Source organism: Cavia porcellus, unplaced genomic scaffold, assembly GCF_034190915.1.
Source record: "Cavia porcellus strain 051 isolate PalLab524CR breed Dunkin Hartley unplaced genomic scaffold, mCavPor4.1 scaffold_6, whole genome shotgun sequence".
In the NCBI taxonomy this organism is placed as follows: Eukaryota; Metazoa; Chordata; class Mammalia; order Rodentia; family Caviidae; genus Cavia; species Cavia porcellus.
The window spans coordinates 93,929,837-94,158,979 of record NW_026947489.1 but is presented as its reverse complement, the minus strand read 5'-3'; the positions used below and the strand labels follow the sequence as shown (position 1 = coordinate 94,158,979).

General features: G+C 58.4%; 16 protein-coding genes and 1 pseudogene across 41 annotated transcripts; 10 read left to right on the top strand and 7 right to left on the bottom strand.

Annotated features, from left to right (window-relative positions):
* The first annotated feature begins 2,173 nt into the window (after window positions 1–2,173).
* Window positions 2,174–17,895, top strand: Znf385c (zinc finger protein 385C). 9 transcript variants are annotated; one of them, XM_063251573.1, is made up of 9 exons: window positions 2,174–2,414; window positions 13,132–13,271; window positions 14,200–14,310; window positions 14,565–14,694; window positions 14,798–14,823; window positions 15,506–15,794; window positions 16,226–16,422; window positions 16,519–16,623; window positions 16,925–17,895. In XM_063251573.1, the coding sequence occupies exons 1-9, from the start codon at window positions 2,174–2,176 to the stop codon at window positions 17,141–17,143; spliced, it is 1,458 nt and encodes a 485-aa protein (XP_063107643.1). In that variant the 3' UTR covers window positions 17,144–17,895. The 9 variants fall into 9 exon arrangements, with proteins under 9 accessions (XP_063107643.1, XP_063107642.1, XP_063107641.1 ...); XM_063251572.1 differs by having other exon boundaries at window positions 16,519–16,638; XM_063251571.1 differs by having other exon boundaries at window positions 13,126–13,271; window positions 16,519–16,638.
* Window positions 17,822–20,915, bottom strand: Nkiras2 (NFKB inhibitor interacting Ras like 2). Of its 2 annotated transcripts, none has more exons than XM_005002444.3 (4): window positions 20,777–20,915; window positions 20,332–20,439; window positions 19,379–19,620; window positions 17,822–19,116 (listed from the first exon to the last, which is right to left on the bottom strand). In XM_005002444.3, the coding sequence occupies exons 2-4, from the start codon at window positions 20,423–20,425 to the stop codon at window positions 18,877–18,879; spliced, it is 576 nt and encodes a 191-aa protein (XP_005002501.1). In that variant the 5' UTR covers window positions 20,426–20,439; window positions 20,777–20,915; the 3' UTR covers window positions 17,822–18,876. The 2 variants fall into 2 exon arrangements, with proteins under 2 accessions (XP_005002501.1, XP_003467027.1); XM_003466979.4 differs by lacking the exon at window positions 20,777–20,915 and adding an exon at window positions 20,578–20,767.
* A 265-nt stretch (window positions 20,916–21,180) lies between these two features.
* Dnajc7 (DnaJ heat shock protein family (Hsp40) member C7) lies at window positions 21,181–40,635 on the top strand. 4 transcript variants are annotated; one of them, XM_013149657.3, is made up of 14 exons: window positions 21,181–21,366; window positions 32,700–32,788; window positions 33,597–33,721; window positions 33,858–33,971; window positions 34,491–34,565; window positions 36,832–36,950; window positions 37,052–37,205; window positions 37,310–37,474; window positions 37,556–37,647; window positions 39,198–39,271; window positions 39,399–39,545; window positions 39,625–39,777; window positions 40,127–40,189; window positions 40,347–40,635. In XM_013149657.3, exons 3-14 carry the CDS (start codon window positions 33,599–33,601, stop codon window positions 40,382–40,384), a joined length of 1,317 nt encoding a protein of 438 aa, XP_013005111.1. In that variant the 5' UTR covers window positions 21,181–21,366; window positions 32,700–32,788; window positions 33,597–33,598; the 3' UTR covers window positions 40,385–40,635. The 4 variants fall into 4 exon arrangements, with proteins under 4 accessions (XP_013005111.1, XP_003467026.2, XP_013005112.1 ...); XM_003466978.5 differs by lacking the exon at window positions 21,181–21,366 and adding an exon at window positions 22,417–23,172; XM_013149658.3 differs by lacking the exon at window positions 21,181–21,366 and adding an exon at window positions 25,491–25,721.
* A 332-nt stretch (window positions 40,636–40,967) lies between these two features.
* Window positions 40,968–45,751, bottom strand: Cnp (2',3'-cyclic nucleotide 3' phosphodiesterase). The gene is made up of 4 exons (XM_005002442.4): window positions 45,569–45,751; window positions 44,070–44,739; window positions 42,377–42,516; window positions 40,968–41,960 (listed from the first exon to the last, which is right to left on the bottom strand). The coding sequence occupies exons 1-4, from the start codon at window positions 45,569–45,571 to the stop codon at window positions 41,511–41,513; spliced, it is 1,263 nt and encodes a 420-aa protein (XP_005002499.1). The 5' UTR covers window positions 45,572–45,751; the 3' UTR covers window positions 40,968–41,510.
* A 1,385-nt stretch (window positions 45,752–47,136) lies between these two features.
* Odad4 (outer dynein arm docking complex subunit 4) lies at window positions 47,137–60,067 on the bottom strand. Of its 3 annotated transcripts, none has more exons than XM_063251563.1 (12): window positions 59,852–60,067; window positions 57,430–57,561; window positions 57,119–57,269; window positions 56,400–56,461; window positions 56,044–56,209; window positions 55,446–55,613; window positions 55,149–55,356; window positions 53,562–53,648; window positions 51,965–52,161; window positions 50,359–50,459; window positions 49,160–49,235; window positions 47,137–47,684 (listed from the first exon to the last, which is right to left on the bottom strand). In XM_063251563.1, the coding sequence occupies exons 1-12, from the start codon at window positions 59,963–59,965 to the stop codon at window positions 47,308–47,310; spliced, it is 1,839 nt and encodes a 612-aa protein (XP_063107633.1). In that variant the 5' UTR covers window positions 59,966–60,067; the 3' UTR covers window positions 47,137–47,307. The 3 variants fall into 3 exon arrangements, with proteins under 3 accessions (XP_063107633.1, XP_003467164.1, XP_063107634.1); XM_003467116.5 differs by having other exon boundaries at window positions 55,446–55,670; window positions 59,852–60,066; XM_063251564.1 differs by lacking the exon at window positions 57,430–57,561 and having other exon boundaries at window positions 55,446–55,670.
* Window positions 60,068–66,706: 6,639 nt separating this feature from the next.
* Acly (ATP citrate lyase) lies at window positions 66,707–94,526 on the top strand. 2 transcript variants are annotated; one of them, XM_003466977.5, is made up of 29 exons: window positions 66,707–66,862; window positions 69,609–69,790; window positions 70,263–70,385; window positions 71,855–71,917; window positions 72,171–72,361; window positions 72,552–72,631; window positions 74,135–74,265; window positions 74,725–74,843; window positions 75,689–75,825; window positions 76,067–76,128; window positions 77,266–77,383; window positions 79,076–79,230; window positions 79,387–79,477; window positions 80,172–80,201; window positions 82,083–82,224; window positions 82,315–82,483; window positions 85,899–86,003; window positions 86,900–87,096; window positions 88,216–88,297; window positions 88,759–88,869; window positions 89,398–89,525; window positions 89,644–89,737; window positions 90,687–90,841; window positions 91,260–91,410; window positions 91,527–91,670; window positions 92,631–92,744; window positions 92,946–93,028; window positions 93,357–93,433; window positions 93,756–94,526. In XM_003466977.5, the coding sequence occupies exons 1-29, from the start codon at window positions 66,751–66,753 to the stop codon at window positions 93,848–93,850; spliced, it is 3,441 nt and encodes a 1,146-aa protein (XP_003467025.2). In that variant the 5' UTR covers window positions 66,707–66,750; the 3' UTR covers window positions 93,851–94,526. The 2 variants fall into 2 exon arrangements, with proteins under 2 accessions (XP_003467025.2, XP_003467024.2); XM_003466976.5 differs by lacking the exon at window positions 80,172–80,201.
* Window positions 94,527–98,758: 4,232 nt separating this feature from the next.
* Klhl11 (kelch like family member 11) lies at window positions 98,759–105,996 on the top strand. Its single transcript, XM_003466975.5, has 2 exons — window positions 98,759–99,342; window positions 100,430–105,996. The coding sequence occupies exons 1-2, from the start codon at window positions 98,804–98,806 to the stop codon at window positions 102,009–102,011; spliced, it is 2,121 nt and encodes a 706-aa protein (XP_003467023.1). The 5' UTR covers window positions 98,759–98,803; the 3' UTR covers window positions 102,012–105,996.
* A 146-nt stretch (window positions 105,997–106,142) lies between these two features.
* Klhl10 (kelch like family member 10) lies at window positions 106,143–111,337 on the bottom strand. The gene is made up of 5 exons (XM_003466974.4): window positions 110,997–111,337; window positions 109,897–110,386; window positions 108,297–108,914; window positions 106,636–106,785; window positions 106,143–106,550 (listed from the first exon to the last, which is right to left on the bottom strand). The coding sequence occupies exons 1-5, from the start codon at window positions 111,290–111,292 to the stop codon at window positions 106,176–106,178; spliced, it is 1,929 nt and encodes a 642-aa protein (XP_003467022.3). The 5' UTR covers window positions 111,293–111,337; the 3' UTR covers window positions 106,143–106,175.
* Window positions 111,338–113,191: 1,854 nt separating this feature from the next.
* On the top strand, window positions 113,192–118,632 carry Nt5c3b (5'-nucleotidase, cytosolic IIIB). Of its 3 annotated transcripts, none has more exons than XM_063251580.1 (6): window positions 113,192–113,218; window positions 113,305–113,403; window positions 115,758–115,836; window positions 117,048–117,142; window positions 117,672–117,884; window positions 118,261–118,632. In XM_063251580.1, exons 1-6 carry the CDS (start codon window positions 113,207–113,209, stop codon window positions 118,534–118,536), a joined length of 774 nt encoding a protein of 257 aa, XP_063107650.1. In that variant the 5' UTR covers window positions 113,192–113,206; the 3' UTR covers window positions 118,537–118,632. The 3 variants fall into 3 exon arrangements, with proteins under 3 accessions (XP_063107650.1, XP_063107652.1, XP_063107651.1); XM_063251582.1 differs by adding an exon at window positions 113,708–113,777 and having other exon boundaries at window positions 113,193–113,568; XM_063251581.1 differs by having other exon boundaries at window positions 113,193–113,777.
* A 2,406-nt stretch (window positions 118,633–121,038) lies between these two features.
* Fkbp10 (FKBP prolyl isomerase 10) lies at window positions 121,039–127,591 on the bottom strand. Of its 2 annotated transcripts, XM_003467115.5 has the most exons (10): window positions 127,176–127,591; window positions 124,919–125,064; window positions 124,650–124,839; window positions 124,406–124,551; window positions 123,955–124,144; window positions 123,712–123,857; window positions 122,872–123,064; window positions 122,490–122,632; window positions 122,171–122,334; window positions 121,039–121,710 (listed from the first exon to the last, which is right to left on the bottom strand). In XM_003467115.5, the coding sequence occupies exons 1-10, from the start codon at window positions 127,403–127,405 to the stop codon at window positions 121,525–121,527; spliced, it is 1,734 nt and encodes a 577-aa protein (XP_003467163.1). In that variant the 5' UTR covers window positions 127,406–127,591; the 3' UTR covers window positions 121,039–121,524. The 2 variants fall into 2 exon arrangements, with proteins under 2 accessions (XP_003467163.1, XP_013005109.1); XM_013149655.3 differs by lacking the exon at window positions 127,176–127,591 and having other exon boundaries at window positions 124,406–124,573; window positions 124,919–125,060.
* Window positions 127,592–127,657: 66 nt separating this feature from the next.
* Window positions 127,658–132,352, top strand: P3h4 (prolyl 3-hydroxylase family member 4 (inactive)). 4 transcript variants are annotated; one of them, XM_063251575.1, is made up of 9 exons: window positions 127,658–127,797; window positions 128,087–128,742; window positions 128,834–128,986; window positions 129,086–129,257; window positions 129,630–129,758; window positions 130,310–130,455; window positions 130,830–130,913; window positions 131,712–131,856; window positions 132,004–132,352. In XM_063251575.1, the coding sequence occupies exons 2-9, from the start codon at window positions 128,275–128,277 to the stop codon at window positions 132,024–132,026; spliced, it is 1,320 nt and encodes a 439-aa protein (XP_063107645.1). In that variant the 5' UTR covers window positions 127,658–127,797; window positions 128,087–128,274; the 3' UTR covers window positions 132,027–132,352. The 4 variants fall into 4 exon arrangements, with proteins under 4 accessions (XP_063107645.1, XP_063107648.1, XP_063107646.1 ...); XM_063251576.1 differs by lacking the exon at window positions 131,712–131,856 and having other exon boundaries at window positions 127,661–127,797; XM_063251577.1 differs by lacking the exon at window positions 129,630–129,758 and having other exon boundaries at window positions 127,662–127,797.
* Window positions 132,353–132,480: 128 nt separating this feature from the next.
* Jup (junction plakoglobin) lies at window positions 132,481–158,076 on the top strand. Of its 4 annotated transcripts, none has more exons than XM_005002436.3 (16): window positions 132,481–132,642; window positions 139,096–139,297; window positions 139,801–139,908; window positions 146,878–147,089; window positions 148,079–148,338; window positions 148,439–148,677; window positions 150,388–150,589; window positions 151,385–151,529; window positions 151,628–151,731; window positions 152,613–152,951; window positions 155,110–155,265; window positions 155,348–155,467; window positions 156,164–156,314; window positions 156,417–156,538; window positions 157,037–157,076; window positions 157,194–158,076. In XM_005002436.3, exons 4-16 carry the CDS (start codon window positions 146,882–146,884, stop codon window positions 157,343–157,345), a joined length of 2,238 nt encoding a protein of 745 aa, XP_005002493.1. In that variant the 5' UTR covers window positions 132,481–132,642; window positions 139,096–139,297; window positions 139,801–139,908; window positions 146,878–146,881; the 3' UTR covers window positions 157,346–158,076. The 4 variants fall into 4 exon arrangements, with proteins under 4 accessions (XP_005002493.1, XP_003467021.1, XP_005002495.1 ...); XM_003466973.4 differs by having other exon boundaries at window positions 146,862–147,089; XM_005002438.4 differs by lacking the exons at window positions 132,481–132,642; window positions 139,096–139,297; window positions 139,801–139,908 and adding an exon at window positions 140,252–140,428.
* Window positions 158,077–164,074: 5,998 nt separating this feature from the next.
* Window positions 164,075–165,147, bottom strand: Gast (gastrin). Its single transcript, XM_003467113.2, has 3 exons — window positions 165,017–165,147; window positions 164,329–164,523; window positions 164,075–164,238 (listed from the first exon to the last, which is right to left on the bottom strand). Exons 2-3 carry the CDS (start codon window positions 164,516–164,518, stop codon window positions 164,138–164,140), a joined length of 291 nt encoding a protein of 96 aa, XP_003467161.1. The 5' UTR covers window positions 164,519–164,523; window positions 165,017–165,147; the 3' UTR covers window positions 164,075–164,137.
* A 6,649-nt stretch (window positions 165,148–171,796) lies between these two features.
* Eif1 (eukaryotic translation initiation factor 1) lies at window positions 171,797–173,980 on the bottom strand. Its single transcript, XM_003466972.5, has 4 exons — window positions 173,773–173,980; window positions 173,060–173,223; window positions 172,848–172,949; window positions 171,797–172,527 (listed from the first exon to the last, which is right to left on the bottom strand). The coding sequence occupies exons 1-4, from the start codon at window positions 173,801–173,803 to the stop codon at window positions 172,483–172,485; spliced, it is 342 nt and encodes a 113-aa protein (XP_003467020.1). The 5' UTR covers window positions 173,804–173,980; the 3' UTR covers window positions 171,797–172,482.
* Window positions 173,981–199,158: 25,178 nt separating this feature from the next.
* On the top strand, window positions 199,159–205,260 carry LOC111755957 (keratin, type I cytoskeletal 42-like; annotated as a pseudogene).
* Window positions 205,261–208,468: 3,208 nt separating this feature from the next.
* On the top strand, window positions 208,469–212,585 carry LOC100713547 (keratin, type I cytoskeletal 17). Of its 2 annotated transcripts, XM_023563928.1 has the most exons (9): window positions 208,736–208,810; window positions 208,849–208,962; window positions 209,738–209,820; window positions 210,050–210,206; window positions 210,517–210,678; window positions 211,210–211,335; window positions 211,428–211,648; window positions 211,729–211,754; window positions 212,346–212,585. In XM_023563928.1, the coding sequence occupies exons 1-9, from the start codon at window positions 208,736–208,738 to the stop codon at window positions 212,438–212,440; spliced, it is 1,059 nt and encodes a 352-aa protein (XP_023419696.1). In that variant the 3' UTR covers window positions 212,441–212,585. The 2 variants fall into 2 exon arrangements, with proteins under 2 accessions (XP_003467019.1, XP_023419696.1); XM_003466971.4 differs by having other exon boundaries at window positions 208,469–208,962.
* A 3,834-nt stretch (window positions 212,586–216,419) lies between these two features.
* Window positions 216,420–220,122, top strand: LOC100714013 (keratin, type I cytoskeletal 16). Its single transcript, XM_063251540.1, is given in 12 exon segments — window positions 216,420–216,527; window positions 216,530–216,577; window positions 216,580–216,806; window positions 216,808–216,883; window positions 217,247–217,329; window positions 217,445–217,601; window positions 217,714–217,872; window positions 217,967–218,038; window positions 218,260–218,499; window positions 218,581–218,614; window positions 218,740–218,791; window positions 219,834–220,122. Coding segments are annotated over 12 exon segments (1,299 nt in total). The 3' UTR covers window positions 219,877–220,122.
* Window positions 220,123–229,143: the final 9,021 nt, after the last annotated feature.

Below are 229,143 nucleotides of genomic sequence, written 5' to 3'. Positions count from 1 at the left end.
GCATGTGGGTGGGAGCAGCCCAGGAGCCAGCCTAGAGGCTGAGGCAGCCATGGGGAAAGCCCTGGGGTGTAACAGGCTCCTCAAGGCTGCTGAGAATGCTTCGTCCTTGCCAGGCCAGGCCAGCCCCAGAGCTGTGCTCTCTGGAGAGGACTGTGCCTTGCCTGGGGGACACTTGTGCTCCAAAGCCCCTCACTACCACCCCATTAGACAAGTGGGAGACAACCCCAGCACCCCAGAGTTGCCAGGGACCCCATGAGATTCAGGATCCACAGGGCAGAAGTGGGGGACATAGGATGCTGGGCCTATAGGCACCTCAATCTGTCTCCTGTCCCTGAGCTCCACCTGGACAGAGCACAGAGTGGGCCTCGGCTGCCCATCCTGGAGAGGCAGCGCACAGAGGGCCTGGTGCCAGACACAGGGTCACATGGACAGGCAAACACGCGGGCAGGCAGAGTCCTTGTACCCCCCCTTTCTGCTCCGCAGTGCCACTCTCCCTCAGGCCCTGTGTGAGGCCAGGGTGCTCAGGTCCAGCTGTGGGACCTCACGGGCTGGGTTCTGGTCTGGGAGAGGAACCAGTGGTGCCAAATGCGGGAGCCGAGCCTGGCAGCACAGGCCTATTATACTCTGAGGCTGAGGCAGGAGGAACCACAATTTGAGCCCAGCCCAGGCACCCCAGTGACTTAGCAAGACCCTGCCTCAAAAAATAAATAAATAAATAAAAAGGGCCATGAACATAGTTGAGTGTGAAGGCCTAGATTCAAGTCTCAGGGCCCTGTGTGTATGAGAGAGAGAGAGACAGACAGAGAGAGAGAGAGAGAAAGAGAGAGAGAAGGGCACTGGGAAAGGTATTATTCATCTGTAATTCCAGCTACTCAGGAGGCTGAGGCAGGATAATCTTTTGGAGGAGGTACCAGGGGCACTGTGCCACTGAGCTGTATCCCCGGCCTGAAGCAGGAGACAGGACACCAGCCTGGCAGCTTAGCAAGACTGTGTGTAAGGCAGCCTCAGTAAACAGAGTTACAGGAAAAGTTTGGATGGAAGAAGCTTCTAGAGTCCATTCTTGTTCTGGCTTTCCATTTTCTTTGAAACAAGTTCGCTGCCCGGCTCTGGACTCAGTTTCCGCATGTGTTGAGGGAACATAGGCCACATGGTGTGAGCCCAGCCCATGCCAAGGGCCTTTGCCAGGAGCACTGGCTCCCTCTGGGTTGGGAGGACAGGCCCAGGCTGGGGGGCCCAGTGTGCTGGCAGGGATCCAGGCGGCCCAGAGCCCGCTGTGCCCCAGAGCTTTAACCAGCACTTTGGATATCTGTCTTCGCTCTTGGGTTGTGTCCTCAGCCTGCCTATCATAAATTTCACTGAGACCTCAAACTGTCCTGTCCCCTTCCTGGCAGGCTGGTCAGTCTCCGTGGCATGGCCAGCAACGCTTCAGTCCTTTGAGGTCCTAACACATGGGCCACCCCCAAAACCTTCCTGCCTCAGCCTCCTGCCAGAAGGGCCAGGAGGATCCCCAAGACAGGAGGCTGGTCCCCGCTGGGATCCCGCCCCGGCTTCCCCGGGCTGTGGGGTGCGTGGTGCCCCTGGCTGGTAGATGTGGCGCCCGGCCACTGCGCATGTTTTAGTTTCGCGAGATTTGTTCGTGAAGTCTGCAGAGCGTGACGATCAGGCCCGTGGGGAGAGCTGGCACATGGCCCACCTCTGTGCACTCACATCGCCTTCCCCCTCCGTCCCTGCTTTCACCATGCCCGCCCTGTACACATGGCCTCGGAGGTGACTCGGAGGTACTGGCTTAGGGGCCACCCTGCACCGCTGCAGTCTCCACGTGGCCTGTCCCCAGGTCTTGCTGAAGTGCTGGGCACCAGGACATCAACATTGTGTGTGAGAGTCTCGGGGAGCCACTTGCCGGTCTGTGGCTCTGTGTCGGCGGGGCAGGAAACAGGACCACACTGCCCCGGAGTCCGCCTGGCCGGGCCAGGTGTCCCTCTGTGTGCTGCCCCGGCCCGAGTCATGGGTGTTTCCGCTGCGCCGTCTGCATTTGCTCCACTGGAACCCGTGGCACGAGGCTCCCGGTGTCAGCCTCCGGTAGGCGTCTCTGAAACACTGGGCTATCGCCCCTCCTGCCCACCCTGTGCTGCAGACGCTCAGCCCCGCTGTCTCCCTCTGTCCCCTCGCAGGTATGAAGCGGCCCCTGAGCCCAGCTGACAGAGAGCCCCCCACCCGTGGAGCTGCCGAGCGCCCCCTGCAGCCCGCAGAGACCCCGGGTGCCAAGCCCGAGCAGAAGCGGCCCTCGTACACGCTGTGCGGTGTGTGCAACGTCCAGCTCAACTCGGCTGCGCAGGCCCAGGTGCACTGTGGGGGGCGCGCGCATCAGCGGCGGCTGCGGCAGCTGCGCCTGGGCCAGGGGCCCTCGGAGCCAGGTCAGTGCGGCCTGCAGGGTCAGTGCTGCCCCTTCCCTGGGGTCCTTGGGCTTTCGGGAAACCCTGGCCTTCGGGGGCTCCCCAGGGTCTTGGGAATCCGAACCTAGGCACCACTGGCCAGTCCCGAGCCCCCCATGGGTATGAATCTTTCCAGCGAGGTTCCTCTCATGGGGGGCCAGGTCCTGCTCTGGACTCCGATGCCCAGGGAGGGACAGGGAGGCCTCTTGGGCCTCACCACTGACTCCTGGCCAGGATTTCTGCCTATCCCTGGCCGGGGATTCTACAGACAGCTTCCTGGGGGAACAGGTGACTGCGTCCATGAGGGTGATGCCAGCCAGCAGCAGCAGAGGCAGTGTCACCAGTGGCTGGGCACAGAGGGGCGCAGGGGTCCCTGCCCCTCAGTCCTGGGCAGTGGCTCCTGGAAACACCCCTCGCAGCCCAGCTTGGCACTTTGCCAGGGCCACACTGGTCTCGGCCCAGTAGCTGTGTGTCCTCGGATCTGCACTCACTGCACCAGGCATGGCCCCTCCTCAGACACGGCGTGCTGGGGCATCAGATCCGGCCACTGCAAGCCCCAGGATAGAGTCTGACTTTGAGGCCAGGCCGGGCAGTGACAGAGCAGAGGTGTGTCGTGAGGGACAGGACAGCAGGGAGAGAGGAGGAGCCTGAACCTGGACTCCACGCACCCCACATTCAGGTACAGGTGGGTGCTCACGCGCGCATGCACAGACTCATATGGGCTCTAAAGTGACTTACGGATCACAGATGTATGGCCAAGCCACAGGGTGCAGGCTGCATTTGGGGGATTTCAGTCTTTAGGGTCCCCAAGATGTCAACCAAGAGAGTCGTCCATGTGCCGTCATATATCTGTCCTGAGACAGTCCCAGGCCTCCTGCACTCATGAGAAGGGGAGTGGTGAGCAGTTTTGATGTCGGGCATGGTTGCACACACATGTCATCCCAGCACTCGGGAGGCTGAGGTAGGAGGATTGCTGGAGTTGGTGGCCAGCCTGGGCTACATTGTGAATTCCAGGCCAGCTCAAACTGCATAGCAAGACCCTGTCTCAAATAAAGAAGTGCAGCTGTGCAGGGTGCAGGGCACAGGGTTTGGCCTGACAGGGAGGCTGGGGCCCTTCCTGCCCGACAACATCCTGCCTCAGTTCTAGAGGTATCTAGAACTTGCCAAGTCATAGGCTGGGCTCAAATTTTGCAGCTCTTCTGCCTCAGCCTCCGGATGAGCTCGGATTATAGGCATGTGCCAGGTGCCTGCTCCCTGAAGCACCATAGGGAGGAGTAATCAGTGTTTTTTGGTGTTCCCGCCAGGGAGAGGGGTGAGACCTTGGGGTACATGAGAAAGAAAGGGATTCTGGGCCTTGGTGCAGTGGAACAGGCTGGGTTGGGCACGGATGAGGTGTAGGATGGGGCGGGGTCACAGCTGACTGCCGGTTAGGTGCTTTTCTCGGGCTCCCAGCTGGCCATGTTGGCTGCAACCAGGTCCTGGGGACGGGGCCCCAGGACTTCAGGAACTCTGGGCTTCTGGGGTCCACCAGCCTGGTGGACTCCATCCCATTGGGCCTGAACGCCTGGCGTCCCCGGCCCAGGATTCCTCCAGGGCCTGTCCTTGGGGACAAGGCTAATAGCTTCCCCACAGTGGAGTCAGGGATCCTCAGCCCCCTGGACTCTGAGTCTGGCCAGGGAAACGCAGAGAGCCCTGAGCAGCTCCCTGGGGAAACAAAGAGGCCCAGCGCCCACCGCATCTCACCCCCAGCCTTGGGGAGACGGCAGGAAGGACGCTGTTCTCAGGAGCTATCCTCTGACTAAGGGCCAGCAGGGCTGCAGGCGGCCACAGTGACAGGGTTGCAGGCTATGGGGCAGGGGCCTCTATGGCTCTGTCCTGGGGGGCAGTGCATGGGAGAGAGCAGTGGAGGAGGGGCAGAGACAGACAGACAGACAGACAATGAGAGAGACAGAAAGAGAGACTGGCCCCTCAGCCTCCCAGCTCCTGGAGTTCTAGGAACCCTTAGGGACCCTGTACTTCCCATCCTGTCTCCCCCCTAGTAACACTGCTGACTCTCACATGCGCACACACACACACACACACACGTGTGTGTGTGCACGCACATGCTGGGACAAGTTGGCTTGAGTTTGCTCACAGTAACCTCTGCTGCACACCCTGGGCCACACAGGAGCTGTGGTCATCTGGGCCTGCCCCCTGCCCCCTGCCCCCTGCCCACCTGCTCCAGGGCTGATCTGTCCACACAGCAGGGCCGGTGGCCCAGGAGCAGGTGATGCCAGCGAGTCCTCACCTGCACACAGCGAGCCTGGAGAGCCCAGACCCCCCACCCCGTGCCTGGGGAGGGGAGCAGCAGATAGGCCCCACTGCAATCTCAGCAGTCTGGAGGCTGAGGCAGGAGGATTCTTATGAGTTTGAGATTAATTTGAGCTGCGAAATAAGCTCAAGGCCAGCCTGCACTGCATGGTGAGACCCCACCTCAAAAAAAACAACCCATGCACACAAACAGAAAACCTAGATGTGGGGCTGGGGATTTAGCTCAGCAGCATAAGCACCTGCCTTGTAAAGCAGGCAGTCATGAGTTCGATCCCCGGTACTGATAAAAAGGAAAAAGACAAAAAAAAAAAAAAAAAAAAAAAAAAAAAGAAAACCTAGACACAAGGAGAGGGAGGGATGGCTTTAGCCCCTGGATACTCAACTGCTCAGACACGGGGGACACAGGCCAGCAAGTCAGTCGAGGCCGCCCGGCTCCTGCTGGCATCGACTCTCATCTCTTCCTGGAAGCTACTGCCTGACACAGGCCCGGGAAATCAAAGCCCACACTCAGGTCACACCTGAGTCACGGCATCACCACCACTTCCCAAAGACCGATAAGTTTTAGTCCCTTCGGGGGCCCAGGAAGCCCTAGAGCCCATGCCACCCTGTTGCCTCCCAGATCGGCCAGTTCTCCCTGGGGACCACTCGTCCTGAGGCTGCACCATGAGCGTCCAAGCCAGCTGACCACAGTTCTCCCCCATGTCCTCCCCCATGGCTTTCCTGGCCCCCAGGGTGACCCCAGCCTGCAGTGGAGCCCCTACAGGCCATTGTCTGGGGGAGCCCCAGGCTGCAGTGTGGAATGCAAGCTGCATCTGGTGCAGGACTAGGGTGTCCCCCCCCCCCCGCCAGGTGCACAGGTGTGCAGGTGAGCTGGAGCTGCTTCTGGCAGTAGGGAGGATGGCTGTCGGGGTTCCAGCTGAGCAGTCGGAGCCCCCCTTCCAAGCATCATGCTCCAGGCTCCGACCTGGGCTGCTCCTGCCACTCACAGCAAATGCTCTGTGCCAAAATGAACTTCTCTGAGCCTGTTTACCCTTCCACAAAAGCAGGTCAATGTAAAGGGATGGGCGAGGAGACCCAGGGAGGCTGGGCAGGAGCAGAGGCTGAGGCTGGACAGACAGACAGCCGTCTTCCAGCAGGTAGAGAAAGGACCAGATTCGGTGCCTGCAGGGGAGGGGCAGGGACCTCCCCAGCCCCTGCTGCCACCCCAGAGCAGGACATGCCAGCTCGGTGCCCACCTGGGGTGCAGCTCCTTCCTGCCAGTCTCTAAGTCCCCTCCCTGCTTTCGCCGGCTGAGTCTCATTTGTTCTGCTGTGCTCCAGCTCCTACAAGCTGCAAAAGGCTGACATGCGCTTGGGTGAGTGGGTCCCTGGGGCTGGGGCTGGGGACAGGCTGGGGCCCCTCCCCTGCCCTCCCTTGTGACTGTGCCCCACCGAAAGTCCTCTGCTGGAGACACGGCCACCAGTCAGGAGCCTCTGGTACCTCTATCTGGATCCAGGGCTGGGTTGGGTGTACCCCAAGAACAAAGGTGGGGGCGAGAGGGGCTAGGGAGCCCCCAATACCCCCTGCAAGGCTCTGGGGCTGCACAGCTGAGCCCAGGGTTCCAAGAAGCAGAGCAGATTTTCAGCACCCCTCCGGCACCAGGGCCCTGCAGAAGTCCGTGGTGCAGAAGTGGGAGGGATAGCAGACTGGGGCGCAGGAGTGTGGTTGGTGTCTACGTGTCTATGGCACTAGGGCCTGCACCAGTGCCCCCCATCTGAGGTCTCCCCATTCACAGCTGTCAGGTTACAGTTGCTATTCTTCCCAGGAGTTTTGGGGAGCCAGCTCTGAACAGGAGCTCAGAGCCAGTGGCCAGGCACTGGGGTTCCCTCCAGTTTTGGGAGGTCTGGCTATCAACACATCCAGGGTGCAGGCCCCAGCACTGGAGAATGTGGGAGCCCCCGGTTGGGATGAGGATCCTGATCCTACCAGGGAGGAGGCAAAGCCGAGGGTCTTGGGTCAGTCGCTGCTCAGATCCCCCTCATTTTGTTCCTTTTGCCGCACCCCCCTTTTCTCAGCAGAGCTTTGGTTTTCTCTGAGACAGAAGCACAGGGCCATGTTTGATGTGTATGCATGTGTACTCGTGTGTACACATGTGCCCTGGGGGCACTGTCATCCCTCCCGTGGCTGCAGTGGGGCTGGGGTGCCTCGGGGAGACCCTTCTTGGTGGTTTTGTAAAGCAAGCAAGTCTGGTGTGTCCGGCAGCTTGGCAGGCACTGTGGGGTGCCTGTCCTGCTTTGGGGATTGCAGTGTCTCTGCTTGGGTGTGCGCCCCCCGCTGTGGGTGGCTTTGTGCTGTCTGCAGGGTCTGTGTGTCTTATGTCTGTCCATTTGGACATTTGCACGTACACATATGTCTACTGATTGCATCTGTGCACACACAGGCACCCCCATGCCCCTGTGGGTGTGTGTCAGTGCACGTGGTTGTGCACAGTGTGTGCAGATGGCCCGTCCCACGGTGGGGACACAGATGAGGGCCTCCCCCCGCTGTGTCTCCCTGCTTCCTCTGTTGGTCCATGGGTCTCAGCCTCCATGCTGCCCAGGGTGGGGACTGGGTCAGTCGCAGGATGTGCAGGGTGCTGGACAGTTCCTTGGGGCCTCTGGAGAGGCCCAGGCCTCAGACCAACTGCATCCTGGGCCCTGTCATGGACATCGGGGTGGTTGACTGAGGGGGTCAGAAAGGCATCTCTGAGGCCCTGCTGGCTGGAAGAGCCAGGGTCACCAAGTGCATTGACCCACTTTGCCCACAGCATGTGGTCCTGGGCTGGGCTTGAACTTAGACCCTCCCACCTCAGCCTCCCAGTCACTGGGCACCACAGACTTTTCAGATCTCTGGGGAACAGCAGCATCCTGGTGGGTGACAGGTGGCAGCTCCTAGAAGTTCGCTCCCCCACCTTGGGACCCGATCCCTCCCCTCAGCTCACAGGCACTCTGCTGCCACCTTGGCCTGGGCTCCCCATGTAAACCCCACAGAGAGGACACCCGAGGTAGGGGGAGGGGCACAAGGCAACAGCCTAGGACTGTGATCCCTGGGCCTCCAGAGTGCAGGCAGCAGGAGAATAGGGGGGTGAGGGCAAGGACTTTGCCTCTGGGGACCCACCCGGAGGGCCAAGCCCCAGAGGGACAGGTGAAGGGTGCAGGGGTGGCACCCCCCTCCAGCCCGCCTATGTATGGGCAGGTGCCGGTCTCGTTGGGTCCCAAGTGTGGAGTCCCAGCGGTACCACATGGAGCTCCCACTAGTACCCGAGGGTGAGAACACGCCAGGGCCTGGGGCTGTGAGCAGGGCACCCCTTGAGTTGGGGGTGTCACCGTGGCACCTGGCTGGGATGGGCGGGACTTGAGCTCCAGGTGGCCGCCACTGTGCTGGACAGGGCCATTCTGGAATCCCCAGGTCCCCCCTTGCACTCTGGTTCTTTCATCCAAACCTCCCTAGGTCAGACTCAGCCGCCCAGGCCTGCCCTCCTGCATGGTCATGGACTTCCTGTAAGAAGGTTTCCCCTGGCCCGGCTCCCACCCCGCTGAGGTTCCCTGTGCTGGCCTTGCTGAGATCACACGGTCGCTGGCCAGGCCTCTCCCTTGCTGGCTCAGATGGTGGTGGGCTCAGAGCTGACTGAGCGAGCTGCTCTTCCCCATGCAGAAACAAACTGACATTTGTGAACCATGGAGCTGTGGAAAAGACAGGGGCTTCTGGGAAAGGACACAGGAGATGCTTCCTGTGAAGAGGGGCCAGCTGAGGCCAGAAGGGAGATGAGGCAGGCAGGCAAAAGCCAAGCAGGAGAGCAGGGGCATCTTAGAATGGCAGTGTGTGCAAAGGTCCTAGGGTACCTGACACCTAGAGGGGGCTGGTACTGTTGGCTGGATGGGAGACATGGCTGCTGGAAGGGTCAGCAAGGTGGGACACCTGACAGACCCCAAAAGTCACTCTGACAGGGAGGGGTTCGAGCCCTAAGAGACGACAGTGATGAGAACAAGGCCACCAGTGGTGATGTGGGAAGAGGGGCCAGTGGCACAGGTTCTGGAGACGGAATCTGTAGGTTCTGGGGATGACGGGTCTGGGATTGGGGGACGTCCAAAGGGAGGGGCGCATTTCTGACCAGAAAGAAGAAGGATGACTAGGAGAGGGTCCTCTAGTAAGGCCTGAGCAACTGTAATGTGCTGCTGGGTGTGGTGGTGCATGCCTGTAATCCCCGCCCTTTGGGAGGCTGAGGTAGGAGAATCTCAAGTTCTAGTGGGTAGGAAAACCAGAGGCTGCTGGACTGTGTGGTGTGGCAAGCAGTGTCAAGTACCCGGAGGAATACGGGACTCCTCAAAGTCCAGAAGAGAGAGCCAACGCCTGGCCACATAGACACCACCCCTGACCCAGCCGGGCTGCCCCTAGAACTCTGCTCCTGCTCCCCAGGGAGGGCCGGGCACAGGGAGTGTCAGGGTCCTGGGAACAGGAAGTTCTTCCAGAGCCAGATGGAGCTTCTTCGTGCCTTACAGCCACCCACTGTTACTGAGTGACAGGGACCCGGAGTGTGACCAGGGACCCGCCTGACCTCGGCTTCCAGGAGGAAGGGCAGAGATTCGGAGGGAGTCCCTGCTCTGCCGGTGCTGCACACGGCCAGGGGACAGATGCCCACCCAGCTCGGGGGCACAGCAGATGAAGGGAAAGCCGGGCCCCTGGGTCTGGAGTGTGAGCCCTGTGGTGGGTGGCTTAGCTGAGACCCTGTCTGGAAAAGTAAAAGATGGCCGGGACATAGCTCAGTCTGAAGGCCCCGAGGTCCATCCCCAGTACCAGAAAAAAAATCAGAAAGAAATGGACAGGAGGGGCAAGGGCATGGGGAGGGGCCGGGAATAAGGGGCGGGGCCAGGCAGGGAGAAGGTGGGAGCCTGGTAGACATAGTGGTGTGTGTGTGTGTGTGTGTGTGTGTGTGTGTGTGTGTGTGTGTTCCAGAGGTGTCCAGGGGCCATGCTGGCCCCCGTGGCTGCTGGCGACACTCAGACCTGGGGCTGTGGTCCTGTGCACACACGTGTGTGTGTGCTGTCCCTGGATGCTGGGGGTGGGTGGAGAAGGCTCAGCGTGGTCCCTGGAGTCACCAGGATGGGAGTTCCAATCCTACCCTAGCTGCTCAGTCCAGCACATGGTGGACTGGGGGACCTCGTAGTGTGAGGGCTGGAGGGGCAGTCTTTCCCTCAGGTTGGCCTACTGAGTGGCCACCAGGTTCCTGGCAGCCCCTTGAACCCAGCCTGCCCTGCAGCCGGGGAGGACTAGGAGGCCCCCATGGCCCGGACACCTCTCCTCGCCTCTCACCTCCAGCCACCTGTGCCCTGGTCCCAGGTGGTTCCCCTGCTTGCAGAGGGCTGGGGGCCCGGAGCTGCCATGGTGCCCCCCAGGAGGAAGCTGGCCAGAGGTATCCACCTCCAACCAGAAGTACAGAGGCTCCTTCCCCACGCTGGAGGGAGGGGTAGCCCTGGCTGGATTGGGGAGCAGCAGCTGATATTTCCCCCTGGAGGCTCGGTGGGCACAACTGGGCCGAGACGGACTTCACCGTGGGCACTGGCAACTGCGGGCACCGGGCTCTGCCACATCGAGTTTCCTGGGACACCTGGTGGCACTCTCCACCTGTAAACTGGATGGGCCTGCTTTAGAGGGTGCCTGCTGCCCTGGGGCACTGAGCTGGAAAAGAACCAGCCACTGTGCTGACCACCATATGCCGCACAGCCAAAGAGGACCTCAAGCCTGACCATTGTGATGCCGCTGTGCTCCAGTTACAGAGATTCAATTGCCGGGCAGAAAGAGCACAAGGTCACCACTGCCCCAGGAACATGGGAGACATACAGGTGGGTGGCCAGCAGGGCACGGGGCCAGCAGGGGCACAGTGGTGCCCTAACCACAGTTACCAGGGCATGACCTCCCCCCATGCAGTATTCTGTGGCTGCGGTGGTGGCCTGGACTGGCCATGGTTTCCTGGGATCTTCCTCATGTGCCTGCCCACTGCAAGTTCCAAGTCCCCGGTGTGGCCCCAGAGGCCATGTGCATGTGTGCTGGGCTCTGTCCCAGGCTCAGTGCAACCAGCTCTGGGCAGGGTCTTCAGGGCCATCCTGAACTGGGCTGGGGGGGACACTCTACAGGAGGCACAAGGGCACTGCTGCAGGACAACCAGCTCCCTCAGAGGGCTCCAGGGATCTTAAAGCTCCTCCAAGTACCCAAGAACAATGGCAGAGATGAACCTGCGGTTCGGACCTGAGACAGACAGCTCTTCGAGAAGGGCAAGGGCAGCTGTGAGCCAAGCACCAGTGTCAGGAACCTGATGCTGAGAGGCCAAGTCACTGCCCAGGGTGGCAGAGCCAGCCTCGGCCTCCACATCTGTGGTCTGCTGTGCTACCCTGGGGACAAATCTAAGCATCCTCCCTGATTTCTCTCCCTGGCTTCCAGGTGGCCAGTGCATGTCCTGCACCAGAGGCCTGCCTGCACCCAAAGGTGTCCCCATATGTGGGGCTGGTGGTGGATGTGATCAGGGCTTGACCCGAGTCCCACAGGCTAGCCCTGTTGGCCATGTCAGTGTTCCTGTGGGATGGGCAGCTCGCCACCACCTTCTGGGGCAGCATGGAGCTACAGGAAGGCAAGGCTGCCATTAGCCGACTACTGGATGTCTGGCAGGCCTCCAGCATCGCAGTGTCTAAGCTTGCCTGGCTCAGCTCTGGTCACTGCAGGAGCACCTAGACAGCGTGGCCTGTAGCTCCAGGCCACCACCTCCTGCTCACCAAGCTGCTCACCAAGCTGCACTGTGTTCTGGGCTGGCCGGACCCGAGACCCCCCTGCGTGAGGAAATAGGAGAGCGTGCTGACATTCTCTTCCACCTGCACCGTGGCCCCGGTGCCCACACGGTTACTGAGCTCCGGACGGCGCTGGACCTGGTCAAGGCCCCTGCCCTGGATGTCCAGCTGCCCGGGGTGGAGGTGGTGGCTGAGGCCTGGCTGTGCCTGGTGTCTGCCCTGGAGGCCACCGCTCCAGCATCTCCCACTGTGTGCTCCCGGCCCTGGCACTGTGCCAGTTCACTTCCCTGGTCTTCACACTGCTGGACGTGCTGCTCCCAGTGCACAGGCTTGTCCCGGCACTGCAGCCAGAGCAGCTGGTCCTGGCCACCCTGAGGCTGGGGTGGGAGGCTGCACTACACCTTATGGGGCCCTCGCTGGATGTCGTGGCACATGTGCATGCATGCACTTGGGGACTTCATGTCCTTCTGTGTGTGCACCTGGCGTGTGCGCACTCTGAGCTGCCACTCTGCCCAGACTTCACTGCCCTGGTCCTGGCGCCGCCCTGAGAATTGGGTTTATGCACAAGGAGCAGAGCCAACGCCACCTCATGCGGGGTCTCCAAGCCACATGGCCAGGATCCCTGTGGACAGACCCGTTCTGCGTGCCTTCGGCTTGGCACCAGCCCTGAAGCCTCTGCAGTGGGGGTGGGCTGAGGGTCTGCTGGAACTCGGGACCCCCTAGGACCAGGGACACCCTGCCTGCTGTAGGCTCCCCTTCCCCAGTGTCCCAAGGGGGCCTGGAGCAGCGCTGTCCAGTCCAGGCTACCTCATGCCTCTCTGCTGTGCAGTAGTGACAGGCCATGTCCACCTCCTCCTGGACCCTGCCCACATTCTGGCCCTACAAAAACTGGGGCTCAGGTTGTGACTAGGGGGAGCCTAGGTCCAGGAAATGGGGACTCAAGGGCAGAAGAATCTGTGCTTGGCTTACCTGGGCTGTTTGGCCTTGGTCTACGTTCAGCTCCAGGGCACGAGGGTCCAGGAAGGGGTCGGCTGCACTGATTTCTGGTATTTTTTGTTTGCCTCCAAGTCTGGGTGTTCAGATTCCAAACCCTCCCTTGTCCTTGCCTTTGGAGACCAAAGGCTGCAAAACCCCAGTGTTAAGGGAGGTATGGTGGTACAGACCCAGGATTCAGGAGGCGTGCCATGAATTTCTGGCCAGCCTGGGCTACACAGGGCCACCCTGAGCGTCTGCGCAGCCTTTGCTACAAATAACTGGGGATCTGCAGGGAGGGATGGGATGATCCCCATGATGGACCGGGCGGTGAGGGGTGGGCTTCACCTGAGTCCCGGGAATTCAGGATTAATATGGGGAGAGAACAGGCGCCACCTCCAGCAGGCTGCATGGCAGTGTGTGCATCAGGGGCCAGCCCAGCTCCTCTGTGCCCTTCCTGCCCTTCTTCTGCCTCTGTCCACCCAGAAGGGACATCTTTCAGGGATGGGCGACGTGATGGCCACTGCCTTGTGGCAGAACGAAGGGCTCTGTCCCAGCCTGCCCGAAGCCCTCAGCCTCAGGTCCTTCCAACCCCGCCCTTCTCCCCCTTGCCGCAGGCCCAGCCTCCAGCACCCCCAGCCCGCTGCTGGGCCCCCTGCCCCTGCCTGCCTGGCTTCTGCAGCCCTCGCTGGACATCAAGCACTTGCTGGCCTTCCACCTCCATGGTGCCGCCCCATTCAGCCTCTTCCCCAACTTCAGCACGGTATGGGCAGGGCAGGCGGGGCGGTGGGGCAGTGGTGGGGGCAGCAGGAACACCCTCCCCCAACATCTCCTAGGCAACAATACAGCACCACAACTCACCGGGTTTTCTGCAGCTGTGTCTGGATCATGAGTGCAGTGGCCCCGGGCGGCTGTCAGTAGCCTAGGCTGTGATGTGGTGGTGAAGGTGTGGTGATTCTCCTGCCTCAGCCTCCCAGAGCGCTGGGTTGACAGGCAGGCACCACCACACCCAGTTTATCTTTGGGTTTCTGTGTCTCTGTGCCTGGTGTGTGTTTGGTGTGTATCTGCCTTTGGAGTGTGCATCTGTGAGTCTTGGCTTGTTGGGCAAACGTGGGCAAACGGTGCTGTGCCCATCGGCCTGAGCATGTGTGCAGGCACATGGGTGTACACTATGGATGTTAGCCACCTGTGAGTGCAGGGAAGCCGAGCATCACAGGAGACCATGATGAGCTGCAGCTACCCTGAGAGATGACATCCATTCCCTCATGGTCACCTGCAGGTGTCCCCGCCCACCCTCCAGGGTCACCAGGTGCTAAGGGAATGGACCTCTGGACTTCTGTCCTGCTGTTCAAGGTCATGGTCCCTCAAGAGTACACAAATTCGCTGTGTCTCTGGTGGGACTCTGGGCCACATCCTCAGGGGTCTCTTGCTTGAGCTGGATGTGGTGGCGCATGCCTGTCATCCAGTACTTAAGAGGCTGAAGCAGGAGGTTCTCCTTGAATCTGAGACTGGTCTGGACACATAGTGAGACCGAAATACAAAACAAAACAAACCCACCAGCAGAATGAAGAGCAGTAGGGTGGCCTGGCTGACACAGTCCCGGGATGGGACTGGAGCTGTCTGTCCCTGTGGTTAGCTCCCCTCCTTTCCTGAGCCAGCCCCAGGGTGTGTGCCCTGTGCTCCCCACACAGATGGACCCGGTCCAGAAAGCGGTCATCAGCCACACATTCGGAATCCCCGCCCCACTGAAGAAAAGGCTTTGCATCTCTTGTAATATCTGCCACCTGAGGCTCAACTCGGTGGTAAGTGGGATGGGCAGAGAGGGGCTGAGCCTTCCTTCCGCCCTGTCCTAGGGACTCGGGAGGCTAAGACAGGAGGGTCCTTGTGAGTTTGAGGCCAACCTGGGCTACATAGTGAGACCCTGTCTCAAGAAACAAACACAAACCAAAACCAAAATGCAGTCTGTATCTCTGAGTCTGTCCCTGGACTCAGCTTTGGCCCTGGTCGGGATGTGGGGAGCCCACCTGGATGGTGACCCCTGCCCTCCTGTCCACAGAACCAGGCCGAGGCCCACTACAAAGGCCACAAACACGCCAGGAAGCTCAAGGCTGTGGAAGCCGCCAAGAGCAAGCAGAGGCCGAAGAGACGGGCCTGGGACAGGGCAGCTGTGTCCCCAGCCAATGGTAGTGAGGACCCTGGAGCGTCGAAAGCCAGAGGTCAGTCCAAGAGGCATGAGGGCTCATGTGGCCTCCTGGGGTCCAGGAGCTGAGCATACCTGTGGGCCTGAAGGCTGGGGAGTGGCCCAGTCCAGGGGTGTCCGGATGCTCCTGAGACCCAGGCTGCTGTGGCACTGGCCCCTCCTCCAGCCCTATCTCTCCTGGCATCTGCAGTCTCTGATCCCCCTGTCCCCGAGGCTTCTCTGAAGGACAGAAGCACTGGCTGAGTCTCAAACTGTGACCTCGTCTTAGCTAATGTTTAAACTGTGAGACAGGGGCTCTCATTCAGGCCTGTCAGGTGCCCAGGCTGGGCTCGAACTCGCCACTTCCCTGCTTCAGCCTCCCCAAGTGCGAATGCTAGGATCTGGGCATGCGCCACCACACCCAACTCCTCTTAACTAATTATTCCTGTGAAGATTCCCTTTCCAGTGAGTCATGCTCTGGACCCGTAGAGATGTGAATTTTGGGGGAGACTATTCTCCTCGCCTTGGCATGACTCCAATCCTGGCTTTGCACAGGGTAAATGGCTTTGGTGTGTAGGGTTCATAGGATTTTGTGTTGGGTGATTTCTTGCCTCCTGTGATGCTAGCAGTGTTGATTATGTATCCAAGGCTGTTATTTGTAACTCAGTATTTTCCACTGCTTCATCTTACTCCATTCAGACTGCACCCTACATGCCGCCCTGAGGGCCACTGAACACCAAGCCCTCCAGCTTTATCTCCTCACTGGCCCAAGGTGGCTGGCCACCCCCTGACCTGCACCTCCTGTCTCCCCAGCAGAGCCTGCAGCCTCCCCCATTGGCCCTCTACACCAGCCACCACTGACCCCGGAGCCCTCAATCTGCGAGCCAGGCCAAGCAGACCTGGTGGACAGCACCTCCTCTGCGTCCTGCTGCCCACCCCCCGCCCCAGAGCCGGGCAGGGAGGCTCCAGGGTCTGAGTCTGTGGTGACACCAGCAGCGGTGGAGAGCAGCAGGAGTGGGGAAGGTGGCCAAGAGAAGGGGGGCCTCTACTGTCCCACCTGTAAGGTGACCGTGAACTCCACCTCTCAACTTCAGGCACACAACACAGGTCAGCGCCCTGAGCCTCACCACTGGGGGGCTGCAGCTGGAGGGCACAGGGGAGGTGTGTGGGGCTTCTGCGAATCCCCGGGGTCAGGGAGCTGAGGCAGCAAGCATAGAGGTCCCTCACTGGGTCTCTAGAGAAACTTGGGGAGGTGGTCCACAGCTGTAGTCCTGTGCTGAGGAAGCTGAGGCAGGAGGACCGCCAAGAGTTTGAGGCCAGCCTGGGCTATGCATCACAACCCTGTCCCCGCAAAACAGACAAAATCTCTGGAGCCTTGGGAGGCCCCTTCTCTGTCTCCTCCATTGAACCACAAGGCAGAAACTATGATGGGCAGCATCCCCTTGGGGGTTAAAATAAAGGGCGGCAACTCGCTTCTCTTGGGGTCTTGGTGGCTTGGCCTCCTCGGGTATGGACCACTGTGGTCTTCCTCCTTCCAGGGGCCAGGCACCGGTGGATGGTAGAAGGTCAGCGGGGAGCTCCCCGTAGGGCCCGGGGCCGAGCTGTGTCCCGGAGAAGAGCTGGACAAAAGGCCGGGAGAGTGTCGGGGGTCCAGGGCAGCCGGCAGAGCTCCCAGCCACCTTTCCACTGCGGGCTGTGTCAGCTGCAGGTCAACTCAGAGACCCAGCTCAAGCAGGTTCGGCTGGGAAGGGGTGCGGGGCTGTGGCTGAGGAAGGGCGGCAGAGGCGTTGTGGGTGCTTCATGCAGTTCTGTCCGTCTGTCTGTCCATCAGCACATGAGCAGCCGGAGGCATAAAGACCGCCTGGCCGGGAAGCCCCCCAAGCACCCCAAACCCCCCAGCCCGCACAGCATGCTGCAGAAGCAGGCAGCGCTAGCAGTGAGCGTCCTCAAGGTCTCTGCCTGCCAGGATATGGTGGCTGGGGGCAAGGGCAGCCTCAGGAATTTCCGGGGAGGTGGCGTGGGGTGGTGGCCTGGATCTCCTGAGACCAGGTCCTTGCCCTGTCCCCCATCCAAAGTCATCCTCCCCAGGGCAGGAAGACAGGTGGCTGATGGGAAGACAGTGTGTGGGGGGGATTGGGTTTGGAGCCAGAGGGAGGCAGCATGTCCCCGCAGCAGGAAGCCCCTGGTGCCCGGGAGGGTGCGTGCTGGGCTCTGCCCGACACTGTGTGTCCCTGCAGTCCAAGCTGGCCCTGCAGAAGCAGCTCACCAGGACACTGGCCGCCCACCTGCTGCCTGCTGCCGCCACCTCTGCCATCTGCACTATGCCGGGGCCCCTGGCCCTCCGGCCAGCCCCCGCCAGCCTCTTCCCTGCCCCTGTCCTGGGCCCTGCACTGTTCCGAGCTGCTGCGGGAGCCATGCGCCCCACCCCAGGACCCCTGGTCTTCGCACCCTATTAGCCCAGCCTGGCCTCCTCCTGCCCCTCCAGGAGCTGCTGCTGGACTGGTTCGGGCAGCTTTTCTGCACCACGGGCTAGGGGCTTAGCTGTCTCCCTCTCCTAGTCCAGAGCCCCTGCATTCCCAGCCCATCACATCCCACCATCTACGCAAAACCCCAGCCCAGCCCCAAGGTGCTTTCTCCAACCAAAGACCTCATCCACACTCCCAGCCCGGGGGCCACCGTGACTTCTGCCCTGAAGCCTCACCAGGTTTCCTGGAAGTTAGGGACAGGCTCTCCACCTGGGGTGGGCTCTGGCCCCTCAGGACACAGTGGCTGGGGAGCTTGTCAGGGGACCATGGAGCAGGAAAGGGGCTCACAGTCCTGTTCAGGCAGTGGGCACTGGGCAGCTGTGGGGCTGTCTGACTTTACTGGAAGTGACCCCCCTGGAGTCCCCAAAGTTCTGGCTCTTGGAAGGGGCACTGTGTTTACCCCAGACCACAGGCTTAACACACAGGTAGCCCTCATACTTGGGACTCCTACCTGCCTAGACCCTAGTGCCAAGGACAGCTCCTCCCAGCACCCTGTGCAGCTGGGCCGACTCATCCAGGAGCCCATGGGCCCTGCCAGGACCCTGTATTTTTTTCTTTTTTTGGAGATATTTCCAGTGGGAAAGTGACAAAGGGGAGGAGGAGGGAAACTTTTTTATAACAGCAGTTGTGGTTTTATTGTATCCAACAAATTCATCAATAAATGAATGCTGAGCCAGAGCCTGTTGGTCAATGCCCAGTCTCCTGCTTGGCCTGGCTCTGCCCTGCTCCCACTCCTGTCCTGGGGGGCTGGGAGAACCCCAGTGGCACAGAGAGGCGGGGATGAGCTCCCCAAGCTGCTACTGCCATGCCTGCTTCTGTGGCTGAGGTCAGGGAGGCAGGCGAGCACCGTGTCCAGCCTTGGCTGAGGTGGGAGACACAGGTGACAGAAACTCCAGGGACAGGACACAGCCACCTAGCAGGGTCCCAAGGGTGGCGTGCCACTGCCCCCTGCTGGTCAGGAAGAACAGAGCCCAGCCGCCAGGGCTGGGACCAAGCACCTTGAAGAGGAAGACGCCAAGACCAGGCAATGACCTGGGAGACCAGAGATGGCCTGGGCAGCAAGGCCACCCCCAAGCCAGAAGAGGATGTGAGATGTGGGGCTGGGGGGACGCAGGCTCCCTAGAGCTGGCCCTGATGCAGCACAAGCACAAACACCCAGACCCCTGTTCACGTCCAGGCTAGTGGGAGTGTGAGCATGTATGCACATGTGCACACACACGAGTGTGACCATTCAAAGCTCAGAGAACTGGTAGCCCTGTCATTGGAAACAGACCCTAGCCAAGTGTGGGGGCACACACCTATAATCCCACCTGCTCAGGAGGCTGAGGCAGGAGAATCCAAGACTGAAGCCAGCCTGAAGAACTTATCAAGACCCTGTCTCAAAACCAAAAAGGCCCCAGATCCTACACTGGGCACTAGTGGCATGGTAGTTCCTCTTCCTGTCTGGATGACAGATGGGATGCTGCCCTAGGCAACAGTGAAGACCATGTTGGCTGAAGTGGGGGTGGGGGAAGGGCGCTAACGAAGACCATTTGCACTTGGGTGTTGAGAGGGGACAGTCCAGCTGCCTGGCTGTGCAGGGCTCTCTCTTGGGTCCAGCCGTTTTCCAGGGCCCTGGAGCTCAGCAAGGGTAGGTGGGGGGCGGGTGGCAGGGCAGCGGCTGCTCAGCCGTCCAGGGAGCCGCTGCCCTTGTTCTTGCGGCTAAGCGGGAAGGCCGACTTGCTCTGAGGCTGCGTCATCTTGCTGGCCAGGTAGATGAAGGGCTCCAGCAGGGAGCGGCGGTCAGCCACCGACACCTCCCACAACTTCACCTTCTCTGACTTGGCCCAGTGCTGTGCAGTGTCTAGATCTACACGCCGCTGCTCCTGGAGGTCACACTTGTTGCCCAGGACCACGATGGTGACCTGGGAGAGGACAGAGGTTATGGGGTGGGGACTGCTGGTCAGACTGGGTACCTCAAACATCTCAGACAGTGCATGCATGAAGCCACTGTGTAGACTGGGGGGCCCTCACTCGTGAGCCCAGGACCCCTGCTGGCCATGTGGCCACATCTGAGGATGAAGCCTCTCCATTGCCCCCTGGCCTTGCCAGCCCCTATGCCACCTCTTGGCAGATGAGTAAAGTGGAGTCTCTCTAAGTGCCCACAGGCCACCCCGTGCTGCACACCTCTTTCTTGTCCTTGGATTTGTCAATCTCCTTCTTCAGGAGCTCCACACGCTGGAAGGACTCCCGACTGTCGGTGCTGTAGACCAGCACGTAACCATCCGTGCAGGAGAAACAGTGCCGGGGCAGCTCAGTCCCTTCCCGGAGCCCACGGGTGTCATAGAAACGCACTTGCTCCCGAACGCCACGGTCCGTCTCGATGGAGCCCACATAGATGTCCTCCTGGGTTTCCATCATCTCAGAACCTGGGACAAGAAAAGCCCTGCTGAAGTGGGGAGGGAGGCTGGAAATGTGACTGTTGAGGTCAGCCTGATAGGGACCAAGGGTCACAGGACCCAGGCAAGGCTGGACCAGAGCCTAGTGGGAAGTGGAATGAGTTGGGCCAACTAACATGAATGTCACTCATACCATGCACCACATGAAGGCTTCTCCTCTCTGAGAGCCTATTCTGTGTTTTGTTGAGACAGGGTCTCATTACATACTGCAGGTTGGCCTGGAACTCACAGTGATCCTCCTGCCTTAGCCTCCTGAGTGCTGGGGTCATAGGAATGAGCCACCACACCCAGCCAGATCCTGAATTTCTTCCCCCAGATCTGTTTAATGCTGGAAAGCTAAGAAGAGCTACATTAGTTTTACCCTTTTTCTCACTTCGTTCTGAGGATGAAAACAAGGTTTTTGCAACTACCATCAGTCTTTTACTTATTATTTATTTTTGAGACAGTATCTCTCTGTCCAGTTCAGGTTGGCTTTGAGCTCACTGTGTAGCCCAAGCTGATCTTGAATTTGCAAGGATCTTCCTGTCTCAGCCTCCCAGGGTGCCGGATGACAGCTGTGTGCCACACCCTCCTTACGGTGCAAAAACCACGGGAGCAGCTTTGAGCCTTTGCGTAGTGCGCATCAATGTTACTCCGTGTTCGGAAACGCCTTCCACCAGCCCCAGCTCCAAGCACACTCACCCACTACATGGTTCCCATACAGGAGTTGCTCCAGGATGGAAGTTTTCCCCACTGACGCCTGGCCACAAACGACCACCTTGCAGCTCTTCCCCATGCTTAACCTCCAACCTGCAAGGCCAGAGGCGAGGGAAACCGGGATCAGAGCAGAGAGCAGCCCCGCCTCCGCGACGGCGAGCCTGGGCAGGGGCGGAAGCACAACTCCCGGGGTCCGCGGCGCCCGACTCAGGGAGACCCGGTCAGAATCACCTTCCTCTCAAAGCATCCCCGAGCCCCAGATGGCAATCCCTGCAGACGGCCGCGAAGGCTCTCGCAGCAGCTCCCGGGACAGCGCCCGACACCGACCCCTCTCCCCGGAGCGAGCCCTGCGATTCAGGCACCCAGAGGGTCCCGCCCCGAGCCCCGAAGCAGATCCCAGCCAGAGAGGGCCCGCCGCCTGGCTCCGCACCTCCCGGGACCCCACTGCACCCCCGTCGCCCACTGAAGCGCGCAGGGACCCGGGGACTGGCAGCTGAGCCCGGGGCTCCCCATCAGCCTCCGGGCGGAAGTGGACTTCGCGGGGCCTCGCCCCCACCGCCCCTAGGCTTCCGGTCTGGGGCGAGTTCCGGTGGCGGGGAGCGGGCGCCGGCCGCACGACGCCCCTAGAGGCCAGCGCGGGAAATGCTGGCCTGAGCGGGCCTGGTCATGAGCGAGCGAGGGTTCTAGGCTCCTGGACGCCGGACGCCGTTTCCGAGTCTCGGAGGCCCGCGTTCTCTCTCCCTATAGGCTGCTCTCCTACAGGAGCGCTTGGTTGGCGCGGTCGTGAAGTCGTCATTTGCTTCCTTGTCTCTTCTGCGGGGCTGGAGATGGAAACTAGGGACTTAGGCATGGACGCGCCCAGCTCTGAGCCACACTGCTTCTCTATCCTTCATCCTCGGCCTTTGGGGCCACGTGTGGAGCCACGTGCGGGGAAGAGCCCGGAAGTGCCACGTGGCTGTGTTCGAGATGTCACGGTCCCGAGGACCTGGCCTGTCAAGCCAGCAATCGCTGTGCACCACAGTGAGTACGGCTCGGGGGGCCGTAGCCCAGGGCGGCAGGCTCCGAGCCACTCAGAGCCCCTGCGTGTTAGGCCAGGGCTTGAGCCCAGGGTGCTGGACCTTGCATCAGAGGTATCAGCGAGAGGTCTGGGGGCGGACAGCAGTGAGGTACTCTCCGGGAGTGGCGGGGTGCGAAACCCAATCAAGAGATAACCGGGAATTTGGAGAAGAGAATCAAGTGCGGTGTTAGTTCCATCTGTTTTCGAGGGATGGACAGACGCTAAGCTCAGCGCATGCGAAGCCCCGGGCATCTGAGAGACGTTGGGAGAGACCCAGTAGGTAGTTAGCAGCACAGATCTGGAGACAGCAAGAGTTGAGGGGTTGGCTCCAAAAGGAGAATGCAGAGTGCCAAGACGGGCACAGGTAGGCCGGCCCCTGGCAGAGGGCAGGCATCTTCGAGCCCCTTGCCCTCCCACTCAGCACCGAATGTATCCTGGAAAGGGCTGTTGAAGGCCCTCGCCATACCAGCTCACCCGTGCCCCTGTCCTCGGCTCTCTGCTAGGCAGGGGCTACGAAAACGAGTAGGGCTGTGGTGCTATCCTCCTGGTACATGGATGATCTTCAGTGCTGGGATTGAAACCAGGGCCACTCACTAGTGAGGCAGGCAGATGCTCTACCCCTGAGCTGCCTCCCTAGCCCAAGCACCTTTTAAAATTCCGTGTCCTTGGGCCAGGGAGTTAGCTCAGCAGCATAAGCGCCTGCCTGGCAAGTGCAAGGTCATGAGTTTGATCCCCGGTACCAAAAAAATAAAATTCCGTGTCCTTTTCTATTTCAGTCCCTTTAGCTTTACATGAGAACCTCAAACCCCTTGGTTTGACCGCAGAAAGCCCTACTTTATCTCAATCCCTGGCTTGGGCAGGGAGGTCTATAGGGATGACTAAGCTGGAGCTCTGTGCTCTCAGTCCCCCTCCGCACTGCCTTCATCAGCCAAGCGTGCTGCACCGAGTTTATGAGGGGTGGGAGCTCGGAGGACACAGAGGAGCAGGTACCTCACCCCGTGAGCTGCCTTATAAACTCCGGGGCAGGGCCGGGCGCCTGTTGTGTCGCCTCTCTGGGCTTATTGCTGAGACTGCGCTCCCAGCGGCCGACATGAAAGTGGCTCATAAAGGGCAGCGTCATTGGGGTGATGAAGCAGCCGTTGCTTGGAGATCCAGGGATAAAAGGCACGGGTGAGGACGCCCTGCGTCCCCTGGCTTCCTGGGCAGGGCCTGCAAGGTCCGATGAAAGCTGGGGGAACCGGGCGCCCAGTGTCTTCTCGCTTTTCGAGGGAGGACGCTGTGGACACACGCCGTCACCAGGCGGAGAGCCGCGGGGCTCATTACCTCCAGATCCTCCGTCCCCAGCCCCGCCCAGGCTGCCCCCGCCATTCGGCTCCCTGTAGGATTGCAAGTTGCAATGGCAACCAGGATCTCGGGGTAATGAGGAAAGCAAAAGCCCCGAGAGGCAACACAGCCCTCCCCGCGGGTAAAGTGGCGCCCCCCACGCCTCGGAGAGGTCTCTGGGCCCCCGCCTCAGCTAGACCACCGTGGACCTCCAGAGACGCGAGGCCGCTCTGCCCCCAGACGGAGACTCTCGTTGGTAGACGAGCCCCGGGGTGCCTCTCTGGGCGCGCCACTGCGCCACCGCTCGATGCTCCGGGCGGAAGTGTTCTTCCCAGCCGGCCACCCGCCCGGCTCTCTGGTCCCGGCGGTAAGATGGCGGCGGCCGCGGAGTGCGATGTGGTAATGGCGACGACCGAGCCAGAGCTGCTGGACGAAGAAGCTAAGAGGTAAGTGGGCGGCGGGGTCAAGGAAGCGAACGACTTCGGGCCCACGGCTTGCGGAAATCCAGCCCTTCTGCGGCGAGGCGTTCTGTGGCTGAGGCCCCGCCCCGCCCTCTGCGACCCCCAGGTCTGAGATCCGCGCCCGAGACCCCGAGGGCGCTCTGCAGTTCGGCCCCTTCTGTCGGCGCGGCCCGGGGACCCGGCAGAGGCGGCCGTACTCCCGCGAGGCCGGGTCGCGGGTGGGCGCGCGGCGATGACGCCGTCCCACCTCGCCGGCCCCCGCCCCGCTCCGGCGCCGGCATTGTCGCCTGCCCGCCCGCGCCTGCTCCCCCTCCTCGCCCTCTGTCCCCGGCGATCGCAGCCCACCGGGCTGCAGTCGGGCCCCAGCGACTGGTCTCCATCACGGACCTGGTGGTCCTGGGTATCCTAGGATTTAAAGGGGACGGTGGCAGGGAAGCAGTTTTTCCTTGGACTCTGCACCTCTGGTCCAGGTCGCCCCTCCCGGGTTAGCTGAGGCCGCGTTCGGGTGCCGCGGGCACTGCCAGGGCTGCTGCTGAGCGAGTGGTTTTCGAGAACACTCTGGATACTGGGGACAGCTCGGGCAGGTTATCGAAAGAGAGGTTGGAATACATGAGCAGGCGCAATTGTGCACTAGCAAAACCAAATGGATGCAAAGGTTCTGGAGGTTTGGGGCCTTTCCTCCGCGGCGGCAGGTTGATTAGAACCTTTTGTGTAGGCTGCACGACAGTTCCATCTTCAGGGTCCTTCCTGTCGCCCTTCACGCCTTCCTTCGGCTAATTTGAGACCGTGTAGTAGGAGATGGGAGTCACACTGACCATGTTAGAAACAGGAAGGGCTCCTCAGTGCCAGGCAAGGAACATGGCTTGTGGGCTCACTGGTGGGTGCCCCAAACCTACCCTGGTGCTTTGGGTTCCTGACCCTGAAACCAGAGAGCAGGAAGCCCGGGTCCAGGCTCTTCCTGGTTTTGAGTTTTCCTGTTATTCCATTTAGTATTTAAAAGTAAGGAGTGTGGGTTCATGTATATCATTAAGAAACTGCAAAATGGGGTTGGGCCTGGTGGCACAGGTCTATAATCCCAGGACTCAGGAGGCTGAGGCAGGAGGCTTGCCTTGAGTTCCAGGTCAGCCTGGACCCTACCTCAAAAAACAAAACATTTCTGTCAACACAGAACTTTAATTGGCATAAGGATTTACACCTTGTGTTTGAAGTCCGGTGGTTCTTAAAGTGTTATAAATAGGGACTGTGGCTGTGTCATTTAAGAGACTTGGCTTACTCAGCATAAGGCTCTGGTGCAGGCAGTGTCCGAGTTTGGCCTTCGTGTCAAGGTGCCTTGTATAACGCAGTGACTTGAAGGCTGGGGATAGCGCCCAGTGGCAGAAGGGTGCCTGCGACCCTGGGTACTGTCACTGGCTTCACAGCCTTACAGGGCTAAAATTACTGTAAAGCAGCCCACAGGTGCATTAAGAAACAGGAAGCACGTGAGCCCAAGACGTAATCACGTCTTCCGAAGCGCAGTTTTGGCAGCCATCAAAATGAAGGTGTCAACCAATGTTTCTGCCTTAATCCATGGGTTGCTGGGAATTAACAAAACTGTGTTCTCAGCAGACATGTGTGGACGAAGCATACAGAGTTTTTCTGGTCATAGTGAAACTTCCTGCCCGCTCTCTGTACACACAGCACAAGGGAAATAAGTGGAAACAACAAGAAAAACAGTCAGTTTGATTTTCTGCCCTGTAAATTGGCTCTTAGGGGGGAAACTGTGAGCTGTGCTCACCAAGCAGCTGAGCTGGTGTTGGTTGTGGTTTCCCAGCCCTGGGGACAGAGAGGGTCAGAGAAGGTTTGGAGAGAGGTGGCTGAATTTCTCATGCTTCTGTGTAGCCCTGGCAGAGGACAGAGGGGCACAGGGACATTCCTGCAAGTGCCCTTTGTTGGGCGGCTCACTTGGAGTCATTGGCCAAATTCCTGCCTCTTCTTACAGTTCTCACAGGGATGCTGGACCCTTTGGACTGTTTCTGTGACTTCGTCCGGGTGTCTCTCCATCCCCCTGGCTCAAGTACATCTTGCTGCCGCATCTGCCAAATCGTCATGGTCGCACAGGGGCGGGGTTAACAGGCACTTTCAAGACACTTGGTTAACATGCATGGTAGTGCACACCTGTGATCCCAGTGCTGTGGGAGGCTGAGACAGGAGGGTCACAAGTAAGCACCCAGCCTGCACAACTTAGTGACTTAGCAGGACCCTGTCTCAAAATAAAAAAGGCTGGGGTCAGAGCTCAGTGTGAAAGCCCTGGGTTCCACCTTCAGTGGTGAGAAGCTCCCTGAGCTCAGACCCAAGGAGCGGAGGAGGTACAGAGCTGGACTCCTGACTGTAGTTTTGGCACTCACCTTGGGTTCCTCAGCTGTGTCTCCAGAAGGAAGAAAAGGCCCAGGTGTTTTTTACCTGTTGCTGACCGGAGGCGAGTTGGCGCTGGCCGGCCGGGTGAGATCCCCTCACCACCCTCAGGTGCAGGAGGAAGTGCTGCCCTGGGCACGCAGGTGAGAGCAGGTCCTGCCATGCGCTCCTCACAGGTCCTGGGATGGGGTTTGCACATTGCCTGGGCTTCCTCCCTCCCTTCCCGTGTCACCGGCACCAGGATTCACCTTTGAGAGACAGCTGCCCAGCCTGCTGCTTCGAGAGCCCCAGGGAAGCGAGGAAGCTGAAGCTGGAGGAGTGCAGAGAAGCCCCTCTGTACCCGCTTGACCCGGGTGGCCTGTCTCACAGTTAACACTGAAAGGGGGCTCCAGGAGGGGTGTGTTCCGTCCCTAGCACCATCCCAGTCATTGGGGAGCCCAGGAACCCAGCGCCGACACCGCAGAGCAGGGCACACAGGGTCTCCCTTTTTCTCTCTGTCCTGGCCGAGCCCTGCACCCCGGGGGTCCAGGGAGCGGCAGTTACTCTAGTACCTAGTGGGTGCCCAACGACCAGGCTTTTGATTGGCTGGAAGGCCACCCTGTTGTATGCCCCCAGCCAATCAGGGGAGCCCAACACTGAAGCTGGTATTTTGAAAGTTTTTAAACGCAGAGTGCTGAGCTCTCTCCTTGGCTCTGTGGCTCTGGGACTTTAGAAGACTGTGGAGCAATGGGCGGCAGCTCCCTGGGTGCCCGGACCCCCCATGCTGTGCGTCCCTGAGCCTGTCCTCCCCTCCCGCAGTGCTGGGATGTGGAAGTTACTTAGAGGTCGTTGCAGGTATTCTTTTGAACCGTATGAATTGGAGCAGAGGAGTAGGCTTCAGAGTGCAGCCGTCCATTTGTTTCATTGCAGTCACCATTTAAAGCCAGGCGTGATGGCACTTGTCATCCTAGCACTCGGGAAGCTGAGGCAGGAGGATCACCTCACAGATTCAAGGGCCTTGAGCTCAAGGCCAGCCTACATTACAAAATGAGATCTTGTCTCAAAAAACAACAACAACAAAAATCCAATTTGTATTCTTCCACAGTCAGGTAAAATAGCAGATCCCAAATGGCAAGAGAACCAGAGGTTGACATTTGTTTGTTTGGCCTTGAACTCCTGGGATGGTCCTGCCTCAGCCTCCAGAGTGCAAGTGCTAAGATGTCAGGCATATGCCCACCACATCCAGTAAGAGGTTAAGGGGTTTTTTGTTTTGTTTTTGCCTGAGACAAAGAGTCTCGCTTATTGCTTTAGACTGGCCTTGAGCTCACTTTGTAGCCCAGGCTGGGCTCAAATTTGCAATGATCCTTCTGCCTCAGCCTTCCACGTGCTGGGATTACAGGCATGCACCACCACTCCCAACTAGATTGAGGGCTTTGCAGATGATGTGAGGAGTCGTCTTTGGTTCCAGGCTGACTCTGAGACTGTCACAGTGTGGGTGGCACAGAGATCTGCTGCCGCTGCCAGGCTTAATCCTCTTCCCCAAGTGGCCTTTGGGGGCCCCCCAGGCTGTCCCTGAGCTTTGGCCTGAGAATTGGCTTGAACCCACAGGACTTTGCAGGGTAGCAGGGGGCACAGTGCCCATGGGTGACCTAGCTGTCCCATGGTACCCAGAGGGTGTTGGGAAGCACCCTCTTGCTCCGTCCTAGGGCTTCAGAAGTGCCACCAGTGTCCCCATGGTGAGGGATCAGGCAGCAGATCTGGAAGGTACTGCCAAGGGCCTGGAAAGCCCAGAGGCTGTGGCACTGGGTGCCGGTGTCTTCTTGGAGCAAGCCAGAGCCCTGTGCCTCCCTGCTGCCCCACACTGCTCCTCTCCTGGGTTCCACCTGGCGCCCTGAGTGGAAGGTTCAACCTGAGGGGCTTCCCGCATGTCCAGAGCCATGGGGGCACCTGTTCTGAGGGGCTCTCTGTGCCCAGCCGCCTGCTGTCTGTCTGGGTGGTGGAGAGGATGCTTGTGCTCAGGCAGCAGGCACTGTCTGTGCTACAGGGCAGGGCAGGGCGGGGCAGCGTGGTGCCCACCCTGCTGCTTCCTGACAATGCTCTGGGCCAGATTCACCACTCGGCCCCAGGTTACACAGCTCACAGGCAAGGGGAGGGGTTCCAACCTGTGTCCTGTTGTGAAGGTCAGTGGAGACATGAGGCTGGACATGCCAGCCAGGGGTGCTGAGGAAGGAGTCAGAGCTCTGAAGGGCGGAGGGCAGTCCCACGGCAGCAAGCGCCAGGAGGCTTGACTGAATAAAGGAACAATTCTGCCCAGGGAGGTACAGTCCTGGGCCAGGTGATGGTTCCCAGTGGTACATGAGATGGGAAGCAGAATGGCTGAGGAGAAGCAGTGAAGGACAGCACAGGGCTCTGCAGGCCTCTCCATGACAGACCTGGGCACTGCCCTGCCACTGCCAGAGGGGTCATCTCGTCCCTGGTTTGAGTAAAGCAAAAGGACTTTTTCTTGCACTTTACAGATCGTGGGCTACATTGAGGGTACAGAGCTGCCTGTGCTTGCCAGGCTGTGGCGTGTTTGACATAAACCATTAGTGCTGTTCGAAGAGGGTGATTTCATTAAAAAAAATGCTTCAACCAAATACATGGAGTGAAAGTACAGTGGTGTGGTTTGTTTTGTCTTTCAAAACCTGAAGCTAGGTAGAGTGGCACCCAGGTAGGGCTTCCTGGGGGGGCTGAGGCAGGAGGCTCAGGTTTGCGACCAGCTGGAGCCTCAGAAGTAGTCCATGCTGAATAAATAAAGGGATTGGTCAGCCCAAACAACATTCTCTAGGCTGAGGTGTTCCGGAGTGATGGAACCGTGCCTGTCCTTTTGTGCACCAGAGCAAAGTGAACTTTACTATCTCTACCTCCCTTTTTCCCTCTGGAAGAAGGTTTTTGTCTTTTGAGACAGGGTCTCGCTATACATGGCAGACCAGCCTTGAACCCACATTGTAGCCTGGGCTGGGCTCTAATTGCTGTGATCCCTCTCCTGCCTCAGCTTCCCAAGTTGCGATTTTAAGTGCATGCCACCAGGCCTGGCTTGGAATACATTTTTTTTTCCGGTACTGGGGATCGAACTCATAACCTTGTGCTTGCCAGGCAGGTGTTTATGCTGCTGAGCTAAATCCCCAGCCCCCGTGGAATAAATCTTAACATTGTACAACTTGATGGAGAAATTCATCCCTGGATTTTTGATATTTACTCAAGTACTCCCTTTTTTGTCCTGGGGATTGAATCCAGGACCTCCCACATGTTAAGCATTCTGCTGCTGCCACAGAAAGTGTCCAGCTGTTTTGTTATGTTTTGTTTTGAATTTATAGTTTTGAGACAGGATTTTGAAGTTGCCTAGGCTGGCCTTGAACTGGTAATCCTCCTGCCTCAGCCTCCCAGGAGCCAGGGTTGCAGGTGAGCCCCATAGCCCGACTCATCGGTGTTCAAAGCACATTGGGTGTTCGGGGTGCCGTGGCCTTGGTCCTTACTGTGGTGACAGCCTGTGTACCCGGCCTTGACGAGGGCATCCAACACCGTCCCGCTGGAGTCTGCTCTCGGGGGCTAGCTTGGTTTCCCACGGTACTTGTTAGAGAGTTGGCCTGAGGCAGGGACCTTGCGAAGTGTTCAGCTGGAAGCATTTTGAGAGAAAGTTTGCATAGGCTGTTAGGGCGTACTGTGGCACTAGCAGTGGCACTCTGTGTGTTGGTAGCGTAGCCAGACTCTTAACTGCAGTCTGCGACACCAGCCTGGATGCCTAAGGTCCTGGGGCTGGCTCTGGGCGGGGTTACTACACCCCAGTAGGTGCAGTGTGGGAGTGGGAGGGTGGCTTTGCAGAGTGGCCAGCTCCTGACTGAGACTATCAAGTTTTCCGGAGTACAGCAGGGCAGTCTGAGAGTGGACTGGGCCTCAGTGCAGCACTCACTGCCCTGCCTGCCACCCTCAGCACCTGCTCCCCAGGAGCTGGGTGCTGGTGAGCAGGATGGTGTGGAGTAGCCCCAGGCTCCCTGCCCTAGGGTGGACACCAGACTTAGGTGGGGAGCGGGGTAAAAATCCTGACTTCACAGCTGAGGGGGAAGACCTCGAGAAGGATGGGCCGTCTTCGGTAGCCAGTATGCCAGGTTCCCTGCTTTTTCCAGCGCCAGTATGTAGATGTGGGGCCTCCCTGGTGCCCCCCACACCTGTTGGCAGCTTCTTTCTTGCACAGTGCTGGAGAGCAGATTAGCTCTCCCATGCTCCCCAGTGCTCTACCACCAGGCGGCGCTTCAGCACCTGTGCGGGTTACCTGTCAGGGATCTGCCAACCCCTGTGGGCTGTGCCCACCTGTAATCCCAGCAGAGCAGCTGGAGAGGCTGAGGCAGGAGGGTCATGAGTTCAAAGCCAGTCTGGGCAATGTAGCAAGACCCTGTCCCAAAATGAAGGTTTTTGAAAAGGGCTGAGGCCTCAATTCTAGCATGGACCCTGCGGGCGGGCACAGTGTTGAGGGTAGAGCTGGGCTTGGCCACAGAGCGTCCCTGGCCCTGGCTCCTGTGGGGAAGGTCCAGGCAGCTATGGGGAGCACAGGGGGACCTGTCATGTGGCCATTTCGCAACTGGGCAGAGGCCTTTGCCCCCTGAGGGGTGCTGCTGCCTGCCAGGCCTCTGGACCGAGGTCGCAGGGTGCTGGGTGCTGAGCCTAGCTCTGTGGCCACAGGAGGAGAGGCTGGCGCTGACTTCAGCCCTTGGGGCTTCTTCTTTCCCGAAGCTGCCTGAGCAACTTGCTGTGGTCCCGCTGGCCTCCTGCCCCTCAGATCCCTCCCAGAGGGCCACCAGGGCCTGGGCACCCATACTGGGGAAGGGGCTTGCAGCGGGTGTAGGACCTGGAGCCCCAAAAGCAGCCCTGCGTCCGCTCACTCTGGCCATTTTTCAGGCAGCTGCCCTTAGTGGCTGTGAAACCTCGGCCTCATCGGGAGGGGGCATGCAGGCCTGCGCCTGTCCCCTGCCACCATGTGTGTGCAGTCAGTGGGCAGCCTGGCCAGGCGACACAGCCCCACTTGTTCTGGGCCGTGGGCTGACTCAGCATGCCTGGCTTTGTGTGCTTTCCAGTGGAATCTACTCCTGTTTACTAAGACTCAGGCCCCCAGGGGAGGTGACTTCCAGGTCACTAGGTCTTGTGTGGTGGCAGCCCGGCAGGGGCTCATCTGTGGAGGGCAGCAGAGTGAGCAGGCCTTGGGGGCCAACAGCTGGGGCTCTGCTGCCCCGGGGGAGTGAGCTGCACTCCCTTGACCACCCGTGGGGGCCTGGCCTTGGTGGGCAGTGCATCGGCACCTGTGCGTACATTCCCCCACGGGACGGCCCCTTGGCTGTGTCATGGTGTGTGGAAAGGCTGCAGCTGTCCTTTAGGTCTGGCATTGGGTGGCCACACCTCTGGTGCAGCATGGATAGGGCCTCATCTCAGAAGGGAAGGCAGTTCTGCTGATGTGCAGCTTACAATGCCCTAGTGCCCTGTGGTCTCTTCATATGCCTCCCATGGGGGCAGGCTGCGGGCACGCTGTCACCAGCCCTGGGAATGGGCCTGCCTGCTGCAGCCCACACCTGTGATCCCAGCACTGAAGAGGCTGAGGCAGGAGGGTTGCTGCAAGTTTGAGACCAGCATGGGCTATGCAATGAGACCCTGTCTCCGTTTAAAAAAATAAAATTAAAAAGCTGAAAATGTAGCTCAGCACAAAGGCCCTCGGTCCCATCTCCAGGGCCACAAGAAATAAAACAAAACCATGTTTTCTGTTCTGATCCGGGAACTCTGCACTCCATTCTTTTGTGTATGAATAGAGAATAGGAAAAGAAACATCTTTTCTTTTTTGATTTTGGCTTTTTCTTTTGTATTGTGGAGACAGGGTCTCACTGTATCATTTAGGCTGGCCTTGAGTTCACTGTGTAGCCCAGACTGGCCTCGAACTTGCAGCAGTCCTCCTGCCTTCAGCCTCCTGAGTGCTGGGCTCACAGGCGTGCTACCACGTTAGACAAGAAATGGTCTTTCTAGCCTGGGATTTAGCTCAGTGGCCTAAGTACCTGCCTGGCAAGCACAAGGTTGTGAGTTTGATCCCTGGTACAAAAAGAAAGAAAAGAAAAATGGTCTTTCTTAAAACTCCTTGGAGACTCAGCCGCATCCTGGTAATCACTGCCCTGAAAGCCTGCTGGTCCTCGCCCCATCGGTGAAAATGCTGTTTCCTGCCCCTGTGCCACCTGATTCTGTGCGGCTTGTCCTTCTAGGGACAGACATTCGAGCCACTGACCAGCACAATAAGCATGTGGCCACTTCCCCCCGGAGTTTCCTGCCTATAACCGGGTTTGTAAAGCAGCAGCAGCAGTGGTGTACTGCAGAGGAAGAAGGTGGAGAAGTCAGTGGCTCTGGATGTGGTGCTGGTGCATACCTGTGATGCTGGCACTGTGGGAGGCTGAGGCAGGAAGACTTTTCGGATTGGGCAACTTAACAAGATCTTGTCTCCAGAAATCTTTTTTTTTTATTTATTTTTATTTATTTATTTTTTTTTTTCAGAAATCTTTAAAAAGACCAGTAGCAGCTCAGTGCAGAGACCCTGGGTTCCATCGCTACCTTTCCAGGGTGGAGTAGTTTACGGTGGTCGCATGGCTGGGTGGCTAAGGCAGGAGGTTGCAGAATTCAGGCGAGGCTGGCAAGGCCCTCTCTGAAAATCACAATTTCACCCAAGGGCTGGAGCTGCATCTCAGAGCTAGAGTGCCTGCTGGCCTCACCCAAGGCCCTGAGTCACCCACGCATGCTTATACACTCGCCCACGGGGAGCTGAGTGGGAAACTTGGTGGCAAAGCACATCCAGGCCCTGGGTGTGACTCCCAGCATGACTTCTATTAGAAAGCAAAACAGTGCAGAGGCCACAAGGGGCTGCCTGAGCACTACTCAGGGGTGGTGGCCATGCCCGGTGCGGGTGTGTGTGTGTGTGTGTGTGTGTGTGTGTGTGTGTGTGTAGTGTAGGTGGGGGGGGTGTGGTGCGGGCCCCAGAGACACCAGGAAACTTGACCCATCCCTCCAGGGGCCGTGGCCGGCTGCAGAACAGGGTGCCCTCCTGCCCCACCGAGGTAACCTACCTCCTCTTGCTGCTTCAGGGAAGCCGAGTCCTTCAAAGAGCAAGGAAATGCATACTATGCCAAGAAAGATTACAACGAGGCCTACAACTACTACACAAAGGCCATTGGTAAGAGCCAGCGACGGGTGTGAGCGGCCACCTGTCTCGGAGGAGCCACCCTGGTTACTGCATGGCCCTGTGAGCTGCTGCGGGCGGCCCCTGTGGGCCTGGGTTCCACCTTGTCCCAGAAGATGGCCTTTGAAGCCAGGCATGGCAGGAGGGCCTAGGATGGAGGTCAGTGTGACAGCCCTGGCTTCAATTCCCAGTGCTGGGAAAAACAAAAAGAGCGCGAAGAGCAGAGGACCTCTGCACGTGAGGTTAGGCCTCTCATGCCCATTCCTCGCGTGCCTGCTGGCCATGGCTACCCCAGCACGCTGTGCCGTGCCTGTCCACGGCTGCCGGCCTCACATTCCTCACGCACGCGCTGCAGGTGAGCCCCTGCCTGGAGCCGGTTCCTGGAGCCAGTCCTGGTCTCAATGGTTGACTTCAGTCTGGGTGCCCGGAATCAGGCCAGGCCCTCACACATATTGGACCCTAGAGCGCTGCAGCTAAAGCCGGTTTTCTCTTAGAGGTGGCTGTGTCCAGGCTGGCATCCACGTGCACAGACAGGACCACTCAGCCCGGACTGTTAGAGCAGAGTCCGCACCCTTTCTCCCAGGCTCTCATGGAGAACCCTGAGCTGGCCTTGAAGCCGTGACCCTCCTGCCTCGGCCTCCCTGGTGCTGAGACACCTGCTCAGTGCACACTGAGACACCCAGTGCACACTGTTCTGGTTGTCACTGTGCTTTGCTCATGGTGCTGGCTGGAGCCTAGGACCCCTGGGGCTGGACCAGTGCCCTGCCTTTCCCCATGCTGAGCCCCCTCCCCTCCCCCACAGACATGTGTCCCAAGAACGCCAGCTACTACGGGAACCGCGCTGCCACACTGATGATGCTGGGCAGGTTCCGCGAGGCCCTGGGGGATGCGCAGCAGTCAGTGCGACTGGACGATGGCTTCGTGCGGGTACATCGGGCAGGGAAGGGCCCGTGTGTCAGGGCCACTCGGGTCCCAGCGGGAACAGTGGAAGTGTCTGCCACCTGGGCGCTGCGCAGAGGCCACTGTGGGCCACTCACGGTGCTTTCTCCTTTGTTTCTTCCAGGGACATCTACGAGAAGGCAAGTGCCACCTCTCCCTGGGGAACGCGATGGCAGCATGTCGCAGTTTCCAGAGAGCCTTGGAACTGGATCATAAAAACTCCCAGGCACAGCAGGAGGTGGGGTCCGTGCGTTGTGACCTGAGCAGGGTGGAAATGAGGGGGCAATGGCTGCAGTGCAGGGTGCTGTGGGGGAGTCAGCCAGACCACCCTGAGCCCAACCTGCCTCCCATCAGATGCTCTCGAAGCCATTGCTTTGCGATTGTAAAAGCCATGACAGTCGGCCCGGCCTGGTGGCTCAGGCCTGTTCTTGCTCTGCTGGGAGGTGAGGGGTCCCAGGCTGGAGCTGCCTGCTCTGAGGTCCGCCTCCCGACAGAGGGCTGGGGTGCGGCATGGGGAGTGGGCGCTGGGTCCCGGCCCTGGCACTGCGGGCCAGGTGAGCCCATGCAGGGCGCTGGCAGCCAGGGCCGCTTTAGGGCCCACAGGTGCGGTGGTACTGAGCAGCACCCTGGCAGCAGTGTGCCCAGCAGCAGTCTGCCACCCCGGCCTGCGGGTTGTATTTTCTCCGGTGAGTCGCAGACCTGGAGAGAGCAGCCATCAAGGCCTTCGGAGTTCTGAGGTGTCTGATTCCCCACGTAGTTCAAGAACGCCAGCGCAGTCATGGAGTACGAGAAGATTGCAGATTCGGATTTTGAGAAGCGAGACTTCCGGAAGGTGAGGATGCTGCGCCTATCCTGATAGACTTGGGGTGGGTGGCGTATATGTCACCGAGAGCCTGAGGACCTAGGACAGTAACTGGCGTAAATTTGACTCTGGGCCTTTCGCCTGTGTCTAAAAGATCTTTTATTCCCATGCACTCTGGGAGGCGGAGGCGGAGGTTTCTTAGGGTGTCTCCCAATGCGGAGTGAAGAGGGCTGGGCGATAGCTTGGTGTGAGAGGCCAGGGTGCAGCTGGCAGTGCCAGGGAGGAGAGTGTGCTTGCTGATATAGTCATTTTTAACTGCGTTTGGCTCTGTTGCTCAATAGCCAAGTCAGTTCTAAAAACACAGCCAAATGGATTCCTGCATCCTATTCCTGCATGGCTGTAGAGTCCTGGCCCCAGCATGCACTGCTCACTGAAGGACGAGCCAGTGTGGGTTAAGTGTGGCTTCAGAGAACCCATCTTCTACCTTTGTAAAGGTGTCTGGACTGTGGCGTATAAATCAAAGGTCAGAGCACAGTGGCACATTATGGTCCCAGCACCTGGTAGGCTGAGGCTTACATAGTTTCAAACCAGCTGGAATGTAGCAAGAGCCTTTCTCAAAAAACAGGTAGAGACAGGCCCCTCTTGGATTTTTGGGTTCCATAACCATCACCAACGCTCAGTTGGTTTTATTTTATTTATTTGTTTGTTTGGGTTTTTTGCAGGAAGGTTGGTTTGGTTTGGTCTTTGCAGTTCCAGGGACTGAACCCAAGGCCTTCGCTGAACTGCATCCCTAGCACTTTTTGTTTTTTATTTTGAGACAGGGTCTTGCTAAGTGGCTCCGTTGCCCAGGCTGGACATGAGTTTTCCATCCTCCTGCCTCTGCCTCCAAGTGCTGGGATCACAGGTGTGCGCCACCATGCCAAGTATCAGCACCTTTCTGACGTTAGTCCACTCTTCAGTTAAAATGCGGTGACTGCTTCGTATACATGTGAAAACACTTGACAGATCTGAGACATGGGGAAAGTTCTGGGCATCTTTCTGGATCTCCTAGGGCCATGATCCCGAGCTCTTTGGTTCTGAATTCTCTTAGTGGTTCTCAGAAATAATTTCCACTGATGTTTCCAGAGGGAGGTAGGCGGCCACCAGATGGTTAAAACCCACTCATCTGGAGGGTTTTTCGGGATCATTTAAAAGAAGCTAGTTCTGTCCACAGAGGAGGTTACTTCCTGTGTGGGGCTTTCTGGGTGCTTTCTGGAGCCAGTGCTCCAGTAAATGTGTGATGAAAAGGGACAGGGAAGGATCATGGCTTGCTGGGTGTGGGCCACACAACAGTAATCTCAGCACTTGGAAGGCCCAGGCAGGAGGATCACTGCAAGTTTAAGGCCAGCCTGGGCTACATAATGAGTTTAAGACCAGTCTGGACCATACAATGAGACCCTGTCTCAAAAAACCAAAACATAGCCGGGTGCGGTGGTGCACACCTGTTATCCCAGCAGTGAGGAGGCTGAGGCAGGATCATTGCTAGCTCAAGATAAGCCTGGGCTACAAAGTGAGCCCAGGGACAGCCTGAACCACATTGCAAGACCTTGTCTCAAAATGACAAAAGAAAAACAAACCCACATTTTTAACCCATGCACTGCCGAGGTCTCTTGGGTCATAAACACCCTGTATCTGACCAACTCATGTTGGGTACCTGGCTTCACTTCTTGTCGACCTGCTCCCACCCTTCAATTTCTTGAGCTTAGGGTCTCTGTCCTATGGTCTGTGTTGGGTGTGCAGAGGGTGACCCTGCCAGCTGTCAGGTTTCAGAGGTTGCACAGGCCAGATCTTTATTGGGAAGGGCGGGCGGTCACCTGTGTTCTTCCTCCCTTGCCCACTGTGGAGCTGGCATTGGAGTCTGACAGAACCCTCTGTGTGACACCCCAGCCAGCCCCTTGCGCACGGTGACGTCACAAATGAAGAATTATGGTCCTGGGGGACAGATGAACTTGGAGCAAACAAAGATCTTCTTTGCCTGCAGCTGTCCCTGAGGAGTGGGTGGGGGTGAGGAGCTGTGCCACCAAGGCCCCGGTGCCAGGGCCCCCCATCCTTCCCCACATCCAGGGTGGCCCCGGGACCTGGTGCGTCCCCATGAGTCCGTGCTGCCCCTTGCCAGCATCGTCAGCCTCCACCTTGGTTTTCCCATCACTGGAGGGGGTTCCAGCAGGTCAGGGTGTAGGGGCAGTGCTGCTGTCATGTGGGCACCACCTGCTTGGGCGTGGCATGGCCCCGAGTTCAGCACCCGTCCTGCCTGCAGGTGGTGTTCTGCATGGACCGTGCCCTGGAGTTTGCCCCTGCCTGCCATCGATTCAAGATCCTCAAAGCCGAGTGCCTGGCCATGCTGGGCCGCTACCCCGAGGCGCAATCTGTGGCCAGGTGAGGGCCTGCCCGACCCCGCCTAGGCCCCAGGGGTGGGGTGGGGTGCCCCCTGTATCTGGCCCTGCGGCCCCCTGAGCACCCTGGGCCTTGCCTTGCAGTGATATCCTGCGACTGGACTCCACCAACGCAGATGCGCTGTACGTGCGGGGCCTTTGCCTCTACTACGAGGACTGCATTGAGAAGGCCGTGCAGTTCTTCTTGCAGGCCCTGAGGATGGCCCCAGACCATGAGAAGGCCTGCGCCGCCTGCAGGGTGAGCGCAAGGCGGGGGCTCCCTGCCTCTGGGGGGTCTCCCAGCGCTGGCACGCAGCCCTCGCCCTGGGTCACCTGTGCCTGCCTCCACCCCTCGCCCCCCAGAACGCCAAGGCCCTCAAGGCCAAGAAGGAGGATGGCAACAAAGCCTTCAAGGACGGTGACTTCCGGCTGGCCCATGCGCTCTACACAGAGGCCCTGGCCATCGATCCCAGCAACATCAAGACGAACGCTAAGCTCTACTGCAACCGGGGCACCGTCAACGCCAAGGTGAGGGCAGGTAGGGTGCAGCCGGGCAGGGTACCTCGGAGGTCCCTGACCTGGTACGCTTATGGCCCCCTTGCCCTGAAGCTCAGGGAGCTGGACGAGGCGATCGCAGACTGCACACGGGCCGTGACCCTGGACCACAGCTACGTCAAGGCCTACCTGAGGAGGGCGCAGTGGTGAGTGTGCCCCCATGACCAGCGGGAGGTCACAGACCTCCCTGCCCTGTCTGGGCAGCCTGGTCCGGCCCAGCCTGTCCCTTTTCCTGTCCCCCCCTCCCCCATTGCACACCCAGGCTCCCTGACCTGTGCCAGTGCTGGAGCTCTGTTCTTCTGCCGGGCCCTGGGCAGGGCACTTCCTATCACCAGAGCCCGAGAGCAGGTAGATCACTGTGTACCAGTCGCCTGCATCCCGTCTTCCTTGCCATGAACCAGCAGGTCGCAGCTGCTGAGCAGCTCTTGCTGCCTCAGCCTCCCCATTTAGCCAGGCTGCGTGCGTACTGGGTTCCCAGCCAGGTTGGCAAGGTTGGGTCTGTCCACAGGTTGTGGGCTGTGTGGCCCAGGCAGCCTCCACGTGTCCCCTGACACCTGCTGGGGACAGGCAGCAGCTGGAGGAGACCATCTGTCCTTGGAGCAGCGAACGTGCTGCAGACATGAGGCGCTGCTCACAGCAGTGTTGGCTGTGGCTTTGTCGAGGTGGCAGAAGGGAGGGACATCCACTCTCTGGGGAGGGTCCCCACCGGGCCTGCATCACACACCTGCACTGGGCTGGGCAGGCAGGGAGATATGGGCAGTGCCAGGTCTCTTGTTCTCCATGTGCAGTCAGCAGCTCGAGTGTTTGATCATAGCTGGGACAAATGCCCAGCACCTGAGAGGTGACGATGAGAGTGTCACCATCATTTGTATAATGTTCCGGTCCAGTTCGGCAGTCCCTTGTTGTGGGGTGGGGTGTGGCAGCTGGTAGAGCAGAAGCTGCTCAGTGCTGGAGCGATCAGGATGGGAATGGGGAGGACAGCCGGGCCCCCGCCCCAGCGTCTCACTGGCCTACCCCATCTGAGTGCCTCTCGGCACCATGGTGGGCCGAGGGTTGGGGACCTCAGTACATACATTATGGCGAGCCCAAGTCAGCAGTCCCCTCAGTCCCTGCTAGACATAGCTGTCAGTGGATCTGCTGGGAGACGCCACCATGGGGACCTGGGCACCATCTGGCTGAGGGTGGGGTGGCGCCCTGGCTACCTCCCTGGCTCTCTTGAGCCCACTATTTGGCTGCTTTTTTCCAGTGTGTCAAAATTGCTTTACTGAGTTGGGCACGTGGCACAATCAAAATTCCCAGAAGTCTGGGAAGCCAAGGTGGGGGGCGGGGGGGGGCAGGCTCGAGTCCCTTGGGCATCATAGAAACTTGGCAGCCCACGCAGTGAAGCAGAGAGGAGGCTGCAGACACCTAGTGCCATGGGCTGGGTTCACCCAGTCCGGAAAGGGGATGTGCAGGCAACGCACTGTCCCACTGGGAGATGTGCGGGTGCACCCTGCCTTGCTGCTGTGTGACTCGTAGGCCTGAGGGTGGTGAGGCTGTGTGTGCAGTTTTGGGGACTGGGCCACCATGTCTGCAGATGGGCCAGTGGGCGGCCAGGTGGGGCCGGCACGGTGCAGGATTTTGGGGTGAGGCCTTGGAAGGGGCTGCCCATCTCTGGGTGACCCGCTCTGAGCCTGCCTGCCCCCTGTTCCCTCAGCTACATGGACACAGAGCAGTATGAGGAGGCAGTGCGGGACTACGAGAAGGTCTACCAGACAGAGAAGACCAAGGGTGAGGCCGGGTCCTATCCCTGTCCCGTCCCTCTCCTTTGCCAGGTGGCTGCTGGGAATACAGGGGTGCTGGGAGGGCTCGACCCTGGAGGAGGGGTCACCGTGCCGCACACCCCGTGTCCCCCCAGAGCACAAGCAGCTGCTGAAGAATGCGCAGCTGGAGCTGAAGAAGAGCAAGCGGAAAGACTATTACAAGATCCTGGGCGTGGACAAGAACGCCTCGGAGGATGAGATCAAGCGCGCCTACCGGAAGCGGGCACTCATGCATCACCCAGGTAGGGGTGGGCGGGCAAGTGGCGGGCCGGGCCAACTGGCCCCCAGCCCAGGCCTGGTGCCAGCTCTCCTTCCCCACAGATCGGCACAGTGGAGCCAGCGCCGAGGTACAGAAGGAAGAGGAGAAGAAGTTCAAGGAAGTGGGTGAGGCTTTCACCATCCTGTCTGACCCCAAGAAGAAGATGCGCTACGACAGTGGCCAGGACCTGGATGAGGAAGGCATGAATACCGGTGGTGCGTGAGGGGCTGTGCGGGGCGGCTGGGGGGCAGAAGTCCAGGCTGATCCCACATGCGTGTGTCCAGTGTGACTGGGTCTACATGCAGAGCAGGTGTGGGCTGGGCATGCAGGGGCTGTGGGGATCTGCATGGAGGGAGGTGATCCCCAGAGGACACAGAAGCCTGGAGGACGCCAGAGCGGTACACACCTGCGGAGTGGCCTGTGCTTTGGACTGTGTGGGCGTGAGCTGTGACGGTGCCACACATGGGCTGGTGCCCCGTCTCTGGTAGCCTTGTCTGGCACAGGCACAGGCAGAGGTCTGGGCTGTAGCCCGGGCCTAAGGGTGCTCTCCTCCCTCCCTGCCAGACTTCGACGCCAACAACATCTTTAAGGCCTTCTTCGGGGGTCCCGGGGGCTTCAGCTTCGAAGGTGGGTACGCCTGCTGGCCCTGCGCCCTGGGGTCAGGCCTGGTGGGGACAGTGGGACTCATCCCACAGGTGCTGGCTGGCGGGGGCGGAAGGGGCTGCTCAGCGGGCACAGCCGGGTGCCCGGACCGAGCCCCAGCTGACCGCCCCTTGCCTTACAGCATCCGGGCCGGGGAACTTCTTCTTCCAGTTCGGCTAGTGAAGGCCTCGCTGCGGTCCCTGCACACGCAGACTCGCCCGGCTCAGCCCCCATGTGGCCACGGCCTCCCTGCCCTGCCTCTGCGCCCACAGACACCCCTCTGTGGGCCATGCAAGCACTGTCACCATTGCAGTGGTGTAAGCGGGGCAGAAGGGAGCCAAGCTGCAGGCGGGGAGGCAGCTTGTGAATCTTTGTTTTACTGTTTAACTTTATTAAAAAAGGAAAAACGGAGAATAAACCCTGTGACTGTGTCTGGCCTCGGCTCTGGCAGCTGCTTTGTGCCCACCCTGAGTCGGGCCGGGCGTGCTAGGTCCCGGTTTCTGCACCATCACCATGGGCTCCAGTGAGGAGGCTGGACCAGACAGCACAGCCACGGGAGGAGCTGGAGGAGGTGCAAGCCCCGCCTGTCACCCACAGCCCCCACAACCTCAGAGACACCTGGGCACACGAGAGGCCACAGCAGGCCGTGTGAAAGCCACCACTGTTTACCACCCACCTCGCCAGCTGCATGTGGCCAGCCTAGGGACAGGGTCGACGGCCCCGGTGCAGGCCCGCCTACCCAGGACACACAGGACCACACAGCTGGGATTAACTGATTTATTTCATTGTCAGTCTACAAGTTGCCAATGAGCCAGGCTGAGACCGGGACAATAATACCCTGGTGCTTTGCCCCAAGTGATGCCGTTAGCAAGCAGGTTACTGAGCAGGGATGTGGGGCCATGGGCATGCCAGCTGTGGTCCCTGCTGGCCTGGGTGCCACCGTCCCCCTGGAGAGGAGGCCCCAAGTCACCTGCAGCCAGAGCTGCAGACATCCCTTTCCTACCCTTTCTGGGCTGTGTTCCTTCCCAGAAGAGCTGCTACCACATGTGGCAGGAGAGGAAGGAGAGGGCCTGTGGGCCAGGAACTCCACCTGGTACCAGAGGCCAGGGCTACAGGCTGCAAGTCTTAGACCTACCTGGCCTTGGCCACATGTGGTGGGCATGGCCTAGGCGGTGTTAGCAGAAGGTGTCTGGGGCCAGATGGTTACTGTACAGCGTTTAAAAAGTTACAGGTGGTTAACAAAGTAAAAAACCTGGAAATGCAGATCAGGCACAGGTGCCCCCAGCTGCTGGGCCAGGCCTCGCCCTCAGAGCAGTGCACAGGCCTGCAGGGCGCCCCCCTTGCGGCCGCTGTGCGTGGGCACGGCCTTGCCCTTGCCATAGTAGCCTGTGAAGATGGCCCTGGCCTCCACCTTCTTGGCCAAGCTCAGCACCCAGCGCCCACTGCCCAGGGACAGCAGCTTGCCTCGGGCCAGCTCGCCCACCTCCTCGCCCCGGCTCCCGCCCTTCTCCTGCCGCACAATCTCCAGCAGGTCGAGCCCTGTTTGAACTGGCTCCACGTCGGCCGCGCAGCCCAGGGTGATGTGGGCGCGGCTACCACGTGGCAGGTTATCAGAGGGGGACAGCTTGTCCACATCGTTTGGCCATAGCTGCAACTCCTGCTCGCCCAGCTCCACTCGAGCTCCCACCGTCTTGGGCGTCACAAAGAAGGCGGAGATGGTCAGGGTGAAGGCCCTGCCGTAGGCCTTCTTCACTGCCTGGGGGAACAGGGGCCCTGGGTTAGTGTGGGGAGAGGGGTGACAGCTGGGTTCTATGTCCCCCAAGCACTCCCTCCCACTGCTATTAACCCTGCTGCTGTTTTGCTCCCAGGCCTTTGTGCCTACTATGCCTGGCCTTCATCAGGCATGGCGTCTGTAACCTAAGCCATCACTTGGGTTTGCTGTGGTGCTGGGGACCCAAGATGACAACTGAAAATGTCCAGGCTTTGGGAGGGGCCAGTTGAGAGAGCAGCCCTCAGCATGGACCCAGGCGGAGGTGGGGGCCACCAACTGTGCTGGCCCAGAGCCCATACTCCCAGCAGTCCACGTTGCCCCAGGCCACCCACACTCTGGCAGGGCTCCCTGCGTAGCCCTGAGCCCACTCTCAGCCTGGGTGGCCAGGCAGGTGCACTCACATCCTGAAGCGCATACTCCTCGGCGCCCGGCGCCTTGCCGTAGTTGCAGAACTTGGTGGTGCAGTGCAGCACGCCGGGGGGCCTCTGCCCGAAGTAGGCTAGCAGGTCCAGTTTCTCCCGGGGCTCATCCCCAGGGCCAACTGTGGGGAGATGGGGGGGAGGGGGACCAGTCAGCATGGCTGCCTGCCACTGGCCCCCTGCAGATAGGCTGACCTATAGCCAGACTCACGGTGGGTCCAGGACTGCAGGGCATCAGGGACCTGTGGTGTTGCTCGGCCGTCAGCACCTGCCTAGCATGTGTGCATCCTGAGTTTGATCCCCAGGACCTCAAATCCCCAAACTCAAAATTCCTTAGCTTCACAGTATATCTCATGGCCATCTCTTGTCCCTCCCTTGCCTGGGCTCCAGGGTACCCATGATCCAAGGTGGGCAGCAGAGCCAGAGGACAGAGAGCCCAGCGCCAGCCCAGAGGGGAAAGGGGACAGCAGGTCACGACACTTGGGGTGCTTGGACAGTGCCATGAAAACCAGGGACCTCTGCCATCTGTCAGTCTCGGCAAGCAGCTGACCCTTACTGCACTATGACACGGGCCAGAATGCCTCAGACCTATGGGAACCAGGGGCCACCAGGACCAGAAGTGAGTGGTGACATGGGGATCAGTTCTGGAAGACGGGCTGCTGGTGGGGCTCCTCTCCCAGATGCCCAGCCTCACCGGTGTGTTCACAGTCCTCTGCATTTTCATGCCATCTGCAGGGCTGGGGACGTCCTTCACCTCCCCCGACAGGAAAGGATGCCAGCTCCCAGGGCACTGGCAATTTTGGGGGGCAGTTCTGCCAGGCCCTTTCAAGTTCGATACACTGACTGTTTCTCCAGAGACTGTTAGGACGCCACAAGTGCCCGCACAGCGCCTAAATCTCAGACCAGCAAGGGCAAGGCTTCTTTGACTACCCCACCACCTGGAAAGCCAGGGGCTTTCCAACCAGGTGACACTTCCCCGGAACCGAGCAATCCCACACAGACACATAGCCCTGGATATGTCCCTAGGGAATCTCCACAGCTCAGGACTGAGCATTTTGTTGAGAGCGATTTGACTGAGCGCATAGCATTTTGTTGTAGAACATGAATCTCAATTTGAAGTCTGGTGAGATGACACATGCCTGTCAAGCCCAGCACTAGGGAGGCTGAGGCAGGAGGATCGTTGTTAGTTCAAGGCTGACCTGAACTGCACAGGGAGACCCTGTCTCAAAAAGATGCACACAAGGAGGTTGGGGATTTAGCTCAGCGGCATAAGTACCTGCCTTGCAAGCAGGCGGTCGTGAGTTCGATCCCAGGTACTGATAAAAATGAAAAAGACCAAAAAAAAAAAAAAAAGATACACACAAAAAGGTGAACTTGGTAACACTGGGCCAGGCTCCTGCTCTGTGGCTAATACTGCAGGGTGGCTTTAACCCTGCGACAAAGGGGGATGGCTGTCCAATGCAGCCTAGGAGGGCGCACAAGGGAAAGAGGCTGGAAGAAGAGCTGTGCAGGTGGCCCCTGCTATCTTTCACCCCACTGTCATCCCCAAGGCCACCTCCAGCCAGCCATGCAGCCTCCACCCATCAGATTCCACTGGGCACACATGGCCCTGGTGCCCCATGCTGGGCTAGGACAGAGGCAGACACTGCCCTCCCACCCAGGCCAGGCCACCTACAGTGTCGCAGCTCCTTCTTGAAGGCCTTGTGGTTGCCCAGCTCCTCCAGGAAGACCTGGCCAGCCTTTCGGAGGGCCTCGGAGCTCTTCCTGGTCAGGAACCAGCCAAAGTAGAGTGGCAGGTAGTCCTTCTCCAGGCCGGGCTTGAGCTTTTTCAGGTCGTCAGCTGACAGCTGCCACTGGTTCTTCTCCTTGAGCTGGGCACAGTCCAGCCGCCACGCTGTCTTGGGCTCCACCAGCAGCACCTGGTACTGGTACTGGTCGGCCAGGTCGAAGAGCTGCTCCAGCCGCTCGGGCTCATGGTTGGTGTCGTCCAGCACCAGCACCCGGACGTCGCGGCGGCAGTGGGCAGCCAGGTCCTCATCCAGCTGCTTGTATGCCTCGGAGAAGGGGGCCCGAGGGCCGGGCATGATCTTGTAGGCATCAGCCGACACCAGCTTGGTGCCGTTGCGGTACTTTTCCACGATGGCCTGTGCCAGCGTGGACTTTCCGCTGCCCGGGAGGCCACGCAGAATGAAGAGGGTCTTGCACTCGTGCAGCGCAGCCACAGTGGCCTCATCCTGGAAGAACGGGAACTGCAGCTCGGGCTTGTCTCTGGCACCTGTGGACGACATCTTGCGGAGGAAGATCTTGGGCAGCAACGCGTGGCTCTTTCGGGAGAAGCCCCTGCTCTATGAGGAGGGAGAGGTGACGTCAATCCTGTCTCCTTGCAGTCCCCTAGCCCTGGCCCTGACCTGGTTCGAGTGGGAAACTGGTGCGGAATCCCCTGGCCCAACAGTACTGCCCTGGCTTGTGCAACAGTGGTGCCCCTGTCCTCCCTGTGGCCTGGGAGTCACCCACTGCGTGCTCCAAGAGGTGGCTCTGTTCTGTCCTCGCCTTGCTGCTCTTGGCACCTCTGGTGACGTCCTCCTTGGAGCTGGGCACTACGTACGTCTGGCAGAGCCCAGCTGCCCTGGCTCGAGGGACCCAGGCAGTAGGGGTGGAGGAGGGTCGCCCGAAGATTGTGCCCTTCCCCCAACAATGGCAGCAGTGGATAATACCCTCTTGTCCCCATGGGTGGGACAATGGACCAACAGAGGGCTGCTGGGGGCAGGGCAGGAGTGCAGGGGACAAAGGGCTTCATTCAGCGTGGCCACCTCCTCTTTGCCCTCTCGCGGCCCCCACAAGGCCACAGTCTCTGTGCCTGCCCCAGGCTGGGCACGGGGCACCTGGCCCGCCCGCAGCTGTGTGTCTGCAGCGCCTCTCTGGTCCGCGGTTTCCTGCATAAGCGTAACAGGTGACGCCAGCACCCGCCGCGCTGCGTCCGTACGGCTCCTGCCGACCCAGTCGCGGAGTCCCTTCCCTGTACTCCCGCCGGCCTAAGTCCCCGAGGCCCGCCCGCCTAGTCCTCCCCGAGCGCGCCGTTTCTCCCGAAACTCTGTCCTCTCTGGGAAAGGCCGCTGCCCGCAGCAGCTGGCGCTGGGCCCCGCGCGCGCCGCCCCTCCCGCAGGCCCCGCTCACCATCCTGAGTCGGGCGCCGCCGTCCGCCGCGCGAGCTCTCCGGTCGCCCGCCTGAGCGAGGACTGGGCGGTCGCGGGGCGGAGGAGGAGCCGAGCGCGGCCGCTATGTGTAGCCAGGGGGGCGGGGCGGAGCCTTGAGCGATAGCGCTAGACCGGGGGCGGGGCCTGAAACTGGGCGGGGACCCTGCGTTTGGCCGCGTTTTTATAGCTCAAGAGGCGGGGCGGAGCGGGACGGAACCGGAACGAAGTACGGTGTGGGCGGGGCCGAGCGGAGTGGGCTGTGCCTTCAGCAAGCAGGCGCCCGCTGGCGGGAAATGGAAACTGATTAAGGGAAGTCAAGGGCCCCGGAGGGGGGCAGCTGGTAGACCTGCGCTTGTTTTTTTTTTTTTTTTTTTGCGGTACTGGGAATTGAACCCAAGACCCTCACACTGAACTACAACCTGAGCCCTTTTTTAAAATTTCGAGACAGGCCTCTCTAAATTGCCCAGGCTAGGTTTGAACTTCTACGTGCAAGCCTCCTGCCTCAGTTTCCCAAAATGCTGGGATGCGGTATTAGCAGGCACCGCTTACGCGGGCAGACTTCTTTTTCCTAAATTCATGTTTCATCCCTGAAATCGGGACAAAGTCACCTTTCCCGGGCTAGGCGGGGTCTCAGTTTCAGGGTTTTAGCCGGTCCAAGAGGCGCGCAGCAGGCATCCCAGCACTCCGGGAGGCTGAAGCATGGCTGCAGTTTCGAGCACATCCAGGGCAACTTGGCAACTTAGCCAGGCGCTGTGTCAAAACACAGAGTGACCTGGGGATGCGGCTCATTGTGAAGGCTTCAAGATTAATCTCCAGTTAAACACACACACAAGACATTGATATTTTATTCACGGTCTCCTTTTGCATTTTTACACAAGTTCATGAACTTATTTTTAGTGTCTTGCCATGGAGCCCAGGCTGGCCTGCAATTCAGCACGTTTCTCCTGCCTCAGCCTCCTGAGGGCTGGAACTGTAGCTTGTGCTGCGCATAGAGCCTTGCGCTCCATTCCCAGCACCCAGATGGGCCCTACTCGCTGCACTGCCCCCAGGAAGTGGCAGTGGTATCGCCCGGCCAGCCCCCACCCCGTCCTCTTCCTGGGCCCCCTGGGGACCGCAGCACAGCTTTGGGACCCACCATCTGCTTCCTTCCTCTTTGGGTGGGAGTGAAGGTGACTGCAGGACAGTGTGGCTGTGCCACCCCACGGCTACAGGGCCACAGACACTTGGACTCCAGGGCTTTCTCCTTCCTGCCTTTAGGCCGTCAGGGCTCCCAGAGGGCACCTGCTTCTCCCCCTTGAGGCCGAAGCTTTCCTGCTTCCTGGCTTCCTAGCCCTGCACAGGTCATCCAGCACTCTGGGAGGCTGAGCCAGGCAGGTCTCACATTGAAGGCCAACCTGAATTTAGTGACTTAGCCTTGCCTCAAAGTAACTAAAGCAAAAGGCTGGGGGGGGGGGGAGGAGTAAAGGCTGTGGTTCAATCCCCCACACAGGAAGAAACTTAGAAACTTTAAAAAAGGGTGAGCAGAAGAAAAAGTGCCAGGACTCGGGCTTGTGAAGTGGAAGATCATATTTAATGGACAGACAGTGACAGTGGAGATCGAGGTGACCCAAGACAAGGCCCCCTGAGTTACTGTCCGAAACGAACCCCTGACAATGCAGTCACTCAGAGCCCCGGGCCTGGGCAGCTACAGCTGGCTGTCTTGGGGCCTCTCTTCTGCTCTCACAGCACCCCTTTCCCCAGGGCCCCCGGGAGGCTGCCGGTAGAGCTCTCTTGGCTCTCGCCGCCTTCGAGTGCTGGTGGTACATCCTCTTCGAGTGGCATCCTGTCCTCTGCGGACAGCGTCCTGTCCCCGACGTGTGTCCTGCCCACAGCCGCCACCTCTGCCTCTTCTTCCTCCTCCTCCGCCTCCTCAGCCGTGCTGTCTTGGGCCCCATGCACTCCCACTCCCTGTAGGGCCATCTGGAGCTCTTCGGCCGATGCCCCCCGCCCTGATTCCCTGTCCCACTGTTGCATCACCCGCTCGGGTGCCTCCTGCGAGTGTCTCAGCTCCTTCTTGGCTGGTCCTGGCTCCTCCTGGGTTGCTGCAAGGACCTCATCTGCAAGGACAGGGAGGAGAGGGAGCAGCAGGATACACAGCGAGTCCACGGCCAGTCTGACCTGTATGGTGAGGCCCTGTCTCAGGGTGCAAAATGAGAAACCTGGTGCACACCTGTTATCCCAGCACTTGGGAGGCTGAGGCAGGAGGCTCGCTGCAAGTTCAAGGCCAGCCTGAACTACATTGTGAAACCCTGACTCAAATAAAGACAAAACAGAAACCAAAGCCGTTGGCTGGTGGAGAGCCATAGCTCCCTCCCGGGGGACCTGGCTCCTTGTTGGTCAGTTACAGAGTCACCAAGCCCTTGCCTGCACCTGCCTGGCACTCTTCCCAGAAGCAAAGGTCCCCAAGGCACTTGCTGCAGCTGCCCAAAGTCACAGACCCTGGAGGTGACAAGGTAGAAGACACTGCCACCTGCTGGTGAGTGCAGGGAGTGCCCCTCCTGGAGCACTGGGGACCGGGATCCTGAGGGAAGGCTGGGCCAGGACTGTGGGGGCAGGCCCAGCCTCTCTCTGAGGCCAGTTGCCATGCCTTCTTACCAAGTGACTGAACCCACCCTCTACCTAAGCTTCCTCCCCTCCCCTGTGAGATCCTCCTGCCTCAGCCTCCCAGAGTGGGCTGCAGTGGCCCTTCAGGCCTCTGCCTCCTGAGGCTCTGAGAAAGGAGACAGAGACGCAGTTGGCCCTGTCCTAGGACACTGGCTGCTCTGGTCCGGCTGCTGGCACCACCTCCCTGCTGGCAGACCATGGCATCCAAGGCCCCCAAAACAGTACCAGCCCTGGGGGCTCTAGGGCACAATAGGGGCCGAGGGACATGGGTGTGCTGGAAAGGCCCCTCCTGCCCTGCTACCCGGAAGATGCCCATCCGCAGCCTCTGTCTCCAGCACCTAACCCTTCCCGGCAGGATGCAGGTGTACCATATGTGTTCCATGAACAGCTTTTCTTCTGGCACTGCAGTTGAAACTCAGGGGCTCACACTGAGCTGCAGCCCTGCCCTTTTTTATTTTGCATTTTGAGTCAGGGTCCTGCTAAGTTCCTCAGGCTGGGCTCAAACTTGAGATGCTCGTGATTCAGTCTCCCAGCATGCTGGGATGACAGGAATGCAGCTGCTTGATGAATTCCTTGAAAAACTAAGTAAGTCCCAAGTTTAAGCCCAGCCTGGACCATTTAGCAAGATCCTGATTCTAATAAAAAGGGGCTGGAGCTCAGTGTAAAGAACCTTGGTTCAATCACAGGACCGAAAAAGGTGTGATGGTGCACATCTGTAATACCAGCACTTGAGAGGCTGAGGCCTTGAACTTAAGTTCAAGGCCAGCCTGGGCTACATAGCCAGGCCTTGTCTCAAAAAACAGAAACGTAAAAAGGATGAAGGGGAGGAGGTGTCAGAGGGCAGCTCAGTGGATAGTGCCTCCCTTGGCCGGGACCCTAGGAGAGAAGGGAGAGGGGACCCCGAGCCTCCCCTCGGTCCAGGTCTCACCTGTGACTCTGACTGTCTCCTTGTAGTTGGTTTTCTTCAGCTCCTCAATAATCCCCTTGTTGGCGTCATCCAGGGCCTGTGGGGCGGAGACACTGGTGAGCTCTGGTATTTTCTTTTCTTCAGTGCTGGGAACTGAATTTGTGATAATCCTGCCTCAGCCTCCTGGAGTGCTGGGATGGCAGGTGTGGGACTCGGTGAGCTCTCTCCACCTCTTTGGCCCTTGTGTATCCCCCTTTGCACCCAGGCCCCAAAGACCTCAGTGTGAGCTGTGGTCCCCTTTCCTTCTGCCAGCAAGGACCCTGACCCTAAGGCTAAGCTGGCTGCGTTTCCTCTGCTTTGCAGTTGTTTGGAGGGGCTGAGGTTGACCTAAGCCATATGGCCCCAAGTGTCACTGTGGCACCAGGTGGTGGGAGTGGCAGGTGTGGTTTCAAGTTATGCTACCTCCACCTGCTCTTGGCCTCCTGAATGCCTGAAGTCCCAGGAAGGGACAGTGGAGGGTCTGGCCCCTTCAGAGTGGCTTCCTAGGGCCATGTAATGTCCTCAGGGGCCTAGATGGGGTCTCCCTATGCTCTCCACACTGGCTTTACAGCCCTATGCTCAAGCAACCCTCCTGCCTCAGCCTTCTGCATTGCAGCCAGGTCCTGAGAGCAGCTTCTGCCCTCTCCCTCCTTAAGGTCACAGAACCCGCCAGGATGGTTGCCTGAGCACCCAACTGTCCTCTTCTGCGGCAAGATGCCAGCCTTGGCCCCTGGAAGCTTCCTGAGGGAGGTGAGGAGTTGGGGACCTGTCACATGGGGAGTCACCAAAGGCTAGCAGAGCCTTTTATCTGCCCTCAGCCCTTCAAGGTGACCCCATCCCTCTTAGGAGACTACGCTGTCACTCTGTGTCCCCTGGTGCCCCGTCCTAACCTTTCTACTGACACCAAGCTTCCTGGGGACCTGAACCCCAGCCAGACCCAGCCCAACCCAGGCTTGGGCACTCTCTTTCCCTTTGGGTTTTCTGAGACACAGTCTATGGCTTTGAACCTCTGGCAACCCTCCTGTGCTCTGGGATCACCGGCGTGTACCACACTTGTCTGCAGGGCCACCATGGGAGAGGACTCAGCAACCAACATGTGCCCCGTAGCGAAGGTTAAACTGAGGCAGCCTTAGGGAGAGAGGGCAGTGGAGGCCCCGCCCACCACAAACCCCGCCCCTCACGCTGATGATGGCCTGCTGCGCCTCCTGGTTGTGCACCAGCTTCGCCCGCTCCAGCGCCTTCTCGAAGTTGTTCACCGCTGACTCGAAGTCTCTCAGCTTCACTGGGGCAAGGGAGGAGCCACAGGGGGCGTCACCCTGTAATCCAGGGTCGGCCCCGCCCCTCAATGGTCCCGCCCCTCGCGGCCTCCACCCCGGAAGTGCGGCCAGGCTTGGCCTGAAGGCCTGGGGCCAGGTCTCTTCAATGCCCCACTGCGCATCTGGGGTCCCAGGGAGGGGCCACCCTGCTGGTCCAGCTCTCAAGTATTTCCTGGGGTTAAGGGGGACCCAACACTTTGTCATGGACATCCCCAAATTTCAGAAACAGCCAGGTGTGATGGGTACAGCTGTCATCTCATGGGCACCACAGTCCACCATAGGCAACTTACACCTTAACCAGACCTTAACTGTAAACAGAAAAATAGATAGGGCAGAGGTGCAGCTCAGGGCAAAGGCCCTGGCTTCTATCTCCAAAAAAAGTCCATCTCGCCCATGTGTGGCAGGGAAGATCAAGCTCGTTGGGACAGCCTGGACTCTGGCCCACAGCCTGCAGGGCCAAGGCCCAGGGATGCACAGACCCGCACGCACATCCACACTGGCTGTGGTCAAGAGCCTGGCGGCTTCTTGCTACTAAGAGCCCAAGGTGGCACCTGCCAGGGCGTGGGTGTAGCCATGCCCAGCTCCACACAGGCTCCCACCCTGGGCTTAGCTGCATAGCTGGAGGGGTCACAGGCCCACTCCAGAAGCTGAGGCAGGAGGACCTCAGGCGTTTAGCAAGACCTCATCTGAAAATGTTGGAAAAGACGGGGGGGGGGGGATATGCTCAGCAGAAGAACATCTGTCTACTGGGACCAGGTCCAGGGTTCCAAACCCAGCATTTGTATAAAAATTACATCAGGCCACTGACATGGGACAAAGCTCCAGCACTAGAGCTCAACCAGACCAGGCCCAAAATCAAAGTGGAGCCCAGAATGCTGGTGAGCGCCTGTCATCCCAGCACTCGGGAGGCTGAAGCAGGAGGGTCACCATGAGTTCAATGCCAGCCTGGGTTCCAGCCTGGGTTTGAGCAAGACCCTGCCTCAAAACTCCCAGTGGAGTCACTAACGCTGAGGTTCCATAGCACCAAGATGGACCGAGTTGTTTATCTGACCTTTCACAGGACAGGCCAAGGCACATAACACCCACACCACCCTGCCCCGCCAACTGCCACTAGCAAAACTTCGCTGCCCCCTCAGCCTTGATCCTTGTACAGAGAGGAAACCAGTCTGTTTCTGTGCTGTTTCCCTGCTCGCACCTCACAAGAAAAGTAACATCTATGTACATTTATGTCTTATTGTAAATTTTTGTCCTAAGACAAGGTCTTGCGTGGCTGCCCAGGTTGGTCAGCAATGGCTGCATTCAAAGAGATCCTCCTGTCTGAGTGTCCCCAGTAGGTGGGACCACAGATGTGCCCGGCTCTACCCTGATCGATGTTCTGTGTTTCTGCTTCCATCAGACCTTTTTTCTTTTTTTCTTTTTTTTTTTTTGATACTGATCACTGAACCCAGGTGGGCTGTCTGGCTCGGGCTACCTTGTGCTTGGGCCACCAGGACACTGGCGTTCAGCTGCCACTCAATGTCACCCTCCTCCTCAGCAAACTGCAGCGACCTCTCCCCGTAATACTGCGCCTGCAGGGCCTGATCCAGCTCCAGGTAGCAGCGGCCAATCTCATGCAGCAGCCAGGTCTTCTCCAGCGCAGTCTTGGCCAGGGGGATCTTCTCCTCCCACCTGGGGGAAACTGAGTCAGTGCTCCTCCACTGCCCCCACCCTGGCCCAGGATCAGGAGGAAATTCCTCTAGCACCAGGCCAGGAAGGCTGGGCAGTGTGAGCACAGAGCAGAACTATGGAAGTGCTGGGCATGGTGGCATGGGCCTTTAATCCTTCTCCACAGTCAGAGGGCTGAGGCAGGAAGAGCTCTGAGAGTATGAGGCCAGCCTGAGCTACGCAGTGAGTTCAAGGTCAGCCTGGGCCACATATTGAAACCCCATCTCAAAGCACACCCAAAAAAATACATACATATATACACACATACATACATATATATGAAAATCAACGAGAAAAAATATTCGAAGGAAAAGCAAAAATACTGACACAGATTGGAATTACTGCCTGGGGTTATAGCTCAGGTACAGCACCTGCTGGCAAGCACAAGGTCCTGAATTCAGTTGCTAGTACCAAAAAAACAACACAAAAACAAAGTAGAATTACCACTTGTCTTTGGGTAGCAGGGCTAATTCTGCTTCTCTCTCTCTCGCTTTCTCTCTCCCCCTCCCCTTTTTCTCTCTCTCCTTCTCTCTCTCTTTTCTATCTCCACTACTGGGCACTGAACCCAGACCCTCACACTGAGCTGCCCCCGCCAGCCTTGCGGTAGGGTCTCACCATGTCTTTCAGCTGTGCAGGCTGGACTTAAACCTACAATCCTCCCTGACTCAGCCTCTCCGAAGTCCTCCCTGCCTCAGCCTCCCAGAGTGCTGGGATTCAGATGTTCGCCAACACGCCCAGCTCTGCTATGTTCCTGTTTCTCAGGTAATGTTCCACCAGTAAGCACATCACTGTTATAAAGCAGTTTGGGATAAGGGGGTGCTGGGGGGGTCCACACTGACCCTCCCCCGTCCGCCAACAGACACCAAGGGAGCCAAAAAACCAAGCCACACAGGCTGCCGCTGCTGGGAGCAGCCAATCTCCTAATGTCAGATGACTTCTTCCCAGGAAGCACAAACGTGGCTGAGCCCAGGCTGTTCCCCTAGATTTGGGCCTGGGCCTCCCATTGTGCCCTGCTGGGCTGACCCTGTCCCATGACACAGAGGGACACACAGCCTCGCCAGAGCCCACAGCCATGGGACCCCAACTCCTGAGCCTGGCCTGGGCCTGCGGCAGCCTGGCTTCTAGGAGAGGTAAAGTCACTTCCAGGCCTATTTTCCAGGTGGCTCTGATCGCAGAAAAGTGTGATTCATTTGGGGAGATTTGCGACCCTCCTGCCTCAGCCTTGAGTGTCGGGGTTATATCGATCTGACCTCACTTCATGGAGGCCTGAGTTTAAAGTGGTTTCCGGGGCTGGGGGTACCAGAGCATCTGTGTAGGTTTAAACCCAGCGTCAGGCCCAGGGGCTGCCCTGAGCACCCACTCACGTGTCGATAGCCTGCTGGAATTTCCCGATTCGGGCAAAAACCCGGCCGATATTGTCCAGGGCTCTGGATTTTGCGTCAGGGAGGTCACTGTACGGAGAGAGTGGAGAATTCCACTCACTGGGAATCCAGGAGTGAAAACCCTGGCCTCAGGGACTCTGGGACTCAGGCTCCAGCCTGGGGAGAAGGGACCCAGGTCAGCAAGGCTGTGGTACACGGGACTCCCTCACAGGAACCCGCCTGCCTCAGCCTCCTGGGAGTCAGCATGCGGCCAAGGCTGTTCTCCCAATGCTGCCAGGGGGCTGGAGACCCCGGCCAGGGGGAAGGCAGGCATTGATGTCCAGTGCCAGGTACTGTGCCATGACCCAGGGGCAGTCCTCCCTCGGGGCCTCGGGGCCTTGGGGATAGAAGCCAGGGAGGCATCAATCGGGGAGTCCTGGAGCCCCCGAGCCCCAAGCTTCTGACCCACAGTCGCTGCAGAATTGGGGGCCCCAGAGCAAGATGGGGACTCCAGAGTGGACAGCACAGGGGCCCCACAGCTGCAGGGCCGGGTCCAAAACCCTCTGGCTCAAGGCAGTGCCTATGCGGTATACTAAATCTGCACGGCTCTGTGACACAGGAGACTGAGAGCCACACCTGGGCTCTTCACTTCTGGCTCCGGCCCTGGGGACTTTGTCCCACTCCACGTTGGCCAGTGTCCAAGCCAGGAAGGACAGAGCCAGGGGGACACCTGTAGGCTAAGTGTGGCTGTGGGACAGTGCAGCGTGGGCTGGGGGGGGGGGACACGTGGCAGGGGCAGCGTGCAAGGGAAGGTGGGGGCAAGAGAGGAGGGGACCAGCTGTGGGGGAGGGGAGGGGGAGGCGGACGGGCACCCAGGAAGCCAAGGCCTGCAGACAGGCCCTTCCTCCAGCCTACTGAGTCCCAGGGTCACGGTTGTGGCCCACCACTCTGTGGGTCCCTTCCCCCTGGGCTGTTGTGATTTTTGGTTGTTCATTTGCCTTTATGGGGATTGAACTCAGGGCCTTTGAACTGAGCCGCATGCCCAGCCCTTTTTATTTTTTTGAGACATGGTCTCGTTAAATCACTAAGATGACTGACCAGGCTGGGTGTGAACTTGAACCCTCCTGCCTCAGCTTCCTGAATGCTGTAATGACCTCTCATGGTGCTGGGCTATTTTGTCCACTTGATGAGTCTGATCAGTCCACAGACTCAGTCCACAGACTGAGTCTGCAGGTGGAGGTGACCAGGCCAAGGCCCCGAAGCAGGCCGGGATACATTCCAAAGCCTAGGTGGCCCATGGAGCCCAGCACCCAGTCATACCCATTTCTAGGGACCGGCTCCCCGGCCCCTCACCGCAACCCCTGCAGGCCACCTCCAGGCCTAGTGACCCTCTCAGAGAACTGACCGCTGTGTCTGCTCACTGCTGCATCCCCCGTGCTGGCAGTAGCAGAAATGTCTGGTGACGCATGCTTGTTGAGATGATGCGAGAATCAAAATAGCAGGCGCGGTGGTACACGCCTATCAAACTGCATGAAAAGGGCTGGGGACGAGGGAGGCGCTCAGGATGGAGCTGGACGGGCCAGGACTCACTGCTCCCGGGCGATGTCCAGGTCCCGGCGGTGGCTCTGCAGCGCAGCGGCCGTCTGGCCCAACTCCAACTGCGCGTTTCCGATGCAGCTGTGCAGGTTGCCCAGCAGCTCGTCCCTGTTGGGCACTTCGTCGCAGCCCCACTCCAGCACCTTCTTCAGCACCTTCTCTGCCTTCTGCAGGCTGCTCTCTGCGCTACCGCTGCTCAGCACTGGGGACGACACGTGGGGCTTGAGGCTCGGGTCCCCTCCCCCACCCGTGCCCGTGCCCGTGCCCGTACGCCCATGCACGCGCACGCACACATGTCGATGTCCTCCAGGCTCTTGAGCACAAAGTGCACCGTCTGTGCTGGGGTCCGTCCGCGGTCCCGCAGCCAGCGGTCTCGCATCAGCTTCCGGTCGCGCTCACGGGCATAGATCGGCTTCTGCTGCTGCCAGAAGCTGCTGCGCGTGTCCAGGTAGTTGATGCCTGTCAGGATGAGGTCCTCCACTGTCACGCCACTCCGGATGGTGCCCCGGATGAGGTCTGCGAAAGACGGACTAGGCTGCCCAGGGCCGCCAGCCTGAGCGCCCTGCTAGGCCCTTCCTGGTCAGGAGTGCGGGCGGGCCACTCCCCCGAGGCTCCCCGGATCTTGGGGTTCTACCCTTTCCAGCTGCATCATCAGAGACCAGTCTGCACCAGGGAGCATATTGGTGCACACCTTTCTCCCAGCACTCTACTTGGGAGGCTGAGGCAGGAGGATCGCCAAGAATTTGAGGCCAGCCTGGCCAGCCTACACAGTGAGACCGTGCCTCTAAGGACCTTTCCACCGGGACGCAGCAGCCAAGGCTCCCGGGCAGGTCTACCTGGGGTCCAGCCGGCCCCCTCCACCCAGGCCCCTGGCGCTAAGGGGCTGCACCTTCATCAAGCAGCAGCCTCTCGAGGTATTCCTTGTCCACGTAGAGCTCGCCCAGCAGCTGGCGCACTGTTTTCTCGCTCTTGAGCGAGCCCTTCCGCTTTGACTCCCGCTGCACCTGGTACCGTAGATGCTTCACCGGTTGGGGCTGTTGCTGGGCCTTCATGCTCTGGGATGGTGACACTGGGCTCACACAGGGACATGGCACCCATATGCCCCAGAGCCCGGGTGTCTACCTGCCTGCCCCAAGAGCCCCACAGAACAGGTGCACCCCAGGACTCCACACAGAACAAGGTCCCCCGCCCCAAGCCTGGAGACCTGAGCCGTCTGGGACCCACAGCTGGCATGCCAGTGCCTACCTCAGCCTGCTTACTCAGGAAGGCCAGGTCCCCTGTGTTCTCCAGCTTGATGGAGGAAGGACCTGCGGACCAGGGGTGTGGCTGATCTGCCCAGTCTCCTGGGACCACCTGTCACTTCTCTGTGCCTGCCTAGCCACACTGCCCAGCAAGCACTGCTGGGGACTGGGGAACCCCTGGGCGGCCCCTGCAGACAAGGGCCAGGGCAGCCGGATTTCCAAACAAAGCCTGTGCCCCTGCGCCTAGCACACCGCGCTGACCCCATCTCCCCTGCCCCAAGGAGTCACTGCTCCGGGCAGAGCCAGCATTTGGTTCACCAGGCTGAGGGAGGGAGCAGAGGACAGTCTTGGTCCACTCCAAGACTCTAGGCTTCAGTGCCCTTGGAGGAAAACCAGGACCCGTTCCTAGCCTCTGAACATCAGCCACACCAGGCATGGTGGCACACGCCTGTTAGCCCAGCACTTGGGAGGCTGAGACAGAGGATTGCTGTGAGTTTGAGGCCAGCCTGGGTTACACAGTGAGTGCAAGTCCAGCCTGGACTACCAAACGAAGCCCTGTCTTGGTGACAAAGAAAGAAAGAGAAACCGAGCAACAGTCAACTGGAGAACGAGGCCCTCGCAGGTCCGGAGGAGGCCGGCACCCAAGCACACTGTACCTCTGGCTTCCTCTAAGCCTGGCCTCCCAGAGCCCTTCTGACCAGGACATTGGCCACGGCCACTCACTTCCCACCGAGTTGTTGATGGCCTCCTGCGCTTTCTGAATGCCCACTTTGAACTCGCGTTCTGGCCGCAGCTTGTACCCCCGGTGATAGAAGACCAGGGCGAACTCGAAGTCCCCCATGGTGTACAGCGTCTCCGCCTTCTGCAGAATCCCCTGAGGGACAGACAGGTGGATTGGGTAGGGTGGCAGTGCCCCAGGAGGGGGAAGAGCATGGGGGATGTTGAGGGGCCAGGGAGGAGGCAGCTGGCAGCATCAGGGCCCAGCTGTCACCAGAGGCCACAGCAGCCGAGACAGCGGGATGGCCTCCTCCCACCTTGCAGAAAGTTGGGTCGCTCTGGAGTGAGGCCTCCGCGTCCTTCAGGGACTTCGCCAAGTCCCCCATCTTCAGGTAGCACTTGGAGCGCGCCACTAGGCAGTTCTTGTCCCCGCTCTGCAGGTGAAGAGCCTAGGGAAGGGACCAAGCTTGGCTTCTGGGAAGGGCGGCCCAGCCCTTCCATAATGGCAGGTGACCCCAGAGCTGGGGGAGGGAAACTGCATTTTTTGGGGGGGTGGGGACAAAATCTCACTACGTAGTTCAGGCTGGGCTTGAACTTGCAGTGACCCTCCTGCCTCAGCCTCCTACGTGCTGGGATGATAGGTGTGTGCCACCATACCTGGCTCTTCAGAATACATCTCAAATGCTAAGGAAAGCAAAAGAGAGTCTGGGACAGTCTGCAAGTTGAATTATCCGTGCTAATAACTTTTTCTTTTTTGCCTTTTTGGGGATGGAACAGAACCCAGGGCCTTATGCTTGCTAGGCAAGCACTCTACCACTAAGTTACATGCCTGGCCCAAGATTTCACTCTTGTTTTCTTTCATCCTTTTTTCTTTTTTTTTTTTTCCCATATGGGGTCCTGCTATGTAGTCTAGACTGGCCTCAAACTCGTGATGATCCTCCTGCCTCAGCCTCCTGAGTGACAGGCACTATCATGCCTTGGTTTTTGGATTTGGTTGTTTTTTGTAGAGAGGAGGTCTTCTTACATTGTCCACCTGGTTTCAAACTCCAGTCTTCCTCCTGGCTCAGCCTCCAGAGCAGCTGGGATGACAGGTGCACATCACTGTGCCTGATTTGAGCTTTCTGTCTTATTTAATGCAGCTCACAGAGCTATCGCCACTGCAGCATCAGGCTCAGGAAACTGAAACTGTGGCGTGGGCCCCAGTGTGGGGACAGCCCTTCCCCAGTCCCTGGCCCCTCTCTGCCCAGACCCTCACCGCAGCCTGGCTGCAGTCCTCTCTGAGGCCCAGGCTGCAGCTGCCCCTGCCACGGACCTTCCCACTTTCCTAAGAGGCAGAAGGAGCTGCACCTTTCCTGGAATGGGATGCTCTCCCCACCACCTGGCCTGGAGGTGCCAGCAGTTTCTGCCTGGCTTCTTCAGAAGGGATGTGGCCCAGCAAGAGGCTGGTGACCTCGACCTTTGCCCACCAGGTCTGGGTCTGGCGTTACCATGGGGTGAGTGATTGACCGGGACAAAAGACCCTTTGGCTGCCAGCTGCCTCCTCCCTGGCCCCTTAACACCCCACCCCGGTGTGGCTTTAGCAGCATCCTGTGAGCCGGCTCTACTTGGAGGGAGAGGTGACCAGAGCTGGGTACGGAGTTGGGGGCCCAGCATTTCTCTAGTATCTGTGAGGCCAGGTGGAGCCCGGGTCCTCTTCCTCAGCACAGGAAGTGGCGTGAGAACACCCCATCCCCCGTGCTGACCACAGCCCAGCACTTCGGTCCGCCCTGAGTCCAAGCGCCGTGAGTCCAAGCACCGAGCTCCGGATCCTTTCTCTGCCGCCGCCGGCGAATTTCGTGAGTGACCTCTGGGTTCAGCCCTGGGTTTCCTCCTCAGGAAAGTGAAGCAATAGCGGCAGCTCATCCGGAGAGGGAGGCAGAAATGCCTGGATCTGCACCCGTTCACCGGAAGGGAGGTGTGTAACACCTGCCGAGGACGCCCAGCATTGGAAAATGAGGCTGGTCCCTCGCTGGGAGCGCTATGCTGCAAACCTGCTTGAGGGGTGGTCACACCAAACCCTCAACCTGATTTTACTAAGGTTTTATAATGACACTATTTTTTTTTTTCTTTTTCCTTTTTATCGGTACCGGGGATCGAACTCACTACTGCCTGCTTGCAAGGCAGGCGCTTATGCCGCTAAAGCTAAATCTCCAGCCCCGACACTAATTATTTACCGACCACTTTCTTCCCATAAGCAACTGTGTGCCACAGACTGGGCAGCCTCCACCCACAGCCTGCTGGCCGATGACGAGAATGAAATGGAGGCTGCTCTGTGAACAGTAGTCACGAAACATTTAAATAAAAGTAGAGAGAGAGATCACTGCTAATTCGGAGAAAGAAGGACGCAAGTAGACATTGACCGGAAATGAGCCAGTGAGGGGCATGGTGGTGCACACCTGTCATCCCAGAACCCTGGAAAACTGAGGCAGGAGGATCCTCCACTCAGGCCCAGTCTGGGCGACTTAGTGATCTAATGAGATCCTGCCTCACAGTAAAGAAGGGGCCAGGTGTGAGGATGCAGGTCAATGGGAAGGCCCCATTGACCAGGGTTCCCCAAGCCCGGGGCTTGCCTGTGACTGGTCTTATCACTGAGGAATCGGAAGGAAGTACACACAGAGGATCCTGTGGCCTGGGCAGGCTCAGGGCCCGCACTGCTGGGAGTCCAGGCTGCCGCGGATGGAGAGATGAGCAGCCACTCACGTTGCTGAAGCTTTGGGCGGCCTTCGCGAACTCCCCGCACAGGTAGAGCCGCTCACCCTCGGCCATGTAGGAGGGGAAGGTGCTGCGCAGGACCTCGGCCTCGGAGTCTGCCATCGCAGCCGGCCGGGGGACGCGGGAGCGGAGGGAGAAGCTGCAGAACTTCAGCCGGGCTTGTGGAAGCCCCGTCTCCTAGCAACCAAGAGACGCGGACTGACTTCCGCCTCTGGCAGGCGGGACGTTCCATCCCGGCCACGCCCTCAAGGCGTGCGCATACGCACATGCCACCGCCTCGGGGCGCTCGGGGCAGCTGGATGATCAGGGCGTGGCCGGGTCTGCGGAGGTGGCAGCGCCACCAGCGTGTGGGCAGCTTGCGGGCCAGGCAGCCGTGACAGCCCGGGGGTGAAGCAGAGTGCCTAGAAGGGACGAGCCTCTTAGAGGCTGGGCGTGCAGGTGCAGAACAGGCAGCTGGTAGCTGGTAGACGAAGCGTAGCATCTCCGCTCTCTGTTTTCTCTTTTCGGGATTGAACCCAGGACCTTTGCACTGAGGCGTCCCCCCTCCCCCCGTTTCTTAAATGTTGAAACTGAGGCGCAATTGCCTGGACTTGGCTCCACCTTACAGTTCTCCCACGTCAGCCTCCCACAGTGCTGGGATGACAAGCCTGTGCCACCAAACCTGGCTCAATCATTTTTGTATTTGTCCGTTTTATTGCCTTAAAACTTTCGGTCCGATGCTCTCCCTCTCGCCCTCTCCCCCCCCCCCTCCTTCCTTCCGAGACAGGGTCTCATTGTGTAGCCCAGGTTGGTCTCTAACGGCAGCAGTCTTCCTGCCTCAGCCTCCTGAATGCTGGGAATTCAACTGTCTCTCACTCAGGTAAAGATGACAGTTCTGGAACCTCACAGAATCAGTGAGATACCGATCAATCAGAGCAAGCCAGACAGGTTCATCCGCCCTCCAGATCTGCACCTGCAGCCTGTGCCTCTGCGCCCCTTTGCCCTAAAATCCCAGAGCTACCCAGTGTAGTGATGCATGCCCTCGGAGGCCGAGGCAGGAGGAGGATCACTGCGAGTTCAAAGCCAGCCTGGGCTACACAGTGAGATCCTGTTTCAAAACAAAACAAAACAAAACAAACAAACAAACAAAAAAAAAAACGCAGCTGTATCAGCTCCTCAAAGACAGGCTGTGAGGTCTTGAGTGTCTTTGTCCCTCCCAGTGTGGCTGGTTGACTGTTGGTCCTTGTGCCACGCTGTCTCCTGGGTTCTTGGGAGCCACATCTGGTCTGTGGGGACCCTCGGCACTGGGAAATTCCCCCCCAAATCTCCACGCATAAGACTACAGAGGGAAACTGGGCATGGTGGCACACAGCTGTCATCCGAGCACTCAGGAGGCTGAGGCAGGAGGGTCATTGTGAGTTTAAGAGCAGCCTGGGCTACACAGTGAGCTCAAGGCCAGCCTGAACTGCTTAGGGAGACCCTGTTTCTAAAAACCAAAAAAAAAAAAAAAAAAGGGGGCTGGGGATTTAGCTCAGCGGCATAAACGCCTGCCTTGCAAGCAGGCAGTCGTGAGTTCAATCCCTGGTACCGATAAAAAGGAGAAAAGACCAAAAAAACAAACAAAAAAAAAAGTGCAGAGGGAAATGATTTCAGATTCAACAGCCAGGGGACCCTTGGAGGGGCCAGCTTGCTTGGGGAAGCGTGTCAGGCACAGAAGGTTCAGGACAATAGGGTCTCCCTTCTTCTTCTTCTTTTTTTTTTTTTTTTTTTTTTTTTGTCTTTTTCGTTTTTATCAGTACCAGGGATCGAACTCATGACTGCCTGCTTGCAAGGCAGGCGCTTTTGCCACTGAGCTAAATCCCCAGCCCCCGGTCTCCCTTCTTTACAAACCTGGGACCTATATAATCTGCAGAGGAAAATCAAAGGTCAGTGGCAGTCACCCGGCAGGCAGGTGTTTCACAGGTGGGAAGGGGTCTAGAAATGGAGAGCGGCGAGGAGGAAGAGAAATGAAAGGGCCTAGGATTCAGTGTGTCCCAAATGGGTACTAATTTTAAAAAAAAATTTTTTTTAAAGGGCTCGCACTCCTGTAATCTGAGTACTCAAGAGGCTGAGCCCAGAGGATTGTTGAGAGTTTGAGGCCAGCCTGAACCACAGTGATACCCTTACTCCAAAATAAAGAAAAGGTTTATTTCTTTTCTGTATATGAAATTGCTATTCATTATGGCACTATGCACTTATAAGTAAGTTAACACAAGGGCCTCTTGCAGGAACCATTGAATGAAACCAAGGTTTCTGTTTATAGATAAGAAGAAAATTCTTTCTTTCTTTCTTTCTTTTTTTTTTTTTTTGGTACTGGAGACAACCCAGAGCCTTTGCATGGAGGCATAGCCCAGCCCTTTTTTATTCTTTATTTTGAGACAAGGTCTTGCTAAGTTACTGAGTTGCCCAAGCTTGAGCTAGGAAGCCTCCTGCCTCAGCCCCCCAGTGTGCTGGAATTACAAGCATGTGCCACCACTCCCTGCTGAAAATTCTAAATATTTACTTTGTCATTCTCACCAGTGTGTGCTTCCAAGGGACCAGACTTGAGATACCTATAAGAAAACAGACAGAGTATTAATGATGAATGTAAATATCCTTAGGGGAAAAAAAAATGGAACCAGGCATCCCTGTAGTCCCAGCACTCTGGAAGGCTGAGGCAGGAAGATCACCAGGTTGTAATCGAGCCTGGACAATTTATTTAATTAGACCCTGTTTTTTTTTTTTTCAGATTTATGTATATTTTATGTATAGTTGAAGGTTTTCTTTAGACTCTGTCTTAAAAAAATTAAAAAGGGGCTGGAGATTTAGCTCAGCGGCATAAGCACCTGCCTTTCAAGTTTGTGGTCATGAGTTTGATCCCTGGTACCAATAAAAAAGAAAAAGACAAAAAAAAAGGAAAAAAATTAAAAAGGACTGGAGCTACAGCTTGGTGTCAAGACCCTGGGTTGCATTCCATCACTGACAGCAAAAGAAGAAACTAATTTAAATAGCCTGAATGTAAAGTACTGGACAGGGCAGGAAGGCAGGACACAGAGCAAAGGCCAGGTCCCTGGCTGTGGTAACGGTCACATTCATGTTAAGCCCGTCTGCAGAGGCACTGGGTGCATGCAGTTTATGGAACGTTAATTGCACCCTAGTGAAGCTGGTCTGGGACGAGTGAGGTGGGCCTCCTAATGACCGGTGCTTCTCAGCCATGGATGAAGTGCTGCCAGAGCCACATGGTCCTTTTCTCATTTCACCATAAAACATTCAGGCTTGGGGCTGGGGATTTAGCTCAGCGGCATAAGCACCTGCCTTACAAGTTGTGTGGTCATGAGTTCGATCTCTGGTACCAGTAAAAAAAAAAAGAAAGAAAAGAAAAGAAAAGAAAACATCCAGGCTGCTAACCAGCAGGGCCTCAGGCTACAGCGTCAGGGCCCAGCTGCACTGGTCTGTGCCCCAGGTCTTGGGCGCTGGGAAGCCACTGAGCCCCAGCCCTGCTCGGGTCCATGCCACTGCTCTTTCACTTAACTTTGATTTTTCATTTATTGAGAGAGGGTCTTACTGGGTAGCTCCTGTTGGGCTCAAACTTGTGGGGATCTTCCTGCCTCAGCCTGCTAAGTGCTGGGATGACAGGCTCTGCCATGGAGGTACTGATAGCGCCTGGGGCAACACGTCCTGGGCTGAGGGCCCACAGACCCTCAGTGATCTTCCTAAAGTCCTGGTGGTTACACTGGCCTGACAGGGGCAGTGACCTCTGCTCTTGCCTGGCTTAAAGAGAATTTCCAAATCCAGACCTGGCAGGAGAAAGCAGCAGAAATCCTAAAGGACAAGCAGGAATAATAAAGCAGCACAATAAGGCTGAGTGAGTCGCATGGACTGGTCCAGGGCCGAAGTGTTCACAAGAACAGGTGGGGGCCGGTACAGATTAAAAAAAAAAAAAAAAAAGAACAGGGCAGGGCAGGTGAGAGAGCAGAGCCAGTGAGGGTGCCTTTCCTGGGGCCTATCACCCTGTCCCTGGGAGGCTGAGGCAGGAGGATCACTGTTTTTTTTTTTTTTTTTTTTTTGTCTTTTTCCTTTTCCTTTTTACCAGTACCGGAGATCGAACTCACGACTGCCTGCTTGCAAGGCAGGCACTTATGCCGCTGAGCTAAATCCCCAGGATCACTGTAAGTTGAAAGCCAGCCAGGAGGAGGACATGGCAAGAAAAAAAAAATCAAGGACAGAGGTGTTTCAGAACTGGGCACTTGAGCAGGAATGTAGCTCAGTGGCACAGTGCCTACCTGGCAAGTGCAAGGTCCCGAGTTCAATTCCAAAAAAAAAAAAAAGAACTGGACGTACTCAGAGCATGTCTATGTCTCCTCTCTACCGTCTCACCCTTGCTTCCACTGTCATTCTTACTTGCTTTCTTTTTTGATTTATTTTTTGTTTATTTTGAGACAGGGTGTCTCACTATGTGGTTCGGGATGGCTTTGAACTTAGTATGTAGCTCAACCTGGCCTCCAGCTTGCAGTTATCTTCCTGCCTCAGCCTCTGGAGAGTGAAGGTCACAGGTATGCACTACTGCATCTTCCTGTCCTTTTTTTTTTTTTTGGCTTTTTGCTTTTTATCGGTACTGGGGATCGAACTCACGACTGCCTGCTTGCAAGGCAGGCGCTTATGCCACTGAGCTAAATCCCCAGCCCCTGCCTGTCCTTTTATTTGAGAAATAGAGTTTCGGGGCTGGAGATTTAGCTCAGCGGCATAAGCGCCTGCCTTGCAAGCAGACAGGCAGTCGTGAGTTCGATCCCTGGTACCGATAAAAACGAAAAAGACAAAAAAAAAAAAAAAAAAATAGAGTTTCACTCTGTAGTCCAGGCTGGTCTTGAACTCCACGGTAATCCTCCTGCATCAGCCTCCCAAGTGATATGTGCCAGCACACCTGGCCTGGTTTACCCTTTATGTAACCTCCAACCCAGTCCAGAAGCAGAGTGAGGAGAGCCGAGAACAGGGAGGCAAGGGGCTGGACAGAGAGATGGGGCTGATGGGTAACAAAAGTCTCCCTGGGATGGCTGGAGTGAGGGGGGCTAGGGCACTTAGGGTGGGCACCTCATCCCTCTGGCCAGGACCTCTCCATTCTCACCATTCCAGCAGTTCCTGTCAACCCTACCCTGGAGCAGTCAAAAGGGGACATCTGTCAGGGGACTGCCTTGGCAGCGTTTACGGAGGACGTGCTGCGTACCAGATTCAAAGTGCTGCAGAAACCTGTTGCTTCAGGCACCGGAGCACAGATGCCCACAGAATAAAGTGTGAAAAAGAATGCAATTGCCCTCAGGCGGGGTGGTGCACCCCTGCCATCCCAGCAACAGAGAGGCTGAGGCAGGAGGATTGTGGGGAAATGGAGGCCAGCCGGGGCTACCCAAGAGAGACTGTCTCAGAGAAAAACTGCTGCTGCTGGAAGACAAAGCAAGTGTATCTCACATTTGTCTACTGTGCTGCCTACGGTAACATAGTAACAGTCTGTTATCCTCCTGATGACTGTGTCCCCAGCAGTGAATCTTGTCGCTGCACTGGGCTCCCTGTCATCTGGCCCAGGCGGATGCCACCCAGCTGTTTTTTTTTTTTTTTTTACCCAGAATACTGTGCTGCGGGGGGAGGAGCTTGGTGGGGACAGGGCTTTCCAGGACACCCCCCACCCCACCCGCTCCTTTTCTGCAGTAAGAGGGAAAGCAAACCTAGAGCTGCTATTTTGTTTTGGGGCTGTGGGGCAACAGTCTTATGTAGTTAGGCTGGCCTGGAAATCATGAAGATCCTCCTGTCTCAGCCTCCTGAGTGCTGGAATGGCAGGTGTGGGCCACTATGCCTGTGGGAGCTGCTCTTTATAAAGGCTAAAAGAAATGGAAGAGATCAGAAAGGGCATGCTCGGAGTGGGAGTGGGGATGGTTTCGTCTGCAAGGCTGTCGCACGACTGTTCCTAGCCACGTATGACCAGAATGCCTGGCAGGGCTGCGGGCGCTGGGCTGACTGCAGCACCTGAGCGCTGCGGGTCTTAGGTTCCTGGCTGCCTGGCAACTTGTTTTCAGCAGCACCGAGAGCCTGGGCTCTCCAGTTCGGGCTGACACAGTGTCCTCTCTCTGCAGGGAATGGACAGAGGTCGGGGCAGGGCTGGGTAGTCAGACTGCAGGAGTCCGGCCGGGCAGGAACCTCTCACCAGCCGCTGCTCAGCCCTGACCGGCAGAGGCCAGCAGGGGCCAGCAGCGGCCAGGACCTGGCTGTGACTGGCTGCCTTCTGGCCCCTCCTCCGGTCACCCTGTTTCACCACCTGATAGCGGAGTCACAAATTCAAGCCCCGCCTGTGCAATTTAATAATCCGTGACATCTTGTCTCAAAATACAATATAAAGAGGCCGGAGGACAGATCTCACATGCAGGCCCTGGATTCACTTCCCAGTGACAAAAAACAAAACAAAACAAACAAACAAAAAAAGAAAAGCCGGTGTCATCCACTGAGTTTGACACGGCCGATTGCAAGTGCAAGGCTGCGGAAGTCTCATTTTCCCCCGTGGGAGGGAGAAAGGGAGGGCCAGGTTCCCCAAGCAGCGCGAGGCCTGGCTTGCAGCACTCGCTCGGTGCACGACCCCACCCAGCAGCGGGCAGCCCAGCCCCGCAGCGATCAGACCACGGCGCCCGGCCGAGCAAGGTCTGTCCGCGGAAGCCCCGCCCATCTCCCCACCCGAGGCCCCGCCTACTCTGGTCTCCCAGCCTTCGCGGGAATGCTAGACTACAAGTCCCAGCAGCCTCCAGGAGTCATCATTGGGGCGGGGTCGGTGCGGTAGCCAATGGGGAGGAGCCGTGGCGCACAGGCAAGGGGTCGCGTGTAACCAATCGCGGCGCTGCGCCCGGCGTGAGCCGATGCGGGCGGGGCGGGGCGCCCCAGACCCGGACAAAAGGCGGATCCCGGCGGCCACGAGCGGTCGGAGCGCGGGCGCTGGGCGAGCGGGATATAGTGTTGCGCCGCGGAGCCGTGAGTGTAGAGCCGATCCTGGCGGGCGGGCGGGCGGGCCCCAACCCGAAGCTGTAGCTTCCCTTCCCGGCCTGGCACTGTGTGGGGCGCGCGGCTGCACCTGCCTGAAGTTTGGGGCCCCAGCTCGCGCTGCGTGGTCCCACGGCCGGCTCCCTGGGGTGGCGCCGGCCGCCGCTTCCCGCCCTCGAGGCTCCCCTTCCGGGCCACAGTGGTGCTCGCCCGGCTGCCCTGGTCCTGCCCTGGGCCTGCACGCGGCGCCAGAGCCCCGCGGCCGGGGTGCCGGGAACCCCCCTTGCCCTGGCGCCGGGTGGCCGGGTGCGGCCCTCCCGCCTCCCAACCGCCCTGGCGTCCGGATGCTGCCACGTCCTGGGGGGGCGGAGGTGCTGCCGCCCTACCGGTATGGGCAGGCGCGGCTCTGCTCGTGCGCCCCCGGGTCTGCTGGGGAGGGGAATAGCGGGGCGCGCGGTACATTTGCCCGCCTAGCCGCCCAGCGTTGCTCTCCACACCTCGACTTCGCTGCCTTGAAACACCGCTTTGGGAACGCGGGGTGGGGGGCAGCCGATTGATCAGAAGGGGACGTCGCAGCCCCGTAGCCTCCTAAACAGCTACAGGGTGGAAAGGGCAGAGCCCCAGACACTGGGCAGCTGACGTCTCCATCCCCCTGTGACACTGCGGGCAGAGAGCGCCCGAATAATCCGGCCCTTGTACCCCAGGGACTGTCTGGCCTCTTAGCGACCCCAACACTACAGATCCTAACTGTCCTCCCGTGTTTCCAAGCGAACCCCATAGCATCCCACCGTCCCTCTGCTGGCCCTGCCCGCATCCCAGAAGCTACTTTCATTCAGCTGCTGCTGGCTTTAGGGCTGCTGGGTGAACTCAATCCGGGTTCATCCGTCTGCAGCAAGCACCCCATTCAGCTCCAAGCTTCTTCCCCAGACAGCGCTGTTGTTACAGGACTGTGAATCCTCGTTTCTGGGGGTTAGGTGCACACTTTCCTCCCTCTTGGGAGAGTGTGAGACCCAGGCTGGGGAGACTTTAGGATTCAGACCAGCAGTGGAGGCCTCCGCCCCGCCTCTGTCTCCCTCAGAACCTCTGCCTGGCTTAGGTCCCCTCCTGGTTCCTGAGCCGCTGTCTTAGTGATCAGTGATCGGGTAGAGCCAGACTCCATCCTGTTCCTCTGCGCCCCTTTTCACAACTTCCCATCCAAGCGAGAGCCTTGATGAATTGCAGGTCTCCCTGGCTCCATGTCCCTGTCCTCTTGTCTTCTCTCTGGCCGCCTTGCTGGAGACCCTTGCCGGACTTTAAAAGTGGGCTGGCAGGGCAGATATTTGCCCTGGTCAGGCAATTGTGCTTTCTTAGGCCGCTTTCCTTTCCCTTGAGACAGTAGGACCTCTGTGTCCTGGAGGGGCTGGACTGGGGGCTTCCAGTCTTGCCATTCTTGTGGCTGAGGGTGGACAGCCACTGTCCCCTCCTTTTCGCCCATCTGCCTTCTGTTTGGAAGGGGTTGGGGGTGTACCCATTTGATTTCAGGACCAGTTTTTCTGGTCTGAGTCAAGAAGGTTGGGAAACAGTGCTGGAGTGGGTGGGGGTGGAGCTGGGCGGCTGCTCAGGACCTTACCAGAGGGACAGGGACAGGGCAGGGGCCCTCTTCGCTAACACCTTCCCCACCAACCCATACTGGGCAGACAGGCTGAATGTGCCCACTGTGCTGAGCTGGCAGAGAAACCACCAGCTAGGACGAGGACCTCGAGCCCAGCGGAGGGAGGGAGTGGTAGGGGGTCTGTGGCAGCCTCCTGGGTGCCCGCCCAGCCAGCCCTGAGCTGCTGCTGCTTTTATTCAGACCTGAACCCCTGCCCCCCAGCTCAGTAGGCTCTTCTTGGACCGTGGGAGAGACTGGGCACTGTCTGGCAACCCCTTTAGCCTGCTGGGTTTGGTTTTGTGTCCTCCACAGTCCCTCACAATGGTCCGGTTCGTGGGGCTGGAGTGGGGAATGCCCCCCCCTTGCAGATCCTTCTGTTGGAAGGGGCACTTGCGTGTGGTCCTTGGAGAGACAGTTTTCTGGGGGCCTCGGAGTAAATGTTGGGGCAGTGCTGTTGGTTGGTGGGCTTCCTGGGCAGCCAGTCTGAGCACATAGGTGATAGCTCTCTGCAGTGGTGGGACCACCCAGGGCCCTGCATTGGTAGGCACCTACTCCTGCCTGAGCTGCGCCCCAGCTTGCTCTGTGACAGGGAGGCTGCTTCTGCTCCAGAGGAGTAACCAGTGCTGGGGGTCCCTAGAGAGGCTCTGTTGTGCTCTGAGCAAGCTGGGGTGGGGTGGAGGAGGGTGACTCACTGGGGGTGTGTTGAAGGTCATAGTCGCCACTGCTCTGCTCTGTCCACCCTCATGCGCAGCTGTCTAGCTGGCCTCACTCTGAACGCCTGCACGTCCAGGGGAATTAGGTCAGGGAGGATGGACTTAGCTTTGGGAGTGGGCGAGGTGGGGTCACCCATGCTGTCCCCTGTGGGAGGCTCGGCTACCAGGGCCTGGTGGGGTGTGTGCGTGTCAGGGTGTGGGGAAGGCAATGCCAAAAAGTGGGGCTTCTAGGGCAGTGGCTCTGTGCCCTCATGAGTGCACGGCCTACCATCGGTCCTGCAGGGCAGCGCTTTCACCCTCTCGAGAAGCCCAGACCCCGGGTGGTGCTCCGGGGCTGCCAGAGGTGGGGTCTGCCCTGTTCTTCTTGACCTGCTGACCAGCGCCTGTCCTGCAGGGAGAAGAGGTCCTCCTGCAGCCATGTCTGCCAAGGCCATCTCGGAGCAGACAGGCAAGGAGCTGCTGTACAAGTACATCTGCACCACCTCAGCCATCCAGAACCGTTTCCGGTACGCACGTGTCACGCCTGACACGGACTGGGCCCGCTTGCTGCAGGACCACCCCTGGCTGCTGAGCCAGGTGAGCCCCACCGCCCTCTGACACCAGGGAGAGCCCCAAGTCTGCCAGGTGTCTGTCTTGGGGGTCAGTGGCAGGCTGTAGGGTACGTCTCCTTACCACAGTCTCTGGCTTTCAGCTGCCCATCCATCAGATAGGCTGCCTGTGAGCATGAGGGTAGCAGCCTGTTGGAGACCATGGGGTGACCATAGTGATAGCCAGGCCCTGCCTGGGCTGTGGGCAGTGTGACCTGGGGATCATCTGAAGCATGCAGGGACCCAGGGCAGTGGCTTCCTGGCCCATAATGGAGAGCTGTCAGCCAGGGCTGTTGTCCAGGGGGTTCAGATAGTAGCTGGCCCTGAAGTCCTCCATGGCGCCCAGCTCTGTGCCAACCTTCCCTTCCAGTCACAGCTGGCCTGTGTTTGAGGGGTCATGGTGGGTAAAGCACTGAGCTGTCCATGTGCCCCTGCTGAAATGTAAACCCCTCTCCTTCCAGAGCCTGGTGGTGAAGCCTGACCAGCTCATCAAGCGGCGGGGGAAGCTTGGCCTGGTCGGCATCAACCTCAGCCTCGATGGCGTTAAGTCCTGGCTGAAGCCAAGGCTGGGGCAGGAGGCTGTGGTGAGTGGGCAGGCGCAGTGACAGGAGTCTCTGTCCCTTGGTCACTGTCTCGAGCAGCGTGGCGTGAATGTGTGGAGGTAGCCCTGGACTGGCAGTGGCTTTTCTTCTGCTTGTTGCTGGCTGTGCGGTTCAGGCTGGCCTTGGGTGCCCGGGCTAACTCCCGAGTACTGGGATTAGGGACATGTGCCACCATGCCCAGCCAGCTGGTTTCCTGCCAGGCTTGTGCAACGTGCACGCTGGGTGCTGAGGTTGAGGAGATGCTGAGGGAGACAACAACCTCCCATGAGGGGTGTCCTCAGAGCAGCAGGGACTTTCATGGTGGTGGCACTAGGGATCGAATCCAGGGCCTTGGACCTGTGTGGTGAGTCCTCCACTGCTGAGTTACAGCCGGACTCCTTTTACAGTCCTGGCGTGTTGGTGTGTGTGTGTGTGTGTGTGTGTGTGAGACAGAGTCTCACAGTATAGTTCAGGCAGGCCTTGAGCTCATTTTGCAGCCTAGGCTGGTTTTGAACTTTCAGTGATCCTCCTGCCTCAGTCTCCCATTGCATATTTTGAATTGAGGTCTCTTCCAGTGACCTGGGCTAGCCTCCATCCTGCAGTCCTCATGCCTCAGCCTCCTGAGGGGCTGGGGTTGCAGGCCTGCATCATTGCACCTGGCCTCAAAGCTCCATGTCTGCTGTTCCACCTCCTGGCTCTCCTGGGTAGAGGGATCCTTGGAGTTTCGAGAGTCTGGGAACAAAGGGATCTGCTCTTCAGGTCCCCAGGCTCTGAGAAAGGGTGATTGGCCGTGGTTGTATGGTGTCCCCAGGCGGCTGTCGCTGTCCTTCTCCCCGGCTGGCCCTGTGGAGGGGGTCAGGGACGGACGGCTGGCTGGCTGGCTGGCTGGCTAGAGGGCGGCTGCGGCTCATTACCTCTGACAGATGGCTGTCTGGTCCTGACTCAGCAGTGACGCATGGCGGGTGGGGGGTCGTGTAGGGATGAGGGCTGTCTGGTCTCTGCCGCTGCCAGCGCTGCACTCAGCCTGATTAGCACTGTGGGCTGCCAGCCTCCCAGCCGGACCCTGGACCCACAGCAGGAGTCTCCCTGGCAGGCTCTGTCCCCACCCACGGCCAGGCTTGGCTCCTTAGCTAGGACTGTCCCTGTGCACCCACACCCCACAGACCCCTGCCCAGCTCCAGGATGACTCCTGGCCTGGCTTGGAGGGGACAGTCTCTGGTCCTGGGCCCTGTTTTATCTATTTTTGAGACAAGGTTTGGCTATGTAATCCAGGCTGGCCTTAAATGCATAATGATCCTCCTGCCTCAGCCTCCCAAATGCTGGGATGATAAACATGTGCCACCACACCCAGCTTTTTGGAGGGCATCTTGAGCTTAGGGATCTGTGACCACATTGCCCTGGCTTCTGGAAGCTGCCTGGTGCTTGTGTCCCATCACCTTCCATTTAAGCTCTGTCCCCCTTCTTACTTCCAGGTGGGCAAGGCCAGGGGCTTCCTCAAGAACTTCCTGATTGAGCCTTTCGTGCCGCACAGTCAGGTAGGCCAAGTGATGCCCAGCTGGGCCTCTCCCGCCCCGTCTCCCCTCCCAGTGAGCAGAGGAATGGTCAGGTGACAGGAGAGACCCCATGCTCGAGAGTGGAGAGTCTGCAGGGCAGAGTTAGGGCAGGTGATGGGGGGCTCATGGCCCTCCCAGGTGGAGTCCCCGTACTTCTCCATCCTTGAGGGAGGTGGCGGCGGGGCTGGGGGCAGGTGCTCCCCCACTTAGCGCCCACCTGTTCTGTGCCATCCAGGCTGAGGAGTTCTACGTGTGCATCTATGCTGCTCGTGAGGGAGACTATGTCCTCTTCCACCATGAGGGCGGCGTCGATGTGGGCGACGTGGATGCCAAAGCCCAGAAGTTGCTGGTCGGCGTGGACAAGAAGCTGAGCTCTGAGGATGTCCGAGAACACCTGCTGGTCCACGTGCCCGCGGACAAGAAAGAGTTGAGTGCCCCTGCCAGCCGCCACCTCCGCAGCTCGCCTGGCAGCTCTCTTCCACTTCAGTGGCTGGGAGTGACATCCAGGGGGCAGCTTTTGGGGGGCAGTGGGCATGGCAGTGGGCTGTCATGCAGCTGAGGGACAGCTGTGCCCCTCCCCCCACCCCTGGGTGACAGCGTCTTTCCTTGTCCCCAGGGTCCTGGCCAGTTTCATCTGCGGCCTCTTCAACTTCTACGAGGACCTGTACTTCACCTACCTCGAAATCAACCCCCTGGGTATCAGCTGGCGCCGGCATGGCAGGGAGGGTCCCTGTCACCAGCCCAGGTTGCGCAGTGACCTGGCTGAGGCCTGGGCCTCGAGGCTGTAAAGGCGGCAGCTGGCATGGGAGGATCAGGGCCCTCCCAGGACAGAGTCCTAGCTGAGCGTGGGAAGCACGGACTGGGCCTGGTGGGCAGATGGCTGCTGCTGATTTAATTAGCTAAATGGCTGAGGAGGGAAGCCAGGTAGCAGGAGCCAGCCCTGCTGGTGGGCCCCCCTGCGCCTGAGGTGTCTCCTTGCCTGGCCTGAAGCTCCAGAAGTCCAGGCAGAGTGGCCTGGGGCTTTTGACTTCCACGCGTTCCTTAAACACTTCTAATGCATTTCTTAGTTTTTTGTTTTTATTTTATTATTTATTTACTTTGTGTTTTTGAGACAAGGTCTCGAGGTTGGTCTTGAACTTGGCAAGGATCCTCCTGCCTCAGCCTCCCGAGTACTGGGACTGGTCTCTTGAATACTTGGATTACGGGCATGGGCCATCATGCCCTGCTTCTATTTATTTTTATTTTATTGTATTTTGAAATGAGGTCTTGCTATAGGGTACAGGCTGTGCGTGAACTCGCCATGCAGCCCATTCTGTTCTCAAATTTATGGTGATCCTCCTGCTCCAGCCTCCCAAGTGCTGGGACTACATGCATGCACTGGCACACCCAGTTTGTATTTTTTTGTTTTTTGGTACCAGGGATCAAACTCACAACCTTGAGCTCGCCAGCCAGGTGCTTATGCCACTGAGCTCCATCCCCAGCCCCTGGTTTATATTTTGTTAACTGATTTTTGGCGCTGGAGTTAAACCTGGGCCTTGGGCATGCTGGTGAGCACTCTGATTGAGCTGCACCTCTGGCAGACTCTAAGTAGCAGGGCTGTGGGTGGGCAGATGGTTGAATATTTCAGGCAGAAGAGCACAGTGTTTTATTTTATTTTGTTTCATTATTTCATTTTGAGACAGAATCTCACTGTATGGCCCAGGCTGGCCATTAACTCATGGCCATTCTCCTGCCTTAGCCTCCTGAGTGCTGGAATGACAGGTGTGCACCACCACGCCTGCCTCTGGATTTTGTCAGAGGTCTGAAGTTGCAATGATGACTGACATCTCCCTGTCTTGTTAGGAAAAGGAATTGTTTTAGATATTTTGTTTTCTTTTGGGAATTGAACCCAGGGCTATTGTGATACACTGTAACCTTTTTAAAATTTGAGGCAGGGCCTGACTGAGTTACCCAGGCTGGGCTAGAACTGGCAGTCTTCTTGCCTCAGCCTTGCAGAGTGCTGGGATCACAGGTGTGTGCCTCCACAGCCGGCAACAAACTTGCCTTTATTTGCTGTGCTGTCTTGAAGGCCACCCTGGGTTCCGGTTGTGCTCAGAAGCCTGTGGGGCCTGTGGGGGTGTGTAGGGAGTCTGGCAAGGTTGGGGGCTCACTAGTCGCCTCCAGCAGTGGCCAAGTGGATCCCTCCTGCTTGTCCTCCAGTTGTGACCAAAGATGGCGTCTACGTCCTTGACCTGGCAGCCAAGGTGGATGCCACCGCCGACTACATCTGCAAAGTGAAGTGGGGGGACATCGAGTTCCCACCCCCATTCGGGCGAGAGGCCTATCCCGAGGTTAGGCGGGTCACAGATGGGCGAGTGGGGTGTGGGATGGTTGGTGGCACCCCACGGGGACAGGGACAGGGACTAGGTGACTCATTCCAGACAGCCTCTGCCCCCCAGGCTGTGTGTTTGGCTGGCAGCAGCCTGGAGAAGCATTTAATTTGCTTTAAATCCCAGCGGGCGGGGGTGGGGCGGGCAGTTGGCCACCAGGAAGCCTTTAGCTGGGCAATCAGCCTCCTGCCAGCTGCCAAGAGCTCCGCAGCCTCCTGCTGCTCCACCAGATCTGTCTGATTGGCTCCTGGACCCTAGTGCTTTCATGTGGCCCCAGCAGGCCAGCCGCCCCTCCCTTCGGGCCTTTGTTCTCCAGTAGTGGCACGGGGCTGCCTGTGTCATTGCCCCTGTAGTGATGGTCTGGGGACCCGAGGACATCATGCTTTGTCCCCAAGGCCACCTGTCATGTCTGCTCCCCAGGAGGCCTACATCGCCGACCTGGACGCCAAGAGTGGAGCCAGCCTGAAGCTGACTTTGCTGAACCCCAAGGGCAGGATCTGGACCATGGTGGCTGGGGGCGGTGCCTCCGTGGTGTACAGGTGACTGCAGGGAACTACTGTGGGCTGGGCCTCCAGACCGGGATCTGCACGGGGACAGGTGCACAAAGCCGTTGTCCAGCCTCGGCTTGGCTCAGGGTCACGTGACTTGTGAATTCTAGTCATTGTTTCTGCACCATGAGGGCTAGAAAGGATCCAGGACCTTAGCACTGAGCTGTGTCCCTCACTCTTTAAAACAAGTTTTTACTTTGAGACCAGGTCTCACTGAGTCGCTACGTTCCCCTGGCTGGTCTTGGCATTGTGGTTCTCCTGCCTCGGCCTCCTGAGTGCTGGGATCTCAGGAGGGAACCACCAAGCCCTGAAGTTTTGTTTTTGCTTTGTGTTTTGAGCCTCAGCTGGACTCAGATTCACGATTCTCCTGCCCGGGCCTGCTGGGGCCAGGGCCCTTTCAGGGATCTGTACCCCAGGTGGAAGCATAACAAACAGCCAGTAAACCAGAAAGAGAGGGCCACCTAGTGTCTCCCCTGCCCCTTGACCAGGTGCCCAGTGTCTGCACTATTCTGTCTTCCAGGCTGGCAGTGCCTGTGTAATGTTAGCTGTTTAGTTTTATGTTTTCAGGACAAGCTCTTCCTGTTCCTAGCCAGGTTGGCCTGGAACATGCAGTGGTCCTCCTGCCTCAGCCTCCTGAGCACTGGGAGGTAGTAGTTTATAGTCACATTCTGTGCTGTGGTGCTTGGCAGCTCTTTGTCTAGAAGTACAGTAACTGCTGCCCACACTGAATGCGGATGCGGCTCTGCCTTCCCTGAGCAGCTGTGGTTGTGTGTGGTCAGGTGCCTCCCACGCCCTCCAGGCCGGGAGAGCCCTGAGGGCGTGTGATATCTCCACAGTGATACCATCTGTGACCTGGGGGGTGTCAATGAGCTGGCCAACTATGGGGAGTACTCGGGTGCCCCCAGTGAGCAGCAGACTTACGACTACGCCAAGACCATCCTGTCACTCATGACGCGGGAGAAGCACCCGGAAGGTGAGGTGTGGGCGCAATGGGCGCATGGGCACATGTACCCGGGCACAGCAGCAGGGACAGCTGGGGGCCAGAAGTCCCCGAGGCAGCGGTCCCGGGCTGCTCGATGACCTTGGGGCTCAGTTTCCCTGACTACACACCGGGTGTCGCGGGTGTGGATGGAGACGAGCCATGGGCAGGGCTGGGAGGGCCCTGGGGACACTGCTGCTCCCTCCTGACGGCTCCTTCCACGCTCCACTCGCAGGGAAGATCCTCATCATCGGCGGCAGCATCGCCAACTTCACCAATGTGGCCGCCACCTTCAAGGCAAGTGGCACCCTGGGCATGCAGGGAGTGAGGCCCGGCCCATGTCTTCCTGTCTGTCCCTCTGTTGCTGTTGGAGACCAAGCCACCCCATGTCCTGGCCGGGCCACTGAGGTCTGAAGCTCTAGGACTACCGTCGCTGTCCTCTCAGGGAACCCGAGATCCAACCCCTGTGCCACATGGTGTCCAGCCCCGCATGCTCTGTGCGTCTGGCTTTCACCCCATGGGGGACTCAGGGCAGCGGGGCCAGTGACCTGGGTCTCCTACTCATCTCGCCAGGGTCCTGTCCGCCCCTATAAGAAAGATGAGAGCCAGGTAAGGCGGGGACTCCATCACTCCAGCCTATAAGGCTGAGGCAGGAGGACTGCAAGTTCTAGCCCAGCCTAGGCAGCTTAGCAACTAAAAAGGGCTGGGGATGCGGCCCACTGTGCAGGCCGATGGCTTTCAGCTTGAAACCTAACACCTGATGCCCGGCGTTCCCAAGTATCCCCCTTGAGCTGGCCACTGCTGTCACACGGGGACCCCTTCATGCCAGTGTTTTGGCTCCACGTGTGTCTGGAAAGTACCGGAGCAACTGGACTCAGCCGTGGAGGATCCAGGCCTCCCCTTGCCCTGGGGCAGCTGTGGGTCCGAGTCACTGTACTCCCATGGCTCTGGTTTCATTTTAATCCGATCTGGGCACTGAACTCAGGACCTCACCCGTGCGGGGCAAATGCTCTACCCCTGAGCGGCACCCTAGCCTGCTTTCGTCTGTTCGTTTGTTTGTTTATTGTTGCTTTATTTTGAGGAGACCCCAGCCTGTTCACTTTGAAACAGTCTTGCTTAGGGCCCCAGGGTGACCTTGAGCCTTCGCTCCTCCTGCCTCAGTGTCCTGGGTCCTTAAGTTCCTTCAGGAACTTGTGTCACTGCAGAGAACTGCACTCGTGAGGACCCTCGAGTTGTTCCCTTGAATCCCAGCACTAGGAACTGGACAGGAGCAAGACCAGGCCCTGCTGATGACAGTGCCCCATGTGGCCAGTCACCCCGCCCTCCCTGCCATGTCCCTGGCGTCCCCCACCTGCTGTTGCCTCAAGTTATAAATGAGTGGCCCACGGCTGCCTGGCTTAGTCTCATGCCTCTCGTGTCTCTTTGAACCTGCAGGGCATTGTGAGGGCGATTCGAGATTACCAGGGTCCCCTGAAGGAGCACGAGGTCACCATCTTCGTCCGGAGAGGTGGCCCCAACTACCAGGAGGGCTTGCGGGTGATGGGTGAAGTCGGTAAGACGGGGCCGGCCTTGCCCCCAGGCCTTAGTCTACAGCTCTGGCCCCGCCACCCTCTCCTGTTTCTGTCTGTTTCATTTTGCTTTGTTTTATTTTGGCAAGGCTGGGGAGTTGGGGATTGAGCCGCAGGGTCTATCCTGAGCTACATCCCAAGATTTTTTTCTCTTTTTGTATTTTGAGCCAGGGTCTTGCTGCCTTGCCCAGGCTGGGCTCAAAGTAGCGATCCTCCTGCTTCAGCCTCCCAGAGTGCTGGGATGGCGGGCAAAGCCACTGTCACTGTCTTGCTGCATACAGGGTTGCCTTCTACCTGTTGTTTTCTGCCACTGCCGGACAGAGGGCCCATCACAGCCTGAGGAGGGGTTGGGAAGGTTGCTGAGGAAACACAGCCGGGCATGGGAGGCACCTGTCATCCTTCCTCCCTGGGAGGCTGAGGCAGGAGGAGCGCAGGTTCAGGGCCAGACTGGGCTATGTAGGGATACAGTGGGACCTTACCTCAAAGTAAAAAATGGAAAATGACCTGGGGATGAACCTCACTGTGAAACCTGGGTTCGACTCCTAGGCAAGCAGCAGGTCCCGGGCTGCTTGGGGCCGGGGGCTCCCAGGGCAGTGTTTGAATCAGTTTTTCTTTGTGGTCCTGGGGACTGAACCCAAGCCCCATGTGCACCTGAAGCCGTCAGCGCTGAGCCCCACGGCAGCCCCGGGCGCCTGGCTGTTGCTGTCTGGGCCCACAGCAGGCTACACAGAGCTAGGATGATGCTCGGGATGTCGGGAGGCTGCTGCTCCAGCGAAGCCAGAGCTGGGATAGAGATGGGGCCAGTGCTGACGTTGGAGGACAGGCCTGTAGAAACAGGCAGCAGCGAGACCCGTTGGCAGTGGCTCAGGTCATGGGAGAGGCTGGGCCAGGGAGTGGCGTCTGTGACTTGCTGGGATCCTCCTGCCTCAACTTCCCAATTGTTGGGATGACAGACATGTGCCATTACACCTGCTAGTGGCTGCTGTTGTCAAGTGTGGCCCCATGGCTGAGGTGTTCTCTGTGGACTGGGCCAGCCTGTGCGGCCGGCACCCGGAACCTTCCCAGTGGGGTGATAAACTGTGCCACCTCTGTCTGTTGTCTGCCAGACTCGAGAGCCTCAAATCCTCGGAGCAGTGTAGTGTGATGCTTTTCACTTGGGCCTGGGCCTGTGTGGCACTTTCAGGGCTGGAGCTTTAATCCTGGGAGAGGGTGGATAATATTAGGCATGGTGACTCAGGCCTCTGATCCCCGTTACTCAGGAGGCTGAGGCAGGACAATTCCAAGTTCAAATACAGACTGGGCCATTTAACTGACTTTGTGAGGTCTTGCATCACTACAGCAAAGGTGTTAGGGCTGGATTAAGTTAACAGTGGGTCTGCTGGGCCTCCTGGCCTCTGTTAATGGAACAAAGCAGAGTCCATGAATAGAACCAAAGGAAAAACTGTTTCCAAACAGGCAGGCACAGAGCTGTCACCATGAGCCTCTGTCCCCTCGCTGTCCCCTCATCCCATTGCTGGGCTTCCTCAACCACCTGGCTCCATCAGCACCGAGCCCAGGCCAGGCCCCAGTGTACTGCCCTTGGGGCCCTGGGGCAGGTATCGGTACAGATCTGACACCCAGCTGTACCAGGCCCCCGAATCAAGCGGGCGTCCTGGACATCGCTGCTTCTCCCCCAGGGAAGACCACTGGCATCCCCATCCACGTCTTCGGCACCGAGACCCACATGACGGCCATCGTGGGCATGGCACTCGGCCACCGGCCCATCCCCAACCAGCCCCCCATGGCAGCCCACACCGCCAACTTCCTGCTCAATGCCAGCGGGAGCACCTCGGTAGGCGCCACGGGGGCCTGCCGGGTTCTCTGGGGCGCAGTCAGGTGTGAAGTAACGGGATCCGCTTGGCCCCCTGTGGGAGCTGGGTCCTTGGGGACCTGACACCCAGACCCTCCCTACTAACCCTGACTCTCGCCTCCCTCCTCCCCCTCCCAGACCCCGGCCCCCAGCAGGACTGCGTCTTTCTCTGAGTCCAGGGCTGACGAGGTGGCACCTGCCAAGAAGGCCAAGCCAGCTGTGCTGCAAGGTGAGTGGCAGAGCTCACTTGGGCCCTCTCAGTGTGGGCCCCTCGTCCCCTTCCCTCCTCCTCTCCTGTCCTTCGTCCTCCCTTCCCATCCTTCCTCCCCTCCCCTTCTCCCAGGGGAGCAACTCAAGCTTTCCTGTTGTAGCAGGCTTGGGGCCTGGGGTGCAGGGTGGGAGGCGAGTGTGAGGACAGTGTGGCTGAAGCCGTCCCGTGCTGGGCTACCCCCTCTGCTCCTGGTCTGGTCTTTAGGTCCTGTATGGGGGGCAGGGCTCCAGGGATCTCAGAAAGTGAGAGGCTCAGGGCAGCAGGGCCACCCAAGCTTTGCGGTCCCCTCCTGAGAGCCCCAATAGGGAGACCCCATCTCTACCTGGTGGCTGCCCTTTGATGACACAGAGGCTTTACTGGGCATTGTGAGGGACAGGACACCTCTGCCCCATGGTCTCTGGGCTCTGCGTGATGTCCCTGCCGTGTCTCCTGGGGACCAGGAGGGGTTGTCCTGCCAGTCTCTGTGCCCCTGCTCTCGGCTGTTCCTGCCCTGAGTGCTGCCCGGGCGGCACCTTCCCCTCCATGCAGGGCCTGCCCTGTGCTGTCTCTGAGGGCCACAGCCTGTCCGCGCTGCTCTCCCCTCCACCCACTTCCACCAGAGCCTCCGGGTCTCCCTGGGTCACTCAGTGGCCTTGGTCATTTTCTTTGACAGATTCAGACCCAAGTCCAAGACCCCTGCAAGGTAGGACCCCCGCTCGCCCCAGGGGCTCCATGGTGGGTTCCAGGCTCAAGGCTGTGTCCCTGTCTGTCCCCTCACCCCGTGTCCCCAGCCTGCAGTAACAGTGTCGTCTGCTGTGTTTTCTGTCCTTGTCCTGTGACCAGCCCCAAGACCTAGTCTTGCTCTGGCCCCTCCCACTGTGGCCCCATCAGCGTCCTAGGAAGAAGCAGCAGTGGCCACTCTGACCACTGCTCTTCCCAGATCTCGTCATCACCATCACTGCTGGCCCAGCCAGGGTTCCCAAGGCCAGGGCACGCATCGTCCCCCTGGGCACAGGGCAGCATGGGTGATAGGGGTAGGGACCAGGGGCGGTAGGACTCTGCACATGTGTGCAACCCACTCATACTCAGCTTAGGTAACCCTTAGCACCCACATGTCAAGCTCCGGACATCAGGGCCTCTCAGGCCCTGGACGGCAGTAGCTGTGGGGATAGGTGATGGGGCATGGGCAGCTGCAAAGCTGTGAGCCCTGTGTTTCCGCTGGAGTGTCCTCAGGGAGCTCTCGTGCCTGTGGGTCCCTGAGCCCTGGGAGGGGCAGAGGGGCAAAGAGATCATCTGGGTGGCCATGTCCTGCTATGGCTGGAGGAGCGTCCTGGGGTGACGAGGCCACTTGGGATCCTCTGGTGCTGCCCCTCGGCTCTGCTCCCCCATGCAGTGGGGCCTGGGGCTTGGGCTCTATCCTGGTCTCTGCAGTGGGGCCTGGGGTTTGGGCTCTATCCTGGTCTCTGAAGACGTGCGTGCACAGGTGTATGCACACGTGTGTAGGTGTGGACACTCCGGGGAACGCCAGGACCTCCTGGCTTAGTCTCCTCCACTGTCACTTGGTGACCAGTGGCACTTGGTGACCACTGTCATGGGCCTCTCTGAGCTTAGGTTTCCTAGGACACCAAGTGGGTTAGGTGGCATCCTTCGTGCTGAGCACCCTCGTCTCATGCCACGTATGGGTGCAGCTGACAGGTGGTCCCAGGTGTCAGCACCCATTGAGGGATAGAGCCAGACCACACTGGGCCTGGTGCGCCCAGGTACCGTGCAGGCATCCCTTGGGCCCTGCGTAGGCTGATGGCAGGGCCCCTTCCCGCCCTCCCTGCTCTCTCTGCCCCTCCTTGCTCTCTCTGCCCCTCCCTCTGTCCCCCTGTGGCAGAGGGAGGAGGATGCCCTGGACCTGCATTGTAGCCCCAGGGCCGTACTGACCCGGAACCTCAAACCTGACACACCTGGCCCCTTAGCCTCTGTCTCCCCAGGTGGACAGAGTGATCAGCAGAGCCAAGCACTGTCCTGTGGCCCCTGGAATCGGGGGTGTGGAGGTTTTTATTCAGTTACTTTAAAAAAAATCTCCCTGAGCCAGGCTCGTCCGTGTATGCCTGTCATTCCAGCTGGGGCACAAAATCGCCAGGTTGAGGCCACCCTGGGCTATTCAGCGAGATTGCACATAAAAACTGGGAAGGGCTGGGTGGTGGTGGAGCCCTTGTCTAGCATGCTCGAGGTCTTGGAGTCTGTCCTCTGCACCCCTAGGAAACAGTAGGAAAGCACAGACTTGACCCGTTTCCCCCGGTACAGAGTGAGGTACGGGCTCTTTTGAGTGGGGTCCTTCCTGGTCGTGTGGTACTCTGGGCCTGCCGGGCAGGCCTTCTTTTTCCTGTCGTCTGCTGCCTCTTTCCAGAAAAGCCAAGGCCCCCCCACGCCCCTGGGTCTCTGAATCCCTCTCTAACGCCCCTTTCCATCCTGAAGGGCTGCCATCCCAGAGGCGGGGCCTGGAAGGATCTGGGCACCCCAGCCCCTGGGCCTCTGCCCCCCTCCCCATCCCCAGTGTGGCCCCAGGTGCACCCGCTGTGTCTCTGCCCACCAGGGAAGAGCGCCACCCTGTTCAGCCGCCACACCAAGGCCATCGTGTGGGGCATGCAGACGCGGGCCGTGCAGGGCATGCTGGACTTTGACTACGTGTGCTCCCGGGATGAGCCCTCCGTGGCCGCCATGGTGTACCCCTTCACGTGAGTCCCCACATCCCATCCCTGCTGGCATGGCACCTTCCTCCCCAGACCAGGCAGGCAGGGCCCTGACCCCACCCCTGCCCCGCCCAGGGGGGACCACAAGCAGAAGTTCTACTGGGGCCACAAGGAGATCCTGATCCCCGTGTTCAAGAACATGGGCGACGCCATGAAGAAGCACCCCGAGGTGGATGTGCTCATCAACTTCGCCTCCCTGCGCTCAGCTTATGACAGCACCATGGAGACCATGAACCACGCGCAGGTGAGATGCAGGGCAGACACGGAGCCTTTGCGCGAAGTTACCATATGGTCCTTTTAAAGGACCTTGTGTTTTGAGACAAGGTCGTGCTGAATGGCTCTGTTGCCCAGGCTGGTCTCACAATTTTAGTTTTCCTGCCTCAGCCTCCCAGAGTGCTGGGGTTACAGGTCCACCTCCCCACACCTGGGCACTGTTGCCTTTCCCAGTTGTGGCACAAAGTCTGGGGTGAGAGTCGGCTCATTGCCTTCACGATCTCCCCAGCAGGAATGCTGCAGGCTGCTGTACCACCTCCCATGGTGGGGAGTGGTGTGGACCCCCCCTTGGAGGTTCGGGTGTGCCTGCCTTTTCCCCAGTGCTCAATGTCGGCCAGTTTGATAAGTTTTCTGTTAGTCTTTGTCCCCTGCTCCCCATGTTGGGACAGGCAGGCCCTCGACAGTGAGCTGCACCTCCTACCTCCTGCGGTACTATCTTCTGTTTTGTTGAGACAGTATCTTGCTGTGTGATCCAGGCTGGCCTCGAACCTGAGGCGATCCACCTGCCTTAGCCTCCCGAGTGCTGGAATTATAGCACAGGTGTGCACTTCCACCCAGCCTTGGTTTTTAACAAAGACTAAGATGCACCTTTAGAAACACTTCTTCTTTTTCTTTTTTTGGTACCAGGAATTGAATTCATGACAGTGTTTGCCAGGCAGGCACCGTGCTGCTATATCCCTGGCCCAGAAATGTTCCTGTCCAGCTCTGTTCTGTGGCTTCTCTGCTGCTTTTTTCTTTTTCTGGTTGGGACTGATCTCCCTGTATTTCCACGTTGCATGGTCTGAACTGCTGAGCTCAAGTGACCCTCCTCACTCAGCCTCCTGAGTGCTGGGTGTAGAGGTCTGAGCCCTATGCCCCACCCCGCCTGTTGGTTACTGCAGTGTTCTCTGGTTTGTTACTGACACGTGCATGGATCAGGCTGTTGATTCTTTCATCATCTGAGCCAAGGTGGGCCCCTGTGCTTCCTGGCCAGGGGCATGGAAATGTGGTAACACCTGGTCGGCCTGAGACAGGAGCAAGCACATTGCTCAGGCCTCTGTGGACTGTGCCCTGGCCACGCCTCCACACAGGCGCCTGGCTCATTCTGCTGCCCCTGCCTTGGCCCCTGCTCCCCACCTCCACCCCACGCCTTCCCTGTGTCTTCTGGGTACATGGGCGTTTTGGGGACAGTGTGATAGGTCACAAGTCCTCCTGAGCCTGGCTGGTCCTATCCAGCGAGCTGGTGTTCTGTGGCCTACACACACACACAACACTGCTGCTGCACACACAGCACACTCACCCCCCACTGTGCAGGCACACCACACCCATACCCACTGTGCATGTAGATGTGCCACAGTTCCTTGGTGCTCTCATCTGCCTGTGACCGCCCCATGCTGTGTCTGGGCCGGTGTGAGCAGTGCCTTGGTGAACATGGATGTGCCTGGTCACTGCACACTGAGCTGACTGCTTTGGTGCCAGGGAGCAGCTGGGTGGATCAGATGTAGTTCTGTCTGGAGGTGACAGGTTTTTTCTCCTGTGCAGGCTTCCTTTGACGCTGGATAGCGCCCCCTTGTGTTGTTTTTAGGTGTTGACCATTTATTTATTTATTTGGCACAGGGAATCAAACAGAGCTTGTGCTCAGCATGCGCACTCACACCACTTAGCTATATCTGTGGCCCTGCTCTGTGTTCTTTTCGGAAAGCTGCTGTTTGCACACGTGCAATCAGTTGTCATTATGTCATTCTGCCCGCCCCTTTAGCTCTGCCCCTGTCAAGTTCCAGATAAAAGCCCACGGTTTCTCCCTACGCTTTGGAAGGCTGCCCCAGCAGCATGCCCAGGCCCTCAAGGGCCCGTTTTCCTTCCTCCTGGTTTCTCACATCACGGGAAACCAAACAGTAGGGTTTTGGGGCTTTTTTTTTTTTTTTTTTTTTTTTTTTTGCTTTTGCCTTTTTTTTCTTTTTAATTTGATTCACATGTGTTGTTTTGTTTTTGAGGCAAAGTTTCCCAATGTAGCCCAGGCTGGCCTTGAATTCAGGAACCCTCCTGCCTCAGCCTCCTGAGGGCACCCCCTCCCTTACAGGGATGACAATCCCGGGCCACCTTCCCTGGCCAGTTTTAGTTTGTCGGAGGCTTTGTACCAATGTCCATTCAGCTTGTTAACGGCTTAAACCTGCTGCCCTGTCCCTGCCGGTAGGTTCTGTGATCGTGGTGGAGCCCTCAGCTAGGGACACCTGGGGTCCCAGTGCAGTTGGGATCTGTGTTGGCCTGAGGGCTCGGGGCCAGTGTCTGCTCATAGACTCAGCGACCTTCATGGTTTGTTCACCCACTGTTTGATTCATCGGGCTAAGCATTTGGTGCTCCGGGTCCGAGTTCTGTGTCATCCCTGTGCTGCTTTCACTATTTCCCTTGCTGTGTGGACACCGAACCAGAAGTGCACCAGGTGCTGATGCAGGCTTGGCCTCTGAGTCTCAGCTCCCGCACCCAGCTTCCGCACCTCTGGAGCTGATGTTTATGAGGGGCGAGGCACAGACCTGGGATACTCCACCGGGGGGCGCCTCTCCCAGCACAGTGGTTGGGCGCCGTCTGTCCCCCACATGAAGCGCCAGCTGCTTTGTCCAGCACCCGGGGCTTCGGTGTGGGTCTGGTTCTGTGTCCTGTCTGTTCTTCAGTCTGAATCTATTTCAGTGCCGGTCCGGGGCTGTTTTGCCACTGTGAGTAACAGGAAGAACTAAACTTTTTCTGTCTAGAACGCAGACTTCGGCAAAGTGACCCATGGCTCACTGCTTATTTTGCAGATGAATTATTTGAGGTGTGACACTTGGTGCTGAACAGGGCAGGCGGATGTGGTACCTACTAAGCAAACATATGCTGCTGAGCTACGTTATTTTATTTTACCTTATTTGTTCCATGGAAAGTTCTCTCTAATTTGTCTGAAATTTGTGATCCTCCTGCCTCAGCCTCCTGAAGAGCTGGGGTTACTGGTCTGCACCACGACACCTGGGTATAAATACAGTGTTCTGTTAAAACACAGCCATCCCTTACTGGGTGAGGCTGCTTTCACCCAGACACCCTGCTGCAGGCTCCCTGCAAGGCCATGCTGCAGTCCAGAGCTGTGGAAGGGCTGTGCTGGTCTTCCTGGCCAAGGGCAGAGAGTGCAGGGCTGAGGTCCTGCTGCATTGGCCACCCATGGGGAGCTGGTGGGGTCACCACCTGCAGCCTGATAAGCAGCCAGCATGGGACAGGTTAGGTTGGGCAGGGAGAGCTGCAGGGTGGGCAAGGACATGGCCAGGGGCAACAGGAACCTCTGCACCTGTGTCCTCAAGCCTGGGACCAAGAGCTGGGGGCGTGGGTCTCAGGGGCCTCCCCTTGCCCGGCCGAGCCAGCAGCTGACAGGGCTGTGGTCCTAGATCCGCACCATTGCCATCATCGCAGAGGGCATCCCCGAGGCACTCACTCGGAAGCTGATCCAGACGGCGGAGCGCAAGGGCGTGACCATCATCGGGCCCGCCACCGTGAGTGTCCCCACCACTGTGTCAGGCCCATCCCCCATCCCTCTCCTGGGCTGGATCTGGCCCCTGCAGGGCTCTGAGGGGCAAATGGGAAGCGGTATTGGGGTTCTCAGTGTGGCTCTACCTTCGCGTAGCTTTGCCTTCAGTTTTTTGTTCAACTATAAACCAAGGAAGTAGCCACAGGGGCCCTTTTCGACCCTGAGCCCCTTGCATAAGAAGAAACTGCTCCCTGAATGTGTGCTGTTTGTTTTCGAGGCAGGGTCTTCCTGTGCAATCCAGGGTGGTCTCAAACTCAGGCTGACCTTCCTGCCTCAGTCTCCTGAGTACTGATATTACAGGCTGGTAGTGCCACTCCCGGCATATTTCCTGGGTTGTTAGAAACTCCAGGTTAGGTTAGGGCAGTATTGTGTGATTTAAACTCTACTGAGTTGTTAAGTTTTAAATAGAACGTAAATGTTCCGAGGTAGATGTTGGGGTTTTTTTGGTTTGTTTGTTTGTTTTGTCTTTTTGGGCAGGGTCTTGCTGTGCGGTTCAGGCTGCCCTTGAGTTCACTTTGTAGCCTAGGCTGGTCTGGAACTCGTAATGATCCTCCTGCCTCAGTCTCCTGGGGTGTCCTGGTACCGAAGCACGTGGTCCATGGGTGTAGGGGTTACAGGCGTGAGCCACCATGCTCAGCCTAACCTAGTACTCTTGAACAAACAAGCAAGGGCCCCTGGAGCCCCCATCCTGGGAGCAGTGACTCCTGGGAGTGAGGGAGGCGCCTGAGCTGACCTTGTGGACCAGAGGCTGCAGTAAGGACCCCCTTCAGGTCCCTCAGTAAATGGATTGCAAGCCTGCTAGTGGGGCCCCAGAGGCCTGGGCAGGAAGTGGAGACCCCTGTGACCCGGCGTTGCCCGCAGGTGGGGGGCATCAAGCCAGGCTGCTTCAAGATCGGGAACACGGGCGGGATGCTGGACAACATTCTGGCCTCCAAGCTATACCGACCAGGCAGCGTGGCCTACGTGTCCCGCTCAGGCGGCATGTCCAATGAGCTCAACAACATCATCTCGAGGACCACGGATGGTGTCTACGAGGGCGTGGCTATCGGCGGGGACAGGTGAGGCCCCAGGCTCCCTCACTCCCCTGCTGGCTTGGGGTGCAGCTCAGCCACAGCACAGGAAGGACCTGTCTATCTGCCTGCCTGCTTGCCTGTCTGACAGTTCCTGGAGGACACAGCTTCTGGCCGAGGTATGGTGGAGGAGGAGGCAAGTGAGATGGATGGCTCCAGAGTTAAACCCTGGGGAGCATGGGCCAGCAGGTCCTCCTGTGTGGTCCTCAGCCTCTGCCCACCTCTGTGCCCTCCGTGTCCACGCAGTGGTGACAGCGCCCATGGTGGGGGTCTAGAGGCCTGAGCGGGGTCTCACTCACTTAGCTAGTAGGGTCACTGTTTTGTTTCTTGGGTCTTTTTTGAGATAGGATCTCCACTGTATAGCCCAGGGTGGCCTTCAATTTATGGTGATTCTCTTGCCTCAGTCTCCTGAATGCTGGGGTGACAGGCTTGTGCCAGCATGCTCTGCTTGAATGTTATTTTCTTTAGCGGGAGCAGGGGCCACAAAGCGCTGTGCAGCCTTTGGCGTGTCCAGAGTGAACACAGCTGCCCAGTGGGAAGACCAGGGCCCGAGGCCCTCCCAACACCACCCCTGCAGCAGCCCTGGTGCAGCCCACCCTGGCATTGGGTCGGATTGGGACTGGGCATGGGGCTGGCTTTGCTGCTGCATCCCTGTTGGTCCCCATGGCTGTGGGAGGAAAGTCACCTGCTCCCAGTGGCTTCCAGTAAATATTTACCCACAGGTCCGGTTGGGGAGAGGGGCAGTGAGGGGCTGTAGGGTACAGCTAGCAGAGGGAAGGCTGGCATTGCTTCAGGGCCCCTGGGTGCCTGACCAGGCCTTCCCCTTTGGCTACTTGAGCGTCCCTAGACCACATTCAAGAGGAAAGGGTTCGGGTTCCACCTTTCTGCTGACTATGGTGGCACACACACCTGTAATCCCAGTACTTGGGAAGCTGAGACAGGAGGATCACTGTGAGTTCAAGGCCAGTCTGAGCTACAGAATGAGACCTTGTCTGGAGACCATGAAGATTCTACCTTCCTGAGCAACCTGTGGAATTATCTGGAAACTGCACACGGGTACTTCTGGGGATGCCCCCTGCCCTAAGCCCTGTGCCCCGCTGCCCACAGATACCCGGGTTCTACCTTCATGGACCACGTGCTTCGGTACCAGGACACCCCAGGAGTCAAAATGATCGTGGTGCTGGGTGAGGTGAGGCCTCCAGGAAGCCACACTGGGTAGGGACTGGGTTGCATGTGCCAGGTGCATGCACTGAGTATCCCACAGTGTTCCAAGGCCGTTAAAGAAAATCCTGGCTTTGCTTCCTGGTGACACTGTCCCTGAGCCCACAGCTGAGCCTCAGCCCGAGACGGTCACTGTTTCACCACATCCCTGGCCCTGGCTTGGGTCTCCCTACCCAGGGCCATGCCCCATACCTCCCTGGCTACGACGGCTGAAGGCAAAGCAGCCCTTGTCACAGTTTGCCAATGTCCCCCAGCCCCCTTCCTGACTTGCTCCTGAGTGCGTCTGTCCTTGGTCACCCACTGTGGGTCAGGACTGGGCGTCCCCAGCTGCCACAGGCCCCAGGGTGACTCAGAGCCTCTGCATCGAACCCCAGGCCACCTCACCGTGGCTCTGCTGACCAGGCTTCTGGCCATGCCCTTCCCCTGCAGATCGGGGGCACTGAGGAGTACAAGATCTGCAGTGCCATCCAGGAGGGCCGCCTCACCAAGCCCGTGGTCTGCTGGTGCATTGGGACCTGTGCCACCATGTTCTCTTCCGAGGTATGGGCAGGCGAGCGCTGGGGTGTCTCCTGCCACAATTCACTCCATCCTGGGGTGAGGCAATCTGCTCGGTGCTCACGGGGCCTGCGGAGCATGTGAAGCCTGCACAGGGAGACCCTGTCTCATAAACAGCCTAAGGAGTGGTCTCGGACATGGAGTTCTCTTCGCATCCAAGCGGCTACAGGGCCTGGTAGAAGCACTGGGCACCTGGGATCAGAGGTTCTGGTCCTAGTTTCTGCCAGAAGGTGCACAGGTGGTGCCTGGCCTCCGATCACACAGTTCTCCAATGGCCCTGGGCAAGAGGATCATTATTCTGGGGTTATCCATCAGGCTCTCATTTTGGCTGCTGTGATCATAGATGCCGAGCAACCTCCTGAGCATTTCTGTGCTTCGGTTTCCCCGTGGGAAGAGGGCAACTGATGCTGGATGTATAGTTCACATGACACGCCTGAGCTGGCCATCCCTGCCCGGTGTTGCTGTTGTCTAGGGCTCATGTGGCAGCCTGTAAGCCAAGGTACTTGTCTTCAGGTCCAGTTTGGCCATGCGGGAGCCTGTGCCAACCAAGCATCTGAAACTGCGGTGGCCAAGAACCAGGCCTTGAAGGAGGCGGGTGTGTTTGTGCCACGAAGCTTCGACGAGCTGGGCGAGATCATCCAGTGAGTGGCCCCTGTGTCTCCTCTGTCCACTGTGGAGCAGTGGGGATCCCCCTCCCTGCTGCCCTGCCTGCTCCCCAGATGCAGCTTTCACCATGGCAAGCTGTCTCCTGTCCCCTAGGTCCGTGTATGAAGATCTCGTGACCAGAGGCGTCATCGTGCCTGCCCAGGAGGTGCCACCCCCCACTGTGCCCATGGACTACTCCTGGGCCAGGGTAGGTTCCGGGGCTTCTGGGGCCCGGGCTGGGGGTTGGGGTTGATCTGGTCCAGTTCCCAGCAGCCAAGCCCGCAGCACGCGGCTGCCTCTCCTGCAGTTCAAGTCATTGGTGACACTGTGCTGACGCAGAGCCAGGCAGTGACTCTCAGTGTGTCGCGGGGCTTCCACTCCTCTTGGCCCAATCGCAGCCCTGGAAGTGAGCTTACCCTGTGGGTGGTAATGCACATCCATCACCCCAGCACTTGGGAGGCTGAGGCCTTTGGAGGGTCAGAGTTTGAGGGCAGCCAGGGCCACTTAGCAAGATGCTGTCTCATGCAAACAAAAAGTTAAGGTTAAAGATCTGGTGACATGTCAGAGAAATGTCTCCTAACCATGAAAAATTGGTTAACCACACTTACTGTAAAATGCCCATTTGGTCTGTGTAGATGGGTTGTTTGATGAGACAGGTTGGCAGGTGTGAGGATGCCAGCCTGTTCACCTGTTGGTGTGAGGGGTCGCACAGAAATTCCCAGATATCAGTGAAATGCAGAAGTACTCATGGCCCGCAATCTGAGTCCAGACAGCTGCCTCAGAAAGCCTTTCAGGTGACACAAAGGAATATTTGGAAGAACTTTTGTGTTTTGAGACAGACTTTCACTTTGTAGTTCAGGTTGGCCTTGAACTCAGTTTGCAGCCCAGGGGTCCTTGTAGGGATATTCCTGCCTCAGCCTCCCCAGTGCTGGGATGACAGCCATGTGCACCCCCATGGCCAGCTCCAAGGATTTTTCTTGGGCTTTACTTATTGATGGTGTCATTAGTGGACTGCAATGCACTTGTTTGCATGTTGACAAGGTGGGCGCTGTGGGTGTCCACGTGGTCCTGTCAGGGGGCTCCCGTCCATCCCTCCCGGGGGAGTCTTTGGCCCAATGGGGTCCTGCAGACCTGTGCTCTGTCCTGTCTGTGCACAGGAGCTGGGTCTCATCCGCAAGCCCGCCTCCTTCATGACCAGCATCTGCGACGAGCGTGGCCAGGAGCTGATCTACGCCGGCATGCCCATCACGGAGGTCTTCAAGGAAGAGATGGGCATTGGCGGCGTGCTGGGCCTGCTCTGGTTCCAGCGGAGGTGGGCAGGGTGCTTGTGGGTGCTGGGGCGCTGGGCTGTGCGACGCCTGAGGGCTGAGTGGGCCCTGAGTTTTTCCAGAGCAGCAGGGAACCCAGGGGAGGGAGGGCAGGAACCTCCTGAGCAGTGTCCAGCAGTTTGTCTCCCCGGAGTTCCCCAAAGACAGAAACATGGTGTCCCAGCTGGAGGCCAGAGTGCCCTGGCCAGGTGACAGGTTGGGGATCTCTGCATGTGCAGGTCTCGCCCACCTTCCACCTGAACGGCGTCCTCGAGATGCCCCAACAGCACCTGCGCTCCTGAGGCCTCCTGCCCTCAGGCCCAGGCCCAGGCCCACCCCTGCTTGTGCAAGCCACACCCTTTTCCTGGGAGGGGCGAGGTTTCTTGGCCACACCAACCTGTGCCCACTACCTGTTGCCCCTAGGCTGCCCAAGTATGCCTGCCAGTTCATCGAAATGTGCCTGATGGTGACGGCAGACCACGGGCCCGCTGTGTCCGGGGCCCACAACACCATTATCTGCGCACGGGCTGGGAAGGACCTGGTCTCCAGCCTCACCTCAGGGCTGCTCACCATTGTAAGCCTGGCTCCGGATGGGGGAGGGGAGGTGGTCACAGGGCCCAGATGGGAAAACTGGGCAGAGCCGAGGGGCCCCAGAGCCACCCTGAGCCTGGAGCTGCTCCTCTTCCTCAGGGGGACCGCTTCGGGGGCGCCCTGGACGCAGCCGCCAAGATGTTCAGCAAAGCCTTCGACAGCGGCATGATCCCCATGGAGTTCGTGAACAAGATGAAGAAGGAGGGCAAGCTGATCATGGGCATTGGCCACCGAGTGAAGTCGGCAAGTGGCAGGCGGCGGGGGCCAGGGGACACCAGTGCCATCACCACTGTGCTAGGCCCAAAAGCCAAACCCAGGCCCCAGTCTTTTCTACCTCACCTGGGTCACTGGTGACAGGCTGGCTGTATCTCAAGAAGTCTGGAAGGCCAGGGATGTCCAGGTGGCCCCATGCTGGCCCCAGAGGGCCTGCCCATCTCAAGGCCCAGAGCGGAGAGGAAACTTGGGGTTTGGCGGGGCAGGGTGGGAGCAGGATCATGGAGCCTTTGTCGTCCCAGATGAGGTCTCACTGAGCTGCTGGGTCTGGCTCTAATTTGTAAGCCGCCTCCTGGAGCCTCCAAAGTACCGGGATTCCGAGTGTATACCAGGCCTGTCAATATTGTACCCCGAGGCAGGGAGTGCAGGTTAGAGAGAGGAGGGCCAGCGCCTGGGCCTTAGAGGGACACTCCCCAGACCTGCTCCCTGAGGGCTCTGTGACCCCAGAAACCTTCCACTGCACCCTGCACTGGTCCAGGCAGGGGATGTGACTGCCACTAATCAAGAGGGTCACACAGGTGCCTGTCATCCCTCACCTGGGAGGCTGAGGTGGAAGGCCAGCATGGGCGGGAGAGTCAAACCCTGTTCAAAAACAATACCAGTAACAGCCAAGATAGAGGATCACGTGTGTGTACATGTATGGACACCTGGCTGGCTGCTGGTCAGGTTGGAACCGGAGGCCACTGAATGAGCAGGGACCAAGCAGCAGCAGCCAGGGAAGGTGGTGGCCGAGGGCCTGTAATCAGTGCTATGCCTCCCTTCCTCCCTGGGGCCCCAGGCGACCCATCCCCCCAGCAGAGTGCAGGGTTCTCCCTGGGGCTGGGGGTGCTTGCCTGGCTCGGACCTGTGTAGTAAAAATTCCCAGGAGACGCATGCAGCCCTCGGGTAGCACAGGCAGGGACAGGACCAGAGCCCTGGCTCTGATTCCAGATCAACAACCCAGACATGCGGGTGCAGATCCTGAAGGATTTTGTGCGGCAGCACTTCCCGGCCCTGCCACTGCTGGACTATGCCCTGCAAGTGGAGAAGATCACCACCTCCAAGGTACTGGTTGGGGACCACGGGGCACAAGGCCTGGAGAGCCTGGGGCGGGTGGGAAGGTTTCTCTCCATGTCAGAGTTAATAGCTGGGCATAGTGGCGCACACTGTGAGGCCAGCACTCAGGAGGCTGAGGCAGGAGGCTGCTGACAGTGGAGATGCTGCGAGGATAAATGTGAGGTGGTGATGACACTGTGCCCCTTCCAGAAACCAAACCTGATCCTGAACGTGGACGGGCTCATCGGCGTGGCATTTGTGGACATGCTCCGGAACTGCGGCTCCTTCACCCGGTCAGCACCACGATGCCTCAGCTTCAGGGCCTGTTTCTGGGGTGGGGGCTATTTAAGGCAGGGTCTCACTGTGTAGCACCAAGTCTCAAAGATCCTCCTGCCTCAGCCTCCTGAGTGCTAGGGTGACAGGTGTGCACCACCACGCCCAGCCTCTGCACTGATTTCCCAGCTGTTAGAACAGCCTGTGCTCCTGTTAGAATGTTCAGGAAGTAATGAGATAAAACTGTAGTCCTTCCATCCAGACAGAGCTGGGGTGGAGGTGATGCCCTCTGCTGGTGGGGGAGTCGGGGCCCACCGGGCCATCTCCAGCTCCTGCTGGCTGTTGCAGGGAGGAAGCAGATGAGTACATCGACATTGGCGCCCTCAATGGCATCTTCGTGCTGGGCCGAAGCATGGGCTTCATTGGTGAGTTGGCTCCTCTGCATCCGGATCTCTCATTCCTGGGAGCAACTCCACTCACCGCGCAGGGGAGTGGAATATTGACGGTTTGCTTTTGCCAAGGCCAGGACACATCCCAATTTCCTGCCCCACTTGTGTCTGTTTTGCCCTTATTTTTGAGATAGGGTCTCACTATGAAGTCCAGGTTGGCCCTGAACTCACAGTGATCCTCCAGCCTCAGCCTCTCGAGTGCTGGGGTAATGGGGGCGCCGGCCACTCTGGCTCCCCCGCATCCCCCGCCTGCACCACCTTCCAGAGCCCTGACACCAAGGTGTCCTCTTGCTTTCAGGTCACTACCTGGATCAGAAGCGGCTGAAGCAGGGCCTGTATCGCCACCCGTGGGACGACATCTCCTATGTCCTCCCAGAGCACATGAGCATGTAGCCAGGCAGGCACCTCACCGTAAAGACCCACCGTGAAGACAGCCAGCAGCTGCAGGAGGGGCCTCGAGAGGCCTGAGGCCAAACCCCTGGCTGCACCTGTGCTGTCTTACAGAGTGGCTTACCAGTTTTTACAAGCATAGAAATCAAAAGTCAGGCCAAAACGTCGCATTCACTGTGCTGGCTGCTGTATTTATTGCTTGGAGGCCTCCGCGAGTTCTGTCCCAGGCACCCCTCCTCCCAAGTTCCTTTTCCTGTTAGTGAGGTCATTTTCCCCGGGCAGGAACCCAGTGGAAGTTCAGACTTTGGGGTGCACTGGGGACCCCTGGTGTCTCGCTGTCACCTCGCTTTCTCCTCCCAGGCTAACATGAAGAGCATCATATTAATCTGATCTTGAGAGTCTCTGTCTGTATGTTACGTGTTCTGGGTTTGTTCAGGGTCCCAGCGACATGCTTGCATCAGTGTGCTGCTGGGGAGGGGACCATGGCCTTGGCCTGGGCCACTTTCAGGATGCAGGAGTAGTGAAGTACCATGGAGAAAGCTGTGAATCATCCTCTGCTTGGCGGTCGCTGCAGTGTGTGTCCCCAGGCTCCTCCCCAGCCTGAGGGTGTCTGTGACCCTCGGGGTCCGTCTGTCTCTGTATTTTCATAGTTTGGTTTAAATAAATTAGTAATATTAAAGCCTGCTGTGGGCCTGTGTCACCTGTGTCAGTGCCTTGGCGTGATCCTTTGAGAGTCTGGGATGACATGCCTGCCCCATCACGCCCAGAGTAACAAGTAGGCTCTTTTTATTTTTGTTTTTTTGAGTAACAAGTAGTTTTTAAGTGCTCTTCAGCTCTTGAAAAACTGAAAACACCAGTCTCCAAAAAACACAAGAACCTTGTCTCCTCTCAATCTCTTATTGCCCCTGTACTACATGAGTGGTACCCACATCCTCCACTGTCCACTCCATGAGTGGCACCCCATCCTCCACTGTCCACTCCAGATCCTGCTTACGACCTGATAACTTGGTGTCACTCGTTCAGATTTCAAAAGCACATGAAATCAACCCACTCTTGCTTAAAACCCCAGATTGGCTTTTATTACTGTCTTTTGATCAGGTGGGAGGCAGGGCCTTTGAGCCTAGCCCCAGGCAGAACATTGTGCTCTGCATGAGCTCCTTAACGGTGTCACCTCTGGGTGCCACAGAATCCAGGGGTCCGGAGAGACCCTAGGAGAACAGGAACAATGGGCTGGGGATTTAGCTCAGTGGCATAAGCACCTGCCTTGCAAGCAGGCAGTCATGAGTTCGATCCCTGGTACCAATAAAAATGAAAAAGACAAAAACAAAAAAGGAATAATAGAGTGGGAGCAATGATCAATTTTAGGTGTACACCAACTCAGCAGGCTTGAGTATAGGAGGCTGAGCCCAGAGCAAGGTTTTGTGAAGGTTGAGGGGCCTCATCTCCAGGGGCAGAGCCTGTGGGCAGGCAGGCCAGTGTGCAGGGGACAAAGGCAGTTTGTCGGGCTATGACAGCTTTGTGCCTTAGCCTGACTTGGGCTGCTCAGGCATAGCAGGTTGTTATGTGAACAGGTGGTTAGAAAACTTACAGAGGGGGCTGGAGATTTAGCTCAGCGGCATAAGCCCCTGCCTTGCAAGCAGGCAGTCGTGAGTTCAATCCCTGGTACCGATAAAAACGAAAAAGACAAAAAAAAAAAAAACAAAAAACTTGCAGGGACAGAAGTCATTTAAGTCAATTTAATTGACTTAAACGCAAGTTTAATTACTCTTCCATAGATTGGTCCTGCAGAGGACTCCTTTCGGGAAAAGACTGAGATAGTCATGAGATTTCCTTTTCAAGCTCTCTGGACAACACAGTGACCTCAGAAGCCCTGTCTGATGTCAAACAGGCAGAGGCCTCAGTTCCCCTATTCCTTGACTTAATATCAGTGACAGGGCTGGACCCATACCGTGCACTGTGGAAGTCCCATGGTGGACAGCTGCAGACTGGGCATCTGCAGCCAACAGGTGGAGGAGAAGCAGAAACAGTACTGCCGGGTCACAGGTACACCAGAGTAAACATACGTGTTCATGATCCTCATGTGCCGCTGATAGGAAGTCCACTCTCGTACTGATCGTCATGACCCCACTGTATCGTGCCTCAGTTCCTTTCTAAGGACTCCACAATAATAACCATGAGCAGGATGCCCGGATCTTGGCTTCTGTCAATCTAACGGAGCCTTGGTGTCACTCACCTGCTACCCTATTGGTAAAGACCTGGGTTAAGAGATTTAGCCCTTGAACCAAGAGGATGCTTGGGTTGATTACTGCAGGATTTGCTCCCCCAGTTCTTTCCACCCAGGGCACCAGGACACTCAGTACACACTAGCCACTTTTCACATAGCTGGAAACATCAGGGAGAGTGATACAAAGTTGCAAGCCCAAGTGAGCACTAGAAACTTCTGTCCTGTGAGTGGGAGATCAGACTAAAAGTTTACAGTTACAACAGGTTCTCAAGTGTCACTGTGATGTGCCCCTTTTACCCTATAACAAAGCCTATGTCCTTGAGGAATGATCAGAAGGCGTATACAAGCAGCAGTCCATCAGGATAGGACTGTGGACAGATGCTCCTCAGAGACTGGTGTTCTCTATGTCATCACAGCCACTTTTCGTACCCAAATTAAAGACTGGGAAATGTTGGGGCTGGGATTTAGCCTGCTTTGCAAGCAGGCAGTCGTGAGTTCAATCCCTGGTACCCATAAAAAAAAAAAAAAAAAAACTAGGAAAAGTTTGCCGATGGCCTTAGTATAATTAAATCCATTTATGGATCTCAAGGCTCACTTTGGCTTTATATCAGAATTTGTGTACTCATTCTCTCTCTCTCAGTCTTGAGATAGGGTCACACTATGTAGTTCAGGCTGGCCTTGGGCTCACTTTGTAGCCTGGGTTGGTCTTGAATTTGCAGCGATCCTCCTGCCTCAGCCTCAGGAGTGCTGGGATTACAGGAGTGTGCTGCCACATCTGGCTTTTTCTCGTTTATCTGTCATAGAGGATTCATGACCCAGAGACACCTAGAGGCTGTGCAACCATGACTGACCTTGCTCAACATTCTTCAAAATGACAAGGAAGGGAGAGATGTGGAAGGCCACCTGGTGCCTCTCCTTGAACAACTGCTGCAGCACTAGCTAAATCGAGGCTTGTTTCCATACACTGATACTCGCAGAGCACAGCGGGCTATGCTGTTCCCTTCTCCCCACAGGCGGCTCTCAGTGATGTGGACAAGGCCAGCTGAGGTGCTGATGTGTAATCCTGGAGGCCAGCCTGACAGCCTCCTGTTTCCTTGCGTGCTGTTCTCTCTAACAGATTGAAGCACAGAGGGACACGGCAGAGCCACTCAGCTCCAGGAATGTCAGCTGGGTGTGAGCCTCACAGTAAGGGGCTGTGACTCCCCAGGCAGAAAGGTTTATGTATCAGAAACCAAAGCAACAGCCTCCTAAATTCATTCATATGCTGACCCAATGGAGCTATGCAGACTGATCCCGCATATCCTTCTCCCTGCATGTTGCAAAGGTGTTTTTCTTGCTGCCTGGCCAGCTCAGCTCAAGTTAACTCTCCTAGTTCCTGCTATCCTCCCTGTCATTCATCCTTGAGCCACGCCCTTCTTCATGAGATAAAAAATCCTGTGAGAGGCCTTGGACCAGGGCCTTTGTCCACAAATCTTCACTAGGATGGGGCTTAGGATCCCGTGGCTGTCCTTAACTTTGAATATGTCTTGGTGTCTTTGCTCTCACTGTGGGTAGCATTGGAAGTGGTAGATTGGAATTAACTTGCTGGAATTCCAATGTTTCTATGGGATTACAAATACTATTTTCGGGATTATGAAGTGAAATTAAAAAAAGGCATACAATGTTTGGATTACAATATGCAGTATTTGGATTACAATATATAACACTGGGACTTCAGTAAAAACAGGGAAGTAGACATTTATGAATCAGGGATACAGTGTTCTTTTTTTAAAATTTTATTTAAGGAGAAAAAAAAGCAGAGAAAGGGTACAAGTTATACAGATTTACAGAAAAAAATAAACAGTAGGAAATCACTAGTTAATGGATTACTATACAGTGTTCTTAAGAAATGAATTATTTTTCCTTTTTTTTTTTTTTTTTTTTTTTTTGAGACTAGGTTTCACTATGTAGTTCAGATTGGCCTTGAATTTGCTTTGCAACCCTGGCTGGCCTCAAACTCTAAATGATTCACCTGCCTCAGCCTCCCCAGTGCTGGGATTACAGCCAGGCATGTACCACCATGCCTAGATTATTTTCCTAAACCCTCATCCGGCTTCCTGGGGCTCAGCCTTCCTTTTTAAAAAGTTTTTCTCTTCAGTCATTTTTCTTTTTTTCTTTCTTTTGGTACTGGGAATCGAACTCAGGACCTTGCACTTGCCAGGCAGGAACTGTACCGCTGAGCTATATCCCCAGCCCGCCACTTGATTTCTTGAGAACTGGAACCCAAAGCTTTTAAGACAGAATCTGGTTTGTAGCCTAGGCAGCCTCGAACTCGCGGCGATCCTCCGGCTTCAGCCTCCAGTGCTAGGATTCCAGGCATGCACCACCACGCCTGACTTTCCATAAGATATTTTAAGTGGAAAACCAAAATCACTTCGGAACAACAGGTGAGCAAGGGTGATGGTCCAAGGGGCTTCAACTCGATGCGGCGCGAGTGTCTCACTACAGCGACAAAAGTCAAGGAGCGTCGCGCGTCCGACCCGCGGAGGTGGCGGGGCTGACAGCGCAGTACGATGACGCATGCGTGGTGCGATGGCTCCGGCGGGGCCGTAGCGCTTGTGTGTCGCGCCAATGGGCGAGCGCAGGCGCAGCAAGGCCCCGCTCCGCACCCACTGTTTATTCCCAGAATCCCTCTGTGTCGCGCTGGAACGGCGCCGCGCTCTGCGTCTGGGGGCCGGCGCGGCGGCGGCAAGATGGCGGCGGCTGTAGCAGCCGCGGCGGCCGCAGCTGCCGCTGCCGCCTCCCTGCAGGTGCTGGAGATGGAGAGCATGGAGACGGCCGCCGCTGGCTCCGCCGGGCTGGCCGCCGAGGTCCGGGGCAATGGCACGGTGGACTTCGGGCCGGGGCTGTCGGCCATGGAGGCGGGCGGCGGCGACCCCGGTCCCGAGGCGGAGGACTTCGAGTGCAGCTCGCACTGCTCGGAGCTGTCGTGGCGTCAGAACGAGCAGCGGCGCCAAGGCCTCTTCTGCGACATCACACTATGCTTCGGCGGCGCGGGTGGCCGCGAGTTCCGCGCCCACCGCTCCGTGCTGGCTGCCGCCACCGAGTATTTCACTCCGCTGCTCTCCGGCCAGTTCTCCGAGTCGCGCTCCGGCCGCGTGGAGATGCGCAAGTGGAGCTCGGAGCCGGGGCCCGAGCCCGACACGGTGGAGGCAGTGATCGAGTACATGTACACCGGGCGCATCCGCGTCAGCACGGGCAGCGTGCACGAAGTGCTGGAGCTGGCCGACAGGTGCGCAGGCGGCGGGGGCGATCGAGTGCTGTTCCCAGTTACAGACCTGGGAGGCTGAGGCAGGAGGATCGCGAGTTCCAGCCCAGCCTGGGCAATTTAATGAAACCCCGTTTCCAAATACAGAGTTAAACAGGACTGCACGCCTGTGGTCCCAGCATTGTGGGAGGCTGAGGCAGGAGGATCGAAAGTTCATCCCCAGCCTGGGTAGTTTAGCGAATGAGTGAGACCTTACGTCAAAAAGTTAGAAGATGGGCTGAGGATGTAACTAAGTGGTGGAGCGCCGTGAGTTTAAAATGAATAGCAGCAAGTGAAAAAAGACGTTTTGGAGGAGTTTGACATTTAAAGTGATCTGTGAAGGGGGAGAAAACTGGTTGTGCAAAGATAGGGGAAAAGGTTGGGGCAGTGCACAGGCCCCCAGGCAGAATCCTATTTGGCAGAGCAAAGGGTCTTGTAGGAAAATTCCTGTCCCGGCATGGTGGCACACTCCTGTAATCCCAGCACTCGGGAGGCAGAGGCAGGAGAATCGAAGTGAGTTCAAAGCCAGTCTTCACTGCAGACAGAGCCCTGTCTCAAAAAAAAAAAAAAAAAAAAAAAAAAAATCCAGGATGGCTGGATCTGGTGGTTGCAGATGGGGTGTTGGGGGACACGTGGATTTTACCTGTGTGTGTTGAGAAGCCAAGGAGAGAAAGGATCTGCTCTAAGCTGTGTGTCTGCAAGGCTTAGGCTGCTGCTGGGAGGAGGAGGGAGGCACGCTGTAGTGGCTGGCTGGGGTCCGGAGGCTGCTGGGTGGGGGTGGGGTGGTGGTTTGGGCAGCAGACACCTTGTGAGCATCTTGGGGAGGTGGTGGAACCCTGGGCTCCAGGATGCTAGGATCCTGCTGGGAGCAAGCACAAAAGGAAGCCTCGTCCCTCTTGACACCACCACTGGTAAGTGGTGGCAGTGTAAAGGTGGCCTGTGATGGAAGGAGAAGGGAGATGCACTGAGGCCCCTGATGGGGAGGGGCTGCTGGGTGGGTGGAGGATGGACGCCTGTTTGAGAAAGTGAGGCAAGGTGGAAAACTAACCGCAGCCCCTCTGCTTGCACTCAGATTCCTGCTGATCCGCCTGAAGGAGTTCTGCGGCGAGTTTCTCAAGAAGAAGCTGCACCTGTCCAACTGCGTAGCTATCCACAGCCTGGCGCACATGTACACGCTGAGCCAGCTGGCCCTCAAGGCTGCTGACATGATCCGCAGGAACTTCTGCAAGGTCATTCAGGATGAGGAGTTCTACACGCTGCCCTTCCACCTGCTCCGGGACTGGCTGTCTGACCTGGAGATCACAGTGGACTCCGAGGAGGTGCTCTTTGAGACCGTGCTGAAGTGGGTACAGCGCAACGCTGAGGAGCGGGAGCGCTACTTTGAGGAGCTGTTCAAGCTGCTGCGGCTGTCCCAGATGAAGCCCACCTACCTCACGCGGCACGTTAAGCCCGAGCGCCTGGTGGCCGGCAGTGAGGCATGTGTGAAGCTGGTGGCCGAGGCCGTGGAGCGGCATGCGCTGCGGGCCGAGGACCTGCAGGCAGGGGCCCTACAGCCGCCGGCCGTGCCCCTGTCCCTGTTGCCGCGCTTCGGGCAGAACATGGATGTGATCATGGTGATCGGTGGTGTGTCAGAGGGCGGGGACTACCTGAGCGAGTGTGTGGGCTACTTCGTGGCCGAGGACAGGTGGGTGAACCTGCCACATATCCACAACCACCTGGACGGGCACGCTGTGGCAGTGACTGAGTCCTACGTGTACGTGGCAGGCTCCATGGAGCCAGGCTTTGCCAAGACCGTGGAGCGCTACAACCCCAGCCTCAACACATGGGAGCACGTGTGCAGCCTCATGACCCGGAAGCACTCCTTTGGGCTGGCCGAGGTCCGGGGCAAGCTCTACAGCATTGGTGGCCACGGCAACTTCAGCCCCGGCTTCAAGGATGTGACGGTGTACAACCCCGAGCTGGACAAATGGCACAATCTGGAGTCGGCCCCGAAGATCCTGCGCGATGTCAAGGCACTGGCTGTGGAGGACCGCTTTGTATACCTCGCCGCGCGCACACCCGTGGACCGGGATGCAGAGGATGGGCTCAAGGCAGTAATCACCTGCTATGACACTGAGACACGGCAGTGGCAGGACGTGGCCTCGCTGCCACTCATCGACAACTACTGCTGCTTCCAGATGGCTGTGGCCGGCTCCAACTTCTACCAGACAGCATCCTGCTGCCCCAAGAGCTATGCCATGGAAAACGCAGAGGCCGTTCGCAAGATCACCGGGCCCCCATCGGATGAGATCCTGGAGAGCCTGCCCCCCGAGGTGCTGAGCATTGAGGGCGCCGCTGTGTGCTACCAGCGGGATGACGTCTTCATCATCGGCGGCTGGAAGAACAGTGATGACATCGACAAGCAGTACCGCAAAGAGGCCTACCGCTACTGTGCTGAGCGCAAGCGCTGGCTGCTGCTACCGCCCATGCCGCAGCCCCGCTGCCGCGCCGCTGCCTGCCACGTGCGCATCCCCTACCGCTACCTACACGGCTCACAGCGCTACCCCATGCCGCAGAACCTCATGTGGCAGAAGGACCGCATCCGACAGATGCAGGAGATCCACCGGCATGCGCTCAACATGCGCCGAGCGCCCAGCTCGCAGATCGAGTGCTGAGCCGCTGCTGCTGCTGGGACAGGAGGACAGGAGGACGGGAGGACTGCGTGCTGCAGTGCAGGGCGGGGACCCGGGACCTGTACTTTGCTTGGGGCCTGCGTCCATCTTCAGTGCGTGTGTCTGTATGAGCACCCCAGCCTGCGTGTGTGTCTACGTGTGTGTCTCAGCCCATGTGTGCATGTCTGGGTGTGCACCCCTGCCTGTGTGTGTGTGTGTCTATATGTGCATCCTAGCCTGTGTATGTGCGTGTCTGTGTGTGCCCCAGCCTGTGTGTATGTGTCTCTGTGTGCGCCCTAGCCTGGGTGTAGGTGTCTGTGTGTGTACCCCAACCTGCGTGTACGTGTCTGTGTGTGTGCCCCAGCCAGCATGTGCATGTGTCTGTGTGTGCGCCCCAGCCTGCGTTTGCATGTCTGTGTGTGCACTCCAGCCTGCGTGTGCATGTCTGTGTGTGTACAACCACTGAGTGAGAGCTCCCTGAGGACCAGTGGGAGGAGCAGGGCCACATACTCACTGTTCCCTGCCAGTGAGGTAACTCCCCTGCCCTCCCCTGGGCCTAGACCTACAACACGCTTTAAGCCCTACGTTATTTGCACATTTCCTTTGATATCTTTTTCATTTTTACATAACGGTTGGTGTCACAAGATGAGCACCGACACGTTAGGCCCTTCTCTGCAGGAGAGGTGTGCAGTACCAAGGCCACACTGGGCGGAAAGAGCACAAGAGTCCAGCCGGGCTGTGTTGGGCGTTGGCACTAAGGTTTCCAGATGGGGACAGAACGCTGGGAATGCGTGGTGGCCTCCTGCTCTGTAATCCTGTTGTTATTCTCGTTCTGGGTACGTCCGCCCCTAGGCAGCTGAGGCAGCAGCTCTCCATGGCTCTGAAATGGCCATAGTGGCCCGAAGAATGGATTGAGGAGAGGAGGGTGTAGGGTGAGCTTGGCTTCATCCCTCGGAGGCCTGTTTAGGCATAGGGAGTCAGAAGCGGCAGCTCGCTGGGCAGTGTGGGCCTGGGTGGCAGGGCTCCCGGCCGGCGGCCTTCATCCCTTCCCAGTGCGCACTCTGGGTCAGGTCTTTTTTCAGAATGGGTAGGAACAGGTTAGGATGAGCATCCTCACCCTTTTCTTATTTGGTACTGGGATCAAACTCTACCTTGAGCTTGCCAGGCAGACATTCCCGGGAAATAACACTTCAGAAAATCATTGCCCAGGAAAACCCTTTCTTCTGGGCCTCATTGTCACATTTTATGTAGGTGCCCAGAGTTCCTGGAACTCAGGTGAGCCTGGAATGCCAAATCTGGGTGCCTATTTGTAGCTCTTAAAAGATTTGTCGTGCAATTGACAGTTGATTTTGTCAGTTACCCTGATTCCCACACACTCCCAGCCCCGGTGATGAGCACAGGAAGCCGCTGAACATCCGTGCGCTCAGGCCGAGGCTGAAGCAGGATCCCCTCGGGTTCAGGGCTGGCCTGGCCACGCAGTGAGACTTTGTCTCCAAACCAAACCCACAAAAACGGAAGAGCTCACTTGGAGTCTCCCAGATGCCTGTGCAAGGCCTGGGAAAGTCTGGGTCTGCGGAAGCTGCTGCAGAAGCCCCAGCACGGCAGCACGGCGGCATTGTCTTCCCAGGCCTCCGGCTTCACCTTACTGTGTGATCAGACATCAAAGGAAAGAAAAGCACAACCTAAAGTTTCTACTGTCCTTGGCCTTGGGATCAGTCCATTTCAGCTCTCGGGTGTGACCTGAGGACAATGTCCCTAGAATGTCTCACTGTCGCTGCTTTTAGTGACTGTCAGGGAAGCTGGGTGGGGTGGGAGTCTGCAGGGTGGGTCACCGCCTGGTCCCCAGTCCTCGTCCTTGGTGTCCATTTCTTTACAGCTTCAGTGGCAGCCACGTGGACTCCCTGCCTCAAGGGGTCCCTCAGCCACTTCGGGAGTGGGGGCCAGCACTGGGGCTTCCCACCCCAGCCTGCTTGTCCTGGTGGGTGCAGCGGGGCTGCCATGGGTCTCCAGAGAGGGCTACTTCGGTAGTTTTGGTCCCTGAGCTCTGTCCTCTGACAGCCCAATGGCGTCCTCTGTGGGGTAGCCTCCTCCTATGGGGGTCCAGGACTCTGCTCTGGCAGAGGAGCCGAAGGAGAGGCCTGACTGACACTGTTGTTTCCGCCTCGCAGGGCCTGGCCAGCGGGTGCGGGCAGCAGGGTAAGTCCGTCCTTGCATGGCCGTGTGCAGGTGTGCCACCCGCGTGGCTGGTCTGTCCGTCTTGGTCCAGGAGTGTGACTGAGATCCCCTAACTAACACGTCACCATGGAAAGAAACCAGACTTAAATCTGCTCAGGGCTGACATTCTGGTAGGTTAGAGGACTTGAAATGGTTCTGTGGTGGCCCTTAGGGAGGAAATTCCCTTCTGGGAAAACTTAACAACTGTGCTGGGTGAAGTAAGCAGTTAAAAACACCTTGCTTGGTGTGGTGGTGCATGCCTATAATCTCAGCACTTGGGAGGCTGAGCCAGGAGGATCACCTTGAGCTTGAAGCCAGCCTGGGCTGCACCCTGAGACTCTTGTCTCAGAAAGGAAGGAAGGAAGGGCCGGAGGTTTAACTTAGTGCCCTAAGCACCTTCCTGGCAAGTGCGAGGTTGTCAGTTCAATCCTGGTACCAAAACAAAAAACAAACAGCCTACCACCTGTGCAGGCAAACCCTTCTGTTACTGGTTTTGTTTTCATTTGGTAGAGAAGCTGAGGAATTGCCTGTATCAAAGGCAGTGAGGGCATAGCCTGGGGGGAAAGCTGCTTCTGCTGTGGCTCCCGAGTTCTCTCTGCTCGCCACAGCCCAGCTCGGCAGTGTCCGTGGAGAATGTCAGTCCTGAGCGGTCTGAGCCTCGGCTCCCGCTGCTGTGTGCGCATGACTCGCCTTATGTATCGATAACCAGCCCTGCTCCACAGAGCCAGCTCCGCAGTAACTGCTGGGAGCTCCAGAAACAGATGGGCATTTAGCGTGGATCACCTGGCTTGTTTTTTGGGTTTGGGGGGTTTTGGTTTATGTTTGGTTTTTTGGGGTTTTTTTTTTTTTAGTCGGGCTCATTGCAGTTCAGGCTGGCCTTGAACTCATTTTGTAGGCCAGGCTGGTCTGGAACTCACAGCAGTTCTCCTGCCTCAGCTTCCTGAGTTCTGGGATTGCAAGTGTGTGCTACTCAGCCTAGCCTGGCTCATCTGGTTTTGTAGTTTCTGGGACCAAAAACTTTGCATGGCACTGGCCTTGTACAGCTAGCTAGAGGGCAGCATTTGTGCCCTGTCCCCTGGCGAACCTCAGTGGCGCTATTCTCCCTGGTGGAGAGTGCCTGTTAGATGATGCTGGAGTCTTCCCCCGGCTACTTGTAGAGCAGACAGCAGGCGTGGAGCAGACAGCAGGTGAGCTGCCTCGAGTACCTTAGTCTCAGTCACAGTTGCAGGACCCTTCCTTGCTCCTTCTCTGAGTTAAGCTTCAGTGCAAAGGCTCTGCAGCCCTGCCCAGGGCTTTGGCCGCCTGCACTGGAGAAGCAGAGATCTGGTAGTCGTGGCCGCCTCCTCAGCCACCTGGCATCCACAACCTGGCTCCCAGCCCTGGCATTTCTTTTCTTGAGCAGAGACCCTGTGGCTGCTGCTCTTCGAGGCTTCCGCTCTGTGGCCTGTGTTGTGTTCATGAGAACAAAGCAGCCCCTAGCTAGTGCTCTCCACAGTGACGTGACGGTGCCGTAGCCTGCAGATCCCTGCCATGTGGCCCGGCTCCTTCCGGGCTGCGGCTGCTCACCTCCTGCTCCATACTCAGCCGTGTCACCTGCCAAGTCTGTAGTAGGCAGCGTGGGGCCCTCAGCCAGGCATGCACCCCATGAGCTCCTGGTCGGGGAGCTGGTGAGGGGACCGTGGAGCGGTGGTGCTGTGTGGGGGTGGCCTGCTTTTGCTCCGGGCGCTGTCAGCCCAGTCTCCTCGAGTTCCCAATAAACGCCTGGTGCAGACGCGCTGTGCCTCTCTCTTCCTTGGACCCTGGACTGTGGCGGGGTCCCCTGCCTCTCCCTGCTGCCTCCGAGCACCCCGGCCTCGGGCTGAGCATTTCAGCACTCTGCCAAGTTTCAACACTGCATTTATTATAAAAAAGAGGTAACCCTGATTGCTTAGGCGCTTTATTAGCTGCGGAGGCTCACACAGGCAGGGTGCTGGTCGAGGCGGAGTACTTGACCTCGTCGCGCGGCGCCAGGCTCGGGAAGTGGTCGCGGCGTGCCGCATACTCGCCCACGTTGGCCAGCCCCGGTACCACGCAGCAGCTGAGCGCACTGCGGTAGATGCTCATGTCGTGCGCGTCGTACCACTCATCCGTCTTCTCGTCATAGCACTCCACGTTGAAAGTGGTGGTGAAGCCGTTGAAGCCGCCCACCACGAACAGCAGATCGTCCACCACCTCGATGCCAAAGTTGCTGCGCGGGTTGAACATGGTGGGGATGGTGCGCCACGTATTGGCCACCGGGCTGTAGGCCTCGGCACTGCGCAGCCGGTTGGCGCCATCAAAGCCGCCCACCTGCGGGGTCGGGGAGAGCTGGGGTGACGGAGAGCAGCGGGTGGGGGAGGGCGGCTAGGGGCGGGGCAGGCGGCCCCCCACTCACCGCGTACACGTGCTCCCCGTAAGCGATGACGCCGATGCCACTGCGCCGGCTGCGCATGGGCGCGATCACCGTCCACTGGTTGCTCTCGCTGTTATACACCTCGGCCGTGAACAGGCACTCGTTCCCATTGAAGCCGCCACAGATGTACACCTGTGGACAGCGGGCAGCGGGGGTGAGGGCACCCGGTCAGCCCGGGGACCCAGGCTCCTGGGAGTACTCACCTCTGCACCGCGTCGCCTCTTTACATTTCATTGATTTGATTTATTTTTGGTACCGGGGATCGAACTCACGACCTCGCACATCCCCGGCCAGCATAGTTTTTTAATAAGCAGAAGTGGTCCCAAAGACGGAGTCGGCAGACACCCAAATAAGAAGTGCGCATCGCCAGCCCTTCGCCCTCAGGTTCCGTGTCTGAGGGTTTGCGTACCACGGATAGCAAAGGGGTGAGAGGATTGTGCCTGCCCTGAAAATCTACCCTCATTCCCTCCGCGATCCAGTAAAGCCTGTGCCCACGCTTGTACACGCTTTTCACTGTTGTAAGGGATCTGGACAAAATTTGAAGTATAGGGGAGGGCCCTGTGTGGTGGCGCACAGCAGTGTTTAAACTGCTTGGAAGGCTGAGGCAGGAGGGTGGTGGGTTCAAATCCAGCCAGTGCAACTCAGCGTGATCCTAAATCTAAAGGTCTGAGGATGTTCGCTCAGTGATAAGCACGGGGCCTGGGCTCTAGCCCTGCACTGGAAAAATGTCCAGAGGTGAAGTACAAAGGACCCGAAAGGCCTCTGGGCATTAGAGGAATGCAAATGACAAGGCTAGGATTCCACCTCCCTCTGGAAAGGACCGGACCTGATGAGGCGGCTGGACAGGCAGGGGAAAGTGAGGCCCTTCTTGTTGGGGGGATGTAGCCAGCACCCCCACCCTGGAAATCAGCATGGAGCTTTCTCAGGAAAACCCGAGGGTGCTGCTCTGCTGCTCCCTTTCTAGGTCGGCCCCACAAGCAGTGAAGCTGTAATGTTATGGTGATTCCACACACCCGTGCTCACGGCAGCACAATCAGTAAAACCTGAATTGGGCAGCAGCCTATATGTCCACCCACACACGTGGATGAGAGAAGTTGTTTACACGCGGAGGAGGACCCTGCCTCTACCAAGGGTAAACTTGCCCAGCATTAGTGGTGCATGACTGTCAGCCTAGCACTCAGGAGCCTGGGTTACATATGAGACCCTGTCTTTAAATAAATAAATGAAATTTTTAAAAGGGGTAAACTTGAACCATCTGCAGGGAGATGGCTGCACCTTGAGGCCATAATGACCAGTGAAAGAAATCAAGTATCTCATGTTTCTCTTAGAGGAGAAACCCAAAATGTAAATAAAGAGCAAAATAAAAGAGGAAATGAAATCAGGAGGGAGGCAGATCTTTGTCAAGGAGGACGGGATAGGGGAGAGGATGAGAAAAGGAGCACAGGTCACACCAGCTCCAGCCAGGGGCGTCCACCTCGACCCCGCAAACCCGGGTCCGTGAGGCTGCGGGGGGGGGGTGGTGTGTGCACCGAGTGGGAGCGAGTGCGCATGCGCAGCAGCGGCCTCGGCGGGTGCTACAGCTCCGCAGGTGCAGGGCCAGGTGCGCGGTGGCCCCGCCCCCGACGGCCCGGCCCGGCCCGCACCTTGCCATAGAGCGTGGTGGCGCTGGCGTCACTGCGCTGCTCGTGCATGGGTGCGATGAGCGTCCACTGGTTGGTCTCGGGCTCGTAGCGCTCGGCCGTGTTGAGGCGCACGTAGCCGTCGAAGCCGCCCATGGCGTAGATGAAGTTACTGAGCACCGTGACGCTCACGTAGCAGCGGCGCGAGTGCATGGGCGCCACCTGGTGCCAGGTCTTGCGCACCGGGTCGAAGCGCTTGACGCTGTTGAAGTAGTCGACACTGTCGAAGCCGCCGATGATGTAGACGTAGCCCTTGAGGTAGGCGGCGCCGTGGTAGGCGCGCGGGCTCTCCTCCTCGCAGGTCACGTTCACCCAGCGATCGGCGCGCGCGTCGTAGGCCTCGATGGCGTTGGTGGGGCTGCCGCCGCTCCAGCCGCCTATGGCGAAGAGGATGGCGTAGGGCAGGCGCGGCCGTGTGAGCGGGTTGGTGAAGTCCGAGTTGGACGGCCCGTTCATGTTGAGGTCGTACATGGCCTTGAGCGCGTTGATGATCACCGGCTTGCACTCCTCGCTATCCTTGACGTAGTCGTTCATCTTCACGTTGTTCATGAAGTACTCGGCGTGCATAAGCGCCAGGCGCACCTGGGGGAGGGGCGCAGACGGGCACCGCGTGAGGAGGGCTGTGCGACACCCGGCTGGGCCCGCATCCCTTCTGCGGGCTGGTGGCGGATCTCTTTTTAAAGGCATAATGCATGGGTGGACTATTTGGTTTGAGCTGTATCACACTAGCACCCAGCACTACGGGAGGCTGAAGCAGGAGGATCGCCAAGTCTGAGCCCCAGCCTGGGAAATTTAATAATTTAGGGAGACTGTGTCCTCCCCCCAAAATAAAAAGGGCTGTTGATATAGCTCAGCGAGAAGGCTGTGGGCTCTATCCCAATACTGCAAAAATAGAGGGGATATAGCTCAGGGGCATAAGCACCTGCCTGGCAAGCGTCAGGTACTGAGTTCGATTCCCGGTACAAAAAAAAAAAATAGATTGCTGGGGGTGCACGTGGGTGCTGAGAATGAGCAGAGAAAGTCACCAGGCAGGGTCACAGAGACGCCCACTCCACGGTCACTGCCTACCCAGGACTATGAAGACCAGCAGCCGCCATAGTGATTGTTCAGAAACTGAGCAGGTGTCTATGTAAACCGACACGAATGGACAGCTCGGGGCTACAGCGGTGCGACACTCACAATGTGGCATCCAGCCCCATAGGACTTACTGAATGGGAAAAGGGTAAACACCTCCCCTCCCCCGCTACCCTGAGGACGCAGGCTATAAAACCAGGACAGAAAGAGCTTGCAACGCCATGGGAAAGAAAACGGCTGCATCCAGAGAATGGGGAGACAGCTTCTGCATCAGTGCATTTAAATACAGCCCTGGGACTGCCAGACACTTGCATGTGTCTCTCAGGGACCATCCCGCAGGGATAGGTGAATTAAGAGTGAGCGCTCTGGGAGGCTGAGGCAGGGAGACCCAAAGTTTGAGCCTAGCCCTGGGCAATCTGGTGCCCCATCGATCCCCTGCCTCCGAATGAAAAGAGCCACTGGGCCTTGCCAAAGAGTGAGTGAACTTGACCTTAGGAAGTAAAACCGAGATGTGCTGCTTCCTGTTTTGGGGGTCATGGGAAATCCACTTTAGGATGGCTTCAAACACAGCATCCTCTTGTTTGACATTGAGCTCGTCCTTCTCGATGATGTCCTTGAGCTCGGTGACCGACAGCTCCAGGAACTCGGCTGAGACCTTTACCATCTCCTCGAAGTTGTGCAGGATGTACATGTAGGCCTTCTGCCGCAGCTCGGGGCAGTAGTAGTAGTCAGTGAACTTGCAAATGCCGATGCAGTTGTCCAGACACAGCTCAGCCTTGAGGAACTCACAGCAGCCCCGCACAATGCCCATGATGTTGAACTGGTCAGCGGCCGCCAGCAGCTTCTCCACGTTGTCGGGGGTGATGGGCACGGTGCGCGTGTACGCATACTCGATGATCAGCTTCATCATGTCGGGGGAGATGCCAGGGATGTTGTACACCTTCTTCTCCGTGTTGTTCCAGCCACTCGTAAACAAAGCTCTGGAGAGGACAAGAGGCACTGGCAGCCCCAGGGAGCACGCCCCCCCCCACCCCGCCTCTTCTCCTGGGGGTGACCCTGAACATTTTCCAACAAGCCCACAGTGAGTGTGTCGCAACTCAGCTGACCCAAGGAAGTGCGCTGTGACCCAGTGACGTGGTGTGAGCCTGGAGCCCGGAACCCCAGCATCTAGGAGGCTGAGGCAGGGGAGCTCGAAAGATCGAGTCCAGTCTGGCCAAATTAATGAGATGCTGTATCAAAAATCATATTAAATAAAGATGGGCCAGGGATGCAGCCCACCACAAAGGTGCTGCATTCCATTCCTGGAACCAGCCAAAGAAGAAACAAAGTCCTTGTGATCTGACCATGATGCCCTGGCTGGCTGGCCCCTCCCACCTCTCCTGGATTTCCATTGCTCCCTGTCCCCCACCTTAGCCCCTTAGCCTGGAGCGTGTGAGAATGCTTGTGCCCTGGAGAGCTTAGGTCTCTTCTGGGGTCTGAGCTGGAACCTGGGTGAGAGACCTGAGCCCTCCCCCACCAGAAGCCAGCTGAGCCCTGGACAATGGAGGAGGCCAGAGGCCCTGACCTCCGGGACTTGGTGGGAGGCCACACCTGAAGTAGGAGCTGCAGCTACAGAGGATGTTCTTGTGGGCGTTGAACTCGAAGCCATTGACCTTGATGACCACGTCACAGAGCTTCCCCTCCAGCCGGAGCTCGTTGAAGATCTCGCAGGTCATGGCGCTCATCTTCCTCTCCATGTGAGGCTGGGGGAAGCGGGAGGAGGCCGCGGCGCCCTCCATCTCCATGGCTCCCGGGGACCAGCGGGGAGAGGCTGTTCTCCGGGGTGCAATGAGGGTCGGGGGCCCCTGCAGGCAGCTGCCGCTCCCTTTCCCTACTACATCTTTCATGTCAGGCCCAGCCGGCAGCCCAAGTTCCAGAACCCTCGGGGGCAGTGAGGTCATGGCAGGATTGTGTGCTCACCTGCTCCCTGGGGTTCTGGAACTCCGTGCCCCACCTTTCCCACCTGTCCTGGGTCCCTGCTGAGAATTGTCACCAGCACCACAGGACAGGTTTTTTTGGTTTTTGGTACTGGGGATGGAACTCAGAACCAGGCAGGTGCTTATGCTGCTGAGCTTGTGCTAACAGCTAAAGGGCAGGGTTTTTATCTTGTAAAACCACGAAGAGCCGCTGGTCTCACAATGCAAGGAGTGGGGTGGGTTTGTGGCGCACTATAGAACAGGAACACTGCGATTACATTGGAAGAGCAAGGTTCAGGTAAGGGTTGGGCTAACAAGCAAGTTTAGATTAGGCAAACATCCTCTGGGGGAAGGCATATCCTGCAAACAAGCAAGTTACCCTGGAAACAAGCCAGTTTCCCTGCAAACAAGCAAGTTTAGATTAGGAAGACATCCTGTTCTGCTCTTAGAGTTACCTTTGATCTTTTTCTTGCCTCCGAGTAGACTTATGAGGGTGTTTTTTATATATATAGTTATAACAAGCTAAACCCCTGGCCCCACAGGACAGTTTTGATTGACTTTACTTCCTGGTTCCCCCTCTGGGCTGTTCTGGTTCCTGCTACTGCAGCAGCTGCCCTGGGTCCCCCTCTTTTTTTTTTTTTTTTTTTGTCTTTTTCGTTTTTATCGGTACCGGGGATCGAACTCACGACTGCCTGCTTGCAAGGCAGGCGCTTATGCCGCTGAGCTAAATCCCCAGCCCGGGTCCACCCCTCTTTACTGCAATTTCCCCAAGCAGCAGGGAGTAGGACTGGCATGGTGGCGCTCAGCTGTGATCACAGCACTCAGGGAGGCTGACACAGGCAGATCCCTGGGTGTTTGAGGCTAGCCCCCGGTAGTAGTGAGTTCAGCTCTTCAACTACATGTCTCACACAAAAAGATGGGAGAAGGGGCCCTCGAAAAATCTGCTGCTTGCGGTATCTTGTGCTCTGGGTTAATGATTCAGGGGTGACAGTAGGGGTTGCAATGTAGATACCATTGTTGCCCCTGACTGATGTGTTTTGAAATTTTGTTACAGTTTTTTATTTTATTTTTCTCTTTTAAATAAAATGAATTGAAAAAATAAACTAAAATAAATCTGCTGCTGCTCGATTGCCTGGGGTCTTCCAGCCCCAGATGTGTCACTCACCTTTTCCATGAAGAGGCCTGGCAACTTCCCCATGGTCAGCAGAGATTCATGCGAATGTGAAGGCTGGAAATGACCCCTGTTTTCTTTTGTTTTACAGTGTGTGGCTTGAACCCTGGGCCTTTGCACTGAGCTACATCCCCAAACCTTTTTTAAATTTAGCTTTTATTTTGAGACAAGTTGCTAAGTTGCCCAGCCTGGGTTTGAGCTGGTGATCCTCCTGCCTCAGCCTCTGAGAGTGCTAGGGTAACAGGCCTGCCCCACCATGCCTGCATAACCACTCTGCCCACCCTGGGGATCAGCCAGGTGGAGCTACACCACCAGCTCTGGACTGACCAGTGGCTGGGATTTTTGCTCCGGAAAATTTGGCAGAAGATTATGCCTGTAACTCCAGCTGCTCAGGAGGCTGAAACAGGAGAATCACAAATTCGAGGCCAGCCTGGATAATTCAGCAAAACCCTGTGTCAAAAAAATAAAGGGCTGGAGAAGTAGCGCAGTAGTAGAGCGCCCTTGGGACCAATCCCCAGTCCGGAGGTGGGGGTCGGTGGGGGTAGCAGGAGGCCCAGAGGCCCTTTGCTCCCCCCCCCCATCAGAACACTGTGTCCATAGCCTGCGGCTGGTGTGGTGACGGCGCCCGCGCACAGTGCAGCCGCGGGGCGTGGCTCTCCAGAGTGGAGCCAGCCATGGCCGAAGAGGTGCTGCGCGGGTGCGGGAGACCTGGGGAGAGAGCTCGGGGGTCCCCGCGGCGGCTCATCTGCATCCCACGCCCCACACCCCACAGGTGCGGGCCCTGGGCGCGCCCACAGTGCAGATGCGACGGCCTGGGCTCATGCACGAGCCGCTGCGCACGCTGCGTAAGGCCGAGGGCGGCTGCCTGCAGGTACACGGGAGCGAGGGTCTTGCGCGGACACTGGGTGCCGAAAGCAACTGCGAACCCCAGCCCTGCGACTTCGGGGTCTCATCGGTCACTCCAGCCCATCCAGGGACATAGGGAGCCCATGGGTCCCCTCTCCACCTGGACGACTCTGCCTCCTCACTGCCAAGGGTAGTATTGCAGCCTCCCCTACTCCCGCCATCCCTCCAGGCCGTGCCCCCCCTCCCCGTGTCCCCCTTCCTCCGCCCTGCCCCGACCCTGGCCGTCCCCCCAGGCGTCCCGTGGGCACTGCACGCTCTCCCTGTCGCAGGTGGTGTCCGACTTCGACCTGACCCTGAGCAAATTCTCGCATGGCGGGAAGCGCTGTCCCTCTTCTTACAGTGAGTGTCCCCTGCCCTCCCTGCCCAGGGTGGGCGGCACGGCAACATCTAAGGGATAGGTGGAAGGAGTTTTGTTTTTCCAGATATTCTGGATAACAGCAAGGTCATCAGCGAGGAGTGTTGCAGGCAGGTGGGTCCCTGCCGCTGTGCGCAGCCCCCGCTCCCAGGTCCCGGTTTAGACCCTAGCGGGCAGCGCAGACACCCTAGGACCCGAGGAAACCGGTCCTTTTTGAAATTGGTGGCGTCAGGCCTACATGGTCCTTTCCTATTGGGTACTTTATTTTTTCTTCTCTCCAGGGGTTGAGCTCAGGGCCTTTGCGCTGAGCACCTTTTTATTTTGTGCTGTGTCTTGCTGAGTTGCTGAATTCCCTAGGATGGGCTCAAGTTTGGTAGCCTCCTGCCTCAGCCTCCCAGAGTGCAGGGGTTACAGGTACACGCCACCACACTTGCTTGGCTAGATGTGGTCTTTTCTGTTCGTTTGTTTTTGAAACAGGGTTTAATCTTCAGTACTGCAAAAAGAAAAAGAAAAAAAAAAAAAGCACGAGTTCGGTGTGCACCTTTCCTTTTGTTTTTGTTTTGAGACAGGGTCTTGCTGTGTGGCGCAGGCTGGCTCTGGACTCTCAGTGGTCTGACCACTGCAAAGCCACTCTGAGCAGGATTTAGAATTTTTTTTTTTTTGTCTTTTTTCATTTTTATCGGTACCGGGGATCGAACTCACGACCGCCTGCTAGCAAGGCAGGTACTTATGCCGCTGAGCTAAATCCCCAGCCCCAGGATTTAGAATTAATCACTTGGTTTTCTGTTTCCCTATGAGTCCTAGGCCGAGGCCCCTTGTCTGGGGACAGGCAGTGGATTCACCGGTAAGCCTCTGTGAATCGCTGGTCTCGGCTGAGGCCTGCAGTGTGCTGTGAGGCTTGATGTCTCGGAGGACAAGACAAGGCCACAGTGAGGACACCTGCCCCATTGATTAAATAGGGACTGCAGCTGCGGGCATCTCACCCCTGTGACAGTGAATGTAGACCAGAGGTCAGGCGGGTCTCCTAAGAGCAGGTCACTGCTTGGAGTCTTTCAGTGACTCCCAAGGTCCTACACTTTAAGCTCTTACTTAACTTGAAAACCAGATAAACAGGGGTAGCCCAGAGAAGTTCTTTGTCTCAGCCTCCAGAGAATCTCAGAGTCTGCTGGAGGGTTTTTATCTTCCTGGAGCCCTGAAATCACATTTGTCTCATTGATTTAAGCCTTCACTCCTGCCTTGTTTGTGATAGTGATCCTCCTGCCTCAGCCTCCCAAGTGCTGGGATTACAGGAGTGCACCACCATGTCCAGCCCAATGTTCACTGTTAACACGAATCTAGAGCTGCTCAGAGGGGAAGTGTTGGTCCTCACACAGTCTGGCCTGCGCCCTGGGAAGCATCCACGTGTGAGAAACGCTGCAGTCTGCAAGTCCAGTGACATCATAAATCCCGACCCATGGGAGGAGTGAGCCCTTGTCTCGCTTACTCTTAGAGCCCATGGTTGACTCGAGGGGTCCTGGCCCACTGGACTTCATCAGGTGGGCAGAACTGAGTCTGAAAAGGATTAAGGAAAAACTTGAGACTTGTAAATGGTACAACCCCAGGCAACAACTTGGAGGCGTGTGCTCCTGCCTGCAGTTGGGTTTGTTTCGTTTTTTTCTCGGTGCTAAGGATGGAACCCTGGGAGACTGTACCCCTGAGCTACATCACCAGCCCTTTTTATTTTTATCCTGTCTTGCTGGGGACTGAACCAGGCTCTTGAGCAAGCTGGACAAGCCCTGTGCCACTGAGCTCTCCCTGGAAGCTGGATTTTTTGTCTGAGATCTCACTGTGCTGCCCAAGCTGCCCTCAACCCCGCAAACCTCCTGCCTCAGCCTCCTGAGGAGCGGGGATCACTGGCCCACAACATGAGGGCTGCCGGTTTCCGCTCACGTGTATGGCTTTTCCCCTGTGTCTGTCGCACGCAGCTCACTGCGCACTTTGACCACTACTATCCCAATCGAGACCGACCCGCAGCGGCCCGTGGAGGAGAAGATGCCCCACATGGTAGAGTGGTGAGCCGCCTGCGGATGGAGTGGGGGGCGGGCATGCGCACTCCTACATTTCTGCAGCTATCTCACCTACCACTCCTGGGCTAGCAGTGGGACGGGGCTGTACGGCCGCATCCTCCCAGGACAGAAGGCAGAGAGCAGGAGCCTGGGTTGGAAAGCAGCCCAGCCCTGAAGGACAGGGCCTGGTCAGTGGCACAGACATCTGCAGTCTTCCCCAACCTTCCACCCCATCCCACCTCGTGGTTACCTCCCTTTTGTTGCTTTCCCTCCCTGAGTATCCCCAGTGCTGGGGATTAAACCCAAGGCCTTTGCACTGATCGACATCCCTGGCCCTTTGGTTATTTTTAATTTATAGACAGGGTCGCACTGTATTGCCAAGATACTCCAAGCTTGGCTCAAACTTGAGATCCTCCTGCCTCAGCCTCCCTGAGTACTAGGGTTGTGATGTGCCCTGTTCCCTTTAAAGATGGCCAGGGTCCCTTCCGAGGGGCCCACCTGTGGTCAACTCCTGAACATAGGGCTGGGTTGTGACCCAGGTGGACCAGGGCACACGAGCTGCTGTGTGGACAGAGTATTTCATGGCTGCAGATCGCAGAGGTGGTCAGGGAGTGGGGCACGATGCTCAGGTGAGCTCCACTGGGACCAGAACTGGGGGGCAGAGGGCAGAGTGCTGGCTTTATCCCAGCACCCACACAAGAAAAGCTGGCCTAAAACTTCTGTTCACCCCTGGGAGGCTGGGGAACAGCCTGCCTGGGGCTCCATGGCTGTCCAGGAGTGGAGTGCCACTAAACACCATTTGCCAGCATTTCCATTTGTGAGTGAGGATTTGGCTAAGTCACAATGTTGCCCAGGCTGGCTTTGAACTTGTGACCCTCCTGCTTCAGCCTCCCCAGTGCTGCCATTACAAGTGTACACCACCACGCCCAGCCTGTCCACCTTTCTTGAGCAGGGCTCTGTGCTGGAGCCTGCTTTGTGACAATGTCCCACTACATAGCTCAGGGTGGCCTTCGGTGGCTTATGAACTGGGGAGGCTGAGGCAGGATGGTTGCTGAGTTTCATGTCAACCTGAGCTACCTCATTAGACCCCTCATGAGAGCATAGTAGCAAGGACAGTGACACACAGAGCCCTCGTCTTGCAGGGAGGGCTACAAGACCTTCTTTGACACACTGTACCAGCATGGCGTCCACTGTTCATCTTCTCTGCAGGTATCGGTGACATCCTGGAGAAAGTGATCTGGCAGCGGGGCACGCTGCACCCGAATATCCACATCCTGTACAACTACATGGACTTAGGGGATGACGTGAGTCCCTGCTTGGCTAGGCAGGCAGGGTGGGGACCCACGTGGCACTGTCTTCCCAGCTCCGCCTCTCCAGGAGGACCAGGGTGGTGGCCCAGGTCATCTCTGCTTGTGGTCGGTTGGTAATGGTCACTCTCTGAGGCCTCCTGCTGGGGTCCTGGTGTGTAAGCAGCCTGGCCCATCCCCGGTCCCCAAGAGCAGGCCATCACTACTGGGTGCGAACAGTGAACCAGCCTGTAACCCCAGGTATGCAGGAGGCTCAGGCAGGAGGATTGCCAAGTTCAAGGCCAGTCTGGGTAGTTAAGCAAGACCCAAAATAAAAAATAGACAGTGCTGAGGATGAGGCTCAGCAGAACTCTGCAAAAGTCATGCTAAGGTTATCTAGAAAAGCATGCCGAATCCGGCCACTGGGTGCCCACCTTGGCCTCCTGTGCAGTCAAGGCACTGTCTGAGCCATTTTGGGTCCTGTCCCTCTGTGGTGGACAATGCATGGCCAGTACCACATGGTCCTTGACCCCCACCCTGTTCCCAGCTCTCTACCCAGGGGCTCCTGCAGGGGTTCAAGGCCCCGCTCATTCACATCTTCAACAAGAACAGCGCTGTGGGCAGCAGCGCCAATTACTTCCGGCAGCTCCAGGGCAGAACCAACATCTTGCTGCTTGGGGACTCCCTGGGGGACCGCAGCATGGCTGACGGGGTTCCTGGGGTGCAGGACATCCTCAAGGTCGGCTTCCTCAACGACAAGGTGAGTGTGGCTGGGCGGAGCCTGAGGGCCTGCACCAGAGTGCTGGGTACAGCCAGGGGCACCAGCCAGATTCAGGCCACAGGTGACCTTGTGGAGGACCAGGGCGATGGCCAGTTACCCCACTGGCACAGACTCGGGGGTGCTAGCGCTCCTGCAGGTACCAAGCAAAGTCCAGATGACGTCCGTCTTGGGGGCTGGGGTTCCTGCTGTAGCCTTCAGGCTCTGTCTGAGGGTCGGTTGTGGCAGCCCTTGCCTGCTGCCTGCTGGCTGTGTCTCACAGCTGGACCCTGTAGCCCTTAGGCAGGCAGTGGAGTCAGGTGACCCACCATCCCCAGGCCAGGGTGGGCACCCTGGGCACTGTGTTCCTTGCCTGCAGGTGGAGCAGCAGCGGGAGCGCTACCTGGAGGCCTATGATGCTGTGCTGGAGAGTGACGAGATGCTGGATGTGGTCAACGGGCTGCTGCAGCACATCCTGTGCCCAGGGGGCCACGAGGACACGCCTGAGCAGGTGTACCACGGCGCCCAAGCACATCTGCCTCCCCTCCCTCTCCCTCCGTGTCTCCTGCCCAAGACCCATGTGGGGCGACTAGTGGAGGCTTTTGTAAAAAAGCCGCATTTCAGCCCAATAGAAGGGCACACAGCTGTGAGTTAAAACACGCTGCCCTAGAAAAAAATAAAAGCTGTGCCGTCCGGTGGCCCTGGAACCTTGGAGGGGCCTCGGTTCCTTGGAACAGAGTTTGTGAACCCAGGAATGTGTGCTGTGGTTGGGGGGGGTCCAAACCAGAAAGGGGCGACTGCCTGTCAATGACACAGCCAAGCCAGGCATCCGCCGGGAAAGGTCTGGTTTGGGGGCCAGGTCTGTGAGCCCCATCAGGGACCTGAGAGGCCCCGCCCTCCTCCTCCTGTGTCCTGGCCAGGGCCACTAACACATGACCAAAGGCCACAAAGGATCCAGGGGCCCAGAGGAGGTAAAAGAGTGATCACAAAGGGGTGGCCTACATCCTGGATCTGGACCACGGTCCCTGCCCTCCCTTGGCTTGGAGACCCTGATTCTCTGCCCAGTGCCACCATTTTAGAAACACAGCCCCCAAGAGAGGGTCCTCACACCTGCTCTGGAGGCAGCGGGCTGGAGGAAGTTAGGTCCCAGGGGTGGGAAGGGGAGGGAGACCCCAGCCCCTGAATGCCTGTGGGTGCCTAGACCCTTGCCGATTGTTTCCTGTCATCCTGGGATGGGCCCAGGGTCTGCAGCACCGTAGGCCAGTACTGTGCCCCAGGAACCATGGCTTTCATTCGGAGACTGGGTCTCACTAAGTTTTCCAGGCTGGCCGTGAGCTTGTGATCCTCCTGCCTCAGCCTCTCGTGGCCACGATGTTGAGCAGGTGGCTGGTTCAGGGGCACCTCCGAGAGCACCAATGCCGGGGCTGGAGCTAGTGAGGAGTGGTTCTGACCTCAGGGTTCTCCTCACATCCACTGCTTTGGTCCAAGCGGTTCTGTTGGGCTTCGGGCAGGGTCACCACCTGAAGCTGGGTGTGAGGCCACTCCAAGTCTCTAGGAACCTGGGTGCCGCGGGTAGGGAGTTCCGACTTCCTGTGTCGGCAGTCATGGCTCTCAAGAGCCTGTGTGCAGCTGGGGGCAGGTGGCGCACACCTCTAATCCCAGCACTCTGGGAGGCTGAGGCAAGAGGGTTGTAAATTAGAGATCAGCCTGGGCTACCTGGCAAGATCTTGTCTCCAAAACAAAACAAAAAAAAAGTGCTGCATGTTCACTTTCTGTCACTGTAACAAAGGACAGGAGACAATCAGTTTAAGGGGAGGAAAGGTTTTATTTTTGTGTGTGTGCCAGGGTTTGAACCCATGACAGTGCGCTTGACAGGCAAGTGCTTATACCTGCTGAGCTAAATCCCTAGCCCCAAAAGGACAAAAGGTTTATTCTGGCTTGGTTTTGGTGGTTCTGAGTGAGGAAGCTGGTTCCCCCATGGCAGCTGTGAGAAAAAGGGAGAGACCAGGTCCCAGGATCTCTGGGACCCCAGTGCCCTGACCCTCCCCAGTCCCCTCTCAGTAACCACACACCAAGGACTGAGCCTCACCCCCCAGCTCTCAAGGTGGGGCGTCTGGAGCAGACACAGCTTGAACCTGGACTGGGGCTATAGGCAGCTGGGCGCTTGGTTCCATCCCAGTGCTGCCCATGGTCGTGGCAGAGTCCAGGCAGGTGTCGGGGCAAGTGCCCTGATCCCGAGACACTGGGGCTCTGATCCCTGTCCTTTGGCAGAGGCAAAAGAGCTGCTGACACCCAGTGACCAGGAGCAGCCCAGGGACATGTAATTGCTGTGTGGCTTCTTCAGTCCCTGAACTTCCTACTTGGGGTTAGGACTGTCTTTCCTGGTCATCAGGACAGTGAGGGCACAGGGCCGCCTGTCCATGCCACACCTGCAGGCCCCATTCTTTGGTCACTGCCCTCAGCAGCCTGGGATAGGGCTCTGTCTGGAGTGGAGGAGGCTCCAGCATCGGCCTGGTTTGTCTCCGATTTCTGCCCCAATTTTTGGGTCAGAAGAGCTGCGGATGGGGCTGAGGGTTTAGCTCAGTGGTACAAGTGCCTGCCTGGCAAGTGCGAGGTTGTGAGTTTGGTCTCCAGTACAAAAAAGTACTTCGGAGGGCTGGGGATTTAGCTCAGCGACATAAGCACCTGCCTTGCAAGCAGGCGGTCGTGAGTTTGATCCCTGGTACCTATAAAAATGAAAAAGACAAAAAAAGAAGAAGAAAAAAAAAAAAAAAAAAAAGTACTGCGGCCCATGCCTGTCCCGCCAGCACTCTAGAAAGCTGAGGCAGGAGGGGTTTTTTTGTTGTTGTTGTTGGCTTTTTTCTTTTAGTGTATTTGAAGCAGGGTTTCACTGCAGTTTCAGGCTGGCCCTGAACTCACTTTGTAGCTTAGGCTTGCCTGGAACTTGCAGCAGTCCTCCTGCTTCAGCCTCTTGAGTGCTGGGATGACAGGTATGTGCCACCATGCCCAGTTAGGATAATCTTAAATTTGAGCCTGGTGTGGGCAACTGAGTAAGACCCTGTACAACATAAAACATAAAGGACCAGGGATGCCCCGGCCCTGGGTTCGGTTTCTGGCACTCCCCACGTCTGCTCCCCAGAGACCACCTTAGGAGACCTGTGGCCGAGCCTTTTATTTGTCACGGGGAGGGAGTGGACAGTCAGCCCCCGAGTGTGCAGAGCTGGTGGAGGTTTGTCCCTGCCCCGAGGCCGGCGTGCCAGCTGTGTCTGCCGCACAGGCGCCTTTCTGGGCTCCTGCAGGTGACAGTCTGGCTGAGAGGGGAGGATGAGAGGTGCGGGTCCCAGCCTGGCCTGTGCCCTGGAGGAGGGGAGAAGCGAGGGGCTGGCTCGAGCCCAGCAACCCCTTCCCAGGAGCCAGGTCCCGGGCGCTGTAATGGGACAGGAATGAATGGGGTGACCCACAAAAACACAGTGTGGCACGCAAGACGGCCAGCCCCCCATAGCCACCCCGTGGGCTGTAACCCTGCGACTTGGGGCCAGGGCTCATGCTGCGCTGTGACCAGGCCCCCAATTCGCCCCCCTCCGGGTCCCTCGCAGAGGGGCGCTGCAGCAGGACAGTCCCGCTGCCGCCGTCCCCCCCGGCCTCAGAGCTCCTCGTGGACGCGCTCCTCGTCCTCCTCCGACTTCAGCTTGAGCTCCGCGGCCGTGATACTGCCGTCCTGGTCGCGGTCCTGGTTCCGGAACATGTCCCCGATGGTCTTCTCGGGGTCCTGCCCGGGCAGCAGGCGGCCCTTGCCCTCCTGCACCTGAGTCTTGATGAAGACGGAGAACTGCGGAGGGGAAAGGTGTGGGTGAGGGCTAGAGGGGCCACCCTGGGGCGCAGGGTCTCGGGGAGGCCAGCGAAGAAGGGCGTTCTTTCCCAAACCGATAGGGAGAGGCCTCCCGGGCGAGGCTCTAAAGATGAAAGGCGTGGTCACGGGCGTGGCACGGGGAGGGCGTGGCCTAGTGAGGCGCACAGGGAAGGAATGGATTGGACTGGGGGTGTGGCCTGTGGAAGAGGCTGGAGGGCCGTGTTCCAGGGCTTTGAGGGCGTGGCCTTGTCAGAGGGCACCGTCCTGGCCTGGGCTGTGGCAATCGGACGGGAACAGGGCTGTACACAGGAAGCACCAGCAGGCTGGTGGCTGAATGGGTGCGTGGGCGGCTGACAAGGATGGTGGACACTGATCCGTTGCCCGCCATGAGACCTCGCGCTGGCCGCCTGGCCTGGCGGTGGCTGAGCTCCTGACCCACCTCCTCTGGCGGGACCTCTCCATCCTTGTTGAGGTCCATGTCTTCAAACAGGCTGGCAGGAGGGTCCTCGTGCCACACGAACAGGTAGCCGTCAGGCAGCCCGTCCTCCCGGGACAGCAGCTCCACCTCGAACTGCAACACGGCACTGCCGGGCACCCCGCGGGCTAGGGGTAGGGGGGCATCAATGAGGCCGCTGGAGCCCAGCCTGTGTGAGGGCCTCAGTCTCCCTCCTGGGACATGGGGTGTTTACATAACCGTGCAGAAGGCTTCCCTGCCTCCCCCACCCACAGTCAGGGCCCACGGCCCGCGCGCCTCTCACCTCCGCTCTCACCGTGCGCCAGGTGCGGGGGCACCACCAGCCGCCGCCGCTCCCCCACACACATGCCCTGCAGTCCCCTGTCCAGCCCCTCGATCACCTTGTTGGCCCCCAGCGTGGCCTCCTGGGGGGCCCCGTAGTCGTGGCTGGGGGAGGGTAGGTGCCCTGCTCAGTTAGGGCCCAAGACACGCCCACAATTCCAGAGCCATCCTCCCGCAGCCCAGCACCCCGCAGAGGCCCCAGGGTGTAGACTTGGGGTCCCTGCCTCCTGTCCCTGCCCCTGCAGGGCTCCTGGCCCATCCTGCTGTCTCCTCCTCCCTTCCAGGCAGAGGAAGGAATCTCGTGCCGCCCACTGGGGGAGGCCTGACAGGGGACCCCGACCCACGAGGAGAACAGCCTGGTGCCGTCCATCAGCGAGCAGTTGTAGTGGTAGCGGATGAAGTCCCCGAGCTTGGAGGTCTCGTTGCAGGGCTCCGCAGGTCGGGACAGGGTCTCGATCCCCACGGAGTCCGTGGGGTTGTGGAAGTCAATGACATGCACGTGGAAGACCAGCACCGCTGAGCCGGGGATCTTGTTTCCTGAGGCCAGGCGGGGAGGGGTCAGTTAGTTGTCTCTGGGGTGACATACACCCAACCCCTTCTACCCTCACCCTGGGGGACCTGAGTAAGAACAAGGTGCTTGCAGTGTCCTGGGGTATTTTGTAAACCCCAAGGACTGAGCTGGCTGACCAGAAGGGCTCTCAAATCCAGGCCTGCAAGCCTGCAAGCCCAGCACTCAGGAGGCTGAGGCAGGAGGACTGCCAGGCACTGAAGGTTAACCTGGGCTACGTGAGTTCAAGACCAGCCTGAATTGCGTTGCTGAGACCCTGTCTCAATTTTATTTTGTTTTATTTATTTTGAGACAGGGTCTTGGTATGCCATTCAGGGTGGCCTTGAACTCAGTAGCCCAGGCCAGTCTCAAGCTCACACTGACTCTCCTGCCTCAACCTCTGGAGTACTGGGACCACAGGCGTGCACCACCATGCCAGGCTTAATTTTTTTGCTCTTTTTTGTTTATTAGTTTGTTTGGGATCCTATTTCAATTTTAAAGAAAGAAACCCAGCCCTCTCTGCTCCAGGGCTGTAGGAGGTCTACCAGCCACTACCCCTGCTTGTCTGCAGGGGCAGGCTGGTGGGTAGGTGGGGGTTGTGGGGGGGGCGGGGGTCAGGGGATCCAGGGCGCCCTACCGGTGCCGTTCTCCCCGTAGGCCAGATGTGGGGGCACGGTAATCCTGCGGCGCTCGCCCATGCACGCACCCTGCAGGCCCTGGTCCATGCCGGGGATGATGTACCCTTGCCCGATGTAGGTGTCGTAGGTCTGGTTTCGAGAGTAGCTGTGACAGAAGGCGGAGCCCGCGAGGAGTCAGCAGCCCCCCCCCCCCCCCACCCAGGCCCAGAGGAAGCGGCCCACCCTCCCCAAGCGCTCGGGACCTGGAGTCGAAGGGGGTACCGTCCATCAGGGAGCCGTTGTAGTGATACCGCATGAAGTCCCCAGAGGCCGCCTTCCGCTCGCAGTCGGCAGGGACCTCCAGCGTGTCCACCTGGGCCGTGTCCTTGGGGTTGTGGACATCCACCAGCAGGACTTGGAAGACCAAGGAAGCCTGTGGGGGGATTACAGTCCCTGGGGCGGGGACAGATCTTGAGTCAAACCAGCAGGGAGCAAACCAAGGCTCAGAAAAGCTTCCCACAGTCTTAGCTCTGGTGCCTTCTAGAGGTCAGAGGGGTCCCCGGCCACCACCAAGTGAACACAGCCTGTCAGAGTCAGAATAAAGCTGCCCTGCTTTCGGAGGCAATCATCTAGGGCTGCATTTCACCTCTACTTGCCTCCTTGGCCGGCAGGAAGCCCTTTCGCAGTGTGCAACCGTGCCCTACCCGCCCTTACCGTAGCCTTTCTCGCCATATGCCAAGAACGGAGGGATGGTGACTCTCCTCCTCTCTCCAGGACACATGCCCTGCAGCCCCTGGTCCATGCCCTTGATGAGCCAGCCAGAGCCCACGTAGGTGTCATAGGTGCCGCCCCGACTGTAGCTGCAGAGACAGAGGAGCGATGCTGCGGGCCCCTCCTCCTCCCCTGCCACCTCCCCGCACCGCGCCTGGGCCCCCCCACCCCCCGCACCCGACCCTACCTGCTGTCGAAGGGCGCCCCGTTGAGCAGGGTGCCATTGTAGTGGTAGCGCACGAAGTCGCCGTCCTGCACCATGCGCAGGCAGAGCGGCGGCCGCAGGAGGACGCTCACCTGCACCGTGTCCGCCTGGTTCCACACATCCAGCAGCACCACGTCGAAGTACAGGGTGGCGTCGGGGGGGATGAGCCCCGCTGGGGGGGAGGGGCCAGAGGTCTGGCCCGTCCCCCTTAACCCCGGCCCTCCTCTTCCCTGCCCCCCCACGCATCTCACCCACGCCGATGCTGCCGTAGCCCAGGTGCGGGGGCACCACCAGGCGCCGCCGCTCGTTCACGCACATGCCCATGAGCCCGCGGTCCATGCCGGTGATCAGCCGCCCCACGCCCACTACGATGGCCACCAGGCTGCTGCGGTCGTAGCTAAGGACAGAGGGGACCGGGTAGCTGGGAGACCCAGGGCCGAGGTGCGCTCCCCTCAGCCGTGGGTCACGCTGCACATAAGCGCACTGTGCCTCCTGGAGCGCGGCTGGCCATGCTGTCCCCCCACCTCGCGACACCTCGGGAGCCCGGGCTTTGCTGGGGTGCAGGTGGGATGGGTGGCGGATGGACGTTGATTGTGGTTACCGAAACGCACAAGCGGGCCGAGCAGCAAAATTTACTGAATTCCTACCACATCCGGAGTCAATGCTTGGCACTTTACCCCTGCACCTTTTAAAAATCTTATCTGTTTCCAGTACCTGGGGTTGGAACCCTGGGCGTTTACACTGAGCTGCAGCCCAAGGCCTTTTTTGGGCTGGGCTCAAATTTGATATTCTCCTGCCTCGGGTGCACACCCGGCTCACTCCTTACCTGAGTGAAGCCTCACAGCCAGTTTATTGTTTGGAGGAGACCAGAAACCTGAAGTTGGCCTTCCCCACTCACATGGCTCCATGTCATCTGTGAGGTCCAGGGCCCAGATGTTGGCTGTGGCCCCGTGAATTCCTCAAGGGAAGAGGAGAAAGCAGAGCCGGCCAAGGGTGAGCCTGGGGCTGGGGTCAGTCTCCACCCAAGAGGCCCTGTTAGTTGCCACTGCTTTTGTCTGTTTTTGGTTGTCTGTTTTGAAGTTTTCAGAAATAAAGGGAGGATGCAGGCTTTTATTTAGATCACAGGGGACCACAGGCCAGATTTGGTGATGGATGATTTCCAGCACTCAGGAGGTTGAGGCAGGAGGATGGAAAATTCAAGGCCAGCCTGGGCTCTAGAGTGAGACTTGGCTCAAAAGCAAAACAAAACAATGAATGGGAGAGGTGAAGAAAGTTTTCAGCCAGGTGGATAGTGCATGCCTATAATCCCAGCACCTGGGAGGCTGAGGCAGGAGGATCACAGATTCAAGCCCAGCCTGGGCACTTTAGCAACTTAGTGGACTAGAAAGAGGGTGGGGGGGATGTCCCAAGTCAACTCGTAAGTGCTGGGCCCTAGCTGCTTTGTGCTCCAGGGTCCCCAGTAGGGAAGCTGCCCCCACCCAACAATGGAGGGCTCTGGACTGTGTTCTCAGCTGATTTATGTCAGTGCTGTGACATCTGGGCAGACAGCTGTCCCCAGCCAAGGCTACCCTGCCCCGAAGCCCTGGGACATCTCAATCTAGCCTGAGCAAGCCAACCCTGAAGCTCAGAACCTGCAGCCACTGTCCAGAGTGTGGCCTGGATTTGAACCCAGGGCCTTCACTCAGAGCTTTGTTTTTGGGTACCATGCCAGGCAGGCATTTATGCCGCTGAGCTGCATCCCTGGCTGCACTAAGATGCTCGCCCTCCACACTGCTGGCTCTGAAGCTTCACTTCCTAGGCCCGAGGGTCTTGGGGTGTCAGGGTCCGTGTGGGAAAGTCTGCCCCCCGGAAGGCACAGTCCCACCTAATCCTCACTGGCCACAGCCATCAGAGGCCAAGACTGGCAGGCCGGGCAGGTGGGGCTAAGGTGGGGGAGGTGTGCAGGGTCTCTGTGGTAGTCTGTGTGCCCATCTGACTGTGGGACATGTGGGCAGCCGGTGGGCAGTGGTGCCACAGTGCTCTGCTCACCCAGCTGCATCCTGCTGTCTGCTGAGTCCGCCTGGTGTGTCCACCCTTCCATACACAGCATCAGCCAGGCGCAGGATGGGGGCCAGGCAGGACCCAAGTACCCACAGGGCTCCGAATAAGGGCAGCAAGGGTGGAGTTGGGGCTTGGGAGTTGGGTCTGGAGGCCCCTCCCCCATGCTCTTTGTGGTCAGGGAGTCACAGAGTGAATGCTAGGATGTAGTGTACAAAGGGACAACAAACCGGGCATGATGAGGTATGCCCCCCCCCCCCCGCCATGATCCTAGCACTCTAGGAGGCTGAGGCAGGAGGATTGTAAGTTAGAGTACAGCCTAGAGCAATTTAGTGACCTAGCAACATAAGCAGAGTCAGGAATGGAGATCAATGCCCAGGCCCTGGGTTCCATGTCCAGTAACACCGAATGGGGGAGGGGCAGTAAGGGAAGGCCCTGACCAGAGTCGGCATCCAGGGTGCCCCTCCTTACCTGGAATCAAACTTCTTGCCATCCTCGAAAGTTCCGTTGTAGTGGTAGCGCACAAAGTCCCCCATCTGCACCTCACGGGGACAGGCCCTGGGGATGTGGTACCGCTCGATCACAACGTCTTCCAGGGGGCCTCCGGCTGGGCTGGCGCGGCCCAGCGTCCTCCCCATGGTGTGCAGGGCCAGCAGGGCCTGCAGCAGGGGCAACCGGCCAGGGAGTCCCGCGTGGAACATGGTGCCGGCGCGGACGGACAGAGCAGAGGCCGAAGCCGCGGCCTCCCCTTCCCGGGGATAGCTCCCCCCCTTCCTGTCTCCCACCTCCACCCTGGCCAGTCCACGTGGAAGGGGGGCTGGGGACACTGAGCTGGCCAGGCGGGCGGGGTGCAGGACTGGAGGGCGGGCAGAGTCCCAAGAATGCGCCGCAGGAACCCCGCCCCTCGGGTCCCCTAGGTCCCCAGTTCCCTGGGGCGGAGGCTGGGCCGAGAGGGAGGCGGGGAGGGAAAGATGAGAAGCCGGGCGGACACCAAAAAAAGTTAGCTCAGCGCCCTGTTCCGGACTCCTCCGGTCCTAGAGCCGGGCAGGGGCTTCGGTGGCTTCCGCTGACCCCAAATCCAGGCCCCCTGAGGGTGAGGCCAGGCCGCGTTTCCGCGCCCCGCCCCGCCCCACAGTGCCTGGTCGCTGGGAGATGGTTTCGGGGGTCGTGGGTCCTGGGGATCGTGGGTGGCGGGGGTTTTGAGGGGTGCGCCTCTCGGGCCGCGTGGGGTACCAGGACGGGGAGGGGGGACAGCCCAGGTGGCCGGCATCCCGGGTCCGCCTCCCTCTGCACCCCCGTGCTGGGGGGCGCTGGCCATGGGGAGGGGTTTGGCGGGCTGTCGCGCGGACGTGCAGCGAGCCCCACGCGCTCTCCATCTACAGGGAGCACCCGCGATTGGGCGTCGGGGAGTCCGAGCCTCAGCCCGGGAGGGGGCGTGACCCGCGTGGAGCCTGGCGCTAGGACTCGGGGCGACGGTCCCCGGCCGCTAGAGATTGGGGAGCACTGGGAGAGCTCGAGGTAGGGGACCAAGGGAGCGGGCTCGTGTTCGTGCGCGGCCTCGTGCGCGGCCATGGCGGGCGAGGCGCGCGCAATGCTCAGCCTCTTGCTCCCGCTGCTGCTGCCCCCGCGGGGCGCGCGTGCGCAGTACGAGCAGTACAGCTTCCGCGGGTTCCCGCCCGCCGCGCTGGCGCCGCTCGCCTCCGCCTACGGCCGCGCGCTCGAGCTGTACGAGCGCGGCGCGTGGCGCGAGAGCGCGCAGGGGCTGGAGGCGGCGCTGCGGCTGCACCGCTTGCTGCGCGACAGCGAAGCCTTCTGCCACGCGCGCTGCGGCGGCCCCGGCGACCCTGGCGAGCCCGACGGCGACGAGCCCTGGGCGCAAGAGCTACGGCTCTTCGGCGCCGTCCTGCAGCGCGCCGCCTGCCTGCGCCGCTGTCAGAGCGAGCTGCCCGCCTTCCGCGTGCCCTACCCGCCGCGCCAGCTGCTGCGGGACTTCCAGAGCCGCCGGCCCTACCTGTACCTGCACTATGCGCTCTTCAAGGTGGGCGCCGCCGGGAGGGCGCGCGGGTCGGGCGCCCGGGGTGCGCACTGCGCCCCGCTGACCGCGCCCCCCCCCCGCTGTGCCCCCCCAGGACGATCGATTGGAGAAGGCAGTGGCCGCAGCATACACCTTCCTGCAGAAGAACCCGAAGCACGAACTGACCGCCAAGTACCTGGCCTACTACCGGAGCATGGTGGATGTCGACGATGAGTCCCTCACCGACCTGGAGGCCCAGCCCTACGAGGTGTGGAGCTCCCGGGGCTCAGTTCCTGCTTCCACCCCCAGGGTGTAGAGGAGGTGTTGGGACCCCCCTGACCTCCTTACCCCCCAACCCCCTGTCTAGGCCGTGTTTCTCCGAGCCGTGAAGCTCTACAACAGCGGCGATTTCCGCAGCAGCGCCGAGGACATGGAGCGGGCCCTGGCCGAGTACCTGGCCGTCTTTGCCCGGTGTTTGGCGGGCTGCGAGGGGGCCCAGGAGCAGGTGGAGTTCAAGGACTTCTACCCAGCCATAGCAGGTACAGGTCTCTGGTGGCCAGAAACACCCCGGTGTGAAGCAGCTGCGGAGAGCTGGAGTGGACAGGAGGCAGGGCTCAGGGGTGCTGGGGTGCAGGGCCTCCCAGAGGGAGCTAGGAGGGTGCCAGGCAGACCCCCCCGGAGTGAGAAATCCCACTAACCCGGACACTCAAACCTGCGCCCTGTCCTCGGCGCAGGGCTGCCTTCCCCCAGCATGCCCTCTACTTGGGATGAGGTTGCAGGGTGCCCAGTGTGTCACCCACACTGTTCTTGTGATGACCCCTGTACTTCCTAAGGCCAGGAGGTGGGCACAGAAGCTGGAGCTGGGGTCCAGTCTTCTCCTGCAGTGCCCCCAGCCCCATCCTGTCCCCCAGATCTCTTTGCAGAGTCCCTGCAGTGCAAGGTGGACTGTGAGGCCGATCTGACCCCCAATGTGGGTGGCTACTTCGTGGACAAGTTCGTGGCCACCATGTACCACTACCTCCAGTTTGCCTACTACAAGTGTGAGCTGGGGAGACGGCACAGGACCTCCCAGAGTCGGGATGCTGCCCCCACAGATAGAGGGGCAGGGGCAAGCTGTGTGGGAACTTGGGAGCCTCTTGCCAACAACTAAGTGCTGGCAGCTTACGGAGCCCTAACCACACTCAGCCCTCTCCCCACATCCCTGGCCCACTTTACAGATGGGGAAGCTGAGGCTGGTAGATGGCAAAGATCATGGCTGCTGAAAAGCCGAGCAGGAGGGACAGCTGGGGCTCAGGCACCAGGGTTCAGAGGCTGCAGCCGAAGTGGGGGACCACCAGGGGGGTGCCTGGCAGGACCCTTGAGAGACCCCCATGCTTCAGTGCCATCCTCCCCCAGCTGCGCTGGCCGGCACCAGCTCCGAACCCCTGGACCACAGTTTGTAAAATGAGGGCGGCGGGGAGTGGGGGATCAGCAAGCCACAGGGTGCCTGGCACTCACAGAGATGAGCAGTGTCGGCTGTTTGTGCTGCTGGGCGGTGACTGCTGGCCCCGAGGGCCCGTGGGGCGACTCCTCACTGTCTCCTTGCCCGCAGTGAATGACATGCGCCAGGCCGCCCGCAGTGCTGCCAGCTACATGCTCTTTGACCCTGGGGACAGCATCATGCAGCAGAACCTGGTGTTCTACCGCTTCCACCGAGCGCGCTGGGGACTGGAGGACCAAGACTTCCTGCCCCGGGAGGTGGGTGCCACCTCTGGGCTTCAGGGCAGGGGAGGAGTACCACCCCAGGGGGTTTAGGGACCAGCTCTGCAGCTGTGTGGCGGGGGCGTGATCACTGGGGAGTATGTGTCACTGAGTGCCCTAGCCTGTTTCCTTGAGGATGGCGGCCATTGCCGGTGGGTCCTGGCACTCTGTCTCCCAGAACCCCGATGTTGGAATCCTCCTCAGCCCAGAGCTCCTGTGGCTCTAACTGTATGACTGGCTTGAGAGCTGCCACCTCGGCCTGGTCCCCGAGCAGTGAAGGGCATCGGGGCCAGGGCACAGGTCCCCTCGATGTCCTCCCTGTCTTCTTGACCACGGGACCTGACCTGCTCACCATACCCTCCCGCCCCCAGGAGGCCGCACTCTACCACAACCAGACAGCCGAGCTGCGGCAGCTGCTGGAGTACACGCACACACACCTGCAGGCTGATGACGAGGTCAGCGTCCCCGGCCTCTGCCCTGCTCACCTTGGGGTTCCCAGGGCCCTGGTTTGAGGCCCTCCTGTCTCCAGCATCCTCTGAGGCTCAGTGGCAGGGGCCTAGGCTGCCTGTCCCAGTCCTCATCCATAGCAGGACCCAGGCCAGGAGAGCCCCCAGCCCTGGTGTGCGGTGTCAACTCTGGCCCTCTCGGCCACTTGGCTCCGGGCTGGGGCAGCCCTACTCCACCTCACCCCAGCCCCCAGCATCTGAGGGTGAATGAGCTGATGATGACAGGCAGGCACGTGTGGCCCCAGGCGGGGATTCTGGTCACACCAGACCCCACAGCTTAGCTCTTGGTGGCCTCAGGGGACTCTTAGGTAACATCTCCACTTCTCTATCCACCCAAAGGGCTATAGTGCCCAGCTCATTTTGGGCTGGTGAGAGATAAGATCAAGATTATAAAGGACATGGGGCCGTGGTGCTACATGCCTGTCATCCCAGCATGGGGGGAGGGAGGGGAGGCCGAGACAGGAGGATACAGGTTTAATCCCAACCTGGACAATTTAGCAACTGGACTCAGGTCTGGTTCTGGAGAGCTCAATAGGAGCTGTCCAGGCTGGGGCAGCATAGAGTGCTTGTGGCCAGGGCCGGTGCTGACAGTCACAGGGCCAGACGCCCACATCATTCTCCAGTTTGAGTTGACCATGGAGGCCACTTTGGGGACCGGGATGGAGCAGGGGTGCCTCGGCTTTAGGGGAGCCAGGCTGGACTTGGTCCTGCAGCAACTCAGTTTCACCCCAACCTGGAACCTTCTAGATGGAGCTGCAGGAAGCAGAGCCACCAATTGAGCCCGAGCGGCCCCCATCGGATGCAGAGTTTGAGGGTCCTGGGGACTACGAGGAAGGGCTCTATGCGGACTGGTGGCAGGAGCCAGATGCCAAAGGGGATGACGCCGAGGCTGGTGTGTGCTGGGACCTTCTGCTGGGGGTTTTTGGGCTCTCAGCAGCCTGGTCCTAGGGAGACCTGTCCCCACCTCCTCCGGCAGGGACATTACCTGTGCTTCTGCTGGGCAGGCTGGGCTCAACCTGCACCTTCCTCCCCCTTTCAGAGCTGGAGCCTGACCTGGCATGAGGAATCCCCCGGGGGGGTCACCACACCCCTTGAAAGCTCAGGAAGCCCAAGTGGCAGCCAGGACTATTTATGAAAACCTGACCGTGGACACAGCTGGCCTGTCTCCAGTTGCAGAGCGCACTGCTGCCTCCTGTGTCCAGAGCACAGGACCTCCCTGGGCCATGGGCAGGGGCCAATGGGACCAGGTCCTCCTGCTTCCTAGAAGACCTCCTGCAGCAGTCCCCGCCCGAGTGGCAAAGGGACACCGGGGCTGAGCAGCGCAGGAGCAGGCGTGCGGGAATTCCGTGTAGACATGGGTGCTCAATAAACGCTCACTGTGGGGCAAAGGGGAGCGTCTGGAGTCCAGGCCCGGCGGGGAATGGATGGGACTGGACGGCCGGGCTGGGAGCGGTGCGATCTCGGACCGGCCAGCAGAGGGCGCAGTGTCCCGGAGAAGGCACGGGCCCAGACTCCAGGGCGGGTTCCGGTTCCTCCATGGGCACTGCACCCCTTGGGGCCGTTAGGGTGCGATCGGGTGCCGGCAGTTCCCGAGGACCCCGCGCCCCCACTGGACCTCTCCTGTGCCGGGGACCCGATGCCCTCGTCTGCCGCTCTGCTGACAGCGCTCCGCGCCCGGGTGAGGCGGCCCTGCGCACCCCGGTCCCCCAAGGCGACCCGGCCTAGATGCGCTGCCCTAGAGCTCCAGCCCTGGGGTCCGGCGCCGGGCGTGGGTCCGAAAGTGCCCGTGGGCGGCGCGCAGAGCCCCGGGCGCCCACGTGTGGCGGGCGTGCGGGACTGCGGATGCCCGTGCCGGCCTCGCTGGGGTCATAGAGGGCGCGCCCGGGGTGCTGGGGTGCACTTCACGCGGCGGGTTGAACACGCAGTTGAACATCCAGCAGGGGGAACCGCGCAGGGCAGGCACCGCGCCCTCGGGGCTCGCACCCCGCGGGACCAGCTAAAGTCACGGGGATCAGGGATTAGGGCCAGGAGGCGCAGGGCCGGGGGCGGCGCGAGTGCGCGCCAGCTGGGTGCACTGTGCGCGTGCCCGTGTATGCTGGCTTCCCCGCTCCCAGCTCCCTTTTCTCTGGGAGCCACTGGCTCCTCCCTGCTCTCCTGGTGCCAGCGTCGCCCTTCCAGGTGGCTGGCAGAACCGGTGGGGCTGAGTCCCCAGCCCCACCGCCTCAGCCTCCGCCTGAGCCCCGCAGCGGGCTCCCACTGCTCAGGCGCAGGCTAGGGCGGCTGATACGGGACACCTGTCTGTGCCCTGGGCCCACAGTGTCACCTCCACTCCCCACTTGCGTGTTTTTAAAATGTTTCCTTTTTTTTTTTTTTTTTTTTTTTGAGACAGCGCCCAGAGCTCTCGACTTTTATTTTCTTCAGCTCTCTCCGCTCCAGGCTGGAAGCAACTTGTCTAGGGTTCCCTGGAGGAACGCGGGGGGTGGGGTGGGGACTAAAGCAGCCAGGAGAAGTAAGGAGGGGAGGCCCCAGGCTCTGGAGTTGGTGTCCCTTGTGGAGATAAAGCCCTTTGACCTTCACTGTCACCTGACCTTAGGGGCCTAGGACGGAAGTGTTGGGGCCACTTAGGATAGCAACTTCCACCTGTGGCTCTTGTCTATCATTCAAGGATTGGAGGCTGAGGCAGGAGGATCCCTGTGAGCTCAAGGCCAGCCTGAGCTACACGGGGAGACCTTGTTCCACCCCCCAAAAAAGACTGTCCAGCTCACACCAGGCCAGAGTTTCACCGAATGGGGTCCTGACAGAGCCAAAGCCCAGGCCCCCCTAGTCCCCTATTTTGTCGTCTCCTTCCGGCCTCCTTCTATGCCTTCTCCAGGACAGCTCTGATGGACATCCTGGTGCACTATGGGGACACTGACTCCGGAAAGCCTGAGTTGGCATTCGGGGCTGTTGTGACCCTGCCCCATTCTGGCCTCGACAGGTCCCAAATGACATGGGGTTAGACAGGAGTACAATTGCCCCAGCCTAGACCCCAGGCCTCACCAGGGATGCATCACCCCTAATCACCTGCTAACCCCAGCCCTGACCAGCACAGCTTGGTGCCTGAATGGCATCTCCTCTGCCCCTGAATGCCAGTGATACAGGGGGGAAACTGAGGGAGGATGTGTTTGTTGACTGACCCCTCCTCCCCAAAGGCATACTTGACTTTTGACCCCTGGAAGAACTCACTGTCTTAGATCATTAGGTCCAGGGCAAAGTGACAGTGTCCACTGTGGGTCACCTGTCCCAGTTTTCTGCTCAGAAGAAGAGCAAGAGCTTGTGCTCCAGGCAGAGGAAGAGGCCTGAGGGGCCTGGGAGTCCCCTTGGCCTTCCTGGAGGACGGGCCTGGGAGGGCCGGAATTGAACCTGCTTAGGTGGGGAATCAGGCAGGCCTTTCTCCCTGGCCTTGGAGGGTGTGGAGGAGCAGGAGTCACTTGAGGGACCCACAGCCAGAGGATTCTTTATTGCTACCTCAGCCTAAGCTGCACCCGGTCCTGCAGAGTCATCAGATTGCCAGGTTGGGTAGGAACCTGGGATGCTCCTGCCTCAGCCTCCTAGAGTGCTGGCATCACAGAAGTGTCCTGCCACACCTTGCTCTCCTTTGAATTTTTTGCCTTTGAATGAAGTTATATACTGTCACAGAACTGGTAGGACTGAAGCCAGAAAATACCTGTCCTGTGACCTGGGCCTTCAGCAGGGTTATTGGATAACCCTTTTATTCTTTTTACACTGCTATCCTCAAGAATGGAAAGTCCGGGGCTGGGGATTTAGCTCAGTGGCATAAGCGCCTGCCTTGCAAGCAGGCAGTCATGAGTTCGATCCCCGGTATGATAAAAAGGAAAAAGACAAAAAAAAAAAAAAAAGGAATGGAAAGTCCCTGGCCTTGGAGCCTGTCCGGCTTCCCCCCACTGCCAACTTTGGGTTCCTTGCCAAGGGACCCCCCCCCCAGCCTGGTCCCAGCCTCCCCTCCCCCACTGCCCGTCCACCTCTGATGGAGCCATAAATTACCCATGAGCTGTAAGTTGGCTGCTGCCTCCAGGAGACTGAAGTGCTGATGAAATATTCAAGAATCTCAGCTCTCAGATTCCCTCGGGCCTGGGCGGACTAGGCTGGGTCCCTGTGCTCCCCAAGTTCCCACTAAGGTGGGGATGTGGGAGATGGGGGAGGGGCAGGGCGGATACTCCCTCCCTCCCATTCACTAGGGTGGGGGCCAGGGGCTTGGAGGACACAAGCCCCAAGCCCCGCAGCCCTGGTGCAGTCCCCGAGGAGGGGTGCTGGGCCCTGGCCACCCAATGCCTGAACCCACCCTAGGGGTTCAAGTCTCCGATAAGCTAGGAGGTCACTTTGGTGGCCTCAGAGAAAAGTCCCTGTCCTGGCTGGCCCCAGCCTCGGTTTCCCACCGTGTGCAAGGCAGAGAGAATCTGCTGTCCATGCGTGCACGGGTACATGCGTGTGCCAGCCTGTGTGCCACCTGTGGGAAGCAGGTTCTGTCTGGGCAAGCAGCTGGTCGGGGAGGGTGGAGGGCGGGGTGGCCCAGCTGCTGGGCCAGGTGGGGCCCTTGCTGTGTCAGCCTGCACTGGAGTTGGAGTCACCTGGCCACCACAGGAGCCAGGTGACTCAAGGTGGAGGTCTTACTCTCTGGCCCAGCAAAGGCTCAACAAAACCACTCGGGGTGGAGGAGAGGATGGGACAGGAAGGAGGACAGGCTGCTTACTGGTGGACCCAGCTCAGAAAACAATGCTCCTATAAAAGCACACCTGTCATCCCGGCACTTGAGAGGCTGAGGCAGGAGGATCCCCAGGAGTTCAAGACTAGCCTGGGTTACACAATGAGACCTTGTTTGAAAGGCAGAAAGAAATAAAAGCAATAAATAAAAGGAATAAAGAAATAAAAGGAAAGAAGGAAGGAAGGAAGGAAAGAAAGCAAAAAGGAAGAAGACCATACTCCAGATGGTGCCAGCCTGTGCTGGGCTCCCCAAGTCCTGGGCCTGTGCCCCAGGCCCTGTGGCAGGCATGCTGTGCTCCACAGGAGCCCTGTCCCCGCCCCCTGTGGCGTCTGCCTGCACTATTCCTGGCCTCCTATCTCTGTTTTCTGGTCGCTGTTTCCCTCCTGGCATTCCAGCCCTGCCCACACGCTGCAGGGCATGGTGTCGCCGGGCAATGGCAGGGCGGCAGAGCTGCCACCTCTGTAATTAGGCGCCCTCCCTGGTTGGCACCCACCTCAGCCTCTGGCCTCTGGCCCTGGACAAAGGGCAGCAAACAAGGTCGCCCCACCCTGACTCCCTCCCCTCCAGCTACTCAGGTTCTGCCCAGCCACTGTCCTCCTGGACCAGGAGACGCGGACAGCAGGGTGGGACAGGGGACGCTGGGAGGCCCTGCACTGGACCTACAGGAGTCCCAAAGAGAGTCACCCAGCTATGATGTCAGGGCTGCTGCAGGGCCCAGTGGGCGTTGCCTGCCCATTCCCTCCAGGCTCCCTTGCACCGAAGGTGCCCAGTGCACACACAGCCCAGTCCGCCTGGCAGGAAGTGACCCTCGGCCACCCCTAAGCTGCCCTCACCTCCTCTGGCCTAAGTGTGCCCAAACCACCCTGTGCTTCCAGGAGGCCTAAATCCAGGTTAGGGTGGGCGAGGGTTCCTAGGCCTCCCAGTCCTGGTCCCCATGGGGTCCAGAAGGTTCCTTCCCTAGGCGGTGTGGAGGGTCAGAACCCAGGAAGACCAGGGCAGGAGCCTTTTAGAAGACAGGGCCTCGTACAGAGGCATCTGTCCCAGGCCTCAGGTGCCTCTCCCATGCTTTGTGGTGCTGGTGGCTGAAGGCAGGGCCCTCACACTGAGCTCATTGTGACATTTGTTTTATTTTGGGACAGGGTCTAAGCCTCCCACACTGGGCTGAAACTTGTGATCCTCCTGCTTCAGCCTCGGAGAGTGCTGGGATGACAGGTGTTGGCCACCTGCTTTGGGGAACTTCTCAAGTTTTTGCTGGGCCTTTAATTTGACTTCTGCTGGTTCTCCTTGTCACTGCTGCAAAGTCAAAGGACAAGCCCCTGGGTGTCACCAGTCTGCAGTATGGCCAGCTGTCCTCCCCAGAAGTGGCCATGCCTAAGGCTGCCTGAGGCATGGAATGTATGAGGAAGGCTGTGTGTGTGCGCATGCACACATATGCATATGTGCACGTGCATGTGCACATCAATTCCATGGGGCCAAATCCCATATGGGGGAAGGGCATCAGCCTAATGATTCACACACAGCAGATTCGCTTCCAACCCTGGCATGGAGAAGGACAGGTGTGACCCAGGTGGAGGAGGTGGCTGGCTCTTCTGGACACTGGCCAATTGTCACACACCTTCCCTTCACATTGTGCAGCCCATCCTGGGCCACCTCCTGGCCAGTCCCTCTGGTGGGGCAGCTGGGAAATTGGTCACTAGAATCTTTCTCTGCCTCTGAGGCCCCAGGCAACTGCAAGGCTGAGTGACCTCTGTGTGTTCTTGGTGGCCTGAGGACACTGTCCCTGAGGAAGAAAAATGAGATTCAAGTGTAGGGCTCTGAGCTGAGTTGATCTGAGGAGGAACTGACCGCCGCTGCACAGGGCAGCACGGGCCTTCTCTGATGGGAGGTGGACAGCTTCCTTTTCTGGAGATTGGGCACTCAGAGGCATCCTTGCCTTTAAAGGCTTGCAGGCAGGGGACTGGGCAAGGTGGCCTGTGGCCTTTCCCTCAAGGCCCAGCCATGTGTGTCCCTGGCCCCATGAGGAGCTCAGAGGGTGACTGGAGGAGAGAGAGCTCTTTCTGCCTCTCACCTGCACCCACAGACACAGCTGCCACTGGGTGCTAGGCTGGGGCACGGCAGGCACGGAGACGTTGATCTGAGGGTAGAGACAGTGCTGCTCTCTTGGTGGAGGCCACTCAGAGTCTCCACCCTGGCCCAGCCCGGAGACTGGCTTTGGAGCTAGCGTGCTGGAACATGTTCTCATGAGGACCTGTCTGGGGACATTCAAGGGAGACTCACAAGAGGGCTGATTCTGGAGCCTCATTTCTGTACCCATCCCACCTTGGCCCCCACCCTGGCTGTCACTGCTGCCCCTGCTGCTGAAATCAGGAAACTAGGGAGGAGTCAGGGGCTGGGAGGAACAGGGTACAGCCGGGTCAGAAGGCAGGAGGGGTGCAGGGCAAGAGGAAGCTGAACCCTGGCCATGGGGGCCCAGGAGGACAGCACACTTTGTCTGGCTTTAGCTGTGGGCTGTACATAGGCAGACAGCAAACAGGAGCTGGGCAAGGGGACGTGGGCCTGGTGTGGTGGCACATCACATGCCTGTGATCCCAGCCCTGGGGAGACTGAGGCAGGAGGATCGACGTGAGTTTAAGGCCAACTTGGGCTACAGAGGAAGACTCTGTTTCAAAAATTAAAACCAGAAAAAAAAAAATTAAGACCAGAAAGGATACCCAGGGAACCCGAGGAGATGGGAGTCGGAAGGAAACAGAGGGAGTGGCCTGCCAGCCTGGTGTTGCTGTAGCCCTTCAGAAGCACAACTTCAGGAGCACACAGGTCCAACCTACTGTTGATCTTTTTTATGCTGAGGAATGCAGTCCAGAGCATGGCCACGGTAACCACCACCTGGCACGGCACGCAGTCTTCCTCTGAGCTGTACAGCTCTTATTTACTTATTTATTTATAGGCAGGATCTTGCTGTGTGGTGCAGGCTGGCCTTGAGTTCACCATATAGTCCAGGCTCTGATCCTCCTGCCTTGACCTCCTTCTTGAACGCTGGGATCCCAGGCCTGCGCCACCATGACAGGCTATAAAGCTTTTTAAAGGAGAAGCCTTCTGTAAACAACCATTCCCCACACCCACACACAGCCTCTGGGAGCCCTGTGTAGATTCTCCCAGTGCTGAACGAATGGATCCCAGTGGGGCCCCTGGCTCCCTAGGCAGCCACCAGCCGGACCCAGGTCCCCACTGAACCAAGGTCTCCACCGCATAAAGGGACAGACTTTCCTGCCTACCCCTGCTGGATTGGGAAGCTCTTTCTGGTGTCTAACCAGGCCCTTTCACTGCGGAGGAACTGGTTATCTTGCTTCCTTTGTGCTCTCTTTTCTGTAGATCTGCTGCCTGATTTCTTCCCAAATCTGCTAAAGCCTCTGGACACCCACACTTTGTCCTTGGACCCAACAGCTGCTCCTCTGCCTCTGCCTGGAATGTGGATATCTTCCCTGCTCCTTCCTTGTGGCTTTGACCTTTTGGCCTGAGCTCTTCCTCCAGAAGGAATGCTGAGTTTGGTGGGACCCAGCATGAGATGAAAGGGGTGTGTTGTGTTGTGTTTATTTATTCGTTTGAGTGCCCAGGGTTCCATCCAATGTCTGGCCTCACAAGATACTCCTGCCCTAGCCCCCTGAGTAGTTGCAACCACAGCCATGCCTCGAAGGACCCAGTCCCTCTAGATTCCTGACCTTTCTTAACTTCAGTTTCTTCATTTTCAAGCCAGAATGGTTTTGTTGCCTTAACAGTATTTCACAATTGTCATGTGAACCTAAAAATCCCTACCATTCTCATTAGTTTAAATCCTACCATTTGGCAGGCAGGTGGCTTCCCCACCCTGGAAAGATAAAGCTAGTGGAGCCGCTCCACCTACGGGGAGAAGAGGGTGACGGGCCTAACACCGGGGAGCTTTTAAGTTGCAGGACCCAAATACGGGCCTTCTAATTCTGCAGGCCAGGGGCGCCCATCTTTAATGGGGTGAGGGCTGGGGGGGAATGCAGCCAACTCAAAGCTTGTGAAATGCTTTCCAAATGTGTTGATATCACTTAGGGGCACCGATGAATAAGCCCAAGAAGCATCACGCCTGACGCTGAGCTGGCTGACCGGCGAAGGCGTCGGTCCTTTCCCACGGCGCACCCTGACTCACCTGTTGGACAGGTAGGGGGAAGGGAACAGTGAGTTTTACCTGCTCAGAGCTAGGGTGGGGCAGGACACACCCCGTCACTTCCATTGGTCTTTTCTATTGTCTTACTGACAGACCCTCGTCCAATCAGGGCGAAATAGTTTTCTATCTACCAATAGGCACAGAGTAAACCTGGGCCCTTCCTAATGGAATCCACCCCTAGAAATGATTGACACTCCCTGAGGCCAATGGTGAGCGCATAAATAGAGGCGGCCGTGGTAGCAGAGCCGGAGGGAGGCTCCACCCCACGGTGGGACTCTTGGGCGACGTAACCAATGAGCTCGTATCAGCAGGTGGGCGTCCCCATAGCGGGCGTGGCTTAGAGGGGCTGAGGGGCGTGGCTTAGCTGTCAGGTCCCCTCGCCTTTTGTTCGGTTACTGAGTTGCTGTCTTGGTCAGAGCCCTGAGCAGCCGCCGCCCGCGCGCCGACCCCAGTTCCCTGCCCGCGCCGGTCCCCACCCCGCTAGACTTCGACCCGGCCCGGCCACACATCCAGGTGCGGAAGATCGGGGGGGGGGGTCACAGGAAATGCGAGGGGCACAGAAGGGGCAGCAATAGGCCCAGGAGCCGGGGCCCCGGGTCGGGGCAGGTGAGGGGGGACGGGAGCGCCCCTTTGCCCAGTCGGCAGGGGGCGCGCCGGAGTCCTGGGTGCGGCGCCGGGGAGGGGAGCTTCCGACAGAGGCGCCGCCGCGGGTGTTCTCGAGCCGCGATCGAGCGGGGTGGCGGGAGGTGCCCGGTAGGTGCGTGGGGAGCGCGCCAACCCCATCCTGGGGGCCTCGGAGTCCGCGACTGCGGGCACGCCGCGTCCCTGACTCTGCCTGCGCCCGCGTTCCGCCGCGCACTCCGCCTGGGGACCTTGGGGCCCCGGTCTCCACGGGAGATTGGGGGAGCAGTACCCCACCCGCGTCCTCCCCGGTACCCGCCCTCTCGGCTCCCCCAGGGCAGGGTGCGGCCCTATTGTCTGCGCCGGGCACCCCGGTGAAAGGCAGAGCCTGGTCCTGGCGAGCACCCCACCTGCGGGCAGGTGAGCAGGTGAGGGCGCGGCCGCGACCTCCTGGGCGGGAGGTGGCGTGCTGGGGCCGGGTCCCTGGGCCTGGGGAGCCGACGATGCACGCGTGGGAATTCGGGGTCCCTTGCCCGGGGCCGCAGGGTGGAGATGGGAACTACGAAGCCCTCTCTCCCCAACCTCTGCAGGCTGGAAAGTCATCCCGAACAAACTTTCCACCAGGAAGTGCCCGTGCCGCGCTCCCTGCGGCCGTGCTGTCTCCTGGCCCAGCTTCCTGCTGGATCAGGGTCCCCGGGGAGCGGCGCCCCCTCCCCCGTCTCGCCCCGCCCCCACTCCATCCTGTTTGCCGGGCTCTAGGGATGGGGTGGGGGGAAGCGAGGGGAAGCGGCATCTTCCTTCTCTTCCTGCCTCTGGGGACCACCACACCCGTTCAGACCCGGCTGGCCAGTGGCTCGGTCCTCCGGGCTCGGCCCTTTTCCCAGCCCTGGGGGTGGAGCGGGGCGGAGCCAGGCCTGTGGGGGCTGTGAGGGGGCGCGTCCTCTTGTTTTTTGGGGGTTCTGTGCCCCTCCCCTACATGACCCCCGGACCGGGAGTTGAGACAGAAGATCCGGGTGCACCAGCCTTGCCTTCTGTTTGGGCTCAAAGGATGAGGGCTCTTTGGTTCTTTTTGGAGGCTTTATGACCCTATCTCCACCCGCGCTCCCCGGGGAAAGTGGAACGCGAGGAGGAAGGCTGTCGCTGCCGGGTGCCCCTGGGCGGAGCCGAGGTGGCGCCCTTCGCCCTGCCTCCGGCGTCCAAGGAGTCAGTCTGCCTTTGGGCTGGAGTTGGGATTCCCACCCAGCTGGCTACACTGGTTTTTGGAATTGTGGTCTGCAGGCAGGATTTGGGGCCCGGTCTCCTCCGGGAATGAACAGAGCTGGAATGTTTGAGCTAGGAGTTTCTGCCCTGTCCTAGACCACTTGGAAGACGGGGATTGGCCCTGCTGGCCCTCACTGGGCTTTAATTTATTTTCCTGGTGGAACCTAGGGTCTCATGCATGTTAGCCAAGCACCCTACTACTGAGCTACAGCCCAGCTCTCAGCTTCAACTGTCTTCCTTGTAGGTGAGAAAGTGGTTTTAGGGCGTACAACCCCTTGGGGCACCCAGGGTGACGATCTGGCTCTGCCCCTGAGGTGGGGGTGTTATTGAGTGCACCTCTAGGGCGACTGGGGGGTGTGTGCACCCCCCTCGTGTTGAGTTAGGCCTGAGCAGCCTGATCCCGTCCCCTAGAGCCTGGGTTGGGGAGGTGGTACCCCCCTCCCCGCCTTCAAGCTTGGCTAAATGAGGAGTTAGGCTGGTCCAATCTGTGACACATATGCTGAGACAGTGTTGCCTGCAGGCACCCTTGAAAACTGGCCAGCGGCTGGACGGGGCAGGAGAAGGTACAGTCCGATTAGTCACCACTCCCTGACCAGGCCCTGACTTGGGTGATGCTGCCTCCGCACCCCAGTTCCACCCTGAGCCTCTGAACCCAGAAGGTTGGGCAGGGGTGGCAGCCTCTTCCCTTCTACAGCCCCTGGGAGGGGCCCTGAGCATGAGCCACTGTGGCAGAGCGGGCAGCCCTCAGGATGTAGGTGGGACAGGGTCCCGTCTCTGGCCTCATCACTGGGGGGCCTGACCAGGGCCTGGCACCTCCAGGAACCTGCCTATGGCCAGTGAGACCCACCAAGCTGATTACCTGTGAGGCCTGGGTGGTGGTGGCCTGGCATCCAGGGATTCTGTGGGTGCTGGGCACTTCACATTTTGCTTCTCTGGCACCATGGCTGCCCACAGATGCAGGTAGCACTGATTGCTCTTTTGCCCGAGGTGGTATAGGACCTGGGCACCCAATGGAAGCAGCCCTGCTCTTTCTGAGAGCCTGTGCAGGGGCAGCAGGGGGCAGTGAGGTCAGGGTTGGGGGTGCAGTGTTCCAGCCCCCCCACTCTGCAGACCTGCAGCATGGGGCCAGGGTACCGCCCCAAGTCAGACCCCAAAGGTGTGAGGGGGCTGTCGGGGAAAGTGAGCAAGGTCTGCTGGGTCCAGCATGGCTTCCTGGGTTTGTTCCTGACAGGAAATGGGAGTCCCCAGCTTGTTGGGGCTGATCCCGAGTATGATGAGAATGGAAGTCAGGTTTAGGCCAGGCCATGCTGCCCGCTGACCTTGAGGGGACCAGCCATTGTCGTGTGTTGGGGTCCTCAGGGTGGCACGAGGCTCCTGATGGCCATGGAATGGGGGTTTCCTCCGGGACAGGAGGAAGGGACAGGAGGAAGGACTGCCTGGCTGCTACAGACACTGACTATGTATATAGAACTCAAGATCCTCCTGTCTCAACCTCCTGAGTGCCGGAACTACACACCCAAGAGCAGAGAGGAGATGAGCTGCAGGACTAGAGGCTGCAGGGGCCACCCTGAGGCCTCTCCCCTGGTGAAGGAGATGGAAGTTGCCACCCCATTTCTCAGCGCCTCCCTGGCCGGGGCCAGTGGCCAGAGGTGGGGTGGGGCAAGTGGCAGTGGCTGCTTGATTGTGGGGGACCCCCCTCCCTTGATTGAAAGAGTTAATGTCTGGTCATTGTAAAAACACTGAGAGTGGGGCTGGGGATTTAGCTCAGTGGCATAAGCGCCTGCCTTGCAAGCAGGCAGTCCTGAGTTTGATCTCTGGTACCGATAAAAAGGAAAAAGACAAAAAACAAAACAAAACAACAACAACAAAAAACACTGGGAGAGTTGAAAAAACTGGAAGAAAATTTCTCCATAACCCAGACTCTATAGAGGGTAGGTGTCTTCAGAGCCTTCTTCTTCAAGCTTACTTACTGTGTTCTGTGAAGTTCTTTTTGTTCGGTTTTCTTTGTGTTTTTTTTGTTTTTGTCTCACTATGCAGTCCAGGCTGGCTTGAACTCTCTATGGAACCCAAGCTGACCTTGAACTTGGAGTGATGCTCCTGTCTCAGCCTCCTGAGTGCTGGGATGGCAGGCGTGCCCCACCACACATGTGAATTTTTAGCCAAGCCTCCTTCCAGATCAGCCTAGTCTGAGGGGGACCGGGCCTCTGTGTCCCTCCCTGTCTTCCTGGAGAGGGGCAGCAGCTGCCATCCTCAGGAGTGGTGCAAGCTGGGGTTCCGTCTATACTGCTTTTGGCACCTGGGGTTGCCGAGTGTGAAGCCAATGGTGTCCCATGTGTGGGTTGCCCCCTCGCTGCTGTCCCTGGCTGGGCTGGGCATCTTTCCAGCCCAGGAGCTGCTTTGGCTCTCCTGGGAACCCCACCCCCCACTATGTCCCCAGTGGGAAGCCTCCATCCTCTTCCCCTCCCCCCAGTGTCCTGCCATGTGCTGGCCCTGCTGCAGACCGGAAGGGAGGGACAGCCTGGCTCTGGAAGCCCCTAGTCTTCTCTGTCCCCAGCGCCTACCCCAGGACCCCAGGCTGCAGTGGGATTGGGTGCTGGGAACACAGCATGAGGCAGGGCCAGGCCCCCAGGGAAGCGGTGACCTCTGTCCCTGTCCCGGTTGTTTGTATCTGGGCTGCTGTGTGGAGAGTACTGTCTGCTACTGACCACTGGCTTAGAAAGCAGCAGTCACCACAGAGGAGCACCAGGTGTCCCAACTCAGGGACAGTGGCCTGGGCTTGGGAGGCGGCTCCTCCACATTTTCCTGAGGGTCACGGGATGCCTGGATTCTTCCTCTTGGCCACTTTGCGGCTTTTCCTGTGACAAGTATCCAGAAGGCCAGCTCTGCCTTTCTTCCTTCCTTCCTTCCTTCCTTCCTCTTTTTTTCTTTCTTTCTTTCTTTCTTTCTTTCTCTCTCTCTCTCTCTCTCTTCTTTCTTTCTTTCTTTCTTTCTTTCTTTCTTTCTTTCTTTCTTTCTCTCCCCCCGCCCTTTATTTTTTTTGCTATGAAATCTTCCTGTGTCTCCTAGCTTGACTTTGAACTCTCAGACATCCTCCTGCCTCAGCCTCCCAAGTACTGAGATCAGGGGTGTGTGCCCAGCTGGGTTTAAAGTCAGGGCTGGGCCTAAGGCAAGAAAGGGGTGGGGCCGCCTCCTCACTGCCATCAGGACTTGTCCTCATGGTGGACCGCGGTGTCTGTCTGCCCTCTTCTTGTCTTGACCCAAGGTTGGCTTCTCCTCCCCTGCTGCACAAAGCCCGAATTCAGTATCTGTCTCTGTCCTGTGGGGCTGGGCTGGCGGACACTGGGCAGGGCATTGTCAGGGGTGTCATGGATGCTGTCCTGGGCTGTGGACTGAGAGGGATGACAGCAACCTGAGTGCGGCCCTGGGTCCTGAGCTGAGCTTCCGTTTCTCATTTCTTGGAAGCCTCAGAGCCTCCCAGGTTCTCAGGGGAGCATCTGGGAGAGCAGAGGGGCCTCAGTTTCTCCACCTAGTAATGTTGACCCGACCTGGTGGTGCACACCTGTCATCACAGCACTCTGGGAGGCCGAGGTAGGAGGACTGCAAGTTCAAACCCAGCCCGGGCAATTTAGAGACAATGTCTCAAAATGAAAAATGGCTGAGGGATCCCCAGGACCCCTAAAATAAAAGCAGGGTGGCTGCCAGTGTGAGATTAATGAGATAATAAAGCCCAGTGGCCTCCTTCCCTGACCCCTGCATCGCCCTCCGCGCTCCCCGGCTCTGTCATGCTGGAGGTAGGCTCCAGACCCTGGCTGCTGGTGTGGCAAGGGTCTGCCTGGCAGCTTGGGGCCCAGCCGTCTGGTCCTAGGATTCAGCCCTGAGCCCTGAGCTGCAGCCCCAGTTCTTGCACACGGTTTTTAGTTTGAGACAGGCTTTGGCTACCTTGCCCAGGCTGGGTTTGAATTTTTACTCTTCCTGCCTCAGCCTTCTAGAGGCCCTTAAGCAGGAGGCTGGTCCTTGATTTAGGGGGAGCCCCGTCTCCTCTGGCTGGGCCCTGAGGATCAGGGTCATTTCCAGTCAGGGCAGGGTTGAGGCCAGGGCAGGAGATGGCCAGTTGGCCCCAAGCCCCCACCGTGGCACTGCGGGGTCAGGGTACCCGTGCTCATGGTGTCAGCATCTCTGTATGCTTGGATGTCCAGTTTTCTCCACTTTCCCCGTGGTGGCTCTCGGGACCCACCGTGGGACAGGGGCGCAGAAGTTTCCTGCCTCTGCCTCCTTCGTGGCACCTATCGCTGCAGTAGCTGCACACATCCGGCTGCTGCGGTCTGTCCCTCTCACCTCTGTTTATCAGCCCGAAACTCTGAGTCACTGGGGATGAGGGGTGGAGCCGCCTCTGCCCCTGCAGGTGTGCGGGAGGGCGGGGCCGGATTTAGTCACCTGGGGAGGGCGGAGCCTGCAGGACCTCCTGGCCTGAGTGGGGCGGGACAGGGCCACAGCTGCCCCACCCTTGCCTCCAGGTCCCTTTTGAAGTACCGGGGGCCACTCCTTTATGCCAGGGGGCTGGCTGGGCACCCCGCGTGTCTGTGTACCCCAAGCCTGCGCTCCGGGGCGCTGGGAAGGGACAGGATGCCTTGGCCAGGCCAGCTGAGTCTTCTGCCTCCGAGGTGCTTTCAGTGCCTGTCAGGATGGCAGCCATGGGACCCCAGTGGTCCCCACCCAGGAGGCCACCGAGGCCCCTGCACAGAGGCGCATGGCCCTGGTGCGGAATCGAGGTTGAGCGCCGCAGCCCCACCCGCCCCAGGGAACTCGGGAGGCTGGCGCCACCGCCTGGGAAACTTGTCGGACTGCTTCCCTGCCCCACCCCACATCCTTCCGCCTTTCCCAGGACCCTAGTGCTCAGGCCCTTCCTGTTCCTCCTGAGGGCCGGATGGACACAGGCACAGTTGTCTGCATCTGCTCTGTCCCATGCCCAGCCCCTTGGGGCACCAGGCAGGGCCTGCATCAGGGTGGGGGGACCCACAGGGCTGGGTGCTGAGCCAGGCTGACCTCCTGCTGCCCACCCTGACAGGACCCTGTCCCCACAGCGCCATGGAGGTGATGAACCTGATTGAGCAGCCCATCAAGGTAACTGAGTGGCAGCAGACCTACACCTACGATTCCGGCATCCACTCGGGTGCCAACACCTGCGTGCCCTCCGTCAGCAGCAAGGGCGTCCTGGACGAGGATGAGGTCAGCGGGCACCAGTACACGCTCAAGAAGACCACCACGTACACGCAGGGCACGCCCCAGGGCCAAGGTTCGCTGGGCACTTCCTGGGGTGCCGAGGGGATCCCCATCCCTGCTGTCATGGGCTGGGCGTTGAGTGGGGTTCCCAGGCTGGGCAGCAGGTGACCTGCATTCTGCACGAGTCTCCCATGGGTGCGCTGGGTCGGCCTGGCTGTGCTCTGGGGGGCGGGGAGGGGAGATCAGGCTGTCTGATTCCATATCACCCCTGTGGACAGAGGAGGGAGGAGGGAGCCAAGGCTGGCTCACTGGGTCAGGGCTATTACCAGGTTGAGTGAGAATATAGAAAAGTATTTAATCCACTGGTGGGCACAGAGTAAGGGCTCAAAAATGGTAGCTTTTTGTTTTTTTTTTTTTTTCCATCCTGGGCTTGAACCTGAAGCCTTGGCACTGAGCTCTAACCCCAGCCTTTTAAAAATTTTTATTTTGAAGCTAGGCATTGTGGTGCATGCCTGTAATCCCAGCACTCGGGAGGCTGAGGCAGGAGGATTGTTGTGAATTCAAGACCAGCCTGGGCTACACAGTGAGCTCAAGGCAAGCCTGAACTGCATGGTGAAACCCTGTCTCAAAAAGACAAAAAAATTTTTTCTTAATCTGAGACAAGGTTTCACTAAATGGCTAAAGTTGTCCAAGCTGGGCTCCAACTTGCGATTCCATATGTGGCCTTGAGTTCACTGTGTAGCCCAATCTGGTCTTGAATTTGGGGTGATCCTCCTGCTTCAGCCTCCCAAGTGCTGGTGTCACAGGTGTGTACCACCACGTCTAGCATGAGACTTTCTTTTGAGAGCAGGTGACAGCTACAGTGTGATGTTTCACTGTCCTAAGAACCCTGCAGGACAGGATAGGCAGGTGCTACATTCCCAGGGGGAGGCTGAGGCGATGGTGCCCCTTGTGGCTGGGCCCATGGTACCCTCTGCCCTGTGCCTGGCTTTGATCCCCAGGTGGGGGTGGATGGGATGGCTGTCCGATGTCCTGCCTCAGTCCCCTGCCTCCGCCCCCCAGGTGACCTGGAGTACCAGATGTCTACCACGGCCAGGGCCAAGCGTGTGCGGGAGGCCATGTGTCCAGGTGTGACAGGTGAGGATAGCTCGCTGCTGTTGGCCACGCAGGTGGATGGCCAGGCCACTAACCTGCAGCGCCTGGCCGAGCCATCCCAGCTGCTCAAGTCAGCCATCGTACACCTCATCAACTACCAGGATGATGCCGAGCTGGCCACGCGGGCGATGCCCGAGCTCACCAAGCTGCTGAACGACGAGGACCCGGTCCGTGGGGTCCCCAGGAGGGCAGGGCTATGATCCAGACCCCCAGGCACAGGCGGCTCAGGACAGGGGTTCCTCTGAACATCCTGTCCCCTCCCCGCAGGTGGTGGTGACCAAGGCGGCTATGATTGTGAACCAGCTGTCCAAGAAGGAGGCGTCCCGCCGGGCCCTGATGGGGTCCCCGCAGCTGGTGGCTGCTGTGGTGCGCACCATGCAGAACACCAGTGACCTGGACACGGCACGCTGCACCACCAGCATCCTGCACAACCTGTCGCACCACCGAGAGGGGCTGCTGGCCATCTTCAAGTCGGGAGGCATCCCTGCGCTGGTCCGCATGCTCAGGTGCCACCCCGGGGAGCCTTGAAGGCCCCATGGGAGCTCGCTTGGTTGTCCCAGCCTGTCCTCGTCTCCCCTGCTAGGTGCAGCTCCTGGGGTTCAGAGGCTTCCGCAGAGAGATTGGCCGTGTAGTCGGCACCAGGCAGGGGCATAAGTAGGAGTCGGGAGCCACTGGGAGAGGAGAGGAGAGGATGGGCCGCTGGGTGCCCATGTGTGTGAGTGCAGTTTGGCTCAAGGGGCCACAGGATCAAATTTTATTTAAATATCCAGCAAGCGGGGCCTGTTTGTCATCCCAGTGCACAGGAGGCTGAGGCAGGAGGAGGGCCTAGAGCAGCTGTGGTGAACTTGTGCTGCGGTCGGCTATTTGTTATTGAAAGCTCTAGAAGGTTCCCTGTCACTGGTTTGAGGCCAGCTTGGGCTACATAGTGAGATCCTGTCTCAAAATAAGAAAAGAAAACCCCAAAAGTAACAATGCCCAAGAATTATGGTATAATATTTAAGCATAAAACCTTACACAGCCATTAAAAATATCACTACTGGGGCTGGGGATTTAGCTCAGTGGCATAAGCGCCTGCCTTGCAAGTGTGTGATCGTGAGTTTGATCCCCGGAACCGATAAAAAAGAAAAAGAAAAAAAAAATCACTACTAAAACATTCCTAAAAATGGGCACACGTTTATGCTATGAAGTGTTCCTTTACTTGTTTTTTTGAGACCGTGTCCTGCTGTACAGTTCAGGCTGTCTGGGAACTCACTACATGGCCCAAGCTCACCTTGAACTCATGGCTACCCTCCTGCCTCAGCCTCCTGAGTGCTGGAATAACAGGGCTGTGCCACCGTGCCCAGCTATAGTATAATGTTAAAGTGAACAGTAGGATACGCCCTTAATATGTTACTCCAGCTATATTAACATTCCTGTAAGCCAGTGTGGAGGTGTACATCTGAAATCCCAGTACCCTAGGAGGCTGAGGCAGGAGGACTGAAAGTGTAGCCTGGGTAATGCTGTGACTTAGTGAGACCCTGTATCAGGAAATAACACAGCACAGGCACACAAAACAAACTTACACGTGGTGCGGAGATGACCAAATGTCCACAGTGGCAGTTTTGGCCTTGAGCTGCCAGTGATAGACAGTGAACACAGGGAGGAAATGGCTTGCAGGCTGGACGTGGGGGCACAAGGCCACAGCAGAGCAAGTGGGAACAGTTCACGAGTAGGCAAGGGAGTCATCACACAGCAGTGGCTTACTAGAGTAGGTTTCCTTCTTTTCTGAGACCGTCTTGCTATGTAGTTCAGGCTGGCCTCAAATTCTTAAGGACCCTCCTGCCTCAGCTTGCCAAGTGCTGTAATTACAGCACCATGCCTGGTATTTACACGCATGGTGCATGTAAATACAGCACCAAGGGTAGTTTGCCTGTGCTATTCTTTTTTTTTTTTTTTTGTCTTTTTTGAGACAGGGTCTCACTATGCAGTTCAGGCTGGCCTTGAGCTCACTTTGTAGCCCAGGCTGGTCTTGAACTCTCAAGGATCCTCCCACCTCAGCCTCCTGAGTGCTGGGATTACAGGCGTGAGCCAACCACACCTGGCTGCCTGTGCAATTCTTGCTGTCTGACTGTTTCCCTGGGCCTCACTTGTGCTGGAGCTGAGACGCTTTGCAGTGGGGGTGGGGCATGTGGGGCAGGGCCGGGCGGGACAGCTGGTAAGTGGCTGCCTGCCCACAGCTCGCCCGTGGAGTCGGTGCTGTTCTATGCCATCACCACACTGCACAACCTGCTGCTCTACCAGGAGGGCGCCAAGATGGCCGTGCGCCTGGCAGATGGGCTGCAGAAGATGGTCCCGCTGCTCAACAAGAACAACCCCAAGTTCCTGGCCATCACCACTGATTGTCTGCAGCTCTTGGCCTACGGCAACCAAGAGAGCAAGGTGGGCCCGGCCTGAGACCCCGCCCATCTGACCAGCACTATAGGTCCTGTCCCCTGCACCAGGCACAGTGCTGGGGCCAGGACCGAGGCACACCCCTGCCTGTTTCACTTGCTGTTTTAGACAGGGTTTTGCCAAGTGATGAAATTGCCTCATTTGGGTTTGAAGTTGTGATTCTCCTGCCTCAGCCTCCCAGAATGCTGGGATGATGGGCGTGTGTCCCCCTCACCCAGCGATTTATCCCTTTGGAAACCGAGCTGTAAGGGGCGTCCCTGGGCACACGGCTTTTCCCAGGATAGGAACGGTTTTCAATGGTGGAGCTGAAGACTTAGTGCCCCTGGGCTGGTGATGATGGACTGAGAGCGGCCTATATCTTGTTGAAAGCTCTAAGAGAAGCTGGCTGTGGTGCCGCACACCTGACATCCCTGTGTTTGGGAGGCTGAGGCAGGAGGACTGCTGGGAGTTCAAGGCCAGCCCCAGCTACATAGCCAGACCCTGTCTCAAAATACAAAAGGAAAGGAAGCCCACACGCAGCCTCGTTTGGCCAGCTCCTTGCCAGCAGCGGGCCTTACTCTTGTTTCAAACATTTGGATTAATATTGCAAACAATCCTCAGGAGGCTGAGGCAGGAGGATCACCATGAGTATGAGGTCAGCCTGGGCTCCATAGTGAGACCCTGACACCAAAGAAAAAAAACAACAAAATGGTTCCGGTTCTGTGGAGGCCGCCAGGGGGCTCCCCACTTGTCGAGGCTCATTCTGACAACCCACTACCCCTTCCTGTTCCCCTCGCCGTGCAGCTGATCATCCTGGCCAATGGGGGCCCTCAGGCGCTGGTGCAGATCATGCGCAACTACAGCTACGAGAAGCTGCTGTGGACCACCAGCCGTGTGCTCAAGGTGCTGTCCGTGTGTCCCAGCAACAAGCCCGCCATCGTGGAGGCTGGTGAGGACAAGGGGTAGGGCCGGATAGGGGCTGGGCCGGGTAGGGGCGGGGTTCTGGCCGCACCACAGGGCTGAGCCCCCACCCCGTGGCCCACCTAGGCGGGATGCAGGCCCTGGGCAGGCACCTGAGCAGCAACAGCCCGCGCCTGGTGCAGAACTGCCTCTGGACGCTGCGCAACCTGTCGGACGTGGCCACCAAGCAGGTGAGTGGGGCTACCCAGGGTGCAGGCATTGGGGCCCCCAACCCTATCAAGGCTGGGGAGGCAGAGGGAGGCTCGAGTGTCTTCCGGGTGGGCTTGGTGGCCGCTAAAGGACGACAGTCTGCATCTGGATCTGCACTGCAGCTTCTGGGGATGCAGACACCACGAGAAGGAGCCAGCTGGCAGCCAGGCCTGAGCCCCTGTACTTGGGCAGCTTGGGGCGCAGGGTGCACCCTGTGGCTAGGCTGGGGAAACTGAGGCTCCAGGGTGAGCGATGCTGACCCACAGGCGGCAGGGCTGGGATCCCCCTCTGCGCCATCTTCCTCAAGGCTGAAAGAAGTGAGGCTTCTATGTCAGGGGTTTTATGAAAGTGGATCTGACTTGGGGGGCGCTTGGAGTGCAGTGAGGGCCCAGGCAGGGGAGAGCTGTGGATAGTGGTCAGCTCAGCAGTGTCCTCCCAGCCCTTGAGGCTGCTGCCTGGGCCTGGTGAGGTAAGGGGGACCTGCAAGGTTGGAGGCTGAGAGGGAGCTTGGGCCAGGGTCCAGGCCTCCCTGTTCCCATGTGGGCAAGGCTGGCCCCTCTGACCTCAGTCTCTCACCTGCTCCCTTGGCTTCTGACACCCTCCCCTGGGTGCCTGGAAATGACCTGGGTTGTCGTTGGTTGTGGTGCTGTGTGTCTGTCTTCCCAGCACTCTGGGAGGCTGAGGCTGGAGGACTGCAAGTTTGAGTTCATCCGGGCCCCTTAACCCTGGTCTCAGAATTAAAAGTAACGAAGGGCTGAGGGTGTAGCTCAGGCGAAAGCCCTGCGTTCGATTCCCCATGCTGAGAGGAGGAAGATGAGGTCACAGGAGCCCCCACCCATGCCCACTCATGCACTGTCCCCAGGAGGGCCTGGAGAGTGTGCTGAAGACCCTGGTGAACCAGCTGAGTGTGGATGACGTGAGCGTCCTCACCTGCGCCACGGGCACACTGTCCAACCTGACCTGCAACAATAGCAAGAACAAGACGCTGGTGACACAGAATAGTGGTGTGGAGGCCCTCATCCACGCCATCCTGCGGGCTGGGGACAAGGACGACATCACGGAGCCCGCGGTGTGCGCCCTGCGCCACCTCACCAGCCGCCACCCCGAAGCCGAGATGGCGCAGAACTCCGTGCGTCTCAACTATGGCATCCCGGGCATCGTGAAGCTGCTGAACCAGCCCAGCCAGTGGCCACTGGTCAAGGTGGGCCCTGGGCAGTGGGCAGCACCTGCATGGGGAGCAGCCCTGGAGGGAGCCGGGAGGGAGCCCAAGACAAGGTAGCCTCAGTGACTCAGGCAACATCCAGAGAGTAGGCGGGGCTCAGGGCCGCTTCTGCTGACTGGTTTCCATAACGTGAGGGTGCAGGTAAGAATGGCACCACATAGCAGGTGTGGTGGCATATGCCTGTCATCCCAGCACTTGGGAGGCTGAGGTAGGAAAGTTGCTGTGAGTTCAAGGCCAGCCTGGGCTACATAGGTATTGTAAACCCAAATATCGAGTTCAGTCACCCAAGTATTATAATCCTCTTCCTAGTTTTCCTCACAATCCAAAAAGTTACATTTGTAATTCCATTGAGATGTCATTGGAATCCCAGCAAGTTAATTCCACCACCATCAATGCAACCCATAGCGAGAGTAAAGGCACCAAGACACCAAGACATGTTCCATGTTAAGGGCAGCCAAGGGGTCCTAAATCCAATCCCCATGAGGACAGGCAGAGAAAGGCCTCTTCAATCCTAGGCTTCTCAGGGCTGGGGATTTAGCTTAGCAGCATAAGCGCGTGGTTGTGAGTTCAATCCCCGTTTTCAATCCCTGGTACAGATAATAAAGAATTTATTATCTTGTGAAGAAGGGGGGTGGCTCAGGGATGACAGTGACAGTGAGGATGGGGGGGGGTTAGGTAACTTGAACTGGCCAGATGTAAGATTGACATCTGTAAATTGAAGAGATGAAGATATGCAGAAGGGTCAATTTACATAATCCAATTAGGGTAGCAGTGGAATTGTTTTGGGGGCTATCCCTTTGGTTTCTGATAAATGCAAACTCTGCCCTGGGGAGTCATAGCCTGCTATCTTGAGGCTCTACCCAGTTGACATTCCCTGAGCTATTTGCTCTAACATCACCGTGCTCAATCTGTACTATGGAGAACACATTCGAGGAAACAGGACTGTCTGATGGCTAGACTGTGCACATTAGCACCTCACCTCGGCTAGCCTTATTTGCAATGCTCAGAGCCAATTGAAAAGAAAAGGAAATATCCTAGCCAGCCTTTTACATATCAGTGTAAGGAAATGAGTCTTAAGTAATCAAAGTCACAGCAATTGTTTTGGATTCAAAGGGAGTCACTGGAATTGTCTCCCACAATAGGGAGAGCTTGTCTCAGAAAACCAAAAACCAAAAGGAAAAGAAACAAAAACAATTAAAAGAAAATGTAGCCAGGCACAGTGGTCCACACCTGTAATCTATCTAGCCTAAATTGGAGGCTGAGGCAGGAGAAACATTAGTTTATACAAGGCCCAGGCAACCTAGGAGACCCTGTCTCAAAAAACTAAAAAAAAAGCAAAACAAAACTAAAAACCCTGGGGGAGGTGACTAGGGTGGACACTCACCTAGCATGTGTGAGGCCCTGGCCCTGTCCTCAGTACCACAAAAGGAATCAGACAACAGCTGGGTGTGGTGGCTCACGCCTGTAATCTCAGCACTTGGGAGGTAAAGGCAGGAGGATCCAGTGAGTTTGAGGCCAGCCTGAAGTACGTAGCAAGTTCTTGTCTCAAAAAAGCCCAAAAAACCAAAACAAAAACGAATTAAAGACTGTGGAGGGGAAATTCGGCAGCCTGTGAGCAGCCTCTGGTCCTGCTGGATGGCCAGGGCAGGGACACTGCAGACAGGTGACAGGTGACACAACTGCCTCTTCTGCTGTGTCACTCCGGTGTCTCCCAGTTGATTTTAACCATGGTGTTGGGCTCCAAGCCCCGGCCCTTTAAAATTTTATTCTGAGACAGCATCTTGCTAAATTGGCCAGGCTGGCCTTGAGCTTGCCATCCTCCTGCCTCAGCACCCCTGCGGCTGCAGTGTGTGTGGGGTGGGGGGGAATGATGGGTGTGCCCCCAGCTGACTTTAATTTTGGCCCGTGCGGCTTCTTGTCTCAAGCATCAGAGATGACAAAGTGCTGCTGGAAGTCGGGGGGGGGGGAGGGGAGGATGGGCACACACACACACACACACACACACACACACACACACACACACACGCGACAGAACGGGAGGCGGCGACCAACCGCAGGGTCAGAACAGCTGGGGGCGGGGACATCACACAGCTCGTGGGCCTAGGGTCAGCAGAGGTAACAGAGGGGACTTCCACAGGCTACCATCGGGCTGATCCGGAACCTGGCCCTATGCCCTGCCAACCATGCGCCGCTGCAGGAGGCCGCCGTGATCCCGCGCCTGGTGCAGCTGCTGGTCAAGGCGCACCAGGACGCGCAGCGCCACGTGGCTGCCGGCACGCAGCAGCCCTACACGGTGAGGCCTCCCGCTCGGCTCGGCGCCCTGGGGTGGGGGAGGAGGGGCCTGGCGCCTGTGACGCAGCCCGCCCTGTGTGCAGGACGGCGTGCGCATGGAGGAGATCGTGGAGGGCTGCACCGGGGCCCTGCACATCCTGGCGCGGGACCCCATGAACCGCATGGAGATCTTCCGGCTCAACACCATCCCGCTCTTCGTGCAGGTGCGGCGGGTGTGGCGGGGTCGGTGCAGCCGGGTCCACCGAGGCTTTCGGTGCGCGGGCGCAACCTGGAGGGAAGTGAGGTTCAGCCTCAGACACTTCAGCTCTCTTGCGTTAGAGATGGCCTGTCACTTCTGCACTCGGGAGGCTGAGGCAGGAGGACTGTTAGCAGTTTGAGGCCAGCCCGAACTGTACCGTGAGACCCTGTCCAAAAAGTCCAAAAGCAATCAGCAAAGTAACAAACTGGCTGCAAAGCGGGCAGATCCCGAGCAGCGGCGGGAGAGTCTGCACCCGCGCTGGGCCCGCCTGGCACACAAGCGCCCCACTCAGGGAAAGGGCCAGCAGCTGGCCCAGAAGCACAGAGCTGGGGCCCCCGGAAGGCCGAGGCAGGAGACACCCCTGGAGGGGAGCCGCTTCCACCGCTGGAGTGGCAAGGAGGGGGCTTGTGCGTCGCCTGTAGCGTGGCCCGAGGGCCGCAGGCTGCACTCTCCCGGCGACCGGGGACCACTCGTCCCCAGATGGTTTTATTTCCACTTTGAGGCCCGTTCTGGCTCAATCCCCAACTCACCCAGGCGGAGCTGAGACCCGCCACCCTCCTGCCTCAGCCTCCTCGTTGCTGGGTGACAGGTGTGCCCGCCCACCTGGCTCCCCGCTGGCGGGTGTGGGTGCCCCTCGCCCTCACGCTGCCCTCACCCGCAGCTGCTCTACTCTTCGGTGGAGAACATCCAGCGCGTGGCGGCGGGCGTGCTGTGCGAGCTGGCACAGGACAAGGAGGCGGCGGACGCCATCGACGCCGAGGGCGCTTCTGCGCCCCTCATGGAGCTGCTGCACTCGCGCAACGAGGGCACCGGTGAGCGCCTGGGAGGGGGCGGGGCGGGGCGGGAGGTGAGTGGAGCTGGGGGCGGGGCGCACGCCTTGACCCAACCCATCCCGCACTGCCCCCTCCCCCCAGCCACCTACGCTGCTGCAGTCCTTTTCCGCATTTCTGAGGACAAGAACCCTGACTACCGCAAGCGCGTGTCCGTGGAGCTGACTAACTCCCTCTTCAAGCATGACCCGGCGGCCTGGGAGGCGGTGAGTGGGTGCGGTGGACGGTGGTGCAGGGTGCGCACTGCTCCAGCAAGTGCTCCACTTTTGGGGTGCCCCCTCTGCCCCGCTGTGGGCTGCAGCTTTTTTTTTTTTTTTTTTTTTTCTCGTTTTTACCGGTACTGGGGATCGAACTCATGACTGCCTGCTTGCAAGGCAGGCGCTTATGCCGCCGAGCTAAATCCCCAGCCCCCAAGCTTTTCCTCCCAAATTAGATCCAGTGTGGTGACTTAGCGTGGGTGGGGGCTGGGCTGGGCGGGGTCTGTGGTGACCCAGAAGTGATGTGCTTTTGCCCAGGTGAATCTGGGGACAGATCTGTGGAAGTGCGGGTTTGTTTGGTGTTTGAGATAGGGGCTCCCCACAGAGCCTGGGGGCGGGCCTTGAACTCCTGGCAATCCTCCCACCTCACCCTCCAAGGTGCTGGGTTCCAGGCATGCATCGCTGTGTCTGGGCTCCCGGGGTTTAAGTCCTCCCATGTCCCCGCAGGCCCAGAGCATGATCCCTATCAATGAACCCTACGCTGATGGTGAGCACCCAGGGCCCTGTGTGCCGGGAGGGGGCAGCATTGTCCCTGTGGGGGTTGGGGGTGGACAGTACCCAGGGGGAGGCTGAGTGTGAGGGTCCAACGCCCCTCCACCCGCAGACCTGGATGCCACCTACCGCCCGGTGTACCCGGGCGACGTCCCGCTGGACACGCTGGACCATCTGGACGTGGACGGCGACTACCCCATGGACCTACCTTACAGCGATGGCCTGCGGCCCCCGTACCCCACCTCAGACCACATGCTGGCCTAGGCTGCTCGCCCTTCATGCTCTGTCCTTGGGCTCTGCTGAACCCCAGCTCTGCGCTGGGTTCCTTTCTAGGGTGCTGTGGGGACCTCGAAGGGTGCTGGGCTGCCATCTGGGAACCTTGCTTAGGGTAGGAGACCTGGCCCTGCTGGAGTGGCCAGAGTGCAGGGGACACAGGTGGGCACCCCAGCCCTGAGGGTGTGGTCCCGGGTGACGGGGACACTGGTGAGCCGAAAAGTGCCTGAGTGGAGCGGGCCGTGCTCTATGCTGCACCCCAAAGTCCCGCTTCTCCATCTTGGCTGGGGGCCAGGCGTCCCCTTCCTGCCTGCTTCCCAGCCATCAAAGCTTTAGCCCTCCCCACCCCAGCTCTGCTCCCTTCCTGCCGCTGGGTCGTTACAGCCCCTGCCCCGCTGCTGCTCGGAGCCTCCAGGGTCTCCAGGCCCAAGGCCCGAACCCCGTAACCCAAGCCTTGCTGGAAGCTCAGGACTGCGGCGGCGGGGGGTAGGGGGAGTTGGGGGGTGGTAGGGCACGGAGAGCCCCTCCCCTGCCCTCAGGCCCAGAAGTGTGCTTGCTGACCCCTCTGGTGTGTGGTGAGCAGCTTCCTGTCCCTGCTGTGGACCTGTCCCTGCCTAGGTGGGGCTCCCTGTTGGGGCTTCACATCATTGCTTAGCACCCTTGGTCTTGTGGGGTTTTTGTATCAACCAAAGCAAAGGAAATAAAGTCACACTCAAGTCTCACTTGAGCAGGTGTTGGGGGGCGGGGGTGGGGGTGTGGCCCTGCTGGGTGGGACCCCAGTGTCCCCAAGCTGGCAGGAGGTAACCCCAGAAGGAGGCTGTGGCACATGCCTGTCACCCTTGCACTGGGAGGCTGAGGCAGGAGGATGGCAGATTTGAGCCTAGCTGGGCAACTTAACGACACGGCAGGACACCATCTCATCAGAGATGGGTGTGGGTGTGTGCGTATGGGCGTGTGCCGTGGGTGTGTGTGTGTGTGGGTGTGTGTGTATGGGGGGGCTCAGTGTGGTAGCCTGGGCTCAGTTCCCAGTGTCAGCGCCCCAGGGAGAAGAAGCTGAGGTACCAACCCTAACTCCTCTCCAGGATGGGACCAGGGGAAAAGGTTCAGAGTATGCGAACCTGAATGTGAACAGGCATGCAGACAGGGTGCAGGCCCTGGGGGAGAGGCCTGTGACTTCCGGGAATGGAACATATTAGCTGAGTCGGGTGTCCTGTGCCTGTGATTCCGGCACTTGGGAGGCTGAGGCAAGAAGATGGCTGCAAGTTTGAGGCCAGCCTGAACTGCATAGTGAGGCCCTGGGTCAAAAGAACAAAAAAGGAAAAAGGGGAATTTTCTACTTGAGTAGAGGAGAACCTTGGAAAAAGCCCGCAGAGGAAGGGTGCTGGCCCAGCCTCCTCAGTACTGGGGCGACAGGCCTTTATTTAGAACTGAGTCTTGCAAAGTCCCCACGGTGTCTAGGTGGGCTAGAACATGAGATCCTCCTGTCTCAGCCTCCCAGGCATGTATCACTTTGCCCAGCTGCTCTTCTAAGGCTGAGGAAGCTTCAGCTCGGTTGCTGGTTTTGTTAATTTTTTTTTTTTTTTTTTTTTTTTTTTTTTTTATCGGTACCAGGGATTGAGCTCATGACTCCCTGCTTGCAAGCCAGGCGCTTATGCCGCTGAGCTAAATCCCCAGCCCAAAAGGGCTGGGATTTTTTTTTTTTTTTTTTTTTTTTTGGGTTGCTGGTTTTGAATTCCCCTGCCTTTGGGGTGCAGACCTAGGTCAGTCCCTGGAACCCTGGTCAGGAGACCCCTTAGGCAACGCAGTGGGCAGATGTCAGCTGATGGCCTGGAGCCAGGAAGTGGGGCTCCTGCAGCACAGCACTGGTGCTTCTGGGGGTCACTTGTCCTCTGGCCTCAGGACACAGGGCCCTGCAACCCCACCAGGCTGGTCCTGCATCTCTCTATCCCTCCCCCAGGGACCTCTCGTTGTGGCCTGCAGCCTTTAGGCAGCTGGGCAGCAGTCCCCGGCCACTTGGCAGCTGGGCAGGGAGACCCTGGTGACTCCCATGGCTGCAAGCTGTGTCCCAGGAGGCCCGGCTGCCCACACTGCTTCCCAGGCTTCTTGCTCTGTGTCCCCAACCCTGGGAGTAGGGCTGGGAATCCCCACCCTGGGGTGGAGCCCAGGTCCTTGAAGAGGCTAGATGAGCACCCTCCCCTGAGCTGCGTTCCCCCGGCCTTTTCTCAAGTTTTAAGACAGGCACTCAATAAACTGCCGGGCTGGGCTTGAACTGGCAATCCTCCTGCCTCAGCCTCCTGAATAGCTGGGCTGACAACTATGCACCATCCCACTGGCCACCTTTCCCGTTGTCCCCAGGCCTGGCAGTGTGGCTCAGGGCCCCCTGTGACCATGAGGGATGAGGTGTCTGTCACCTGCAGAATAGGACCCCTCCAGAGGCGTGAGGAACGCCTGAAGGTGGGGACCTGGGGGGGGGGGTCCCTGAGCTGTCAGGCACAGGGTCTCAGGCCTGAGAGTCCCCTGTGGCCCCTACACCCCACACCCAGGCCTCTTGTGGATCTGGCTTCTGGCTCTTTAGAGCAGAAAGAGGAAGTGGGCGGATCCTGGTGCCGCCTGGAGGAGGGGTCCTGGGGCTTTCACCTGGGAGCTACAGCTCACTTAGCAACAGCAGGGGACAGGCAGATGGCCATCCACACCTGTGACCCCAACTCTAAGGCGGCTGAGAGGAGGATCGTGAGTTCAAGTCCCACCTCTCTCCCTACTGCTAGACTCCATCTTTATTCTGCTGTTTAATGTATTTGTGCTCTGGGTTTCTCAAAGCCCCTGCGTATTTGTGGATTTGTTTCACTCAGTGTAGTTCTCCCAAAATCCCTGGAATATTTGCAGTGGCTTAGATGAAGCACATGAGATTCTACTGCTGTGCACAAGGTAGCCTCCTGCCTCAGCCTCCTCAGTGGCTGGGACTGCAGCTGGGACCCACCAGCTGCCGCTGGTGAAAATCCTATTTCTCCCTCCTTGCTGATGAAATGCGACACAGAGGAAGTGTGGAGGGGACTCCTGACCCTGCCTCAGTGTCCCTGGAAGGGTGTGGGGCCCGGACAGAGCCACAGGGACCCTGGGCAGTTGGCTCTAGGGCAGGGGTGGGACAGGGCCCGCAGCTCGGCCCTTCTGTTAAGGCCTCATTAAGTTGCCCAGGCTGGGCTCGAATTTGGGATCCTCCTGCCGCAGCCTCCCGAGTGCTGGGCCCACAGGAGTGTTCACTGCTCCCGGTTCTCACCCCGCAGACATTTATTGGGCGCCTAATTGGGGCCTGAAACCCAAAATGAGCAGTCGGGGTGTTGCCGCGCGGGGACTGAACGCCCACAAAGCCAGGGGCGGTGCAGTGCGGTGTGGAGGACTGCCGGCCTGGTCAGCAGGGGCGCCAGTGCCCAGCCGGGGTGGGGGTGTCGGGCCTCGGTAGGTGAGTGGGGTGGTTTCAGGGAGGACCGTAAGGAAGTGGGGGCCTGGCCCGCGCGAGGCAGTGCACGCTTGTCATCGACCCGGCCCTCGAGAGGCTGAGGCAGGAGGATCCCCATGAGGTCCAGGGGAGCCTGTGAGCTGCATCCTCGCGCACCTCTGAAGCGGCGCTGCCCCCTGGTGGCCAGGCGGGAGGGCGCTGCACCACCCACTCCCTTTGCATCCCTGCCTCCTAAGGTCTGAGGCCCACAAACCCAATAAGCGAGGTGTGTGTGTGTGGGGGGGGGGGGGCTGAGACAGGCTTTACCCCCAGCTGCACCCCAGCCCGTTTTCCTTGATTTTTGAGACTGGGTTTTTACTGAGTTACTCAGGCTGGCTGGGGAATTTGTGATCCTCCTGCCTCAGCCTCCTGAGTAGCTAGGGATTGTACTCAGGAAGGCTTAACCACAGAACTGCATCCTACGCCTTTTTTTAGTTTTTATTTTGAGATGGGGTTTCCTTATGCAGCCCAGGTGGGCCTCCAACGCATGGGGACCCTCCTGCCTCAGCCTCCTGAGTGCTGGTGTCACAGGGGTGCACCACCACACCTGGCTAGGCCTGACCAGGTTTTTTTTGTTTTGTTTTGTTTTTGTCTTTTTGAGACAGGATCTCACTGTGCCATTCAGGCTGGCCTTGGGCTCACTGTGTAGCCCAGTTCGTGTGGAACTTGCAATGATCCTCCTGCCTCAGCCTCCCAAGTGCTGGTACTACAGGCATGAGCCACCACACCCCACTAGGCCTGGCCTTTTGTTAAAGGGCAGATTAATCTCTGGGTGAGGGTGAGGGTGTGAGGGGTGCAGCCTTAGGAGGTGAGTTGGTCCTAGGGCCCAGTGTCCCAGCACCAGCTCCCTGCCGGGTCTCCCTTTCCACCCCTGCTACCCCTGTGCTGCCTCAGAGGCCTGGCGCCCACAAACCCCGCAGGCGAGGGTGGGGCCCTGTGACAGTCTCTACCCCTGGCTGCCAAGCTGGCAGTGGCTGGGTCCTGGGGGAGACTGAGGCCAGAGGGTTGCTTCAGACAAGACCTGGCCCTGTGGGCTGCTGAGTCCGAGCCCATCTCCACCCTAAGCCTGGACTTTGTCGGACTGGGTGAAGGTGTGCATGTGCCTGGGTGTGTGCAGCCAAGGGAGGAGACAGGCCTCAGCGTGGGACACAGGGCCAGGCTCTGGGGTGGGGGACAGGAGCAGTGGAGAAACTCTAAAGAAAGGGATAGCCGTGCACCCAGCGACTGGGGATGCTGAGACAGGAGGATCTCAAGTACCAGCCCAGCATGGGCAACCCAGTGACTTATTGAGAGCCTGGCTCCAAATAAAAAATGAAAGAGGGAAGGAAGAAGCTGGGCTGCTCCCAGTGCCGCCGGGGTCCTGAGTTCATCATGGGGCGGTGAGGGTGGGAACCCAGCAGAACTGGGGAATGGGGTTGGGGGAGGGAAATGGACAGGGAAGCCACACTCCTGGGGTTGGGGACAGTGGCCGGCCACCTCTCCCGACTCCTCCTGGGCCCCCGGATGTGACCTGTGTGACCCCAGTGCACACACACTGCAGGTGGACAAAGGACAGCCCAAGAGGGGAAGGGGATTTGCCTACAGTACTGATTTGCATATCATTTTCATAGACACCTTGGGTCCTCGATAAGACCTGTGCTCATTTGCATGAACTTTGCATATCATTTGCATAGGCACCTGGGGTGGCTTTCTCCTGTTGGGGCAGCATCCCTCTGTTCACCCTGCCCCATCCCGCACCCCACCTGCACCCCAAGGCTCCCCAACCCTGCAGCCCAGGCCTGACACAGGATGGGGTAGATGAGCAGCTACCACCTGTGGACCCAACGCCACCTAGGCCACCAAGACAAGGTTTTTAGATAAGGGCTGCTGAGTGCAGTTGAGTGGGTTGTAGACTGAATCACTGATTGTAACTGGTCACATCTTCCCTCTCTTCTGTCTGCCATCTCGGGTGGACAGCTGAGGCCCCACACCAGCTTGAGACCCCTCCCCTGGCTGTCTGGACAGGACCCCAGCTCCCCAGCCCTCTCCCCTGTGTCTGTCCCATCTTCTGTCCTCAGGAACCTGGGCCCTGGCATCCAGCCTCCTCCTCTTCAAGGACAGGGCCAAGCTGCTGCTGCTGGGCTTGCATTGTGTGGTAGCTGGGGTGGATGAAACCTGGGGCAGAGGGCCATGGTCACCAACTGAGCTCTGAGCTGGCTGGGTCCCAGGAGAGGCTGAGTCAGGAGGGTCCCATCAGATAGGACCTGGCCCTGCAGGAAAGGTGGCTGGGTCCTTGCTGATCCATAGGACGGGGCCATTGTCCTGCCCACCACGTTCCTCAGCGGTTCCCACACAGCCAGAGGGAGCAGGTGGGTAGCTCCTTCCGGGGCAGGGTGGGCCGGGCAGGCTGGGCACCCCATGTCTGCCTCAGCGCCCTCCTCAGACCCAGTCTGGTGGTAGTGACAGTGACTGTGATGCATCTTGGAACACAGCCACCCAGAGGCCTTCCTGCTCCTAGGGTGCTTCCTTCCCTCGGCTGGTCTTGAACTCCTCCTGCCTCAGCCTCCTGAGGGCACCCTCACATACGTACTTCCTGTCCTTTGTGGAAGCCACTGTACATGTAGCCCAGGTGCTGGGCCACCTCCCTGAGCCCCTCAAGCTACACAGCAACATGCACGACCTGGACCACTGGCCGCACATGATCCACCTTCTAGGGCCCCTGCTTCGGCTCTGGGGATTCTGCAGGGCAGGGGATGTGGGGTCCCTACCCTGTGTTGCCCAGCTGGGCAGGAGGTGACCAAGACCCTGGACATAAGGAGCCCTCTGGGGCAGCTGGGATGGAGCGGGCAGCACAAGTTGTTGTCCAAAAGGGGACCAAAAAAGACCAGGAGGCAGGGGCCAGAGAGGGAGGCAGGGCTGGCTCCTCCTGCTTTGGCTGGATTTTATGACTCAAACAGGCATCAGGGCACACACTTGTCACCCAAGCACGTGGGGAGGCTGAGGTGGAAGGGTGGGACCTTTGAGCCCAGCTGGGGCAGTTTAGCAAGATCCCAGATCAGACTGAAAACTAAAAAGGGCTGGGGCGAGGCCCTCTCCAAGGCCCTGGGTTCAGTCCCTAGTGCTGCCAGAAATAAAGCTGGGGGACACTGTGCCTGCTGGGGACTGACAGGGATTGGCTCTCTCCTCTCCTCGGGGCACTCAGCCCTCCCGCCCCGTCCTGTCCCAGGCACTGACACAGTCGGTGACCACAGGAGTGAGTTTATTCGGGTTGGTTTTTCTTGGAACAGAGCAGGGCTGGCCCGGAGATCAGGCTACAGATGCTGGTCTGAGTCCTCCGCACTGCGGCGGCCAAAATCCATCCACCCGTAGGCAGCCTCCTCCTCCGCCCATGGCCCCTGCTTCTTGGACAGGTCTGGGGGTGACAGACAATGGGAGATGTGGGGGGTGCCCGGCATCGGGAGCAGGGTCAGGGCCAGCACCGGGTGCGGTCAGCAGCTCCTACCTGTCCTGAGGTGTGCAGGGACCTGGGGCCCCAGCTGTCTCCGGTGGGCAGACATCAGGCCTGGCTGGCCCCTGCTGTCTGCCGGGTCCATGGATGTGTCCTTCGGCTGGGAGCGTAGCCTCCGGGAGGCCTTGGAGATGCCAGCCATGGCCAGCATCATGGCCAGCATGCACACATACAGCCTGGGCATCGCGTCTGTGGGGAGAGGGACTCTGTGGTGACTGTCCCTACATGGACCTGGAGGTCCTCCCTCAATTAGAGTCACTGCTTTGTGATTTAGAGCAGCTGGCCAGGTGCAGTGGTGCACATCTGTCATCCTAGCACTCTGGGAGGCTGAGGCAGGAGTATCTCAAGTTCCCGCCCAACCTGGCCAGCTTAGTGACTTGTCTCAGTGCATTATAACAGCCTAGCTCCTGGACCCCGGTCCATCTCAGGTGCTCATGTGGCTTATGGCCACCATGGGGGATGATTGCTAGACCTAGGGCAGCATTGTGATAGTGTAGGTCCTCTGGGCCATGCTGGTCTAGGAAAGTGCTGGAGATGGGGTTCAGGATGACGCTAGGGCTGGGTCTTTGTCATCCCCGGGGCCGGGAGGGTCCCAGCTCCAGCTCAATTCGTGGCTATCTCCGGCAGGCCCTGGTGCCCCAAGGAGCAGAGGCTGGGACCCTGTCCCCCCAGTGTCTCTCACCTGCAGAGTGGTAGTGGCTCACGTGGTCCCGGGGGCAGTGGCTCTGCTGTGCCCAAGGCCTGGGCGCCTTATAAAGCCCTGGAGGCCACTCCCATGACTTCTCCCATGTCGGCAAGGGGCATGGGCACAGGTGGAACCATCTTCTCCCTGTCACTGGGCACTGGGGGGGGGCCCTGGTGCAGGGGCGAGGAGGACAGGAACCTGGCGACCCAGGTGTTCAGCAGATGTGGCTGTGGGGCGCTGTATTGATCCCCAACTCTGTAAACAGGATGTGTGCAGTTATCAGGGGCAATGGGCCGTGGGCTGATGCCCGACTCTGTCCCCAGGGCTCTCCCCTCCCCTCCCCTTCCCTTCCTCCCCGGGCCACTGGGAGCCCTGGGCTCTGCCTCCCCTCCCGGCCTCTCTGCCGGGCTGGATTTGGCTCAGGGCTCCCCAAAGCGACCTCTTGAACACACAGTGGGACCAGGGGAGGCAGGGGCTGGGCATGGCACCCACAGCCTTGCATGGTGGACACACAGCTCGGCCTCAGGTAGGCCACAGCATAGTGAAGAGGGCCAGAGCTCGGCATGCTGTGAGTTCAGGGTCATCTGGGCGGCCCAGTGAGGCCCAACTATCTCAGAGCACTCCCCAAAAAAGTAGATAAATAAAGGAAAGAAGAAATGGATCGCAAGGAGGCACTGCTGCTGGCCGATTGGATCAATGGCCCCCTCATACTGCTCTGGGGACTTGGGGAGTCCCAGGCTGTGTAGATCCCTCTCCCCGGGATGGACGGCCACTGGCCACCGTGGAGCTGTGTCCTCAGCACCCCTGCAGGGCTTTTGCTGGACCTGGCCCTTGGACAGATTCCTGGGACCCACGCTTGGCCAGCTCTGGGGAGGATGGACGGGTGATGTGGAATGCAGGCTGCAGTGTCCATGGCAACTGGTGGCCGCTGCTCCAGTGGGTACCGCTGAATCCCGGGCAGGATGGGGACTCAGCCAATGGGACACAGGAAAGTCTCCAGAGACAGTGCAGGCAGGGTGGCGATGAATGCTGCGGTGGAGACTCTGAGAGGGGAGGCCTGGGGGTCTCGGGGAAGTGAGGAGCAGCTCCTCTCCCACTGTGTGGGCTGGGGATGCCCCTGTGACTAACAGGATTAGAGGCTTTGGGGCAGGAGCTGGGTGTGGTGGTGACTGTAATCCCTACAATTGGGAGGCTGAGGCGGGTGGGTTGGTGCAAATTAGAGGCCAGCCTGGGCTACATACATAGTGAGACCTTGCCTCAAAAACCCCCAAACAAACAAACAAACAAACAAACCCTAAACAGCTTTGAGGGGATCCCAGGTTGCTGCAGAGCACACAGGGGGCGTCACTGCAGTGAGACAGGAGCCTGTGGAGGCCTGGGCACCTGGGCCTTGCCTGCTGTGGGGCAGAGGGTCAGAGCTTGGGGGGCTGGGGTTTGAATCCTGGCCCATCGAGGCCTTACACATGTGCGCTGCTGTGCCCCAGCCTGGAGGGAGAAACTGAGTCACATAGCGCCCAGGAGAGCTGGGCCATGAACTCCAGGCTCTGTCCCCCTGGCATGGCATGGGTGTACAGGGGAGCGCAGTCTGCACCCCAATCCTAGCACCTGTGGGCACAGGATGCTCCATGGCAGAGAGGATTAAAGGGGTTTATCCACATGAGGTAGCACACGCCTGTCACTCTGGTAGGCTGAGGCAGGAGGCACCCAGGCAATTTAGTACTGCTTTGGCTCAAAATAAGAAATAGAGGGCTGGGATTTAGCTCAGTAGGCAAGCGCCTGCCTGGCAGGTGAGGGGTGAAGGGTGGGGAGGAGGGAGGCTGGAGGTTCCTTCACCGCTGGCCCTGTGGGGTCTGCAGGGGTTTTTCTGGCGTGGTTCAGGGACGCATGGCATTTTGATCCTTTGAGGACCTGAGTCCCCATCACAGGAAGGGGAAACTGTGGGGGGCAGGGCCCCTCCACACCACTGTGGCTGGGCTCCATCTCATTGACTCCTGATGGAGGATGACAGTGACCAGCAGGTGATGTGTGACAGGGACAAACAGAGACACCTGGAGGTGCTGGTGGCAACTGAGCCCCATCTCACACAGGTGAAAAGCTGGGCAGAAGCTTTGGGAGCCCAAGCTCAGACCCCACAGTGTCTGGAGTTGGGCCATCTGGGCCTCAGTTTCCCTGAAGGAGAAATGGGCACAGTGTCCTCAGTTTACTCAGAGTTCAAAGTGACCTTGCCCTTGGATGAACTGGCACAGCTGGGTGTGGTGGTGGGATGCTGAGGCAGGAGTGTCTGAAGGTCAAGGGCAGCCTGGGCTACCTAGAGAGAGCCTGTCTTGGAAAACAACAAAGAACAAAAACGATGGATGGGTTGGTGTGCGATCAGGTAAATTAAGAGGCCAGAGTCAGGCAGTCGGGTGGGTGTCACATTAAAGTTGGAATCCTGTGTGTTTTGGTGCTTTAACATTTCTGTAATGAAATGCTAGCCAGGAGCTCCTTCGGCTGGTTAAGACAGTGGTCTGATGGGCTTGCTTTTGGACCCAGGGCCTCCACACTGAGCTCTGTTCCAGCTCCTTTTTTTTGTTTTTGATTTGAGACAGGGCCTTGCTAAGTTGCTAAATTGCTCACGCTGGACCCCAACTTGGTGATCTTCCTGCCTCAGCCTCCCCAGTGCTAGGATCACAGGGGTATGTCACTGCCTCTGGATTTGTACATTTTTCTTTAAACTTTTTTTATTATTAAATTATTATTCTGCGGTGTATAATGAACACATGCACTGTGGGGAGCTGGGAGGACACACATGGCATTGGGGTCCCCTTGGCTTTCCTCACCTCCCTCCTAACCCTCTATCTACTATTTTGCTCTTTAAGTTACTTATACCTTGGGCTGCTCATATGAAAGAACTCACAGGATCTTTGATTTATTTCACTTAGAATTATGGGCTCCAGGTGGGGTGTATGGCATATGTCTGTAACCCCAGCACTTGGGAGGCTGAGGCAGGAGGATCTCTGTGAGCTTGAGGCCAGCCTGGGCTACACAGTGACGTCAAAGCCAGCCTGAATGACACAGCAAGACCTTCTTGTGAGACAAAGCAAAACTTCTTGTTTTAAATAGAAGTCCATCAGGACCTCTTGGCATTCATTCCATGAAAATTTTATTTACAGTCTTCTCTGAGTTGTTTTGGGACAGGGTCTCTCCGTGTAGTGCAGGCTGGCGCTGGACTCCTGGGCCCCACATGCACCCGTGCAGGCCACTGTCCCTGATGACAGTGACCGTGAACCCCATGGTCTCCGCAGTGGGTCCCCTTTATAAAATGAGGGTCCATAAAGTGAAGCTGGATCCTGGGTCTCCCAGGTGCCATCCTGTGAACCCTAGTCCTGCTTCAGGGGCCCTGGTCCCCGCTGGGTCACAGTCTCCACCCCAGTGTCCTCCCCCTCCTGCTCGATGGGCTGCAGGAGAATCAATGCCCTGATGCAAGCGGTGACCTCAGGGCTCTGCTGCTCCCTGACTGACTTTCCAACCACATCCTGTTTCTAACCCGGTGTCCACGGGCTGTAAATCAACTACAGAGGAGGAGGAAATTGAAGAGGATTTAAATTGTGCAATGGCGAGGGGCTGGGGGTGGACAGGAAGGGAGCAATCTGTTAAAGGCTTTCAAAAACTCATTAATCGCCCCAGGCATTGTAGACAGGGTCTGCCTGCAGGGTGCCTGGGAGACTATTAGTCTTTGGGCTTGCAAAAGCACTGGACTGGAAATGCTGGTGGTAATGGGGCCTCAGGCTACAGGCTTTTTTTGGGGGGAGGCAGTTTTTTGAGGGGACAGGGTCTTACTATGCAGCTCAGGCTGGCCTCAAACTAGTGGCAATCCTCCTGCCTCAGCCTCCCAAGTTTTGGGTACACATGAGCTCTACCACATCTGACTGGTTATTGACGATTCCTTTTTTTTTTTTAACCAGGCATGGAGCTCAGGTCCTCTGCACTGAGTTAAACCTTCAGCCTTATTTTAAAATTTGAGACAGTCTTGCTAAATCCTTGAGTAGCCCAGACTGGGCTGGAACTTGCAGTCCTCCTGCCTCAGCCTCCCCGAGGGCTGGGATTACAGGTGTGCACCACCAGGCCCAGCTCCAGTGTTCCATTTTTTTTTTTTTTTCTTTTCAGTGTTCCATTTTGTAGCATTAAGCACTTATTCGCTATGGCTGTGTGTCTTGTGGGTCGATGTTTGGAGGTGACACTTTTTGTTCTTAGATAGTTTGGAAGGTCCTTGGTAACTCGGGCAGACCTGGACACTCTTCAGCAGCTCCAAACCTGGAGATCCTGCTTGAACCAGCAGGACCCAGGAGCTTGAAGAGCAACCGCTACAGTGGCAGGTTACATGCTGTGAAACACTATGCTTTCCCTGAGAAGCCAACAGTTACAGAGACAAGTGTGGGGCCCCTGCCTGAGGCCTCAGGAACTCAAGAGGCTGCAGCAGGTCAAGGAATTAAGGAGTGGGAGGCTGAGGCAGGAAGATTGCTGTGAGTTCGAGGTCAGCCTTGGGCTACACATTGAGTTCAAGGCCAGCTTGAACTATATCATGAGACCCTGTCTCAAAAAACCAAAAGAAGAAAAAATAAATAAAAAAGCACTTCTGATGGCCAGGTAAACTGTTTCTACACCAATTCCACAAGGGGGCACCATGGAGGTAAGCAGGAGACTGGGCTCCAGGAGTGAGTGCTACGGAATTATCTCCTAGCAGACAGCCCCTGGTTTCCGTAGTGTTTGCAGATTCCTGCGGTTTTGGCTGGTTAGTTTCTGTCCTAACACCTTTTTGAAGAAATGTCCATCTAGCCGGGCATGGAGGCTCACACCTGTAATCCCAGCACTCAGGAGGCTGAGGCAAGGAGGATCATTGCAAGTTCTTGGCTACAGAGTGGGCTACAGCCTGGGCTACAAAGTGAGCTTAAGGCCAGCCTGAACTGCATAGTGAGACCCTGTCTCAAAAAGACAAAAAAAAAAAATTTCTGATGTCCATCTCTGTCACACAAGGCGCACGTGTGTGGGGGTGCGGGACCTGGAAGATGGTCATCTTCACCATCACCCACACAGGGTCTGGCATGTTAATATCTCTATCTTTTGAGACAGGGTCTCACCGTGCAGTTCAGGCTGAGCTTGAATTTGCAGCAGTCCTCCTGCCTCAGCCTCCCAAGTGCGGACATTAGATGGTGCTACCCTTTCAGGGTTACAGCCTAGCCTCCTGTTCCTCTGCTCTGTCACACAACTTGCAAGGTGGCTTCTGTCCTCGGCCTCACACGGTGCCCACTCAGCTCGAGCCTTCTGGCACCCAGTGGAGGGTGCCGCAGTCACTGGGTCCTGTGCCCAGCCCAGGGTGCTCAGAAGTCTCAGACACTGGAGTGGTCCAGTCTGTGGGAGGAGCAGGCCAAGGATGGGTACCTCGGGTCTGAGTCCATGCTGTCTCCTGCCCTGGGGATTCCTGCCTCGGTGTTCCAGGAACCGACAGCCTGAAAACCCACATGCTTCAGGGGAAGAGGGCCCCGACTCTCTGTGCTGCTCAGAGGGTGGGAGCCCAGCACAGGACCTGCCGATGGCTCCCACCAACCTAAGGCAGCATGGTCCCTTCTGTCATCCCTCCCCCTAGCTCCTCCTCTGGCAGTGTGGTCGCCTGGCAACTCCAGTGGTCCCTCCTAGGTCAGATGCTAGCTGGGCTTGGTGGCTCATCCCAGCACGCTATTCGGGAGGCTGTGGCAGGAGGATCATTCTGAGTTTGAGACCAGCCCAGGCTAGAGTGAGCTCAAGGCCAGCCTAAACTGCATAGCAAGACCCGGCTCAAAAAAAAAAAAAAAAAAAAAAAAGGGGCTGGGGATTTAGCTCAGCGGCATAAGCACCTGCCTTGCAAGCAGGCAGTCGTGAGTTTGATCCCTGGTACCGATAAAAAAGAAAAAGAAAAAAAAAAAAAAAAAAAAAAAAAAATCCAGATCCCAGTGCAGGGACCACAGGCTTTCCCAAGGCATGGTGGCACACACCGGTCATCCCAGCATTTGGGAAGCTGAAGCAGGAGGATCACTGCAAGTTTGTGGTCAGCCTGGGTTCCAGAGTTTGTGCAAGCCAAGTGTGAACTACATGGGGAGACCCTCTCTCTGTCTTCACCCCAAACCCTCCAAAAACTTGGGTTTTTCCAAGTTCAATCCCAGAACACTTCCTTCTTGCTGATAGGAAACTGAACTCAGGTCTTCACACTGAGCCACTCCTCTAGACTTTTTTGAGGCAGGAACCACATTGAAGACCTTACACTTCTCAGGCACTTATGCCACTGAGCTATATCCCCTGGGGTTCTTGCCAAGCTGAAGTACTCAGCCTTGGCTAAATTGGCACTTTTAATCCTTCTGCCTCAGCCTTCAAGTCTTGAGGAACTGTCAGTGGAAAAATATTTTGCCACCTTCCCTCAGGTACGGATGATGGGTTTTAAGAGTAGTGTTGCTCCAGCTCCAGCCCTGCCCCTGGAGCTCGTGGACCTTAAACCAGGCCTGGCCTTTGGTTAGGGCTACAAGCCACGCCTCTGAGGGACTGACAGACCTACCTGGCCCTGCCACCTCCTGCCCACCAGGGTCCAGCCCACACAACGCCTTCAGGACACCGGTTCCTGGGACTTTGTAACTCTGGCCATCGGCTCACAGAGCAGCTGGGTCAGACACCAGGCTCCGATGAGCAGTGGCCCAGATGACTGCCTGCCCCTACTTCCCACAGATGCGAATGAGACCAAGCACCAGAAAGCACAGGCCATGAGCGGGAAGGTTCGGAAAACAAGTTTTATTTAAATTAGGGCTTAAATACATTACAGAACATCAAAACCAACAGGGATCAAAGAAAACCAAAGTGCCCGTCACTTCACACGGCATTGGGCAGCTGCTGTGAGTGGGCCACGAGCTCTACAGGTAGCTACACGGGCCATGCGGGCAGTTTGTTCCTTCATCAGAAGTTTAATTGTGCTGGGGTATGATGTCCCTTGGCTGGGATGTCTGGTCCAAAATACGACAGTGGCCAGTGGGGCATGTCACCTCAGGAGGGAGAGTACGGTCACCTGGTTGGGCTACACTCTTGGGGTTGTTGGTTACCAGGGGGTCCTGCTACTGGTGTAGCCATGCTGTGGCCTCATCCCACTCTCCTGGGTCACCCAGCTGCTGGGGTGGGGACCTTCTCCTAGGGGAGGGGACCATGTGGAGGGCACTCCTGACCAGACGTGGCTGCCTGTGGTCATGGCACTGCTGTGTTTGCTCTTTTCAAATGAGGGACTTCCAGACCAGACGGCATGGCTCTTTTCAGTTTATTGCATGAAGGAGTTACACTAGTCCAAGTGAAAGCGGACCCCAACGATTACATTATACAAGCTGTGAGGTTTTTAAACTTGTGACAAGGGACTGAAGGGGCATTCTACTCATTGCAAAGAAATCCTCACTTAAGCTTCAATGAGCCACAAGCACTTAAAACCCATGAACCTTCAGCTGGTCGTCCTTAGCCAGTCCAATCTGCAAGAGAAAAGGGCAGAGCTGTAAAGGGGAGAAGAGAGAAGAGCCAGCCCTTCCTATCGCCACCACAGAACTGCTCCTCACACAGCTTGCAGCTCGGTGGTCTGATCTACCACGGAGAAGGGGAGGAGACCGTCTGAAATCTCTCCCACAACACCAAGGATAAACACTGCAGCAGCCTTTTACTACTTTTAAATGGGACTAACAGCCCGGCTCCTTCTGGGACTACTCCACTATCCAACAATCAGTGGCTGCTGTGCCCAGCTACACCAAGCAGGCTCTACACGCGCAGCACAATGGGCGGGCTGGGCCCCACTCACCTCTACCAGGAACTGGCAGATGTTCTTGCGCTGGTCACCCTGGAGCTGGATCACTTCTCCATATTCTGGATGCTCGATGACGGTACCATTGCAGGCAAATTTCTGCAGGCACACGAAGAACAAGTCAGGCTGAGACGGCCTGGGCAGTGGCTTCGGTCTGCAGACTCAGTGACCAGCGCAACCCGCGTGCCTGCCCACCGCCGTGTACCTACCTTCTTAAACGCCTTCACCAGTTTCTTTTTATCGTAATCATCAGCGATCCCTTGGACAGTGGTAAGGGTCTTCCTGCCGTTCCTCTGTTGGATTCTTATATGTATATAATCCTCAGTGCCGGCAGGAAGCAGGTCATCACCCTTACTTGCATCAGCAAAGGGGTCTGGGAACAAAAGAGCAGCTCGTTCACGTAAGAGTCCCGGCTCAGCCGCATCTTTCGCGGCGGTCCGGGCCAGGTCACTCCGAGACACAGGCCGCCAGGGCGGAGGAGGCTGGGCTGTGGTCCTGAGCCCGCCTCTTCCTCCCCGCGGGCCGATCACGTGCCGGGGAGCCCGGCTGCAGGCGGCGCCCCGGGCTCGGCTGATGCAACCGTCCGGAAGCCACGCGCTCAAGGCGGGGCCTGGTCGCCACGCGCCGATTGGCGCCAGCGTTTGTCACTTAGGGCCCACACCGCCTCGGCCTCCCGCTCCGCGACAACGGCGGTGACGTACCGGAAGTGACGTAGGACGGCGGGGGGGGGGAGCGGGCGCGGCCCGAGTAGGATGAGAAGCCATTCGTAAATGCGCCACCCGAGTCGGGGGCCGGGCCGCCCAGACGCTCACGACTCTCCTTCCCTCCATCCCTCCTCCCCGCTAGCCAGCCACCTCCGGCCGCGCTCGAGCCAAGGCCTCCCGTCGCTCTGAGTTCCCATCCATCCGCCCTCCCCGCTTACCGAAAGAGTGGAGGTTCTGGATAGCGGACATACGATACGATTCCTTTTCCTCGGTGGAAACGGCCTGCGGAAGGCGGCTGCGGGAGAAGGCGGGCGGGGGGGACGGATCGCCGGGAAGCAGGGGGCTCAAGGGGGAGGCAGCTGAGTCCTCGGCGGCGGCTCAGTGACTGGGGTGTAGGGGCGGCGCCTGTGCTCACTTATATAGCCGCCCCTATGACGCCAGCGCGCCACCCTCACGTCGCGGCCCCGCCTACGCCTCCGTGCGCCGTAGCGCTAAGCGACGCCGCTTCTGATTGGTCCAAGGGACGACGCATGCGCAGAGTCAGCGCTGAGGGAGGGCGTCCTCCGGGAAGAGGTGGGAGGGAGAGGACAGGTTTGGTGCGTCGGGGCGCCTGCGCAGTCGGGTGGACGGTGACTGGGCTGCAGAGGAGCCAAGCGGCCAGCGGAGACTCTGAACGCGCCTGCGCGCTCTGCGCTCTGGTGGGAATCCTGGTCCTGTGTTGATCCTGTATCTGCTGGAGGGGGCCTTGCACCGAGGGAGTTCGATGCTGAGGCTTCACCCGCTGTCTCCCGTGCTGCGGCCACCCGCCCAGTCACCAGAATTTAGGGGGGCGCTTTATTTAATCAGCATCAAATAATCAAAGCCTGGACCTACTTCTTAGATTATCACCTACCTTTTCTTTAATCTTTTTTTTTAAATCGGTACCGGGGATCGAACTCACGACCACGCGCTTGCAAGGCAGGCGCTTATGCCGCTGAGCTAAATTCCCAGCCCCTCTTTTATCTTTTTTTATCAGCTACATTTAAAAAAAGCAGTACTGGGGATGAAACCCGGGACCTTCGCACTGAGCTACATGTCCAGCACTTTTCATTAAAAAACAGAACTTTCTTTGGAGTCAGGGTCTTGCTATGTGACTGAGGCTGTCCTGGAACGCAGCGATCCTCCTGCCTCGGCCTCCCAAATGCTAGGGGATTACAGGTGTGCGCCACCACGCCTGTTTATTTTTTAAATTTTGACTTACGGTTTTGTTAAATCTCTGGTTAAACTCGAATTTGCAATCCTCCCACCTCAGATTCCCAAATGCATGGATTACAGGCATGCTGGGCAAGGAGGGAGGACTGTCTCACACCTGTAATCCCAGCGTTTTGAAGGCTGAGGCAGGAGGAGGACTGTGAGTTTGGAGCCAGCCTGAAAACAAAATAAAAAAGGTATAAAATTCATTACTTGTTGAAATAGTATCTTGCTTATGTTGTGTTAACTAAAATGCTTAAATTTGTTTTACATGCTTATTTTTCCTTTTTTGTTTTTTTCTTTAGTACTGGGAATTGAATCCTGGGCACTGTATCAGGGATGTTTTAGTTATATTCTTAACCTTTTTTTTTTTTTTTTTTTTTTGTCTTTTTGAGACAGGGTCTCACCAAACAGTTCAGGCTGGTCTTAGGCTCACTTTATAGCCCAGGCTGGTCTCGAATTTGCAACGATCTTCCTGCCTTAGCCTCCCAAGTGCTGGGATTACAGGCGTGTACTACCGTGCTAGGTTTTTTTTTTTTTTTCCTTTTAAAGCAGCAGAACTGGGTGCTGAAGTAGGAACACAAGTAAACAGCTAAACAGAAAGCAGATGGAGAGCCAGACAGCGCAAGGGTGACTACATAAAACCGTCAGCAAATCATCAGCTAAGGGTCACCCTGTGCCCAAGACCACAGAGCTGCTGCTCTGGTCCAGTCCTTGGTCCTGAGTGTCGCTGTCCCCATAGCTTCCTGCTGCCCAACCTGGGTGCCTGGTTCCTGTCCTCCTCCTCCAGCTTCCTGCCTCAGGGTCCTGTGTCACAGAGTTCTGGCTGGGGAGGAGGGCCTGTCCCCCCCCCCCCGCCCCTAAGTAACAACATCACCTTTGGGGGATGTTGCAGGGGTGGGGACGCTTTGTTCCAAAATTTAGGGTCCTTTCTGCCTGTGGAGAGGGCTTTTACCAGGGGGCCCTGGACGATGTGGACTTTTGCAGTCTGAGAAGTTAACAAGCGTCCAGTGTCTGCCATGTGCTGGGTGCTGTGTTGCCCTTGGGGTCCTGAGGAGACAGCCCTCTGGATGAGCATGAGGTGGCCCCCTTGCTGGAGCCTGCCCTGCCGACATGAGGGGCCGAGGACCCAGGGCTGGCAGGGAAGCTGTTGCAGTTCTTGGTTCTGATTCATTCATTCAGGCAAACAGTGGCTGAGGTCAGTGTGACACAGCCAGGCAGGGAGGGGCAGTGGGCACTATGGGTCTGAATCAGGGTCCTGGCTTTGTTCGTGATTTCCTCCAAGGCGGATAGGGGCACAAAAGTTGCTTTTGCTTTAAAAACGAAATGCCACGCCAGGGTGCCTTAATTGCTATGCTGCCCCCAGAGCCGCCAGGGTCATGGGGTGTCTGGCCGTGTGGGCCCCTCCTGTGTCCCCGCTGGTGCCTCCATGCTGCCCCAAGGGTCCTCTGTCTTGGCTGAACTCAAAGCTGAGTGTGGTCTACGTCGCCTACGACATGGCCCCCTGGGCAGCTCTGGGGCACAGACTCCTTGCTGTCTTTACTGAGCTTTCAGGTCTCACCCTGTAGCTCAGGCTGGTGTAAGACTCGCAATAATCTTCCTGCCTCAGCCTCCCAAATGCTGGGATTACAGGCATGAGCCACCACTCCCAGCTTAACTGTTTTATTCTAACACCACACAGGTCGGGCAGCCACATGGGGGATGGACACACAGACGCAACTGGAGGAACCCCTGGTCCCCTGCACGGCAGAGGAGAAACAGTCCATGGCAGGGCAGGCAGGAAGGGTGGGAGGGAGGATGTAGCTTGTGGGGAGCCGCCTGACCGGTCCCCTAAGATGGCACCCATTTCCTGCTTCCGGGTTCTTCCCGGCCCGAACAAGCCCGCAAATTGCCACGTCTGCCCAGCTACCGATGACGCTAGCCTATTAGCTTGCTGGGCTTGCTTTGCTATGATTGGATGCTGTTTTCCCTTATAAGAGACTGTCCCTGCCCCTAACGGGCAGAAGAGGAACCAACGTTGAGGGTGGCGGACCTTGTTAGGTCCGGTTCGCTGTACGCAATAAACTTTGAGAGCTGATCCTGCTCGAGTCTGGCCTCCTGTCTCCCGCGGCTCCGGTCATCTGGTGGCCCGTACGGGGAAAAAAGGCTCAGGGACGTGCCTCTTCGGCCGGGAGGTGCGATTGCTGTCGCCTGCGGTACGACGGAGGACCTGTGCCCAATAACAACGGAAGGCCCTGAGCGCCTCTTCTCTTCACCCTGATCAGCTACGTGAGATACAGCGGTTCCCGGGACAGGTGAGTACTGGATCACCTGGGTTGGGTGGACGCACCTAACAGATTTTGAGTGCCACACGAGTGGACGCCGGTTTTTTTTTTTCCTTTTTCCCTTTGCATCTGTTTTGCTTTCGCTTCGCTAATATGGGCAACGCTGCTCGCAAGCCCCTTGCCGATTCCCTAAGGGTCTTACTGCGGACCCGAGGCATCTACATGAACCGGGTCACCTTCTCGAGGTTCCTGGACCATATCAATGATATTGCCCCCTGGTTTTGGCCCACGGGCTCACTAACTCTCCCATCGTGGGAAAAGCTGGGAGGAGACCTTAGATGTGCCCAGGAGAGGGGTCTTTTAGACCCTATGGTTCTACCCCTATGGGAGATGATTAGAGCTTGCCTAACGGATGAGCAGATCCCCGGACTTCATACAGCCCGACAGGCTTTTGATAAAGCTCGATCGGAATGCTCAGAGGAGCCCGGAGCCACTGCCGATTGTGGGTCTCCGGAGGACCCTCAGGGCTCTAATTCTGATTCTGATTCGGAAGGTTCAGAAGAGGAGGTTGTCTTCGCTAAACAGGACCCTCCTGCACAGCTTAAAAAGGAATTCAGGGCTCGGGAAGATAAAAAGGGGAACCAAACACCACCCTGCTCGAGCTACTCCGCCTTACGGGAGGAGCTTAAGCCCTTCCGCCCTTTGGCAAGTTCGCGACCCACGATCACCCCCTTCAGGGCGCCAGGCCCCACTGCACCGCCGTGGCCGGAAGAGGAGTTGCTCCCTGGGCTGCCACCTCCACCCGTGGCCGCCAGAGGGCACCCACAACCTATGGCACCGCCCTGGTTAGAGGGAGAGCCACTTCCTGGGTTGCCTTCTGCGCCCCCATCTGGGGAGGGAGGAGGACGTTCCTTCCACCAGAGGGTATGGTTGCGGCTTCCCTTTGAGTGTTCCGGTCTCCATGCATTCCCGGTACAAGTAGGAGGCAGGGGAGGAGGAGGATATTATGAGCCCTTAGAAATTAAACAACTTAAAGCTATCAAGGACGCAGTTTCAGCTTATGGGCCCAATGCGCCATTTACCATGGCGCTTTTAGAGGCATTGGCAGGTCTGCTTTTAACTCCTGGAGATTGGACCCAGCTGGCACGCGCCTGCCTCTCCCCCGGACAATATTTAGATTGGAAGTCCTGGAATGAGGAATTCTGTGTAGAGCAGGCGGCAGCCAACAGGGAAAATAACCAGAGAGAGTGGAACAGGGATATGCTATTAGGGCGAGGAGCCTTTGAGGAAGATCAAACTCAATACCCTCGCCAGGTTTATGAACAAATTAGCCGCTGTGGCCTCCAGGCCTGGAGACGGCTGGCTGGAAAGGGAGAACATACGGGTCACCTTACAAAAATTATACAAGGGCAGGGAGAGCCATTTTCAGACTTTGTGGCCCACATGCTTGAGGCCACTAACAGGATTTTTCCAGATGCTGAGGCGGCTCACCCTCTCATAAAACAATTGATTTTTGAACAGTGCACTAAGGAGTGCCGTGATGTCCTAAGAACTAACAAAAATAGGTCCTTAGAAGAGTGGACACGCCTGTGCCGTGAATTGGGTGGCCCGGTAACTAATCACGGGCTCGCCGCCGCCATGGGCGCTGCCCTTCAAGGCGCCGCCAACGGAGGCAAGCCCCCGGCAAAGGGCGATAAAAGTAAGAACAACACCTCTTGTTTTGGCTGTGGCCAAACAGGACACGTCAAACGTAATTGTCCTAATAGACAGATTAGGCAAGGAGGAGCTCTTGGCCCTGGATTATGTCCAAGATGCCGAAAAGGCAATCATTCGGCAGTTGAGTGCCGCTCAGTGTTTGATAAAGATGGTCACAGGCTTTCGGGACGCTCAGACAATCAGTCAAAAAAACGGCCAGCGGGGGCCCCTCCTGCAGGCGGGGTCCCCTCTGGCCCAAACCTTCCTTCAGCTCCAGCCCCAGCAACCACAAACACCCCAAGTCCCTTGCGGCGGGCAACCCCAGGTTCAGCAGGGCTGGACCTCAGTGCCACCTCCGACCTCCTATTAACACCTGAGATGGGAGTACAAATAGTTGAAACCTCCCTACCTAACCCTCTCCCACCAGATACGGTCGGACTTCTATTGGGGAGATCTTCAGTGGCGCGCTTTAACATCACGAGAGCACAAGCACGAGACATAGTACGACATTGTCCGGCCTTTGTGATCTCTTCACCTCAACAATCTATTGGTGTTAACCCGAGAGGACTGCGCCCCAATCATATTTTGCAAATGGATGTTACACACATCCCAGAATTTGGAAAACTCAAATATGTACATGTTTCGGTTGACACCGCTTCTCAGGTTATGTTTGCTTCGGCAGAACCTGGAGAAAGGGCCACCCATGCTATTAATCATTGTCTTGCAGCCTGGGCTGCTTGGGGAAAGCCCAATATATTAAAAACAGACAATGGTCCTGCTTACACCAGCAAAACTTTTGTAACATTCTGTCAACAAATGGATGTTGTCCTTAAGCATGGCATTCCATATAACCCTCAAGGACAAGGCATCATTGAACGGGCACATCGGACACTCAAGGGCGTCTTACAAAAGCAAAAAGAGGGGATAGGCCATGGCCTAACGCCCAAAGGAAGAATATCATTGGCACTCTTTACCATAAATTTTCTCAATTTAAACCACAATAATCATTCCCCTGCCATGGAACATAGCAATCCGTCCCCAACCGACAAAGGGCTGGTTAGATGGAAAGATGTCCTTACAGGACAATGGATGGGCCCGGATCCAGTGGTTAGCTGGACCCGAGGTGCGGTTTGTGTCTTCCCACAGGAACCAGGTCGCGAGCCGCTGTGGGTCCCGGAAAGATTGACGCGAGCAGTAAACTCCTCACCAGTTCCTGATAAAGCACAGGAGGATAAGCTCGCGGACACAAGTCAACTCGACCCTTCTGGGACCGACGCTCAGCGCCCGAGACCATCTACAAACTAAAATGTCTGGTTTGGAGTTTTTTCTATTCTGTGGGTTCCTATTAATCACCCCTGTGATATGCTCAGATTCCACAGAACCACCACAATATCTTTGGGGTCCTTGGCACCACCCGCCCACATTGGCACCTTTTTCGGCGGCCTCGCCCGCCTCACCCAGGATTTACACCATCAATCAAACAGTCCTTGATTATGACCCACCCGCTTAACTCCGGTCGACCCTCCATTTCTCTTCCTTCTGTCCCACGATTACCTCTTTTTGGATCCTAATTGCCATGGCTATCCTAGTAGGGCTTGTGGTTATCAAATGCTTGTTAGACCGCCTTATGCAAACCCAGCAACAGGTCAAAGTCACGGCTATGGCAGCCATGCAAATGGTAGCGGGCGGCCCATCGGGTCGACAGGCGGCCGCATATCTCCTTCATGTCGCAGAACATCAGTTATAAAAGCTGAGTGGGCAAGCCAATGACGGGTAAGACGGGAGACGTCCTCCCGGTCAACCTAAGATAGGCTCCACTCAGATATATATGGCCTTTAAGGCCAGGGGTCCCTCCTGGAGCCAAATTATTGGCATTGAGATGCGAGACCAAGGGTACTGCAGTGCCATCCGCCTCAAAGGTTGGGGGGAAGGCATGAATGAATGTCTATATGCATCCAGGTTCGGTTCACATATGCCTGGCCCTGCAAAAAAATGAACCACTCACCCTGAGCATGGTCCTACCGGGGGGGGGATATGCACAAAACGAGGTGATGCACAGCAGGGTATAGACCTCTACATTCTCTCATGCCTCGGCCTACAAAGTAGACCCGCTCCAAGGTGTCCAACAATAACAAGATTATAAACACCCTAGAGGGACCCACATGACATCACATTTTCAAATAAATAAAAAAGGGGGAGATGTGGGGAGCCGCCTGACCGGTCCCCTAAGATGGCGCCCATTTCCTGCTTCCGGGTTCTTCCCGGCCCGAACAAGCCCGCCAAATTGCCACGTCTGCCCAGCTACCGATGACGCTAGCCTATTAGCTTGCTGGGCTTGCTTTGCTATGATTGGATGCTGTTTTCCCTTATAAGAGACTGTCCCTGCCCCTAACGGGCAGAAGAGGAACCAACGTTGAGGGTGGCAGACCTTGTTAGGTCCGGTTCGCTGTACGCAATAAACTTTGAGAGCTGATCCTGCTCAAGTCTGGCCTCCTGTCTCCCGCGGCTCCGGTCAGTAGCTGTCTGCAGGCCCTGGCCAGTGCCCCTCAGCTCCCACCCGCGTTTGCAGCCAGCTGTGAGCCCAGTGGTGGATGAGTCCAGGGATGAGCATCCTGTACCCACTGTCACAGCTCCTGGCTAGCTGTCCCCTGTGCTGTGTGGGATTGCCAGGGGCTGGGGTAACAGCATGCAGCACCACCTTGCCTGGTTTTGAGCTCCTAACTCTGCATGCTGGGAGCTGTTGGCTGGAAGGCCCAGCACAGCCACCTCACACCCCCTCTGGCAATGCCGCCACACCTGTGGGCGCCCCAGGCTTTGGGGGTGTCTTGACCTGATCCCTGGCACACTCCATGATCGCAAGGCCAAATGGGAATATAGCTCCATGGCAGGTAGATGTCCAAGGCAGGCTTGCCTGCCCCCAGGACCCTGCCATCCTGCGCGTTGGTCTGGGTCACCCTGGGATTTGTGTCTCCTCCACCCCACGGCCCTCTCCCTCCTGCTGGAGCATAAGAAGAGAAGCCTTAGCTGGGCGTGGTGGCGCATGCCTGTCAATACAGCATTTGGGAGACTGAGGCAGGAGGATCATTCTGAGTTTTGAGACCAGCCTGGGCTACAAAGTGGGCTCAAAAGCAGCCTGAACTGCATAGAGAGGGTCACAGGTTCAAGCAATTTAGCCCCATCTCAGAATTAAATAAATAAAAAGTGCTGGCGGCGAAGCTCAGGGCAAAGGGCCCAGGTTGCAGCCTGTGTCCTGCACCGGCAGTGAGGGAAGTGCTCAGACCTCAGGGAAGCAGCACTGACTAGCTGGCCAGTTTTCCATGAGTGGATTTAACTGAGAATGGCCAGATAGCAGGGGTAGGGAAGGCTGGGCAGGGTCTCAGCAGATTCCAGGGGTATCGTTATTGCTTAATTAATTGCAGTCCTGGGGATTGAACCTACTGCCTTTGTGCTGAGCTGTATCCCCAGCTCCTTAAAAAAATAATTTTTTTTTAAACTTCCAGGCTGGGCTTGAATTTGCAGTCTCCCTGCTTCAGCAGCCCAGAGCACGGGATGACAGGCATGCACCACCATGCCCGGTTTATGTCAGGTTTTTTTGAGGTTCTTTTTTTTTTCGGATGGGGATGAAATTGTTTTCTTGTGGGTGTGTGGCAGGAATCGAACTCAGGAGCTGGCGCTTGCCAGTGGGGCATTGTGTCCTTGAGCTAATCCCGTGGCCCTTGAAATTCTTTCACACAATGTCGGTAAAGAGAATTTAATCACGGAACACGGAGCCTCGCCCTCTGCGGCCCGGGCCCACCGGTGCCGCTCTCTTCCTGCAGGGGGCGCTCGCTGTGATGTTGCTGCACCTCCCAACGGGACGGAGACACTATTAAGAGCAGAGCTGGGCGTAGTGGCGCACGCCTGTCATCCCAGCACTCGGGAGGCTGAGGTGGGAGGATCGTTGCGAGTTCGAGATGAGCCTGGGCTACAAAGTGAGCCCAACGCCAGCCTGGACTGCAATAGAGAGACCCTGTCTCAAAAAGACCAAAACCAACCAAACAAAAAAGCTCTATTCTTACCCATGTTATTTTCACAGGAAAAAAAAAATAACCAAGTAACTTCTGTGTCCAAGTGTGCAAGCCTTGGGGGATCTGAGACAGGGGGGAGTGCCGATGGGTTTCCCATACGTGGGATTATGCCTGTAATCCAGGCTACCCTGGAGGTTGAGACAGGGGGATTGCATACTTTTTTTTGGCATCAGGGTTGGGCACTTATGCTGCTGAGCTAAATCCCCAGCCCGGGCATTGCATGTTTGAGCCCAACCTGGACAATTTAGGGAGACCCTGTCTCAAAATAAAAATATAAAAAGGGCTGGGGGTATAGCTTGGTGCCCCTGCATTCAACCCTCAGTACCAGAAAAAGGGTATTGATGAGTTTCCTCTTTTTTTTGGTATCAGGGATCAAACTCCCGACCCGGGGCTTGGCAGGCGAGCACTGTGCCGCTGAGCTTTATCCCCAGCCCTTTTTCTTGCTAGGCAGGTGAATTATTTTTTTTATCAGTACTGGGGATCGAACTCACGACTGCCTGCTTGCAAGGCAGGTGGACGGCCCTTTCTCTTTCTTTCTTTTTTAATAGTTGTCTTGAACTTGCAGTGATCCTCCTGCCTCAGCCTCCAGAGCGATAGGATAGGATCCCAGGTGTGCGCCACCACACCTGCCTTGCCTCCTTGTGATTTCTTTTTCAAGCTTTGCCAACCAGAAAAATTACCCGAGACCACCTGTAGTCTCAACACATGGGAGGCTGAGTCAGGAAGACTGCTGGAGTTTGAGGCCAGCCTGGGCTATGCAGTGAGACCCCATTTCAGCCCCTCCTTCCCCACAAAACCTCTAAAAACAAAAGACAAAACAAAATAAAAACTATGCTCCAAAATAAACTCTTCTTTAAAAAAAAATAAAAGGAACTAGAGGTGGCAGCTAGCTCTGTGTCATGTCTGCATTATTTAACCTCAAAATGGTAAAAGTTTACCAAGTTAAAGGATCGATATCTGTTCATTGCCCAGGCCGCCACCAGAGAAGAGAAACTGCTACAGCACTAACCGCGGGACATAGGTTGGGACTCAAATTTGGCGGCTGCTGTTGCTGCTGCTCCTCCCCCCTCCCCTCCCCCTCCTTCCCCTCCCCCTCTTTCCCCCTCCCCCCTCCTCTCCCTCCTCCTCTTCTGTGGTCTTGGGGATTGAACCCAGGCCTCGCACTCAGCTCCACCCCAGCTTGATTTACTGTTTTACTTTGAGACAAGGCCCCAAATTGTAATCCCAAATATTGAGTATTAATTAAAAGTACTGTCATCCCCTTCCTAATCTTCCTCACAATCTAGAAAGTTCTATTTTTTTTTTTTTTGTTGCCGGGGTTTGTAATCCCATTGAGATGCTATTGGAATCTGAGTCAGTTAATTCCAATCAACCACCTCCAGTGCGACCTACAACGAGAGTAAAGACACAAGACAGACTCAAAGTTAAGGGAGCTGAGGGGTCCTAAGCCCAATCCTAGTGAGGATGTGTGGACAGAGGCCCTGACTCCAGGCCTCTCCCATGATTTATTATCTCGTGAAGAAGGGGGGTGGCTCAGGGCTGAGTGACAGGATGGTGGGATTACGTGAGGAACTTGAGCTGGTGTGTGTGTGTGGGAAGCACCTCTGCAAAATGCAGAGATGAGGGTGTGCAGAAAGATCAGTTTACACAGTCCAGTTAAGGTAGCACTGTTTTGGGAGGCTGTGGTTTGGCTTCTGTGCCCCGGGGAGTCACAGCCTCTTACCTTGAGGCTCTGCCCAGCTGACATTCCCGGAGCTGAAGGCTCTGCCATCCCGCTGTGCTCATATCCTGTAGGGAGAGCGCTGTGCAGGAGCCAGGACCGTCTGTGGCCTTAGAGATGACACACAAGCACCTTGCTGGCGTGCTTAGAGCCAATTGAGGAGAGAAGGAAACACCATAGCCAGCTCTCTACATGTCAATATAAGGAGATAAACCTTGATATAATCAATGTGTAGTAATTGTTCTGCATTCAAGGGGAGCCACTCAAATTATCTCCTACAGTTGCCCAGGCTGTGCTCAAACATATGATCCTCTTGCCTCAGCCTCCTACCAGCATCTACCACCAAGGCTAGTTAAGGTTTTGTGTTTTACCACAACTTATTCTGTATTGTGTTGTCTTTTATTAGGTCACTGATTATTAAGAAAAGCACATTTTCTCCAGTATTATTATTATTATTTTATTATTTTTGGTACCAGGGATTGAACTCATGACCTCATGCTTGCCAGGCAGGTGTTTATGCTGCTGAGCTAAATCCCCAGCCCCATTTTCTCCAGTACTATTAAAAGCAGAAACAGCCCAGGCAGGTTGGTGCACACCTGCAATCCCAGCACTTGGGAAGCTGAGCCAGCAGGACCTCTGTGAGTTCAAGGCCAGCCTGGGTTACAAAATGAAACTCGGTCTCAAAAGAAAACAAAAGAACAAAACAGAAACGCTGGGTTTTAGCTCAGTAGTAAAGTGCTTGCTGAGTGTGTGTGAAGTCCTGGGCTCGGTCCTGGCACTGCCAGAAAGCTATCTAGTTATGAGTACCTGTAGGTAACTTTCTGTGTCTACTGTTAAAATCTTTATCACTTGGGCTGTATTCTGGTGACTTGTAGTCTTGTTTAACTGTGGATTTTTGACTTTTTGAGGTAGTGGGGATTGAACCTGGTATGTTCTATGAGTGAGCAGCATCTGTAGCCCTTTTTATTTATTTATTTTTTTGAGACGGGTTTTACTAAATTGCCTAGGCTAGCCTGGAATTTGGGTTTCTCCCGCCTCAGCCTCCAGAATAGCTGGGATTACAGGTGTGGCCCACTGTGCCTGTTGACGTTTTAAAACTTTTTGTATTCCTCCCGCCCAAAAAAACTTTTTGTATTTTTGGGAGGTTCTGTAAGTCAAATTCTAAACTAAATCTTTTCTTTTTCTGGCACAAGACCCAGCCCAGGCCGGGCTGTAGCTCTCAGTGATCCTCCCGTCTCAGCCTCCTGGTGTTAGGATTATAGGTGTGTGCCACCATGCCATTTTTTTTTTTTTTGACCTCAGATTAATTTTTGGAGTTTTGGGAAGGATCCCTGGAGTAACTCAAAGGAATTAATTTTTTGTCCAAATAGAAGAGCAAAGTTACTGCTGTTGGATGCTTTGCATCCCATGGAAACGTCAAACCGGTGAGGCTGCTTTACCTTGCATGGTGATCAGCAGGAGTGTTCCAGAAGTGGTGTGAAATTCTTTGCAGTCTGATGTATTCTGACGCAGTGTTATCAGTCACAGGTCTAATTATTTTCTTTTTCTCTTTGTTTCTCACTGTGTAGCCCAGGCTGACCTCAAACTCACGGCAGTCTTTCTATCTCAACTGGGATGAACGCATCACATTTTAATCATGGACCCACGTGTGCTGGTGCACACCTGTAATCTTAGCATTCAGGAGGCTGAGGCGGGAGGAGCTCTGTGAGTTCTAGGTCGGCCTGGGATACACAGCAAGGCTGACTCAGAACAAAAAAAGCAGCCAAGAAGCCAAAGAAAAAAACATATACCGGGGCTCCGGGGGTATGGAGTTGCCCTGTGGGCTTAATGTGGACCCGAGTAAAAACAAAACCCGAAAGTGTTACTTAGCAGGCATGTAGCCATTCGAGCCCTGATCAGAAATTTGATTATGTGAAGGAATCATTGATAATTTTTTCCGGTGTGGTCATGGCATTTGCTTATGCTAGACGTCCCAGCTACTAGGGAGTTTATAGACTAGGTTGTAGGATGCTTGAGATTTGTTTGAAAGCAAACTGTGGGCGGAGCGGGAGCACGGGATGAAGCCTGACCCCGCGCCCTGTGGCCTCGGTGACCCCCCCGACTCCACACCCCACTCCCCATGCAATAAACTCGGCCCTCCCACCTGCACGCCTGACTGCGCTTCCGCACACCACCACGAGGTGGCAGCAGACGCTCAGTGACAGTGCTCGAGCTCTCCTCGTCCCGGCTGCCGGCAGGGGGCGCTGCTGTCCTGCCAGGTGTGCAGCCAGGGGTGCAGGCATCCCACCTGTTGGGTCAGAGGGGGTCCCACTCGGCCCTTGTGCTCCCCCGTGAATGGTGCGGGACTAACCCTGCTTTGAGGGGGGAAGGTGCCCCCAAGTGCAGGAGGGCGACTGCTGGGGCTCTGTCCTCGCAGCCCCTAGGTGGGGTCCAATTCCACGCCACTTTCGCGTGTCGCACCTGCTGTCTTCTGTTGTAAAAACGTGGCTGAGCTCCTGGCTCCGGGCTTGGGCAGGTGCTCCTGGCCGCCCAAGGTCTCAGTCAGGGCCCGGTGCACAGTAAGTGCTAAGGGCAGGGCGGGAAGGACCCCGTCCACCCCGGGTGCCTCAGCCCTCTCCAGCCTGTGCGGGGCAGCGGGTTGGGTCCCTGGGCCTCTGCCTCGTCCTCCCTGCCCCCTGGGAAACTCCTACTCTTTCCGTCTAGCATGGTGACTTCTAAAACTCAGCTTTGTACTTCCTGAAAGAGTTAAAGGCGTCATGTTACAGATACAAGCATATCCGTGTTTACAGTAGCACAATTCCCAGCCGCTGAGAGTTGGGAGCTTAGAATGTGCCCATCAAACAGACGATTGAGTAAAGATGTGCTTAGGCATGGTGGAGTACTACTCTGCCATAAAGAAGAGTGAATGCAAGTCCTCGGCAGGAAATTGGACCAACCGCGAGGCCACAGTGTTGAGTGAGATAAGTCAGTCACGCAGCTTACACATCACATGGTTTCTCCTCCGTGAGAGACTCAAAGTAGAAATACAGAACAAAAGAAAGGGCAGATAACAGGAAGTCGGGAGACAGACCCTTCTCAGAGAGGAAGGGGTCCAGAGACGGCGGGGGAGGAGGTGAGATGTATCATGGGAGCGGACCAACGCCCCGAGGAGCGTGGGATTCAGGTACTGCAAGCAGGTGCCAATACAAATAAAAAATAAATAAAATATACAGGCCCCTCCAAAATAAAATTCAGCTTTATTAATAGAGTTAGGTGATCCATGCCTATAATCTCAGCACTCCGGGAGGCTGAGACAGGAGGGTCACAAGTTTGAGCGCAGCTTGTGGGATTAGTGAGACCCGCCTCAGAGCAAGGCAGAAGTGACCAGCACCGGGGTGGAGCTCAGGGGTGAGGGCCCTGGGTTCTGAGCTTGGTACCTAGACAATATCCAAAAGGACTATCAGGGACAAAGCGAAGATTTCAGAGTGGACACCAGCTTGGAGGCTTCCTAGCGTCGCCTGCGCTGTGGCCTCGGTGACCCCTCCCTCCCCGCGCCCCACGCGGTGAATTTGGCTCTCGCAGCTGCCCGACTGCGCTTCCGCACACGACCACGAGGTGGCGGCAGACGCTCAGCGGCAGCGCTCGGGTGCTGGCCATCCTGGCCATCGGCAGGGGGTGCTGCTGTCCCGCCAGATGTTCGGCCTGGGATGCAGGTGTCTCACCGGATGGACCCAGGGCCAGGGAGAGGGGTCCTGCCGGCGGGAGGGAAGGGCTCTCGGTCCCTGCGCTCCCCCGTGGATGGTGTGGGAGGCTGAGGCAGGAGGATCGCAAATTCAGGAGGCACTGAACAATTTAGTGAAACACTGTCTCCAAACAAACAAACAGAAAAGAAGGCTGGGGTTGCCACCCAGTGTGAAGGCCCTGCCTGCCCCCCCAGTGCCATGGGAGCTTGTACCAGTTTTACCTGGCTGGCTGTCACACATAGTTACATGCCCCTATTGTAAGTGTAGTGCTCAGGAGTTCTGAGAAACATTTCTACCCTGGGAATGGTGGCCGCAGACAGAAGAGTTTCTTTTCACAGTCCCCTCGCCCTTTCCCAGCCAAGCTCGGTGTAAACAGTCTCCCTGGGGGTGGTGAGGGCCAGGGGTGCAGCGTCACAGCCTGTGGGGTGGGGAGGAGGCTATCTCTTGGCAGCAGAAGGGCCGAACCCTGGCTCTTGAGCTGGTAGGCACCCCTCACCTGTCCTGCCCTGCCTGGCCCCTGGTCCCCAGCATCCCTCCAGGGGTGGCCTGGGACCCAAGGCCTTGGCACTGCTTGGTGCCCGCCAGGGAGCCGGGCTCGGGCTGCACCCACAGTGGCCAGGTCAGTTCTGCAGTGTGAGGGTGCTGGGGTGGCCATGTCCCCCACCTGCTTGGTGGGGTGGAGCCTGGGTCTCCCCTTCAGAGCCTCCTTCTCCAGCCCGAGATGAATTCACAGTGGTACCAGGACGGGGCGGGAGTTTTTGGGTGAGGTTGTAGTGGGGCTGGGAGGCCTGGGTAGGGGTACCTGGAGTTTGAGGGTCTGGGTCTGTACCTCCTGTGCCCCACCCAAAGGCATGTTTTTGCTTATCGTTTGCATTTTCCCTGCGTCCAAGTGAGGAATGGAAGGAGCAGGCCACTGGTGCCTGGCTTACTTCTGCTGGCGTCTGGAAGCTGGGCCCACCTGTCCGCTCCTGGGTCCTCTGCAGAAGGCCAGGGCTGAGCAGGCCCTGACTATGTGGCGATTCCCCATTATGTCCAGGGCCCTGCCCCCAGCTTGGCCCCTGACCACAGCAGCAGGCACTGGAGACCCCATGTGGGTCCCAACTGGACACCTGCATCCCTGCCTTGTGCTCTCCTTGCTGGCGTCCTGGCCTGCATCCCCTGGGCTCTGCCACCTCTCAGCCTTGTGCCCACCCTGGTCCCAGGCTATGTGTGTTCTGGCTTCCTGGCCACTGGAACTGGTCATAGAGGGAGCCTGGATAAGTGCCTGGTCCTCTTGCCTCAGTTTCCCTTTTCTGTGAAGGGAAGCAGAGTTCTGGGCTCTTGGACAGGCGGCCTGGGCAGGGAGGTGTCAGGAACAGGGGCTGGGGGAGGGTGGGACCCAGGGATAGGGGTTCTCGGTTCTCTGGGAGGTGATGGGTCCTGGGGGCACCACAGCAGAGGCAGGGGTCTGGCCTTGGACCAACTGGATCCCAGTTGGTGGCAGGCCATTGCCCCAGCCTGCCTCAGTTTACCCTTTATGTATAGGCACCATGAATTAGAATATCTCAGGTCCCAGTGGGGACAGAAGGTCTCTGTCTCATTCTGGGTGTGGTGGGTGGGTGGCCCTCTGGGTTTGGTTGTTGAGTTTTATACCTCCTAGGTATAAGTTCCACTTGAGCACAGGTCAGTCCCTGGCTGTGTGGCCCATGGGGCTGCTGGTCAGTGGCCCTTGCCCGAGGGTCTTCAAGCCACCTGGGGGCAAGCCCTGCCGGTACTTGAGTACTCGGGGCCTTCTGGGCCTGCTTCACCTGGGACCCTCTGCTCGGACGCTGTGTCCCCCCTGCGCTGCTCTGTGCCTGCCGCACACTCAGCTCTGCACACGCCTGGGCAGGCCTGGGTCTGCTGGCATGAGCTCACGTGTTTACAGAGCAGGGGCTCGGGCAGCCCTGACAGCAGCCCTGGCTGGCGGAGTCGAACCCCAGGGAGCCCTGGTGGTTGCCCTGTGGAGACCCTGTCTCAGCCTGGCTGGTGGCCTGGTACCTTCAGGCAGCCAAGCCCCTTCCTCTCTCAAGCTGAGCTTGTGCGTCCCCTGTGTACCACCCTGCTCTGTGTGTGTGTATGTGTGTATGTGCATGTGCACACTTGTGCCCCGTGTGCCCCAGTCTCCTCACAGACCACCCCAGCCTTCAGCTTGCTCCGGGGGACCTGTTGACAGAGACTGCGGTGTGGTGGCCGCGGTGGTTTGTGGGTAGGGGCTGAGGTGGGGCCTGTTGTGTGCACAGCTCAGCGTCTTTGGAGATCAGGGGTCTGCGTTGTCGGGAGAGGTCCCCTGCTTCTCTCCCCTGGGGTCGCAGCCTGAGCCCTGTGCCACCATCCTGCCTGGGGTTGTGGAGCTGGACAGTCACCATTGCCACCTGGATCCAACCTGGCTGCCCCGCACACAGGGCTCTGAGCTCTGGACACTGCAGATGGGGAAACGGAGTCCCGGAGTCCCCCGGTGTCCCAGGTGGGGGTGGGTTGCAGACCTTCCCCAGTGGCCTGAGCTGGGCTCAGGAGTGCCTGAGAGTCAGGGTGCAGGCGGTGCCCTTGTTGGTCTCCCAACCCCGCCCAGCGCAGTTTCCCAGAGCCAGCAGAAAGGGAGCAGGGGTGGCCAGCAAGTCCCGATCCGTCGGGCTCAGCGAGTCCCAGCCGGCCCTGCCCTGGGGCCGGCTTGGGAAGGGGCCCCACACCCCTAACCTTTTCCTCCTTCCTCACCCACGCATTTCGCCTGGGGCCCAAACAAGGCCGGGAGCCAGCCCTCCCACCCCGCCCTGGCAACCAGGCACAACAGAAGACTGTGTTCTCCAATGCCAGCCAGCCTAGCCAGGCCTGAGGACTTGGCCCCAGGAAGCCGCTCTGGGTGGGGCAGAGTGTGAGGGGCCCAGGGTTGGAGACCCTCTTGTCTCAACCCTGGAGCTGCTCAGCTCGGGCAGGCCAGTCTATGGTCTAGCACCCCATGTTCGGGGAGGCACAGAAAGATGGACGGGGTCACCATCACCAGCTTTTGAGGGGCTGGGCCTGGGCAGGAGGCGCAGCCCGGTGCATGCTGGGGAGAGCAGGCTGGGGTGGCTCCTGGGGAGGGGATTGGGTCCCCTGCATCATGGCCTGGCCACAGTGCGTGAGGGATCTGCCAGCCCTGGGCCTGCAGGCAGGTCAGGGGCCATGGCTGTCAGCTCTGCAGAGCAGGAAGCTCAGGGGAAGACATTAGCTTGGTGGCACTGGTCTGTGGGGCTCCTCAGACTGTGACTTTGGGGAGACCAGGCCTCGCTCCCTGAGTCCTGGTCCCCTGGGTGCTGTCTGACCCTCAGCCCCCTCGCCTGTCCCATGCTGGCTCAGTGCGGTGGCCCGGGAGGGTGGGGCGGGGACAGTTCTGCTGAGGCTGCAGCTTCCTGGCTGAGTCAGTGTGGCGGGCAGCGAGGCTTTCTCAGGCCCGGCCCAGTCCTGTCCCGGCAGGTGTCGCATTCTCCAGCTGGGCTTGGCAGCCAGGTGCTCAGTACCCTGCCAGCCCTGCCTTGCGGGCCACTGGCCAGCTCAGCCAGGCGGGGCGTGGGAACCACCTGTCTGCTGCCCTAGCTGAGGTGGAGGGCAGTGTCCACAGCTACCGAAGCAGCGGGGTGCCTCCCCTTCATCCCTGCCCACGGCCCCCTGTGGCCTCTGACCCTGGAGGGCTCCAGGTGGCACCTGTGTGGGTGGCCCAGAGTGGTGTTGGTGGCCCTGCCAAGGCCTGGGCAGCAGATAGGCAGGAGGCCGCCTTCTGTTTGGCTGTGGTCTTTTTCTTTTTTGGAGCTGTCTCACTCTGTAGCCGGAGCTGGCCTTGAACTCATGGCAACCCTCTTGCCTCAGCCTCCCAAAGGCTGGGGTCACAGGTGTGCACTACCACACCTGGCGTGCCTGCTGTCTAAGGGACCCCTTTGTCCTCGCCAGCCTGTAGCTGTGGGTGCCACAAGGGGTTCTAGGCCAAGGCTGTGGGTCGCCATTCGAGGCTCTAGCCAGGAGCACTCCCTCCCCGCCGGTTCCCTGCCCAGAGCTGGGCAGTCTACACTGGCGTTTGGGCCCCTGCCGGATCCTCAAGGTGCTTGGCAAACCTTGGCTGGCTCTCCCTGCTCTTGGGCAGTGGAATTCTTCCACACTCTATTTCCTGTCTCTAGGCCTCAATTTTTTCTCCTGTGAGGTGGGGACAGGACCCCTTACACCCCACTGGGTGTCACTGGATTCTTGGTGGATGGGACCCGAACTTTTGTTTCTTTTTTGAGACAGGGTCTCCCTGTATAGTCCAGATCTTGAACTCACAGCAGTCCTCCTGCTCAGCATCCCAGTGCTGGGTGACAGGATCCCCAGGCCTGGTGGGATGGGACTTGTGACTGTGGGTTCTCGGGGTCTGTTGGCTGTGTGGGCACCTCTTCCTAGCTGTGGGAGCCACACCCCCACCAACCTCCCAGTTTCTCCGGGTCAGACCAGGCTTTTGGCTGGGGGATGAGGAAGCTGGAGTTGGGATTTAGGGTCCCCCAGGTTTTCCTGCAGGCCGGCCACAGAAACTGACACTGTCCTACCCCTGGGCAGGCCTCCCCCCGCCCAACACCCTGTTCCAAGGCCTCCGAAGTTTTGCCAGGGCCAGGTTCCCATTGCCCTTACGCAGCAGAATGGGCCAGGCAGCCCTGGGAACTTCTGTCAGGCGCTGGGAACCAGCTGGGGTGGACATGGGAACCCTGTCTGTGGTCGGGGTCAAGAGGTGACAGTGGGGCTATGGGAAGAGCAGGAGCAGGCAGGTGGAAGGTTGGGGACACAGGGCCCTGGGTGCTGAGCTCAGCAGTGCCGCACAGCATGGCCCATTCGCCAGGCCAGCCCAGGGCTCCCCAGCTCCTCCATGTCCCTTCCCCTCTGCCCTACGCTGAGAGGTGCAGCTGGGGCTGGGGACAGGAGGCAGGACAGGGGACGCTGGGGCCTGGGGCTGCACACCCTGGCCCTGGTTTCTCCAGGCCAGCACCCTTGGGGGGGTGCATCAGCTGCTCCTCCCTGCCCCCTCTGTCTCCTGCTGCCTGGAAATGGCCTCTCCCCTGTCCCTGCCACCCCCTGGCACATGCGTGTGACAGGACGAGACACAGCTCCAAGCTGGGGACACGGGAGAGTGTACCCGGTAAGCCCAGGGGGAAGAACCAAGCAGACTCAGGCAGCTGTGGCCAGGTGACGAGGTCCCCTGAGAGCGGTCCCTGGAGGTCCTGGAGCATTGGGCTCCTGTGCCCTGCAGAGGGAGTCCCTGGCTCCCTCTGTCCCTCCTGGCTGGGCTCTGGGCCTGGCTTTCTGGGGACCCTGCTCCTGGGCACCTTAGGGCTGCCAGCTGCCCAGAGCTCAAGGTCAGAGGGCAGTGTCCTGGAGCCAATGAGGGCCCCAGCGGGGCCTGGCAGGGTGGGCACTCGAGCCCGTGTGTGCAGGAGTGTGGTCATGGTGTGGGCACACACTGGCTGGGCAGGTGGGCTCCCTGCTGTGCGGCCTGCGGTTCTCCTGCTGAAGTTTGAGCCCTGAAGGTTTCTGGGAGGCAGCGCTGACTGCCTGGCGCAGGACATTCTGGGAAATGGGACAGGCAAAGACAGGCTGAGGGCGTGGCTGGAATGTGTGGGCCCGGCCGCACCCTGCCTCCTGGGCTTCAGGGACACCCCTCCTGAGCCAGCTTGCAGCCTTCCCAGGGCACCAGCTCAGCAGTGCCAGGCCCCAGCCCCCTTCCCTCCTGGGGTGCCTGCGTCCCTCCATCTGGTTGGGTTAGGCTGAGTGGGGAGCTGGCAGCTCCCGAAGCGCCCCAGGGATTTCCTGCCCTCTGTCACTTGGGGACTGCGGTCTGATGAGGACGGGAGGACTTCGTGTGCAGAGGGACTCCCTGACCCCCTTGGGGGTCCAGGCCAGCTCTGCCCACTGCCTGGTCCTCAGGACCTGGCCCCAGCTGCTGCCTGTGTGGTGGATCTGCCTCAGTCCTGTGTCTGTGGCCTCGGGACCGAGGAGCTGTTCCTAGCGTGGCTCTGCCAGGCTGGCCCTGCCCAACCAGCACAGCTCCCTGCCCGGGCACCTTGTCTTCCCCAAGCCCAGCGCCCTGTGACCCTGGTGTGCCTGGAACCCTGTCCAGACCCTGCCTTAGCTTCCCACTCCTGGCCACAGCAGAGCCCCTGGTGCCCCAGCCCGGTGTCCCCAGTCTGCTCTGTCCCCAGTGCTCGGAGCCCAGGTCCTCCCTAGGGTCATGGCCCATGACTGAAGCTGTGCTGTCCCTGTGTGTCCCCAGGTCTGGCCTCCCCTGAGGACACAGCTGAGCCGAGCCAGGAGAAGCTCCGGGCTCTCCGGTCACCTGTCTGGGGACAGAGGAGCAGCCCCTGCCTGGGGTGGGAGTGGGAGGATGGCCCAGTACTAACAGGCCCGTGTGGAGAGGTGGCTTTGTGTGTGTGTGCACAGTATAAGGAAGGCACAACACTAGCGTTTCAGCAGGGGTGAGCGTGTGTGAGGCTGTGGGTGTGGAGTTGTGAGTGTGAACAGTGTGCCTGTAAGCTTGAGTTGTGTGTGAGCACGTGTGCAATGCAAGTGTGAGGCTCCTGTGTGGGCAGTGGAACCCCAGCACAGGTGCCCAGGTGCCAGGGGAGCTTGGGCCCCTCTAGACCTCCTCTCTCAGCCATACATGGAAACACTGATGATAAAAGTGGCCCAGCATGTTGACACATGCCTGTCATCCCAGCATTCCGGAGGCTGAGGCAGAGGATCCTTGGGAGTTTGAGACCACCCTCGGTTACAAGTGGGCTCAAGGCCAGGCTGAGCTGCACAGCGAGACCCTGCCTCAAAAACAAGCAAAAAATAAATATAAAATGACAAGCACCCCGGGAACCTGCGGGAACCCGGTGAGCCCGGGCTCACAGTAATCAAGGACTAGAACGCAGCTCAGCCATGGGCTCCTGGGCGGATCCCTAGTAATGCGCGCACACACATCCCCCCACATCCCCACCCCTCCTACGGGCGCGCGCACGCACGCACGCGCACTTAATGCGTGGGTCGGAGGCCAAGCCAAGCCCAAGCCGGGCGAGCGCTGTCCTCGGCTCCCTGCGCCCCCTGCCGGCCGGGTCCTGGCGCTCAGCCGGCCTCAAGAGAAGGAGCCCGGCGGCGGGGGTGGGGGGTGGGGGGTGGGGTGGGGTGGTGCGCGATGCGGCATCTGCACGGACACGGGTGGTGCCCACGCTCGCCCGGCCTCGGCCTGTGAGGTCCTGGGCCCCACACCGAGCAGGACCCCGACAGCAGCTGAGGCTGTGGGCGCTGCTGCAGGAGCGCGGCCCGGCGTGGAGGGTCCTGTGTGGCGGGGACATCGCGGGGACCGGGCTGGGTAGCGGCGGCGGGACGGGGACGGACGGGGCGCAAGGCGCAGAGCGAGCGGCCGCTCAGGGAACCCCGACCTTGAACCTGACCTTGGAGGGGCCCCAGCACGGCCCGCGAGGCCTGACATCCGGGTCTGGCCGGGAGCAGAGGGCGAGAGCGTAGGCGGGGTGGGCGACCCCTGTCCTTTTGTCACCTTTCTCCCCTGTTTCCGTGTCCCCTTGTCCCCGTGTTTTCCTGTCCCCGTGTCCCCTGTCACCGTGTTCCCTTGTCCCGCTGACTGCGCGCAGCCAGCAGAGGGCGCTCCCGTCGCGGGGATGGAGCGTGGCCCGGAGCCGGAAACGCTGGGGTGGCGCAGCCTCAAGCAGACACCAGGCAGGGAGTGGGGACCCCGGGGTGTCCTGCGCCCCGCACCTGCTCGGAACCCGCTGGCCCCTCGAGGCCTCGGGATGTGACCGGGCCTCCCGGGACTCAGGGTCCCCCTGGCCGCTGTCTGGCGTCCCAGCCCGTGCTCCATCCTGGCTGGTGTCCACTTGCCCTGGATTTTCTGTTCTGCCCCCAGGGCTTGCAGCTTGAGTGGATATTGCCCAGCGCCTGGAGACACTAGGGGCCGGGGACGCCCACCCTTGGCAGTCCCCCTTTCCTTTGGGGTGTTAGGGGTTGAACTTGGAGCCTTGCACTGAACTACATCTCCAGAGACCCCTCTTCTTTTTTATTTATTTATTTTTTTGAGCAGGGTCTTGCTATGCAGTGCAGGCTGGCCTTTAGTTCACTCTGTAGCCCAGGCTGGTCTGGAACTTGCAATGATCCTCCTCCTGCCTCAGCCTCCCGAGTGCCTCCCCCTCCCTTTTGAGACAGGGTCTCACTGTGTAGTTCAAGCTGGCCTTGAATTCATGGGGATCCTCCTGCCTTGGCCTCTCAAATGCTGAGATGACAGGTGTGTCTACCATTCAGTCTTTTTTTGCAATTAAAAAGTTTTTTTTTTTTTTTTTTTTGAGACAAGGTATGTATGTAGCCTAGGCTGGCCTTAGAACTCACAGCAATTCTTCCTGACAGGCATGGGCAACCATACGCAGCTATAATTTTAAAATATGAGACAGAATATCACTAAACTACTAAGTTGCCCAGGCTGGGCTGGACCTTGAGATCCTCCTGACTCAGCCTCCTGGAGCACTGGGCTCACAGGCGTGCAGCACCATGCCCGGCTTCCTTCTGGCCAGACATCACCCAGGCAGAAGCAGCTAGCCCCAGCTCATCCTTTTATCTACCTGTCCTGGGCCCAGGCCACGCCCCTTCCCAGCTCCTCCCACCTGGGCATTAAGGGGGGGCAAAGATTGCAGAGTCATCCTGCTGTGTCCCTGCGGTGGCCTGTGACACCCAGGCTGGCTCTGCCCCATGCAGATCTGGGGGGCTGACAGCATGACCAGGGTGGGGGTGGGAGAAAGGAGGAGGGAAGACCCAGAAATGCAGCGCAGGGCCCAGAGGGGGTGTGGACTGGCACAGCCATGGGTGGCCTGGTCCTTTGGGATGGCAGTGGGCACGGGAGCCCCTGAGAAAGACGGGCAGTGACAGGCAGCCCACTGTGGGAGCAGGAGACTGAGACAGCTCCCAGGGAAGGGCAGAGCATGCCTGGAATCCCAGCATTTGGGAGGCTGAGGCAGGAAGCTCTTGGGGACCCAGGCGCTCAGGACCAGCCCGGGCAGCACCCTGAGACCCTGCTAAGCACGATCTGTGCACGAACCCGTCACCCTCTGCTGCGAGTGCCGGGCTTTTCTGTTTGCAGATCTGCAGCGAAACTCTGTGTCCGGGATGTTGATGACTCCACTATTTGTAGGCGTAAAAGAGCCCTGGCACCAGAGCTGGAGGAGGAGTCTGTGAATGAGAGCTCGGAGGGAAGGAGTCAGCTGGGCCTTCTGCCACACGGCTGTGGTCCCGGCCCTCTGGGAGGCTGAGGCAGGAGGATGCAAAGTCTGAGCCCAGCCTGGGCAGTTTAGTGACTTAGTGAGATGCTGTCTCAAGAGAAAAAATAAAAATAAAAGGAGCAGGACTTGGGGCTCAGGGTGAAGACCTGGGTTCACTCCCCTTGTCTGCCCCCTGCCCCAAACAAATAGAGGAACTGTTTCCTGGGAAACCGAGCTTTGGCAAGATGGAAGAGATGCCTTTGTGGAATTAGAATCTGTGCATTAAAGGGCAGATGGACCCGGGTGACTCCCGGGGCAGCCCCTCGGTGTGTTCGGGAACCTGGCTGCTTGCCTGGTTTTGTTTTTGTATTTGTGTTTTGAGACAGGGTCTTGCACCCCTGCCTGGGTTGGCTCCTTCCTTAGTTCAGTCCCCCCCTTCACTGTCCCTGGGAGAGGCCACCCCTGGCCACCAGAGGCTGGGTGTCCCCCACTGTATTTCCCCGGAGGATGCCTGTGTCCTGGTTTGTTGACTGCCTCTGTGTCCCTAGGCTGCTGGTGGCAGTGTTGGGGTAGAGATGCTGGCTGTGCTCCTCGTCACTGGGCTCCCGTGGCAGGTGATTTCCTGTCCTCGAGGCCAAGTCCCTGGAAGCCTGGTGCTTCTGGAGCACATGGGGCACCTTCCTGCTTCTGCCAAGGCAGTCCCCGCCCGCCACACCCTGCCCACTGTCTTCCTCTGGAACCATCCCGGTGATGGGTGGCCTGGTGCCCCCTCTGTAATGGTCCCCACAGTGCTATTGTCTTGTACCTGTATGGGGCAGGCCGGCTGACTCAGTACTGAGTTCCGAGGACCCAGCCCAGCTGGGCGGCGCAGTGACTGTGCAGGGTGTGCTGGGTGATGCCCACTTGGTGGTGGCAGCAGCCACGCAGACACCTACAGGGGGCTCGCTGGACCTCAGAGCGGGTCCGGGTGGACGGAGCAGCTCCCAGGCTGCAAGGGTTTCCACTCCTGAGGGGACGGCACCTCCCCATGGGCAATTCTAGCACGAATGACTGTGGCTGCTTCGTGGGGTGAAGCCCGCAGGGGAGGTGGCTTTCCTGCCACCTCCGCCACTGTGATAAACCATTACCAGCTTCAACTCCTCTGTTCCATGGTGGTTCTGGAGCCCGGAGTCTGAGTGCAGTCCCATGGGCTGCATTTCCTCCGCGAGGGCCGGGGGGCCATCCTCAGTCCTTTCTCAGAGCTGGTCTTGTGTCCTCTTTCCTTGCCAGACTGAAGGGGCTGTGGCCGAGAGGGGACCGGGCAGGGTGGCCCAGGTGCAGGTGGGACACCAGGTTCCGGGTCCCAGGGCTCAGCACCTTTCCACGGTCACGTAGTCACTTGAGGTGGTGGCCCTGGGGCTAGGCCTGCTCCGCCAGGAGCTCACTGGGCAGAAGGTGGCCTGCAGGGTGGATGGCGAGGACGGGGTGGTCCTGGAGCTCAAGCCTCGGCTGGTGCCTGAAAAGGATGGGGGTCTTCACCTGGCCCCTACCCCACTCACCATCCACAAGGTCCCTCTGCCACGGCCCCGGTCCTTAGTCTTCCTGAGATGTGACAGAATGCTTTGGTTTGTTTTTGAGACAGGGTGTCACTATAGGACTCAAGCTGGCCTCAAGCTCCCCGAGATCCTCCCGCCTCAGCCTCCCGAGAGTTGGGATGACAGGCGTGTGCCATGCCTGGTTTAAAGATAGGAGCAATTACAAAATTAGGCAGTACAGAGCTGAGGAAGCCTGGTTTTGGAATTTACTCTCAGGAAAAGCTGCAGCTCCACGGTGCGGCTTGCTCAAGTCTTTCCTCTGACACTCAGTGCAGCCCAGCGTGTCCCAGCATCTTACAGTGGAGCTGGGGACCAGGTGCTGAGCCGTGGTGGGTGCGGCCCTGCAGGGGTGGGGTGTCCGGGCTCCCTTCCAGTGCAGGATGTGTGACATCCTGCATCACCCGCCTGTTGGTTTTGTGTGCATTTCTGAGATAGGGTCTCCCTATGGGGCTCAGCCTGGTCTCAGACTCGAGGTGATCCTCTTGCCTCAGCCTCCCGAGTGCTGGGATGACAGGTGTGTGCCACTACGCCCAGCTTCCCTGATCCCTCCCACCACCTTGGAGATACCGCAAGGTCCCCAGAAGGACAAGACATGACCACTGCCATGTCTTCCAATGAACGCCTGAAGCCAGGTCCTACTGGGTTACTCCGCGCCCCAGAGTCTGTGTCCTCCCTGCCACCCCCGTCAGCCCCCATGTCCCCCAGTGTGGTGGGCTGGCTGTCCTGTGCCAGGGTAGGACTAGGGCTGCTGCTTTCTGCAGATGGAGTGACCAGGGAGGAGGAGCCAGGCGGTGCTGGGGTGTCCTGGGCCCACCAGGCAATGACAATACCACCATGCGGGGGAGCTTGGGGCCTGAGTACGAGGCAAGGGGGGGCTTGGCCACATGGCCCCGAGGATCCACTCAGCCTCACAGTGCAGGCAGGAAGGAAGGAGAGGAGGGGTCCGAGGCGCAGGGCCTCATAGGTGCCCAGTTGTTCCCCAGAGCAGAGAGGAGAGGCAGGGAGCCCACCAGGGCTGCTGGCTTCTTGCCCTTCCACCAAAGTCCCTCAGGAAGGAAGGGGAAGCGGGAAGAGGGAAGAGGGGGAAGAGGGAAGGCAGAGAGAGGATGGGGTGGGTGCAGAGTCCTTTGTTAGAGCCACGTCCCCTGTGCCCCCCCCCCCGACATCCCCACCAGGCCAGGCCTCTGTCTCTGCTGTCTGGGTCCACCCAGGCACGGCTCCTGGAATCCGTAGAGGGAGTGGCTGAGCAGGTGGAGGCCTGAGGCTGCCACCCAGGGCGTCACCGGGTCCCCCAGGTTTCCTGTCCTTTGGAGCCACCCAGGAGCCTCTGGTGGGTGGAGCTGGGCAGCTGCAGCCAGGGATGAGGAAGGCTCCCCCAGGGTGAGGACCGGGCCCTGGGAGGCCTGGCTGGGTGGGGTCCACGGGCAGTGAGGCTCTTGCTTCCCATCATCCGATGCCACCTCCTCTCTGGGCAGGGGGCCCTGGGAACCCTGTCTCCATCCCTGCCACTGAGGGGCCAGGACCTGGCCACGCCATGGGCTGGCATGGTGCCTGCCCCACACCTGCTGGCCTGGGTCCCGCAGGCTGCGTTGGACCACGGAGGCCCAGGAGCCCTGCAGAAGCTGGGGCTGCCAGCGCTGCTGCCTGCAGGTGTGCGAGGCCTGGACCTCTCAGCCCTCTGGGGAGACAACAGGGTTTCCCCGTGTGCCCCTGCCTGGCCCCCAGGAGGCTCGGTTGGTCCTGACCATCTGGTCCCCAGGCTGGCATGGGAAGTGCTCCTCCTCGTCCGAGCTTCCTGGAAACCATGAGTCCTGCCCAACCCTGTTCCCGAGTGAGTGCAGGCGTCAGGCCCAGGCCACCCACGTGCCTCCCGCCTCTTCCCCGGGCCTTGGGCCTGGGCCACCCCAGCTCCTCACTTGGGCAGGCAAGCCTGGGGCAGACGCCGCTCTGGCAGTGCCTAAGTCATTAGCCACCGCCGCTGCTGGGTGGGGCCAGGGAGTGTGACCCCTGGGAGAGGGAACGGTCTGGCCTCCCATGTGTGTGAAGCAGTTGGCGACTGAACCCAGGCACATGGCACCGAGCTGTGTTCCTCGCCCGCCTGTATTTATTTATCTATATTTTGAGGTGTCTCACTATGTAGTTCAAGCTGACCCTCAACTTGGAGGGATCCTCCTGCCTCAGCCTCATGAGTGCTGGGATTATGAATCTGATGCTGGCAAAATAAAAGAGGCCAGGGCGGAAGGAAATGTGACGTGTGTGTCCAGGCAGGTTCCCTATGCGAACACCGTCGTTATGAACTGCAAACATGGGCTAATAGAGGCCAGAAGTTTGTATATTTGGGGTGATTGAACCCGGGGCCTTTGCAAGGAGCTACATCCCTGGCCCTCTTCTCTCTCTCTCTCTCTCTCTCTCTCTCTCTCTCTCTCTCTCTCTCTCGGTACCGGGGATTGAACTCATGACCGAGTACTTGCAAGGCAGGTGCTTATGCCGCTGAGCTAAATCCCTGGCCCTATCTCTTTATTTTTGATTGAGGCTTTTGCTAAGTTGCCCAGTGTGGAGATGAATTTTGTACCTTCCTGCCTCAGCTTCCCAGAATTCTGGGTTCACCAGCAGCCACCACAGCACCCGGCTTCATCCTGTTTTTTTAAATGGGGAAACCGAGGCTCTTGTCCTGACTTCCAGGCTCCAGAGTTCCTGGCCAGACCTGTTCACTTGGACTTGGGGTCCCCAGCCTGTGGCTGTGTCTCCCGTGGCTGAGTTAGAGAGCCAGGGCTCCCCAGGGTGTGGTTGGGTGCTGTCTGGGCTGGTTGTGCTGGTGAGGGTGCTGGCCTGGTCTCCCCGGCCTCTTGGACCGGAATGCAGGGCGGTGGCCAGCGCGGCCTGGGCCTGGGCCTGGGCCTGTGCCGCCTTGTCCCCCAGGATGAGCTCAGCGGCCTAATTGCCGCCTAATTGGGGCTGCTGCTTTGCACCCCCTTTGTTCTACTTGAACAATAGACCACTGAGCCCTGCGACCCGGGCCCTGGGTAACTGGGACAGAGGCAAATTACATGGTGGTGGGGCCCAGCCTCCCACCAGCCTGGCTGCATATAAAGGTGACTTGGGGTCTCTGGTTGGACAGACCCTGTCCCTGTCCTAACTGGGTCTGTCCTAACCCTGTCCTTTGGGTTAGGGTTAGGGTTAGTGAAAGGCCATGGTCACCACCACCAGCATCTGCCAGTTCTCCATATTCAGCTCTGTCCAGGTGCTATGTGTGCTCGGTGGGAGCTTCTCCCTGGCGTCCTCCGTCTGTCTCGGAGGCAGGTGGGGTGGGGAGTCTATCTGGCTCCCAGTCTCCTGGAGGCTGGAGACTGCATGGTGGCTGCATGCTGTTCACCTCCTCCTGCTTCTCAGCTGGCTTTGGGGGTGGCTATGCAGGCAGCCTGGGAGGGGGGTATGGTGCTGGCTTCGGGGTGTTCGATGTGTTGCTGGGTGGCAATGAGAAGGAGACCATGCAGAACCTCAATGCCCGCCTGGCCTCCTACCTGGACAAGGCACAAGCCCTGGAGGTGGCCAACTCGAGGCTGGAGGTGAAGATGGGGACTGGTACCAGAGGCAGGGCCTGGGCCTGCCCGCAACTACAGCCCCTACTTCAAGACCATCGAGGAGCTGCATGGCAAGGTGGGCGCCCAGCCACTGCCCTCTGTGCTCGGGTGCCCGCTCTGGCCTCTGTTTCCTCCAGCTCTCTCACCCTCTCTTGCCAAGCTGCCCTCTCTGGCCCAGCACCAGGCTGGAAGGGCTTGGGGTGGACATGGAGGTCACGAGGTTGCAGGGAAACCTTGGCAGCAGGTGCAGAGGGAGCCACGGAGGGCAGGGGGGACCAAGGGGCGTGGCCTCTGCCCAGCCCTCGTGGATGGGCACCCTTGCCCTCCAACCCCGGCCTCGGGGCCTCCAGCACACTCAGCTGGGCTGATTTCCCTCCGATGTCCACTGTGAGGTCAGGAGCTTTGTTTCTTACTGGAATGGGAAGTTAGTGTGACGGAGGGGACCCAGCCCCTCCAGATTCTGGACTCAGGGTCAGGGCCGTACTGGCCTTTGGCAGGAGCTGGCCAGGGCGTCTCCCACACCAGCTGGCCCTGGCTGGCCCTGGAGGCATGTGAGGAGCTGAAAAGGGTGTGGAGGCTGAGCCCTGGCCGGCTCTGGGGGACCCAGGCTTGTGCTTTGTCTGTTCCTGCCCAGGGTCCCTGCCAGGCAGGGAATTCCTGCTGCTTCCCTGGAATCTGTGCCAGATCAGATAGTGGCTGGGCAGGGAAGGGAGCCGGGGTCCTGTCAAGGGAGTGCTCTGAGCTCTAGGGTCAGCCAGAAGCTCCCCTGGACCCTGGCACTCGGCAATGTGTGTCCGACTCCAGACGGGCCCCCCCAGGCCTAGAGAGGGCAGCAGGCTGGCCCTGAGCTCAGCCCACCTCTGGGGGCCTGCAGGGCCTTTGGGGGCTCCCTGCCTCACAGACCCTTGCTGTGGTGATGACTATAACCAGCCCTGTGCTCCTGGTGGACCTCCCCTTCCGCCCTGTGACCTCATGGGAGCAGAAACCTTTGCCTGGGTTTGAGGCGGGGCCAGGAATAACCTCACCAATCAATCAGCCCATCAATTGTCTAATTAATCCCTTCATTAGACCAACGTGCCTGGGGCCCAGCTCAGCTGGGCACTGTGCCTGGGCCCTGGGATCCCAGAGGAAATAGGACGGATGTGGCCATCTTGGCTTCCCTGGGGCTCAGCATCCTGAGGGGGCAGGAGGCGCATCCAGTCGGGGTGTCGGGGAAGGGCCGCTTCCCCGGGGAGGAGGCCTATGAGCCGAGAGGCAAATGTGCTGGGGGCTGGGGCAGAGCAGCCCAGACCCCTCTGCAGAGGGTGCAGTGGGCCTGCCGTGGCACCCTGGGCATCCCACGGGAGAGGCCGCAGGAGGGGCTGAGGACAGCTGCTTACAGAGCCCAGTGCCCCCCAGATCCTGGCTTCTATCACTGACAGCACCAGCTGAGATAATACTTGCCTGGCAGCGGATGACTTCTGCCCCAAGTGGGTCTGGGTCCCCTGCTTTCCCGAGGTCAAAGGGGGCGCTGGGATCCCCAACCTCCCATGCTCACCCTGCCACCACCACACCAGGTTTAAGACCGAGCTGAGGCTGCACCTGAGTGTGAAGGCGGACATCAGTGGGCTGTGCAGGGTGCTGGACGAGCTGACCCCGGCCAGGGCTGACCTGGAGATGCAGATCGAATCAAGAGCCTGAAGGAGGAGCTGGCCTACCTGAGGAAGAACCATGAGGAGGTGGGGGCCTGGCGCTGACCCTCCGGCCCTGTGTTCCCGAGGCTTGGCGGCTTCGGGGCAGTTAACTGGCTAGTGAATGAATCAGGAACCGTATGATGCTAATTATGATAATTAATGATAATTAATGAGCAGCTGATGATCTGAAACAGGCACGCAGCCCGCTCAGCAGTTATTCCGGCCCACAGTCACTGGATGCTGGGGAGGGAAAGGCGCTCTCACCCTCTTTCAGCCCCTGAAGACCGGGGCACAGAGAGGCAGGCTGGGGGTTTCTCTCAGGCTTCCAGGACTTGCCCTCAGGTCCTCCAGGCTCATGACCCCTTCCGGTCCCTTGGCAGCTGGCAGCTGCCTCTCCAGACTCCTGTTCTAGCAAATGGGTATTAGATACACAAGGCTCAGCTCTCAGGAGCCGAGGTCCTGTTGAGGGTTTCTTGTCCCCTGCCTGGGCCAGGATCCTGAGTCCCACATGGCAGGATGCCCAGGAGTGTTCCTCATCCTGGACAAATAACAAGGCCTGGCCAACCCCGGAGGGTGGCTTGTCCCAAGCTCAGGCCTGGGGTTCGTGTCGGGGAGGTCCCTCATCCTTCCTATGCTGGGGTTTGTGGTCTCCCCTATGTCAGCTTGCACAGAGGTCAGGGAGGCTGCTGGTACCACAGCCCCTGCCTTGATACATACAGGGTCTCCACCTGCCTCGCGGACTGAGGAGTGGCCAGTTCATGGGCCTGTCTTTCTGTCTGTTCGAGGTCCCAGGGTTCCTCTCCAGGGTGGCCCTGGTTAAATACCAGCTCTGCTCCAGGACCTGCCCCCAGGGGGACAGCGACATCAATGTGCAGATGGACGTGGCCCCCGGTGTGGACCTGAGCCTCATCCTGAATGAGATGTGAGATCAGTAGAAGATGGTGGAGAAGAACCGCAGGGACCCGCAGGAGTGGTTCTTCACAAGGCGGGGGCTCCAGTGCCTGTGCCAGGTCCAGGGGGCCTGGTTCACACAGCACTCGCTCCCGGTGCCTAGAGAACAGACTGGTCCTGGTGGCTGCAAGCTGGCGGGGGTCCCCGCAGGGACTGAGGGACTCCTGCATGCACCATGCCCCAGGCTGCAGCATCTGGGCTGGCACATCCTGTCTCCTTGTCCCCTCAGAAGCCCTCTGAGCCTACTGTCTCTGTCTTGCACACGGAGGAGCTGAACCTCGAAGTGGCCACCAATGCTGAGGCCCTGCAGAGTGGCAGGACCGAGATCACCGAGCTGCGGCGCTCTGTGCAGAATCTGTAGATAGAGCTGCAGTCCCAGCCCAGCGTGGTGGGCCCCTGTCACCCTGTCACCCCCACGGGCCCTGCCTTGTAGACCTGGTGCACAGCTCCTGGCCACCCTAGTTCCTGGCCCTTGGGGCTGGTGGCACCCCTCCCCAGGACTCCAGGGAAGGATCCCGGCTGGGTCTCATGGTGCTAGTGGTCCTTTGGGCCCAGAAAGCATCCATGGAGAACAGCCTGGCGGAGACCGAGGCCCAATAGGGGGCCCAGCTGGCCCAGCTACAGGGGCTCATCAGCAGCATCAAGGGCCAGCTGGGTGAGGTGTGCTGTGACATGGAGTGACAGAACCAGGAGTACCAGGAGCTGCTGGACATGAAGACAGGGCTGGAGCAGGAAATCGCCACCTACCACCACCAGTTGGAGGGTGAGGATGCCCAGTGAGTGAGTCTGGGTGCCTGCCAGGGTGGGCAGAGGTTTGTAGTGTGCAAGAGTTCGCAGGGCAGAGGGTCAGGGAGGACCCTCACACACCTGCGGAAACACCTGGACCAGCTCATGCAGGCAATGGGGAGCCATGGGCAGAGGAGGAACCTGATGGGTACAAGGAGAAACAGATCGGAGGGTCGGGTGGCTGGAGGGCCCTTCAAGAAGGTGCAGCATGGGGGAGACCAGGGGTGGTGCAGGGGCAGGGAGAGGAGGTCAGAGTTCAAACAGCAGGACAGTGTCCGAGTGTGGGCGGGGCCAGCTGGCCTCAGAGTCAGTGGACACCTGGGGGTGTGGGGAGTGCGGCCCCTGGTTTCTGGTTGAGATGACTGCGTGGTGAGCAGGACAGGTGAGGAGCAGGGCGGTGCCTGTGGGAGCAGGAAGGTGTTGGTGTCCCTGGGTCCTTGGACTGAGTCACAAGCTCGCCTTTGGTCCCTGGAGAGGGATGGAAGAGTCCCTCCGAATCCAGCTGTCTTGGCTGCTGCTCAGATGCAGCCTGGCGTGGGGCCCTTCAGCACCAGAAAAGCCACTCCTTAGTGGCTCCTTGTAACCCCAGTTGGTGGTCACAGTAGCACAAGCACCTTTAGGCTGTGTCCTTCCTCCCTCCCTGCCCACCCGTGCCCTTGGTCCTTGGGCCTGTTCTCCTGCGAGAGCCCCTCTCTTCTCTTCCTGGGGCTCCTCAGCTGCTCCCCCTCCAGCAGCACCGCCCGGCACCGCTGGGCTGACAGCTGCTCTGGTCTGCAGCCTGGCCTATCAGTACTCCTCATCCATGGCTTCCCAGTCTAGCCGGGAAGGTGAGTAACTGTCCCGCCAGGGAGCCACGGATAGGGTGGCAGTGGGGCAGGGGCTCGGCCTGAGGCCCCCTGTTCCTGTCCTCCCCACACAGGTGCTGTGACCAGCTGCCAGGTGTACACCATTGTGGAGGAGGTGCAGGACGGCAAGGTGATGTCCTCTTGAGAGCTGGAGCACTGCTCCACCCACTGAAGCCTTCCACACAGGCCCGTCTCAGAGCTCCCGGGCAGCCCTGGCCTCTGGCTACCCGTTCAGCATCGCCTAGCCCAGGGTGCCTGTCCAGGCTGTGCCCAGAGTTGCTGCTTTTCTATACCTGCTTCCTGCAGGCCCTTGGCCAGGGGCTGCTGGGTCTTCCCTGGGCACCACTATTAAAGCTTTGCCAAGTTGCATCCTTGAAACTGCCTTCTGGTCTGGTCATTGGGTGGGGCAGGCTCGGGCAGAGGCTGCAGAGAGCTTGGTATCGAAGTTTCAAAGAATTCCACACTGAGTCCCGGCCTCTGGCTTCCGGTGGCTGGGTCCCTTGAGGCCCCGCAGTCTCTCCTGGCCAACACCTGTCATAGAGGCTCCCGCCTCCACCCGGGGCGGGCTCCAGGGAACAGAGGCCCAAGGCTGGGTAGGCAGGGGGCTTTCCCAGGGAGGAGTCCAGACCTCTGACGGAGACAAGTGGGGACAATGGTGTGGCCCCGGAAATCAGACCGGCTCTGCCCGTCCTGGCTGGGGGTGTTGGGGGCGTCCTGCTTGCAGGGTGGCTCGGCCGCTGTCTGGGCCTGTCTGGGAGGTGGGACTCTCAGGAGTGGAAACACAGGCACATTCCAGCCAGTGGGGACCTGGTTGGTTGCAGGTTGGGGATGGTGGGCAGGGTCCACAGCCACCCTGGGCACCGCTGTGGAGGGGCCATCTCCTGTGGGGCAACATCCCTGTCTTTAGTGTCCCAGTGGTGGGGACCTGACCCTTGCCTCTCACCCCTTGGGGGATGAGGACCCTCAGTCCCTGCTGATGCGCTCGGACCATGACACCCATCTCTTTGCAACCCAGGCCCTGGCCCTGGACGGCCCAGGGGAACTGGCCAGAGGGAGCCCTGGCCCCAGGAGCGTGTCCTTTGGGGACCTAGGAGGGGGATTCTGGCAGGATGGGTGCTGAGATGTGCTGGGAAAAGGATGCCCCCAGCAAAGGGAAGCCACCTCGGGGCGCTGTCTGACTCCACCCCCATTGCTCCATCTCAGACTGGCGTCGGCCAGGGTGGCAGCTGCCTGGGAGGCCGGTGACCGTGACGTCCCAGGTTCCCATCTTGTCCGTATTAGGTCATGGGAAAGCATAGCTGCAGGGCCCGCCTGAGTCACAAGTGACGGCGTGCAGAGGATGCCACTCACGCACATGCACATGGGACACGCAAGGGCTTCACAGAAACCAGGTCAAGCCCCTGGTGGGAGGGGGAGGGGGCCCAGTGCTACCTGGGAGCTGGCGGGCGGCCAGCAGTGATGAAAGCCCAGGGGAATGGAAACAGCTTTCGAGCCTGTTGTAATCGCACGCCCACTTGGGCGGCCTATAAAGGCCCTGTCGAGCCCCGGCAGCCTCAGCACCTGGTCTGGCCTCTGGTCTCGCTCCTCTCTGCCGCCAGCATGACCACCACCATCCGCCAGTTTACCTCCTCCAGCTCCATCAAGGGCTCCTCTGGCCTGGGGGGCGGCTCTTCCCGTGCTTCCTGCCGACTCTCTGGCAGCCTGGGCGGTGGCTCCTGCAGGCTGGGCACAGCCAGTGGCCTGGGCAGTGGCCTGGGCAGCGGCCTCGGGGGTGGCAGCAGCTTCTCCAGCTGCTACAGCTTTGGCTCTGGCAGCGGCTATGGGGGCAGCTTTGGGGGCGTCGATGGTCTGCTGGCTGGAGGTGAGAAGGCCACCATGCAGAACCTCAACGACCGCCTGGCCTCCTACCTGGACAAGGTGCGGGCCCTGGAGGCGGCCAACTCAGAGCTGGAGGTGAAGATCCGGGACTGGTACCAGAGGCAGGCTCCTGGGCCTGCCCCTGACTATAGCCCCTACTACAAGACCATCGAGGACCTGAAGAGCAAGGTAGGCCCCGGGCTGCAGGAGGAGACCTGGCTTCTCCCCATATCTGCACTTGAGGGAGCCCGTCTGGGGCCATCCCGGAGCATCTCGCTCAGCTCTGGCCTTGGGGCCAGGAGCTTCCATCTCAAAGGTGGCGTGCTTCCTTTCAGCGTCTGTGGCCTTGGGCTAATAAGATGTGAGGCCATGTGGGGAGCAGCAGGGTCAGTGCGAGGGCTGAGGCACAGTTGGGTGGGGGCCGCATGTGGCACCTGCAGAGGAGGGCCTGGGTCTCTGCTGGGCTTTGCTGGGTTTCTCCTGGCTTCCTGTTCTTCCTTCTGCCCCTTAGGGTGGGCTCACAGAGCATGGGGGCGTGGCCGCCAGCTGGAGCCCAGGCTTTCCGCTCAGAAGGGTCTGGCGTCTAATGTGGAGCCTCTGTGGGCAGTGGTTCCCTCTGCCACCCTTGGAGGACTCGGGCACTGTCCAGGGGTCTCTCTGCCTGTCCCCATTCCCGGGGTCCTGGGCAGCTCCTGCTCCAGCGAATCCTCAGTGACTTCCGCTGGCTCTTTCCCATCCCATCCAAGTAGACTCTACTTACTTCCAGACTGAGCCCGGATGGAGCCTGGGCTTCCCCATATCAGGGGAACAGGGATGCAGGTGGTTCCAGCTCCTCTGACTGCACAGGCAGAGGGCAGGAGAGAGGCTGGGCTGAGATGGGGCCCAGGTGGGGAGCCGGCTTGGAACCCAGGCCAAGGCTCAGCTGCTTCCTCCACACTGACCACTTCTCTCACCATCTCCCCAGATCCTGGTGGCCAGCGTGGACAACGCCAACGTCCTGCTGCAGATCGACAATGCCCGGCTGGCTGCGGATGACTTCCGCACCAAGTGAGGGGGTGGGCTGGGGGCAGGGGGCAGGGTCTGAGAGTTGGGGGCATCCTCAGCTGAGCCCACCCTAGTCCAGGAGGAGCCAGGAGGCAGGGAGCAGCTCAAGGGTGTGATTTTCCCAGCCCAGGAGCACTTTGAGTCCTGGGCAGCCAGGCAGAGAAGGGTAGGGGGTGGCAGGGACCTGACCTGCGGCCCAGGCAGCTTGGATGAGCCCCTGATCCCTGCGCAGGTTTGAGACAGAGCAGGCCCTGCGTCTGAGTGTGGAGGCGGACATCAATGGGCTGCGCAGGGTGCTGGATGAGCTGACCCTGGCCAGAGCTGACCTAGAGATGCAGATCGAGAGCCTGAAGGAGGAGCTGGCCTACCTGAGGAAGAATCATGAGGAGGTGGGGGGGCTGGGGTGCCGGGGTCAGGGAGGCCGAGGAGTGGGCGGTGGCACCTGGGGTGGGGCTACAGTCAGGCCCTGGGGGAGCTGGACAGGCACTGGGCTTAGTCACCTGCGGCAACCCTCATGTCTGAACCCTCAGGGCTGTTTGGAAATTAGACAGGGGACCGGTTTGGGGGCGCAGAGGCCTGAGAATCAGATTGGTCTAATGAGGGCCAGGGTGGATGCTGGAGGCAGAGCCTTCACAGCAGGTGTGGAGAAATCCTGAGGAGAGGCCACTGACACCCCACCCCCATCCCTTGCTTCCACAGGAAATGAATGCCCTGCGTGGCCAGGTTGGCGGTGAGATCAATGTAGAGATGGATGCAGCCCCTGGTGTGGACCTGAGCCGAATCCTGAATGAGATGCGTGACCAGTACGAGCAGATGGCCGAGAAGAACCGCAAGGACGCGGAGGATTGGTTCTTCAGCAAGGTGGGGGCTGCAGCAGGGTAGAGGGGTGCAAGGGCCTCAGCCCTTCTCCCCCCGCTGGCAGCCCAGTGCCAGCCTCTCGGGTGCCCTGTGTTCTATGGGCCACCTGGATTTGGGAGACAGGACCACCATTACCCACGAATAGCTGGAAGCTGGAAGCTGGGAGCTGGGCATGGGTGGGAGCCCAGTAGGTCAAAGCAGAGGGTGAAGATGGAGGAGGAGTTTCCACCTCTCCCTGGGACATATGGAATCAGCAGGGGCCAGGCTGCAGGTCCCAGCTGGTTCTCACATTTCCGGTTCCTCCTCCCACCTGCAGGGATTAACAATCAAAGCGCTACACTGCAAGGAGGAATTCCTGGGCTGGGGGAGTGGGTGGCTGGGGGGAGGCACAGTGCTGGGAGGAGGAGCCCAGGAGGAGCACAGGGGAGGTCAGGAAGGTGGCCTGGCCAGGCTGGGAGGGGAGCTCTGGGCTGCTTGTCCCTGAGCTGGCTGGGGGACAGTGCCAGGCTCATGCTGCCCCATCCTCTCTTGCAGACGGAGGAGCTGAACCGTGAGGTGGCCACCAACACCGAGGCCCTACAGAGCGGCAAGAGCGAGATCTCCGAGCTGCGGCGCACCTTGCAGGCGTTGGAGATCGAGCTGCAGTCCCAGCTCAGCATGGTGGGAGCTCTGCAGCCATGCACAGGGGGTGGTGGGCCAGGGCCGGAAGCAGACATCGACATCCTTACTGACCGTCCCTCACCCTCCTGCAGAAAGCATCCCTGGAGGGCAGCCTGGCAGAGACAGAGAACCGCTACTGCGTGCAGCTGTCTCAGATCCAAGGCCTGATTGGCAGCGTGGAGGAGCAGCTGGCCCAGCTGCGCTGTGAGATGGAGCAGCAGAGCCAGGAGTACAAGATCCTGCTGGACGTGAAGACGCGGCTGGAGCAGGAGATTGCCACTTACCGCCGCCTGCTTGAGGGAGAGGACGCCCAGTGAGTGGCCAGGCTGGGCAAGGGCTGCCAGGGTGGGCAAGAGACTCTGAGACTCATCACTCTCCTGTTTTCTCTTGCAGCCTGACTCAGTACAAGCCCAAAGAACGTAAGGACCTCAGCGGCTGATGGCTGGGGCTCAAGTGGGGCAGGAAATCCTCCTGCCATTAGGGAGGGGGTCCCTAAGGAGCCCCAGGGAGCGCTGGCTGATCCTCAACAGTTATAGGCGACAGGCGAGAAAGAGTTCAGGGCCCAGGGCCCCGATGCCCAGAGGCAGAATGGAGGGAGAAGCTGCTCTGATGAGGATGGAGTAGGGAGTGGGAGATGCAGTCCCAGCCCTGGACACTTGGACAGCCTCTGGGCCTGTGCACTTGGGACTTACAGCTGGGAAGAGCAGGCCTGTCTCTGGAGGTTCTTCGGTCCTTGCCCTCTAGAGCCCAGTCTGACCAGCCCTGGGGTTCCTTGTCTAATGTGGGGATGGGACCTGGGTGTCTCCATGGAGACCCCAGGCTGGTGGGCAGGAGAGAGTAGACCATGCCCTGGGGATGGTGGAGGGGCATCCTGACCACACGCCTCAGCATAGGTCAGACTCAGATACCCGTCTGGGGAAGCCAGAGCTCTCCACGGACACCGGTGGGGGTGGAGTAAGGGCAGGAGGGGCATATGTGGCTGACGTTGAGGTCCATCTGTCTCTCCACAGCTGTGACCACCCGCCAGGTGCGCACCATCGTGGAAGAGGTGCAGGACGGCAAGGTTATCTCGTCCCGGGAGCAGGTCCACCAGACCACCCGTTGAGGCCCAGCCTCTCCTGGCCAGCTGCCCCCACCCTGCACCCCGGAGGCAGGGACACGGCCACCCCCTCTGCCCTACAGCCCCTGCCCTTGGCACTGGTCCCTTCCCCATGCCCCTGCCTGGCACCAATAAAGCTTGTTGATTCAGACACAGTCTCTCTTGGTCGCCCATGGGTGGGTGGGGAGGACAGGAAGGGGAACCAGTCAGTGGACGCCCACAGAGGCTGATGTGGAGGCCAGGGGTCAGGGTAGACCAGGTGAGGAGGAGTGGGGGAGCTGAAGGGTGTGCTAGGTCTCCCCTGCCCGGGATCCAGATGCAGGATCCAGTACCCTCTGTGGCCCCCTCTAGTCCTGGAGGCGGCTCTGTAACTGCGTGGCCTGAGGTCTCTTCCCTCCCTGCCCAGCCAGGTTTCTCTTCCATAAATGGATGGGCAGCACCCAGGCGCCCGCAGGAGCAGATCCTGTGGTGACTCACCCTGCCGGCTGCTCCTCCCTGAGGCAGGAAGTGGGCAGGTTGGGAAGCAGGGCCAGGCTCCTGTGGGGTCTCAGGAAACTCCAAGTAGTGCTCCCCCAGTCCCGCCCAGGATGAAGGGCACAGGGGCAGTTCAGCTCCAAAAGTCAACAAGACAGGGACCCCAGAAGGTGGTCGTGCCTGGAGCAGTGACTCTGGGGTCCTCTTAGGTCCCTGCTTAGGGTGCGGATGGCATGGAGACTGGTGGGAAAGGGCATTGTAGGGAGGTTGGGAGGGGCTTCCCGACGCGGAGCAGCAGCCCTGGGTAATTCTGGTGGGAAGTCAGGGTCAGGGCTAAGGGTTAGGGGCTAAGATAGGGTTAGGCTTAAGGGTTAGTTTTGGGTTAGGGTTACGCATTAGGGTTGGGGTTAGGTTTGTGTAGTGTTAGGAGCTAGGGTTATGGGTTAGGGTCAGGGTTAGATTCAGTGTTAGCTTTAGGGTTATGGTTATGGGTTGTAGTTAGGGTTTTGGTTAGTGTAATGGTAATGGGTTAATCATTAGTCCTAGGATGACAGGCGGGATCAGGGCTTGGTATCTGTAGGAAGTGAGTCAGGGCAGAGCCTGGAATCTTCCTTCTAGTAGAGCAGGAAACATGCCTGGCAGCTTCCTTCCTCAGGTCTCTCCTGGTCTTTAAGGCAATGGGACGAGGTATGGTGTGTTCACCCACCATCCTCTGCAAAGCTGGGCTTCAGTGATGTCCCAGGAGCCCCTCTCCTTTGTCCTACTGCTGGGAGGTGCTGTGGGGCCCAGGCTGGGGCCTGGGAGCTGCAGAGTCCCAAGATCTGAAGCAGCAGGGCCTTGGAACCAGCCGAGTCTGGGATGAGCAGCCGGGGCTAAAGCAGGAGCCCACCCTCTGGTGTGTGGTGACTTGCGTGCGTCTCGGGCCCTGGAAGGTGCAGGACACAGAGCAGGGTGGTGGATGCCCTTTGTCTTGGACAGGCCGTCCCTGCCAGTAGGTTCCTCACAGGGTCTGGGGTCTCAGGGCCACTGGAGTGGATCTGGGGCTGCTGGGGCTGCTGGGATGGGCCTGGGAAGGAGGAGAGTCCCTGCTAGGCAGCTATCTGTCATCTGGGACCAGGAGAACCAGCTTGGGGCCGGCTATGGGAGGCTCATCCTGAGAGAGGAGCTCAATGCTGGGAACTGTGGACCCAGGAAGTGAGGAGGACCTGGGAGAGGTACCCCGTTGTGTGATGGGGACACTGAGCCTGGGTGATGGGGTGGAGGGGCGTGGGGTGGCCCCCAGTGTGGCTGGGGAGAGGTGTTGACTCTACCTCTGCCCGCCCTGCTCTCTGGCACGGCTGCGTCATGGCTGAGGGCTCTGCTGCAGCCCTCTGTCCCCTCTGAGGCCCCACACCCCTGTCTGGGCTCCCCCACCTGGGCATCCTGGGAGAGCCCAGGATTCGGCCCCGTGCTGGTCTTGTCTTGGATGATGCTGACTCAGGATGTGGAGCAGGGGTGGCCAGTCAGACTTGGGGACCTCGGAGAAACAAGAGGCAGGGCACTGGCCAGCAGGGTTCCCCAGCCAGCTCAAGTGGGGTGCAACTTCACCAACGAGAAGGGGTGGGGTGGAGGAGGGTGAACAAGGGACCCAATGCCCGGAGGGGTACCAGCTGGGCTTGAGCCTTTGCCTGTGGCCCTGGCACAGGTGTATACCATTGGCACAGAGGAAAGGCCCGATCCCTGTGGGCTCAGGTCCTTCCGGCCTCTCCTGTCCCGTCTTCCCAGGGCTGGCTGCTCCCTCCTTTCTGGCCAAGGTTAGGGGCCCCTCTCTGGCTGCCCCTTCTGGTACAGGCCCCTGGGCCTTCTTGCAGGCATGGTGTGTGCCTGGCTTTGGGTCTCTCTTCAGGGTCAAATGACATGTTCAGAACCAGACACCCCCTCCTCCCCCCTCCCTCTGGCAGTAGAGAGCGGGGCTTGGGTGGGAGTGTAGTCTGGGTGCCGCTGGAGACCACGGGCCAGCCCGTGTGTGGCCTGAGTGGAGGTGAGAGTGCAGTCTGTGTGTGCATGTGCCTTTGTGTGTATGTGCATGGCAGCTACAGGATAGGGCGCGTGTCCTGGTGGACCTTGGTTTGGCAGGTGCAGCTGGGCTTGGATCCACTCAACTCCTTCCCAGGCTTCCTTCTGGGCAGCCTGGCCCTCCCTTCTCTGCCAGGGGCTTGGAGGCCCTGGGTGGCCTTAACAGGCAGCTCCAGCCTGGGCTGGGCCTCTGCTGTTGGACCCGATCCCTAGTCTCCCTCCTCTGTCCCTTGGGTCCCAGGGTCCTGGCAGAGGTCACCTGCTGTGGGGAGGGCTGTGCCAGACACTGTGGGTGGGGACAGAGCTGACCTCCAGATGCAAGGCATCATGGGAACCAGGGAGAGAAGCCTGGTTTCCAGCCCAGCTCTGAGGCTTACAGCTCTGTGGCTGGGGGCACACGGCCACTAACTTGGGTTCTTTCCCTGTCTTCCTTACTGGCCGGTTCACACCAGGCCCTGGGGACAGGGGCGGGGGGAGGGGAAGGAGAGCTGAATGACCTGCACGGTGAGAGAGGCCCTAGGATGGCATGGGCAGGGCTGAGCCTGGGGTCTCAGGACTCCTGCTTGCAGCGCCCCAGCTCCTCTCCTGGGGCCATGGCAGGACCAGCGCACCCTGCTCAGGACCGCACTGCACGTGTCCAGGGCTCTACACAGTGACCCGTCAATGTCAGTGGTGGGTCGGGGGTCCCTCCCTCCACACTGCAGGTGTTGGGGTGCTCATCACCTGGGAGGGGGTGCAGGCCCTGAGGGTGGATTGGGCGAGGGCTGCTGAGCAGCTTCCTCCTTCTGTGTCCCCTTGTGGCTGTGTCGAGCCCTCCCCTCAGCCCAAGGGGGCCCAGGATGTGCTGGAGCTGTGCAGCCCTGGGGGGCAGCTGTCATCAGACCCACACTGCTCCTGGGTGTCCTAGGGTCACCACTGAACCTGAGTGGGAGAGAGCAGCTTTGGAATTTTAGACCTGAAAGGATTCTGGCGTCCTCCTGCCCGCCATCACCATGGAGGAAGACAGGACACAGACCCGGGGAAAGGAGGGGCACCCTGGACCGGTAGGGTGCTTGGTGGGGTGCACTGCAGGGCAGGGAGTCCTGCGGCTGGGGACTCACTGCCTGGGGATGCTGTCGCCTGCACTGAGGTCCCCGCTGTCCCCTCGAAGAGCTTGCTGCCCATCCTGAGTCACTCGACTCCAGTCCGAGAGTTTGGCTCTCAGCACCACTGCCCAGAGTCCGGTGGGAACTTTGAGCAGCACAGGACAGAGCGAGCCACCATGGACTGAGTAATCTGGAGTGGGCAGTTGTTTGGGGATGGAGTGATGCAATCAGGGACCTACAGTCGTCACCAGGGGCCCCTGCCCTGCCCGAGTGCATATAAACAACCAGGTATGTGGCGCCCTCCAGCTCCCGGCACCTCTTCTCTCTCTGTCTCTGCCACCTGCTCACTGTCTCACCTCCTCCCGGGCACCATGACCACCTGAAGCCACCAGGTCACCTCCTCCAGCCCCATGACGGGCTCCTGCAGTGTCAGAGGTGGCTCCCGTCCCTTCTTCTCCATCTTGGCCCCCAACGCCTACAGGGTCACCTCCCCTACTTCTCCTCTGGGGGAGCCTTCGGGCTGGGGTGGAGGAGAGCTATGGCGGAGGACTTAGCAGCAGCAGCAGCTTTGGTGGAGGATATGGAGGTTTTGCTGGCTATAGTGGAGGCCTTGCTGGTGGCTTCAGTGGTGGCGATGGGCTCCTCATTGGCAGTGAGAAGGTGACCATGCAGAACCTCAGTGACCGTCTGGCTTCCTACTTGAACAAGGTGCGCGCCCTGGAGGAGGCCAATGCTGACCTGGAGGTGAAGATCTGGGAGGTACTGGAGGCAGCAGCCCGCCGAGACCAAGGACGACAGCCCCTGCATCAAGACCATCGAGGACCTGAGGGACAAGGTAGGCAACTCTGCTGCAGTCAGTGGCCCTTGGGGATCTCTCCGTAGCAATCCCATTTTATAGACAGGGAGACCTCGGTGCCTTGAGGGAGGAGCTGGGGTCCCCTGCCTGGCCAAGTGGTGGCTGAGGGTCCCTTTCTAGCCCCCATGAGTCTGGTATGGGATGAGAACCCTGAATCTCTCAGCCTCAGCCACTTCTTGGCAGAGACAGGGGAGGACAGGGAGTCTTAGCCTCTCAGGAAGTGCAGGACCTGACTTTCCAGCGGGCAACCTGCAGGTTTGGGGGGCTCCTCTTACCCCTCCCTATCCTTTGCCCTTGGGCAGCAGGGGCCTTGCTGACCTTGTCCTCGCATCCCTGCTGCAGACGGTTGGTGCCAAAGGGGAGAACTCCCGGCTGGTGGTGCAGATTGACAATGCCAAGCTGGCCGCCGATGACTTCAGGACCAAGTGCGCAGCCTCTGTGGGTGCCTGAGGGCAGCAGGTGGGGACCGTGGGGCCCATAGACCCCTCTGTCCTCAGAAACGGCAAGGTGGGGCTGAGGCTCTGACCTCTCTGCCATCAGGTTTGAGAACGAGCTGGCCCTATGCCAGGGCATGGAGGCTAACATCAACGGGCTGCGCAGGGTGCTGGACAAGATGACCCTGGCCAGGGCTGGCCTGGAGATGCAGACTGAGGGCCTGTAGGAGGAGCTGGTCTATCTGAAGAAGTACTTTGAGGAAGTAGGGTGCTGCTGGCTTGGGGCACCCAGGTTGGCTTGGGGGGAGTCAGCAGATCTGCCCAGTGGCAGAAGAGGAGTTTGAGCATCTGACAGCCCCCGACCATTCCCGGGAGATGCTTGCTCTGTGGGGCAAGAATGGTGGCGACATCAACATGGGGATGGACGCGGCCCCAGGCATGGACCTGAGCCACATTCTGAATGAGATGGGTGACTGGTACGAGCAGATGGCTGAGAAGAACAGCGGGGACGCCGGGGCCTGGTTCCTCAGCAAGGTGGGGGCTCGGGCCTTGCACCCTGGCCAAGCTACCCAGTGGGGAGGTAAGGGGGTTAGGAGGCTCATGCCTCTCTCGCTCTCTCCTGCTCCAGACCGAGGAGCTGAACAAGGAAGTGGCCTCCAACAGCGAGCTGATCCAGAGCGGCTACAACAAGGTCTCAGAGGTCTGCAGGGTGTTTCAGGGCCTGGAGATCTAGCTGCAGTCCCAGCTCAGCATGGTGGGGAGGCCTGGAGGGGACTTCAGAGAGCGGGAGGCTAAGGCCCAGTGGGTGGAGTAGCTCCCATGGTCCTCAGCCCTCAGTGCATCATCTGGGTGCTGCTCACTCAGGAAATCCTCCCAGAGACCTGCAGAGGCCAGCATGGCTCCCCTGTCTCCCTCCTGCAGCAAGCATCCCTGGAGGGCAGCCTGGCGGAGATGGAGAACCAGAGAACCCCTGCTGTGCAGCTGTCCCAGATCCAGGGCCTGATGGGCAGCATGGAGGAGCAGCTGGCCCAGCTGGGCTGCAAGATGAAGCAGCAGAGCCAGGAGTACAACGCGCTGCTGGATTTGAAGACGGGGCTGGAGCAGGAGATCGCCACCTACCGTCGCCACCTACCGACGCCTGCTGGAGGGGAAGGATGCCCAGTTGAGTGCCTGGCCGCCTGCCCACCCCTCGGCCCCCTCCATTGCGCTTGGTGCCCCTAACTCACCCTTTTCTCCCCGCAGCTTTTCCCCCGGCCAAGCTTACTCCTCTGGGAAGGTGAGAGTCCCGGCTACCCTGGGGGTGGGGGAGGGCAGCAGCTGCTCTCCCCAGAGTCCCTGGTCCAGTGTGGCTGCCAGAGCTCTGCTCACCCCACTCCTCTCTCCTCTGTCTTCTCCTCCTAGTCCTCCACCAGCCCCGGCCCATCCTCAAAGAGCAGAGCTCAGCCAGCCTCGGGTAGGGCTCTAGGAGCTGAGCGGCCTCAGTCAGGCTTCCGCCCGCTGCCGCTGCCTGCTGCCCTCGTCCTCATGGTCCAACTCGGTCCCTGTGCGGCTGTGCTCTCTTCCCTCTCGTCCTCCGGTGCTAACAATAAAGCTGCCTCAGGTGGATGCAGATGGATCTGTGCAGGTCCCCATCCTGGAACGGAGGGAGCTGGAGTGGGCAGTTTAACCCGAAAGCCTGCAGATAACAGAGGCTGACAGAGGCTGCCTTGGAGGGTGGGGGTGGGGGGTGCAGGAGAGCTGGTGACATGGGAGGGGACCTGCTCTGTCCTTTTTCTCCTCAGCATACCTGTGAGGCCATGCCTTGGCCCATCTCGGGGTTGACACCTCAGCGGGACTTGGGGCTCAAGCTCCAGGCTGTTGGTCGCAAACCCCAGCCTCTTCCCTCCTCCCCCTCCTCCGCTTTCCAGGCGCGTTACCCCAAAGGCTCAGCATTGGAGCCCCGAAAGCCTCCCTCTGCTCCTGGATTGCACTCGGTGGCTTTGGTGCTGGAGGGAGGAGGCGACAGAGGTCTGTCACAGGGGCAGGTGTCCCTGTGTCCCCTGGGGGCCTGAAACCACCCTCTCCCAGCTGTACCTCATCTGTACTTGGGTCACCTTGGGTGTCTGCCTGTCTCCCCATCCCCATGCTCAACTTCTGCCCAGGTACCGTGCTTTCAAGACTGTGGTCGGGGTCTGGGTCAGGGTCAGGACACTAGCAGTCATGTGGCTCACTTTCCCCGTCCTCGCCTGTCGCTGCCCAGGGGATGTGTCAGCCTTTCCCAGCTAACTGAGCAGCCCTAGCTTCTCGGGAGCCATGCCCTCTGCCTGGAGTCCACTGTTAAATAAAAACAGCGGCATTGTGTCTGGGTGACAGCAGAGCACCTGTGTGTGCACATGCATGTATATAAACAGAAGCTGGATCCAACTGCTCTCTCTTCCAGCCCAAGCTGTCTCTTTGGGGGCTTCACCCCTTGTTTCTGCATGATGGACTTACACTGCCATTCCTTCACCTTTCAGCTGTACTTCTGAACTCCGAGATCCTCCTGCCTCAGCCTCCTGAGTGCTGGGTGACAGCTGTGCGCCCCCAACACCTGACTTCTGCTGACCTTTTTAACTGCTTGTCTCCGTGAGCACTTAGACCTCTTCACACAGCGCCACCCGCTGCCATGTGTGCACCTTGCCTTCCTACCTGGTCACATGTCCAAATTTCTGGTTAGAGACACGTTTGATGTTTATTTGACTGTGACTATTTCTATGTTGTTCACAGTTACACTATGTTCCCTGGGAATAAACACCTCTTTTTCAATTTGTTTAGGTTTTCTAGGGACCCGCCGTTTATTAGTTCCTAATTCACTGCTGGAAGAATGATCCTCTCTGTCTTTGTCTCTCTCTGAGTCTCTGTGTCCCCGTCTGTGTCTGTCTCTGAGACCAAGTCTCACCATGTAGCAGGCTGGCCTCAGTTTCCCAGCATGCGAGGCTGTAGTGTCCTGTGTCTTGGTGTCTGGTGTCGCTGTGAGAAGCCTGCGTCTCCTGGAGGACCCAGCTTCTGTTCTGCCCCCGGAGCTCGGTGGCCTCTGCCTCTCTGGGGGCCTGGCTGCGGGGTGGGGATGTGACCCCACCGGGGCTCTGTCCATTGCCTTAGGCCCAGCAGAGCCTCTGACCTGCGAGTGCCAGCTTTCCTGCGGGCAGGCATCCTTTGCCGTGACCTCTCCTTTCCTTTTCTTCCTTTCTGGAATGTTCTTTCCTTTGCGTTCCATTCCACTTGTGTTCGTCTGAAAATTTTCTTTAATGTTGCCATGTAAACCTATTGTTTAAAAGTTTGAAAAGTCTTCTGTGTTTTTAGCATCCCATGGTCCCAGATATTCTTCCCCAGTTGCTTGTTCCTGTTTTAAGATGGTGGTGTTTTCTCTGGGCCTTTAGTTGAGGCTGTGACAGTTCACCTGCATCTGTCCTCGCCTCAGTGTCTTCTGAGCCCCATTTACCCTGTCTGTATTTGACTGTCTCCATCTTTTGCTTTTCTCCTCCTCCTCCTCCTTTTTCTTCTTCTTTTTTGTACCAGGAATTGAACCCAGGGCCTTTGCACTGAGCTACCTCCCCCACTCTTATCTTTTATTACGACTCAGGGTCTTGTTAAGTCTCCAGTTCGTCCAGATTGGATTTATTCTTTCCATTCTCCTGTCTCAGCCTCCCAAGGTGTTTGCACTTTTACGTCAGAGTCTCTTCGGATGTTTGGTGACTGTTGGTGGTGGTGGTTCATGTTTAAGAGCAAATCATAAAGGAACTGATTGCGTGTGTGTGTGTGTGTGTGTGTGTGTGTGTGTGTGTGTGTGTGTGACAGGAAGGCCTGCCCTGGTAGGCCTTACACAGCACCCAGTGTAACTGGGAAGGGAGTGGGCTCTCTCATTGGAGGCACCTGGCTGTCAGCACCCATCTGCCCTTGGCTCGGGTGGTGTCTCTGCAGGACGGGGGCCTCCAGCTGCTGCCCGGATCCCAGAGCTGCGTGGAGGAGGGGGGCTTGGAGCCTCTGACTTGGGATGTGGGAGTATCAGCCGCTGGGGGGTCTCTGGCTCAGACTCCTTGGGGCATGTCCTCAGCTCTGCGCCTGCTCTGGGACCCTCTGGGTTTCCGTGTCACCCACTTGCCTCCTGGCCTCTCCCTGGGAAAACCCTGCTTCTTCTCGTCCTCCACACTCCCCACTTTGTGCTGTGCCCTCCTTTCTGCTCTGAATCCACATGGATCTCACCCATTCCCAGGGATTTTAGTCGCATCAGCGAGTGAAGGCACCGCACTCTTAGCCTGCTGGTTTAACCTGAGTTCTCTCCGCGCCCTGCATGGCCAGATCCTATCATACTTCAGGGCTGCCGAGCCTGATCATCAGTCTCAATGGAGGGCCATTGTTAATTGTTTGGCAGGCGTGTCTGTCTCTTTAACGTCACCAACCATGTCCCCCACCTATGACTCAGACTGTGCCCGGATCCCAGCAGATCTGCAATCTCCAGCAAGTTTCTTGTTCAGAAAGTTGGCCTGGAGCTCATGGTGATTCTCCTGCCTCAGCCTCCTGAGTGCTGAGATGACAGGCGTGTGCCACTCTGCCCCGCTGCTGCTATGCTCATGTGTACCATACTGATAAACAAAATTACACGGACTGTCTTTACCATTGTGCACTCAGCCTTTCAGTCCTGGGGCCCCAACTGGAGCCCTGCAGTGTGAGATTAGCACCCTCCCCTGGGCTACACCTCAGCCTCAGTTCTCTATGAATGGTATGAGAGAAATACTTCTGTTTTATCCCCAGCAATGAACATCTTTATGCACATCTTTGTGCTCCGAGATTCTGGGTTATTTCCCTCGGCTCCTACCTTGGGATACAGTGGTGTCAGGCTCTTGGTTTGTGGTGTCAAATTGATTTAAGAAGAAGCCCAGCTGCTCGTATAACTTGCCAGCGGGAATGGGCGAGCTCACCAGTTTGGGGCATTGTCTCTCAAACACCTGTGTAAATTGACTCATCCATCACTTTGGTTTTTTATTTTTGGTCTTGGGGATCGAACTCACAAGCTTGTGTTTGCCAGGCAGGTGCTTATGCTGCTGAGCTAAATCCCTGGCCCCTTATCGATCACTTTGAAGACTGAGGTGGGGCAGGGCCCTCACCCAGAGGCACAGTCCCTGGTTGCTAAGCAACTTGGGGCCTGGTGCTGGAGTTCCCAAGGTTTGGTATGGAGAGGCCAGGACATGGGATGGAGCACGGGGCTGGAGCTGACTCTGGCTGCCTGAGAGGGGAGCAGGCTGCTCCTGTGGGGTGAATGCTCCCCATCAGGGGTCCTGGGGAGCCCCGGGAAAAGACCTCCCCTTGACCCAGGAAAGGGAGCTCTGTATTAGCCAGTGTTGTGTTACTGTAAGGAGACACATGATGCCAGGTAACTTTACAAAGAGAAGAGGTTTGTTTTCCTCATGGTGCTGGGAGGTTCAAGGTCATGATGGGGCAGGGCCCGCTGTCTTGGACTCTGGGCTGACCTTGCTGGCAGCACCCTAAGGTGGCACTGGCTGTCACACTGCAGGAGACAGCCTGTGTCCATGTCTGCATGGCCTGATCTCTGTCTCTTTTGTTTCAAAGCCCCTGGAATCCTCTTCCCTCTAGCCTGACCACTTTCCACAGGCCTGGTCTGAACCCTGTGGCCAGGCTATGGTTCCATTCCTGACACCATGAACACCCGGCTTGGGGCTTGAAGTCTTGCGAGATTTCAGGGTGAGCAGCAAACCATGTCCATGTGGTAGCCATTCCTAAGTCATTAGGAGGGACAGTGACTCGGGGAAAAGAGAAAAGCAAAGGGGTTTTCTAGGTATCTGACAGCTACTTAGCAGAACTCCCTGAGCACTAAGTCCACGTTTGTTCTGCCCATCACCGTCTCTTTTTTCTCCCTGGATTTTTTTTTTTTTTTTTTTTTTTTTTTTTGAGACAATGTCTCACTACGCAGCCGAGACTGGCCTTGAACTCATGGTGGTCCTCCTGCTCAGCCTCCTGAGTGCTGGGTGACAGACATGTATCACCACAAGCAGCTTCCCTCCCTGGATGATTCTAGCGCCTTTGCCCTGACTGACATTCCCGGCTCTCATTAGTTTTATTTTGAGGCAGGGTCTCACCGAGTCACTCAACTACCCAGCCTGAGTGTGAACTCTATTTTTACTTTATGAAAAAAAAAAAAACCATAATTTCCTGACCAGATAATAAGATAGCAATAGTTATTACACTGTGTATCGTTACCTACAAAGTATTACACAGTACAAGACAGAAATCAGAGCCCTATAAAAAAGACACAGACATGATAACACACTTTATCTGCACTTGTCTGTGGATGGGCACATGCCTTGTTTTCGAGATCCAGCTATCGTGCTGTTATAGACATGGGTATGTGTATATCCCTGATTTATGACCATTGTAATTCTTTTGAGGAGGTACCTATTCAGGGATAGCTGGGTCAAATGTAATTTCTGCTTAACTTTTTGAGGCATGAATTTGAAATCCTCCTGCCTCAGCCTCCCAGAGTGTGGGATTCCAGGCAAGGGCCACTGTGCCTGGTTTCACTGCTATATTTTCAAGATACGAAACATTTCACAGTTTCTTTTGAAGGACAGTATCCAAGCGGAGTGTGAGCTAGAGGCCAACTTTTGCATCTGCAGGCAGTGCAGTGGGTGACTTACTCACGCGGGCACTCACACAGCTGGCCTGTCCAGCTGCCTTTCCCCTCTCTCCCTCCGCCCTGCATGCTCCGGTGCCTCACAGCTCATAGCTGGGTTCTGAGCGCTGCCGCCGCACATTCCTGAGGCTTGAGTCGCTGCCAGAGCGGGTGAAACCTCACTGGAGGTGATTGCAACACCGCAGCCCAGAGTAGGAGCTAATGACAGCCTGGAGAGCGCTTCTGCTGAGCTCTGCTGATGCGCAGATCTCAGCCGCTGGAGGCTTCGCCCTCTGAGGGCCTATTGTCTCGAGAGCTATAAAAAGCGGCTGGTGGGCGTCCAGGGGAGTGGCTGCTGGCTCCCTGAAAGACAAACAGATCACTCCTGTTTTGCATGGAAAAGCAACTCTTCATCAGGGGTCTGGCTGGGGTTTTAGGGTTGATGCTCTTTTGGGTTTGCAGGCGAGCTGGCTCAGGCACTTCAAGTCTCTCTGTAAAGGGTCGAGGCGGCCCGAGAGCGGCAGCAAAACTGTCCTGAGCCCCAGAGTGGGGTGGTCTCTGCGTCTTGCCTGTTTTCCTCCCGCGCCCCCCACCTTCTCCACTGCCAGAGCCTCAGCAGACAGAGGGGGGCTGCAGCCCACGCAGACCCTGGTTCTGACTTCACCCTGTTCACACTGCCGGCTGCAGGGGGCCCCCTTTCTCTTCCCTGGGAAGCGATGCCTTCCTTCCGCCTCGCTGTTATAGACCCATAAGAGCGTGACAGCTCAAAAGAAATACACAAAAGGAAAACACGCATCCATGGTTCCAGCCTCTGAGTTTCTTCCTTCTAGACTACATTCTGGCCTTGTAACGTGTAAATGCATAAATATTTCAAGAGCCAGGTTGGTGGCGCTGGGGAGGCCGAGGCAGGAGGATCTCTGAGTTCAAAGTCAGCCCGAGCTACCGAGGGAGTTCAAGGGCAGACCGAACTGCGCGGTGAGACAAACAAACTGTAACAAGGTGCTCTTCAAATATTTCAGAGGCCTCCTCTAATGTCCCAGAATAAAAATAAAAGACCAGTGTCACGGGCCCTCGCCCAAAGGTCACTGCCATGTCAGTCTCAGGTCTGGAAACGGAAGCAAAGCTGCACTGGCAGAGAGTGTGACCGCTCGCACCACAGAGTGTTGTGTCCATCGCGGCCCCCAGACTGGACAAGGCAGGGTGAAGGGGGTTTCAAGGAGAGAGAAAAGCACGCACAATGCAGTGGCTTCATGAGCATGAAACCGAAAATCACTGTCCTCGCTCCTCACTTGTGTAAATGCACGCGTGTGTGATATGAGCACAGGAAGTAGGGACTTCACATGTGAGTTCCCTCTCCCTCTCCCTCTCCCTCTCCCTCTCCCTGTTGTGCTTTTTGGAGACCAGGTCTCACTCTGTAATCACTGGCCTTGAATTTGCTCTGTAGCCCAGGCTGACCTGGAATTCACAGCAACGCTCCTGCCTCAGCCTCCTGAAAGCTGGGCTCACAGGTGTGCAACTCTCTTAACACACATTACCTCGAGGTGGGGTGGGAGGCTGGGGTGAGTGACAGGCGCAGACGGAGGGAATGAGGGGGCTCAGGTAAAACAGGAAAAGGAAAACCCCAGGGTACACATCCATATGTGCGTGAATAGAATGAAGAACTCCAGCAAAACACCCAAAAACCCAGTTCGTTTGTCCAGTACCACATCAGCTTGCTAATTAAAAACAGAGCGTAACTTGGGCGCGGTGGTACATTCCCATCACCCCAGCACTTGGGAGGCTGAGGCAGGAGGGTTGCTGTGAGTTTGAAGCCAGTCTGTGCCACATAGCAAGGCCGTGTCTGAATAAACCAAACCAACCCCAAAACCAAGACAAATGATACCTAAAGGGGCAACAAGAAGGGTGACAGGAAGCAGGGAGAGAGCTTTGCAGACAGAGAGGACCCAAGAACAGTCGAGCTGGGCCATGTGTGTGTGCCCAGGCCTCTGCGATGCGATCCTTACTCCCATGGACGTGCACGAATAAAATGCTACCGGGTTACAACCAGAATCAAAAACTACCGCAGGCCAGCTGCACCTGCCGAGGGTGGCAGGGGTAGGAAGGGTCAAGGCTGTGCTGGGGCTGGACCCTGCCCCGCTCCTGTCCTCCCTCTCCCTATCTCCCTTCTTTTTCTTCCGTTCCCAGTGCTGGCCTAAACCTCAGGGGGCAGCAGCTATGACCCCAGTTCCTTTAGGGTCTCGCTGTGCAGTGCCCTTGAGCTCACTGTGTGGCCCAGGCTGGCCTTGAACTCGCAGCAGTTCTCCTGCCTCAGCCTCCCAAGTGCTGGGATGACAGGTGAGCGCCACTGCACCTGGCTGGGGCTGGGCTTGAACAGGAGCTTGGGCCGATTCCTCCACACCCCTCCCCCCATCTGTTTCCTGTCTGTAAACACCAAAGCGGTCTTGAGGATGGAGGGCAAACAGAGTGGTCAGTACACACAGTTGACCTCTAACAGGTGTTTGTCCGCTCCTTCATCCAGTTTCCACAGCGGCCCGCCTGCCTCTGCCTCCTGGGCCCTGGCAGCTGGCAGCTGTGCTCTGCTCGGCCAGCACCTTCTGCCGCCTGCTCTGGGCCAAGCTGAATCCCAGCTCCAGGCTCCTGACTTCTCCATGCCTCAGGGCAGCAGGCCAAGGCTGGGGGTGCCCAGCAGCTTCCCTGGGTGGCTGGCTGGTGGGTGGGACATGAAATGGTTTCCAGGGGACATGGTGGGTCCACCTGAGGCTGCCGGGCCAAGACTCCCATGGGCTGCAGTTATGGAAAGGACAGTGATCTCCACCCTGTCCCCCACCCCAGACCTGGCCGTGGGACCTGGGCAGGGACACAGAGAGTCTGAGAGTAGCCACAGGAAGGAGCTGAGGGCTGGAGGGGCCAGCGATGCCCAGACCGGGTCACACCAAGCAATCATGCCCATCTGCCTTGGGGTGCGGCTCTGATGGGTTTGACGAGTGCCTGCCTGTTCAACCTCCTGCTGGCGATTTGCACTCAAGACATCCTTCAGGTATCCCTGCCCCATGGTGTCCTCACTCTCCACTCCCCATCCTTTAACTTCTGTGGTGCTTCCCCCAAAACCCACACAGGACTGAAAGCACGTGATCCTCGCTTCCTGAGCCTGCCTCATCCGGCTTCCCATGGTTCCCTCTGGTGCCGTCCGTCCTCCTGTGCAGATCCTGATTCTGTCCCTTCTGCCCTGTGTACACTTCCTCCCTGACCCTGAGCTCGGCCATCAGGAGCCGTGACCCGAGAACCCAGGGTGCATTGTCCCCTCAGCAGGCCTGGGACAGCTACTGGTTCTGTCCTGCCCACTGAGAGCCTGGACTCCAGAGTGCGTGTGCCTTTCGAGGTTCCCTTTGGTGCCATCTCTGCTGTCCCCACCCCCCATGCCTCATTCCATTATCGCTTTGCCCCCCTAATGGCCTGGATGCACAGAGGGGTCAGCGACCTGCACTCGGGGACTGAGCAGGTGGCTTCTGGCTGTGGCCTCCGCTCTGTCCTCGAGGTGGGCTCTGCTTGTCCCAGGGGCCACCGTCCCCTCTTCCCCCACCAGGTCCCCGTGCTCCTGCTGTCCACCCTACAGACAGAGGTGCTGGCTCTGCACTTGGGCCCGGTCCCCTTTGGCTGCTGAGGGCTGCGCTTCAGGCTGGTCGACCCCGAGCACCAGGCTGAGGTTGCCAGAGCCAGGAGTTTGGAAAGCTGATTGGGGAACACAGCCAGTGGGCAGGCATTCAATGGAGCGAGGAAAGTCAGGTCCATGCTGTTAAAAATCGAGGGTAATAAATGCTTAGAACCCATGGCTTCTGGTTTCCTCTACTAATGTCTGCGTTCGTGGGACTCCTTAGGACTTTATTTCTTATTTTAAAACTTAATTGGCACCGGAGATTGAACCTAGAGTTTTTGCAGTGGGCTGCATCTTCTGCTTTTCCTTTTTCTTCTGAAATGGGGTCTTACCAAGTTGCCTAGGCTGAGCTTGAATTTGCAATCCTCCTGCCTCAGCCTTCCAGAGTTCCAGTTTTACAGGGGAGCACAGCCATGCCGAGCGTTCAGGGCTGTTTTATCCCGGGACTGGGGACTGCGCAGCCAGTGCTGGTGTCTCTGTCATCTCCACCCCAATCCCTTTGCTGAGATGGGCTGAGATTGAGGTATTCACACTGTCAAAGTCACAGACTCTGCACTGGGCGGGATTCGTTGCTTTATTGATCATCTAGATTTAGGAATGTGATGGGGGAAATTATAACAGTGAAAATTAATCTTTGCTTTTTTTTTGAGACAGGATCACACTATGTAGTCCAGATTGGCCTGGAACTCATCATGAGCCCAGGCTGGCCTTGATCTCCTGGTGATCCTCCTGCCTTGGCCTCCTGGGTGCTGGAATCTCATCTCTGATGGCTGCACACCCCTTAAACCCAGACAACTCGAGCAGATTTACGATGAAGGTACTCATTGGTCTCCCCTTGGATGCCTGTGGTTCGCCCCCTTCCGACCCCTAATGAACGCAGACTCTGTGACTCAGGGGCCTTGCTTTGAAACAGAGCCTGAGAGGTTAGCGCAGGCACCCTAAATTTTTGGGGGGGCTCAGGCTTCCCCAGTGTGGGCAGAAGCTGGGGCCGTGTCACCCAGGTGCTGGCTGTGAAGCTCTCAGCCCGGTGAGTAGCCTTTAGTCTCCTGCACAGCATGGCACAGCATGGGCAGAGTAGGCCCTGGGCAGGGCCCTGGCGCTGGCCAGTCAGTGCCAAGGAGAGGCACAGCCAGTGCCAGCACCTCTGGTGCACCTGTTTCCCTTTAGTCCTGGCTGCCAGGAGCCCCGCACTGGGCATCAGGGGTAACAGCGCCTCGTCCTGTAACCAGGAGACTGCTTGGCGCGTAGGAGTTGGGGTCTCATTTGTGTCCCCTTCCTTCGATGTCACGCTTCTCCTGGTCAGGGGGCAGGGGTGGGACCAGGGTGCCTGCTGCCTCCCCCCATGGGGCTTTCCTGCCAGTTTTCGAGACAGTCTGGTCCTCTTTTCTGTCTCCTGTTTTGACACAGGATCTCAACAAGTCTCTAATTGTCCAGACTGGGCTTGAACTTGAGGTTCTCTTGCCTCAGCTTCCTGGAGAGCTGGGATGACAGGCGTGGGCCCTGCACC

What these genes read in the sequence shown, in the direction of transcription:
- Eif1 (XM_003466972.5), bottom strand. Translation starts at nt 173,803, where the DNA reads ATGTCCGCTATCCAGAACCTCCACTCTTTCG. An exon ending in CCAGAACCTCCACTCTTTCG is followed by an intron (nt 173,224 to 173,772) that starts GTAAGCGGGGAG and finishes TTTTGTTCCCAG; the next exon opens with ACCCCTTTGCTGATGCAAGT. An exon ending in TCTGCCAGTTCCTGGTAGAG is followed by an intron (nt 172,528 to 172,847) that starts GTGAGTGGGGCC and finishes TTTCTCTTGCAG; the next exon opens with ATTGGACTGGCTAAGGACGA.
- Jup (XM_005002436.3), top strand. Translation starts at nt 146,882, where the DNA reads ATGGAGGTGATGAACCTGATTGAGCAGCCCATCAAGGTAACTGAGTGG. An exon ending in CTCGCGCAACGAGGGCACCG is followed by an intron (nt 156,315 to 156,416) that starts GTGAGCGCCTGG and finishes CCCTCCCCCCAG; the next exon opens with CCACCTACGCTGCTGCAGTC. An exon ending in CAATGAACCCTACGCTGATG is followed by an intron (nt 157,077 to 157,193) that starts GTGAGCACCCAG and finishes CTCCACCCGCAG; the next exon opens with ACCTGGATGCCACCTACCGC.
- Gast (XM_003467113.2), bottom strand. Translation starts at nt 164,518, where the DNA reads ATGCCCAGGCTGTATGTGTGCATGCTGGCCATGATGCTGGCCATGGCT. An exon ending in CCCTGCACACCTCAGGACAG is followed by an intron (nt 164,239 to 164,328) that starts GTAGGAGCTGCT and finishes TGTCACCCCCAG; the next exon opens with ACCTGTCCAAGAAGCAGGGG.
- Klhl11 (XM_003466975.5), top strand. Translation starts at nt 98,804, where the DNA reads ATGGCGGCGGCTGTAGCAGCCGCGGCGGCCGCAGCTGCCGCTGCCGCC. An exon ending in GTGCTGGAGCTGGCCGACAG is followed by an intron (nt 99,343 to 100,429) that starts GTGCGCAGGCGG and finishes GCTTGCACTCAG; the next exon opens with ATTCCTGCTGATCCGCCTGA.
- Cnp (XM_005002442.4), bottom strand. An exon ending in CAAGAAGGAGCTGCGACACT is followed by an intron (nt 42,517 to 44,069) that starts GTAGGTGGCCTG and finishes ATCTCCCCACAG; the next exon opens with TTGGCCCTGGGGATGAGCCC. An exon ending in AGGAGTATGCGCTTCAGGAT is followed by an intron (nt 41,961 to 42,376) that starts GTGAGTGCACCT and finishes CTGTTCCCCCAG; the next exon opens with GCAGTGAAGAAGGCCTACGG.
- Dnajc7 (XM_003466978.5), top strand. Translation starts at nt 22,625, where the DNA reads ATGAAAGCTGGGGGAACCGGGCGCCCAGTGTCTTCTCGCTTTTCGAGG. An exon ending in CTGGACGAAGAAGCTAAGAG is followed by an intron (nt 23,173 to 32,699) that starts GTAAGTGGGCGG and finishes TTGCTGCTTCAG; the next exon opens with GGAAGCCGAGTCCTTCAAAG. An exon ending in GGAAGGCATGAATACCGGTG is followed by an intron (nt 39,778 to 40,126) that starts GTGCGTGAGGGG and finishes CCTCCCTGCCAG; the next exon opens with ACTTCGACGCCAACAACATC.
- Odad4 (XM_003467116.5), bottom strand. Translation starts at nt 59,965, where the DNA reads ATGGCAGACTCCGAGGCCGAGGTCCTGCGCAGCACCTTCCCCTCCTAC. An exon ending in TCCTGAGTAAGCAGGCTGAG is followed by an intron (nt 56,210 to 56,399) that starts GTAGGCACTGGC and finishes TCACCATCCCAG; the next exon opens with AGCATGAAGGCCCAGCAACA. An exon ending in CTGGACATCGCCCGGGAGCA is followed by an intron (nt 53,649 to 55,148) that starts GTGAGTCCTGGC and finishes CTCTCCGTACAG; the next exon opens with TGACCTCCCTGACGCAAAAT.
- Fkbp10 (XM_003467115.5), bottom strand. Translation starts at nt 127,405, where the DNA reads ATGTTCCACGCGGGACTCCCTGGCCGGTTGCCCCTGCTGCAGGCCCTG. An exon ending in GGGGCGCCCTTCGACAGCAG is followed by an intron (nt 124,552 to 124,649) that starts GTAGGGTCGGGT and finishes CTGTCTCTGCAG; the next exon opens with CTACAGTCGGGGCGGCACCT. An exon ending in GGTACCCCCTTCGACTCCAG is followed by an intron (nt 123,858 to 123,954) that starts GTCCCGAGCGCT and finishes CTTCTGTCACAG; the next exon opens with CTACTCTCGAAACCAGACCT.
- Nkiras2 (XM_005002444.3), bottom strand. Translation starts at nt 20,425, where the DNA reads ATGGGGAAGAGCTGCAAGGTGGTCGTTTGTGGCCAGGCGTCAGTGGGG. An exon ending in GTATGGGAACCATGTAGTGG is followed by an intron (nt 19,621 to 20,331) that starts GTGAGTGTGCTT and finishes TTCTTGTCCCAG; the next exon opens with GTTCTGAGATGATGGAAACC. An exon ending in AATCCAAGGACAAGAAAGAG is followed by an intron (nt 19,117 to 19,378) that starts GTGTGCAGCACG and finishes GTCCTCTCCCAG; the next exon opens with GTCACCATCGTGGTCCTGGG.
- Nt5c3b (XM_063251580.1), top strand. An exon ending in AGGAGAAGATGCCCCACATG is followed by an intron (nt 115,837 to 117,047) that starts GTAGAGTGGTGA and finishes TCTTCTCTGCAG; the next exon opens with GTATCGGTGACATCCTGGAG. An exon ending in TCGGCTTCCTCAACGACAAG is followed by an intron (nt 117,885 to 118,260) that starts GTGAGTGTGGCT and finishes CCTTGCCTGCAG; the next exon opens with GTGGAGCAGCAGCGGGAGCG.
- P3h4 (XM_063251575.1), top strand. Translation starts at nt 128,275, where the DNA reads ATGGCGGGCGAGGCGCGCGCAATGCTCAGCCTCTTGCTCCCGCTGCTG. An exon ending in TGCACTATGCGCTCTTCAAG is followed by an intron (nt 128,743 to 128,833) that starts GTGGGCGCCGCC and finishes GTGCCCCCCCAG; the next exon opens with GACGATCGATTGGAGAAGGC. An exon ending in CCAGTTTGCCTACTACAAGT is followed by an intron (nt 129,759 to 130,309) that starts GTGAGCTGGGGA and finishes CCTTGCCCGCAG; the next exon opens with TGAATGACATGCGCCAGGCC.
- LOC100713547 (XM_003466971.4), top strand. Translation starts at nt 208,516, where the DNA reads ATGACCACCACCATCCGCCAGTTTACCTCCTCCAGCTCCATCAAGGGC. An exon ending in TCGAGGACCTGAAGAGCAAG is followed by an intron (nt 208,963 to 209,737) that starts GTAGGCCCCGGG and finishes CCATCTCCCCAG; the next exon opens with ATCCTGGTGGCCAGCGTGGA. An exon ending in TCAGTACAAGCCCAAAGAAC is followed by an intron (nt 211,755 to 212,345) that starts GTAAGGACCTCA and finishes GTCTCTCCACAG; the next exon opens with CTGTGACCACCCGCCAGGTG.
- Klhl10 (XM_003466974.4), bottom strand. Translation starts at nt 111,292, where the DNA reads ATGAAAGATGTAGTAGGGAAAGGGAGCGGCAGCTGCCTGCAGGGGCCC. An exon ending in AGCTGCAGCTCCTACTTCAG is followed by an intron (nt 110,387 to 110,996) that starts GTGTGGCCTCCC and finishes TGTCCTCTCCAG; the next exon opens with AGCTTTGTTTACGAGTGGCT. An exon ending in ACGGGGAGCACGTGTACGCG is followed by an intron (nt 106,551 to 106,635) that starts GTGAGTGGGGGG and finishes CCGACCCCGCAG; the next exon opens with GTGGGCGGCTTTGATGGCGC.
- Znf385c (XM_063251568.1), top strand. Translation starts at nt 2,174, where the DNA reads ATGAAGCGGCCCCTGAGCCCAGCTGACAGAGAGCCCCCCACCCGTGGA. An exon ending in TCTTCCCCAACTTCAGCACG is followed by an intron (nt 13,272 to 14,199) that starts GTATGGGCAGGG and finishes CTCCCCACACAG; the next exon opens with ATGGACCCGGTCCAGAAAGC. An exon ending in TAGCAGTGAGCGTCCTCAAG is followed by an intron (nt 16,639 to 16,924) that starts GTCTCTGCCTGC and finishes GTGTCCCTGCAG; the next exon opens with TCCAAGCTGGCCCTGCAGAA.
- Acly (XM_003466977.5), top strand. Translation starts at nt 66,751, where the DNA reads ATGCGGGCGGGGCGGGGCGCCCCAGACCCGGACAAAAGGCGGATCCCG. An exon ending in GGCTGGGGCAGGAGGCTGTG is followed by an intron (nt 70,386 to 71,854) that starts GTGAGTGGGCAG and finishes TCTTACTTCCAG; the next exon opens with GTGGGCAAGGCCAGGGGCTT. An exon ending in GGCGAGAGGCCTATCCCGAG is followed by an intron (nt 74,266 to 74,724) that starts GTTAGGCGGGTC and finishes TCTGCTCCCCAG; the next exon opens with GAGGCCTACATCGCCGACCT.